At 42.4% G+C, this 288,358-nt stretch overlaps 1 non-coding gene across 1 annotated transcript; it reads right to left on the bottom strand.

Moving 5' to 3' along the window:
• Window positions 1–29,460: 29,460 nt before the first annotated feature.
• On the bottom strand, window positions 29,461–29,535 carry Trnap-cgg (transfer RNA proline (anticodon CGG)). Its single transcript has one exon. It is a non-coding gene; the product is annotated as a tRNA-Pro (tRNA).
• Window positions 29,536–288,358: the final 258,823 nt, after the last annotated feature.

Here is a 288,358-nt window from a genome sequence, read left to right as displayed (position 1 = left end):
TACTTGGTCGTTTACCCTTATTATTCGCTCTTGGCTGTTGTACATAGCTGGCCGCTATGGCCGAGCTGCTCTAGCCACCTCAGTCCGGAACCACGTGGTTGCTACGGTCACACGTTCGAATCCTGCCTCGGGCATGGATGTGTGTGATGTTGTTAGGTTTAAGGAGTTTTAAGCCTAGGGGACTGATGATCTCAGATAAGTCTCATAGTGCGTAGAGCCATTTGAACCAAGTTTTGCTGTACATATTGTATATGACCCGTCTCTCCCTATAACTTACTGCCACTTTTCTCAGAATTTCGAACATCTTGTTCCATTTTACATTGTCGAACACTTTTTTCAGGTCGACAAATCTTATGAACGTGTCTTTATTTTTCTTTAGTCTTGCTTCCAGTATTAACCCAAACGTCAGAATTGTCTCTCTCGTGCCTTTACCTTTCCTAAAGCCAAACTGACTGTCATCCAGTTCATCCTCAGTTTCCTTTTCCATTATTCTGTATATTATTCTTGTAAGCAACTTGGATGCATGAGCGGTTAAGCTGATTATGTGATAATTCTCGAACTTGTCAGCTTTTTCCGTCTCCTGAATTGTGTGGATTATGCTTTTCCGAAAGTCAGATGGTATGTCGCCAGACTCATGCATTCTACACACCATCCTGAATAGTCGTTTTCTTGCCATTTCCCCCAATGATCTTAGAACTTCTGATGGAATGTTATCCACCCCTTCTGCCTTATTCGATCTTAAGTCCTCCAATGCTCTTTTAAATTCTGATTCTAATACTGGATAACATAACTCTTCTAAATGGACTCCTGTTTCTTCTTCTATCACATCAGACAAATCTACCACGTCATAGAGGCTTTAAGTGTATTTATCCCACCTACCTGCTCTCTCCTCTGCATTTAGCAGTGGGATCCCCGTTGCACTCTTAATATTACCATTCTTGCTTTTTATGTCTCTGAAGGTTGTTTTGACTTTCCTGTATGCCGAGTCTCTCCTTCCGGCAATAATTTCTTTTTCGAGGTCTTGACATTTTTCCTGTAGCCATTTCGTCTTAGCTTCCTTGCACTTCCTATCTATTTCATTCCTCAGCTACTTGTATTTCTTTATTCCTCAGTTTCAGGAAACATGTTTGTACTTCCTCCTTTCATCGACCAACTGAAGTACACTCCTGGAAATGGAAAAGAGAACACATTGACACCGGGGTGTCAGACCCACCATACTTGCTCCGGACACTGCGAGAGGGCTGTACAAGCAATGATCACACGCACGGCACAGCGGACACACCAGGAACCGCGGTGTTGGCCGTCGAATGGCGCTAGCTGCGCAGCATTTGTGCACCGCCGCCGTCAGTGTCAGCCAGTTTGCCGTGGCATACGGAGCTCCATCGCAGTCTTTAACACTGGTAGCATGCCGCGACAGCGTGGACGTGAACCGTATGTGCAGTTGACGGACTTTGAGCGAGGGCGTATAGTGGGCATGCGGGAGGCCGGGTGGACGTACCGCCGAATTGCTCAACACGTGGGGCGTGAGGTCTCCACAGTACATCGATGTTGTCGCCAGTGGTCGGCGGAAGGTGCACGTGCCCGTCGACCTGGGACCGGACCGCAGCGACGCACGGATGCACGCCAAGACCGTAGGATCCTACGCAGTGCCGTAGGGGACCGCACCGCCACTTCCCAGCAAATTAGGGACACTGTTGCTCCTGGGGTATCGGCGAGGACCATTCGCAACCGTCTCCATGAAGCTGGGCTACGGTCCCGCACACCGTTAGGCCGTCTTCCGCTCACGCTCCAACATCGTGCAGCCCGCCTCCAGTGGTGTCGCGACAGGCGTGAATGGAGGGACGAATGGAGACGTGTCGTCTTCAGCGATGAGAGTCGCTTCTGCCTTGGTGCCAATGATGGTCGTATGCGTGTTTGGCGCCGTGCAGGTGAGCGCCACAATCAGGACTGCATACGACCGAGGCACACAGGGCCAACACCCGGCATCATGGTGTGGGGAGCGATCTCCTACACTGGCCGTACACCACTGGTGATCGTCGAGGGGACACTGAATAGTGCACGGTACATCCAAACCGTCATCGAACCCATCGTTCTACCATTCCTAGACCGGCAAGGGAACTTGCTGTTCCAACAGGACAATGCACGTCCGCATGTATCCCGTGCCACCCAACGTGCTCTAGAAGGTGTAAGTCAACTACCCTGGCCAGCAAGATCTCCGGATTTGTCCCCCATTGAGCATGTTTGGGACTGGATGAAGCGTCGTCTCACGCGGTCTGCACATCCAGCACGAACGCTGGTCCAACTGAGGCGCCAGGTGGAAATGGCATGGCAAGCCGTTCCACAGGACTACATCCAGCATCTCTACGATCGTCTCCATGGGAGAATAGCAGCCTGCATTGCTGCGAAAGGTGGATATACACTATACTAGTGCCGACATTGTGCATGCTCTGTTGCCTGTGTCTATGTGCCTGTGGTTCTGTCAGTGTGATCATGTGATGTATCTGACCCCAGGAATGTGTCAATAAAGTTTCCCCTTCCTGCGACAATGAATTCACGGTGTTCTTATTTCAATTTCCACGAGTGTATTTATGTTCCCATGGTTCATTCGCAGTTACCTTCTTTGCACCCATATTTTCCTTCACAACTTCTGAGATAGCCCTTTTTAGAGATGTAAATTCCACTTCACCTGTACTGCTTACTGAGCTATTCCTTATTGCTGTATCTATAGCCTTAGAGAACTTCAATCGTATCTCATCAATACTTAGTACTCTCGTATCCAACTTCTTTGTGTATTGATTCATGCTGACTAATGTGTTAAACTTCAGCCTAGTCTCCAGTACTACTGTATTGTGATCTGTGTCTATGTCTGCTATTGGGTATGCCTTACAATTCAGTACCTGATTTTCGAATCTCTGTCTGACCATGATGTAAACTAACTGAAAGCTTCCCGTATGCCGGCCGCTGTGGCCGAGCGATTCTAGGCGCTTCAGTCTGGAACCGCGCACCTGCTATGGTCGCAGGTTCGAATCCTGCCTCGGGCATGGATGTGTGTGATGTCCTTAGGTTACTTAGGTTTAAGTAGTGTTAAGTTCTAGGGGACTGATGACCTCAGAAGTTAAGTCCCATAGTCCTCAGAGCCATTTGAACCATTTGAAACTTAACATGTGCTTAGACAAAGCTATTGGTACTTACAAGTACTTTTCTATGTTTGAATTTTAATTTTTTGACTAATTCAGCAATCACTGGCAGCTTGCGTGAACAAGCTATATGTATCATTTTCTTTCCATTTCCACGCAACTGTGCTGAGGGATCATCACGTACCTTTCGTGAGTTATTTAAGCTCTGTTGTAATTCTTGGATTTGCCTAATCAGTGATTAGAATTCAAATGACGCCATGGAGTAATAAACTGGATTTTATTGTGACCATTGATTTCATTTCATAGTTCGATGAAATCTCTTCACCATTACATGTACGTGAATTAAGAGTTAGATTTTCTGCAGTTTCTTGACAACATTTCACACGATATTACGGAGAGTGGTCTGTTCATTGCATAGTTCACTGGGTTCATATCTTGATAGTATCTCAGGGTGTGATAAACCCCAACCGTAGTCTCATACTTCGTTATGCAGTTGAGTTGACCGGTTTCTAGTAGAGGTATTACTAGTAGAATGTTTAGCCCCAAAAGTTTTAAGATAACCCATCGCAAGTAGTATGACAACGTAGACAGGCTATTGCTCCGTTGCCGATAAGAACCTGCCCCGCCATTTCCGCATACAGAGTTTGCGTTTATGGGTCGCAGTACGCGAAAGGCTCTCCGTTAATAAAGACCTGTCACGGCGGAAATTGTGCTGTTGCCCGGCGAATGTCTCCTTTATCTCAGTTTGGAAGAGCAGACGCGTAAGGTTTTATCAGTATCGAACGAGTGGGCGGTCTGTAATAACTTGGCGAACTTTGTCCTCTAGGGAATACGGGGGAGAGAGAAAAAAAGCCCAGTGGAGTGTCGCGAAAGCTGGTAGCAGGGGGCGTCAGTATTTAGCCGCGGGCGGACGCTATTCGCATGCAAGGGCGATGCCGCTCCGCGACGCTTTAGCTCAACCCTGCCGGGAAGAGCAGGCGGTGATAGAATACGTGACACACCCCTGCTGCGGCGCTCCATTGCTGAGCTGCTGCCGATGGCGCACAAAGGGACGCGGGCTGGCTACAGTGACACTGCCGAAGTAGCGTTTTCAGAAATGCTGCCGTAACCTCTCCTGTTTGTGGACGTCAGCAACTGTGCTACATAAAAGAATTACACTGAAGCGGCAAAGAAACTGGTACAGGTATGCGTTTTCAAATATAGAGATACATAAACAGGCAGAATACGGAGCTGCAGTTGGCAACGCCTATACAAGTCGACAAATGTCGCGCAGTTGTTAGATCGGTTACTGCTGCTACAATGGCAGGTTATCAAGATTTAAATGAGTTTGAACGTGGTGCCATAGTCGGCGCACGAGTGATGGGACACAGCATGGCCGACGTAGCGATGAAGTGGGAATTTTCCCGTACAACCATTTCACGAATGTATCGTGAATATCAGGAATACGGTATCACACCAAATCTCCGACATCGCTGCGGCCAGAAAAAGATCCTGCAAGAAAGGGATCAACGGTGACTGAACGGCATCATTCAACGTGACAGAAGTGCAACCCTTCCACAAATTGCTGCGGATTTCAATGCTGGGCCATCAACAAGTGTCAGCGTGCCAATCATTCAACGAAATATCGTCGCGTCGTTAGAGGCTTTCGGAGCCGAAGGCCAACTCGTGTACCCTTGATGACTGCACGGCGCATAGATTTAACCCTCGCCTGGGCCCGTCAACACCGACACTGTGCTGTCGGTGACTGGAAACTAGTTGCCTTGCCGGACGAGTCTCATTTCAAGTTGTATCGAGCGGATGGACATGTGCGGCTAAGGAGACAACCTCATGAATCCATGGACCCCGCATATCAGCAGGGGACTGTTCAAGATTTTGGAGGCTCTATAATGGTGTGGGGCGTGTGCAGTTGGAGTGATGGGAGACCCCTGATACGTCCAGATACGACTCTGATAGGTGACAAGTACATAAGCACCCAGTCTGATCATCTGCATCCATTCATGTCCATTGTGCATTCCGTAGGACTTGAGCAATTCCAGAGGGACAATGTGACACTACACATGTCTAGAATTGCTGCACAGTATCTCCAGGAACACTCTTCTGAATTTAAACACTTCCACTGGCCACCAAACTCCCCAGACATGAACCTTATTGAGCATATCTGGGATGCCTTGCAACGTGCTGTTCAGAAGAGATCTCCACCCCCTCGTACTCCCAGGGATTTATGGACAGCCCTACAGGATTCGTGGTGTCAGTTCCCTACAGTACTACTTGAGGCATTAGTCAAGCCCATGCCACGTCGTGTTGCGGAACTTCTGCGTGCTCGTGGGGGCCCTACACGATATTAGGCGGGTGTACCAGTTTCTTTGGCTCTTCAGTGTATATACACACTGTTGATGACAGTCTGTGGTCATTCACTGTTATTAAAATCATAAAATGAAGGCTTCCACGACCGGTATCTTCAACCGTTTTTATTTTAACTAAATGGGATGTTTTTAGAAAACGACAGCCAACATGTAATACAAGGGATACCAGATGTCAGTGTAGGCACCAAATAAGAATTTTTAGTTAAGAAAGTGAGTCCAAATAGGTAGGAGCAGCTGCTTCTGCACGACACTACGCTGAAGATGACTGTGGATTCACCGACAGCCAAAGATTTGTAGGTGAGTACGGCGATTAATATCGGTCGAGCTAATACGTCACATAATCAGTTGGTGATACGTGACCAGAGACAATGAAACCGTTACCATTAATGCTTGCAGCCCGTGGCGTGCTCTACATCTTGTTTTCTTTTCTTCCTTTTTCATTTATTAACATAACTGAAAATCAGTTGTAATTTTCAGTACGTTACTGTACGTTTCTTGACTATTTTCCTTGTATTTTTACAATGTCCGTATTCAGTGTCAGATTAACAATCATCTAAGTTGGCGTAGTAGCTGCGGCACTACTCCAGGCAATGGAAGTCCCACACGACATTAGGAGCTATCCCATGGCTTTTGTGACTTCAGTGTATAAGGGGCAGTCAAATGAAAACAAGAAAGGTGAAAAAGCAAGTAAATGAAAAAAGTAAGTAAACTGTTTATTAAAATAAAAGTCACTTAATACACTGTCAGACTAAACTGTCAATGCCTTCGTGGAAAAATGTTTGCGATTGGCAAAGGAATCATGACTGTACTGAGACGTGCACCTCACGTGAGAAGAACACGCGACAACGAGAAAAGCATTTGTTTTAATGAAGTCCACCCCAAATCCCGTATCATCTTCGTGACACACTCTCCCCTATTTCTAGATAATACAAAACGTGCTGATCTTCTTTGAGCTTTCTCAATAGACTCCGTTAACCCTATCTGGTAAGGATCCCGCACCGCGCAGCAGTATTCCAAAAGAGGACGGACAAGCGTACTTTGGCAGACTCGTTAGTAGATCTGTTGCATCTTAAAAGTGTTCTACCAATAAATCACAGCCTTTTGTCCGTCTTCCCCATAAAATTTTATGTCTGTCCTTTTCAGTTTAAGCTGCTCGTAATTGTATTTTCTAGACGTTTAATTGAATTTAAGGCTTTTAGATTTCATGATTTATCGTTTATCCGAAGTTTAACGGATTCCATTCAGCACTCATGTGGATGACCACACTCTTTTCATTATTTAGTGTCAATTGCCAACTTTCGGGTCATACAGATAACGTTTCTAAATATTTATGAAATTTGTTTTGATCTTCTACATCTACATCTACATCTACATCCATACTCCGCAAGCCACCTGACGGTGTGTGGCGGAGGGTACCTTCAGTACCTCTATCGGTTCTCCCTTCTATTCCAGTCTCGTATTGTTCGTGGAAAGAAGGATTGTCGGTATGCCTCTGTGTGGGCTCTAATCTCTCTGATTTTATCCTCATGGTCTCTTCGCGAGATATACGTAGGAGGGAGCAATATACTGCTTGACTCTTCGGTGAAGGTATGTTCTCGAAACTTTGACAAAAGCCCGTACCGAGCTACAGAGCGTCTCTCCTGCAGAGTCTTCCACTGGAGTTTATCTATCATCTCCGTAACGCTTTCGCGATTACTAAATGATCCTGTAACGAAGCGCGCTGCTCTCCGTTGGATCTTCTCTATGTCTTGTATCAACCCTATCTGGCACGGATCCCACACTGCTGAGCAGTATTCAAGCAGTGGGCGAACAAGCGTACTGTAACCTACTTCCTTTGTTTTCGGATTGCATTTCCTTAGGATTCTTCCAATGAATCTCAGTCTGGCATCTGCTTTACCGACAATCAACATTATATGATCATTCCATTTTAAATCACTCCTAATGCGTACTCCCAGATAATTTATGGTATTAACTGCTTCCAGTTGCTGACCTGCTATTTTGTAGCTAAATGATAAATGACTTTACTAGATGATAACCGACAGCATCATCTGCAAACAACCAAAGACGGCTGCTCAAATTGTCTTTCAAATCATTTATAAAGTTAAGGAACAACAGAGGGCCTATAACACTACCTTGAGGAACATCAGAAATCACTTATATTTTATTCGATCACTTTCCGTCAGTTTCTACGAACTGTGACCTCTCTGACAGAAAATCACGAATCCAGTCGCATAAGTGAGACGATATTCCGTAAGCGCGCAATTTTAGTATAAGGTGCTTGTGAGGTACAGTCCAAAAGCCTTCTGGAAATCTAGAAATACGTACTCAGTTTGAAATGCCTTGTTAACAGCACTCAGCACAAGTGAGTAAAGAGCTAGTTGTGTTTCAAAAGTACAATGCTTCCTAATATGTGTTGACTATGAGTCAATAGCACGTTCTCATCGAAGTAACTGATAATGTTCAAACACAATATACGAGGGTAAGTCAATTATTACCCGCAAAGTAGTTATAAAATTTTATTGTACTCAAATGGGAAACTTACAAGAACATTATTTCTCGATATAGTCGCACTTGGTCCATCGTTGTACAAGGTTCCTGATGTCCTCAAAAAAGAAGGTTCTCGATTTAGCTGCGAGCCAGGAATGCACCGCTTCTTTCACTGCTTCGTCCGAGACAAATCAACGGCCCCTTAATGCCTGTTCGAGTGGACCAGACAAGTGATAATCAGAAGAGGCAAGATCGGGACTATACGGAGGATGATCCAGTACTTCAAATTTGAGTTTCTGGAGCGTTTCAGCAGCGTGGGCAGCAGTATGCGGACGGGCATTCTCCTGCAACAACACAACACCTCGGCGTTTGCTTCGAATTGCAGGCTTTATCCTGGCAGTAAGCATCTCACTGTAACGTACACTGTTTATTGTTGTGCCGCTTTCCCCCTAATGTTCCATTACTGGACCTGGCGCGTCCCAAAACACCGTAAGCATCAGTTTTCCTGCTGACGTTTGTGTCTTGAACTTTTTCTTGCACGGCGAATTTGGATGTTTCCATTACATACTCTGCAGTTTACTCCCCGGCTCCTAATGATGGATCCATGTTTCATCACCAGTAATGATCCTGTCTAAGAAGTCGTCCTCTTCGTTACCATAGTGATCCAAATGTTTTTTTTTTTTCAGATGTTCAATGGCGTTTGTCTATGCAACTGTGTGAGTGGTTTTGGGACCTATCTTGCACAAACCTTATGAAACCCAAGTCTGTTGTGGATGATATTGTAGGCCGAACCATGACTAATTTGCAGACGATGTGTTACTTCGTCAACAGGTAGTGTGTCCAAGAGAATCATTTCACGTGAACGCCCTGTGGTTTCTTCATTGGTGGCGGTAAACGGTCGTCCGGCTCCTTCATCGTGCAACACTTGTGCGACCATTACGGAAGTTTTCAGTCCATTCGTAGACACTCCGTTGTGAAAAAACACTGTTCCCGTACTGCACCGAAAGTTTTCTATGAATTTCGGCCCCTTATACGCCTTCCGACCACAAAAAGCAGATCACTGAACGTTGCTCTTCTTTGGTGCAAGTAGACAGCGGAGCAGCCGTGATTAACAGCATGGCAGCGATAACGAAGCTAACCTAGCAGCTTGAAAATTGCAACGATATAACAACAAATAAATAAGGCATGCGTCATCAACGTAAAACGACAGTACAACCAAAATAAACAAAAATATAACTAAATTGCGGATAATAATTGACTTACCCTCGTATGTTCCATAATCCTTCTGAATGTCGATATTAATGACATTGACCTGTAGTTTAATGAATTACTTCGATTGTCTCTCTTGAATATTGGTGTGACCTGTGGAACTTTTGGAACTTTCCAGTCTTTGAGTACGGGTCTTTCGTCGAGCGAATGGTTGTATATCATTGTTAAGTATGGAGCTATTGTATCAACATACTCTGGAAAGAACCTTAATGGTATACAGTCTGGACTAGAAGACTTGCTTTTAAGTGAGTTAAGTTGCTTCACAACTCCAGGAATATCTTCTTCTAAGTTACTGAAGTAGGCAGCTGTTCTTGATTCATATTCTGGAATATTTACTTCGTCTTCTCTGATGAAAGAATTTCGCAAGGCTATGTTTAACAACTTTGCTTCAGTAACACTGTCATCGACAGTATTTCCATTGCTATCGCGCAGAAATGGCATTGACTGTCTCTTGCTGGAAGTATATTTTACATACAACCAGAATATCTCTGGATATTCTGCCACAGCATGCCTTTTTCGTTGTTTTTTATTTTTTTCAGCCGTTTTCTGAGCTGTTTTTTGTACCGAGGCGAGCAGCTTCGTCGCTTGTTAATTTATTTGGTATAAATCTCTCAATTGTGGCCGATACTATTTCCTTGAATTCAAGCCATACCTTGTCTGCACTTATACTGTTCATTTGGAAGGAGTGTAGATTGTCTCTCAGTAACCCATTAAGCGAATTTCTGTCTGCTTCTTTTAAAAACAGGTTTAATTTTTGAGGGTCTGGGAGTTCCGGTACTCAGTCTCGCTACCACGACCCTGTGTTCACTAATCCCGTATCCGTTTTGATGCTCATTATTAGCTCTGGATTATTTATTGCTAAGAAGTGGAGTGTGTTTTCAGAAATGTTTACTGTTCAGGTGGGCTCATGAACTAATTGCTAGAAATAATTTTCAGAGATTGCGTTTAGTATTATTTCGCATGATGTTTCATGCATATCTCGTATTTTACAAACATATTTTCACCAACATGTAGAAGGAAAATTAAAGTCATCACCAACTATTATAAGATGAATAGGTCACGTGTTAGAAATTAGCTTCAGGTTTTCCTTGAACCTTTAAGCAATTGTGTTATCTGATTTGGGATGTTGGTAAATGCATCTAATTATTATTTTATTCCGGTTGACAAGAATGATCTTTACCCATACTAACTCACAGTAACTATCTAATTCAATTTCACTACAAGATAAACTACTTTTATCAGCAACAAACACACCACCGCTAGCTGTATTTAGCCTATCCTTTACTAACACCGTTATATCCCTTGAAAAAGTTTCTGCTGTATCCCTCGCTTTTGCCTGTTTTCAGTGACTCTAACGATTTGGACATCAGTGCTTTGTATTAGCGATTGGATCTCTGCTATTTTCCCAAAACAGCTACGACAATTTATAACTGTTACACCGATAGTTCCAAGATCTACGTTATTCCTGTCTTAGACTTGCATTCTTTGAGACTGTAGTCCATTCTGTGTTTCCCAAAAATCCTCTAGCCTAAGGATCCCGCCAGTTCACGCCACACAGCCCCCGCTGTCGGTGTGGCCGCCTCCTGCGTGCGATGGACTCCAGATATATTTCTTTTGTCTAAACACACTTTATAGTAGACAGGGGGAGGGGGTAGAGGCCTTCTCCAGAATAACACTGCAACTATCGTGCAAGAGTACTAATTACTAATTAATTTACTATTTAGCTTTGCAGAGATTTAAGTACTTCAATATATCCAGAGACAACCTTCCCTCACATTTCTACCATCAAACACCCCGTTCTCCACCTGTCACATCACCAGAACTCAATTAATCTTTTAATATGGCTCTACTGGACTTATGTACACAAATTTAATCGTTCATCTTAACCTCACCTTCCCTCACATTTCTACCATCAAACACCCCGTTCTCCACCTGTCACATCACCAGAACTCAATTAATCTTTTAATATGGCTCTACTGGACTTATGTACACAAATTTAATCGTTAATCTTAACCTGCTACCTTAAAAAACAAGCAGTAATACAATACCATTAGGACAATAAATGTAACAGCGTGAAATATTTCAATCCCGTGCACTGCGTAAACTATCAATCCTACAGAAAAAAATGACTAGGACTTCCTTGTAGAAAGTTTAGTACAGTTTAATTTTATTCTGTGGAATCTTTTCACTAGATGCCATGTTTTTAATAATTAAAGAAAAACGTAAGAAAATGGCGTCTAAACAACCCCCTCCACCCACCCACCACTTCCAAACACACACGCAACCAATTTGATTGATATTCTCTGCAAACCGTTCAAAATTTTGTGCCTACACACTAGTTGTTTCTCCTATTTTTCCTTCGTTCATTCGACTGTTATTACCAGTACTGTTAACTACACTGCCTGAGAAACAAAGTGAAGCATCCGGATGAGGAGGAGGAAACAAAACTTCATGAATTGGAGGGTGAGTGACATTGTTTAACTGATTAAAAGGTCCAGCCATATTTACAAATAACTTACCAGAACGGACCTTCTTATGAGCTGATGTTCCACTGACTCTGTTGGGAAGGCTGCCTTAAAGCGTTTCTTGCAGCAAGTTGGGCCATAACTGTCGTTGCTAATCCTTGATATTCTGGATACTGGCACAAGGGCCACGAGCTGGTTCAATTGAGATCAGATCTGGGAATCCAGCTGGTCACTGGAATACCTCAGCATCAACGAAGGATGTCTGTGGCCAATCCTTTTGCCAATAGAGTTCCTCCAGTCACCATCAGCAGTGACCTGAAATGCCTTCTTTATCATCTCGCCCCTGAATGCATTTACTAGCAGATGGCTAAAGAGTCACCGTGTCCAATACCACAACCAATTGCTACGTCGCTAGTTAGCTTGCAATAAATTTTCGCTTGGATGCAGTTGTTGGATTACATATCTCCAACTGTTTTTATTGAGGTGGAAAGAAACTCACGAATTCAGAGCAGGTTTACAATATCTATTAAATGAATTCTACCGAAAGCCTTCTGTCTCTCATGGACCGTAGCATTCAACGGATTTCTCTATAACCTGTCTAAGAATGAATACTGCAATTCTTACTACTGGATCTAAAGACATGTTGCTCATCTGCGAAGATTGCGATGCTACTTATTTAACTTCATGTTATTTTTGTTACCAGTTTAAGACTGAAATTAGCATTTTTACCCCTCTGTAATTGTATGGGCCTCTGTTCTTGATATACAATTCTCTGGGCTGTACAGGGACATAATATTCAGTTTGTGGTGAGCCAGTTTCAGTTTCAGTAAAACTATTCCTTCAGAGATGTTTTGGCACTATTCAATAAGATCTTTGTATTTCCTACGGATAAGTTTCCCTGTCCCTGCTTTAGCTCTTGTCTTCTTCGCAACATAACTATAAATGAAGAGATAACGGTCATATTTCTTCTGCCCTTAGCCTTTCCTTTTTGTGTCTTGACTACTACAAATACATACTGAAATATCATGTCTTTCAATTCTTCTATAAGTACTTGATTTCTTTTACTAAAGGATCTTATGTTCCTTGTTGAAATTCTCAGAAAATTTTGTATTTTTCCATGTCTGCACCTGCCCCTAACCTTGGTTTTTATTTTAGTAGTCCGTCTTTTCTGAGGGGAAGTTAAATCTCCAGTAGGTAGCTAACACTAGAAAGTATTTTCGCTAAATGTCACACCATTTTACATTCCTTTTCAAAATTTATTTCGCAAAATGTAATCGTGAAGTTCATATATAGTATTCATATTATTTATTGTGCAGAAGTGGTACAAAGCTGTATCACGTTTCAACATAATCTCCCCCACGATCAATGCAACTCCTCCAGTGCTTTTTTTTCTTTTTTTTTGTCATCAGTCTACTGACTGGTTTGATGTGGCCCGCCACGAATTCCTTTCCTGTGCTAACCTCTTCATCTCAGAGTAGCACTTGCAACCTACGTCCTCAATTATTTGCTTGACGTATTCCAATCTCTGTGTTCCTCTACAGTTTCTGCCCTCTACATCTCCCTCTAGTACCATGGAAGTCATTCCCTCATGTCTTAGCAGATGTCCTATCATCCTGTCCCTTCTCCTTATCAGTGTTTTCCACATATTCCTTCCCTCTCCGATTCTGCGTAGAATCTCCTCATTCCTTACCTTATCAGTCCACCTAATTTTCAACATTCGTCTATAGCACCACATCTCAAATGCTTCGATTCTCTTCTGTTCCGGTTTTCCCACAGTCCATGTTTCATTACCATACAATGCTGTACTCCAGACGTACATCCTCGGAAATTTCTTCCTCAAATTAATGCCGGCATTTGATATTAGTAGACTTCTCTTGGCCAGAAATGCCTTTTTTGCCATAGCGAGTCTGCTTTTGATGTCCTCCTTGCTCCGTCCGTCATTGGTTATTTTACTGCCTAGGTAGCAGGCAATCCTAATGTTAAGTTTCTCACTGTACTCATTTTTACTACTTCTTATTACCTTCGTCTTTCTCCGATTTACTCTCAAACCATACTGTGTACTCATTAGACTGTTCATTCCGTTCAGCAGATCATTTAATTCTTCTTCACTTTCACTCAGGATATCAATGTCATCAGCGAATCGTATCATTGATATCCTTTCACCTTGTATTTTAATTCCACTCCTGAACCTTTCTTTTATTTCCATCATTGCTTCCTCGATGTACAGATTGAAGAGTAGGGGCGAAAGGCTACAACCTTGTCTTACACCCTTCTTAATACGAGCACTTCGTTCTTGATCATCCACTCTTATTAATCCCTCTTGGTTGTTGTACATATTGTTTATGACCCGTCTCTCACTATAGCTTACCCCTCCTTTTTTCAGAATCTCGAACAGTTGCACCATTTTATATTGTCGAACGATTTTTCCAGGTCGACAAATCCTATGAAAGTGTCTTGATTTTTCTTTAGCCTTGCTTCCATTATTAGCCGTAACGTCAGAATTGCCTCTCTCGTCCCTTTACTTTTCCTAAAGCTAAACTGATCGTCACCTAGCGCATTCTCAATTTTCTTTTCCATTCTTCTGTATATTATTCTTGTAAGCAGCTTCGATGCATGAGCTGTTAAGCTGATTGTGCGATAATTCTCGCACTTGTCAGCTCTTGCCGTCTTCGGAATTGTGTGGATGATGCTTTTCCGAAAGTCAGATGGTATATCGACAGACTCATATATTCTACACACCAACGTGAATAGTCGTTTTCTTGCCACTTCCCCCAATGATTTTAGAAATTCTGATGGAATGCTATCTATCCCTTCTGCCTTATTTGACCGTAAGTCCTCCAAAGCTCTTTTAAATTCCGATTCTAATACTGGATCCCCTATCTCTTCTAAATCGACTCCTGTTTCTTCTTCTATCACATCAGACAAATCTTCACCCTCATAGAGGCTTTCAATGTATTCTTTCCACCTATCTGCTCTCTCCTTTGCATTTAACAGTGGAATTCCCGCTGCACTTTTAATGTTACCACCGTTGCTTTTAATGTCACCAAGGGTTGTTTTGACTTTCCTCAGCGACTTGTATTTCTGTATTCCTGATTTTCCCGGAACATGTTTGTACTTCCTCCTTTCATCAATCAACTGAAGTATTTCTTGTGTTACCCATGGTTTCTTCGCAGCTACCTTCTTTGTACCTATGTTTTCCTTCCCAACCTCTGTGATAGTCCTTTTTAGAGATGTCCATTCCTCTTCAACTGTACTGCCTACTGCGCTATTCCTTATAGCTGTATCTATAGCGTTAGAGAACTTCAAACGTATCTCGTCATTCCTTAGTACTTCCGTATCCCACTTCTTTGCGTATTGATTCTTCCTGACTAATGTCTTGAACTTCAGCCTACTCTTCATCACTACTATATTGTGATCTGAGTCAATATCTGCTCCTGGTTACGCCTTACAATCCAGTATCTGATTTCGGAATCTCTGTCTGACCATGATGTAATCTAATTGAAATCTTCCCGTATCTCCCGGCCTTTTCCAAGTATACCTCCTCCTCTTGTGATTCTTGAACAGGGTATTCGCTATTACTAGCTGAAACTTGTTACAGAACTCAATTAGTCTTTCTCCTCTTTCATTCCTTTTCCCAAGCCCATATTCTCCTGTAACCTTTCCTTCTACTCCTTCCCCTACAACTGCATTCCAGTCGCCCATGACTATTAGATTTTCGTCCCCTTTTACATACTGTATTACCCTTTCAATATCCTCATACACTTTCTCTATCTGTTCAACTTCTGCTTGCGACGTCGGCATGTATACCTGAACTATCGTTGTCGTTGTTGGTCTGCTGTTGATTCTGATTACAACAACCTGGTCACTGCACTGTTCACAGTAACACACCCTCTGCCCTAGCTTCCTATTCATCACGAATCCTATACCTGTTATACCATTTTCCGCTGCTGTTGACATTACCCGATACTCATCTGACCAGAAATCCTTGTCTTCCTTCCACTTCACTTCACTGACCCCTACTGTATCTATATTGAGCCTTCGCATTTCCCTTTTCAGATTCTCTAGTTTCCCTACCACGTTCAAGCTTCTGACATTCCACGCTCCGACTCGTAGAACGTTATCCTTTCGTTGATTATTCAATCTTTTTCTCATGGTAACTTCCCCCTTGGCAGTCCCCTCCCGGAGATCCGAATGGGGGACTAATCCCGAATATTTTGCCAATAGAGAGATCATCATGACACTTCTTCAAATACAGGCCACATGACCTGTGGATACACGTTACGTGTCTTTAATGCAGTGGTTTCCATTGCCTTCTGCATCCTCATGTCGTTGATCATTGCTGATTCTTCCGCCTTTAGGGGCAATTTCCCACCCCTAGGAAAAGAGAGTGCCCTGAACCTCTATCCGCTCCTCCACCCTCTTTGACAAGGCTGTTGGCAGAATGAGGCTGACTTCTTATGCCGGAAGTCTTCGGCCACCAATGCTGATAATTTATCAAAATTTAGGCAGTGGCGGGGATCGGACCCTGGACCGAAGACGTTTTGATTATGAATCAAAGACGCTACCCCTGGACCACGGGTACTTACAAAGTGCATAAATACCCTTAGAAAAAAAATCTTTTGGTAACCCGCGCAACCACTCATGTACCGCGTGGCGTACCTCTTCATCAGAACGGAACTTCTTGCCTCCCTTTGCGTCTTTGAGTGGTCCAAACATATGGAAATCACTTGGGGTATGTTTTGGTGAGTATCGTGGATGAGGAAGACACTCAAAATGCAGGTCTGTGATTGTTGCAATTGTTGTACGGGCAGTGTGGGGCCATGCACTGTCATGTTGCAAAGGGACACCTGCTTACAGCAATCCACGTCGCTTTGATTTGATTGCAGGCCGCAAATGATTTTTCAGGACATCTGTGGTTGATGGGTTTCCCTCAAGGGTGCAGCAGGCAGCGAAGCTGTCCCGAGCAACCGGTTCTCTAACGAGGTGTTTGCGAACTGAGCCTCCCCCACTGCTTGTCTACCACAGTCGCTCACCCTCATTGCAGGTGTTGTCGCCGTTTCTCAGACAGTGTCGTCGTCGATAGCTTTCGTTCCGTGCGTTTTCCTATACGACTTCTGTTTTATGCAGTGTAGACTATGGAAGTGATAACAACAACGAAACGGAAGCCGTGTCTTATCAAGGATGGTCATCGCTACCGTATTTATAGGAAAAATGATGAATATACGAAATGGATGTGCGTCAATTATGAACAGAGTAGGTGCAAAAGCCGTTTAAAAATTGCAAATGGTGAAATTGTTGTTAAACAGCACCATTCTTGTCCACCTGACGAACCAGATGTGGAGATAAAGAAAAGACTATATAATTGCAGAAAAAGAGTTCGTGAAGAAAAGACAATGCCCATATCCCAAATTCTTAAGCAGGAAGTTCATGATTTGAAAGTTAAAGGATTAGAATTCGTGGCATATATTCCGAACAGCTCCAAAACTCAATTGTGTAAGGCGAGAAGAGGAGCTATTGCGACACCCCAGAACCCTGTCTCTAGTTCGGAAATTCGTCTTAGCGACGACCTTTTGAAATTGATGGAAGGTAATAGTTTTTGAAGATTGATGATGGCTCTGTTACAGTCAAGAGACTTCTAGTATTTGCTTGTGAAGAAGCAGAAAAAATTCTTTGTGGCAATAGAACTGTACTTTTGGATGGGACTTTTGACAGGTGTTCGAAACAGTTCAAACAATTGTACACAATAGATGTCGACATCGGAAGTACAGAAGAGGCAACTAAGATATTTCCTGTTTTTTTTTTTTTTTTGTCAAAATTCAATTGAAAGACTTTTTTATGGATTGTAATCTGAGATGCCGGGATGGTCACCAAAAGCTGCTGTACTAGATTTTGAAACGGCTACAATTAACGCAATGAATTCAGTGTTCCCTGAAACACAACTTTCCGGTTGTAATTTTCACTTTAGCCAGTGTCTGTGGAAGAAGATACAGGAACTGGGATTAACGGAAGACTACAGGGATAGGGAGGAAGTCCGATTGTTCTGTCACATGTGTGCTGCAGTGGCACATCTTCCACTTAACACTGTCAGTGAAGCGTGGATTTTAATAAAGGAACACATGCCGAGTAGGGAGAAGATCACAGCATTTGCAGATTATATGGTTGATCAATGGATGGAAAATCGTAATATACCTATTGAAATGTGGAACTTTTTTAACCAACGGCACAGAACGACGGCAGTGAATACTATTTTTGAAATTGAAAAAAGATTCGATTGGCCTACCTCTTCTAAAAAAGAAAGAAAAGGTACATAGATCTTGACAAAAGATTGAAAGACATTATGGAGACATATGAAGACTCTGGAGATTTAAAAAAGTGTTTAAAATTTCTAGCCTTTTTACTATTGATAAGAAAAAAAATGTTATAAATTTGCTACTGTAATATTAAACAACAACGATATCAACAAAAACAACAAAAAATAAGCAACAATAACAAAAAAAATAAACAAAATGGAAAATGAAAAAAATCAAACATACATATGTAATACGTGCATTGTCAGTCCTAAGCATGGATAAAATGTGAAGGGATGTTCTTATTTTCATGTCAGTCGGAAAGTTCACGGTTACGATATTTATTTGTAGTCGGAAACACGAGCGTCACCACGCAGGGAGTCTAGAGATTCGAAAAGTTGGATGATAAAAAATTTACCGTGATTTTCTGGGTGAAAAATTCTGCGATTTGTTGTGGGCCTTAAAAATATTGTTGTTTCAAAACGGTGTGTGTAAATACAGCACACATTTTACCAGCATCAATAATTTCGCAAAGTTAGCTTGCCGATTCTGGAGTTTCGTCATATATGTCATACGAAACTAATTATTTGCATTTGGCGGATCTCATTCACAAAAGTACACTTTTAACGGTATTTCTAAAGTTCTAATACAAAACCTGCTATTTATTGAATTTTTAACTCGACAAAACTGAAATTTTACTTGGGAAATTTCTTACATAACATGGTCACTCGTCTTGTGAAGCTTCCAGAATTTTTGGTGAGGAAGGCGGAATGAGGACTTACACACTTGTTGCCCACTTTTCTGTCAGAGTCTTTTAAGCACAATCATATCTGCCTTTATTGTGCTCCAACAGGAGCATTTTTCAGCTGATTATTATACAGTTCATTTTATGAAGATGAAATTCCAGCTAGATTAACTTTGGTGGAGTCATCTATATTAAGCAACGAATTTTATCATCTGTAGACATCAAGATCTACACTCTAGTTATCGAGACTTTATACACGGCATCCAACCATGGGAAAATATTCTGTAATTTCTTTCAGATGAACAAGCACATTGTCGCGTAAATCTTTATCTAACAGTAAACCCAGTGTTTCCCAGATATTTATTCATCCCAGTTTTATGTCACTTCATCCCCTCTTCCGTCATCTCTCTTGTCCATTTAGTCCTATCTCGTCTCTCTATCCACCTCCTCCTTCCGCCCATCCGTCTCTCTTTCGATCTCCTCCATCTGCCCCCCTCTCTCACAACACTTCCTCCTCCTCTCCATCCTCCTCTCCTTCTCCATCCGTCTTCCCGTCTCTGTCCACCTCCTCCTCCGCTTTTTCTAATAGTACATCAAAATCACCATAACCCCCCTAATTTACGTATTTATTACATTGTTCCATTAGTCATTCACCACTTTCCCCCCCCCCCCTTCTCTGTTTATCTGCTGCTTCCTCTCTCTTTTAATCTGCTTGTCTCACTTCTCTGGATGCACCTCCTCCGCCCCTCCCACCCCCAACACGTTCTCCTCTCTCCGTATGTCTCCTCCTCCGCCTCCGTCATGCCATCTCCTCTTTCGCTATGAAAAAATACGTATATCTGCCAACTTTCATGCTGATTGACGAAACGATGTTGAATTTATTTAAAGGTAGGCCAACCTTCCGCCGTCCAGCATACGTTGGCTTGTATAAATTCCTTCACCACGAAAATATACATACATGAGCCAACTCCCAAGCTGATCACTCAAACGGTGTGTAATTCTGTTCTAAGTTACCCTCCGCCATACACCGTATGAAATTTCACGTAGACGGTGAGGTTCCCCTTGTTTTGAAGATCAAATGAACAAAATTTCATCAAGATCGGAGCAACACTGTGGCTTTTGTTGAAATCCGTAAGTAAAGTACCCTCCACCATGCACTGAACGAAGTTTTATGTAGACAGTGACCTTGCTCTTGGTTTGAGAAATACGGATTCGTTTTTATACACCCCGCTCGCTCTATGCCGACTTAGTTGCGAAACATAACTAATAGATTCGAACAACAGAAATCATGTAATGATTTCTGTCGTACAAGGGGCAAATAGCTATTAAATAATAGCAACAAGATTACGAGAGCAGTCACTTTCAGTGTTACGTAAAATAACGCTATACCTTGAAAATTATCACGACACTAAATGAAGATGATAAGCAATGTGGGACTTCCTTCCGTTTGCGTCTGAAACTCTCGGAGAACTCCTGTGTGGTGAGGAGGGTGGGAGGGGGTAGCAAGGGGAGCCTCAATTTGTTTTGCCGGCCCGGGCCTCTGACAGGTTGAGTGCGCCACTGCTCGTAGGAAACCCCACGACACCATGCACTGGTGACAGTGCTCCCTCTAGGCATGTAATGCTCCAAAATAAGGCCTTTTTCGTCCCAAAAGAGAGTCAGCATAACCTTCCCTGCTGATAGTTCTGTCAGAAACTTCTTTGGTTTTGGTGATGAGGAATGGCGCCATTCCTTGCTTGCTCTCTTTGTTTCCGGTTGGTGGGAGTGAACCCAGGTTTCGTCCCCAGTAATGATTCTTGCAAGGAAGCCATCACCTTCTCGTTCAAAGCGCCGAAGAAGTTCTTCACAAGCATCAACACGCCGTTCTCTTAATTCAGGAGTCAGCTGCCGTGGCAATCATCTGGTGAAACTGGAGCACCCATAACTAATCTGTAAACATGCTGCAATGTCATTCAGTGTCAGTCGGCGGTTTTCCTTTACTATGGCTTCAACTGCTGCAATGTTCTGTGGAGTTACAACTCATTGTGCCTGACCTGGACGAGGAGCATCTTTTACTGAAGTTTCAGCATTTGCGAACTTCCTGCTCGATTGGTAGACTTGCTGCTGTGACAAACATGCATCGCTGTACTGAACCATCATTCGTCGATGAATTTCAATAGGTTTCACACCTTCACTACGCAAAACCCGAATAACAGAACGCTGTTCTTCCCCAGTGCAAGTCGCAAGTTGGGCGGCCATCTTTATATTGATACTGCGACGGTATGTGTGCATCTGCAGTATGCTGCCACCTACTGGCCATCCTGCATGTTGTTTCTAGCACGCTTACCAACTTACAGGATAACGGCGCGAAATTTCGATTCGTTATTACAAATTTAAAGTTATCATTTGACTCACCCTCGTATGTATCCAAAATACATATAATTAGAGATAACAGATTATTAGGAAATATTTACTTCCTGCGGTGAATTATGAAAATTTCCACTGAAGTCCCTCTCAGTCCAAAATTTCACCAACACAGCCGAGGTATACGTAAATGCAGAAGGGGATAAACACCGTGAAATCAGTTTTAGATTCAGTTAATATTTTAAATTTGAACTTTGAGCTGTTTTCACTAAATAACATTAGCCTGGCTTGTTTATAGTGGATTCAATGCTGAATGAAAGCTAAGAAAAGCAGCAAATTGTAGTCCATGGTGATGATGCTTTTTTGTTATTGAAGCAGTCTGACATAACGGAAAAAATAAACTACAGTCGAGGCACTAATTAATATTATGAAATGCCCTAAAACAAGTTAAAGAACGCTCACACGCAATAAGTGAGTAAACACGAATTGTGTTAAGAAATTCCCGTTACAAACTTCTGGGATTTGTAAAGGGAAGTGTCTACATAATATTTTGAATAGGAACCTGTGTTTGGAATCGTGGCATTTCCATTGTGCGACTATTTGAATTCAGATGTTTAACTGATCCACTTCTGCTTCAGGAATTGAATTAGGCATTCCACAATACAATTATTAGGTAACAATTCGAAACATCCATTTATCACTTAAGCACATTTACTGCATTAACATTTAAACATTACGCGTTTACATTATATCAAGCCAAAGAAAGAACCTAGCATACCGTACGTACAAAACAGTTGCACTGCAACTGCGGTTCGATGTGGCAACCACTAACGTCGTTCCAGACATTGCACCTACGAAACATGTGTGCACTCCCCATACCAGATGATGTCTCTTCAAGTTCTAGTGCAACGGTCAGAACTCGTGACAGCAGATCTTCATCTGTCGCGTCAATTAAGCGTTGCATAAACTATAATGGAACGGTGTATCATTCTGTTTTCTTTCGTATTACTGCCTAATTCAGTTTCTCAAGCAGAAGTGGATCATTTAAATATCTGAACTGAAACAGTCGTACGACGGAAACGGTACGGTTCCGGTTATGGGCTCCTATTCAAAATATTAGGTATTCGCTCTACAGGTCATAGAGGTCTGTAACGGTGGTTTCCGAATACCCTGTATAACGAACCTTCCATATATGTTAATCTCTCTGCAAACACAGCGGAGAGGTCTTTTTCTGTCGACTGGAGATCAGAACTCATTATAGCTGAACCGCGATTAACAACCTCTCTGTAGTCGACTAAGAATGCAACTACCCTACACCGCAATGAATATCTGCTTTTAATTAAGCCAACAGCCAGCCGTACTTTGTCAAAGATTGACATCGCCGCTAGGGGAGTTATTTTGTAATAGCAGAGGCTCTCCCTAGCGGCCGTATTACCCCCTCGCACAGTGGAATGACATCTGTCTGCGATAACGGGGTTGCGCACAATGGAGGCCAATCAGCCGTGCTCGTCGGCCTCACGCACCCCCCGCAAAATACTACTAAATACGGCCATCCGGCAACGACCAGTCACAATTACCGTTATGCTACTCTTTGATTTGCTTTCTACTGTCGACGAAATTCAGCCAACGCAGGAAGGGATTATCAACTGTCGAGCGACAGAGGCTTATTCTCCCTCCACTAACTGACGCGAGACGTCAACATAAAGCTTAGGCTGCCACGGGGGGCCGCTTACGTCATTAGGGGTCATTCAGTACGTCGACAGGCGACACAAAGTGGAGTGCTTGTCTCGCACAGTGACAAATGTCGCTGTCAGGGCTGACGACCGCTTGTAGCCTAAGGATTTCGTAACAAGTTCAGTAAATCATCACGCTACTGTCGTTTTTCACATCTGGTGCTAATGTAGTGATGGGAGCCACTATCGTTATTGTAATCGTAAAGTAGAACAGGCACGTGAAGTGAAAACAGAATCATACACAAATTCCGCCTTCATTCACAAATAATCTCATTTCATTTTTGAAAAATAAACCAAAAACACCTGTTGTATGATCCTTTAATAGTACTACCGGTTTTACAACGCTCGAGTTGCATCTTCATATAAATCTAAGTAAACAAGAAGAGCACATGTCGGAATTAAGACTTATAAAAAATTATAAAATAATAAAGTATTTTTTGAATGGCAAGAATCTATGGAGAAGAATATAGCAAACAGCATGTACAAAGAACATAACTGACAGAAGCAAACTTAAATACGAAAGTCACTTAAATTATCGTTATCTCATTTACAGCAAAAGTTGAACTCACTGGACATCCCATAATTCCCAGTCAGATTATAATAATTCTTTAAAGTAGTGACTAATATCAAAAGTTAAAACAGGCCAAATGAAAATGAGGGCTATAGAAGGAAGTCAGCTATAAAAACATCGATAAAAAATTAGAACGAATAAACGAAGGATAATAAGACCTATAATTTTAAAGTCTTACCGGAATGGATCTGATACATATCTAAAAAATTCTTTATATTATAATTTTACAATTTTCATTAATTCTTAATTCCCAAAGGTGCTATTTTTGAGAAGCAGCTACAATTTTGTGAAACCGGCAGTACTATTAAAGGATCATACAACAGCTGTTTGCGGCTATTTTTCGAGAATACATAACTTCGGTTGCGGGTGCCCTTATTATAAAGTTTGCATTTTCATTTCAAACCATTCACAGTCGTTCTTCAAATCATTTGGATCAATTTTCAAATTCCCTTGTTTCTACAGCATTTATTTGGGTTCTTTCATAATATTTGATTCACCTGATGTCTTCGAAACGTTTGTACAAATGACCTATCATATAACATTTCAAGCAAAGCTCATAGCATGAGACAAGTTTGAGGTTATGAATAAGTCTCTCTTTCTAGAAATGGTGACATCGGCACTGGAATCTACTGATCGCAGTACTATTAGTTACTTTTTTTTCTGTCTCCATCACTAGACTAGTTTCAATATCATCGTATGCTGAACATTTCACTATTTAATATCACGTCATTGTGAACTCATACTCTCTTTATTGCTTTTTTTTTCAAAACGTATATAATCAACTAACCAAAGGCCTTCCTGCATTTGTAACATCTTTTCCCCTCAGATCACCGGTCAGGGTAGGATAGCACTTGGACGAGTCACCGTCTGGGTAGGCCGAGTGCTGGTGGAAAGCGGGGTGCACTCAGTCCATTTGAGGCCAAATGAGGAGTTACATGTCTGAGAAGTAGCGGTACTGGTCATGAAAACTGACAACGGCCGTGAGAGTGGTGTGCTGACCACATGTCCCTCCGTATCCGCGTCTGGTGACGCCTACGGGCGGTCGATCGGTAGCTTTGGACAACCAAGGCCTGTTCGCACTGTGTTTGTTTGTTTCATATAATCAAGTCGTAGAACCACAGGCTGAAAATACCACTACATTTGTAAGGTTCTTTTATTTAGAACACGGCCGGTTTCGGGCTCTTATACTCCCATCTTCAGGTGTCGTAACTACGCGCTGCGACTCCGAGCCCCGTGGTGGACGAATCAGGATGCCGGTAGCACACCGCATCTTTTCTCGTCCACCGAGGCGCTGGGAGTCGCATCGCATAGTTACGACACCTGAAGATAGGCGTATGACAGCCCGAAACCGGTCGTGCTCTAAACGAAAGAACCTTACAACTGTAACGGTATTTTCAACCTCTGGTATAGTGACCAGTTGCGGATGTTCCTCCGACACAATTATTTGCAACTCTCAGAGCGTGTCCAGGAGGAGTGGTCAGTATTCGGGATATGATAGGAACGATAGTTTGATGCAAAAAAATTCTTATAGACACTTACCCTACTCCGAATGATTTCCGAGACAGAAGACAGTTAATGTACGTTGTTTATTTTCTGTATTATGCAAATACAACGTCAGATTTACACATCTACAACAGTTAATAAAAAATACATGCTTTTTGTAAACAAACTGAAAAATACTTACTTTTAACACGTTCACAGCTAAGCATTATCGTACACACCCCGGCACAGTTGTTGTACAGTTCATGATAAATGTTAAAATATTCCGTCATCAGCTTCAAGGCATTTGTTCACTCTTGGGAGAATATGTTGTGTTCCTTGTCTGAGTGCCTTTGCACTCTCCCTACTGAGGGCAGCAGCGCCCATGATGCGATCAGGCAGTTCACCTCGCGTATTTATCTTTCTTCTGTACAAATCAGGGGTCCAGGAAACCCCATAAACCAAAAACCTAACAGCATAAGATCTGGCGATATTGGTGACCATCTGATTGTACTAACACGATCAATGCAGTGATTAGGGAAAGAAACATATGAGCGTGCCACAAGCCCTGGAACAAACGTACATTAAGTGGAACCACTCCGAAAGCGGTGTATGTCTATATGAAGCGTTTCTGTCATATTATGAATACTGACAATTCCTCCTGGTACACCTAGTGTAACTAAGCTCAGAAAACTTAATTCACAAAAACTTACTGCTCTGCGTACTACCCTGGCGATGGACATACTCGTGTGAGGAAGCGCCGAGGAGAAAGAATGTTGCCAGAGTGCATTACACATCGCAGTACGGGCCCCTCCACTGTTGTGAGGATGTTGAGTGTCATTTGGTGTACAAAATGGTCTCACACGGTTGCATAGTCGGTAATTTGGATAACTGGCGTTACATCTGTGGCGTGTTAAAATCTGTAGCTGTAGCCTAGTTGACATGTCGAGGAAAACTTAATTTGTCAGCCGTGCAGGAGCACATGTTTCCCATGCTGCCATGCCTGTATCGGTATAGTGGATGTTCAGCTGTTGCCCTCTCAAATACGTTCGCCACATCTCCTACCCACTGAAAACATCTGTTCATGGATTACCAAGAAACTTGCGTGCTAATTCTCGCCAGCCATTACGAATGATGAACTCTGGCGTAGAGTTGAAACATCGTACCTATCATTCAAACTTTTTCCGATTCGATGCCCCCAATAATAGACACGGTATATTACAGTACTGGCCATTAAAATTGCTACACCAAGAAGAAATGCAGGTGATTAACGGGTATTCATTATACTAGATCTGACATTTTCACGCAATTTGGGTGCATAGATCCTGAGAAATCAGTACCCAGAACAACCACCTCTCTCCGTAATAACGGCCTTCATACGCCTGGGCATTGAGTGAACCAGCTTGGATGGCGTGTACAGGTACAGCTGCCCATGCAGATTCAACACGATACCACAGTTCATCAAGAGTAGTGACTGGCGTATTGTGACGAGCCAGTTGCTCGGCCACCATTGACCAGTCGTTTTCAATTGGTGCGAGATCTGGAGAATGTGCTGGCCTGAGCAGGAGTCGAACATTTTCTGTATCCAGAAAGGCCCATAAAGGACCTGCAACATGCGGTCGTACATTATCCTGTTGAAACGTAGGGTTTCACAGGGATCGAATGAATGGTAGAGTCACAGATCGTAACACATCTGATACGTAACGTCCACCGTTCAAAGTGCCGTCAGTGCGAACAAGAGGTGACGGAGACGTGTAACCAACGGTACCCTATACCATCACGCCAGGTGATACGCCAGTATGGCGATGACGAATACACGCTTCCAATGTGCGTTCACCGCGATGACGCCAAACACGGATGCGACCATCATGATGCTGTAAACAAAACCTGTATTTATCCCAAAATTAACGTTTTGCCATTCGTGCACCCTGGTTCGTCGTTGAGAACACCATCGCAGGCGCTCCTGTCTATGATGCAGCGTTAAGAGTAACCGCAGCCATGGTTTCCGAGCTGATAGTCCATGCTGCTGCAAACGTCGTCGAATTATTCGTGCAGATGATTGTTGTCTTGAAAACGTCCCCATCTGTTGACTCAGAGATCGAGACGCGGCTGCACGAACCGTTACAGCCATGCGGATAAGATGCCTGACAACTCGACTACTAGAGATACGAGGCCGTTGGGATCCAGCACGGCGTTACGTATTACCCTCCTGAACCCACGGATTCCATATTCTGCTAACAGTCGTTGGATCTCGACCAACGCGAGCAGCAATCGCGATAGGCTGCAATTCGACCTTTATCAAAGTCGGAAACGTGATGGTGCGCATTTCTCCTCCTTACACGAGGCATCACAACAACGTTTCACCAGGCAACGCCAACCAACCGCTGTTTGTGTATGAGAAATCGGTTGTAAACTTTCCTCTTGTCAACACGTTGTAGGTATCGCCACCGGCGCCAATCTTGTGTGAATGCTCTGAAAAGCTAATCATTTGCATATGACAGTCGGTTAAGTTTCGCGTCTGTAGCACGTGATCTTCCTGATGTAGCAATTTTAATCTCAAGCAGTGTATATAAAAGTATGCTTCTGCCTCATTTGAAGCATAAAAGGTGACAAAGTTCATGGGATAGCGATATGCACACATACATACGGTGGTAGTATCGCGTACAGAAGGTATGAAAGGGCAGTGTATTGGTGGAGCAGTCATTTGTATTGAGATTATTCATGTGAAAAGGTTTCCAAGGTGACAATGGCCACACGACGGGAACTGAGAGACTCTGATTGCAAAATAATAACTGTAGATAGTTCCATGGGATATTTCGGTCCGGAAATCGTTAGGGAATTCAGTATTTCGAGAACCACAGCGTCAATAGTGTGCCATGAATACCAAATATCAGCCATTACCCCTCACCACGGACAACGCTGGCGACGGCCGGTTGCCTTCACTTAACGATAGAGAGCAGCTGCATTCGCGTGGAGTTGTCAGTGCTAACAGACAAGAAATACTACATAAAATAACCACGGAAGCAATTGTGGGACGTGTGACGAATGTATCTGTTCGGACTGTGAGGAGAAATATTCGTCAGAGGAATGGACTGGGCTCTATGGTCCTACTGAACAGATTATTGACTGGAAATGGTTATAGCAACCAGCCACTTTTTACCATCTTCTACGTAAGAGTAAACCTATGCTTTACTCACAGCCACGGGCTCAAAATGTCAGTTTTTATAAAATAGCATGGAAATTGTTACATTCGACAATTTGGAAATCAGTAGGAGCCATTTATGGACTTCATGTTTCCAGACAACGACGTCATGTCACCGGGCAACAGTTGTTTGCTACTGGTTTGAAGAACATTCTGCACAGTTCGAGCGAATGATTTGGTCACGCAGATCATCCGACATGAACCCTGTCGAAAATATATGGGACATAATTGAGGAGTCAGTTCGTGCACAAATTCCTGCACCGTTAACACTTTCGCTGTTATGGACGGCTATAGGGGAAACATGGCTCTATATTTCCGCGACATACTTCCAACGACATGTTGAGTCCATGCCACATCGAGCTACCGGCAAAAGGGGGTCCGACACGACATTAGGAGGTATGATTTTGATCACCTCATCGTTTGCTGAAACCTGATGGGGTCGACACAAATATGTAAACATCAAAAACACAACAAATTACCGCGTAAAATACGTTGTAAGAACACAGTTGGCATTCAAAACAGCTCACCGTCGTTTGGGAGAGGATTAATACTGATCCTGTATGGGTTTTAAATGAGTTTTGTACCATTCTTTCGGTACAATAGTGGCAATTTTCCGGTAACGAAGACGGAGGAGGATAGCGATCACGCAAAGCAATTTTTGAGAGCTGGTGATGTGGTGCCCAGGAGAAATGCGGCACTTTGTATTCCTGCTGACAAAACCAGCGCCGAACGAAGTGAGCTGTGTGAACAGGGGCCCTGTGCTCTTGAAACACAGCATTATCATTGTGGAACGAATATTCTACTACGGGATGGACCTGACCAGCCAAAGTGGTCATATGATCATTGGCAGTAATGTGACATTCTAGAAGAATTATGGGGCCAATGGAATACCAAAACCTGGCTGCCCAAACCGCCTCTGAATCCCCGCCATGTTTCGCTCTTAGCAGCAAGTAGACGGCATGGTAGGCTTGGAACAGCGTTCGCCAGACGTAAAACAATGTGAAAAGGAACCCACCCGACCATATGGCTTTCTTCCATTGTTCCAGAGTCCAGGTTTTAAGGCTTCGGCGCCACATTCCCTTGCTATGGGCATTTGCTTTACTGTCATGTGGCTTCGAGAATTCCAGCTCGTCCTTCAGCTCCCAGCTAATGGAATTCCCCCTGTGTTGTTTTGGTTCTGACAGGGTTCGCGAGTGCTACTGTTCTGCAGTGACGTTTGCAGCTGCCATCTTATTTTTCGTCACAACCCGCTACAATGACCACCTGTCATGATCACAGAACACGCAGTTTAGACCGCCTAGTGAGTTTTTCGGATGACATTTTGCCACTCTCCCTCTAAGCAGGATAAATCTTGAAACTTCCTGGCAGATTAAAACTGTGTGCCGGACCGAGACTCGAACTCGGGACCTTTGCCTTCCGCGGGCAAGTGCTCTACCAACTGAGCTACCCAAGCACGACTCACGCCCCGTCCTCACAGCTCTACTTCTGGCAGTACCTCGTCTCCTACTTTCCAAACTTTACAGAAGCTCTCCTGCGAACCTAGCAGAACTAGCACTCCTGAAACAAAGGATATTGCGGAGACATTGGATAGCCACAGCCTTGGGGATGTTTCCAGAATGAGATTTTCACTCTGCAGCGGAGTGTGCGCTGATATGAAATTCCTGGCAGATTAAAACTGTGTGCCGGACCGAGACTCGAACTCCGGACCTTTGCCTTTTTTGCGGGCAAGTGCTCTACCAACTGGAAACATCCCCAAGGCTGTGGCTGTGCTATGTCTCCGCAATATCCTTTGTTTCAGGAGTGCTAGTTCTGATAGGTTCGCAGGAGAGCTTCTGTAAAGTTTGGAAAGTAGGAGACGAGGTACTGCCAGAAGTAGAGCTGTGAGGATGGGGCGTGAGTCGTGCTTGGGTAGCTCAATTGGAGCCGGCACGGTTGCTCAGCGTGTTCGGTCAGAGAGCCGGTTGGCCCCTGTAATAGAAAACTGAGTGGAACGATCAACCACCGAACTTGAACAGGATGTCTTGCGACGTCCGCAACGACCAGAAACAACGATAAGAAAAAAAAAAAAAAAGAAAGTTGGTAGAGCACTTGCCCGCGAAAGGCAAAGGTCCCGAGTTCGAATCTCGGTCAGGCACACAGTTTTAATGTGCCAGGAAGTTTCACATCAGCGCACACTCCGCTGCAGAGTGAAAATCTCATTCTGGAAGCATAAATCTTGGCTACATTGATTATGAAAGCACCCATAGTACGAGCACCAGCAATTTGTCCACGTTCAGATTCACATATCTCCTGTACATTGCACTGAGAACTATACGGAACACTGTTCTACCCACGACTGACACTTGAAATGTATAGAGGACAGTGCACAGGTGCCGTTCGCGGTGTAATACAACGGCGCCACCTGCAGGCTTCGCTAGCACCTGCATTTATGTTCAGGTATCCATTCCTCGCGGTGTTTCCGTAATCCTGTCCAACTCTATTATTTACAAAGTGTTCTGAACTACTAGTGGCAGATGTTTCAGACATAATGGATATGACTAATTGAAATAAAAGTTGAAAAGCTGGTTATGATTTGTTGTAGCTTTCCCTCGAAACTCATTTAATAATAAATTTAACTAGTCTCACTACCAATTTTTCCGAAATAAGAACAAAATAAAAACAGTCCTCTCCCTCTCATAAGTAGGTGTTCAAGGTTAAGTTGAATGTTCCAATTAATTCCCAATCTGGAAAATCAAATATGGTGGTGATCGTTCTAGGACTCAACGGGCTAGTTCACATGTCACGGGTCAAATGGAAGAGTAGATCTAGTGTGTCACCAGTTGTCGAGAGGCATCCCTTGCCAGCGATAATCCACACTTGCAAAATGTAAATGATTTTGCTAGGTTTTCGAGAGCTTGATGAGTGAGTGAGATATAGCGTATGTACTGATGACGAGCCTAATCGCCGACTAGAATATAGCGTTGTTCTCCGAAATGCCACCAAGAGTGAAAAGTGAAACACGTCAATGTCAACAGCGCCTACCGACCGAATACTGCAGGTGAAATGCCTCGACATTTAGCCCAAGGTATTGGCGCACTGGGTGCTGACTGGGAACAGTATGCCTTCACCTCTGTTATTCACGCAGGTGTCTTGACGAAAATGTTTCCTTCAATAGAAGTGGAAGTGACCATCTCGGAGTGGATCATTATCTCCAATGTTTGCATTTGAGACCTTGATTTCAGAGGCTAGTAATTAATGACACCGTAACTGGTGTATCAATAACTGTCATTTGAGTGTGCGGATTTTATTTTATTCTTCTTAAAGTTAAATGTTTTATCTACGAGGTCTGTTCAGAAAGTAAGGTTCGACTGCACATGAAATGGAAACTACAGTGAAAATTTGATAAAACTTTGCACAGATGTGTTGGGCAGTGTCTCTAGTATGCCAGCCGATTGCGTCAAGTCGCTGTTTTGAACGCACAGTGAGCACGGAAATATGCCTAGAACAATATTCTCTCTTATCGGGAATGAGGGCCTGTTGAAAGATTTCGCCTGATGTCCTATAGCCCATATAACATGCCTGTCACACGTTACCTACTTCATGAGAATTATTGTCGGCCGCACTCTGCAGCGCAGACAACATTCTGCCACAGACAACAAGCTGCAGACCAGCGTACGGAATTGGCGGAAAATGCAAGCAGCTGCCTTCTATGAAGAGGATATTGGAAAATTGTTACAAGCCAACGACAAATGTCTACGTCGGAGCAGCGACTACGTAGAAAAGTAACTGTAAGGTGAAGCTAACTGTGGCAATCACAACATTTTTTTATTTTCACAGTGGTTTCCATTCCGCGACGAATCGGACCTTACTTGCAAATGGTACTCGTACAAGTCTGTTTTCTAAATTTTAATTACCCTGTTACTATCCTTTGATGTTAGCAAGCACCTGTAAGCACATAGGCTACTTAACTTTGTAATGAGCAGAAGATATAGCCTCATACTGATTGCAGGAAATTCAGTGACTGTGTTTTTACTGTTGGCAATGAAAGAAATGAGGAAACCGAAATGATTTCTCTCTTTCGGAAAAGTATACGTTTCGTAAATCAGACCATTAAGCATAAAGTTTAATGCGCAGTGATGCCTTCATATCTTACCTAGGGAAAGGCGCCCTCTAGTGAAGGCTGAACTGAGAAGCTGAGGTTGCTTTTAGTCCGACGCAAGGCATTATGTTGGAGAGGTCGCCTTGCTCAAGTCGTAGAGGTGAGGTAATTACCCGAAAAGCTTAAAAGTAAAATCTTGTCATATCGTAGACTCTACCGTGAGATTTGCGTACGGAACTTCAAGAGCTGAGAGGTGCATATGCGAGGGGACTTTAACCCACGACACTCGCGCGTCCTCAGCGTCGGCGCATAAATGGCGCGGCTGCAGAGAGATACTGCCGACCTCTCAGAAGTGCCCGCGAGAAAGCAGTTCCCTGCTTTTCATGTGGCGCATGCTCTTCTCCCTAGGAAGCTTTCATATGCCTTACTAGGTTACCCGATTTTTTCATGACACCATATCAGAGAGTTCGTGAATGTATGGGCAACAAGCAGGAAGTCAGAAAGTAGGTCAGAAATATCGATCCTTGCAAGAATATGGAGGTGTGCCCATTTAGATTAAGCAACAAGTTCAGTTTCTTCAGTACTTAACATTGTACAGGAACATACGTGAGTGGTCTGTTTAACAAAGATGCTTCTGCAAACATTAAGCGGCGTCACTGGCACGAAGAAAGGAAAACAAATCTCAGAAGGAACGACGCAGTTGTTAATACCAGTGTGGGAGTTTCAATAAAATAAAATCTTGATTTAAAATAATGGATTAAAACAGAATTACTCGGAAAGGTGTCTGCCAGAATGTGAAAAGATGCACTGACCATTTGGCGAGGAAAGCAAATGGAAGCAATGAGAGTATGATGACAGCAAATAGAAACTTGAGTATATTAGGTTTTACATGTTACAACGAGACTCCGCATTTTTTTAAATTTTTTATGAGCACCTATTCTTTTCCTTCACTTCTACTCTCGTGCAAAATGTAAACGTTCAAGACTCATCTAGCTAGCGTTGATACACAGTGAAACGCCAAAGAAACTGGTATAGGCATGCGTATTCAAATACATAGATACGTAAACAGGCAGAATGTGGCGCTGCGGTCGGATACGCCCATATAAGATGTGTCTTTCGCAGTTGTTAAATCTGTTGCTGCTGCTACAATATTTAAGTGAGTTTCAACGTGGTGTTATAGTCGGCACACGAGCGATGGGAAAGAGCATCTTCGAGGTATCGATGAAGTGGGGGACTTCCCCATACGACCATTTCATGAGTGTACCGTGAATATCAGTAATCCGGTAAAACATCCAATCTCCGATATCGCTGCAGCCGGAAGAAGATTCTGCAAGAACGGGACCAACTACGACTCAAGAGAATCGTTCATGGTGACAGAAGGGCAGCCTTACGCAAGCTGCTGCAGATTTCTATGCTGGATCTTCAAGAAGCGTCAGCGTGCGAACCATTCAACGAAACATCATCGATATGGTCTTTCGTAGCCGAAGGCCCGCTCGTGTACCCTTGATGACTGCACGATACAAAGCTTCACGCCTCACCTGGGACCGTCAACACTGACATTGGACTGTTGATGACTGGAAACATGATGCCTGGTCGGACGAGTCTCGTTTCCTCATGAATCCATGGACCCTGCATGTCAGTAGGGGACTGTTGAAGCTGGTGGATCCTCTGTAACGATGCGGAGCAGGTGCAGTTGGTGCGATACAGGACCCCTGATACGTCTAGATACGACTCTGATAGGTGACACGTACGTAAGCATTCTGCCTGATCATCTGTATCCAGTCACGTTTATTATGCGTTCCGACGGACTTGGACAATTCCAGCAGGACAATGCAACAGCTCACACGGCCAGAATTTCAAAAGAGTGGCTCCACGAACACGCTTCTGAGTTTAAGCACTCTCGCTGCCACGAAAGTCCCCAGAGATGAACATTATTGAGCATATCTGGGATGACTTGCAACTCACTTTTCAGAAGAAATCTCTACCCCTCGTACTCCTTCAGATTTATGGACAGCCATGCAGGATTCATGATGTCAATTCCCTCCACCACTACTTCAGACAATAGTCGAGTAAATGCCGCGAGCTCGCGAGAGCCCCCCACGATATTAGGCAGGTGATCCAATTTCTTTGGCTCTTTAGTGTACTTCATCTCTTCGTTACATACTTCACTATAATTACATGTTTTAACGGAATTTAGTTTACTATAATATGTGTGATGTCTATTCTTTCGGAGATGTGATAAGGCTACTGAAATAATTTAATGGCGACAAGTGAAGATTTGTGCCGGACCGGGAGTCGAACCCGGAGTAGCAGATTTTTACGAGATGTCACCGTAGCCGCATCAGTTATCCGAGCGCGCTTCCTGTCCAATCCAAATTCCCAATCCAGCACACACTATATCCGTAGAGGTACCCCTCCACAATCCTATTTGCTCGCAGCATCTCACCTGATTCCCGAAAGAGGTCCGACCTAGGGTGCATCCCCACTGAAGGAAGATATCATGAATGCCGTCAAGGTGTAAATATTACTTCGCCGCGTTAGTATTGTGTGACAAACTGGGAAATTGGATCGGACGGGAAGCGTGCTTCCATAGGTGAAGCAGTTTAAACGACCACTGGTGTAAAGCAGTGAGCCGTGGCTGGCTCGTGTTCGTGCCATATCTCGTACGATATCCTGTTTTTACTGTAATACCACCTCGTTGTGTTAATTTCAATTACTGGTGTCACTGAGTTGCCGCCTTACCTGCCCGTGACCGGCAGCAACAGGTCTTATCGATATAAGCCCTGGCGTATTATCTTTGCTTACTGCTATTACTACTACTACTACTGCTACAATTACTTCCCGGTTGTCGTGTGTTCGGAGTTAGTTCAGATCTACCAGTGAGTTGGAACGCACCTGCAGTGCAGTTTGGACCTGGCAGTCGTAGAGTTGGGACGCGGCGGAAGTCGGTCGGGTTGGAGCAGTAGTGAAGCTTGGATAGCCTTGACTCGCCCGACCGTCGCCGACACACATGACTTCAACTGGGGACGGTCTTGGTTGATCGTCGGTTGGTCGTCTTATCGGACGGCGTGTATTTTCTCGCCGGTCGCTTATGGGATGGCGGTGTGTGTATCGTGATTCGTTGTAATATCGACTGCTCAGTTATTTTAGTGCTGCCTCCGTGCTGGTGTGCGAGGAGTCGGTCGGTTTGTGTCGATCAGCCAGGAAATCTCCGCGCGTTGCAGTGGGCCGGGCCCACTGGCGGTCTCTACGCAGTGTCGGAGTGTGTGGGAGCTGTTCCAATTGCTACGAGGTCCGTGGATCACCGACTCTGGACACCAAAGTTGAGTGGTGATTTAATTACCGAAGCCCGTCTGTTCACATTGTGCCGTTGCTTTTCATGGTTGGCTGTTGAGGGTATTCCCATATGTAACAGTGAGTATTCGAGTTGGCGAAAGTTTGGCCACCATCCGGTGGAGTTAAATTGTATTTTGGTTATTTGAAGTCCAAGTGCACCAGCGGAATTTTCTGCCTTGTGGCCGTTAGCGTTCCGGTTACCTGCCCTGGCTCCTGACGTGAAATTCAGGCAGTGTCCTTTCCTCGCCGTGTTGTAGCTGACCAACACGTGTGTGTAGTTTTGACAGCTTATGCATACCTGGTTGTGGGCGGCTAAGCCTTTTACGTTTTGCTTTGGAGTTCCTTGTGCACTGGTCGGGTGGAAAGCAAGTGGTCTTGTCGGTGGGACCGTTGACTGTCTCTTGGTTGGGTTGCCGGCGGATCGGATATAATTGGGCCGACTACCTGTCTTCCCCAGGCGAACGTTAATATTTCAAGTGCAGACAGAACCCCGGAACCTTCTGAGCACTTCTGGCTGTATCGCCTTTTGTTATTGGTGTTTGATTGGCTTGAATTTGTATGCTTGAAGTTGGGTTTTAAGTAATAGGCCTTCAACCGCTTTAAACTTGAAAGTTCCTTACTTTTCAAGTCTTGCATTGTTTGGGCCTTCAGCCTCATTTAAAATGTTTTTTTCTGGATAAAGCTTTGGGCCTTCTGCCTTTTGAAAATTTATTGTAGTTGTGTTTCTCAATCATGGGCCTTGAGTCGCCCTAAAATTTAAATTCCTTACTTGTTAAATCTTAGATTGTTTGGCCCTTCGTCCTCATTTAAAAAAAAAACATTTAAGGGTAAAGCCTTCGGCTTTCTGCCTTTTGAAAAATTAAAGAGGTTGTGCCCTTAAGCCATAAGATTGCGTGGCATATTCAGTTGATAGTTACGCACTGAAATTTGCGCTGTAATGTTTGGGCAGCTAAATAAAGTTATATGTGTTTGAGTGTACCTGACAGCCGCTCATTTTTGGCCCCTTTCCACAATCCCGACTACCTGTTCTGTCCTGCGGATTTGATGAGGCGTTTCAGGCAGAAAATCCGGATTCGAGTTTGGTCTGGCACAGATTTTCTCTTGTCGCCATTGAATTATTTCAGTGCTCTCATTCGGCTATCGTCGGTATTTCTCTTTCCTAATGTAAGTCTAGATATTAACATTTTGCAACATAAAAATAAGTATTATTGCTTGTTTCAACCTTCTTCATGATGTTGATCTTCGGATTCGTGCTGATTTTGAAAGCGATATATTCAGTTTGTTACTGTCTTCTCTACGGTTATATTAAAATGCCTTCATTGCCAGTCTTCTCCTTTCAGGAGCGTAATCGCGTAAGGCCTCTTCATGTCTAGCACAGATTTAGTTGATTACTGAAGGAAACAGGGGTGACTAAAGACCAGCAACAGACGCCTCAAGTAAAACTGGATATACTCTGAAATCGTTGAAATACGAGACAATCTCGTTACAAGAAAAGGTTGAAACTGCTATTCCACAGTTTGAGCTAAATAGGCGATCTGCAGGCTTGCTATGGGCCAAGACTTCATATGTAAAAATATATGGAGGAAAAGACAAATAAAGACACCTAGCTCAGTCCATAGAAAGAGTGTCGGTGCATTACATTAAAGAAGAAACTCCCGGATTAGAATCATAAACGAAGCCAATGTGCCGTGAGTAGAAACTTGTTGCGAGGAAGCAGATAGATCACCACAACGGAAACAACCAGTCTCGTGGAGCGAAGCGAATTCCTCGTGTTACAGATCGCGTATTTACAGCTTAATCAAGGAAGGATGTACTACGACCATTCTACCGCGAAAGTGTTGGCTATAGCGGACGTAAAACTGAACGGTTGCTTCCATGGTGATGGATACATATACATGTATCGCGAATATGGGGCTATTACCCCGATACTGCTTGTCACGAAGTAAAGCCTGCCAGTAACGACAAAGAAATGAGGTTGGGAAGGCGTCTCTCAGCAGTTTTGCTACCTCGAACTTCGCACACTGCGTGCTTCCTCCGACAGCCGAAGTTTCCTGGAGGCAGACATGCTTAGTCTTTCTGCTGAGGGTCAGTTCCGCCCGTCCATCCCCAGGCTGGTGGTCTTGGTGGTGGCACCAACTCTCTCGTCGCTTAAAGGGCTATTATCCCGCCGCGCTATTGTGGCCTTGACTTGATCTAACGGCCTCTGAAACGACTGTAGACTTATGTCATATTGTGTATTCTATGAATTAAATTACTGGTATGACGGGAACCGCTCAGCAGCCGTCACTTGACATTCCTCTACTTAGGCAAGATATCGACCTTTTCAGTTAGCTTGGAAAAATTAATTTTATTGCTTAAATTAGTAGATTAAATTCTTCGAATTTTAATTAAAAGTTGCACAGCACATTGTCTCCTACCAATGAACTTGTAACGGGATTAGCTTTTCGAATCTGTGGTTGGAAATGCGGTTTCAGTTCTTCTCGCTCTCTCTCTTCTTTGTAACGACACTGGGCTGGACAGCTATAGAGACTTTGCTGCGTCCTCTAAACACCTCCGAAAGTCTCTGTGCTACAGTGTTAAACTTGGTAGGCGATATCTTAGAAATCTAACCGAATCTGACCTATCGTAAATGTCGAAGAAAGAAACTACGTTCTAGGCCAACTGAATTGGATTGTGAGCGACGTGTTCCTGCTTAATTCACTAAGATTTGTAATTTCAGTTCACCAAAGCATAGCATTTGCAATAATAATAATCTGTAGTAGCCAATATTGTGTGCGATAAAGAGCTTCGTGTGTTGTCAACATTGGCGGAGTGGCAAACAAAAGACTATCGACTGGAAGTTTTCCTACTACTAACGGTTTCTACCGAGTCAGGACTAGGGACTGCGTTCGCCAAGAAAAGCTTGCGGAATAGTACTTTCAATTTTTCATGACTGTGTGTACTCCTGATGACTACGGTTGTATCAGAACTGTCACCTAACTTAAGATCTTGGGTTACGATGGACGACGCTTTCACTGTTGATGGAGAGATTGTTCTAGGAAGATCGTACAATAAGCAGGTCGGGCGCTCTATGAAGTTCCAATTTCAGCAGCGTATACATAGTGAGGTGCATACCAAGAACAAAGGAGTGCAGTCCTCTTCACTGGTATGTGCTGCACTATGTTTACTGCTAACATGCCGTGGTACATGGCTCTTGAAGTACCTGATTATGGCGTCTTTCTACAAAAGTACTGCTGACAACAATTTGTGTCGAATCGACTTAATGAAAAAACTACTAGGATTGTTGTGCGGTGCTATAGAAGTAACCAGCAAATACTGATAGCCGTCGACAAAATTATTGTCGCAAGTACAAGTTTTATTTTCCATCTAATTATTGGCAGGATCGACTGAGAATAATCCTCAAAAGCCATTACTGATTTGTTGCAAAGTGTTGAAAAACACAACTCATTTACTAATAGCTCGTTTTTGAAAGATAGTCTTTAAGTGCTGTCAGCCGAGGGAATTCAAGGAAAAAGGTCATGTTATGTATTTGAATGTTGCGTGTAACACCACAGCTCTTATGCTGTATGGATTCATTTTGCTTTATTTAATGTCACATTGTTGATCTTCTGTAAGTGTGATTGAATCGATAACATAAAATTGTGTACTCTTTTCTTCGTCAAACCTTTGATGTCGTGATTTGATTCTATGCAAAGTAGTGTATCTGTAATTTAAAGTTCTTTGTCCCATTTGGAGGGAACAGAACTTATTGTATGTAATTGTAATTTTGTGTGAATAATTTTTTGTAGAAGTGTCAATATGTGGAAATGTTCTGTTTTATTTAATGTATTTGTTTGCTGTTATGTAAATTGCTGATCCTCACTTAGGGTTCTTAGTTAGTTTGTATGTAAATGGTGTAGTGGTTCCCCTCTGGAACGGAAATGCGTATCGCGCGCAAATTGTGGTTGGCATAGGTGGAAAAGGTGGAACTGATAGTCAGTCGGGGAAGAGCAGTCAGTCGGAGACGAGCCACCAGTCGGAAAGGAGCTACCAGTCTGTGCACTGTCAATGTAAAGGTGCATATCATGCTGATTCAGAGAGAGGCTTATACTGCTTCTTTCCAATGCCTCGGATGGGTGGATAAATAGCTGGATCTATTCTGGAATTTGTATGAATCATCGCCATGAAGATACGATAAAGTCCGGCAATTCTACCTGTAATTCCACCTACCAACATGCAGTTGCCACCACATTGCGCAATCACTGTAACGTAATACTATATTGATGTACAGTGAAGGATCAGCCTAATGGATGTGTTAGTGTGCTGAAATATAAGGTAATTCATATCGGAATTTATTTACCTACCTTGATTTTACTCCTCATCATAACACCTCTCAGGGTCCTCTCCGTTTGAAGTAAAGTGATTACCGAGTGTCCTTACTGAAAGTACGTTGAAGCCTAGAGCTTTGTTAAATAATGCCTCTTGAACTTATTAAAAAGATAGTTAAAGCAAATGTGGTAACAGAGTGAGTTAAAGCAAATGTTATTTGTCCAATAATAATTTTCCTATTGAAACTGTTATTTAAAGTGCTGTTACCAACTCTAACCTTTCGGCTGAGTCTTATAAAGTAAATGATCACGTTGTTGTCTGTAGTAAATTCTAAAAAGTAGAGTCAGTTTCTTGCAATTTTGTCAACATTGTGTTTCGTTGTAGTAAAAGTGAGGAAGCTGCAGTTGTGAAACGTTACATTCTCATGTATGCCAAGTGTTTGTCTCTCTTGTGTGCACATTAACAGTATAAAGACCACTCAATTTGTGTAAACCCTGAAAGTGATAGTGTTTTTCTGTACCTGTTATAATTTTGAAAATAGTTCCTGATGCTCTAACTGTTAGCTTCAATCTTGAAACATATGTGTGTTAGAGTTCATTGCACTCGCGTGTTGCTAAGTCTAGGTTGTGTCTGTTGTGTTGTCCATTATAGTTACTTATATCTACTTTCATAAACGAGAATGTTAATCTTTCTCTTGCCTAATTAGGCTGGCGACCGTTTCCCTTATTCTATCAACAGTATAGCTAGGCAAAATTTTGTTTGTCACTATTCCAATATTAACGTAATTCTGACTTTCATTTCCGATAAGCCACTTCCATTAGGAACAATACGGTCAACTTAACAAAATTCCTCTCAGAGGGTAACACTGCTCTGTTGCTTTGTGCCATAGTTACTTTTACAAAATTGTTTTATGTTACAATCTGCTTCTGGCATTGAGGTTATGGTACAGTAGTTAGCAGACGGGGAGTGTTATACGTGGCGCCGCGTGACAGGACGTTGTTCAGTTTGCACCTACAGACGGAAAAAATTATAAGTAGTTAGCATTTTACAAACATTGAGTGAACATAAAACGTCCAGCGGCACGAACCTGTACATAACTTGACAGAACTAGTAGTGAAAGTTCAGTTTAAATTAAAAATAAAAGGTATCAGTACGTAATAATAGCTAAAATGGACAGGAAATTAGAAATAAATGTAGACACACGAGAGCAGAATGCAACCGAGAGCAGTTCAGGCAGCACACCAACAGATGGCATGACGCGCGAGTTAAATTACGTACGTTATCACGCAGTCGTTAATAAACAGATCGAAGCTATGTGTGTAGCGCGTACTAAGCAAGACAATGTAAGCGATGTTGTCGAAGACAGTGGCTATGCTGATGTATCGAGGGATATGTTTGAATCACCAAAACCAGAAAGGGGTGTAGGATCTGAACACGAAAAGGCAGTAGAATCTAAAAGAGAAAAGACACTAGATCTGACTGATTTGCTTAGAATACTGTCTGCGCAAAATGACAATATTAAGGCACAAATCGCAGCACTGGGGCAACAAAATGTAGAACAAAGACAGCTAATTGCAACACAGGGTAGTGATATTAGTAAACAAATGCAAGATCAAGGCAAGAATCTTAGTAAACAGATTGAGGAGGTTGATGTAAAAGTAGACATTGTGAGTAATGAAATTAAAGACCTTAAAAGCGAAATTACTGTCATCAATGGCAATATTGCCAACATACAAGGACAAATTGATGACATTAACGAAAGATTTGACTCTGAAGTAATTAAAATTCAAGATCAAATTGAACCCTTAGTCTGTACTAAGGTTGACGAAAAGGTATTCGGTATTAAATCCGAAATACAAACCGAATGTAACGCGGAATTTGCACAAATTAAACAATCTGTAACAGAAACAAGCAGAGCTCTAACCAAACAGATTCTTACTTGCGAAAAGAAGTGTGAACATAACACTTCACAAATCCAAGGCAAAGTGTATGACTTGGAAAGGAAAATACAAACCGGACCTACACATTTTACTGAAAGAATGCCTCTCAGTAAAATATTAGAGGGCGAGGAAAAATTCGACCCAGCGAAGAGACATAACGGCTGGCACCCCCTAGACTTTGTAAAGAATTGCGAAAGAAATTTTCCTGAGTATTTGTCTGATCAGGAAAAAATTAATGTTGTAATTAGTGCACTAACGGGAGAAGCAAAAAGATGGGGGTTGAATCTGGATACTAACCAGATGTATTTTGAAACGTTTAAACAAAAATTTATTGACGAATACTGGTCAGAACAAAAACAAGACCAGTTGTGGCGTGAATTTCTAATGGCCAGGTTGTATGACATCAGAGGTAGGCAAACCATGAAAGAATTCTGCGAATCATGGTACAGAAAACTGATACATTTGAAGGCTAGAAGAACTGAAGCTGAGATCGTTTGGGTTCTTTGGCAGAAACTGCCTGAGGATTCGAAACGATATGTTGGGAGTACACACAGTAGTTTTTCTGCGTTCTTGGAAAGGGTAGAAGATGAAGATCACTGGCGAAGAAATCGCGAGTACCGTCCCCATAATAACAATAATTATTTGCGAGAAAGTAATGACCAAAATGAACGACCTGAAAACGAAAGATATCGTGTAAACGCGATTCAAAGAGGTCGTGCGAGAGGTAGAGGAAATTATACGACGCGCGGCAGAGGATACATAGCACGAAATTCCCAAACTAGAGACGAAATGGAAAACTAAAGACCGCGTGTGTTACGGGCCGGATTCACGCGGAAACCGGTTTTGGGCCCAAAGAAAAGATGCCAAATATTAGATTCGAGAAGGAAAGACGTGAACTACGGGGCAAGAAGGTTAACGGCGCGCCTATAGCAGACGGGCGCGGAATGATACATAGTGGCGTTCCCAGTGCGAAGTCACGTGACGGTTCGTGCTCGGGCCAGCCGTTGCCGAAGCAGCGTACATTGCACTTGGCAGCAGACACAAATGGCAGACGTCGGAACAAGATGGCTGCCGTAGAGAGAGACAGAAGAGGCGGGATCGGACACTTCCGATGGCCGGTTTCAGTAGTAGATGAATGTAGAGATGAAAATAAAGTTAATATGTCATATGATAATGATAACTCGGTATCGGAATCGTGTGAAAAGACTTTTTTAAAGAATGAAAGGGAGCCAGAAAAGGCGAGTGGAAAGGAGAACATTTGTACTGTTAATGATGTGTATGAAGTAAAAGACGTAAATGTGGGGGAGGTTGTGATGAATAAAGAGGAAAGGGAGGTAGAATATGCCACGCAAAAGACGTGTGCACAATTAATAATAGGCAAAAATGAGGTAGAGGAGGACGTTAGTAATCATGACATTATGAGCAGTGCAGATGAAATTATTGTTGATGGAAAGGTGTTTAATAGTTTTGATGCAGAAGGGTCTAGTAAGAATTTCGCACGATTACCTGAAAATGACAGCATGGAAGAAAATGAAATGAAAGTTATTGAAGTATGTGACGATTATACTAAGTATGAAGTTAAGGCTGAAATCGTTCAAAGTGATATAACAGAAGTGCCTGACTGTCCAAACAATGTGTATTATGTAGAAAAGGAGTCGGAAAACGAAGTGGCTGAGATATCTAGTGATTATCTGCCTCACTATCTAAAAGTTGCTTTCCTGCTCGAATCTGATAACGAAATAGAACCTAGTGAAAGTTCAGACGAAGGAGAGACGACAGATTCAGATACAGATGAATTTTCGGAGGTCGACAAACATAATTATACCTTTACAGAAAGAGGTTACGAAAAAATTAACGACATCTTTTCGAAACAAAATCCGGAATGTGTAACTGAAACAAAACCGAAAGAGCCGCCGGATTATACTATATTAGGGCGGGCTTTACTAAATGAAATGACAGAAATAGATTTACAGAGACCTAAAGAATGTTCAGAGATAAATATAGTAGACCGTGAACTGTTAAAGATCTGTAAAGATGTAGAGGTCCACAAACCCAAAAAGCCACCTGATATACGATTGAAATCAGTAGGTAATATTTCCTGGAAAGATATTATGGTTGAGCAGGATTTATTATGGGAAGAACAGGAGGTAAAGGAACAGAGAATTATTAAACAAACTATAATACCTGTAAATGTTTGTAACACTGAACTGCAAGTACTTTTAGACACAGGATCCCAAATCAGTGCCATATCAGAATCTTTCTTTAATCATATTTCATGTAATCCAGGGTTAGTAATAATGTCTGTTAGTGGAGTGAAAATTATAGGAGCTACTGGTAGATCCAGCAAGCCCATTCAAAAACAAGTATTGATGGACTTTGAAATAGGAAGCCAAAAATTTGAACATGATTTTTTAGTGGTCCCTGAACTAAGTGCTGAAATGATCCTAGGTATTGATTGGCTAGACAAGGAAAAAGTAATTTTAGATTGTGGTAGTGGAACTGTTAAGATTAATAGGGAAACTGAGCTAATAGAAATTAAATTTGAAGGTAACAACCAGGTCCAAGCTGTGAATGTGGAATCCATTTTATTAAAAATAGAATCTGAAAATGATGGTTTATCCCAACTATATGAAATATACCATGTGAGAGGTTTATTGCAGGATGATAAAAAAACTGACAGTCTAAGGGAAATTGTTGGTGTTATCCAAGGAATATCATGTGAACAGAAAGATGATTTATTTGATATCTTGAATAGTAATAAGAAAGTGTTCTCTGATAAACCAGGTGTCGTAAATAACTTTGAATACCGTATGGATATCCTGGAACATGAACCATTCTTTGTCAGACCATATCCAATACCTATAGCTAAGAAAGAGGCAGTACAAGCTGAAATTGATAAAATGTTGGAATGGGGGGGTAATAGAAAGAAGCAATAGTGAATACAATAGTCCACATATTATAGTCAACAAAAAGGATGGAGGTGTAAGAATAGTCATTGATGCACGAACATTGAATAAAATTGTCAAGAGAGAAGTAGACAGGCCTGAAAATTTAGATGATTTATTACAAAAGTTCCATAATGTGAAATATCTAACCAGTTTAGACCTTACTGCTGGATATTGGCAGATCCCATTACACAAAGATTCTAGAAAATACACAGCTTTTTTGTTTGCAGGAAAATGTTACCAATACAAAGTTGTACCATTTGGTTTGAATACTTCTGTTTCTGTTTTCATTAGGGCTTTGGATTCTGTGTTGGGAAAAGAACTTTGTGCTAGATTGACTGTATATGTGGATGACTTATTGATTGCTACTGATAACTGGGAAGAACATTGTGACCTGTTAAAGAAAACCCTTATTGCTCTTCAAGCAGGGGGCATGACTTAAAAGTTAAAAAGGTGTGAATTTGTGAGACAAGAAATTAAGTTTTTAGGACACATAATAACCACATCTGGGATTAGCAAGGACCCAGAAAAGCTTAATGCTATTGAAAATTGCCCTCCTCCAAAGAACAGAAAACAGTTGTGAAAGCGTTTTTAGGTCTTTGTGGGTTTTACCGCAAATTTGTGAAAGGGCAAGCTTTTAACAGCCCACATTTGAATGGCTTGTTAAAGAAAAATAGTGTATATATTTGGACATCTGAATGTCAGAAAGATTTTGAAAATTTGAAAACCGAGTTAGTAAGGGAAAACATTTTACATCATCCAGTTTTAAGTGAGCCATTCCACATGATTACAGACAGTAGTGCTTATGGTATTGGTGTTGAAATATTTCAGGAAAACACAGAATCTGGGGAAACTGAACATAATACCATTGCTTTTGCTAGTAGAACTTTAACTAAATATGAGAAAAACTATACTATTTCAGAGAAGGAGGCTTTAGCAATCATTTGGGGATTAAAGAAATTTAGGAATTATTTATGGGGACATAAAACTATAATTCATACAGACCACAAGGCATTAACCTTTTTAATAAACTGTCGACTGTTTACCGGCAGGTTGAGTCGATGGGCTTTGTACTTACAACAGTTTGATCATGAGATATTATACATTAAAGGTAGTGACAATTATGTAGCTGATGCTTTATCACGGTTGCCTGAGGGTATGAACAACTTACCAAGGGAAGATAATGAAGATGGCAAATTCCATGTAAGATATATTAAGGAGGTTCCAGGTAGGAAAAGAATTGAGCAAATTTGTAAAAGTATGAGGTTCCACCAGAATGAGGATGAAATTTGGAAATCAGTGAAAGTTAATTTTAGTAACCCGAATTACCCACAAATCTGTAGATTTTACAAGATATTTAATGGAATTTTATACAGGAGAGAGAATACCAGCACTGAAGAATGGAAGGTGTGTTGGCCTAGGCTTTTTGAGACTGAAGTAATTGATTATTTTCATCTTGCCTTAGGGCATTGTGGTCCCAAGAAATGCATTGAAAAGTTAAATGATGTTGTTGCAATTAATGTAGGTGTTACTAAGAAAATTACTGAGAGAATAAGATCTTGTGATGTATGTCAGAGGGCAAAAGTAACAAACAAACAAAATCAAGGTTTCATGCAGAATACCGTACCAGAGGACACATTAGAATTACTGTCAGTGGATTTGTATGGTCCTTTACCTAAAACCTCAGGTAATTGGTCTTACATTGTTGTAGTATTGGAAGTGTTCTCCAAATTTATTAAATTATATCCAATCAGGAAAGCCACTGCTAAAGCAGTCTTCAGCAAGATGACTGAGTATTTTAACACCATTGGTAAACCTAAAGCAGTTTTGTCTGATAATGGACCACAGTTTATCTCAAAAATCTGGAAGGAAGGCATGAAGCAACATGGTGTTCAAGTTAAATATATTTCAGCTTACCAACCAGCTAGTAACCCTGTCGAAAGATATATGCGTGAATTAGGAAGGTTAGGTAGAACCTACTGTCACCATAACCATAAGGCTTGGGGCAGATTTGTAAATGACTTTGAAAAGACCATGAACACCTTATACCATGAAACCACAGGTTTTACCCCTGAAGAAATTCTGTTGGACCATAAAAGTAAAAGTATTATTGAAGAGATCTTGCAATTCCCCCCTATTGTAGGAATTAACCTGCATGAGAAAAAAGAGCTAGTTAAGAAAAGAATGAAAGAGAAAGCGGCCGCTAGATCTAAGAGGCATGATAATAACCTCAAAACAACTAAATTTAAGCTTGGAGATTATGTTTTAGTAAAGACCCATGAAAAATCTAGCGAAATTAATAATGAAATTTCTAAATTCAAATATATTTACAATGGACCTTTTGAAGTGCAAGGAACTCCACATGCAAATGCTTATTTTCTTGTGTACCCTAGGTCAAGGAAGCCTTTAGGAGTTAGAAATATAGTTGACCTGAAAATGTATGTCCACAGAAACCAATAATGAATGAAATGTACAACCCTCAGGGGGCAATGCACTCTTTGCATTGTCAGGTGCCTGACGAGCACCAGGGACCCGAGTCGTTGCTAGCACTACTTCCGTTTCTTTTCATGCTGCCAACCTTCCTCTTCATCATTTAGAACTTTTACTATCTTCTTTCCTTCTTCTCTATCAGAGTGTATTGAATAGTGTGGAAATAATGTAGAATACTGTGGGTACACTAGAAAATGACCAAGAATAATGAAAGTATGGTGGGTATTGTTAAAGAGAAAATGTAATGGAAAAGCAATTGGAAAGAGAAATATGGATGAGAAAAGGTAAGACTACTGAAAACAAGGTAAATTAATATTATAATATAATTAAATGTAAATGTTTTTGAAAAAGAAACGGGCAAATATGGTGTTGAAAAACTGTATATGTGTTTAAAACTGAGGAGATGAACCTGGCTAATGTATGTGAGATAGATATGAGATGTATATGTCTTGTGCCACAAAAGGGTTGGCAGAAATCACTTACAGTAGAATGTAAAATTATTGTCCTGGTCTTAATGTGTGTAATGACCTAACTGTGTGTGAAAAAGCAATGACAAATGAGTAGTAAAAATACTTTATCCTAACTTGATCCTGAATATGACATTTAATTTTTTCTTGATTAATGTATATGTTACCTGATTATGTCATTTGAAAAGAAATGGTTTTGTTACCAGTGTCTAATTGCTGTTTCAAAGTTACAGGTTTCCTGTTTTATACCATTAATGCAAATTTTACCAAAGATGTGACAGAATGATGAAAAGCTTAAAGATGATGACAATAAACTGCTCAAAAATATGCTGTTGGGCAGCAATACAAGACAAAGTAATAAAAATGCTGTGGTCCTGGAGTTGAGGACTACCATATATGCTATGTGAGCAGTAGCCAAAGGACTTGCCATTGTGGGGCAAGGAGCTGATAAGTGGTCATGAACTGCCAAACCTAGAGGATGGGGCAGTGAATTAATTTAAAAATGTGTTTTTTAGTGTTCTTTATCTAAATTGTGTATTTGTGCCTAAATGTGTATGTAAAAAGACTGCCAAACCAATAATGGGCAGTATGAGTAATATGGACTGCTTATGCTGAGGCAAGCAGTGAAGTAAGTTAGGTTTTTGATCAATGTGTTACGAACTGACTATTCTTATTGAAGTCAGTGAAAAGTTATTACAAAATACGTATGCATTCTTGTTCAAATAGTTATTGATATTTTGAGACTAGGTTTTCTGGTTTAAATTAAAGTTTAGGACTGCCTTGTTTTAAATCACAGCAGTGATGATTAAAGATAGGCTCTGAATATGTTAGTGTGTTTATGTGTAACAAATATTTTGGACTGCTATTAATGAAGAGCAGCTTTAAAGTTAATTAATTTGAAAAAACCTTGCAAAGTTACTTTGGTATTTAAGGAGTCAGTTGGAAAAGGTTTCCATAGCTGTTTGTGTAAATATTTGTGCATATCTGGATGCAAACTGAAATTTTCAATATTTCATTAATTGCTGAACCTTGTAAAATGTACTGTGATCATTAATATGCTTGTGTGTCTGTGAAATTTTACATTCCTCTAAAATTATTGAGAGACAAACTTCTGTTTTGCTAACTTAGAATGTTCTGTGTTGTTGTATATGTGTTTATTCTTTTATTTTATTTTGAAGGCTATACCTTTTCTACTAATATGCAGATTAATTTTGTACTGATTGCCTATTAATTGAACTGTGTGTGTATGAAATGAATATGCTTAAAAGTATCTTGTGTAATGATGAAAAATAGTTTCCTTAAACCAGTGTGAAATTGAAAATTGCTTTAGATGTTTTACTTTGAAAATATTTTGGAAGAAATACATGCAATTTCTTAGTGTATATACTGTATATTTGTAATGTGTGTGTGTGTTTTTTTTTCTCCCAACTGAAGTTGGATGGAATAATTTTTTTTTTGCAGCCAGCACCACTTAGGTGTTATGGATGTTTCCTTGAAGTATCCCTGACAGGAAACTTCAACGAAACATGGGGCATGTGTAGCACCACAGCTCTTATGCTGTATGGATTCATTTTGCTTTATTTAATGTCACATTGTTGATCTTCTGTAAGTGTGATTGAATCGATAACATAAAATTGTGTACTCTTTTCTTCGTCAAACCTTTGATGTCGTGATTTGATTCTATGCAAAGTAGTGTATCTGTAATTTAAAGTTCTTTGTCCCATTTGGAGGGAACAGAACTTATTGTATGTAATTGTAATTTTGTGTGAATAATTTTTTGTAGAAGTGTCAATATGTGGAAATGTTCTGTTTTATTTAATGTATTTGTTTGCTGTTATGTAAATTGCTGATCCTCACTTAGGGTTCTTAGTTAGTTTGTATGTAAATGGTGTAGTGGTTCCCCTCTGGAACGGAAATGCGTATCGCGCGCAAATTGTGGTTGGCATAGGTGGAAAAGGTGGAACTGATAGTCAGTCGGGGAAGAGCAGTCAGTCGGAGACGAGCCACCAGTCGGAAAGGAGCTACCAGTCTGTGCACTGTCAATGTAAAGGTGCATATCATGCTGATTCAGAGAGAGGCTTTTACTGCTTCTTTCCAATGCCTCGGATGGGTGGATAAATAGCTGGATCTATTCTGGAATTTGTATGAATCATCGCCATGAAGATACAATAAAGTCCGGCAATTCTACCTGTAATTCCACCTACCAACATGCAGTTGCCACCACATTGCGCAATCACTGTAACGTAATACTATATTGATGTACAGTGAAGGATCAGCCTAATGGATGTGTTAGTGTGCTGAAATATAAGGTAATTCATATCGGAATTTATTTACCTACCTTGATTTTACTCCTCATCATAACACCTCTCAGGGTCCTCTCCGTTTGAAGTAAAGTGATTACCGAGTGTCCTTACTGAAAGTACGTTGAAGCCTAGAGCTTTGTTAAATAATGCCTCTTGAACTTATTAAAAAGATAGTTAAAGCAAATGTGGTAACAGAGTGAGTTAAAGCAAATGTTATTTGTCCAATAATAATTTTCCTATTGAAACTGTTATTTAAAGTGCTGTTACCAACTCCAAACTTTAGGCTGAGTCTTATAAAGTAAATGATCACGTTGTTGTCTGTAGTAAATTCTAAAAAGGAGAGTCAGTTTCTTGCAATTTTGTCAACATTGTGTTTCGTTGTAGTAAAAGTGAGAAAGCTGCAGTTGTGAAACGTTACATTCTCATGTATGCCAAGTGTTTGTCTCTCTTGTGTGCACATTAACAGTATAAAGACCACTCAGTTTGTGTAAACCCTGAAAGTGATAGTGTTTTTCTGTACCTGTTATAATTTTGAAAATAGTTCCTGATGCTCTAACTGTTAGCTTCAATCTTAAAACATATGTGTGTTAGAGTTCATTGCACTCGCGTGTTGCTAAGTCTAGGTTGTGTCTGTTGTGTTGTCCATTATAGTTACTTATATCTACTTTCATAAACGAGAATGTTAATCTTTCTCTTGCCTAATTAGGCTGGCGACCGTTTCCCTTATTCTATCAACAGTATAGCTAGGCAAAATTTTGTTTGTCACTATTCCAATATTAACGTAATTCTGACTTTCATTTCCGATAAGCCACTTCCATTAGGAACAATACGGTCAACTTAACAAAATTCCTCTCAGAGGGTAACACTGCTCTGTTGCTTTGTGCCATAGTTACTTTTACAAAATTGTTTTATGTTACAATCTGCTTCTGGCATTGAGGTTATGGTACAGTAGTTAGCAGACGGGGAGTGTTATATGCGGTGTAAATGCTGAACACGGTAAATGGTCCGCGCTTATGTCGTCAGTTTTTCCTCATCTTCACCCTGCAGTCTCATACACTGCAACATGCCGAAGAACTGCGCGACATATACCCTGAAGTGAAGAAAATAATTTCGTACGTAAAAAATGTTTCCCAGAGCCCTGCATTGTGTATCACTCTATAGGGAACAGCTGCCGAATCTGCAGCAGCCGGCTGCACCTGTCCTAACGACGTGGAGTACATGGACTAAATCCGTTGAATTTTATAATGAGCGTTTTCAATGCGTTAAGTCATTGATCGATTACCGAGTATTTCAGTCCAATTGGAACAAAATCCTTTCACTTAAAATCGAAAATGCTCTGGCACGTTCAGCAGCATTTCGGTTACCTTTCCTAGTTATCGTTATAAATACTCGCGAATGTCAAATGCAAGCTAGCTGGTACCCAAGATGAAACAGGGCAGAGCGTAGTGAATAAGTTTCACGTTGTTTTGGTAAAACATCCAAGATACTCTGCTTTAGCTACTATCTGCAGTATCATCAGTGAGGCAGAAGAAGAGTCTCCAGGTATATTTCATCTCCCAAAATTTACACCATAAACGTCCTGTGGTATGGAGAAATAATTTTCCTCCTACAAACACATTCTTTCTGATCGGCGACGTTCTATGACAGAGAATTTGAAGAGGTATCTGCTTGTTCATTGTGCTTCAAAATGAAAGGTAAGTTAAGGTACCCTTAGTAATTCTAGGGAACAGCGATATTTCAGTAAGAAGGTGGTACCGAAAACAGTTTCGTCGTATTATGTATTTTCGTACATACAGGAGGGGGCCTGAAAGTAATGCACGTAATTTTTATTTCCTCACCTGGAATGCTGAAATTTCCCGACGTTATAGTTTGAAGTTTGTGCTACCAAGGGTATTTTGTTTTCATGTGCAGCTGTAGTGACAGAACCCTGAACTACGAAACAAAAATGGCACGACTGTTACTGTCGTCAACTTGTGAAGAGCAGCGAAGTATTGCTCGATATCTGTGGGCCAACGGGCGTAAACCGAGTGGTATTCACAGGGACATGGGTGTTGTGAACTTGGCCAACTGTATGGACCGCAGCAATATCTCCAAGATGTGTGCATTCTTCCGAGAGATCCGTCTGAACCTTAATGATTCACTACGCTCATGGCAGCCGGTAACATCTGCAAACCACCAGAATGTCGGAACCATCGGGGCAGCAATTTTAAACGAACCTTATCGCAGCAGTTCAACATTTCATAAGGTGAGGTGTACGATATTGTTCATGACACCATAAAATTTCGTAAAATTAGTGCTCACTGGTGCCTAAGAAACTGACAGGCAACCAGCAGGGCAGGACTTTCTTAAAGGAACGTCACTGGTGATGAGTCGCAGGCTTACCACTACGTGCCCGAAACCGGGCAGGCCTATATAGAGAGGAAACATGCTGATCCCCCAGTACGAAAAAAATTTAAAATGGCTCAGCCTCATAGGAAAGTGCTTGTGACAGTGTGACAGTGTTCTGGGATAAGCATGGTGTTTTATTGGTGGACTTCATTGAGCACGGGGCCTTTATGACTTCTGCAGCCTACGTTAAAACTTTGATTGCATCGTACCCTTCGTGACAAACGCCGTAACATTAAATCTGAGATCTCAAACAATTTTCGCCCCCATATTGCTGCCCTTGTTCGTGAGAAAATCGCCATATTTGTGTGTGAGGTGCTCCAGTATCCCCTATACAGTGCTGACCTTACTTGGTCGAACTTTCATCTGTGTGATCCCATGAAGAAATTTCTAGCCACCCAACGCTTTGCGACAGATGTGGAACTGAAATGTCAAAGGAGTGCTCCGCAGATGGCTCTACTCCAGCTAAACGGACTTCTACGAATAAGTAGTGTTGACACTCGTTCCACTATGGGAGAAATCTGTTGAGAACATTGGTGACTATGTAGAAAAGTGGGTGAAAGATTCAAGTTCATTTGTTATTTTTTGTTTTGCTGCTTATTATACAATTTCATAACAGAATTATTGTGCGTTAATTACGTCGTGCTTTATACGTTTTCATTACATAATTATGTATATATTTTGTATATTGATATTATATAAAAATCCTGGGGCTAGTATTCACCTATGATAACAGACTGCTAAAAGGCTAACACAAACAGAAAAGTAACAGTAGAAGCATTCCCAGACTTCCGAAAGAAAGTAGGTAATACCAGAGGTATAGTAAGCATTACAGCTACCGAGAAAAGAAACTCACCTGGAAATTATAGAAATGCTGTAGTTATAACTTGAGGTGAATTAACAGAAAAATACTTTCATAATTGTTCATGTAATGTCTGGAATAATGATATAAGTGTTTTACTTCAAATAAAACAGAAAAGAAGAAAGAACTACAAAGTTATAAGGCTTCTCTCCGCGAGGCACAAGATATTAAAATTTTATCCATTATGGATGAGGATCAGTGCTACTGTTTCTTGAAATTACTGCAGCCAGTCGCCTTTTGTTTGGTTCTTCAATTCTATTATCCCATTACGGGTTTACGACTCCCTAGCGATTCATCATCAGATAGTATATATCTATAGTTTGTGTGCAGCAGTGCGGGAGTCGCGTAGAGTTATTAGTATCCTTTGATTTGTTGTTGATGCACACGTAAATAAATAATATTTATTAATTATTTATTTACTTTTTTTAAAAGCATGTGGAATGTGTTACCTGTGGCTAAGTGTGTGAAGTGTTTTCCAGGGTACTGTGTGTACCAAAAACCAACGGTTGCTAATAACTCTACACGACTCCCACACTGCTGCAGGCAAGCAATAAATATGTGCTATCTGACGATGAATCGCTAGGGGTTGGAAATAGTTAATGGGATAATAAAACTGAAGAACAATTTAAGGGTCAGAGCAATGCAACTGAATAGTTAAGTGCGACTCCATTTAGCGACAAACCGCGATATAGTAATCTGGTCTGAAAGATTGCGCTCTTTTAGGTTTCTATGCGAGCTACGAAGTAACTGCTGGTCGACACAGAGAAAAAGATGCGAATATAGTGAAGAACATATTCGTTTATGGATTCTTGATAAGCGCTTACACAGAGGATCATTTCGTTACTTTATAGCCATATTAGGTTCTTCTTTTCCATGCCCAACACGACAGATACGAGTGTGTGATCGATGTTTGTACGATATCGCACCACACTCTCGTGGAGGACACTTGAAAAATGATGTATGTATTAGAACACATTATAGCTACATTAAAATTAACTTATCGTTAGCTTGTTTGACGTAGTACCTGCGACTAGTTGAGGAATACATATAGTAAGGTCCGTAAATCAATGCCAGCTACTGCAGAATTTTGCTACGATTGTCTTTGCCTAGCAAAATACGTTTAAGCTAACGTTGCTATTCGTCTCTTTTACTTTTTTTCTGATCCATACAACAGCTGTTCTAAAACAATATGCGTGAATTTTATTTTTAGTTTCGTGAGGAAGAATTTCACCTAAATCAAAATACATGAAGTAACAGTATATTCTTGGAAGACCATAGTGTTCAGAGCCATTTAAACCATTATAAACTGCGCAGTTAGTTAATCTCTGCTATACGTATTTAATGATACTACTGCTGGTACAAGCTGTACGGGCTCAGTGCAGTCAGCCTTCAAAACTGTATAGGCAGAAAATATATATCAACTTAGTTGCTAAGTGTGTCAGTAGTAATGAGTTTTATTGACGCACACATATAATTTTTGAGAATGCAGCAACCATGAAGCGTATTGTTTGTGCAACTATTAGTGCTGCAGAATTAATGCTGTTACTGAGATCAGTCTCCTCCTTATTTTAGATGAAGTGATTACTTTATCTTATCCATCCGTGGAAAATAATTCCTTAGGCGAGTAATTCATTTACTTATTTATTTCCTTTATGTATGTAGTTTGGCGTGCTTACTGTTGTGGAAAGGTATGGACGTTACATTCTTTCAAACTGTACAACGACTTTATCAAGTCTTCTGTTGCCTTGGAGAGGAACTGTTGACCCTGTAAGGACAGTAGTTGTGTTTACTTTACAGCAATGTCCAGTAACACTACTGCAATGAGCGGGGAGAGGGAGATTGTTATATCCCGCTTCTGACAACAATGTACAGAAGATCGAGCAGTGAGGACCTGTTAGGTGGGCATCCCGGGCTGACCTTAAATGACAGAACACGTAATTAGGTCAAACAAAGAGGACATATTTCAATGAACGGGGCACTCGTGCGGTGTAGGCCAGTCTAGGAAGTCGAACAACTAAAGCAATGGAAATGGTGGCGAATCGTGTTAAGTTCTGTAGTGGCCTCTCATGGAGCGCAGAGCCAGAGGCTCTGCCTCTGGAGAAAGACGTCTGTTCTACTCGAGGTCTGGATCACAGGAGAGAGAAGCCACTGTGTTCTGCTCTGCATAACCCTCCAGCATTCACAGAAGTAACATGCCTCCCACGCATGACACTGGCTAACACTGATGGCGTGAATTCACTAGCAGTTTCAGCAGAGGGCTGAAGACGTCTCTTTTCAGCAGCTTTAACCAGACCTACATCAATTCTGAAAGGCGGGTGACTGATGTCACGTAGGCACAACCGAAGTTGCTCTGTGAGAAAACTTGAAAGAATGCATTCTGTCGTGACATCAGAACGGACAACAAGTTTTATTAAATGCAAAAGTGAGAAATACAATGCACACACCTCTATTCCCAGAATTGCTGAAGATAGCACAGACACAATCCCTTTGACTGTTCAGAGATGTCACTAAACCTGCCCAAAGATGTAAACAACCTTGCAGGAGCAGCGCCTATTAGACGGGAGGTTCCGACAGCCGATCAGTTCCAGTCATTCCACAAGGAAGGAGGTACACGGCTCGTGTTGTCTGTAGTTCAACCATGCCTAGATGGTCAATACCGTGGTTCGACGGCGTCCGCATCGTTACTTTGTGCCATGAAGGGTTCTCAACAAGGGCAGTGTCCAGGCGTCTCGGAGTGAAACAAAGCGATGTTGCTCTGACATGGAGGAGATACAGAGACAAAGTAACTGTCGATGACATGCCTCGCTCAGGCCGTCCAAGGACTACTACAGCAGTGGATGTCCGCTACCTACGGAATACAGTTCGGAGGAACCCTGACAGCAACGCCACCATATTGAATAATGCAATTTGTGCAGCCATAGGACGTCGTATTACGACTCAAACTGTGCGCAATAGGCTGCAAGATGCGCTACCTCACTCCCGATGTCCACGGCGAGGACCACCTTTGCAACCACGACACCGTGCAGCGCGGTACAGATGGACCGATTGGATCGGCGTCATGTTATCTTCACCGATGAGTGTCGCATATGCCTTCAACCAGACAATCGTCGGAGACGTGTTTCGAGGCCTGAACGCCTTAGACACATTGTCCAGCGAGTGCAGCAAGGTGAAGGTTCTCTGCTGTCTTGAGGTGACATTATGTGGGGCCGACGTATGTCGCTGGTGGTCATGGAAGGCGCCATCACTGCTTTTTTTAAGACACGTCAATGCCATCCTCCGACCGATAGTGCAACCATATCGGCAGCTTATAGGTGAGGCATTCGTCTTCGTGGATGACAACTCGGGCCCCTATCGTGCACATCTTGTGAATGACTTCCTTCAGGATAACGACATCGCTCGACTAGAGTGGCTATCACGTTCTCCAGACATGAACCCTGTCGAACATGTGTCGGATAAATTAAAAATGGCTGTTTATGAACGACATGACCCACCAACCACTCTGAGGGATCTACGCCGAGTCGCCGTCGAGGAGTGGGAAAATCTGGAACAAAAGTGCCTTGATGAATTTGTAGATAGTACGCCATGAGGAATACAGGCATACATCAGTGCAAGTGGACGTGCTACTGGTTATTAGGTTTACCGGCGAGTACAGCAATCTGGACCACCATCTCTGAAGGTGTCGCTTATGGTGGTACAACATGCTATGTGTGGTTTTCATGAGCGATGAAAAGAGCGGAAATGATGATTTGATTATCTCTATTCCAATTTTCTGTACAGGTTCCGGAACTCTCGTAACCGAGGAGATGCAAAACTTTTTTTGATGTGTGTAGAAAAGAAAATTATAGACGACAGAAACGATAGACAGAAACAAATCAGTGGCCCGTGCAACAAGGTAAACGTAAGATAGAGGTAAGTGTCTTATTAAATTCTAAAATGAAAAATACTATGTAGAAAAGAAAAATAAAAGGGACAGAAACAGTATACTAAAATAAGTGAGCAACTAAGTAAATTTTAATATCATGAATGTGCAAGAACAAATTTCTTCGTGAGAAATTAAGATAATGTACTCAAACAGTGGTAAGAGATGTCTGGATCGTTGCAGCGATTAACAGGTCCCACGGCAATTTAACTGTTAAAACGGAGAAATCGAATGCATAGAAGATGAACTGCAAATATATGTTGATGTGAGCTACCTGCAAGATGTTTTGTTTGTTACAGGATGACACCAACCATGGGGGATAGTCGCCCATGAAAAAGTGTGTTGTGTAACAGTCGATGTCTTACCTTCTATTAAGTGTACAGATTGTAGATCTACGGTTCGCAGATACATATTAATAAAAGTGGCACCGAAAAATTTACAAGAGTGTAACAGGAATAACGAAGGTCAGCGTTTAGCGTCCCGTCTTCTACGAGGACATCAGAGGCGGAATACGAATTTGGAGTGGAGAATAATAGGAAAGGAAGCGGACCGTGCTCTTTAAAGGGAACCATCTGTCGTTAGCCAAATGCTGTGTACGTAAACCACCAAAAAACCTAAATCTGTATGTCCAGACGAGGATTTAAAAGGCTGCCATGCAGAACGCAATTCCAATTTCTCACTATTGAACCCCTTCGCTAGGTATTCAAAACGGAGCTCAGGAACTGAATATTATACTGCCGTATCTCTGAAACAAGAGGAACTGCAATACATTTTGATGAGCCAAACATTGTTACCACCTGTTTAATAATGTTTTGGTCCACTTTTCAAACAGAATACAGGATTGCTTCTGTTTGGCATGCATTCGGAAAGTCCTTGGTAGGTTTCTGGAGGTATGCGAGACTGTATGTTACCGTTCAGATCAAGCAGTCCCCGTTAATTAAATGTCTGTGGTTAGCATGGGCGCAGCTGACGCCCGATGTGTTTTACAGCAGGTGCAGATCAGGGGCGTTTTCTGGCCAAGAAATCGATGTGAGTTCACTACGATGCTCCTCAAACCACTGCAGCACAGTGACATGGGCAGTTATCCTCCTGGAAAATGTCATCACCTTAGGGGAAGACATCAAGCACGTAGCGATGCAGTTGATCGTCAGAACTATTTACGTAGTCTTAAACTACTATTACCACAGATCCCATGGAAGCCCAACTCAACGTATCCCCCATCGCATTATTCTGCCCCCAACGGCCTGCATCTGTGGCGTGGTGCATGTTTCAAGCAGCCATTGGCCTGGATGAGAGCGTATAAGGACAAAACTATCGCCTTGATGTAATAACAAATGCGACTCATTTGATCAGGTGACCCGTGTCCCTTGACCCACGGTGGAAGTTCAGTGATGATGCGCCCACCGCAATCGTAATTGACGATGTCGTTGTGTCAACACGGGAACAAGAAGGGGTCGCTTGCTGTGGGGTCCCATGTTCAACAATGGCCTTGAGCAGTGTGCTTCGAAACACATGTGCCTACAGCAGCATTGTATTCTGTCGTCAGATCTGCCACAGATCCTAATTCACACAGCGGGCAATCCTCCGCTCTCCACTCTTTGTGACGAAACGTGGACGTCCAGTACCATGTGGTCTACTCGTTATTTCATCGTCCATCAATCGCTTTCCGCAGATGCTCACAACAGTAGTACATGAAGAGCCGACCAGCTTCGCCGTTTCAGAGATTTTCGTCCTGAGGCTCACGGCCATAACAATCTGACAACTGTCAAAGTCGTTTATAACAGTGGATTTCTGCAGTTGCCCGCACGTTCACCGGTTCTGACGTCCCCGGATTTCTTTCTGTGGGGAAAGTTGAAGGATATTTGCTATAGTGATCCACCGACAACGCCTAACAACATGCGTGAGCGCATTGTCAATGCATATGCGAACATTACGGAAGGCGAACTACTCGCTGTTGAGAGGAATGTCGTTACACGTATTGCCAAATGCATTGAGGTTAACGGACATCATTTTGAGCATTTATTGCATTAATGTGGTATTTACAGGTAATCATCCTGCAACAGCATGCGTTCTCAGAAATGATATGTTCACAAGGGAACATGTATCACATAGGAACAACCGAAATAAAATGTTCTATATTTTAATTTAAAAAACCAGCCCGTTACCAACCGTTAGTCTAAAATCGGGAGCTATATGTTTGTGACTATTACAGCGCCATCTATCACAAAGCGAAAAAAGTGGTCCAACTAAAACATTCATATATATTTACGTACTACACTATTATGTAATAAAAAATTGGGGTTCCTATTTTTAAAAAAACCAGTTGATATCCGTTAGAGCTATGGCAGCGCTATCTAGCGGGCCAACCATACCGCGGTTAAAGGCGCTGCAGTCCGGAACCGCAAGACCGCTACGGTCGCAGGTTCGAATCCTGCCTCGGGCATGGATGATTGTGATGTCCTTAGGTTAGTTGGGTTTAACTAGTTCTAAGTTCTAGGGGACTAATGACCTCAGCAGTTGTGTCCCATAGTGCTCAGAGCCATTTGAACGAACCATACCGCCATCTGGTTTCCCCCTTCAAGCTAGACAAGTTCCGTTCTTTTTAGTTTTTTCGTTTGACGTTTATTTCGTGCGATATTTGGCCCGGTCACTATCAATGGACCACCCTGTATATCGATCGAGACGGTGTTCATACTCTTCTAATTGTGAGAAAATTACATTATTTATTCATATGAATGGTATGTGTTTCTTCTTCCAGCAATCTCCGAACATATGTTTACAAGAATTCTCGAATAGCAGTATAGTGCGAAATTTTTGCTTTTCGATGGAGAAAAATAGCAGTGTGATGCTGAATAGCGAAGTTGTTACTTCAGGCGCTACGAGACTAAGTAACTGCTGTTAGAGACTGTATTGTTAACGTTAAATTAAAACAGAGTATATGGTACAATAACAGATCAGTGCCAAGATTTGTAACTATCTTTGTGCTAAGTTTAACGGAGTAGCGTGAAAATTGTATGCTACATATTCGTAGAGTCGTTTTACTAGCCACAAGTTTGGGCGAGGTCACTTAGTTGCCTATCGTCAGTTGTTCACTGTCTGCTGTAGGTTCTTCCTTGCAAATGGGATGACATGTCGGGCTATTGATTGTTGAAAGAAACGGAATGGTGAGCTGATAAAAGAATTTAATTAAAGGTTAATAGACTGACTATTACAGCTTTGCTCCTCACTTGCAGCACATTTGACTTGCCGAATGTCCTCCACATAACTACTACAATTACATTACATTCATATTTACGTCATCCACACAACTCAGATCCGTGACGCATGTATTTGTCACCATTGTCTCCTAATAACTGACTTTTTAGGCTTACATTGTGACCATCATTACTTTCTGCTCCGAGAACCTTCCAACCGTTGTCAAGAGCAATCACTGACAGGATTTTGAATGTGAAAGCGATCTATTTATTCTCTGAGGCAAGGAGAGCATGCGAAACCATCATCTAGAATTGAGATCTGTGGTTTTGGCGATCAGATCATCGCGTTCGTCATCCGGTGAGCTCCGCGAGCAGTACTGTCAGTCTATTGAGAAACAAAGCCTCATCCCACAACGTAATATTAAGAATTAAATCGTATGCAAACAGAATACAACCAGGAAATTAAAAATCTTGCCACGGGAGGAACAGAAGTTAAGAAAACACCATTTTAATTTCCTATCGAATTTATATAACTGAACCTGCTTTTCCATTTGTTTCCGGCCCTTAATATAATTCCCAAGGCTGGGCGCGTAAAACAAATTCAATTAATGGGCCGCACTCACAAGAAATCTAACTGCTACGGCGTTTTAACTCGAGGAAAACGGGTCAAGAGAGTACGCGGAAGAGCACCTATAATACCTAGTATAAGACAAGTGACAATTCTTAACATCTAATTTCATGCAGCTTTCCGTAACAAGTCACATTCGTAGCAACTCCAGTTGCTATGTAGTTTGTAAGTGTTGCCATTAGAAACAGAAGTCCACGGAATATTTGGTAAATCAATCCCCGCTTTCTCGCCACGAGTCATCGAGTTCTTTGTGTGGTAGAGACTTGGTGACTGCCACGCGGAGTGGCCGCACGGTTAGAGGCGCCATATCATGGTTTGCGCTGCCCCTCCCGCCAGAAGTTCTAGTACTCCTTCGGGCACGGGTGTGTGTGTGTTAGTTTAAGTAGTGTGTAAGTCTACGGACCGATGACCTCAGCAGTTTGGTCCCTTAGGAATTCACACACATTTAAACTTATTAACTGCACACGGAATAGCTATTTTGTGAACGTGTGTAATTACTCGTGTTATACATCAGTGCTCACGCGTGGATTGTGAACAGGGACCACCATAATATCGGCTACATTCTATTAGTGGACATTAATATGTGATGTGCCGCACCTTCCTCTTCATAACGTATTGAACACTGTTAGGGACATGAAACTTCCTGGCAGATTAAAACTGTGTGCCCGACCGAGACTCGAACTCGGGACCTTTGCCTTTCGCGGGCAAGTGCTCTACCACCTGAGCTACCGAAGCACGACTCACGCCCGGTCCTCGCAGCTTTACTTCTGCCAGTATCTCGTCTCCTACCTTCCAAACTTTACAGAAGCTCTCCTGCGAAACTTGCAGAACTAGCACTCCTGAAAGAAAGGATACTGCGGAGACATGGCTTCGCCACGGCCTGGGGGATGTTTCCAGAATGAGATTTTCACTCTGCAGCGGAGTGTGCGCTGATATGAAACTTCCTGGCAGATTAAAACTTTGTGCCCGACCGAGACTCGAACTCGGGACCTTTGCCTTTCGTGGGCAAGTGCTCTACCATCTTTTTTTTATTTTTTTTAATTTTTTTTTTAGAAAATCTGCGACCCAGCCGGGAATCGAACCCGGGCACTAAGGATTTACATTCTGTCGCGCTGACCACTTTTTTTTTTTGGCAAGTGCTCTACCAACTTTTTTTTCTACTTTTTGTTATTTTGTTGTTTAATTGTAAATTATTTCCTCTGCCAACCTTTTTTTTATATAGATGGAAAAAGGCGTCTTTCAGTTACGACAAACAAAATTAGAATGTACATCCGTAGCAACAACAGAACAAGAGTTCCTTCTAAACTATGAAATAGAATGTGAAACCGCCCGTATCTCGTGGTCGTGCGGTAGCGTTCTCGCTTCCCACGCCCGGGTTCCCGGGTTCGATTCCCGGCGGGGTCAGGGATTTTCTCTGCCTCGTGATGGCTGGGTGTTGTGTGCTGTCCTTAGGTTAGTTAGGTTTAAGTAGTTCTAAGTTCTAGGGGACTGATGACCATAGATGTTAAGTCCCATAGTGCTCAGAGCTATTTGAACCATTTTTTAGAATGTGAAAGCAGTAGTGTGGTGACTGATAATAAAGAAAGAAAAATGTAACCAAATCCCGCACGCCATTCCATGTGCATGGCCCATCTGCGTACAGATTCCATGTTCCAAATTGGTACAACATTTCGCAGCGTGTGAAGCCCCATGAAGGCGGTAATCCTCTGCCCGGTACTCCCCAACTGTGAGGGGGGCTATCGAAGACACTGCGCAAATAGTTCGCAAATAGTTGTCGGTATCGGGGTGTACTCTCAAGTGTGCTATGACTGTCCTGTAGAAATTGCCAGTAATCAAGCACCATCTTCTCATCATCTCGAAAGAGGTAGTATGTGGACATGCCTTTAAACCATGTGAGAGCGTGAGTCTTCGCAGGTGGGAAATAAGTATCCTCTGGACAAAGGAGGAGCCGTGGCTCAATTGTGCGAGGCGCGATACGTAGGTAGCAGGCAAGGATCTTCTGCATTAGCAGCCATACCTCTAACGCCGATCCACACGTTAAACGGTGTTCGTCAGTATCCACGAGGTGGCAACGTGGGCAAAGGTGGGAATCCGCCATCCCAATAGCGTGCAGCCTTTGTCGTGTTACAACCTTCCCGTTCACCACCTGGTACCACGCGGCTCGTACCCGCGTGGGGAGGAACGACTTCTGGACCGCTCTCCACACTGCAGGCCATAGGGTCGTAGGGCTCTTCCTCTCACTCACATTCCGAGGGATGGACCTTAGCAGCAGTCTGTAAAAGTCTCTCGCCTTGGGAGTACGAGTGTTGGGAAGGTCTGGGTGCACGTAACTATACTCAAGAATAAATGCCGAGAGGTGCGAGAGTGAGGGTGTAATGTGCGCAACCGTGACAGGTAGCAGAAGAGACACCGGCAGCAATTCCTCTAACAGACGACCCGCAAGGGAAGCATCTTTGTGGGTCCACAATTTCATCATTCTGCACAAGTATAATTCTGTAGCTCTCGCACGTACATTTATAAGTCCCAGTCCGCCATCAAGCGGAGGGAGGGTGAGTGTTTCGTAGCGAACTTTGAATAAGTGTCCGGCGGTAAGGTAATATCCAAACTCTGCTTGCAGTCTGTGTGCCATCGCTGTCGATATCGGTAGGACCTGGGCCATGTGGATCATCGTAGTTGCCACGTGAAGGATGAGGTTTTCCACACGCTGTAGGAGGTCCATCCGTCGAAGTAAGTTCCGGCGAACTTCTGTGCGTATTGCCTGTAGTAATTGTGCATAGTTCATGGCAGCCGTGCGGCGCACATCCTGTGTAAATGTTATGCCCAAGAACCGGATCTTGTTAATTAGTGGGAGTGGGGCTAAAGCGTCCTCCTGTAGACCTCTCCCAATGGGCATCGCTGCCGACTTGGCCACATTCATGAGGCTGCCCGCTGCCAAACCATAGCGATTGATCCATTGTATCACCGAGCGTACCTCGTCACCAGATCGGACAAGCAATAGAAGGTCATCAGCATATATCCTGCAGTGAAAGGTGTGATCCCTCAATGACATGCCCGAGAGCCTGTTTTTCAACCCACGGACTAGTGGTTCGAGTGCGATCGCGTAAAGGGTCATGGAGAGTGGGCATCCTTGGCGAACTGACCGTCGGATCGGAAAGGAACCCGCAATCCGTCCATTCACCAGTACACGGGATGCAGCTCCACGGAAAAGGCGCTGAAAGATGTCGAGAAAGTCAGGCGGGAAGCCCATGCGGGCCATAACGGACAGAAGGACCTTGTGGAGAACTCTGTCGAAGTCGTGGTCGAAATCAATGGAGATCAGAGCAGCTCGAAGGCGACAGGATGTGGCGATGGCTATTAAATCCCTGCATTCACTGGTTGCCGTTTGCATGTTGGTCACTCCGCCCTGTGTCGTTTGCTCCTTTGAGAGGAGTAGGGGCAGAACCTTCTTTATGCGGCTGGCGAGTAGTCGGGTGAAGATTTTATAGTCCGAGTTGAGCATTGTAATTTGCCTGTAGTCCTCGACCGTCCGACCTCTGGAAGGCTTGTGTATCGGTATAAGGAGACCTTCCACGAATGCAGGTGGCACGTGGGAACCGGGGGTCATCAGTTCTTGGTACATGATGATCCATCGGGGCATCATGAACTCGCGGAGAGTACGATAAAACTCGAGCGGCAGTCCGTCTGGCCCGGGAGATTTGTTGAGCGCTCCCTTGTTAAGCGCGTCCTCGATGTCGTCTCGTGTAATTCCATCTAACAGCGTGGCCGCTGCTGCATTGTCGAAGGTGTGCGACACGTGCTGCAGTATGTCGTGATCGTCCGCTTCCTCGCTCTGTATTCACCTCTGTATTCACCTCTGTATTCACCTCGTCGTAAAACCGGCGATAGTGATCTGCGAAGGCTTCTGTAACCGCCGCCTGAGTGATTACGACCCTACCACCTGGCAATACGAGGTCCGTGATCAGCTGCTGTCGGCGTCGGCGGCTGTCGAGCACGATGTGATGCATAGACGGGTTTTCTCGTTCCACTCGGTCTTGACGTCGCGATCGCACTACGACCCCCTCCAAACGTTTCCTCGTAAGAGACAATATTTTACCTTTAATTCGGCGGCTTTCCATTTGTCGATTTGGAGATGGTGGTTCGCTGTCGAGTTCGCGAAGCATCGTGTAATAAAATTCCAATGTGTGACGATGCCAAGCTGCGATATCTTTTCCGAATTGTGTTAGCACACGCCGAAAAGCTGGTTTTGCACAGTCCACCCGCCATGCTAGAGTCGATGGGTATCGGGGAAGGCGACGTTCGAAATCCAGCCATGTGTTGGCGATAGTCTGACGGCATGCCGGGGCTTGAAGATGTGCCACATTCAGCTTCCAGGGTCCTCGACTGCGCCGTATCCGCTGCTGTTCTAGAGTGAGTGTGCATATGAAAGCGCTATGATCGGAGAAGGCAAGCGGCCAACGTTCGGCGTCCAATACCCCCGGTGCTAGAGCTCGTGAGACATAAATGCGGTCTAGGTGACTGGCTGAGTGACTAGTAAGGTATGTCGGCCCGGGACGGTCACCGTGCACTGTCTCCCACGTGTCGGTGAGAAGCAGATCTCGAACCAGGAGCCGAAGTTCTTGACAGGTCGAGAAATGTGGGAGTTGGTCTTTGGGGTAGAGCACACAGTTAAAATCGCCGCCGAAGATATATTGCTCGAAGCGGCTGATAAAGAGGGGGGCGATATCCTCCTAGTAGAACAGCGATCGTTCGCGGCGTTGGTCAGTTCCTGATGTAGCGTAAATGTTAATGATGCGCGTGCCCAGTGCTGTGATCGCCAGCCCCCTTCCTGACGGAAGGTAAGTCACTTCTTCGATGGTAATTCCGTCGCGCACTAGTATTGCCGTACCGCTGCCATTCAGGTCCGCCGGTGACACATATGTCACATAACCGTAGAAAACGGGGAGGGCCGCTATATATACTTCTTGCTACAAGGCAATGTGAACATCCGAAGAACGAAGCATGTCACGCAGCAACTGGATCTTCACTGCCGTTCGTATCGTGTTGAGGTTAAACGTGGCGATACGATAAGCTTGTTGCCGAACCGCAGGTGTTAAGTTATCCATTAAGACTGGAATTACCTATGACGCTTCTGACTATATTGACACCTCCGCATCCCCCCAAACCTCACCTGCAGGCCTTTCTAGAGAGCCGGCGCCAATGCCGTGGGCCCTGTTGGCGTAGCTTGCATGGTTCCGTCATCGTCGTGGTCATCCGCTCACGTCGGGGAACTGAAAACAAGATCGGCCTCCCTAGCTTCTTCAGGACACGGCATGGGTGCTTGCACTCCAGAAGGTGGTGGGCAGCATCTGTCCTGCATCTCGGCATCCGATTTTGCCACTGTAGATATATGTGGTTTGTCCTTAGTTTCGTTCGATGGTGCCACACTGCAGCAAATGGCGGCTGCCTTTGTGGTAGCGTCGTCAATGAAGGTGGAATCGTCATCCTCTGGAGGCTGTGTCGCATCCCGTTCGGAAGTTGCTCTACGCCTCCGCTTCCGTCGCTTCGGAGAGCGTTGCTTCCTGGTGTGTCCTTCTGTGTCAGACGATGGCAAAGATTCACGACGTTCCGGCACAAAGGCAGCCGTAGGCACAATAAGCGAGTCTACGGCCATGCTATCGTCATGTATGTTGCTATCCGTCGACGGGAGCGGCGGCATCGGAGTTGAATCCGTAGCTTGTGGAACGGGTGTGTCATCATCACCCTGTATTGGAGCATGGAGCCGCGACCCAACAGTGGATGTCGGCTGTCGTGGTCAAGTGGTAGCTGTCGTGAGGTTTGCTGCATAAGTCACAGGAAGCAGCGTCGGCTGTGATAGCGGGTCCGCTTCAGCCGGCTGCAGTTGAGTGATTCGACGTTTCATACATTCTGATCTGAGGTGTCCCTCCTTCCCACAACCAGAGCAGGTCTTCGGTTGCCCATCGTAGATGACGATGGCACGGAAGCTACCGATATTCAGATACGAAGGGACATGTCTTTTAAGTTCTATTAGGACCTGGGGGACGCCGTTCATCACAGGATATGTCTGGAATTGCGTCCCTTTTTCCGCAATATGATCATGGACCGTGCCGTAGGGGCGCAGCGCTGTCACGACGTCCTCCGCCGGTAGTTCGAAAGGAAGTTCGAAAATTCTGATCGTGCGAAGTCCCATGCCTGAATAATCGACGTGCACAGTCCCCACATTGCCATCAGCATGGCAGAAACGGAGGCCCTGTCTCGTGTCCCGAAGGATCCGTTCACATGTTGCGTCGTTGATGATCTTGACATATACGATACTATTCACAAGGGACAAGTGAATGCCGAGAATGTCGGTCGCCGGGATTTTAACTTCTTCTCGTAGAAATCGTTCGACTTCGAGTGCTTTGGGCCGTGCAAATTCGTTGCGGAACGTAAATTTGAGCGTCGATTTTCTGTATTGGTGCGCCATAGTGATCTATATGCTGAGTACGGCACTCGCGAAACGGCCGAGTGCTATGTAAACAACACGAGCGCTCGCTCCGCGGCAGGAACACAAACAGCGCGTCCTCACCGCAGCACAGCCAAAGGCCAACTGACCATCTGAGATACCGAAGCACGACTCACGCCCGCTCCTCACAGCTTTACTTCTGCCAGTATCTCGTCTCCTACCTTCCAAACTTTACAGAAGCTCTCCTGCGAAACTTGCAGAACTAGCACTCCTGTTACTGAATGAGATTTTCACTCTGCAGCGGAGTGTGCGCTGATATGAAACTTCCTGGCAGATTAAAATTGTGTGCCCGACCGAGACTCGAACTCGGGACCTTTGCCTTTCGTGGGCAAGTGCTCTACCACCTGAGCTACCGAAGCACGACTCACGCCCGGTCCTCACAGCTATACTTCTGCCAGTATCTCGTCTCCTACCATCCAAACTTTACAGAAGCTCTTCTGCGAAACTTGCAGAACTAGCACTCCTGAAAGAAAGAATACTGCGGAGACATGGCTTAGCCACAGCCTGGGGGATGTTTCCAGAATGAGATTTTCAAACAACACGATCACGGTTCAGAAGCGCTTGGACCATCCACATTTTTCCGTGATTTCCTTAAATCTCTCAACGCAAATCCCTGGATGTTTGCTTTGAAAAGGACATGGCAGGTTTCCTTTCCCATTCTTTCGTAATCCGAGCTTGTACTACGTCATTAAAGACCTCATTGTCAACGGGACCTTAAAGTCCAACTTCCCTGTCTTTTTTACAGATGCGTGTGGCTTATCGTTGTTTGTCGGTTCCTGTTCACGTTGTGTTAGCTGGACTGCTGGCAGCACTTTGGAACTCACGAGTGACTCCTGCCGGTGATTTGATGCGATATTTTTACGACACCCTCCACGATTTTCGACAGCTGCTGTCCATCGCTATATGTGGTCTGGCTGGTCGTGGTTTAGCTATGGTACTTCCCTCGCATTTGCACTTCACAAGCACGTCACTAACAATGTATTTAGCTAGCTTTAGACGAGCTGAAATGGTACTCAGTTGATATCCATGTATTAGTTGAACAATCGTCCACGTCTCCTTTTATACTAGTGTTCGGCCTCTTGTGACATCTACTGCTGAATTCAGCGTTACAGAGGGCGCTTCCTGATACTTTTTATCGGATAGCGCAAATACGAGGCTTACTGTAAAGTAATTCTTCCGAAATGTTTATTTGGAAGTCTTAAAGCCTTTTAAAATAAAAGAAAAGTTGTAAACATTCTACATCTTTATTCTCTGTGTACACCAAAATTTGTCAACGTGATCAACATCACGACAAACACATTTCTCCCAACGAGAGACCACCACGTTGGTACAGTCACATCACCAGGTGGACCGGTATGAGATGAGCTTTAAGATACAAATGTGTCGATATGGAACATTTGGTGTGAAGGAGCCTTAATTTTCTTTTTTATTTGGTTGGTATGACATCTGACAAAGATATTTAGTATACATCAAGTCATGTAACAAACAACATCATATGTTTTCATCGTGTTAACAATGTCGAATTTTGTACCAGCAAGTGATGATATGCGGAAAGCATTAATTTTTTGCTTTCATTTGAAAAAAAAGTGCTGCAGAGTCGCATCGAATGCTTGTAGAGGCAGAAGAAAATGGCAGCAATGGTAAATGTTGCACAACAAACAATTTCTGACCGTTTGAAAGCTATGGAAAAGATCTAAACGTGTGGAAAATGGGTGCCACATGAATTTAATGAAAGACAGGTGGAAAACCGAAAAACCATTTGTCAAATTTTGCGTCAAAGAGATGAAAGAAAATCAGTTTTGCATCGAATTGTTAGTGGCGATGAAAAACGGATTTATTTTAAGAATCCTAAACGGGAAAAACCATGGGTTAATCAGGGACGACCATCAACATCGACTGCAAAACCAGATCTATTCGGCAAGAAGACAATGATTGTGTTCGGTGGGATCAGAAAGGTGTGGTGTATCATAAGCTTCTAAAACCCGGTGAAACTGTGAATACTAATCGCTACAGACAACAAATGACCAATCTGAACTATGCATTGATCGAAAAAAGACCAGCATGGGCCAAAAGACATGGCAGAGTAATTTTTTTACACGACAATGCACCTGCACACAAAGCAAAACTGGTTCAGGATAGAATCCAAACACTTGTCTGGGAGCTGCTACCCCACCTGTCGTATTCACTAGACTTGGTCCCTTTCGACTACCATTTGTTTTCATCAATGGGACACGCATTGGCTGAGGAACACTTCGATTCCTACGAAGAAGTCGAAAATTGGGTGTCTGATTAGTTTGCTTCAAAAGACCAACATTTCTATTGGTGTGGCGTCCACAAATTGCCAGAAATGTGGCCAAATGTGTAGAAAGCAATGGTCAGTACTTTGAATAAAATGGTTTTACTTTTCAATTCAAAATTAGTATTTCATTTTCACAAAAACACTCATTTCATACCGGTACACCTAGTAGAATATTTTCTTCACAGAACCACGACCTTACCTCTGCTTTCATCATTCACATATCAAAGTGAAGTCCTCGGACAGGACAAAGTCAGAACTGTATGACGACAGTCGATGTCAGTGAATATAAGGCACTGGAGTGTTGCAAATGTCGCAGCGCTCGTGTGTGGAAAGCAATTGTCATGCCGAAGGACGGGATGCTCCATGTGTGAACGAACTCTTCTGCAGTTAGAAACTTGATTACAAAATGCTCTTTCTCACATATCACCATGTTACATATTATAGTTCAGAACCCTCTAGCGGCAGAGGGTAACAAATCACTTAGGCATTTCTCCACTTTTAGTGATTCAAAAGTAACTAATAATTTTTAAAAGAAAATACATTCACAAATACACGTGGACTGCTGGAGGATACAGATCAAATATATATTGTGTAATAGTGAATTGAAGAACGCAATGTCAAGTAAAAAGTACAAGAGTATGCAGAAGTTTTCGTATCGGGACTGATCCCTATCTTGTAATATGTCGGACTGACACATTTGCTACATGGGAACAGAAGAAAACTTTGACCACACAGATGTAAGAAGAGGTCCATAACGTATATTTCACTAGGATGAAAGAATTAAGTGCCTGATTCGTAAAAGATTAAGAAAAGAATAATAACAATTAGCTACGAGGGACACTACTGAAAAAAATGGACAAATACGAGTGTTGAAGCCTGAGTTAAAAAAGCTGCAAATGAGATATTAGGAGAGAAAAAGAAATATCTCCGAACTGCGGAAGCAATACAAGAAAAAATGGTTCAAATGGCTCTGAGCACTATGGGACTTAACATCTGAGGTCATCAGTCCCCTAGAACTTAGAACTATTTAAACCTAACTAACCTAAGGACATCACACACATCTATGCCCGAGGCAGGATTCGAACCTGCGACCGGAGCGGTCACGCGGTTCCAGACTGAAGCGCCTAGACCGCACGGCCACACCGGCCGGCAGCAATACAAGAAAAACAAAAAAATGAAAACTATTTTTCGAAGCCTACCCTGGAAAATAAAGACATCTATACGAGAATACAAAAGAAATTACACAAAAGGAATAGTGGAAAGATCCCACCGGCAAGCCTGGAACATATACATTAGGAAAACGGAGCATGATGTTCATGGCTGTGAGCAGATAGTATACAGGGTGGGGCAGCTAAGTTAAAACACCCTTTGTATCTCCCCAACAGTATAAGATACAAAGATGCCGTTTGGACAGTGAATTGCAGGGGCAGGCGCTACTTCAGTGCATCACATTTCACGTTTGTGTTATTTTTTATTACAAAGATATGATGCAATCTTTGGTTTTTTTAAATGGAATCCTATGTTAAATTTTAGCGTAACATGATGGGCTTAAAAATACGGGTTCAAATTTGTGTATATCATAATATTTAGGCGAATAGTTTTTGATACACAGATATGGTCTCGTATCGTGTTCGTCCTTCGAAGCGGCGTGGTCGAATGCGACCTTTCCTGTTGAATAGAGTACATAGCAAACGTCGCGAGTCCGTCCTTACACAAACACGCCCATTGACCCGATAATAGTAATACATACTGCGATATTTTGCGCAAAAATTAACTGATGATGTCGCGCAAATGTCATTCAGGTATTTGACCACTGTGATACCAAAATACACTCCTGGAAATGGAAAAAAGAACACATTGACACCGGTGTGTCAGACCCACCATACTTGCTCCGGACACTGCGAGAGGGCTGTACAAGCAATGATCACACGCACGGCACAGCGGACACACCAGGAACCGCGGTGTTGGCCGTCGAGTGGCGCTGGCTGCGCAGCATTTGTGCACCGCCGCCGTCAGTGTCAGCCAGTTTGCCGTGGCATACGGAGCTCCATCGCAGTCTTTAACACTGGTAGCATGCCGCGACAGCATGGACGTGAACCGTATGTGCAGTTGACGGACTTTGAGCGAGGGCGGATAGTGGGCATGCGGGAGGCCGGGTGGACGTACCGCCGAATTGCTCAACACGTGGGGCGTGAGGTCTCCACAGTACATCGATGTTGTCGCCAGTGGTCGGCGGAAGGTGCACGTGCCCGTCGACCTGGGACCGGACCGCAGCGACACACGGATGCATGCCAAGACCGTAGGATCCTACGCAGTGCCGTAGGGGACCGCACCGCCACTTCCCAGCAAATTAGGGACACTGTTGCTCCTGGGGTATCGGCGAGGACCATTCGCAACCGTCTCCATGGAGCTGGGCTACGGTCCCGCACACCGTTAGGCCGTCTTCCGCTCACGCCCCAACATCGTGCAGCCCGCCTCCAGTGGTGTCGCGACAGGCGTGAATGGAGGGACGAATGGAGACGTGTCGTCTTCAGCGATGAGAGTCGCTTCTGCCTTGGTGCCAATGATGGTCGTATGCGTGTTTGGCGCCGTGCAGGTGAGCGCCACAATCAGGACTGCATACGACCGAGGCACACAGGGCCAACACCCGGCATCATGGTGTGGGGAGCGATCTCCTACACTGGCCGTACACCACTGGTGATCGTCGAGGGGACACTGAATAGTGCACGGTACATCCAAACCGTCATCGAACCCATCGTTCTACCATTCCTAGACCGGCAAGGGAACTTGCTCTTCCAACAGGACAATGCACGTCCGCATGTATCCCGTGCCACCCAACGTGCTCTAGAAGGTGTAAGTCAACTACCCTGGCCAGCAAGATCTCCGGATCTGTCCCCCATTGAGCATGTTTGGGACTGGATGAAGCGTCGTCTCACGCGATCTGCACGTCCAGCACGAACGCTGGTCCAACTGAGGCGCCAGGTGGAAATGGCATGGCAAGCCGTTCCACAGGACTACATCCAGCATCTCTACGATCGTCTCCATGGGAGAATAGCAGCCTGCATTGCTGCGAAAGGTGGATATACACTGTACTAGTGCCGACATTGTGCATGCTCTGTTGCCTGTGTATATGTGCCTGTGGTTCTGTCAGTGTGATCGTGTGATGTATCTGACCCCAGGAATGTGTCAATAAAGTTTCCCCTTCCTGGGACAATGAATTCACGGTGTTCTTATTTCAATTTCCAGTAGTGTAGTAGACAACATACAGTATTAAAATACTTTAAGATGTTAATACGTTTTAAGTAACAGAAATACAAATATAAATGAGGAGGCCCTTGTTGGTCACAATTATTTCGTACGTATTTGTTTTTTATCTGAAAATATTTGATCACAATACGAAGCAAATACACACAAAGATGCAAAATACGTACATACTCCACAAGATTCAAAACTTTACTGAAGCACGTGCTCAAAATGCTTCCTCTCTGCTGCAATGCATATTTTTAGTCGCCGTTCGAATGATTTGTGAACGGCTGCGAGCGTTTCACGTGAGATATCAGCGCTCGTATCAATGGTACGTTGCTTCATATCGTCTGGCGTAGTTGGTATTTGAGCATATACTTTATGTTTGACTGCTCCCCACAGAAAAAAATCAAGAGTGGTCAAATCAGGAGACTGAGATGGCAACTTCACTTCAGCACGTCGTCCTATCCAAATCCGGGAACTTCTCATTTAACAACTCTGTAGCCACATGGGAAGAGTGAGCAGGACAGCCGTCATGTTGGAACCACATGCACTGACGTGGTACCTCTTCCAGCAAAATGGACAGAACGTTTCGCAGGAACTGTGCATAGTTATTGCCATTTAGTATACCCGGAATGACGTACGGCCCCACAATAACATTTTCGACGATGCCGCACCACACGTTAACACTCCACGGTTGCTGATGCTGTACCTGCCGAAGCCAATGAGGGTTCTCCATTGACCAGTAATGCATATTATGCAAATTCACGTTACCGTGGTTGGTGAAAATCGCTTTATCAGTAAAAAGTACCTGTTGAAAAACGTTCGATCATCTTGTATGCGCTGCAGAGCAAACCGGCAAAATTCCTGGCGCCGTTCGAAATCCACACCGGAGAGTGCTTGATGTAATGAGAAGTGAAACGGGTGAAATCTATGCCGGTGCAATATGCGTAGCACACTTTTCTGACTTATACCACATTCCGAGGCGATACGTCATGACGAAATAGTAGGGTCGTGATGCGACAACGCTAGAACGAGCTCTTCATGTACCTCGCCAGTTGTAGTTTTCTGCCTTGTCCTCTATATGGCGTTCCATGATCCCGATTCAAGTAGTTTCTTGCAAATACGTGCAAGAAGCTGGCGCGTAGGACGCTCACGATCAGGATACAGCTCTCCATAGCACTTTATTGCTCTAACAGCATTTCTTCTGCTTTCACCACACACTAGAAGCATATCTAACGTTTCTTCGTTGGTGTACATGTCTGCTCCAAGAAACTGTAACGGAAATGCGATGTCTCATTACCCCAGCAGCTCATTTATGCCCTTCTCTCCAGCTACCTATTGCGTCACCTTGCGGCGTTTACGAGAAGCACGAAAGCAACTCCCTCCCTGTTAAGTTCCTCAGTGGTCAACATTACAGGTCGCATTGGACAACGAATACGATACGGGAACATACCTGTGTTTCAAAAACTATTCGCCTAAGTATTATGATATACACAAATTTGAACCCGTATTTTTAAGCCCATCATGTTACGTTAAAATTTAACATAAGGTTCCATTTAAAAAAACCAATGATGGTCACATATGTCTGTAATGAAAAATAGCACAAACATGAAGTGTGATGTATTCAAGTAGCCCCTGTCCTTGCAATTCGCTGTCCAAACGGCATCTTTGCATCTATTACGGTTGGAGAGATACAAAGGGTGTTATGACTTAGCTGGCTCATCCTGTACAACGCAATGAAACATTAAATGAAACAGAAAAGAATAGAATTCGTTCGAATGACATAACGAAAAAGGGTGGATGACGTACTACAAATAACTGTCGTATGATGCTAACATGAAGAGAAGAAATAAAAATCCCGAGAAATAGAAGTAAAAGGATTAGATGGCATAATGTTAAAAGAATTTGAAAACTCAAGGAGAGCGTTGCGGCAAGTGGTAAGTTAATGGGGCCAGAGAAGACAAACAATTTTAAACAAACAGACTTTATTACGACACGATCCAGTAGGTGGTAAGAAATGAGAATAAAATACTGGTAACGAATAAGATCTTCAAGTATAGGTTACTAGCGCTAATAAGAATTACTTGACTTTAAGTACTGAGAAGAAAACAAGTTAGTACACTCCTTAACTGCGAGGACACCATGAATATCCAGTTCAGTGAGAAGTGAAAAAATACGACAGTACAATTCGACAAATATACTGAATTTCAATGCATAAATTGTGCAAGTGAGGTGAGGCATCCAACATTTGAGAACTATTTGTGTCAAATGACAAAAATGACGATAATTTTTCTGATTTACAGTTTTGATTTTAGCGCTAAGATAAATAATAGCATTCGTGAAATACTGACATCACACTTAGAAACGATAAAGGTGAAACACTTCGTAACCATTTAATAAAAGACTTACATGGCACACACCCACGATAGATTGTAGTCTGTCAACAAGTAAAACTTTGAAGCTACAATATTAACGACGAGAAAGTTCAGAATATTACAAATTGAAACGCCTAAAAGCCTATAACAGAAACAAACAGAACTGAAAAACCTGACCAGTTAATAACAGAAGTACCAAATTAACCAAAATAGATAAAGTAAAACAAGTGCTCACCATATTATAAATACTCAGCTGGACAGCTATACAAATCAGTAAACAAATATAGGTAATCATACATTTCTTTGAAGAGAAATCAGAATTAATCATGAATATGAATGTGACTAACTGATCATAGTCAGGATACGATATCATACATGTACAGTCAAATCATGGTAATGACTCTAAGTATTGCCCGCAGCACAATTAACTTCATTAATACACTTGCCACTCAGACAAGCTTGCAAATCACGTAACCTAAAGATCCCTCAAAGAAAGACAAAAATCAAATGAAACAGAGTTTACTAGTGAAATTTTGATAAATAAGTACCAGCGATTGACATACAAGACATAGGTCGTAAAAACTGCTCTTTATAAGCATTACATGGAAAAGGAGAACATAAACACAGATCGGGAACCGACGTTCTTGTCACAAACGCGCGATTACCAAGTTGGCGACTCGCCTAGTAGGAAATAGCACTCTTTCTCTCACTCGGTACTATTAACGTACGTTACGATCCAAACAGCACAAGTACCACGGTGACGGTGCCCTTAAAATAGGATATGACAGCCGTCCACTAAAGTAATAACGGCGGACATTAAACAACAGAACAACGTACTAAGCGAAACAAAGACACAGGCTACATACCAAACAACAAACCTGCCATAGGGTATAACGACAGTGGACACGGTGCATATTACAACAGATTTAAGCATATAAATTAAATACAAAATGCTACGGAAGGGCACATTGCACAAATAAACATCAAAAAACATCTGACGTCACATTAATCACGATAACTTTCTCTCGGTACCGTAATGTGACATTTAAATTCTTGCCTAAGTCACACAAGGACTCACAATGCGTGATTACAGCAGGAAAACATTTAACAACTTCAGCTGTCACACACTACAGCCAGAGAGCACAAGGCGCGCGTAAGAAAAATCGGGAAAGTAAGAAACTGTGAGGAGAGGGCAGAAATCTTCAGATAACGCCAAAGCTGACACTAACTGATAACATTCGTACTCTGTCCGAATAGGCCTTTGTAAAACGCTACCGACCGGCTGCCGCGTCATCCTCACCCCACAGGCGTCCCTGGATGCGGATATGGAGGGGCATGTGGCCAGCATACCGCTCTACCGGCCATATGTCAGTTTACGAGACCGAATCCGCTAGTTCTCAACCAAGTACCTCCTCAGCTTGTCTCACGAGGGCTGAACGCAACCCGCTTGCAACAGCGCTCGGCAGACCGGATGGCCACCCATCCAAGTTCTAGCCCAGCCCGAGAGCGCTTAACTTCGGTGATCTGACGGGAACCGGTGTTAACATTGAGGCAAGGCCGTTGGCAACGTTTGAACTGCTTTGAGAAAATAAGGTAATTCCAAGCTGTGGTTAGCGCTGTAAAGGTTTAAGGTATTAAGCTGCTCGAATCCAGATCACTGACAGCAACCAACATTATGCCAGGCCGCCATTTCCACCGTTCTCAGCTGAACACAGACAGGGAAAACGCGCCGCCGCCAACATGGCTCATCAATAGCACCGAGCGCCTCCAGTAAGTCAGTTAAATTGCCTAAAATTGAAGCGCGACACGGCCTAAAATTAAAGCGCGACCGTCCACCACCTCGCCACGTCGCGGAACGGCGTGGTCTCGTTCCTAAGCAAAGGCCAAAGACATGCAAAGCAGGGCCGCAGCTATCGATATTCGATGTGTGAGACAGAAAACTGTAGCGAGCAAAGCGCAGAACTCACAGCAGCTTTGCAAATCACAAAGAACCCGAAAAGCAACAGGTTTAGATGGAATTAATGCTGAGGTATGAGTAGAGTGTGCTCGCTACACCTGAAATTGTTTGTCTTGTTTAAAAAGTTCTGGAAGCAAATAGATTTACCACGAAATTTGACTAAAGCAGAATAAATATCGATGTATAAAAATGGAGAACAAAATAACTGTGAAAAATACACATAGATAAGGTTACTTGACACAGCGTATACAACTGAACTACATGCAAGAATTTTAAACACAGGCCTAAAGAAAACTGTTTACTTGCGGAGGAGCAGGTCGTGTTTAAAAAGGGACGATCATTGACTGATTCAATTTTTCATTTTACGAATGGTTATTGAAGATTAGAGAGGGTTTACAAAGAGAAACGTATTGCTTTTATAGTTATTTTGAGAAGGCGTTTGAGAGTGTGTCTAGAGAAAAGTTATGGAGAATAATGGAACACAAATGTTACACTTTACAACCTGTAAAAGCTTTTATATAAAGAAACATCAGTAATCGTAGATATGGAAGGCATATTACAGAGCCTATACAAATAAATAAAGACTGTTCTGTAAGTTACCGTCCACGCTATTTTATACTGAGTTGATGATCAGTTCATAGACGTAATCTAATGATGAACGCTGGGGTACGACTAACCAATTTGGTAAAGCTATAATCACTCATATATTACCTTGAACTGATTTTTTGAAGAGAAGATAATTAATAAAAAGTAATTTATAACTAAATAAAAGATGTAGTGGCAATAACATTAAAATATCTTCCATTAGCTCTAAGTCAATGGCATTTTGTGGAAAACGTTCAGTGAGAACTAAGATAATGCTTGATGACAACGCCACAGAAAGGCGAAATGTTTTAATTATCTTGTATACAATATATCATATGAATAAGAAGAAGATAAGCTGATTAAGCTGGACATATTTGGAAGTATTTGTGATACAATCATTAGAACGTTTGACCATCAAACAGAGAAAGAAACAAGACGCAAATTTTACAGAACACTCACATTGCCAACTGGGTTATATGGAAATAAATTGTGGGTTTGAATAAAAGACAAGAAAAACAAATGATGGAGCGAAAATGAGATTTCTTACAGCAGTGAATGTATGTAAAATCATAAGTGAAATACGAAATGAAGATATTCTTAAGGAGATCAAGTTTTCGAGTGTGAAAGAAAAATTAAAATATTACAAGAAAGGAATGCAGTGAACATACAGAACGAATGGATCTGCAGAGACTACCACGTCAGACGTTTAAACCAAGCGGGAAAAGAGATCTTGCCATACTGAGAAAAAGATGTGAACCGTAACAGGCGGCAAGTGGCCTACTACGTAAAGCGCAGAAAAAGAGTTTTTGAGGTAAGAGATACGTTTTTATTCAGTTATATTTACCTAGAATAGCTAACCTCCGAAAATATTCCAAATTTTGTTTGCAAAATGATGCAGCAATCTGCTAGCTGTTAGTGGCACGTTCGTTCCAGTTTTTAGCTATACATGAGATTACGTATTTTTCTAATAACAACGCTAGAATATTAAATTTTATTTAAGTGTGACATAGCTGTTGCACTTAGCGCACCTATCTTCATACATGTTTATTCCTACAAGTTTATTGTTTCTCCAGATGTAATTTCAATTTTGGTCGGAATATATTTCATTGTTCCCGTGATCGTGGTTTTACAAGAAAAGAGTACACAAGTGAGGTATTTATCTAGTAGTATAAGAAATCTATTAAACAGACAGCTTTCCTGGCAACGGAAAATAATAATTTCGATATTACAAATAACATTACGACGACGGCAGTTCCAAAGGTGAATATGAATAGTGCAAATTTCGTTAAAAAAAGACAGCTGCTAGTTTCATTAGTGTCTATTGTCGCAATAAAAGTTAATTAAATGTTTCTAAATCATATTTAACTAACCACTTCGTATTGTTAACTAGTTAGTTACACGCGATCCAGGCCTAAGTTTTCGGAGTTATAAATGATTGGAACCTGTCTAAACACTCTTGATAAAGTAAATTCTCTAAAAGCAAACTAATTACTAATTCATTCTTCTGTCATTCTATCTCGAAATCAGTATAAGAAAAACAACAACCGCACATAAGACCTTCGTGTCGTTTCTTGTTTATATACTGCCAATCTCGCGTCCTTGACAAATTTAAAATATTTTTTGAGCTCAATTATTCTTTCTGAACTGACCATGAATGAGAAATGTGGGAGCTGTTATATGGTACTGAGTAGAGGGATTTGTTGCCAACTTGGGTGGGATGCTGTGGTGAGAACGTTGGGAGAAGAGAAGAGTCTCTTCCCTGGAACTGCAGAGTATGCAGTAAGAATATTTTGCCCTTCGGGCGCAGTTGGAAGAAGCAAGGAAGGAACTGATAAGGATCAAGGGAGACAGGAGGGAGGAGGGTGCTTGGGAACTGGCAGCTGGTAGGATAATAGGAAGAAAGAGAACGCGATCTGACAGTTTAATCATCAACACCAAAAACAGTGTCTACCACAGCCAGAGTTAAGTGGAGAAAAGTCACAGGTGGAACGACGAGCAGGAAATGTGCAGCACACTCCAACCGAGAGCGTAGGAATGTACAAAGTGTAAGGAATAAGAAAGTGCTGCTGCTAGGTTGTAGCCATGAGTGAAGTTTAGGCCCTCAGCTACAGGAAAGTTTAGGGTCAGCGTGCCAGGCCACCAGTACCTTCAAGCCAAATGCAGAGCTAAGTCATGTGATAGAATACCTGGACAAGATAGCTTCCTTGACTCATGACACCAGAATACACATTGCTGAGCTGTTCCGGCATCATAATCGACCACACCTTGATGGAGCTGTGAGGCGAATCAGTGTAGGTTTATGGATGACTCTGAGGGCAGCCAACATTGCTCATGTTTCTCTGGTGCCCATCGGGACTATCACCAGATGGGGTTTTACTAGGCGTGGCCTACACCATGACCTACACCTAAACACGACTTGGAAGGGAAGATTAGTACAGCTGATTAATGAAAGTATGGGGAGTAGGTCTCACGCCACAGTGAGTCAAATGCCTGTTGTCATGGGTAGAAAAAGTAAGTCCTCTTTAGAATAAATCCAGACAACAGGTTCCCATGCCTAATGAGTGTCACCATCAGCTTGAAAAACACTGATAGAATCACTCACAAAACAGATTTTAACACTCTAAATATCACACATACCAGATGTTACAAAGAAAAACAAACCACTGGAAAGGGTAAAATGGGGCATTTCACAGACTTAACAATCATCCATGAAACACGCAATCAATATAATATAAAATAAAACTATTTGAAGTTGAGGCCCAATCTTCGAATTGCACAGTAGTGCCGGCCGCGGTGGTCTAGCGGTTCTAGGCGCTCAGTCCGGAGCCGCGCGACTGCTACGGTCGCAGGTTCGAATCCTGCCTCGGGCATGGATGTGGGTGATGTCCTTGGGTTAGTTAGGTTTAAGTAGTTCTAAGTTCTAGGGGACTGATGACCATAGATGTTAAGTCCCATAGTGCTCAGAGCCATTTGAACCATTTGCACAGTAGTTTGTGTTACTGAGCACTGATGTAGAGACACAGAAACCCAATATGTAGTATTTCATCATATGAAAGTGCAATGTCTTACTGCAGAACTGCTTCAAAGGGTGGAGGATCATGCATTTATGTCGGAAAAGGAAGACAGCTCAAATGAAGAAATGACCTCAGTACAGCAAGTGAAGACAAACCCTTTGAAATATCAGCTGTTGAATTAATAGGGCTCGATATCACCAAGAAATTAATCATTTGTGTGTGTATCGATTTCACAGTGGTAGAGCGGACACTTTTTTTAATAAATTAATAAAACTTCTAGATGAAGTTACAAGTACAAACTTCAACATAATTCTGTGTGGGGACATTAACATCAAAAGTAATATCACAAATGAATACAGCAGCACCATCATAAAAATACTTCAAAGTTTTGGCATGTCCCTACTGGTCAATAGTGCAACTGGGGTTACTACAATGACTGCATCAGTAATTAACCATGTGGTCACAAATATGGACAGGCAAAATGTGATGTAGCTGTAAAAGATGTCAGACTATCAGACCATCTCTGGCAAAAAACAACAGTAAAACCAGGAACCGATTATTCCCTAAACTACAAGCCTACAAACGACATCTGTTAGAAAACAGAAGAAAAGATTTTTCAAAAGAAGTAGCAAAATAAAATGAGGATGAAGTGTATATGTGAATATGAAGTTCTCTAAATCCTCCATATTATTTAAACTGTACTTTGAAAAGGCATTTCGAAAAGTTTGCATGTCTGTATCAATATCTTAAGAAGTATTCCCAAACATTAAATTCCTCATTTTCATGAAAAATAGTTGCTGTGATTCAGAATTCTTAAATTAGTATCATAGATACAAAAAGATCTATAGGAAGGTGCTGATAGCTACAAAAAATTCATTTCATGACAAGATAATATATAATGCATTGTGTAAAAGCAAAGCAGTCTGTGAAGATATAAAAAAGGAAATGGGGAGAGGCAAACAAATGCAGAATAACATACTGCTAAGGGAGGGGGATAAATTAACAAATGATCCACAACACACAGCAGACCATCTAAATGAACATTTTTGAAGTATAGGAGGGAAGTTTCAGCAAAAATTTCCCATGACAAATAAAACACCTGTAAATTGTGTTCCACTGAATGCAATGATTTTATTTCCCACCGTCGAGAATGAAGTCCATAAAATCGTTAAAAAACTAAAAAATATAATGTCAGTAGGCTTAGACAAAGTACAAATTCTATTCAGATTCTATTCAGTATATTAGAAGCATTAGGAGTAAGAGGGGTAGTTAATGACTGGTTTCGATCATATCTAGCAGATAGGGTACAAAGAGTAGATATAACACATACTTCAAATAGATGTAAACATTTAGTAAAACACTTTTCATAACCAAAATACATTAATATAGGGGTTCTGCAAGGTAGTGTATTAGGACTAATACTATTCCTGATGTACATCAATGACTTTACCAGTAATGTTACTTATTGTGAAAAAATTCTCTTTGCTGATGACAGAAATATTATAAACACTGAGAAAGCAAGAGAACTTATTGCACAGAAAGCAAATTAAACTCTCAAGGAAGTTTACAACTGGTCAAAAAGCAATAAAGATTCTATTAAATAAATTAGAAGCATTAGGAAAAGGAGGGGTAGTTAAAGACTGGTTTCGATCATACCTACCAGATAGGGTACAAAGAATAGAGATAACTCACACTTAAAACAGGTATAAACATTTAGTAAAGCACATTTCCGAAGCAAAATACATTAATGTAGGGGCTCTGCAAGGTAGCGTATTAGGAATAATACTGTTCTTGATATATATAACAATGACTTTACCAGTAGTGTTCCTCATTGTGAAAAACTTTAATTTGCTGATGACAGCAATATTGTAATCACTGAAAAAACAAGAGAACTCCTTGCTCAGAAAGTAAATGAAACTCTCAAGGAAGTTTAAGATTGGTCAAAAAGCAATAAAGTGACATTCAACACAAAGAAAACGAATACCATGAAGTTCAGTTTGAAGGTGGAAAAAGGCAATGTTAAATTAAATGTAATGGTACCTCTATAGACTGTGTAACAAATACAAAATTTGTAGGAATGAATATTGATTCCCAGTTGAAGTGGTGTGAACACACAAAGGTACTTGCAAACAGAATGTTATCAGCACGTTATGCCCTTAGAATCCTATTATCAGTGTGTAACATACAGTGTCTTTCAGTTACATACTGTTCATACTACACTCAATTCTTAGCTATGAGATTCGTTTTTGGGGAACAAATGTACAAAATATGAACACCATTTTCAAACTCCAGAAAACAGCCATGGGAATAATAACCAAAATTAGCAGTCAAGCTCATTCTAAAGATCTATTCAAAACACAGGTGATTTTAACTGCTCCAAGTGGATAAATTTACCAGTCAGTCGTACACATCAAAAATAACATTGGTAATTACTGCACAAACAGCTCTGCCCATGATCATGGAACAAAAGCTAGACTCAAATTACATTTACCAACAAAAATTAGACATAAAACTCTAAATAGCATTTTCTACCAAGAAATAAAACTGTACAATAAATTACCAAAAGAGATTGAAGAAATTACAAAAATACACTTACTTAAAAAGGCAGCTAAAATGCACCTACTATGCAATACGTTTAACACATTGAAGGATTACTTAGATAAAACAGAGCGGGGGTTTGGCAAAAAAAAATGCTATGCAAATAAATAATAATGATTATAAAACATCCAACACTCGACATAACACCTTCACACTATTTTGTTTTTCCTTCTTCTCTCCTTTTCTAGAAAAATTACCCGCAAGCTATGCATAGCAGAATACTAACACCTCGTCCTCTTTCTGAGCTCAACATCTCACTCAATATAGAGGGATGGTGACTGCATTATTTAGGACAGCAAATGGGAAGTTGTGGTACAGCAAATGGTCCAGAGATCACCAGTGTGATTATGTGTTTGTGTTCGTAGTGCATGAAGTGTTATGAAACAATGTGTGTATAGCTTGTGCAGTAACTAATAGATATGAGTGAACGATGTGGCGTTACATTGTTTAATAAGTTATCTGTAAGAAAGGGTATTGTATATCTGGAGTAAATCAAATGATTGTCCCTGACTAGAAGTCTGCAAATGATTGTGTATTCGAATTAGCTTATTTTAAATTGGTCTAAATTTGTAAACACTTTGACATGTCCCATATCCTTGTAAAAAGTGATCTACAGATGAATGAAGCTACTACTGCTACTATTACTACTGCTACTACATTGCTCCAAGCGAAGAGCTGTGAAATCATTAATTCAGAATGTCAAGACGTTAGTCTTAGTTTTAGCAATATCTGGAACGTAATGGAATATCGACCGGTTACATACAGTTCTGCAAGACTTCTATTAACTACTACAAGATATATTTGTATATATTCAATATGATGTGTATTTTACTGTATATCAGATCATAATACATATGAACAGCTGGAGTAGTGCATACTACTTCATAGTACATGAACTGATAATTTAGCACAAAATAAAACATGAAAGAAAAATAAATTTGATGGTACATTTGATGCATAATGTGATTAGCATGTAAATTTGGGACATGTCAAGTCCTGGAGGTTTAAGAATACGAAGTATGTAAGCAATTTATTTTCACTTTGAAGAAGAAAAGTAATACTAGTAACATGCAGAAGTTTGAATGTTCCTTCCACATCGACAGGATATTAAAGTTTAGAAAACTTTTACTGATATTCTGCACGACGGCATCAGGAAAACATACAGATGAAAATTGTGTTACGAATGTAGAATTCGTCAAGAACAACAAGGTAGGGCAGAGGATGTGTTAGTGTAAACAGTTAAACACTTAGGATTCTTCCCATGACAAACGACAGCAAAGCTGCGCCACTAACAAAAGTTCAGGTTAATGGTACATGCCGATTTCAGAAGCAAAAGATGAACAGATGGAAAAGGTATATGAGGATATTTAACATGTAATTCAACATGAAAGGCGGATGCAAACGTAAAAAAGTTTTGGAAAACTGTAGTAGGGAAAGAAATAAAGACAAAGTTAAGGGAGAATATTGGCTTGGTAGTAGGAAAGAAAGAGGAATAAGCTAATAATTGAGTTCTACAACACATTTAAGGCAGAAATAGCGAATATACTATTCAAAAATCTCAAGAGAAAGTAATGTGCTTAGAATTCCGGTCGTGACACCGGAAGCTAGCAGATGGATTATGTCATTGTCAGATACAAAGTCCGAGAAGGGATTTGGATTGTGAGGCCAGAGTAGACATAGGCTCTGATCATAATTCAGTAGTCATGAATAACTGACAGCAGTTTAAGAGAAACGTGTGGAAGCAAGTGGAATACTGGAGTACTGAAAATGATGATATATGTTCCAAATTCTTTAAGGGTATAGATAAGGCGATGAAGAGTACCACGATAGGTAGTTCAATTGAATAGGAATTGACATCTTCCAAAAGTCTAATCACAGAAGTTTGATAGACAAATTTTTGGTGACAATGAAGGTAGCGACGAAGAAACATTGGGTAGAAGAACACCTACTACAGCTGATCGACGAAAGACCGAAGTGTTAAGGAAAATACAGGAACATAGCAATATGAGCCGTTTACGAATTAAATAAATAAAATGTACAGGGAAGTCAAAGCGAAACGACTTCCGGAAAAAATGAGAAGAAATCTCAAATTAAATGATCATCGAAAGGGCTAATTCATCTTCTTATTGTAGTAGCGGAACTTAGATAGTTTTCTTATTTCAATAACTATAAAATTTTACCGTGAGTGAGAAGTGTGGTCTTTGGCGTAGGTTCGTGATTAGTGGATAGCGGTGTGAGACTTGTTGAAGTATTTTCACTAGGGGGAATGCAGTGGGGAAGCCAGTGGGCATTCTGGTGAGATCCTCTCCTGGAACTGCAGATTATGTAACAAGAGTAAACTGATAGAGGAGCAGGAGCGTAAGATCTGTGCCCTTCAGGTGCAGTTGAAAAACGCACAGGAGGAGCTAGATAGGATGAGGAGGGAGAAGGGGGTTGGGGAATGGGAGCTGGCTGTTGGCAAGAGATCTGCTAGGAGAAGGAGATTATCAGATAGTTTTATTATTGGTGTTTGCAATAGATATGACCAACTGTCAGAGTCTGGTGGAGAGGAATCTCTAGTAGCTGTAGATGTAGGAAGTATGCAACAGACCTCAGCAGTTACGGTGGCTAGGACAGTTGCAAAGTCGAAGAGAAAGAAGAATGTTCTGCTGTTCGGTAGTTCTCATGGCAAAGGTATAGGCCAGCAGTTGCAGGAAGTGTTAGGGAGTGGGTACCAGGTCACCAGCATTGTGAAGCCTAATGCAGGATTGCTCAGGTGACTGTTAACATAGGGGGGTTATGTAGGGATTTCACTAAAGAGGACCAGATAGTGATTGTGGGTGGGGCTGGTAATAGTATTGATAGGGATGGGGAGTATAACATAGATGGTGACCTGGAAAAGATAGCCACTCAGACTGGCAACATGAATGTGCATTTCGTGGAACTGTTTCAGCGGCACGATCGGCCTCATCTTAATACAGCCGTCAGGCGTAATAACATGAGACTTGGGGGTGCGCTGACGACAGAAAGCATGGGTCACATTTCAGTGGTGTCGGTGGAGTCTATCAGCAGGACGGGTTGCACTAGACACGGCCTGCACCTCAACAGGTATGGGAAGGGGAGGCTGGCAAAGCTTATAGGCGACAGCATAGGTGGGGTTGGTGGGACCACTCATGGGAAAATTCCTGCAGTAGTGGGTGTTATAGCTGCACCTTTTTTTAGTCTGAAGTCAGCTGATAGGTATTCCTGCTTAAGGGAAGTCTCTCTAACAAGGGAATAACTTTTGACAAAGCTTAGGTATCCGAGTAATAAGGGAATTAGTATATTTCATCAAAATATACAAAGTATTAGAGATAAAGTTAGTGAACTGCTTATAGATGTTGACTCTGAAATTATTGGTATATCTGAACACTACTTAAATAACGAGATAATTCAGAGGCTTCCTTTACCAGGATACAGGTTGGCTGGCTGCTTTTCGAGGAGCTCTTTGCGGTGTGGGGGAGTAGCCATGTATGTGAAAAACGGCATCCCATTTGAGTCAATTGATGTCTCAAAGTACTGCACTGAAAAGGTGTTTGAATGTTGTGCAGGTGTGGTTAAATTTTACGGAGCTAAACGTGTAACTGTTGTTATTTATTGATCCCCAGACTCCGATTTCACAACATTTTTGCTAAAGCTAGAGGAGGTTTTTGGTTCACTTTATAGGAAATACAAAAAGTTAGTTGTATGTGGTGACTTCAATATTAATTGTATAAGTGATTGTGCAAGGAAGAGGATGCTGGTAGACCTCTTTAATTCATATAATATTATGCAAACCGTATTCTTTCCAACGAGAGTGCTAGAAGGGCATTCTGGTAGCAAAAAGATCATGATGCGCAAATTTTAAGTTTAAAAGATTTTTATGCTGCAACACGTGTTAAATATAGTCATCAGCTGTTCAGGAAAGCTGATCCTTCCTAAACCTTATAAAGGAATAAGAGCGGCAAGATGTTAATAGCGCTGATACAGTAGACGATAAATATAATGCTTTTCTCAAGACTTTTCTCATGCTCTTTGAAAGTTGCTTTCCGTTAGAACGTTTAAAACAGGGTACTAGCACAAACAGGCAGCCTGGGAGGCTGACTAGAAGGATAAGAATATCTTGTAGAACAAAGTGGCAATTATATCAAAACGTTAGAAACAGTCAAAATCTAAATGCAGCAGCCCATTACAAACAGTATTGTAAGGTGCTTAAAAATGTTATTAGGAAGGCAAAAAGTATGTGGTATGCAGATAGAATAGCTATGTCTCAGGAGAAAATTAAAACCATATGGTCAGTCGTAAAGGAAGTGACTGGTCTGCAGAGACAGGTCGAGGATATAGCATCAGTGCGTAGTGGGAATGTCCGTGTTACTGATAAGTCGCATATATGTACAGTATTTAATAATCACTTTCTGAATATAGCAGGTGAACTAAATAGAAACCTAGTCCCAACAGGGTATCATATAGGACTCTTAGAAAAAAGTGTTCCGAGACTGTTACCTGAAATGCTCCTCTATGATACTGACAAGAGTGAGATTGAGTTAATAATTACAACACTAAAGACCAAGAACTCTCATGGATATGACGGGGTATCTAGCAGAATACTGTAGTATTGTTCTATGTATGTTAGCCCAGTACTTAGCCATATCTGTAACTTTTCCGTTAGGAGTGGTCAGTTTCCTGACCGATTAAAGTACTCAGTAGTGAAGCCACTTTATAAAAAGGGAGACAGGGATAATGTTGACTATTTTAGATCTATTTCTATGCCATCGGTGCTTGCTAAAGTTATCGAGAAAGTTGTACATACAAGGTTACTGGAGCATTTAAATTCACATGATTTGCTGTCAAATGTACAGTTTGGTTTTAGAAATGGTTTAACAACTGAAAATGCTATATTCTCTTTTCTCTGCGAGGTTTAGGACTGATTAAATAAAAGGTAGCGAATGCTAGGTGTTTTCTTTGATTTATCGAAGGCTTTTGACTGTGTTGACCACAAAATATTACTGAAGGAGTTGGACCGTTATGGAGTGAGGTAGTAGCTTACAGTTGGTTCGCCTCTTACTTTAAGAACAGAAAGGAGAAGGTAATTCTCCTGAATATTGAGAGTGGTAGTGATGTTCAGTCCGAATGGGGCACTGTTAAGTGGGGCGTTCTCCAAGGGTCAGTGCTGGGGCCACTGCTGTTTCTTATTTATATAAATGGTCTACCTTCTAGTATTACAGGTGATTCAAAAATATTTCTGTTTGCTGATGACACCAGCTTGGTATTGAAGGATCTTGTGTGTGATATTGAAACAGTATCAAATAATGTAGTTTATGAAATAAGTTCGTGGCTTGTGGAAAATAATTTGATGCTAAATCACAGAAAGATTCAGTTTTTACAGTTTCTAACTCACAATTCAACAAGAACCGATATTTTGATCAGACACAATGGGCATATTATAAGCGTGAAGGAACAGTTCAAATTCATCGGCGTTCGGCTAGATAGTAAGTTATTGTGGAAATTCCATGTTCAGAATCTTGTTCAGAAACTAAATGCTGCTTTATTTACCATTAGAGCAGTATCTGAAATAAGTAACAGTTCACACGAAAAGTAGTCTACTTTGCATATTTTCATACGCTTATGTCGTATGGTATTGCCGGCTGGAGTGGCCGTGCGGTTCTAGGCGCTACAGTGTGGAACCGAGCGACCGCTGTGGTCACAGGTTCGAATACTGCCTCGGGTATGAATGTGTGTGATGTCCTTAGGTTAGTTAGGTTTAATTAGTTCTAAGTTCTAGGCGACTGATGACCTCACATAGTGCTCAGAGACATTTGAACCATTTGTCGTATGGTATTATTTTTTGGGGTAATTCTTCTGATTCAAAAAAGGTATTTTTGGCTCAGAAACGGGCTGTTCGAGCTATACGTGGTGTAAGTTCTAGAACCTCTTGTCAACCCCTATTCAAAAGTCTGGGAATTCTGACATTGCCTTCACAGTATATATTTTCTTTAATGTCGTTTGTTGTTAGCAATATTAGCTTATTGCCAAGAGTTAGCAGCTTTCACGCAGTTAATACTAGGCAGAATTCAAATCTGCATGTGGAATGCACTTCCTTGACCCCTGAGCAGAAAGGAGTGCAGTATTCCACTGCATCCATTTTCAATAAGCTACCACAAGAACTCAAAAATCTTAGCAGTAGCCCAAACACTTTTAAGTCTAAACTGAGGAGTTTCCTCATGGCTCACTCCTTCAATTCTGTCGAGGAGCTCCTGGAAGAGCTGAAAAATTAAGCAAATTCCGTGTTACATAGTTGATTTTCTTTGTTTAAACCTACGACTTGTCGACTGAACATGTTTCTTATATTTCATTTCATCTGTTTCTACTATCGTGTTATAATTTCATGTATTGACTCGTTCCACGACCATGGAGTCTTCTCCTTAATTTGGTCCCACGGAACAATAAATAAATAAAAAGTAAATAAATAATTGTAAAAAAGCCAAAACAAACTTCGGTGAAATTAACGGCAAAAGCGTCAACATTTAGAATAGAAGAACGTGTCTACGGTGGGGGAGAACTCCCTGCTGACGTGGCAGAGGAGTAAATGGCAGTCGGTATGAAAGACATAGGAGGTACTGTATTAGAGCTCGATAAAACTTTGGAAGATAGATATACGTCTAAAAGATTTAATATCACCTAGCGAAGGTGGCAACGAAACTACTGCTCAAGTTTCTTTCTAGAAACTGTGTGTCACCATACACCATCTACTTTAATTCATACACACCTAAATATATGTAGCAAACGCAGGTAAGTGTGAGAACTATGCATCCAGTTCGCTCATCGGAACAATATACAGAAGCGTGGAAAGAAGATTGAATCACATTAGCGCAGTGTTTGTACATGATGGGTGCATGTCCAAAGGAACACTGCGTTGAACTATACAGACTATGTCAAATACAGACATTTACTGAATGTATTTCAGCCAGAGCGAAGGCAACCTGACGAGAAACACAAGTCTCTCCCTATTCGGGAATCACGTAATTATGCGAGCTGTATGAGAGGTAGACAGTGGGACTTGTGGAGACTTGGGTCGGTCCTGTAAGTGTGTTTAGATAGCCGAAGTGATTAAGGTGACAACTTGTGACCAGTGGGAAGTCAGGGTTCGAGATCCGGTCCGGGACAGATGTTTTCAGTAAATCGTATAGATGTTGTGGTACCATATTTGCTGTTTGGGAGTGCGTAATGAAAATTGAATCCTTTAGATAGATATCCACCAGTTTAGCTTCCGGAGAGGTAACGTCACCAGAGAAGAAGTTCTGACATTGACCTTCGTAATGGATGCAACCATTAAGAAATATAAAAATACATTCAAAGGATTTCTCTACTTCGAAAAAGCGCTGAACAGTGCAAAATGGTGCCTCACGTTCGAAATTCTCATGAAAATAGATGTAACCCATAGAGTATGACCGTTAATAAACAATCTGTGCAAGAACCAAGAGGTAAATGTAGGAATGGAAGACCTAGAACCAAATGCTGACCGAATTTCGTTACAGAAACAATTAGTTTCTCTCTTTTCTCATTCTTACTACACGTCTCACATTCTCCAGTGTCTCTAACTTCTATTGCTTTCTCTGTTATTGCGTTCTAATTCCCCATGATTTTAACATTGTGATTTCTCTTTACATATAGAATTACAAGACCAGTATCTTCTCTTACCTTCTCTATCTCTTCAGCTTTTGAGGTTGGCATGTATTTCTGAAACAGTAGTTGCTGACGTTGGTTTGCTGTCGATTCTGATGAGAAGAACCGTATCACTGAACTGTTCGCAGCAACACATTCCCTGCCCTACCTTCTTAATGTGTTCTATTTCTGTTATACTATATTCTGGTGGTCTTGATATTACCCCATATCTGTCTGACGATAAAGCCTTAACTTCTTCCTGTTTCATTACACAGACCACCCACCGTACGTAAATTCAGCTTTCACCTTTCCATTTCAGATTTTATAGCATCCCTGTCACTTTCTAACTGTTGATATTCCACATTCAGACACATAGAATGTTATCCTTTCGCTGGTTGGTCTATTTTACCTCATGTTCAACTCGCTCTAAGCAGTCCTCTTCGTGGATCCAAATGGATGACTAATGATGAATCTTTCCCAATGTAAATAACATCCTGGCACTTTTTCCGTTATGAGTCGTTTGATCTGTCGGTATAAATTACGTGTCTTTAATGGAGTGGTTTCCACTGACTTCACATTCTTCTGCCGTTTATCATCAGTGATTCTTCTAACTTTTAGGAGTAGATTCTGACACCGAATGCTAGAATGTGTCCCCATATTCTGTCCACTCATCTGTCCTCTACTTATAACGTCCTTGGCTGAATGAGTTTGACTCCTGATGCTAGAACTCTACGGCTGCCATTGTTGATTATTTTTATTCGAAGTTTAGGAAGTGGCTGCGACCAGACTAGGACCCAGTGTGTTTTGATTGCTAGCGTAACCATATGGCAAGAAGACGGTACGTTATGTGACGATATTGGGTCGTTGAGATCAGGATCAGGTCTGACCCTCACTTCTCAGGCATGGATGAACTTGGGAGATGTCCTGCTCTGCGCCCGAAAGCGTTAGTATCGATAGCAAAGAAGCGTTCATGTTTTCCGACGCTGTAAAAGTTGGAGAGGAGCGTCTGTCTTAGGATTTTCTTTAATAATATGTGTTAAAATCCTCGAAGCCAAGGTCGCAAACAAATTCTGTTTTCGCTACACACCGTCGCAGGAAGCGCATACTCAGGACCCTGAGTTGCCACAGCACACTGGCCGCTGTTCGGCCAATTTCGTCTGTGGCGATAGCAGCTTGGAACAGTGGGTTACCTGGACGGTCTCATTAATATCGTACACTGCGCCCAAGTAAACACCCACCGGTTCTGGTCGACGTCTGTTGCGTCAGACTGGGTCGCACGTTGGCCCCCGACAGGAGTAAGTATCACAGCATCGAAGTATATCTACAGGGAAAGAGGGCAGGCAGTGGCTGTGGCATGTCCCTCTGCAATGAAGATTGTTGACTGCTCCCTGGCTGCCACCAGTTAGGCCTTCAGAAGACGTGATGGTGAATGTCGCCAACAGCTTGCCATTAGTCCTGAATGAAACGACAGCACTGTGGCGTCCAGTGGCAAAATCCTCCTGGCAGAATCTGCTGTTCCGTCAGAGTTCAAAGACAATTTCCATGAAAAGAGGGTACACCGTCCCAAGTCCTTACACCAGGTTGGTCGGCTGTGAAATAGTAGAATATTTGGAACAATACTGATAAAGGAACTGTCCAGCTTGCATTGCTGCTGCAAGGTCAAGACGACTGCATTTCGTACGCTTTTCTTGAATGATCAGCCTTCCTGACGTTTCGATTGCAGCTGAAAAAAGTCACATCTTCAGAAGCTGTGGTGGGCTAATTCTATAGAGCAGGTACCCTGAACAATCGGTTCTTGCGTCCAGCTTATGGCTTGTTACTGCACTCTACATGGTCAAGAAAATGACTGTGCCTACCTCCTCCCCCCCCTCTCTCTCTCTCTCTCTCTCTCTATGATGGCCTTCTGCTGATCTAGCTTTTCGAACATGCAGCTCTCATGGTGTGTAGCACTTAAATCTGTCCTGTGACCTCCTAACTTGTAACATCAGAAGTCCTTCCTTGTTGGCATACCTGTCAGCCATTATATATTGACCTCCTTTTCTCACCATTTGCATTAGCAATGGAAGACTTCCAACATTTTACTCCATTCTCATTAAGAATAATAAATATTAACAATGCAATAACAAAACTAGAATGAGGGTTGGCCACCCAATGAGTGGTCTGTACTTCTTAAGAAGTGCTGACCTAACAGGAAGTGCCAACTGCCCAGGATTCTCACATCCATGGGAGATATGGTAAAATCACTTCCAGGCTCCATGGCTTTCAGTTCTCATGCAGCTTTACTGGAATGAATAAGGTGGTGAGTAGGCCATCTTGGTAGTTGATATCTTTTTTGGAACTCTTTTCTACCCACAAAATGAAATATATTTATGTTTCTGTTACTATTACTACAAAGTACCTCAATCTGCGAAATCATTCCGAAATGAAATCCTCACAGGGCCACCAGATGAAAGTTTTAGCTATCGATTATAATAAATATTATTGGCCTGGTGAAAGACGTACTGAAATGTGTAAAACTCCATGTCTGGCAGAATTAGCATTATCTATACCTTTCTCTAAAAAACTACAAGGCAGTCTAATAACATTACTATAGTTATCATAAATTCCGATATGTAGCCATACAAGTTGTATTATGAAAACTGTTTTTCTGACATGTAAGCATTCAAACATTTTCTGGAGCCTCCTACTATTGGAAATGTCAGTATTCTGATAGAGAAGTGAAACAGAAATTCATTAGTCTTCCTACAAATCATGAATATCAGATCTCTAGTATCTGACTGCCAATTTTAAAATATTCTCTAACATTTACTAACAACTGCACTGCAATGCTCCTGTATGCTAATATGACTTACCTTCCCTTGCCACTGCAGCTGTGTGACTAGCAAGTAGCTACAACAATTCAAAGGAAAGACTGCAATCCATGCAGAGTGAAGTGTATGGTTACGAGTACTGGTGGAACTACTCCCATGCCTTTTTTATATATACAGACACTCAATGATCAGGAGAGGTTTTGTCAACTAGCCTTAAGCAGTGTAAAAGAAAATAAAAAGAACTAACAAAAGCTTTTAATTTACTATATTCTGAAAATGAAGACTGATTCATTTAGAAATTTTTCTCAGACTATTCTTTTCCTTCAACAGTTTGATACTTCAATTATTTCATAATGTCTATTATCAATAATCATATATCTGGTCACAACAAAGATACAAATATTACTCTCGATGTATGCATACACAAATCTAACAAAATACCTGCAGTGTACAAACAAGGAACAACTACATGCAGCAAAAAGAATTGCCCAAAATCCTCAATTAATATCAAAAACTCCTCCAGCACTGCTAGCATAATCTCGGCATGCTGCGACCACTCCTGATGCATGGCTTCTCTCCCCAGCAGGTTGTTTCCAACTCATCTCAATAGCTGCTCACTCCCTATCACTCACAATAATATAGACTCAGAGTTTGTGGATGAATGCAAAAGCAGAATCAGTAGTCAAATTTCCAAAAATGTGAACTCCCAACTTCCATAACCCCCACCCTTAGCTTTAAGAATTTTCTAGGGTGATACTTGCCTAACATGTTGGCAAGCAGCAAACGAAAAATTCTTACATAACGAAACTAACAAAAATAGCATTAAGCTATCTTTAATATATCTTACAATAGTGGTAAAATGCATAAATGTAAGCATAAGGTTGCATAAGTTATGTGCATAGTTTGTAACTGATAAGCTATACAAAGTAGTCAAGGAAAGTTATAGACAAGTATCAGCCTGTGCATGTAAGTGTTCATATCCACATGACATTGATAGCACTTCATTTGATAGGAAAACAAAATATTATTTATAGTCTCTGAGAGTGTAAAAAATGTCTTCCAGTTGCGTTCATACAAATATTTCATGGAATTTCAAACAGTTCAAAGAGAAAGAAAATGAATACACAAGTATTATTGTGCAGATAAGCACTCATAGCTGCATAACATTGGCGATAGTTCATTTTAAAATGTAACAAAATGTTATTTACAGTTCTTCAAGACAGTAAAATTCATCTGTCAATAGAAAAACAGATAAGGAAACATATGTTTCAGGTGCATCAGATTCATGTACAACTCACACTGACAACCACACCAAAATGTTTACATATTCATTTGAGGATACACAAGTTTGAGGTCTAAGCAGACACAGAGACTAGCTACATAGATTATTTCCTCTGACAATCACACCAAATTGTTTTACTGTCTCACCCCTTTTCATATTCGGCTAAAGATAATGGACAGAATCAGTACTGATTCTATATAGCACTAGTATATCATCTTGAATAGCAAAATAATTCCTGATAAGATCATAAAAGTATTGAAGCTGTATCTCTTCAGACAACAGGTACTTATAATTGACATAGATGGCCAAAAGTTTCACATGGGACATAACAGAAACGAAATACAGTGAATGAGTTATATACACTAATGTACAAATGTGAACAGACACATAAGCACAGTGCCCAGTACATGACTCAAAATATGTATGAACATAGATGATTACGTAACTGTAGCAAGTTTTTGAAGTACAGTTGTAAATATTAAGTCTAGGTCCACCACATGGTGGCGAACTTGTTCTGTACAAACACGTTTTCTGATGGTACAGTATACAGCATACTATAAAGTACATGTTTTGATCCAGAAAACGCAAAATGTGTGACATATAACATCACTGAATGAAATACAGATTTGTCGAAAGACATTAATGGTGACATCTTAAATAAAAGTTTCAATTAATCATAATTATCAGTGTTGATGTATAAATAGCAATTACATGTTTTAAATTATCTCAGTCAGAATTACAGGTCAGAAAACAAAGTAAAGTCCATATAATTCGATTTCTGCAGTAAATACTTATGAGAAATGTGTATAAATGCAATTCCTTCGTATACATTGTAACAGACTTGAGCTGCAGTTAAGATAAGTTGGAGTTAGTAAAGAGTGTAAATTCTTATCAAGAGCATTGTCATTTCAGTATTCGTAATTGCCTACACATTCAGTCATTGAGTGTTGGGTCAGTTATTATCGCAGGTACTTTTTTTTATTACAGTACAAATATTCCATTTCTCAAAATATAGTATTAATGTGTACATGATAATCCTTGAACAGAAAATAGCAAGTAGCATCACAAGGTCAAAACCATCAGATGTTAACTGACAATTTGTCTGTTGTGGAGTCAGAATTGTATGGCCATATGTGTTTAATCACATCAGCAAATTAAATACAACATTCAAAATACTTATCTCATAAAGCATCTAATTTACTCAAAGATGCAACAAAGAATTTGTCCTTGAATCCTCAGTAGTAGCTGAAATAAATGGTTTCTTAACTAAAAATTAAGCAAATAACTTCTCTCGAGCTTCAGTACTGCTTAGTGACAAGACAGAAAATCGTCTCATAATTATTGACTTGATGTGCCAGAATAGGCACTTCATCACTATTGTAGCAGAACCTACATCTTCATTCATCACCGTAAGTGGAAAATTGGAAATAAAATTGGTTGAACAGAAAAACATTCAAATACTCAAATTACTAATATTACACAATTACTTAAAACAAACATAAGAATGTAGTACATCAACTTGCATCAAGGCATAAAACACACAACAAGCGAAAAAAAACAATCAAAATGCATAACACATTTACATGCAAATCGTGGATCAATGTTTTCAACATGACCTCCGTATCAAACCACTGTGACTTTCGCATTGTTAGAATGTAACTCGCTCGCTACGTATGTTACAATCCGTTCTGAAAGTATTATGTAATTCCTTCAAAGGCATACAATTCTGTGTTCGTTGATTGCTTCTGCAATAGAGAAAAATTCAATTACGATGTTATCACACACAAAGAAATGAAGTGCAGTAAGTGTAAAGAGTAATAAGTTGAGAAACAAAAACTTTGTCCGCGACAATTTGATTGCATGACTTCTTCACAAAGCTAGAAAATTCAACTCACACCTACGACACATAATTAATCAGTAGAGAAAAAAAAAATCTTTGTAAAATCATTCACGCTCATTACTCGACAGATACTTCACACAGATGCACTTTAATCTTTAAAGAGGTGAAAAGATACTGTTTCATCTGCAAGCTGTGGTGTTTATTTAGGTACAAGTTTCGTGTTTTTTGGAGTAGGTATGATTGATATCTTAAACTGTAATTCGTGTTCTTTCCATAATAGATGGCTTTTAGATGTCATAATACATGTCATCAGTAGTAGTAAAACTTCAATAATACTATCCTCTCAGATTTCCATGTATAAGGCACAACTGTGGATTGTTTCGTTTAGAGAGTATGCATTCCTACGTTGTCTCTTCCATAAACAGCTGCAAAAAGAAAAATTCTTTCTTAATAAATCATATACAATGCCTCGTGTGTCTTCCTCAGAAGAAAATATTTCATTAACCTTCAGCATAATGTCCTATGAATCGTAATCTACTTCGCGAAATATACCAAATATTTACCAAAATCTCTTCTGGTGTTAATAGTACGTTAACGATAGCCTGCGACCTCTCCTGGCGCGTAGGGGTTCCCTCCATGCCAGACTGCGTCCGACTCCTCTCAACAACTGTTTGCTCGCTACTTTTCACGATAATAATGTCTCAGACTCAGAGTTTGTGTACATACACACGCAACAGCAGAATCAGTAGTTAACTTTCCTAAACTGTGAACGTCTAGCCTTCAACGACACGAAATTAAGGTCAACGCAACACCCAGTCACCGAGAGGAAAATATCTGCAACACAGCCGGGAATACATCTGTATATCTTAAATCCATTACAATTGGAGCCCATCAGTTGCCATGGTTTTTCCTTATTTGACGTAGAGGGAACTGGTCTAGTAAATGAATTAAATGTAGATAGCTTCAAGCACAGGAGCCGCGTGGGCAAGTAAATGGCATACAGTGGCTCAGTAACTCTGTGCAGCAGCGGAGGAGGAACGAAGGGACACAAACGAAGAAGATCGAGAGCAGTAACATATGCCGATGGTGTAAACAGATAACTTCGACACCATTACTGCCGGATCTGTCATCCTACACCGTACGGTGCAGTTTGCATGTGTGGTTGCAGTTTCAGATAGTCGTTCAAATGTGTTGGCGCCAAATGAAACATAGTCTCAATTGTCTCATACTCCGCAAGCCACCTAATGGTGTGTGGAGGAGGGTTCTTTTGTGAGATGTGTGTGGGAGGAAGTAATAAGCTGTCAGACTCCTCCAGAAAAGTACTGTCCCAAAATTTTTAATAGTAAATCTCTCGGTGAGTTTCAGTTGACGAACTTTGTCGAGGAGGGTGGAAACCAGATGGCGACAAACAATTCAAAACAGAGAGTTCTATGACTGCCTCATTTTATAGTTTATCGTTTTGAACTGAACACACATAGTACGTTAAAACTCTGTATCTACAAAACTTCCGTCACGTTCAGTTGACACTTAAAGAGCTTTCTCAGGTATGAAGACCTTCAGTGTGCGGGATTGAGTTCTCGTCACCTTTCCGTCGCCTCGTGTGCCGGCAGTGTGGCAGTCCTTATATTTTACTCAGTCTGAAACGTGCACCACGTTTCGGCCGTGTTGCATTCCAGCAGAAGAGTGCCGTGCTGGGGCGGGCAGCACGTACGGCCGGGCTTTTACCTCATGCTGCAGCGTGCGAAACCCGCAGCTGGGAAAACAGCACACAGCCCTCCCTACCCCCCAACAGCTTCCCGTCCCTAGTGGCGTCGGGTTTCCGACGCACACGAACACCTCTCCACGTCCGAAGCGCTTGCTCCTTGTGGCACCTCACGCTGCTCCTGAGGGTACGCCCAGACTGTTGATATTGCCGGCATCTCAGCAGGAAGTAGGTAATCCTTCCATATGGCGAACGTGAGTGCACACCGAAAGGGCTTACGCAAACGAGCAGAAGGTCTATTTCCATTAAGAAGCAAATTTGGCGCTGTCAGATTACTGCATATTGTAGTATCAATTTTATTTTTGTTTAAAATTGCGAATTTGTTATAGACAAATTCCTTTTTTTTCAATAACGGTCTTTTGTATCTCTGCAGCTGATCATATTGGTGATATTGACGAAGGGATTATATCCGCTTATTTATTTTATATTTTATTTATTTATTTATTGTTCCGTGGGACCAAATTAAAGAGAAGTCTCCATGGTCATGGAACGAGTCAATACATGAAATTATAACACGATATTAGAAACAGATACAATGAAATATAAAAAAAAAAACATATTCAGGTGACAAGTCGTAAGTTTAAATGAAGACAATCAACAATGTAACACTGGAATTTGTTTAATTTTTTAGCTCTTCCAGGAGCTCCTCGACAGAATAGAAGGAGTGAGCCACGAGGAAACTCTTCAGTTTAGACTTAAAAGAGTTTGGGCTACTGCAAAGATTTTCGAGTTCTTGTGGTAGCTTATTGGAAATGGATGCAGCAGAATACTGCACTCCTGTCTGCACAAGAGTCAAGGATCTGCGTTCTACATGCAGATTTGATTTCTGCCTAGTACTAATTGAGTGAACGCTGCTAACTCTTGGGAATAGGCTAATATTGCTAACAACAAACGACATTAAAGAAAATATATACTGTGAGAGCAATGTCAGAATTCCCAGACTATTGAATAGGGGTCGACAAGAGGTTCTCGAACTTACACCACATATAGCTCGAACAGCCCGTTTTTGAGCCAAAAATACCCTTTTTGAATCAGAAGAATTACCCCAAAAAATAATACCATACGACATAAGCGTATGAAAATATGCGAAATAGACTACTTTTCGTGTTAAAGTGTCACTTATTTCAGATACGGTTCTAATGGTAAATAAAGCAGCATTTAGCTTCTGAACAAGATCCTAGACATGGGCTTTCCACAACTGCTTACTATCTATCCCAACGCCTAGGAATTTGAACTGTTCCGTCTCGCTTATAATATGCCCATTCTGTCTGATCAAAATATTGGTTCTTGTTGAATTGTGAGTTAGAAACTGTAAAAACTGAGTCTTACTGTGATTTAGCATCAAATTATTTTCCACAAGCCACGAACTTATTTCATGAACTACATTATTTGTTACTGTTTCAATATTACACATAAGATCCTTCACTATCAAGCTGGTGTCATCAGCAAACAGAAATATTTTTGAATCACCTGTAAGACTAGAAGGCATATCATTTATATGCCCCATTCGGACTGAACATCACTACCACTCTCAATATTGCCGAGAATTACCCTCTTCTTTCTGTTCTTAAAGTAAGAGGCGAACCAACTGTAAGCTACTCCCCTTACTCCATAATGGTCCAACTTCTGCAGTAATATTTTGTGGTCAACACAGTCAAAAGCCTTCGTTAAATCAAAGAAAACACCTAGCGTTCGCAACCTTTTATTTAATCAGTCCAAAACCTCACAGAGAAAAGAGAATATAGCATTTTCAGTTGTTAAACCATTTCTAAAACCAAACTGAACATTTGACAGCAAATTATATGAATTTAAATGCTCCAGTAACCTTGTATATACAAACTTCTCGATAACTTTAGCAAACACCGATGGCATAGAAATAGGTCTAAAATTGTCAAAATTATCAATGTCTCCCTTTTTATAAAGTGGCTTCACTACCGAGTACTTTGATTGGTCAGGAAACCGACCACTCCTAAAGGAAAAGTTACAGATATGGCTGAGAACTGGGCTACCATACATAGAATAATACTTCAGTATTCTGCTAGATACCCCGTCATATCCATGAGAGTTTTTGGTCTTAAGTGTTTTAATTATTAACTCAATCTCCCTCTTGTCAGTATCCTGGAGGAGCATTTCAGGTAACAGTCTCGGAACACTTTTTTCTAAGAGCGTTATATGATTCCCTGTTTGGACTAGGTTTCTATTTAGTTCACCTGCTATATTCAGAAAGTGATTATTAAATACTGTACATATATGCGACTTATCAGTAACACGGACATTCCCACTACGCACTGATGCTATATCCTCGACCTGTCTCTGCAGACCAGCCACTTCCTTTACGACTGACCATATGGTTTTAATTTTCTCCTGAGACATAGCTATTCTATCTGCATACCACATACTTTTTGCCTTCCTAATAACATTTTTAAGCACCTTACAATACTGTTTGTAATGAGCTGCTGCATTTAGATTTTGACTGTTTCTAACGTTTTGATATAATTGCCACTTTGTTCTACAAGATACTCTTATCCTTCTAGTCAGCCACCCAGGCTGCCTGTTTGTGCTAGTACCCTGTTTTAAACGTTCTAAAGGAAAGCAACTTTCAAAGAGCATGAGAAAAGTCTTGAGAAAAGCATTATATTTATCGCCTACTGTATCAGCGCTATAAAAATCTTGCCACTCTTGTTCCTTTATAAGGTTTAGAAAGGATCAGCTTTCCTGAACAGCTCATTACTATATTTAACACGTGATGCAGCATAAAAATCTTTGAAACTTAAAATTTGCGCATCATGATCTGAAAGGCCATTCACCTTTTTGCTAACAGAATGCCCTTCTAGTAATGAGGAATGAACAAAAATGTTGTCTATGGTTGTTCTACTGTTCCCTTGCACTCTCGTTGGAAAGAATACGGTTTGCATAAGATTATATGAATTAAAGAGGTCTACCAGCATCCTCTTCCTTGCACAATCACTTATACAATTAATATTGAAGTCACTACATATAACTAACTTCTTGTATTTCCTATAAAGTGAACCAAGAACCTCCTCTAGCTTTAGCAAAAATGTTGTGAAATCAGAGTCTGGGGATCTATAAATAACAACAGTTACAAGTTTAGCTCCGTTAAATTTAACCATACCTGCACAACATTCAAACACATTTTCAGTGCAATACTTTGAAACATCAATTGACTCAAATGCGATGCCGTTTTTCACATACATGGCTACTCCCCCACACTGCAAAGAGCTCCTAGAAATGCTGCCAGCCAGCCTGCATCCTGGTAAAGGAAGCCTCTGAATTATCACCTTATTTAAGAAGTGTTCAGATATACCAATAATTTCAGAGTCAACATCTATAAGCAGTTCACTAACTTTATCTCTAATACCTTGTATATTTTGATGAAATATACTAATTCCCTCATCACTCGGGTACCTAAGCTTTGTCGAAAGTGGTTCCTTTGTTAGAGAGACTTCCCTTGAGCAGGAATACCTATCAGCTGACTTCAGTCTAAAAAAGGTGCAGCTCTAACACCCACTACTACAGGAATTTTCCCATGAGAGATCCCACCACCCCCACCTATGCTGTCACCTATAAGCTTCGCCAACTTCCCCTTCCCATACCTGTTGAGGTGCAGGCCATCTCTAGTGAAACCCGTCCTGCTGATAGACTCCACCGACACCACTGAAATGTGACCCATGCCTTCTGTCATCAGCGCATCCCCAAGTCTCATGTTACAACGCCTGACGGCTGTATTAAGACGAGGCCGATCGTGACGCTGAAACAGATCCACGAAATGAACATTCGTGTTGCCAGCCTGAGTGGCTACCATTTCCAGGTCACCATCTATGTCACACTCCCCATCCCTATCAATACTATCACCAGCCCCACCACAATCACTATCTGGTCCTCTTTAGTGAAATCCCTACATAACCCCCCAATGTTAACAGTCACCTAAGCAATCCTGCATTAGGCTTCACAATGCTGGTGACCTGGTACCCACTCACCAACGCTTCCTGCAACTGCTGGCCTATACCTTTGCCATGAGAACTACCGAACAGCAGAACATTCTTCTTTCTCTTCGACTTTGCAACTGTCCTAGCCACCGTAACTGCTGAGGTCTGTTGCATACTTCCTACATCTACAGCTACTAGAGATTCCTCTCCACTAGACTCTGACAGTTGGTCATATCTATTGTAAACATCAATAGTAAAACTATCTGAAAATCTTCTTCTCCTAGCACTCTTGCCAACAGCCCGCTCCCATTCCCCAACCCCCTTCTCCCTCCTCATCCTATCTAGCTCCTCCTGTGCGTTTTTCAACTGCACCTGAAGGTCACAGATCTTACCCTCCTGCTCCTCTATCAATTTACTCTTGTTACATAACCTGCAGTTCCAGGAGAGGATCTCACCAGAATGCCCTCTGGCTTCCCCACTGCATTCCCCCCCAGTGAAAATACTTCGAACAAGTCCCACACCGCAATCCACTACTCACGAATCTACGGCAAAGCCCACACTGGTTGGCCCCCGCTGATTGGATCCATGTCCCAGCTCTCGCCCAGCTAGTTACTCCAACTTTTGTCTTCTACTGGGTTGCGATGAGCTAGAGAGTGGTACGAATTCTGGGTGCTCCAGTAGTGCTCTTGTAATACTAAGAAACGTATCGTCTCTCGAATATACTTATATCTGCACAGTATCTCTACGCAGCGCAACACAGTTAAATGATCACTTTTTTGGAAACCTCTCAAGATTTAATTCCTGTCAAGGGTGCCTCGAATCTCTCTCTGTAATGGAAAAAATGCGTGGCACTCTGCACCGTCACCATCGCGCTCGACGAAGCTTCTAACAGCAAGGTGCCGACAAATGCAACTGAAGGATTAGAACTCAGAACTTTGTTTGAGCTGCAAGGTGGGTTAAGTACGTCACATTGGCACCAAACTATGCTAAAACTCTGCCCAACGCCACTGTGGATGTGTCACGCGATAGAGAAGTCATTACACCCATTCTTACCCACATTTCACACCTTCGTTTGATAACTCTGTAATGGAGGTCAGAGTCACGACGCCTAGTGTTAATATCCACAGGTTTCTTATTTGTGGGAGAGGAAAACATTTCGACTAGAATGTCGTTCAGAATCAACACGAAATAGCCTCAGAAGGTGGCATAAAGGACGAAAATGAAACCACCCCTTACCTAGGGGCTTTCTCCGTGATGTGCAACAGGACGACGTATTTGACAATTTTTGCCACTGATGACACAGCCCAGACAATAGAATCATTTCCTAAAGATATCGTGCTGTTGAAACCCCACTCAACATTATCGTAACCCTATGGGGTTTAGCTTTGGTATACTGCGTGAAATCACTAGGTAACATTGAAAATCATTCAACGAAATTAGTATGTCATCTGAAGCAGAAAATGGTGTTCATGATTTTTCATCCCTCCTTTTTCGTGACCTCCTATGGGGTGGACATGTAAGGGAGTAACAGTGACACACATGTGAATGAAATGGCAATGGTTCAGCTCGGCAACACCACTGGTGCCACTCGAGCACCTTTGTTCGACTGTTGAAAAATGCGTTGTACAGAGATACTCATTCATTGAATCGTACCCGCATGCAGAACAAGCCACCTGCTCGATGCCAGTGACTGCTGCTTCCGTCTGAAACCAGAAGAGTGTCGAAAGGGATTTCTGTGTGGCCAGCGGGTGGATATCTATAGACAGATGTCTCTGTACAGAGACATCACACACAAGTTAAGAAAAGTTTTGCATCACCTCGGTTCCGAAAGTTCCAGGACCTGTACAGAAAATTGGAATAGAGATCAACATGAACATCATTTTCGCTCTTTTTATTGCCCATGAAAACCAGACATTGCATTTTGTGCCACCGCCTTCAGAGGTGGTGGTCCAGATTGCTATACACACCGTTACCTCTAATACCCAGTAGCACGTCCTCTTGTACTGATGCATGTCTGTATTCCTCGTGGCATACTATCCACTAGTCCATCAAGGCACTGTTGGTCCAGATTGTCACACTCCTAAATGGCGGTTGGGAATAGATCCCTCAGAGTGGCTGGTGGGTCACGTCGTCCATAAACAGCCCTTTTCAATATATCCCTGGCTTGGTCGATAGGGCGCATATCTGGAGAACATGCTGGCCACTCTAGTCGAGCGATGTTGTTATCCTGAAGGAAGTCATTCACGATATGTGCACGATGGGGCCACGAATTGTCGTCCATGAAGACGAATGTCCATGAAGACGAAAGCCTCGCCAATATACTGACGATTTGGTTGCACTAACGGTCGGATGATGGCATTCACGTATTGTACTTCCGTTACGGCGCCTTCCATGACCACCAGCGGCGTACGTCGGCCCCACATAATGCCACCTCAAAACAGCAGGGAACCTAACCCTGCTGCAGTCGCTGGTCAGTGTATGTAAGACGTTCAGCCTGACCGGGTTTGCCAACAAACACGTCTCCGACGATTGTCTAGTTGAAGACATATGCGGTACTCATCGGTGAAGAGAACATGATGCCAATGCTGAGCGGTCCATTTGGCATGTTGTTGAGCACATCTGTACCGCACTGCATGGTGTCGTGCTTGCAAAGATGGACCTCGCCATTGTCGTCAAGAGTGAAGTTGCGCATCATGCAGCCTATTGCGCACAGTTTGAGCCGTAACACAGCGTCCTGGGGCTTCATGAAAAGCATTATCCAATATATTGGCTTTGCTGTCAGGGTTCCTCCATGCCATAATCTGTAGGCAGCGGTCACCCACTGCACTAGTAGTCCTTGGGCGCCTGAGCGAGGCATGTCGTCGATAGTTCCTGTCTCTCTGTATCTCCTCCATGTCAGAACAACGTCGCTTTGCTTCACTCCGAATCGCCTGGACACTTCCCTTGTTGAGAGCCCTTCCTGGCACCAAATAACAATGCGGATGCGATCGAACCGCTGTATTGACCGTCTAGGCATGGTTGCACTACAGACACCACGAGCCGTGTACCTCCTTCCTGGTGGAATAACTGGATCTAATCGGTTGCAGGACCCCCTCCGACTAATACGCGATGTTCATGTATGGTTGTGTACATCTTTGGGTGAGTTTAGTGTCATCTCTGAACAGTAAAAGGGACACCTGTAATACAATATCCACGGTCAACCTCTATCTTCAGGTTCTGGGAACTGGGATGATGCAAGACTTATTTTTGATGTGTGTAGAATGCACAACAAACGTGCATAGTTGGTTCCGATGATGTTACCGAACTGTGCAGTCTCACAAACAAAGTTTGTTATTTTATTTACGTGCGTTTCAGTGCTGCTGCCCCCAGTACACACGCCACAGGAGGGTGCGAAGAAAGAGGGATTAAAAATATAAACACCTTTTTCTGCTTTGGAACACGTTCATATTTCGTCGTTAGGTTTCCAACGATCCCAGTTGATTTCTTAGTGTACACCGAAGCTAATTTTGCAGTTACACTGCACTCCAGATATGTTAAAGCACGTTCAGTGGAGGTTACAGCACCGTGATGTCGTTATAGAGGGGTTTAACGTCCTGGGGTATCAGCAATGGCTTGTTAACTTTGATTTAGTTCCTAGTGTCTGCTGTTCTCGAAATGTCCTAAAATTTCCTAAATGTAGTACGTAAGAAGAAGGAAGACATTTTAAAACTGAAATATGAGACTTCTTTCATTTAATGGAACAGAGCTACGCCTTTTCTTCCTCTTCTGTTGCATCTAAGACAAAAAAAAAAAAGAAAAAAAGAAAATCCTGGGTGGAGTAGCAGGTATTGTCTCACTCGATCCACTTTGTGCTAAGTATTTTCCATCAGGTTCTTCCCCTGTCCACACCTTCTCGTAACTCTTCATTTAGTACTTCTGTGGTTCATTTGATTTAATATTCTTTTGTGGCCATATATTTCAAAAGTTTTCGACTTCTATTTCTTCGGATCTCCGATGGTCCACTTTTCGGTTCCATTCAACCCTGTGCCAAAAACGTACACTCTCAAAATGCTTTGCAAATATTTAGCGTCGGTGTTACTAGCAGGGCTGTGTTACTGAGGAAGTTTGGTTCTGTTACGCAGTCACCGACCGTAGTGTACCTAGTGTAAATTAACCTTACTATCCTGTGTAGTGGTGCTTCCTCATTAGGAGGATTCTTCCACGAATTCCACTGTGTTCTCCTTACATCTGTGTAGAGACAATGATGCATTACTACTACGAATGAATAAGTCGCTTGTGCTCTTATTATGAATTCGTACTCGTGAACTTGGAGGAAGTATTGTATTTAAGACATGAAGCGTAATTATTCTTTGATGTATACCGTTATTTATTTATTTGATAGTGCAAAGAGAGGTAATAATAAAACATGGCAACAGCTAACTTAACACTGCCTTTTGCACACAGATACTTTAAATTTTCATACTTCTCAAAAAAATGTGTTCAAATGTGTGTGAATTCTTATGGGACTTAACTGCTAAGGTCATCAGTCCCTAAGCTTACACACTACTTAACCTAAATTATCCTAAGGACAAACACACATACCCATGCCCGAGGGAGGACTCGAACCTCCGCCGGGACCAGCCGCACAGTCCATGACTGCAGCGCCTTAGACCGCTCGACTAATCCCTCGCGGCTCATACTTCTCGAAGGGTGAAAAGAAACGAACTGAAATACGCGTGTCTTTCAGATTTACAGTGTAATAAAAGCAGAATTGACCTTGTTTCAGTGTTGCACCATTTGTTTCTAATTTTCGAAGAGTCTATATATAGTTTCATAACTAAGAACAGACTATAACTAACTGAAACGAAACATATTTCTCATGAAGGACGATTCGCTAAATCTGGAAAGTAGTATACAATAACATGTTCGTTGAATTTAAATTGAAACATATTTTCTAAAACCGACCGTATTTTCTTATTTTATGTTTTAAGCTTTAGTTTTTTTGTATAGCTACAATTTTTGTAGACGATAAATAGTTTGGACGAAAGGAGAACAGAAGCTTTCGAAATGTGGTGCTACAGAATAATGCTGAAGATTAGATGGGTATATCACATAACTAATGAGGAAGTATTGAATAGAATTAGGGAGAAGAGAAATTTGTACCACACTTTGACTAGAAGAAGGGATCGATTGGTAGGACATGTTCTGAGGCATCAAGGGATCACCAATTTAGTATTGGAGGGCAGCGTGGAGGGTAAAAATCGTAGAGGGAGACCAAGAGGTGAATACACTAAGCAGATTCAGAAGGATGTAGGTTGCGCTAGGTACTGGGAGATGAAGAAGCTTGCACAGGATAGAGTAGCATGGAGAGCTGCATCAAACCAGTCTCTGGACTGAAGACCACAACAACAACAACAACAAGTTTTGTATTCGTTTGTACAGCTACAGTTGACATGCATGATTTCCGAATCATTGGGCAATTTATTTCAGTCGTCGATTAGTATCTTCTTTATTAATGTAATAAAAACGCTTGTCTGGAAATATGACTGTAGCTCTCTAGTTTCATGTATGTCTTACAGGAAATAATTGTTTTACCTTTGATATCTTGGTGCCTCCGAAGGTTCTTATCAACAGTTCTGAATCCATACTTCTTAGCGCATTGCCTGACCACAGTTGAAGGTCACACGTTTTATTCACACCAGAAACCTTCTCTTAATGCTCTTTTGGACATATACTCCTCGCTGCTATCTTCTGGACTTGCTAGTATTTCAGCGCCTCTACATGTTACTTCTGTGAAATTACAGTTAATCCCCTTGTACTTTACCTTGTGCCTTACCTTGTGCTAGTTCTTTTTTTCAAATGAGCATTTGGTATTATGCATTAATAACTTTTCTTAGAAATCCTTACTGACTTTTCACACTTTATTTTCATTCCTATAAGTCCTTTATTTGTTAACTGTGATAGTTCTTTCGCAGCAAATTAGTATGACACATCAGGTTTTGGTTCAAAACAAAAATGTCTTAATTACTTCCTTTCTTATTGCATTCCCCTTCTCTTTCAATGAACAACTTTCATCTTTTTTACTTCTGTCACTAGTCACTTCCTGGAGAAATTTCCATGTTGCTCACTTCTGGCATTAATTCGCAATGACCAAACTTTATACACGCTTTCTTTATCCCCTTCAAAGATGCTGAGTTATGATCTCTGTCACTGTTTACAGTTTACTGTTTGGTTTTGTTAACATCTATCCAATCATTAGGTAACTACGCATCCTTTGTGGATTGGCATTTTAATGCATGTATTGATGTTTTTGTCTAAGAATTTTCATTGTTGCCTTTAGCTTTGATTATCTTAACCATGTGGACAGGTATTATTATTGATTTTTAATTTGGTAGATGCACCTGAAGATGGGACATATTTCCTAAACCTGGGTTGTGCCTTCGTTTTTAGAAATAAATGATTTTTACAGCTGTAGCGGATTTTATGATTGATGATCAATAGCATTACGTAATTAATCTCATTAAAATCACTGGGTGTACTGCCACATCATGAAACCCAATATTTAAAAAACAAAACTACTGACAATGTTGATCTTCAGAGAACAGATTGTTTTCTCTGGAGGAGGTACCCCTTGCATAGCATCTCTACAAAGTGTATATCGTGCAGTTTGATGTCTGAACATTTATCTCGGTCTTTCAAAGTACATTCTATTGTCTTTTAGTTTTAGATGAGGTTCTTCACTATATGAAGCTGAAATCTGTTGCAGGACTTTCGAAGTCCTCCTCTCTTGTTTCCTTTCCCTGAGTACATAGTCTTCAGCAATACCGTCTTCTATTCTGTCCCTCATCCGAGTGTACCAATCACCTAACATTATCACTTATTACTATGAACGTACATTATTAAGTCTTAATGTTTTAGCTATTATAGCTTATTAGCGTGAGTTGTATGCATATAAAGTTCTGCAGTGGTAACACTTGTTGCTCTATTCGCTGATACAGGTCATTTTTCAGTTTATTTTAATCACTTCACCTTTATTTTGAATTTACGTGTTTTAAAAACTGGGGATACCATACTAACTTGTAGGGAAAATGTGAGAAGGTGGGAAGCTAACGTGGCTGATATACGTTAAGGAACTGTTGTTTCGGGGCCTTAAGGCTTCAACCATTCTCAAATGCGTCAGTCATACTTCTTGGAAAGCCATCACGGCCCATCTGCTCCAGTTTAGTAAGGCCTTCGTTCGGCCCGGCTTGAAAAGCGATGCCACATTTGTGGGTTAGCGAGGCATTCACAACTTATCTTAGATGCGATTCATTACGAGGGTATTGGGTTGTCAGCAGGGGATTATCGAACAATTATTGTTTATAGCCAGTCTGACGAGGCTGATGAGTATCCATGCCTTCTCCTCGCAGAGAACTGTTTATTCCAAAATAGCCAGATTCCATCTCTTTATCCCGGCCGCCGCTAGAGAGTTCAGTTTCATAACCGTTGTGAGCAAGAAAATAATCTGAGATCCGTGCAAATGAAAGCCTGGAGATAGTACAGGTTGGTGGAATTCAGATCCTGAACCAACACTGGAGTAGTGAGTATCCATGACTACTAAAATGGCCCAGACGTATCTTTTAATTGTATCGGTGAAGGAAATGATAGTACTCTTTCTTATATTTTTGAAACTAAATTTTATCAGATTTTAAATTGCCACCCGAATTTATTGGTGTCTACACTAAAGGGGAGAATTTTTATCGTGTTTCTCCAATTTATCAATAGGATAGGGCTTTTGGACCAGTTTTCATTTTACTATGTGGCACTGTTAGCTATCTTGAGGCCAATGGAGGGGATGAGACGATACCGCGGCACGAAATTCCGTATCTACTCTGATTCCCAAAATACCCTTTTTGCTATAGGCCAGATGTACCCTGCGGTTAGATAGTGCAAACTGTCAAATGTTCGTCACTTACTGTTGCAAAGGCAGTGAACAGGAATAATTTATTGTTTGGTTCCAGGTAACAATTAATCCGGGTAAATGATCCTGGTGTAGCTTGTGCCAAAAAGACTTCCTGCCCTCAACATTTTGTTTGTTGTTCAGTCCCACTGCGGGCTATCACTATACGTGACTCGGAAGATCACGTGTTGGTGGGAGGCTCAGTGGCTGGAAGTGAGTAGTAACACGCTGCCGTCAGTGAAACATTCAGTGCGACAGTGGTACACTTCCTTCCTATCACGACGATCTACCTCTTACGTCGCGAGGAGCCAGCGGTGCGTCAAATGTGTAAAACACGCGTGTGTTCGATTTGGTGGTATATCTCTGTCTCTTACAGGACCTGACCTCTTTTTTAAATGTCGATGATATGAGTGTGGTCTATGTTTTAAGATATTGTGTAATGTCAAGATTCCTTCGCGAAATATTAAGTCTGAGATTGTAATATGTTACAGCGTGGCTAGGTTACCTATCATTCCTAATGGTCAACCAGCCATAGTAGTATGACTCCTGTCAAATGTGTCTCTACTAGTATTCTTCTGCTGCGCTTTACCTGCTTTTTATGCATAGTCTTTCACTTCTCAACCGATGCCAATGCTGCATTTTAGATTTTTGTTTCGTGATGCAGGTTTGTTTTTGAACTTATTGTTCTTTAACAGATTTTTCACGATAGTCATTTCTATTTGTGTCATGCACGGATGGTGCTGCCCTATTCATTTCGGGTCCTTAAGCAGTAACTAACTAACGATACAATCGTAACATGAGAAACATTAGACTATAATTAACGGTTATTTTTCAGCCTCAAATCGCTAAGATCAACTAAGTTAAATTTCACGAAGCCCATTTCTTCCGATAGCGCGGTTTCACCACTACTTCTATACATCCGACATCATTTCATCAGCTTCGTATACCAGTGACATTAACCTTCTTCCTGACAGTACGATATGCTATGTAGAAACAAAAAATCGACAAAATTTCGTGTTTTGTCAGGAATTATCAATTAACCAATTAATTTTTGTCTGAACAACTACAATCTTTAATGGTAATAGTATTTTTAAAGTCGGTCACACAATGGTTGTCCTACACGTAGAGACAGTATCATCTTAAACTTTAACATTATCATACAAAAGTAATTTGGCTACCAACTCATAACCAACTGCAGTTGATAGATGTCGGCAAGTCGTATGAAAAATCGGATCTTCAAAACCTAGCTGGAGCTTCCGTAGTGTGATGAGACGTGGGAAGTTGACAAGCATGATGCGAAGAACGATGGCTGTTCTATGCAGTGTCATAACAATTCACTAGACTTTTACTCAGATGCTATATGTATGTTGACTGAACGGAAGAAAATGGTAAGTCTTCCTATTTATTTGTGAAATTTTGTCATATGTTACATTATTGCCTTCCAGATTGAGAAATGGACATATATTATTAATGAAAAGTTGTCTCTAAATGCTGTTAATGTTACTTAATTAAGAAAGTCCTGCAGAGCTTTCGCGACACTGTTTTGAATCTACCAATTGCCTGTCAGCGAAAGTTAATTAAGAAATGAGAAACGACTTTCGACGTGTCAGTCTTACCAGTTGCAGTCGCATCTCTGTAATAGCTTTCGCAGTGGACGTTGACAGAACCTGTTATGAGTCCGATTCTCACTTCGGACGCGTAAGTTTATTTCTAGCTTATATCTCTTCTGATTTGTCATCTAAGTGAATGGTCGCGTGGTTAATTAATTACATCCTTCTGGGCGCTCTTCTCCGCCAGCCCCTCCTTCCCCTGTTAAAACAATTTTTTATTTTTTATGATCTCTAACTTGTCACGACGGCGTGACGAATACGATATCATTCATATTATTTAGCCTTTTAAAGAATTTTTCTTCAGAGAAGTAGGAAGAAAATAAAATTCGTTTTCCAAAATGAAGTATTCTCTAGTACAATGCCTAACTTCTACTAATTCCGTCCTACAGTTCATCCAACAGTGTTCTCTTTGTCGTCTTATCTGGCTTATATTTTGATTACAGTTGTATAGTTACACTGAGAATTGCTACCTCGCAGCGTTAGTTCACAATGACCATGACCTGCATTGTGCAGAGTGCTTTCTAATCTCCTTATAAATGTCTTACCACGCAGGTTGATACAGATCAGTGCATGGTAAGGCTGGCGTGATTCATAATTCATTTAAAGTCATTCCTGACAGAATCTATTCCTGTCAATTAATGAAATATCTGAACCCTTGTAATAAGGAACGTCAACGGTTAACAGGATTAAACTGTCTACTTTTTTGCTCTTTCTTCCTGTTTCCTGGTGGCTGTTTTGCGTGCAATATTCCCTGTAGTTTAGATGGCACCGTAATGAGTGAGGCTGGCCATAAAGACCCAAAACAATGACTTGGTATTAGGCTCCCTTCAAAGTTGCATCTCGTCTTTCTAAGGGAAGACCGAGGGAATGGGAGAAAGTTACCGCCCTGGTAGGTACTGCAGCTCGGCCCGCGCATTGCTTAGAACGAGCGGCAACAAGTCGCTTTCCTGCGATTTTTTGAGATTCGGGGTCCAGGCCTACATACACAAAAGTTGTATAACATACCGTGACGAACATCTGCGCTCATGCAGAAACTAGCTTTTACATCCGGCCAAAACACATTTCCAAGGAACTTTGTTTTGTGCCGACAATTACCTTCTGAGAAAACTGTCCGGGGGGAAGTCAGCAGCAGCAATCTACTTTCTTCTACTGCTTTACACGGTATGAAGGACTCGCTTTCTAGGTAGTTGTAACGCGCTTCATCATTGGTTAATCTTGCAGAATAACAGAGGAGGAATAGTCAGGACGCTAGTTTATGAGAAACGTAGGCATGGAGGCGAGTGTTTTGGCTAAAGTAGAAAACTTAGCTGAAGAATGGGAGTGTAGATAGGAACTGTTTAGGAAATGCATTTAAGGTGCCTTGGATCACAATCAAACCAGTCCTATAATAAAAAGAAATGGCGCCGCACACCAACACTCCTTGGTGTCGCGCCGTATGGCGGAGACACTCACATTGGTATCTCACAACTGTTCAAGGCGTTTCCAGACACGTCTACGGCCTGGAATGTCATCGACTGGAGTAGAATTGTCTTCAGTGCTCAGTCCCGCATCGAAGTCAGCCCCGAGAATCAGCGATGACGTGTCTGGGGACTCTCCAGACACTGGAGGGATACCAATCGCTCTGTTGCCCACCGTAGGGCCCGACAACCGGGAGTGACCCTCTGGGATGCCATTTCTTTCCGTAGAGGGACCCTTTGGCTGTCATCCGCGACACCCTTACAGGACAGTGGTATGTCGTCAGAATTCTATGCCCCCTTTTGTTACCCTTCTTGACAAGCCATCCTGGGCTTACACTTCAGCAAGATAATGCCCGTCCGCACATGATTGGCCCACAAGGTCCTTTGATCTTTTCACAATTCGTTTGGAGAATTAGGGGCAAGGTCCACCAACAAGCTCGGGAGACTGACGATCTAACGTACAAATTGGACATAATGTGCCACGACGTCCCTCAGGAGAACAATCAATAGCCCCTATCAATCAATGCCAAACCGAATAACTGCCTGCATGAGAGCCACAGCTGGGCCAACGCTATAGTGACTTTCTGGTTTTTTCAAGCTCTTTCTCTTGAGTAAATCATCCAATTTGTCTGTAGACGTATGTCATATTGGGCGTTTTTCATCCCACTCGGATAATTCTTTCGTGATGTGTCGTCTTTTCTTTCCGCGAGTTTAATGCTTTTCCAGAGTGACTAAAGGCTCACCCATGAGTTGGTCATTCTTCTGGTGCATTCAGGAAACAGCTGTGTATCCATCATGGATTTATATTTCTTTAGCTCATTCGCAGATTATGATTTTATTTCCTTCACTTTGCAAGCTCCCAACGACTGGTATTTGGATCGTAAATGTCGTTAATTTTCCCTGTCTGTGGCAGGCTGAGAAGGGAGTTTGCTTAATTTTATCAGCAGGGATTACTTTTATTCATTTTTATATAAGCCTGCTGTGGGGAAGGATCTTATGCACACTTTTTCTCTCTCGGCAGCGTAACCTTCCCTGACCATTCTGCCCGCTTTAGAATTGATGTTTAGGCTCATCAAAGTACAGTCTTATCGATTGAATTTGAGGTCGCAACGGATAACGCAATTGTAATTTTTGGGGGTGGTCAGAGAAAACTACGTCCTGCACGAATCTAGCCTTGTGCCAATAATTTTAGTAAAGGGGCTGCGTGATTAATGTGATTCTCTTTTCTTAGGTATGGCTTAAATGAGCAAGCCGAGAACGATAATTGCTTCGAAAGACAAAGTTAATTTTATTTTAACCAACATTAGACAAAAATTAACGAAGTTACTTCTTAACAATCTTTTGAATACACACTTCACTAATTCTGCTTTGAACTTTCATTTAACTATGGACAAAGGTTATTCAACTATGCACACAGGTTATTTCTCCTTTGAATTGCAAGCCGTGTTGCCTTTGATTTGCACCGTCCTGTGGGGAAAGGAAAATCTTGGAGAGCACGTGGTCACTACACTACTATGCTGATACATACACATACACTAAGTTATCACTGAAATGCAAATATCGTAACTATTTCTCTATGCAGATTTTCTATGTACAGTGGCTGGCATCGAGAAGGACTCGTGGCTGGTATCGCCAGCGTGAAGTGATTGAATACGAAACGATTCATCTCAGAAAAGTTACTAAATTTTTAATAAGTTGTTAAACATCGACACACGCTAGCATAAATGTTCAGCAATCGCAAAAATTGACTACAACTCCCTTCATTAGTTTTCTCGGCGGTTGCAGTTTGAAACTATGGACCACGTGGCGGCTCGTAACGGAAATCTCGAACGGAGAAGATTATTCTTACATCGCATAAACTGAACAAAAATCCATAAATGGTTCTTAATTAATCAATCGCGAAAAAGCCTCTGATAATAAATTGTTGACATTAAACATATTTAAACATTCAAATACCTTTGTCCTGATTTCGGCGCAGCGTTCTGAAGGAACGTCTGGACGCTTACCTGTCTTGCAAAAAACTCCACGTAACCGTTACGCTGCTTTTTCTCCCGAGCAGCGCGAGGTGGTGGGGGAGGCCCATGACCAACGTCTGCTAAGAAAACGTTTTTTTTTTTTTTAGTCTTTCGCACCTCTGGTCGAACTCTCCTGTTCCTGCTCTTTGCCTTCCACTGACTGTGTTAAAGTTGGTAGAAGATTCTGAGACCCACTACTTCTCTGGTTCGTCTGTTACCACACTCAAAACATTCGCACCTAACCACGTACTTTAAGGAGAGGTGAGAAAATGTAAACAGCGACACAGGCCGTGCATATTGTAATGAGAATAAAAGACTTTGATCCATAATTGTTTCTATATGCATGTAATTTGGGGCTGAGATAGTAATTGAATTTACGCTGATAATGTCTATCAGCTGATAGCAACATAACACTTATTTTTAACTATGTAACGAAACCTATTGTGACGTTACAACTTAAACTATCCAATCTTTGATGGGAAATGCAAGCATTAGATTAGTACTGGCCCATGTCATTAACAGCCCCTCTTTTTGTTCACTCCATTTCTTAATGTCAAATAGTACCTGTAAAAATTTGTTATTAATGTATATGTTAGGTCGGAAATTTCTAATAAAGAGGAGTTAATTTGGACCGTTGTTCATTTAATAATTAGATGATCTCCCTCTACATTTTCTTTTGTAAGGTGCAGCACCCGTCTGATGTAAGCCACGGACACTCCTATTAACTGTCGTTGCGCGAGATCTTTTATTAGATGCATATGAGCCCATTGGGGGTACCCGTGGTCTAGGGGTAGCGTCTTTGACTCATAATCAAAACGTCTTCGGTCCCGGATTCGTTCCCCGCTACTGCCTAAATTTTAATAAATAATCGGCATGGAGGCCGAAGACTTCCTGCATAAGAAGTCACCCGTATTCTGCCAACGGCCTTGTCAAAGAGGGCGGAGGAGCGGATAGAGGTTCAGGGCACTCTCTTGTCCTAGGGGTGGGAAATTGCCCCTAAAGGCGGAAGAATCAGCAATGATCAACGACATGAGGATGCAGAAGGCAATGGAAACCACTGCATTAAAGACACGTAATGTGTATCCACAGGACATGTGGCCTGTAATTGAAGAAGTGTTATGATGATCTCTCCATTGGCAAAAGATTCCGGAATAGTCCCCCATTCGGATCTCCGGGAGGGGACTGCCAAGGGGGAGGTTACCATGAGAAAAAGATTGAATAATCTACGAAAGGATAACGTTCTACGAGTCAGGGCGTGGAATGTCAGAAGCTTGAACGTGGTAGGGAAACTAGAAAATCTGAAAAGGGAAATACAAAGGCTCAATCTAGATATATTAGGGGTCATTGAAGTGAAGTGGAAGGAAGACAAGGATTTCTGGTCAGATGAGTATCGGGCAATATCAACAGCAGCGGAAAATGGTATAACAGTGGTAGGATTCGTTATGAATAGGAAGGTAGGGCAGAGGGTGTGTTACTGTGAACAGTTCAGTGACCGGGTTGTTCTAATCAGAATCGACGGCAAACCAACACCGACAACGATAGTTCAGGTATACATGCCAACGTCGCAAGCTGAAGATGAACAGATAGAGAAAGTGTATTAGGATATTGAAAGGGTAATGCAGTATGTAAATGGGGACGAAAATCCAATAGTCATGGGCGACTGGAATGCAGTTGTAGGGGAAGGAGTAGAAGAGAAGGGTACAGGGGAATATGGGCTTGGGACTAGGAATGAAAGAGGAGAAAGACTAATTGAGTTCTGTAACAAGTTTCTGCTAGTAATAGCGAATACCCTGTTCAAGAATCACAAGAGGAGGAGGTATACTTGGAAAAGGCCGGGAGATACGGGAAGATTTCAATTAGATTACATCATGGTCAGGCAGAGATTCCGAAATCAGATACTGGATTGTAAGGTGTAACCAGGAGCAGATATAGACTCAGATCACAATATAGTAGTGATAAAGAGTAGGTCGAAGTTCAAGACATTAGTCAGGAAGAATCAATACGCAAAGAAGTGGGATACGGAAGTACTAAGGAATGACGAGATACGTTTGAAGTTCTCTAACGCTATAGATACAGCAATAAGGAATAGCGCAGTACAGTTGAAGAGGAATGGACATCTCTAAAAAGGGTCATCACAGAAGTTGGGAAGGAAAACATAGGTACAAAGAAGGTAGCTGCGAAGAAACCATGGGTAACAGAAGATATACTTCAGTTGATTGATGAAAGGAGGAAGTACAAACATGTTCCGGGAAAATCAGGAATACAGAAATACAAGTCGCTGAGGAATGAAATAAATAGGAAGTGCAGGGAAGCTAAGACGGAATGGCTGCAGGAAAAATGTGAAGACATCGAAAAAGATGTGATTGTCGGAAGGACAGACTCAGCATATAGGAAAGTCAAAACAACCTTTGGTGACATTAAAAGCAGCGGTGGTAACATTAAGAGTGCAACGGGAGTTCCACTGTTAAATGCAGAGGAGAGAGCAGATAGGTGGAAAGAATACATTGAAAGCCTCTATAAGGGTGAAGATTTGTCTGATGTGATAGTAGGCGAAACAGGAGTCGATTTAGAAGAGATAGCGGATCCAGTATTAGAATCGGAATTTAAAAGAGCTTTGGAGGACTTACGGTCAAATAAGGCAGAAGGGATAGATAACATTCCATCAGAATTTCTAAAATCATTGGGGAAAGTGGCAACAAAACGGCAATTCACGTTGGTGTGTAGAATATATGAGTCTGGCGATATACCATCTGACTTTCGGAAAAGCATCATCCACACAATTCCGAAGACAGCAAGAGCTGACAAGTGCGAGAATTATCGCGCAATCAGCTTAACAGCACATGCATCGAAGCTGCTTACAAGAATAATATACAGAAGAATGGAAAAGAAAATTGAGAATGCGCTAGGTGACGATCAGTTTGGCTTTAGGAAAAGCAAAGGGACGAGAGAGGCAATTCAGACGTTACGGATAATAATGGAAGCAAGGCTAAAGAAATATCAAGACACTTTCATAGGATTTGTCGACCTGGAAAAGGCGTTCGACAATATAAAATGGTGCAAGCTGTTCGAGATTCTGAAAAAAGTAGGGGTAAGCTATAGGGAGAGACGGGTCATATACAATATGTACAACAACCAAGAGGGAATAATAAGAGTGGACGATCAAGAACGAAGTGCTCGTATTAAGAAGGGTGTAAGACAAGGCTGTAGCCTTTCGCCCCTACTCTTCAACCCGTACATCGAAGAAGCAATGATGGAAAGAAAAGAAAAGTTCAGGAGTGGAATTAAAATACAAGGTTTAAGGATATCAATGATACGATTCGCTGATGACATTGCTATCCTGAGTGAAAGTGAAGAAGAATTAAATGATCTGCTGAACGGAATGAACAGTCTAATGAGTACACAGTATGGTTTGAGAGTAAATCGGAGCAAGACGAAGGTAATGAGAAGTAGTAGAAATGAGAACAGCGAGAAACTTAACATCAGGATTTATGGTTATGAATTCAATGAAGTTAAGGAATTCTGCTACCTAGGCAGTAAAATAACCAATGACGGACGGAGCAAGGAGAACATCAAAAGCGGACTCGCTATGGCAAAAAAGGCATTTCTGGCCCAGAGAAGTCTACTAATATCAAATACCGGCCTTATTTGAGGAAGAAATTTCTGAGGATGTACGTCTGGAGTACAGCATTGTATGGTAGTGAAACATGGACCGTGGGAAAACCGGAACAGAAGAGAATCGAAGCATTTGAGATGTGGTGCTATAGACGAATGTTGAAAATTAGGTGGACTGATAAGGTAAGGAATGAGGAGATTCTACGCAGAATCGGAGAGGAAAGGAATATGTCTAAAACACTGATAAGGAGAAGGGACAGGATGATAGTACATCTGCTAAGACATGAGGGAATGACCTCCATGGCACTAGAGGGAGCTGTAGAGGGCAAAAACTGTAGAGGAAGACAGAGATCGGAATACGTCAAGCAAATAATTGAGGACGTAGGTTGCAAGTGCTACTCTGAGATGAAGAGGTTAGCACAGGAAAGGATTTCGTGGCGGGCCGCATCAAACTAGGCAGTAGACTGATGACAAAAAAAAAAAAAAAAAAAAATAAGAAAGAGGCCATTATTCTGTGAATATCGGCTAGTCCAGCCGATGCAGATGATTCTGATATCCACAGGAGTGTGTCGAAATCTTAGCTGTGAGCTCACAAGGTAAACATCGGAGAAGGAACCTATGTCAAGTGAAGAATTGTGTCCAACGAACTAACTTATACAGGAGGTTCAGTATTTTAAACATAGTTGCATAACAGCAACGGTTCCACGTAATAAAATTACAAACAGCCGACCAGTTGCAATGGATAAAGAATTCTTTACCTAGGTTTCGACTAATATAAATTTGTCTTCTTCAGAAGGTGGCAATTTTACATTAGTAAGGAGTAATGTACCATCGCAGTTTTTACAAATGTCGGCATGGATTCATTCGGCAAAATTGAAATATAGCCTTAGAATTAGGGTTACTGTTTGCTACGACCGTAACATTCAATAAAGCTAACATGACTCCCGGGTCATGGCACCACAGGGAACCCAGTCTTCGTTGGCTGAGTATGGGTTTGGTGGAATTCAGGTTTCCTGTGATGGCGGTCTGGTAATCGCCACTAACCCTGTGCAGTTGTTCTTTCTGGGCCTACCTCGGCGATCACGGTGAGTCGCACTGGTGGTGTGTCACAAAGATCGGGCATCTTGGCTTAACTACCCTGATCGCCTTCAAACGCGTGTCGTGCAACATGCCGATGGGGGTCGACGACTGTAAGAGTTGAAGCAGTCGCTAGTGGGAACCTCTTTGGAACCGCCCGTACTTCAATTGTATAAGACTCATAGGGTAAGAGTGACTTTTATTTGCCTAGCTGTTGTTGCACATAAAAGAAATGCTACAAACAGGATGGCTGTACTTCCTGCGGGCAATAGCCCACACTCATAAGGAAGGAATTTGAATAGCCCACCGAAGCTTCAGCTCACAAAAATTCCTATGATTAACAGGACACGCATGGTTTCTATCAAAACGTGATTGGAATAAGAGACAAGAAGGAAGCTTTGAAAAAGCGTAGCCTTTCTACACATTTAATAGATGAGAAGTAACTGCCTAAGTTTTGGTTACCCAGACTCAACACCAAAGCTGGAATAGCGCTGGTAGTAAATGCCCTTGAGGTCAGCCTGATTCCTTAATTGTGAATCTTCAAGTATGATGGCCGAGCAAACTTTTACACAGTACAACCATAATCGAGGTAGGACCGTAAAAAGGCTCCATAAAATTTGAGCAGACGTGCCCTGCGCACGCACCGTCTCATGTGGCTTATACATTTTAGTATAGCAACAGCTTGGAGAGACCATGCTTCAGATGTTTCAACTGTGGCAAACAGCGTTGTTTTACATGAAATATGAGGCCAGAGAACCTTACAGAATGATTAACATTTTAAATAATGCCCTTCATGTTAATTTGCAGATGATTGAAAACATTTCTGAAAAGCACATATTTTCAGTATAAAATTTAAATCCAGTATTGTCGGCCTTTAACGAGTATCTAGCCTCGAACGGTTAGTTGGAACTGTAGTATGGTCACCGAGTCACTGGAACACGAAAACAAAACTGTAAAATTGTCTACGGATAATCAACATTGTATAGGAATCCTTACCACTTTTGGAGTACTATTAATACTTCTTTATAAGAGGATCACGAAACATGTTTTAAAAACAAGGTCACGAAACATTAGTTTGCGAATGTCATTATCTAGGATAGATCTGATAGGACATTACTGAAGTTATGCGAAGTAATGTGGAGTAGGAAGGAGTCAAGCAAACATGGGAGATGTTCACGAGAGAACCACACTTGAAGCTGTTCGTGGATGTTATTTCTCCATGTAGTGTAGTAAATAACTGACTCTAGCAGAGTGAGGTTTTCAGTGGCAGATACCACTGAAACACACCAGAGAGCGGGTAAGCAACTTGATGGATTCTAACATCCACACAAGACGACAGTTGAATGCAAGATGTTTCCCAAGGAGATGATGAAGGCAACACTACGGTGACTGCATGTACAATCCCTCCGACGTTTAAAAATTACGGTTAAAATAGCTCCTTTCCACGATTCCAGGAAATGTCTTGTTTCAAAAGTGAAATGAGAAAGATAAAAGATGACAATTATTCCATTTTCATCTAGATGACCCATCATCTTGTAATAAATTTTGTGATATGTCGCGTGCCATAGACAGTGTAAAGTCAACTTCTGGCACGGAGGAAAGGATGATTGTGAACTTCTTCGTTGATTGAACTCAACACTATCCCTGCCCCTAGATGCTGGCGGAAACCATAGTCTAGTTGTCTAGTTGTCTCAAGAGGCACTTTTCAGAAACTGATTTGGCAAGTATTAACGTCTTCCTCCAAGATTGTAGAAAACCACCGTCTTACTTCTTGACAATCCGTTTACAAGTGACTAAAGAAAGATAGTATAACTAGTGTTCTTTTCAAATTTTATAGCAAAATTTTAAACAAGTACACAGTTTTTGATGGTTTTAAGCAGAGATATTCACATGACTACTCAGTGGATTTCGACTACCATGTGTTTAGGATTCGCTTACGGAATGTATCTATTGTTAACTTGCAGAGCTGGGGAGCTGTCCCAGATCCCAAAGGCAGCAGATCTGATGTGACGTGAGGGAGGGAAGCACTCTCTGATCTGCTCCGATTACTCACAGTTTCACGGACTTACATAGCCGAAAAATTACTTCACTTGATTCGTTTCTCTCTTATACACATGCACGACCAGGGAAAGAAATAGTACCGTGCTGAGAGTACATGGACATGTGGAATCCATGGAAATGGAGACACTGACATTGCAGGCTAGGAAGCTTTCGAGGGCACATTGTGGAAACACATACTGTCTGTTACGAGACGTTTCCTTGATTTTGAGCCAGAAAGTAATAAGACACTAGGAGGCAGAGTTGTTGGTGGTGTTGGAAAATAAGTAGTGGTCTGTAAAATTACCGGCGATCTTTCTCCCAGTCATATAAACGATATGAATTTGTGAGTAGGCTGTATAGTTTTTTTTATTGGTAACGCCACGTAGCGCTCTGTATGAAAATCACTGGCTGTGCTGCGTGCAGTCTGTGGCTGCTTTGCATTGTTGTTGGCTATTGTAATGTTGGGTAGTTGGCTGTTAACAGCGCATAGCGTTGCGCAGTTGGAGGTGAGCCGCCAACAGTGGTGGATGTGGGAAGAGAGACGGCGGAATCTTGAATGTGGACAATCTGGATGTGTGTCCATCAGAGACAATAAATTTGTAATATTGGATATCATGGACTGCTATATATATATATATATATATATATATATATATATATATATATATATATATATATATATATATATATATATATTATGACTTTTGAACACTATTAAGGTAAATACATTATTTGTTCTCTATCAAAATCTTTCATTTGCTAACTATGCCTTTCAGTAGTTAGTGCCTTCAGTAGTTTGAATCTTTTATTTAGCTGGCAGTAGTGGCGCTCGCCGTATTGCAGTAGTTCGAGTAACGAAGATTTTTGTGAGGTAAGTGATTTGTGAAAGGTATAGGTTAATTTAGTCAGGGCCTTTCTCTTGTAGGGATTATTGAAAGTCAGATTGCGTTGCGCTAAAAATTTTGTGTGTCAGTTTAAACACAGTCAAGTATAATTTTTCTAAGGGGGCGTTTCATATGGCGACCCTGCCAGAACACCTCACTGGAATCTTCTGATTTTTTCTTGCAGTTTGTGTAATTAGTGTAGCTTTTGTTTATTGCAAGAACGTAATTGCAGAGAGAATCTCCTTTGTAGTTGCAGTCTTTCATTGTTGTACAGTAAAACAGTTGTTGCATGCATGTAGATTTGCACCAAGTATTTCGCAGCTGCGCTTGCATTTAACTGGATATTATTTTCAGTGCTATGTTAATGCGTTCTCTTATTTTTGCTCTTCAAGTTGTGCTTTTCTGTGTTATCGTGTGAAATATTGTGACAATAATGGCGTGTGAAAAACGTAACATTAGGCTCCAAAGTAAACTGAGAAATAATAGTGACGACGAGAGTAGCTTATCAGCACCACTGTGTAATGAATTTACAGACATTCGAAGTAGTAATTTGGTAATTGTGTATAGGGAAATGGAGCGGGCGGCGAATAATGGTGTACACAGTGAAACAAATAGTGAACAGGGAAGCATTATCGATCGAACGGTCGGCAACAGCTCGCCTTAGGAATCCGAAATGGCAGAACACAATATTGCAAATACTATAGACTCAGGTTTTGGGTCCTCACCGTTTTCTCAAATGAGTCAGGACACATTTGCTGCTTGTCAAAATGTGAATGTTGCCGGTGAAAATGCACTGCCAAAAAAGCATAGAGAAACAGATTCCAGACACTAATACATTATTATTGCAATTAATGCAACAAATGGAGCAAAATCAGAGACAAATACAGCAAAAGCTTCAAAAGTTAGACACAATGGAACAAAATCAGAGACAAACGCAGCAAAAGCTTCAAAAGTTAGACACAATGGAACAAAATCTTCCAAAGTTAGACACAATGGAACAACACCAGAGACAAGCACAGCAACAGTTAGACGCAATGGAACAAAATCTTCAGCAGTTAGACACCACACTTGAACAAACACGTGAAGATTTAACTACTGAGTTACATAAAATCGAATCGAAATGTCAAAAAGTCTGTAATGACGTAAAAACACAAACTTGTGAGCATTTCCAACCTATTTTTTCGCGGCATGAAAATGCAATGCAGAATCACGAAGCAGCCATAAAAGAACTGCAAACTATTGTTCATGAAAATCATGAGACCTTGCAAGATAAAATTGACTCAGTTGCATCTACCTATTTGGTTATGCAACTTGAAAAAACTCAGGAAAACTTAAAGGACACATTGGATACTCTGAAAATTGGATTAAAAAGACACATGGCGGAAATTAGTTCATTATCAGAAAAAGTAGTTGAACTTTCGGATCAGCTAAATAATTTATCTACGAAGGTATATGATAATCTGAATGACACAAAACCAGTAGTCTTTAATGACACAGAAGAGTGCGAACAAATTAGGGAATTCAAACAAAATCAGAATCAAATTAATACGCAACACCAAAGAGAAATCCGGGAAGCACAAGATCAGCTGACACAGTTAATACAAGAATTACGTATTTCAGAGGACACTCGCGCTTCAATATGGGAAGAGGGACATAGAAATACGGAACAGCCACAAAATAATAACACGGGATACTTCGGAAATTATGAAAGAAATTGGCAAGGTACACCGAATTTTGAGATGGAACCGCCGAAACGAAGTAACAATGACCGATATGCGCCTCGCCGACATGTTGATTTTGACTATAAGCTGTTTATTACTACACGTAAATTCATATCATTTAAGAATTCTGGCCACGACATTCATCCACAAGCGTGGCTTCATCAATTCTCTCATTGTGTTCCTCCCAAGTGGTCATTAGAGCACAGATTAGAATTTTTGTGTGGCTATTTAGAGAATGAACCAGCTGTAAGAATGCAATCGGTCATTCGTGATTGCCACAGTGAAGGAGAATTTTATCATGCCTTCCTCTCAGCATATTGGTCTCAAGCTACACAAGACCGAGTAAAACAAAGCATCATAATGATGAAACATTTCGAACAATTTGAATTTTCCAGTCCTGTGAAATATTTTGAAGACATGTTGGACAAGAATCAGTACCTGTCAAAACCATACAGCCCCTCAGAACTCATCCGCATTTGCTTAATCAAATTGCCTGAACATTTACAACATACTATTTTGGCAGGACGTTGCAAAGACGACATGAAGCTTATCACGGGCTGTTATAAGAATTGGAAATTGACACTGACAATTGTGGGACGCGAAAACAGGAACCCAATAATTACAGGTCACATCCGTCACAATTCCGTGATGAAATAAATAATAGCTGGACTCGACAAGGCTATTCTTACAACGTAAATCGTGACCAAAACAGGCGCCACTCATATGACAACCGTTGGCAGAGTAGTAATAATTACAGGGAAAGATCACATCTCCGTGGTAATGACTATCACAGAGACAATCAGAGAAACAGACAATATGGGAACCAAAACAATTATTATCAAGAGAGACAGAATAACTTCAGACACAACAGTTCAGCGCGCAGTTACGATTCAGGGAGAAATTCTCCACCACTTAACCGACAAGAAATAAACTACAGGAACTACCGACATGACGACAGACGATATAATCATAACGACTGACCTGAATTTCATCAGAACTGGCGGGATTCAAACAGGGCTGGGCCCTCTCGGCAAGGTGAATTTGTAGAAGTTAGGTCTCCTAATCCCTATAACGACGCACGCCAACAAAGAGATAGCAGACAATGACTCGCACCACAAGCAGCTACGTGCGCTGACTGTCTCAGGGAAAATAACATAGACGCTAACCTTGAAAAAAATTCCAGTATTCCTTACCGACATATACAACATAAAAATTCCTTTGAAGATGAAACTCTTCCTACTAGGAAGAGTAAAGGTTTACACCACATTTCACATGTAAAACCTTTTATTGAAAGATAATCTGCTTTTTAACTTTGTCTTTAACTTTGTCTTTCACTTCACGTTACTAGTATGATGTGTCACACGTAGAAACTGTTACCATGCAACAATTTTTTGAAGCTAAATATCCAGTCTAGAACCTAAGGAACCTATTTAGACATTAATTACCACTGCATTGTGATAGTGAACAGACGACGCAGTGTTATTGTGTATGTACAGGGTTATTACAAATGATTGAAGCGATTTCACAGCTCTACAATAACTTTATTATTTGAGATATTTTCACAATGCTTTGCACACACATACAAAAACTCAAAAAGTTTTTTTAGGCATTCACAAATGTTCGATATGTGCCCCTTTAGTGATTCGGCAGACATCAAGCCGACAATCAAGTTCCTCCCACACTCGGCGCAGCATGTCCCCATCAATGAGTTCGAAAGCATCGTTGATGCGAGCTCGCAGTTCTGACACGTTTCTTGGTAGAGGAGGTTTAAACACTGAATCTTTCACATAACCCCACAGAAAGAAATCGCCTGGGGTTAAGTCGGGAGAGCGTGGAGGCCATGACATGAATTGCTGATCATGATCTCCACCACGACCGATCCATCGGTATTCCAATCACCTGTTTAAGAAATGCCAAACATCATGATATAAGTGCAGTGGAGCACCATCCTGTTGAAAGATGAAGTCGGCGCTGTCGGTCTCCAGTTGTGGCATGAGCTAATTTATTCGTCGACTTCCGCGGGCTACGCGTGAAACTTGCCCGCACGTGTTCAACCGTTTCTTCGCTCACTGCAGGCCGACCCGTTGATTTCCCCTTACAGATGCATCCAGAAGCTTTAAACTGCACATACCATCGCCGAATGGAGTTAGCAGTTGGTGGATCTTTGTTGAACTTCGTCCTGAAGTGTCATTGCACTGTTATGACTGACTGATGTGAGTGCATTTCAAGCACGACATACGCTTTCGCGGCTCCTGTCGCTATTTTATCTCACTGCGCTCTCGAGTGCTCTGGCGGCAGAAACCTGAAGTGCGGCTGCAGCCGAACAAAACTTTATGAGTTTTTCTACGTATCTGTAGTGTGTCGTGACCATATGTCAATGAATGGAGCTACGGTGAATTTATGAAATCGCTTCAATTATTTGTAATAGCCCTGTACATTCTTGCTTGTTAGTTGCACGATTACGTAACGACTATAAGGCTCACATACTTGGAACATATACCAGTACTGCTAACGAGATTTTAATGCAACATTTTGGCTTACTTGAAAATACATTCTGGATTTAAAGTACTTTCTGTGAGATACCAGTTGACACAGTGGTTAGTTTATGTGACAGCTACACGATTTTATTATGGCACTACTAATGAGTGACTATTTACAATGTTGCTTTTGCGGTGTTTCTGTTTTATATCTGCACAGTTTTTCTGTATTATTCTGGAAAGTAAAACATGTTTTAGTAGTAACTTTTGCGGTATAGCTACAATGAGACAGCCTTTTCTGTAGCACAACAATACGTTACAGAACAGTACTTTCTTCATCACGGCAATAAGCGTAATAAGTAAGATATCTATACGCAAATCATTTCACTTTTGTTTTTCATGAGGTAAGTACATTGACTTCTGCAGAACTTAGCTTTCGGAGGACGATAACTACAACACTTCCACAGAGATTATTGTACAACAAGACGCACAGTTTAGCGCTACAGTACATGTATTTGAGTGATTGATTTTGTACTTAAAACATTTATTTTTAAATATTTTCGAATTACAATGATACAAAGGTTTTCCGTGATACATTTCATTCAATTGCTGTAAACTGTAACACCTGAGGGTATAATTACAATAATCCTTAGGGGGTACACGCCTACTTTGTGTACCATATGTGTGGCAAGCACAAGGAGCAGTAGCTAATATGGTATTTGCTTATACAACTTTACACATCGGTACCATATTTCTCCAACACAGAATTACACAGCTACCTGATTATTTAACAGAGAAACAAACATTTTTTTTTACTACATCAGTGACAGATGTTTACGCAATTACACAGTTGGATAACTTCACACTTGTGAAACTATATTTTGTATGTACTTTTTGAACTCTTCATATTTTTTCAGAACCATTGTGATACTATGAGTGCTTTGAATAATGTATTTGGTATGATATCATGATTTTAAAGTATGTTTGAGGTAGACGACACTACTGAAATGAGCAAAGAATTTTTTTTCAGGTTTTTAAATTACTGGAGGAAGCTACGAATATTTTGAGATTTGGCTGATATTTTATGATGTTATTATTACGATGACGATGTGTATTATGCTGTTGAGGTATTTTATGATCAATAAGCTGATGCTACTGTATATCAGGAATTTGATAATACTATATATTTATTATGATGAAATATTGAAGAAGCGTCGACGAATATGTATATGTGTAATAAGGTACGGAATAATGAGTAGTGGATAGGGACTCTGATTTGTGAAAAAAGATGTTGGAAACCAAGAATCGTACTTTAACAGTTATGAAATGTGTGTAAATGCGTGAATGTATCACAATTCTGGCGAAAATTTTTTGGACACTGTTATATTTATAGGTTTTTGTTTCTACACATTTGTAACGCAAGTTCTCGAGCTGTGAAATTTTTTATATGAGACTGTCACTGTAGTGCAAACTGCTGTCGTAAATATTTCGGTAAGAAAGTTAAGTGACCTTCACATAATGTGTTGTGGGCACCCAGCTTTGCCACCTGCCTGGAGAAAAAGCCATTAGGTGAAAAAAAAAGAGACCATTATCCTTGCTATTGACATTTCTTTGTAGAAAGCATCGCAAATACGACACGCTCGAACTTGAAAACATATGATTACGCTGTGGAGCTCTTACTTTATGATATTTACTAAAATGCCTAATGAAATGATGAGAAAAATTTTACATTTATTGTCTTTCTAGTTGAGAGATTGCTCATTTCGTTTAATACCTAGCTTCTAGCTGCAATGCAGCAATGGTTAAAATAAAATTTAATAGATGTACTAATATAAACATTTTCTTTCTACAGACCCAGTAAAGAATAATTTTATGATGTACTTTCGTAGAAAAGAGAGCACAAATAGACATTTCCCTTCACAGGAATCGCAAAAATAAGTTTTTAACTGTTTGGTACCTTGTCTGCTAGAGTAAGTCAAGGTGATGCATCACTCTAGTGTTACGATGTGACATATGTATTAGACATGGCCATCTTTACTGTAATACTCTTTCTGCTTGAGCTTTGTCATGTTTACATATTAGTTATTGCATTTGCTGCTGCTGTTTGCCGGGCATAGTGCTACTAAATTTTACTTTGTATTACACTGGTAAGCCAGTTTACTACTGATTTATTTTTCTTGTCTGCTCCACTTTGCCTTATATGAGTTGTAATGTTGCATTTGCTTTGCTAATTTATATTTATTGCTGCTTGCTTTGCCAATTTGCATTTTTTGTCATTGCTGTTTGTCTTAATTGTTTGTGCTGTTGCATTGTCTCGTCCCTTGGTTTAGCATCTGAGCTCAGTAGATTTAAGTTAGCTTAAGATGGGGTACGCTATATAAGAGAACGAGTTGTGATGAATTGGAAGAAATGCATTGAGAAGCTACAAGAGAATGGTTTGGCCAAAAAAGTATTTTGAAAGAGGATATGAACAAAAAAGTAGGGTTTAGGGACAACAGGTTTAGATAGGATTTTCTTGGAAATAAATGATGAGGTAACATAATGGAAAATAAATAATGAGGTAAGAAATATGTAAACATATAAATACAGAAAGCATGCTTGGATAGGATTCTTTTTGGTGGAAATAAATGTTGAAATAAGATGAAAGATCTATGGAATGAAGTTTTGGGTTGGAATGCAGTACCAAATATTACACTGAAAACAAACCTTGCCCTTTCCCCTTGTGTTATCCCTCTATGTGTTTGTGTACCCTTGGGTATTTGTGTTTCTCCTGTCTTTATGTGTTTACCTGATGAGAGTTATGTTGTAGAATTTTTCTAATAGTAAGTTATTTACTTTGTAAAGATGTTTAGACATTATTTATCTGTTCTGTTTTGTTGCCCATGTGTGAAGTTGATGTTTCAAAAGTTATTCTGATCTTTTATGTATGTACTTATGTCATAATTCCTTTAACACTGATGTATATGTTTATTCCTATTCTTTTGTAAAGCCCCTATTACTACAAATGTTATCCGTATTGTTACGTTCTTTAATGACGTATTTTGTACCTTTGTTATTGTATTCTTATGTTATAAAATTGTAATTGACACCAATTCATCAAATTAAGTAACTTGTCAGTTACATTTCACTGCACACATTTCTGTTGGTCATAGTATATGGACAATATGTAAGAAGTAGGGACTGATAGTGTTCGCACATGTGTTGATAATTCAGCAAGGGACTGATTAACAGCATTTCTGGTTCTAAGGACAATTCCATAAACTTTGTGAGAGCGCAAATGGTGGTTTATGGACTTGCTATATTGTCCGCAAGACTCTTCGATGGTGACTGTGCACCTGCACAGTTACAACAGATGGCTGCTGGCCGTCTCTACAAGGACTACAGTGGATCTACACATTTGATGACCCACCAGTACCATTATTTATACAAGGAATGCCGTGGGTCTGCACCTCTGGTGGCCCACCAATACCGTAATCTCTAACAGGATTACAGTGGTCTGCTCTGTGATGACGTACCTACCAATATTCTTCAGAACTTCGACTGGCTCTGCGGTGGGTTTGCTCTGTTGTGGCCCATTACGTGTCTGCATGTCAAGAGTGAGCACTGTCTTTCCGTTGGAAGGACAACACTACTTCTTCAACACTGCATATAAATCCGCTACTTCCGTGTGCATTTTCTTTCATGCTCAGACTTTGAGAAAAAAAAAGCAACTGCAATTTTACTGTGATGAATTATCAGGACTGTCTGTATGGACTGTGAGAAAATTTTAGCTTTTGACCAACATTGTATCAATGAGTGTGTGCTTTTGATTTCTTTGTTATTGTAGTTATGAAATTTTTTTTCAAATCTGTATTGGCCAGTGCCCAATACAATTTGTAAAATTTTTTGTGGGGAGCATGGGGGCTATTTAAGTAGGTTGTTTAGGTTTTTTTATTGGTAACGCCACGTAGCGCTCTGTATGAAAATCACTGGCTGTGCTACGTGCAGTCTGTGGCTGGTTTGCATTGTTGTTGGCTATTGTAGTGTTGGGCAGTTGGCTGTTAACAGCGCGTAGCGTTGCGCAGTTGGAGGTGAGCCGCCAGCAGTGGTGGGTGTGGGAGAGAGACGGCGTAATCTTGAGAGCGGCCGATCTGGGCGTGTGTCCATCAGAAACAGTAAATTTGTAATATTGGATATCATGGACTGATATATATATATATATATATATATATATATATATATATATATATATATATATATATATATATATAATGACTTTTGAACAGTATTAAGGTAAATACATTGTTTGTTCTCTATCAAAATCTTTCATTTGCTACCTATGCCTATCAGTAGTTAGTGCCTTCAGTAGTTTGAATCTTTTATTTAGCTGGCAGTAGTGGCGCTCGCCGTATTGCAGTAGTTCGAGTAACGAAGATTCTTGTGAGGTAAGTGATTTGTGAAAGGTATAGATTAATTTAGTCAGGGCCATTCTCTTGTAGGGATTATTGAAAGTCAGATTGCGTTGCGCTAAAAAATATTGTGTGTCAGTTTAAGCACAGTCATGTATAATTTTTCTAAGGGGACGTTTCAAAGTGCCGTTGACACCCAGTATTGGTCAGTGCCCTCTGACCCACAGCTTTTTCTTCCAGAGAGGGACCAATGAATTTGTGGAGCTTATGAAGTGTGTATTTCGAGATAAAACATTTTGGCAGACAGCAGTCTGTGTTCGGTCGAGAGCATAGCAGCAAATTTAATGGACTGCCTTTGAAATTTGTCTAGTGACGAAACGATTGTGGTATGCTTGCGATTGACAAGCTAAATGTTTCGCCATAGTATTATAGTATTTTAATACTTCCTTCTTTTTGGCCTGTTTTTTAAAAGAGCTTTTATAGTATGTATGTGTGTTTGGGGGGGGGGGGGGAGGACCGTGGGAAGCAAATGTTTTTATTTTACAATTTTTTAACTCCTTTTCTCATTTTAACAATATTCGTCTCCCCAAACTTAAATATGAGAGAAAAAACACATTAATCCTTTACTGCCTGATGATAGAACGATATTCAGCATCGAGGTACTCACGAGACGAACGATTGTTACCTGTCACATTGTGGATTAATTATTAGCGACAACACCATCACTCAGGATAGCACTTGTACTCTATTACTTTTTGGATGTATTCCTTTTTCTGCCTTTTCTTACTGTTTCTACACTCGAACTTTCACTGTAGGATGACGAAGGTCATGGCCTGATGGCTTAACAGGTGTTGTATCATCCTGTTCCAGTTTCTTTTAAGTGTTTTCATGTGTCTCATTCTGCATCCGATTCTCCAGAGAACGTCATCATTCCTTATCTTATCAGTCTACCTAATTTACAACATTCTGTTGTAGCACCACATTTCATACGGTTTGATTTTCTCTAGTGTTCCGGTTCCCTCTTGTTCTACGAATGTCCACATCCGGTTACACTAATAAAATATCATTTAGCGGCAGATATCGTTATCACGTTACTTGGGTCGTCCACAAAAATCGGAACGCCGGGAGAATTTCGAATTTCTTGGACCATTTTACACCGTCGAATGCTTTTTCTACAGTCTTGCTTCCATTAACAAGTACAACGTCATGACTGGCAGCCTGGTGCCTTTACTTTTCTTAAACCCAAAGAGATCGGCATCAAACAGAGACTCGATTTTCTTATTCATTTCTTTGGTATATTATTTTTGTAAGCAACTTGAGTGCATGGGCTGTTAAGCTCCTACCAGTTATCTTCTCTTTCATTTTCCTGAAGTGTGTGGAAGATATTTTTCTGAATATCTAATGGTACGTCGACAGTTTTATAGATTCTACACCAGCATGATTAGTCCTTTTGTTGTCGTTTCCTCCAATGATTTTAGAAAATACGCTTCTTGGTCTTAATTCTGGCAGAGCTCTTCTAATATCGTATCAATTTTTCACTTCTTTGATTTCTGGCGATTTCGAAATGCAGGGTGTTTCAACGAGATTAATTCGACCTATCGACAATATATCTTCTACGTGGCTTAAGACGGAAATTAGTTTACTATTTAGCTTACCAGCTGAAACTAAAAGCTTAGCTAACCGCCATTCGTAGGTTTACGACTGACGAGGCTGCCGCTAGGTGTGCCCATGTTGCAAGTATTTCTCTCTGCTCTGATTCACCCAACGTCGGCCGAGTCCATAACGCGATACACAAGAACCTAAGGCGTCTGGTGATGGTTCAAATGGCTCTGAGCACTATGGGACTTAACTTCTGAGGCCATCAGTCCCATAGAGCTTAGAAATACTTAAACCTAACTAACCTAAGATCATCACACACATCCATGAGGCAGGATTCAAACCTGCGACCGTAGTGGTTGCGCGGTTCCAGACTTCGTCAAGAGTTCAACGCTGCGCTTCCTACGACTCAAACCATTCGACGATGGCACCAGCAGTTTCAAAATATCAGTTGTCTATGTGAGGGAAATCCAAAGGTCGATACCGTAAGCAGGACTTAGAGCGCAGTACTACAGCTTAGCTCGTTGTGTTAAGTGAACGTTAACCATTCCTCACTCGTCTGTTTGTTTTGCGGCACGTTTCAGTTTGAAACCTTGGAGCACGCAATATCTACAACCCCTTCATGAAATGATAGACAACAACTTGTACATGTATTATACATGCACTCACACTCTTGGATACTGCCTGTTGTAGATGCATCCCACTCTCTAGAATCGCATACTCATTACTGTTATGCCACTCTGATATATCACTCTTCCGTAACTACCGAAATTTAATTCCGCCGCGGGAAAGCCACATGTATAAATAACGTGCCGTGTAACACGCTAATGTTACCCTCTGAGAGGATTATGAAGTTTGACCGAGCGTGTATCTGATGGACAAGGGTATCTGACTACAATTTCGATTTTGGTGAAATTAACAGAAAAACCAAACGGGCTCTAAACTTGGGAGTCAACGAAAATGATAAAATCATAAATTAATGAAAGAAAATGAACGGTAACCAGCCCATTAATTTGGAAACAAGTATCTGAGAAAATTGAATATTAGTTATTGAACTTACTTTTGTTGAGATTTCTCTTTGAATAGCAAACAGGATACAAACTGGCACCTGAAGCAAACCAAGCGCAGTATCATGTGTGACATACAGAGGCGAGCGAGTGCGCCGGGACTTACCCCAGTTCACTGCTAGTAGCGCCACGTCACCTTAACGCGTCTGCGTGTAGCGCACAAGTATTGCACCACAATTTAGTAAGAAATTAAAAATCAAAATTTATGTTTAAAACTTTGTTAAATTATAGTTTAGTGTAATAATGATCCGAATACCAAGTCTTGATGTTCTAGACTTAATAGCTTACGGAAAAAGTCTTTTTAAGAGAAAAATCAGTGGCGCTAAATAATGACGCTAGGAAGCCACAATTTGGTCAGAAGGTGCAGTTAGAAGTTATAAATAAGTGATGCTGGTTTCCAAAACCATAAAACAAAAATTCACGCCAGAATCCACGTTTTTCGGAAAAATCAGGAGCGCTAAATAATGGGCTTAGAAACTTGAAAATTTTTTTTATGTTTCAGTACACCCCAAAAATAATAACACATAGTCCACGTTAATCTACCTCTTATAGTTTTTGAGTAATTAAAAAATTAATTTTGGAACTAAAATGTACCTAAGTGTTGTAGATTAAATATTTGAGATTTTAATGATAGAGGATTTTGGTTAAACCAGATGATCAAATATATCAAATAATAGAGCTACACAAGTTTAAGACTTGTAACATAAATAACAACTGATATAAGTCTTAGCAAAGGTATGGTTCAGAGGTGACAATCTACCGTCAGTTCCACTAAATAAATTCTATTAAGCAAAGTTTTCATTCTAGCGAGCTGAAACTTTCTACGTGCTTTCAAACTGCTTATCTACATACCAGAAAAAATTAAGAAGTTTCTGAAGTAATTGGTAACTATATTATTAAAGATTATTTGCCCGAGATAGCGGTCGTTTGTAGATTGCCGACGTATGCAAATAGACAGAGACAACAGATTTTTTTCTCTGCAGTTCGCACCGGCACCTTATAAATACAGCCCCTGAAGCAGTAGGAAGGTTCACTTCGTTCCCAGACACTGTGAGGTCCACGCCAGTTAAACGTCTGGTCGCGCTCTGCCTCGGATGACGTCAGAGCCGAGCTGTGACAAGCGCGTATTTGGCAGTGAAAACGGATAGTGAACTCGCGAGGACTGTACACCGCCCTGGATCGTTTAGAATTCGGTAAAACAACTGTTAGTGTGCCGGCCGTGTGAAATTCAATTCCGCATGGCAAGTGGTGAATTTATTTCCACTTTTATGGCGAGCATTAATTTTTGAACATTTATTGCGAACTTTCAATTGAGTGATGTTAGTCAGGGCGAAAAACAATCTGGTACGAAGTTATCGTAGAGGTCGACTCTGAACTGCTAAAGGCACTGTTAGATTAGAAAGACTTGTTTCAATTGAACATAACGCCACTTTAAGTGTTGTTGGTGAGAAACATTAATTAAATTAAATCTTGATTGAAACTTTAAACTTTTACTGAAGTCATATTCCTGATCCCGCAAAGTACTTCTCTTTCAGTGGACTGGACCGAAATGTTGCCGTGCAGACTGGAAACTAAGGTAAGTACGTTTCCCTTCGCTTTCTGGCTAACCACCAAATGAGTTGCCAGGCGTACTCGCCACCCCACACGCCGTGCACTCTGTACTGTGTGTAGCATCAGCTACCAATAACACACACCTGTACATTACGGGAAGCAAATTTGCACTAAGTTCACACTAATGACAGCCACACTCAAGAGCATTACTTAATCAAATACTGAATTGTCATTGCATGGAGTGCAGAACTAAATTTGGACGTGAGGGGGCTTCTGTCTTGCTTGACATCAAAAGCACAGATACAGATGAATAACAACATAAATACACTGTTTAAGCTCCTCAGCATATAGTAGTTTTCCTTAGTAACAGGAATAGTTTAATTTTTTCTTAATAGGTGGAGAGTATCATGGGGACCCATAAACTATTATGCGAGGGTTGACTGAAAAGTAATGTCTCCACCTTCAACTCTTCAACACTTGGCAGCACGGGTACCCGGCAAGTACTGGCTTGTTCCGTGGCCTCTTCTCCACAGCTCCAGTTGGCGGGGAACTTTAGCATTGAACGGTTGCGTTGTTACAGTGTAAAGTATGAAACCCTGCGCAGAAGGTCGGTCAATCGATTTAAGCAACGTGCAGTCATTGAATTCTTGACAGCGGAAGGTGTCATCCCAAAGGAGATACATCAGAGAATGAAAGCAGTTTATGGTGATTGTTTTGATGTGAGTACTGTGCGTCATTGGGCGAGTAAGTTTCAATATGCTGAGGTGGAAACATCTGACCTGCGTAACAAACAAGGAGGTGGACGTCCTGTGACAGCAACCACCGCGTTTCACAAGCAAAATGTTGACAGATCGACTCAGGACGATCCTCGTATCACTCAGAGGGAAACTGCAAGCAGAATTGGCATTTCACAAGAACGCGTGGGTCACATTATTGCTTTGCTGAGGCTATCGGAAGATCTGTGCACGATGGGTACCCTAGATGCTGACTCCTGAAATTAAAGCGCACAGACTTGAAATTTTCCTGGGACTCCTCTCGCTTTACGAGAATGAAGGTGACGCCTTTCTCCATTTAGTTGTGACCGGAGACGAAACATGGGTACACCATTACGATGCGGAGACGAAACGTATCTAATATCAACACAAAGACTCGCCCTCGATAAAGAAATTCAAGACGCAGCCCTCAGCTGGAAAAATCGTGGCCACAGGGTTCTGGGCGCAGATGTTGTTATCCATGTTGACTTCCTTGATCGTGGAACAACAAAAATTGAGTGTTGCATCATAAATCTGCGAACTCTGAAACGAAGGTTAACAAGTTTCCGAAAGGAAATGGGAAATGTTTTCCTGCAGCATGACAATGCCATACCACAAATTTCACGTGGCACCACAGCAGAACTTCAGGGAATGAACCTCACCACCGTACGGCATCCTCCGTACAGTCCAGATTTAGCACAGTCTGACTTACATCTGTTCCCGAAAATGAAAGACGATGTGCGGGGACATCATTATGCTTCTGATGACATTGAGAGAATTGTGAGACTGAGATTGCGGAAACAGAGAGTCGACTTCTTCCTTGACGGCTTCAGAAATCTTGTTCATCGTTGGCAGAAATGTATCCAATTGGCTGGTGATTATAGGGAAAAGTGAATATTGGTAATTAAAGATCACATACTTAGGATTATTTCTGAGTTTAATGTTTTTAAAAATATTCCCATCCAAACCCAATTAACGATGGTGGAGGCGTTATTTTTCAATCAACCCTCGTAGTTTCACTAGTCAAAAATCCTTGATTATTCCAATAGTAAAGACTAACTCTAAAAGGTAATTATCAGTTAAATTACTTTGAAAGACAAGAAAATACAACTCTGGACTCAGTTAACTTCAAAAATGGAATCTTTCATGATGGGTACCAGAAATACATCTTCTTTAAAATTGTGCATATTTTTTCTTCTAACAATACTACCGTAAATCTGTTCATTTAAGTTTTATATGTACTTGAACTTTAATAACCTGTGAAGCAGATATTCTTTGTAATAATATATACATAATTTAGCACAGTAATCCAAAAACACTATATTTTATAATCACTTGGAGTAGTTCATTGACAAAGCATCCAAATGTTACTTTAACTTTTACTACTCCTTTTACTTCAAGCAAAAAACAACTTTTAAACATATGAATGCAAGATTTCTTCATTTAAATTAGGATATTCGGTTTTAGTAGAACTTTGGTGAGGACCTGCGTAGGTTCATGATCAGGACTGAACATATGGTTCCAGAGATGAATTATGTTTTACGTAATTATTATTGAAACAACACACAAATCAACTGCTCCATGCCCCTACACATTACGTAACTGAATGTATGACGTTTGTGAGGCAGGGACGAAGATTGGTGGCAGACGCAATGGTGGTCAATCGCACTCACGGCTCTTGGTGTGCGAATGCTCTACAAATTCTCATCTTGGCGTCGTATTTTCAACATATTAGAGCCATACTATTATTCCGTGAATACCGGATAATAGCCAGGACGACATCCGAGGCAAATCCCTTCTACTGCAGCTTCCAATTGCCTGTCTAGGCCACCGTCGAGGTGTACCGTGCTAAGGAGAGCCACATACTGCTCGTCGTTCCCACAAAGGAACCGCTCAATTCGACCGCCAAACCCACCTTTTACATCGCTCCATGCCACTTTAGTTGCGAAAGGACTTCTCAACGGCGTTTACATGTTAAAAATACAAGTGCCCTAAGCATGAAACAGCTTTTAACGAACACACTCTTTTTTATATAAACGTATTCATATTATAATAATTTAAAATTTCAACATATTCTTTTGCTTTTTTCCTATATACATTACGAAACTCTAATTTTCTTGCCATACATGAAACAGTTTAAACAACACAGAATACACACGTCATAAATTGCAGATAGATAGTTACATAAAATAAGCCTACTCCCAATTGATGTAAGTGTTAGACTGTGTCCGATCAGTCGGGCATGCTCCGTCGCTCAGAACCATGGGAAAACCACTACAACGTTTGTAGGGAAAGGGGCGCTACTCTGTCTAATGAAGCTTTGAGTCGGTTTTCGAGGAGCGATCGAGACACTGAAACAGAATAAGAGAGTCAGATAACAGCAGTTTCGAAATTCGGTCGGGTCCTACGGAAATACTCATTTACTGATCGACACAATGAATCTATGATACTCTCCGTCGACAGAAACTACTTCAAATTCTTTAAATGCAAGGAACGAAATAAAGCTAACCTTTAATAGGCATTGGACGACTCTGTGCCATGTTCTGCATCGGTACTCGTGTTTTATCTTTCAGAAAATGTTTTGAGTGCAAAGGTCGAAAGCTATGCAGCGCCCTTTTAGGAGATTAGCCTCAGAAATGAGAAAGGCCAGAGTAAAGGTCATAGGTATGAGTGTGATGCTGGATTGCAGGACCTGAAACTGAGAGCGTACATTTATCGCTACGTCTCATTGGTTATAGTCTTAGAATGCAAAACCGCTGCCTATGTTTATACGAGGTGCATTCAAGTTCTAAGGCCTCCGATTTTTTTTTTCTAATTAACTACTCACCTGAAATCGATGAAACTGGCGTTACTTCTCGACGTAATCGCCCTGCAGACGTACACATTTTTCACAACGCTGACGCCATGATTCCATGGCAGCGGCGAAGGCTTCTTTAGGAGTCTATTTTGGCCACTGGAAAATCACTGAGGCAATAGCAGCACGGCTGGTGAATGTGCGGCCATGGAGAGTGTCTTTCATTGTTGGAAAAAGCCAAAAGTGACTAGGAGCCAGGTCAGGTGAGTAGGGAGCATGAGGAATCACTTCAAAGTTGTTATCACGAAGAAACTGTTGCGTAACGTTAGCTCGATGTGCGGGTGCGTTGTCTTGGTGAAACAGCACACGCGCAGCCCTTCCCGAACGTTTTTGTTGCAGTGCAGGAAGGAATTTGTTCTTCAAAACATTTTCGTAGGATGCACCTGTTACCGTAGTGCCCTTTGGGACGCAATGGGTAAGGATTACGCCCTCGCTGTCCCAGAACATGGACACCATCATTTCTTCAGCACTGGCGGTTACCCGAAATTTTTTTGGTGGCGGTGAATCTGTGTGCTTCCATTGAGCTGACTGGCGCTTTGTTTCTGGATTGAAAAATGGCATCCACGTCTCATCCATTGTCACTACTGACGAAAAGAAAGTCCCATTCATGCTGTCGTTGCACGTCAACATTTCTTGACAACATGCCACACGGGCAGCCATGTGGTCGTCCGTCAACATTCGTGGCACCCACCTGGATGACACTTTTCGCCTTTTCAGGTCGTCATGCAGGATTGTGTGCATAGAACCCACAGAAATGCCAAGTCATTCGGCGATCTTGCAAAACAATTCTCTCCCCTTTCTCGATCATGTCGTCAGACCGGCTTGTGCGAGCCCGAGGTTGTTTCGGTTTGTTGTCACATGATGTTCTGCCTTCATTAAAGTGTCGCACCCACGAACGCACTTTCGACACATCCATAACTCCATCACCACATGTCTCCTTCAATTGTCGATGAATTTCAATTGGTTTCACACCACGCCAATTCAGAAAACGAATGATTGCAAGCTGTTCAAGTAAGGAAAACGTCGCCATTTTAAGTATTTAAAACAGTTCTCATTCTCGCCGCTCGCAGTAAAATTCCATCTGCCGTACGGTGCTGCCATCTCTGGGACGTATTGACAATGAACGCGGCCTCATTTTAAACAATGCGCATGTTTCTATCTCTTTCCAGTCCAGAGAAACAAAATCGGAGGCCTTAGAACTTGAATGCACCTCGTAGTACTCTCTTCGAAGCTGTTTGTCCAGAGAGTTTATGCTCACCAACATAAAATGCGATTTCGAATAGATGCAAATATAAATACAAAAAGGATTGTGAAAACCTCTCATGAACTATTCTTCTAGCATCACATCTGACCAATAACAAATGAAGTGACTACAATGAAATATGTTTTGCAATAAAATATCTGATAAAGTACACCAAATGCGATTACTGTGAAGGACGAGGATTTCGTGTACACCAGCATTAGTCAGACCCTGGAACTATTTTGCTTGTTGCTGTGCATGCGCCACAGCCTTTACACAGTCTGCAGAAACCAATGAAAATTTAGCAGTGAGAGAGATGTAGTGGAAGACAGACGTTCGAAGTTGTCAGAAATCGTTGTTTAATCTGACAGATATATTTGTGAAGCGTCACTGTGACCATGCAGCACACATTGCGTAACTGTTTGGTGCTGGATGTGAAGTAAATTTATGTGAAAGTAGCGCTTAGGAACGACATCTTACAAACGGAAGATGGTATGAGGGAAGCAGTGTTAGAACAAAATCGTGAAACTGACGTAACAGACTTTCGTAATAAAGCTGATTCTGAAGCTGATGTTCCTGTATCAGTTGTGGACAATGACAAAACTCGTCGGTCTGTTGAATCTCCAGGCATCTATGGAGAAAATACAGTCATCCATTGTAAGAATAGTCATTAGTGGAAAACATTTGTTCAAAATGTTCAAATTTGTGTGATATCTTATGGGACTTTATTGCTAAGGTCATCAGTCCCTAAGCTTACACACTACTTAACCTAAATTATCCTAAGGGCAAACACACGCACCCATGTCCGACGGAGGACTCGAGCCTCCGCCGGGACCAGCCGCACAATCCGCGACTGCAGCGCCTCAGACCGCTAAGCTAATCCCGCGCGGCCGAAAACATGTGTCCCTAGTACAAGAGGCATGCCAGTTGCCATTAACATTATAGTCCATTTTCCAAGAGAGTGGAAATAATCAATGAATGGATTTGTGAGTAACACCTCAAAAAATTCGTGTAATATGTGCATTTCACTAAATGAGTAGCACTTCATCTTACTCAACTAAAAATAATAAGTTCTGTATCACTTCCAAGTGTCATCATGTAAAAGCTTATATGACGGTTTTTCCTTACGTTCAGAAGCGAAATAAAATGTGTTTCGTATAAGAGAGTCCAATTTCGTTATAAAATATTCTGTATTCAGACATTTTATCAAGCAAATAGTTGAGGGTAACTCTGATCTTAGTTTACAGTTCGTGTGACAGCTTCAGAAGTGTCCATTACTAGAGTTAATTTTCCAATGTAATTGTGAATTATGTTGACTAGTTTCCTGTCAAAGTTTCGTGATGACGTTGCGATAGCTAATATCGTAGACTGCCAGGTAGAGCTATGTAAGTGTACTGTGCACTGTTTAATGTGCCAAGAAATTAAAGGATCATGTTTCTAAAACTTCGTCATATTCCCCCATAGCGAAGTAGAAATTCGAAGAGCTGAGAAGTTATTACGCGGTATAAGGCGGGTTAGTGACATTACGAGCTGGCATCGCATTTCACGACATTTCTGTCGAACGCCACCGTGGACGTGTCATTGAAAGGTCGACGCAATTAACTCTCCCTATCCACATCTCACCACTTCTCGTCACGTCTCTGCGACGTAGGTCAAAACCGCGACGCCCAGCGTTTATCGATATAAGACCTCAGGAGTGAATGAAACTATTTCTTTCTCTGGAGATTTCACGCCTCAAGATCCTTTGACATTGCTAACATCACTCGGACGATTCAGCCCTTCCTCAAGTACTTTCTAACCATCAGCTGTTTTTGTTTGTACGTTAATATGTATTTCTTTTTATCATGGACCATATTTACATTATAGAGAGAAAAACAAATCAGTTGAACAGCAACATCACTTTTTTCTGGCTGATAGAAAATCCAAAATTTCATAATCGGTCCTGGGTGGTTGTAATACAGCTACTCAGAAAGGTTCTGTGTGGGCAGTAACTGCCATATGGAATCGAAAAAAGGTAGACATTCTAACGCGTTAATGTGCAGCCGCTTTACATATAAAAAAATTTAGTTTCAATTTTGGCAATCAGATGCAAATCTGGCGCTGTACATTGTTTGTATGACGGTATGAAAACTGCCTGTCGTCTAGGGGTGGCGTCATTGACTAGTAATGTAAACGTTTTCGGTCCCAGGTTCGTACCACGCCACTGCTTACATTCTGGATAAAAATTGTCAGCAATGTCGGCCGAAGACTTCCGTCATAAGGAGTGAGCGTAATTCTGCCAATAGGTTAGTCAAAGAAGACGGGGGAGCCGACAGAGGTTCAGGATACTCTCGTGCCCTTGAGGTGGAAAATCACGCCTAAAAGGCGGTAGAATCACCAGTGATCAAAGGCATAGAGTTGCAGAAGCCAATAAAAAGACCGCATTAAAGAGACATGACATATTCACAGAACATGTCGTCTTTAACTGAAAAAAAAAATATCACGATGATCTCGCCATTGAAAAAGTTGCCAGACTATTCCCTCAATCGGATATCCGGAAGGGGACTCCCGGAGAGGGGGGGGGAGGGTGACAGTGTGAAAAAGAGTGACTAACCAACGAAAGGATGACGTTGTACGACTGGGGGACGGTAATGTCAGAAATTCATACGTGGTAGGGAAGCTAGAAAATCTCAAAACGGAATCAATCTAGATATTGTTGGGATCAGTGAAGTGTAATGGAAAGATGACATGGATTTCTGGTCGGACGACTATAGGGTAATATGATCAGGGTAATATGAACAGCAACAGAAAATGCAACAATCGGAGCAAGATTCGCTATGAACAGGAGGTAGGACGGAGCGTGAGTTTCTATGAACGGTTCGGTTATAGGGTTGTTCTCATCAGATTCCACAGCAAACAAACACCGACAAATATGTGTCAGCCATATATGACTACGTAACTGGCATAAAATGGAAGGATAGACAAAGTATATCAGAATACTGAATAGGTAATTCAGTATGTAAAGGGTGTTATAATTCTAATATTTATGACGGACTGGAATTCTGTTCACATAACAATGGGTTACCGGCAAATACGGGCTTGGTAGCAGAAATGAGAGGGACAAAGACTGCAGTTAAGTTTGGTATGGTATTAGTGAGTACTCTGTTCAAGAATCACAATGAGGTATTCTTGGAAAAGGTCAGGTGAGGTAGGAAAATTTCAAATAGACTACATAATAGTCAGGCAGAGATTCCGAAAACCGATATTGGACTGTAAGGCGGACCAAGGAGCAGACCTAGACACGCAATCCTAATTGGTAATCATGACGTGCAGGCTGACGTTTAAGGCACTAAAGAGGAAGAATTAGTGCGCAGAGCAGTGGGATACGGAAGTGTTAAGGAATAAAGAGGTACGCTTGAAGTTCTTTGAAGCTGTAGATTCTGCGGTGATGAACAGCACAGTAGGCAGTTCAGTTGAAGAAGAATGGACTACTCTAAAAAGGGTCGCAGAAGCTGGAGAGGAAAACATAGGCACAAGGAAGGTAACTGAGAAGAAACCAAGGGCAACAGAAGAAATACTTCAGTTGATCGACGAAGGAACGGAAGTACAATGACTTTCAGGAAATTCAAGAACGCAGAAATAGAAGTCACTTAGGGATTAGATAAATACGAAGTGCATGGAAGCTAAGACGGAACGACTAGATTAAAAATAGGAAGAAATAGAAAAAGATATGATTGTTGAAAAGACTGATACAGCTTGTAGAAAAGCGAAAAGAACCTTCGATGAAATTAAAAACGAGGGCGGATAAGCGGAAAGGTTACACTGAGGCAGTGGACGTGTCTGATGTCGTGACAGAAGATCAAACGGGAACCCATATGGATGAGATAGTAGATCCAGTATTATATTCAGAATTTAAAAGAGCTTTGAACGATTTTCGATCAATTAAGTCAGAAGGGATACCTCACATTCCATAAGAATATCTAAAATCATGGGGAAGAAGGGCAACAAAACGACTATTCACGTTGGTACGTAGAATGTATAAGAATGGTGATACACCGTCAGACTTTCAGAAAAGCATCGAGAATAGCAAGAGCTGACACGTGCGAGAATTATCGCCTAGTTAGCTTAACAGTTCATGCACTCAAGCTGCTGACGAGAATAATATACAAAAGAATGGAAAAGAAAATTCAGGATGTGTTAGATGACGATTCAGAAGCAGTTCTCACGATGCGATTGACAATGGAATCAAGACTGAAGAAAAACCAAGAAGTGTCCATAGGATTTGACGACCTGGAAAATGCCTTCGACAGTGTAAAACTGTGCAATATGTTCGAAATCCTGAGACAAATGGTGGTAAGCTGTATGGAGATATCGGCAATGTGCATTACGTTCAAGTATCAAGAGGTAACAATAACATTGAAAGACCAAGAGCGATGTGCACAGATTAAAAAGGTTATAAGAGAGCTATAAAGTCTTTCGCCTCTGCTGTTCACTCTATACATCGAAGACGACATGACTGAAACAAAATAATGGTTCAATAGCGGGATTAAAATTCAAGGTGAAAGGATATCATTGTCAAGATTCTCTTATGCCATTGGTATCCTCAGAATATGGACTGAGCGTAAATAGATGAAAGACGAAAGCAATTGGAATTAGCAGAAATGAGAATAGAGAGAACCAATTACGATGATTATCATAATTGGTGATCACGAAGTAGATGAAGTTGAGGAAATCTGTTACCTAGGCAGCAAAATAGTCCATGACGGATGACGCAAAGTGGACGCAGAAAGTAGTTTAGCACTGGTAAGAAAGGGCATTCCTGGCCGTGAGAAGTCGACTGGTATCAAACGTTGGTCCTAATATGAGGAAGAAATTTCTGAAAATATACGTTTAGAGCACAACATTCTATGGCAGTGAGACTTGGACTGTGGGAAAACCTGAACAGAAGAGAATCGAAGCAATTGAGATGTGGTGCTATGAAATAATGATGAAAATAATGTGGCTTGATAAGGAGATGAATGAGGACGTTCTCTAGAGAATCGGCGAGAAAGGGATATATGGAAAACATTGACAAGCAGAAGGGAAAGGGTGACAGGATCTATGTTAAGACATCAGGGAATAACTTTCATGCAATTAAATGGAGCTGTAGAGCGCAAAAACTGTAAGGAAGACAAAGATTGGGATACATCCAGCAAATAATTGAAGATGTATTTCGCAAGTGCTACTCTGAGATGAAAGTGTTGGCCAGGTGAGGAACTCGTGGTGGGATGCATCAAACCAGTCAGAAGATGGATGAATAAAAAAAAAATTAAAACTCCTCTGTCATTTGACAAGCAATAACGTGAGTGAACGGTACGGATATCGATAAGACAGAGAGTGCAAAGTTAGTGCAACTGTTTGTTAGTGCAACTGTTTTATTTTAACGGCAGTTGTCACAGTCCAGCAGTGGGAGAGTAACGCCGACTCAAAGGTCTGAGGAGAGACCCCATTTCATACGATGGTTTAAATAATATGATAATGAAGTCCGAAAACACGGGTGAACTTCGAATGGCAGCTGGAAAAGGAAGGCGTCGTATCCCGATGAACGTTATTGACGAGGTTGCTGTTGCTGTAACTGAACATGCAACCCATGCCCCGGGTTTGTACAGTGTCGCGAGAGATGTCCATCCCATGGTCAGCAGTACGGAAAGTTTTGCTGTCTGTTTTACAGTGGTACTGTTACAAGATCCAGACGGTGCAGCAACTGAAACCTCATGATCCATAGCAACGCTCTGAATTTGCTCTTCGGTTTCTGGAACGGATGGAAATTGGTGAGATGTGGCCCAGCAGTATTCTACGGAGTGTCGAGGTACATTTTACACTACAGCCTGCAGTGAATACACAGAACTACCGAATTTGTGGTATTGTTAAACCGGCTGTTGTGTACGCAGTGCCACTGTACTCGCCTTACGTGACTGTATTGTGTAAATTCGTAAGCATCTTCGTTCTCGGTCCATTTTTCTTTGAAGAGAATAAACTGAGAGTGCCTTTCTGCACGTTATTGACACCCCCTTGGACAGCATGTTATTCCTGCTTTGGAAGAGCGCAACTGTGTGGAACCTACTGTTTTCGTGCAAGATGTGGTAACACTTCATGTTGCTCACCCAATGAAAGATCTACTTAATCCAACGCTTCACGAACGTGTTACGTTCAAAGGTTTTCCAGGTGTGTATCTGCAAGAGTACGTCATCTGGATCCAAGTGACTTTTGGCTCTGGGTATATCTAAAAGAATGCATTTACGAGGGACACGTTGCTCAGATTCCACTGAAATTGCTGCGAGCTTGTTGATCACGTGGTTTATACAGATGCAGCATCTCGTCGGCGTCTCCAATGTTCGTCCTGAACAAATTGTGTAAGCGGTGGTTAATAATAAAATCATGATTATGCCTTTTTTACTTGTTTTACCTTTTCTGCCCATATCCGTACCTAAACTTGTACATAGTCAAACATTTCTATATGTCTTCGTTGCATTCACAGCCCTGATTTGCACCTGGTGAACAAAATAGGAACTAAACTTTTTCCGTCGTAATTCAGTTCCACATTAATAATTTAGAATATCTATACTATAATTATAGTTGACATTGGACCACTGTAAGCAGCTGTCAACTGTTCCTGTTCTTACGTTGAGCATATCGCTATTAGGCTTCTGTGGAAAATGTTGTGTTCTTTTCGTATACCTATTACGACGTTTTAAATTTTCCATCAACCACAAAAGAAAATGATCTACGTGTTCACCTGATCTTTTTCTAGCCTTTTCGCCTGTAACAATGGAACATGACCGAAACTGCTAGAAATTAATGTACAAATAAAAACAGATGATCGTTAAAATGCATTTTTCAGTTACTTAACCGCTGTTAAACGTCACCTAACAAAATCGCATTAAAAAGATGCTCATTCGCCCTACACGACGATGGGATAGGCAAACCATTCAGTTTTGTACGCGGCCAGTAAGCATTAGCGGCATTCAACTGATTTGTTTCGATGTAGAATCAAATCACGCTCCAGAGAGTTGTCGCATGGTGCCGTGTGTGCCTTTCTCGTGTTGTCGTCACTGTATACAATGCATGGTAAATATTCTGTGAATAATCTGTGGCTCACCCCAGCGCCGAGGAATTGGAATGTTTGTTTTGTTTTACTACATTATGATATGGAGGCAGCTGTCTTCCTGTCAGGTTAGCCATGACGCTGCGCTGTTCGAGGATAGCAGGTCACAGCCTTACATTGCAAATGTGATAGGCGTGTCACACTGTGGTAGAAAGGATGCTGCAACGACATCCAGAGATGGTCCCTATTACACGACGTAGAGGGTGGAACCTACTCCACTGAGCTACACTATGGGAGGCTCAAACTCTGCGGAGGGCGGTCGGGAATTGATGACTAACAGCTTCATCCATAGCAAATAGCCATGCTGCTGCTATTGCCCAGTTGATGTCAACGCAGACAGTTCAACAATAGTTGTGGGAACTGTGTATTCACATACGCAAGTCAGTGATGCTTACCAACTTTACGTGTGCCACACTTGACAAGTCCATTCTATCACTGTGATGCGCACTGCATTGAGACACTCTCGGATGACCCAGCCAATTTGAGGCCAATCGTTGTCTTGGGTCAGTGTGCAGTGTGGCCTAAATGCTACAGCCTCTCGATTGGTATACAGTTCCACTATCGCATTCCTGCAGAGATGGGCATTCAGTGTTGGAGGTGGCATGCCGATGAGAGGCGTTTTCCTGCTTGGCTTGAGACCTTCCCAAATCACGACAGATCCCCCACTGAAGACGTCAATCAGGAAATTATGTTTCGATGACTCTTCACCTGCAAATAGTGACGTAATCTTGCTGTAATCGCCGTACTTGGTGAATTATATGTGAAGAGCGCCCAGTGCTTACGCTCCATAGTTCCCTGTACGTGCTGTCTTCCAAACTGCAGCCTGGTCACTTGATGATGAGAAATCAATTTGGTCACCTTCACTGACTTGTGGGGACGAAGGCATAGTTCCTGCGATTATCATTGAACAGTCTGCCACGACACTGCTTGCCCAGTAGCAGCTACACAGGGACTGGCTGGAGTCTCTGATGTCACTCATCAGTACCAGTAAGCATTCTGCCCAGTAGTGTGATCCATGTGCGTTGTAGTGTAATGACGACAGCACTGGCTTGGACATCACGCAGTACGACCTGTCTCCTATTGCCGCTGTCCCATCTTTCCTTCCACAATCTGTGACGTATCTAGCATGTTCACAGTGTGTTGTTGTAACACGTCATATCAAGACAGAGCAATGGTTTGGTTGGCCACAGCAGAACACTACAATGTCTGTACAATAATGCAGTAAAATGAAACAATCTTTCTAATTCATGTGCACAGAGAGAGGTCAAAGGTTAAAGTACACTTTATCTTTCAAAGAGTTCTTACCCTTCTCTGGAAACAATGACGATAACATGAGAAAAACATACACCACACTGTGCGACAGCTATCTCATAATGACTTGATTATGCAGCCAAACAAAACAGCTTAATGGCGTTACACCACTGATGCACTAGTGCTTACTGGATAAATGTGAAATCTGAGAGGTGTCAGAAGGTTTTCCTATGCTGTCGGCGTCTGGGAATCAATGAAAGTGTGTCTCAAACCAGTTCCCTTACAAAGGTGCATAGGCGGCACTGTAAGTGTTGCCGAACTGTGGGGTCTTAGAGGAACCGTTTGCAGTTTCATACACATGTATGCCAGTGTAGAAACCCTCAGTGCAGACGACACTGGTAAACATGAGAAAGGAGGGCTGAAAAAGCATAAATACACTTTTCACCTTCAGATCACTTTAAAATTTCGTCGAGTGGTTTAGAATGGCTCCTCTATGTATACCAGACAAAACGTGTGTATTAGAATTTATTCATTTAATCTATTCCGTGGTCACCAAATTTGATGTTAGTTTTATTGTTAACTTATTTTCTGCTCCTCTGCATTATTTCGCTTTTCGTCTGTTTATTCCAAATGCATTGTGTAACTTCAGCATATTCGTTCCAGTCAACATATACTGTAATTCTTCTTCACCTTCACTCAGGCTAGTAATGTCATCAGCAAATCGTATTATTGTTAAAAGTTTATCCTAAATTTTAATCCTACTTTTGTGTGATATCGTCATATTTTCTTCGGTGTATATAATGAAACTACCATTGTAGTATTAGTTTATATGCCAACCAGCTTCGCAGATGAGGTAGAGACTGAAAAAATGTGTGATGACATCAGATAAATTGTTTACGGAGGTACAGGAGAGGAAAATATAATTTTGACTGGGAACTGGAATTTAATAATAAGAAAAGGAATAGAAGGAAAACTAGTAGGTGAAAATCGAGTGGGGGAATGGAATGAAAGAAGAAGCAGCCTGGTAGGATTTTGCATAGAACATTATTTAATCATCGCAGAAACTTGGTTTAGAATTGTAAAAGAAGGTCTTATTGTATAATAGAAAGGCAGAGATTTTGGAATAAGATTATAAAGGGGCAGATATGGTCTCTGGCCACAAATTGTTGATTACGAACTGTAGATTAATTCTGAAGAATTTGCAAATAGTCACCTATAGCATATCAAGGAGATGGGTCCTGGGGATAAGTTGCAATATCCTGAGTTTACGACGGAGCACTATGCAACGATTGAAAAGCAGCAGAAGACGAATGAGTAGTTTTGAGAAGTGGAATAGTGAGGGCCGCAGAGGATAGGTGAAAAAATAAGACCTAGCAGAAATCCTTGGATATCAAAGAGAGGATGAATATAACTCATGAAAGGAGAAAATACAAAATCGCAGCAAATGAAGCAGGTGAAAGGGAATACAAACGTTTGAAAATATGATTGACATGAAATTCAAAATGGCTAAGCACGAATGGCTAAAGGACAAATGGAAGGATATAGAAGCATATTAAAGAGGCGTTTGGAGAAAAGAGAAGTAGCTGTATGGTTATCATATGGATAACCAGTCCTAAGCAAAGAAGGGGAAAGAACATACAGAAAGGCTGTACAAAGTAAATGCAATTGAAGACAGAAATATGGTAAGTGGTTGGGACAAAGTTGTTATGGGAGGAGACATGATATTGTGAGAATAATTTGGCAGATAACTAAAATACCTATGTCGGAACGAGGCCACCGGAGCAGACGACATTCCCTCAGAACTATTACTGTTCTTGGGAGAGCAGCTCATAACAAAATCATTACACCTGGCAGCCAAGGTGTATGAGACATTTGAAATACCCTCAGACTTCAAGGAGAATGTAATTTAATAAGAAACAGGTGTTGACAGGTGTGAATACTGTCAAACTATCAGTTTAATAAGTTATGAGCCGGCCGGAGTGGCCGTGCGGTTCTAGGCGCTACAGTCTGGAACCGGGCGACCGCTAAGGTCGTAGGTTCGAATCTTGCCTCGGGCATGGATGTGTGTGATGTCCTTAGGTTCGTTAGGTTTAATTACTTCTAAGTTCTAGGCAACTGATGGCTTCAGAAGTTAAGTCGCATAGTGCTCAGAGCCATTTGAGCCAATTAGCTATGTTCTCGCGCTAACACGACGTATTTACAAAACAATGAAAAAATTGGTATTAGCCGACCTCGGCAACTTCAGTTTGGGTTCCACGCAAATGTAGGAACACCCGGGCAGGATTGACACTCCGGCTTATCTTAGAAGACACGTTTAGGAAAGGCAAGCCAACTTTCATAGCTTTTGTACATTTGGAGAAGTCTTTTAACAACGTCGACTGGAGTGTACTCCGAAGTTACATTGGACATTCTGAAGGAAGCAGGAGTAAAATGTAGGGACCGAGAGCTTATATACATCTTGTACATAAACCAGACGGCAGGTATAACAGTCGAGAGGCACGAAATGAAAGTAATCGTTGAGAAGGGAATGAAGCAGAATTGTAGCTTATCCTCCATGTACTTCAATCTATACACTGAGCAACTAGTAAAATAAACCAAAGAACAGTTTATAGAAGGAATTAAAGTTTAAGGGGAATAAATAAAGACGCTGAAGTTTGCCGCTGATTTCGTAATCTATCGCGGGCAGCAAAGGTCTGGGAAGTGTATTTCAATGGAATGGACGGTGTCTTGAAAGGAGGATATAAGAAGAACATCGACAAAAGAAAAACGAGGATAAATGAATGGTGTTGAATAAAATCAAGTGGTTCTAAGGAAATTAGATTACGAAACGACATGCTTAAAGTAGAAAATTACTTTTGGAATATGATCAGGAAAATAACTTACGATGGCTGAAATAGAGAGTAGACTGGCAATGATAAGAAAATCATTTCTGAAGTTGAGAAACTCGTTAACGTCGAATATAAATTGAAGTGTTAGGAAGTCTTTTTTGAAGGTATTTGTATGGATTGTAGCCATGTATGGCAGTGAAACATGGGCGATAATCATTTAAGAGAAGAAGAGAATGGAATCTTTGGAAATATGGTGGTACTAATAATGCTGAAAATTACATTGGTAGATCATGTAACCATTGAGGAAGTGCTTAATAGAAGGGAGAAAAGAAATTTGTGTGATAAGTTCACTAAAGGAAGGGATCAGTTGATAGGACATTTACTGAGACATCAAGAGATCGCCAGTTTAGTATTTAACGGAAATGTGAGATGTGGGAGCAAAAGTTGTTGATGAAGACCCAGAGATGAGCTCAGTAAGCAGATTCCAAAGGACTTCTGATCTGAGCATCTCGTTCTTCGTCTGTCAATCTTCTGATTACATCTTCGTTCTTGAACACAATGTATAAGACGTCTGTTTCCCCGTAGTTTAGATCTGTTTTCCTGCTAATTTAGAACATCCGTCGTCGGACACATTCTCAGCTTTATTCCTCATTTTTCTGTATATCATTCTAGTCAGAAGCATAGATACTTGAGGTCTAAAGCTAGCTGTGCAGTGGTTCTCGCACTTGCCTACCCTTGGTGTCTTCGAAACTTTGCAGGGTCTACAAACCAATTTGCCCCCAGTGATCTTGGAAATTTCGAAAGAATGTTATCTATGACATCCACCTTACTTGACAAGAAGTCTTCCAGATCACTTTGAAGCTCTGACTCTAATATTGTAATACCAATGTCTTCCCTATTGATGCTCATTTACCTTCTGTCATGTCATCAGACTGTTCCTCCCACTCGTACAGGGTTTCAACGCGCTCTTTCCATCTCTGAGTTCCTTCCGCTTAGGTTAATAGTGGAATTACTTTTGCTCTTTTTTTGACGCCATTTCTCTTAATTTTACTGGAGATTGCTTTGGCAAACTGTATGTTGAATCTATCCTTTCAACAAAAATTTGTTATCAATTTCTTCGTATTTCACATCCTATTTACTTGAAGCAGAAGTGATTTGTATTGCTATAACTCGATGTTTTCCTTTCATTTTTAGACTTGCTTCGTTCGTCGATCTGCTAAAGTATTTGTTCTGTTACGTAAGGTACCTTTGCTGGTATGTCCTTTGTACCTACATTTTTTCGTCCATCTTCTGTGATTGCCTTTTTTAGATATATCGATTTCTCTTCAACTGCACTGCCTAATATGGGCTTTATTATCGCCGTAATAACAGCCTTAGAGAACACGAGGCGTACATCGGTTCCCAGGAGTTCAGTACCAACTTTTTTCCCATTGATTCGGGATGATTGTTTTGAACTTCGCTTTACTCTCCATCATTATTAAAGCAGTTGCTCCCATGATATATGAAGGAGTCTGCGTGCAGAGCGATTTGAAATGGACTGACCACATAAAATTAATAGGGCGCGTGTTAGATGCCAGACTGATATTCACTGGAATATTCCTCAGGTAATGTAGTCCATCAACAAAGGAAGAAACTTAGAAGACGTTTCTTTCTGCCAAAACTTGACTAACGCTGATCAGTACAACATCAATACCAGACATGAACTAAGGAATATTCAAAGAAGAGCAGCTCGTTTTGCTATAAGTTCGTTTAGCAAGCTCGAAAGCGTCACGAGGATGATCAGCCAACTCTAATTGCTGACGCTACAAGACAGGCGTTCTGCATAACAGTATGGTGTACTGTTAAAATTCCGTGAGCCTGTATTGATTGAAGAGTCAATCAATATATTCACATAACTTACGGGAATACAGCCGGGTGACGTCATGCACAGCTACCGCTATTTCCATAGGAGCACATCCTGCCATTTTCAAGGCAAAACTGCAGCAAGTAAGTGCTGTGCAAGCAAATTTAAAACTGTGGTTTTAAGAGAAACTCCATAAAGATAAAACACACAGACACGCATACACATAACAAACACACTGATAACACCAGCGCCTTCACAAATCAAGACAGCAGGCGTAAGAAGTTATCGATAATGAAATTAATATCCAACGGTGAGGTAGCATAAATTCCGCCCCTCTGTTTTTGAAGAGTGAGAGATCAGTTCTCCATGCATAATTTAAACAGAAACAACCATCTGTATTCGTAAAGTTACTTGATAATTTAATTTCAACATCTTCCTTAATAACATTGTCCCAAAAGCTGTAAATGCAAGGGACAATCTCCATGTTCTTGTCTCACAATCCATATATTGCTCTCTCCTACGTATACGACGCTAAAAAATTATCAAGATAATCTTTCCGTTGTTGGCGTAGCTCGCCTGTTGATTGCGACAGTAGTTCTATAACTTAACTCTTCGCAGTAATTCTCTCTCTGCACTGTTTTGCTATTCATGACGAATCCTACCGCTGCTTTTGACGTTACCCTTTGCACATGTGACCATCCATCCTTATCTTCTTTCCATTTCACTGCACTAGCCCTCATTGCAACGAGAGTGAGACTCCCCATTTTTCTTTTCAGGTTTTCACATATATTCCCTCACAAATTTATGACAAATAATACATTACGTCCCAGAAAAAATGATGATAAAAATAATTTAATTAATAACAAATTCATTTAAAATGCCTGACATCGAAGTGAAATTTAGTAGTACAAGGGTGGTTCAGTAAGCAATGTCACTTATTTTTCTTTCTTGTCCAATTTTGGCTGAAAAATGCAGTATTTCTTGTGAGACATCGAAGAATATTCCCCCTTCAGGTGCTATATTGGAAGTTATAGTAAGTGGCGGTGCAATAGTTAACCTTCAACATGCAGCCTTCAAAATGGCGTCTATAACTGAGATGCATTCCACGCAAAGAGCTGTTATTGAGTCCCTTTTGGCGGAAAACCAGAGCATCGCACATATTCATTGGCGCTTCAAGAATGTCTACGGAGACCTGACAGTAAACAAAGAATCACAATGAAATGCAACAAGGTCGCGCAAACCTATCCAGTCTCTCACGTACCGACTGCCAGCACCTCACTGTTGCCACTGCAATTTTGGAACTTGGGGACAGATCACAATACCTAGCTGCAGAACAGAGCGTCTCTGTAGTCCTCACACACTCGTCCACCACTTGGGCTAATCAAAGGTGTATGCCATCTGCGTTTCTCGCCGCCTAAAAGAACACCATAAAGAGCAACGAAGGATGTTGGGTGCGGAAATGTTAGCGCGTTACGAACAGCTGCTACCTTATAACTAGGAGTATGAGTACGGAGCGACTTGAAATGGAATGACACACAAAATTAATCGGGAGTATCGCAAATGCCAGACTTATATTCACTGACGATGAAACATGGGTTGCTCTCTTCTCACTGGAAACAAAACAGAAATCCTTGGAGTGGCACCGCACCACCCCTCCTTCGAAGAAAGCCGCAACCTCAGCCAGTAAAGTCATCGCGACGGTCCTTTGGGACTCTGAAGAGGTTATTCCGCTCGATTTCCTGCTACGGGATGCAACCATCATCTCTGAAGTGAACTGTGCTATCATCAGTAAATTGAAAAAAAACTTCATTGTGTTCATCGCCAGAGAAATGCAAGCGATCTTCACATTTTCCATGAAAAGTAAGGGCTCACTCAAGTCTGCGCACCTGAGAAGAGCTAACAAAACGTGATTGGACTGTTTCTCCTTCTCCACCTTACAGCACTGATTTCAACCTTTCGATTATCAGCTGTTTGTCGCGATAATGTATGAACTCCGCGGGAAACAGTAGCTGGATGATGGGGAAGTTCAGAGCCGACTGCACTGGCGAGGATGTGAGCTATGGTCCTCGATCAGCATCCCTTGGCCAGGGGACACAGATCCCATGAATGCAGACCTGTGGTGCTGACCGAAGTGAATGCAGTACAAATCGATTGATCATTTAACCTTTTCGAAGTTGCACATGCTTAAGCTGTGCTACGCGTTTTGGCACGTACATTAAATATTTTCAGCAGCTGCAGGTGTGGAGAGGCTTAAGATAACTTACTGCTTGAACTTGTTTTTTTTTTGTATTTTGTTTCGTGCCATTTGTTTTATGAGTAGTTCGAGGTAGATCGCCATGTAATCTCCTCCTGTGCCAAACTCTTCATCTCAAAGTAGTACTTCCAACCTATGTCCTCAATTACTTGCTGCATGTATTCCAATCTGTAACTTTCTCTACAGGTTTTACTCTCTGCGGCTTCCTCTACTGCCTTGAAGTTATTCCCCGACATCTTAAAAGATCCCCTTTCACTATCTCCTTGTTGTCAGTGTTTTCCATATATTCCTTTCCTCTCCGATTCTACGCAGGACCTCCTCACTTCTTACCAAATGTCCACCTAAATTTCAACATACTTCTGCAGCGCCACGTCTCAGATGGTACGATTTTCCTCTTTTCCGATTTCCTCACAGTCCATGTTTCACACAGATACAGTTCTGTGACCTAAATGTACATTGTCAGAAAATTCTTCCTGAAATGAAAGCATATGTTTGATACTAGTACACTTTTCTTGGCCAGGAATGCCCTTTTTGCCAGTACTAGTCAGCTTTTGATATCCTCCTTGTTCCGTCTGTCAAGGATTATTTCACTGCCTAGTAGCAGAGTTCCTTTATCTACTTCCTGATCATCAATCGTGATGTTCAGCTTCTCGCATCTCATTTACACACCTCCTCATTACTTTCATCTTTCTTCGATTTACTCTCAATCCATATTCTGTACTCGTTAGACCAGGCCATTCAGCAGATCCTATAATTCTTCACTTCCACTGAAGATAGTAATGTCATCAGCAACTCTTATTATTCTTGTCCTTTAACCGCGAATTTTAATTCCACGTCTCAAACTTCCTTTTATTCCCTACAATACTTCTTCGATGTACACCTTGAAGAGTAGTCTTCAACCCTTTTTAATAAAACCTTCCGTTCTTGGTCTTCTGCTTTTATTATTCCCTCTTGACTCTTGTACATGTTGTATTTTGCCCGTCTCTCTATACAGCTTACGAATGTGTCTTGAGCTTCCTTTAGCATTGCTTTCATTATAAACCGCAATCTCAGAACTGCCTCTCTGGTGCCTTTATCTTTCCTAAAGCCAAACTGATCGTCTTCTAACACATCCACAACTTTCTATTTCATTCTTGTGTGTACTATTCTAGCCCGCAACTTCGAATGAGCTGTTAAGCTGATTGTGCTATAATTCTCACACTTGTCTGCTCTTTCAGTCTTTGGAATCGACTTAAAGATACTTTTCCGAAAATTAGATGGTGTATCGCTAGATTCATACATTCTGCACACCAACGTGAATAGTCTTTTTGTTACCAGTTTCTCCAATGATTTTGGAAGTTGTGATGGAGTGATATCTATCATTTGGGCCTTATATGATCTTAAGTCTTTCAAAGCTCTTTCAAAATCTAATACTGAATCCCCCATCTCTTCTATGTTGACTACTGTTTCTTCTTCTATCATATCAGACAAATCTTCCCCTGAAAGAGGCCTTCAGTGTAGTCTTTCCACCTATACGCTCTCTCCTCTGCATTTAACAGTGGAATTCCCATTACATGTTTCCATATCCTGAGTCAGCACGTCCGACAATCATTTCTTTTTCTATTTCTTCACATGTTTCATGCCGCTATTTTGTCTTAGCTTCTCTGCATTTCCTACCTATTTCGTTCTTCAGCCACTTGTATTTCTATATACCTGAAATTCCCTGAACATTTTTGTACTTCCTTCGATCAACTAAAGTATATTTTTCTGTTATTCACGGTTCCTTCACAGCAACATTGTTTCATCCTACGTTATTCTCTTCATATTCTGTGGTTTCCCTTTTTAGAGATGTCCACTCTTCTTCAACTGTACTGCCTTCTGAGCTATTGGTTATTGCTGTATCTATAGCCGTAGAGAATTTCGATCGTATCTCTTCATTCCTTAGTACTTCCGTATCCCACTTCTTTCCGCCCTGATTCCTCCTGACTAGTCTCTTAAGCTTCAGCGTACTGTTCATCACTACTAAATTGTGATTTTTGTCTATATCTGCTCCTGGATACGCCGTATAACCCAATATCTGATGTCGGAAACCCTGTCTCACCGTGATGTATTCTAACTGAAATCTTTCCCGTACCTCCCAGCCTCTTCCAAAAACACCTCCACCTCTTGCGATTCTTGAATACAATACTCGAAGCTTGTACCTGAAATTTAGTGTAGAACTGAATTAGCCTTTCTCCTCTCTCATTCCACGTACTAAGCCCGTTTTCTTCAGTAACCTTTTCTTCTCCTCCTTCCCCTACAACCGCATTCAAGACCCCACTGACTGTCAGGGTTTCTTCTGCATTTACGTATTGAATTCCAAAGAGATTATGGTCGTATGTGAAGTATGGTAGCGGCAAGAAACAATCAATGTCTTCTCTGGGCGATAGCAATGGAGATACTATCGTAGAAAGTGCTGCCTAAACAGAGTTACTGAACACAGCCTTCCGAAATGCCTTCACAAAAGAAGACGAAGCAAATATTCCAGAATTAGAATCAAGAACAGCTGACAACATGAATACTGTAGAAGTAAATACCCTCGGAGTAATGAAGGAACTTAAATCACTTAATAAAAGCAAGTTTTCTGGTCCAGACTGTATACCAATTAGGTTCCTCTCAGAGTACGCTGATGCATTAGCTCTATACTTGACAATCATATACAACCGTTCGTTCCACGAAAGATCCGTACCCAAAGACTGGAATGTTTCACAGGTCACACCAACATTCAAGAAAGGTCTTAGGAGTAATTCAAGTAATTACAGGGCCATATCATTAAAGTCGATATGCAGCAGGATTCTGGAACGTGTATTGTGTTCGAACATTACGAATTACCTCGAAGAGAAGGGCCTATTGACACACAGTCAACATGAGTTTAGAAAGGATCGTTCTTGTGAAACACAACTAGCTCTTTATTCGCATCAGTGTTATCGACAAGGGATTTCAGATCAATTCCGTATTTTTGGACTTCCCGTAGGCTTTAGACACTGTACCACACAAGCGGCTTGTAGTTAAATTGCGTGCTTATGGAATATCGTCTCAGTTATGTGACTGGATTTGTGAATTCCTGTCAGGGAGGTCACAGTTCGTAGTAACTGACGGAAAGTCATCGAGTAATACAGAAGTGATTTCTGGCGTTCGCCAAGGTAGTGTTATAGGCCCTTTGCTGTTCCTTAGCTATATAAACGATCTGGGAGGCTATCTGAGCAGCCGTCTTAGGTTGTTTTGCAAATGACGCTGTCATGTATCGACTAATGAAGTCATCAGTAGATCAAAACAAACTGCAATAAGATTTAGAAAAGGTATCTCAATGATGCGAAAATTGGCAATTGACCATAAATAACGAAAAGTGTGAGCTAATCCACGTGAATGCTAACAGGAATCTGTTAAACTTCGGTTACACGATAAATCAGTCATATATAAAGGCCGTAAATTCAACTAAATACATATTAATTACAATTACGAATAACTTAAATTGGAAGGAAAACACAGAAAATGTTGTGGCTAATCAAAGACTGCGTTTTATTGGTAGGACACTTTAAAACGTAACAGATCCACTAAGGAGACTACATACACTACGCTTGTCTGTCTTTTTTTAGAATACTGCTGCGCGATGTGGGATCCTTACCAGACAGGACTGACGGTTTACATCGAAAAAGTTCAAACAAGGGCAGACTATTTTGTATTATCGCGAAATATGGGAGAGAGTCTCACTGAAATGATACAGGATTTGGGCTGGGGATCACTAAAAAGAAAGCGTTTTTCGTTGCGAAGGAATCTTCTCACGAAATTCCAATCACCAACTTTCTCCTCCGAATGCGAAAATATTTTATTGAGACCGACTTACATAGGGAGAAACGATCACCACTCTAAAAAAGGTTTGCTGTCGATAATAATGTCAGTGTTGGTTTACTTTCGAATCTGATGAGAACCCTATCACAGCAAAATTTTCACATCAACTCACTCTCTTCCCTACCTTCCTATTTGTAACGAATGTTTCTACAGTTATACCATTCTGTGATGTTACCCTATAGTCATCAGAAGTCCTTGTTTTCTTTCCATTTCACTTCACTAACCATCACTATATCTAGAATGAGTATTTGCATTTCTGTTTTCAGATTTTATACCTTCCCTACCACGTTCCAACTTCTGAAATCCAACGCCGCGACTCGAAGAACGTTATCCTTTCATTGGTTATTCGATACTTTTCTCATGCTCACCTCCCCCTTCGTAGTCCCCTCCAGGAGGTCCGAACGGGGTACTATTCCGAAATCTGTTGCCAATTAAGAAGTTGTCATGAGACGTTTTCAATTATAGACTACATCTCATGTGGGTACACATTATGGGAGTTTAATGCATTGGTTTTCATTGCGATCTGCGTTCTCGTGCCTTCTTCCGCTTTTGAAACAATTCCTCACCCCAATGTCAAGAGGGTCCCCGAACATCTGCTGCTATTCTTCGCTTCTCTGACAATGTCGTCGACGGAATAAGTGTGACTTCCATTGCTAAAACACCTGTGCCACCAATGCTGATGATTTTTCTTCAAAATCTAAGCAGTTGCGGGGTTCGAACCCGGAACGGACATCGTTTTGTTCAGCAATCAAAGATATCAAAACAGACGCTACAATTTCGATGGGCGTAGTGGATCGATATCCTTATGGTACGAGCGCGGGGCTCACAACCCGAACCACACGCCACTGTTAAGCACTAATGAAGAACTGGGTCCCTTACTTCGACTGCACATAATTCATTAAGGTCAATCCAACACATTCATTTCAAATAACATAAATGAAGTTACATTTGAATCTGACATTAAACAGGCATTAAAAAAAATTTCAAAAACAGCTGATTTAATGCTTGAAGCGCGAGTTAAGCCAATAACCAGATAAACTAAACAATTCACCGTAATTCAAAGAAAGAGAAAAACCAAACTGAATCAATACGTCCCACTGACAAATATCCGAAAAACCGTACAATACTACGGAAAAACATACACTGAAGTGGGGAGATGTCGTTTATCCAACATAACACTTCTAAATGAGTTCAATAACACAGCTGCGTGCCCAGAAAACAGCAAGACATTACATACGCTTCATTTGACAAATACTCATTAACATTACACCACTCCTGTTTGAACTGCAGTGTCCCAAAGAAACAGGCGCCTATTCTGAAAGAACATTATTTTTATATATGTTTAAATTACGGCATTAGGGAATTCCAAATCTTTCCCCTTTCTAGGCGGAAGCTGAGCCAGAAACACATAATGCTACAAAAACACAGTTTTGCTGTGAAATCTTACAGGACACCCGGAAGCAGTAACAGACAAGGGGTCGGCACCCACAAATAACACAGGCTAAGAGTCAGGCTGGGAGCACATCCTACGAGAACTTGTTCACACTATGCTCACCACAAACTGTAGACATTCCGGCCGAACATCCGCTTGCGGTAGCTGCCAGAAGGACGAAGCAACCAACAGGCCCACGGCGTGCTTCTCACACAGACTCATCAATTTGTACAAACATCTAGGCCAACACCAACTCCGGAATCCCCTCTCACTGCCAGGCTTGGCACAGTTTATATTAAATGCGTTCCAGGCAACCAGTAGCCTCCGCAGGAGTTTCACGATTAGCAAACAGCTCCAGCGTAACAGACATCACACATGTGCTTACGCCCGAGCCAAAACTCCGCCAGTCTCACCGGCCGCCCCAAACTGACTACCTCTCGCCGTCCCACGCGCCCCAGTCTAAAACGCAAAGATGCTCGTGCCCGGGGACGCGCCAAAGATAACAAGCCGATCGCTGATGATCGACCAGCGATATGGCTCACCTTATCTGATTAAGCCCGGTATTACACTATCAAATTTCTTTGTCCAATATCTTTGTCCAATATCTTTGTCAAAGATATTTGATAGTGTAATAGGGACTTTGTCAAATGTCGTCCAATATTTGATCAAATCTAGGGCCTCGCTGTATATTTGATCAAAGAAACCGCTTGTCTTCTGTTCACCGCAATGTGACATGTTACCACATGGAGCGCTAGCATCGCTGCAGCGTACTGTCGTCTGTAGTGTTTTTATAACCATTGCCGGTAAATACAATTGGTGTGTGCCGACAACTACAAAATTAATAGAGATGTTTGAAGCTGATGGGGCGCTTTACAACGTGAGGCACCCTGAATAAAAAAATAGATTAAGAAGATTGGAGACCTAACTTGACCTAACCTAACCTAACCTAACATAACCCTCTCCTGTAGCAAGGAATCGGAGTGTTATAGTGAGCCTTTCTTCTGAAGATGTAGCAGTTCTTAAGTGAATATTGTGCTTTGTGATATGAGGATACACTTCATTGAGCACATACAGAAATGTATGCTCATCCATTCTTAAGCAATTGATGTACGACTTCACGTCTTCCACTGTAAGCTCATGTAACAAGTTTTGTTAAATGCTTTTATCGTGTCGTCGTAAAACCCACGGCTTCACCCAGATTAGATTACTTTTTTGTTCCATAGATCCATGCTGAGGAGAGCCCCGTGGATGTGGAACATGTCGATTTTATAAAAGCTGAAATAACAATACTAATAGTATGAATAAATACAATACATCATTTGTTTCTATTAAAAATTTCGCCAATGGAGTACTAGGAGTTAGCCAGTAGTAAGTCTTTCAGGCTCCTTTTAAACTGATCTTTATTTCTAACTAAATTTTTTATGTTTCCTGGAAAATTATTGAAGATGAGTGTTCCTGAGTAGTGGACCACTTTTTGAACTAAAGTAAGTGCTTTTAAGTCCTTGTGCAGATCATTTTTGTTCCTGGTATTGTATGTATGAACTGAGTTGTTTGTTGGAAAAAGAGATATATTATTTATGACAAATTTCATTAAGAAGTAAATATACTGAGAGGCAGTAGTTAGTATACCCAGTTATTTGAAGAGGTTTCTGCAGGAGGTCCGTGAATTTACTCCACAAATAATACGTATTACACGCTTTTGGACCTTGAAAACTTGTTTGACTTCAAGATTTACCCCAAAATATTATCCCATATGACATTATGGAATGAAAGTATGCAAGCTTTTTCATTTTTATGTTGCCTATGTCTGCTAACACTCGAATTGCAAACACAGATTTGTTAAGGCCTTTCTGCAGTTCTGTGGTGTGCTCCCCCCAACTGAATTTATTATCAAGTTGTAATCCCAGGACTTTTAAGACTGTCAACCTCGTATGTATGGTTCCATTTTTTCCCCCACTTCTTTTCCGCATGTGCACACAATGCAATTGGAGTACGTAGAACTGCTGCGGTTAATAACAAGTTGTTGTCAGCCATCTTGAACTTTGACGAAAAATTTGATGACAGTGTAATACCCCCTCTAGCGCTACGTCAAAGATCTTTGTCAAATATATTGGACGGAATATTGGATCACATCTTTGATCAAATCTTTGACAAAGAAATTTGGTAGTGTAATACCGGCCTAAATGCAAGTATTTTGAGGTACCCCTCTTCCGGCGTTGCTCCTATTAATTCCAAATATTCGCTCTAGGCGATAAGGTACATGGGTCTATAACTAGAGCCAAAGAAATTGCCTTACATCTTATAGGGCCCCTGCATGCAAGCAAACGTGCCGCAAGATGACGAGGCATGCACTCGACTAATGTCTGAAGTAGTGCTGGAGGAAACTGACACCATGAATCCTGCACGGCTGTCCGTAAATCCGTAAGAGTACGGGCGGGTGGAGATCTCTTCTGAACCGCATGTTGCAAGGCCTTCCAGATATCCTCAATAATGTTCATGTCTGGGTAGTTTGGTGGCGAGGGGAAGTTTTTATATCCAGAAAAGTGTTCCTGGAGCAACTCTGTATCAATTCTGTACGTGTGGAGTGTCGCATAGTCCTGCTGGAATTGCCCAAGTCCGTCGGAATGCACAAAGGACGTGAATGGATGTAATTGATCAGACAGGATGCTTAGGTGCGTCTCACCTGTCAGAGTCGTATCTGGTCGTATCAGGGACCCCATATCACTCCAACTGCTCACGCCTCACACCATTACAGGGCCTTCACCAGCTTGAACAGTCTCCTGCTGACATGAAGGTTCCATGGATTCATGAGGTAGTCTCCATACCCGTACAGGTCCATTCGCTCGATACAATTTGAAACTAGACTTGTCCGACCTGGCAACATGTTTCCAAACAACAGTCCAATGTCGGTTTTGACGGGCCCAGGCGAGGCGCAAAGCTTTGTGTCCTGCAGTCTTTAAAGGTACACGACTGGGCCTCCGGGTGATGCAGTGGCTAGTACACTGGACTCGCATTCGGGAGGACGACGGTTGAATCCCGCGTCCGGCCATACTGATTTAGGTTTTCCGTGATTTCCCTAAATCGCTCCCGGCAAATGGCGGGATTATTCCTTTGAAAGGGTACGGCCAATTTCCTTCCCCGTCCTTCCCTAATCCGATGAGACCGATGACCTCGCTGTTTGGTCTCCTTCCCCAAACAACCCAACCCCTGGGCCTCCGGCTCCGAAAGCCCATATTGATGGCGTTTCTTTGAATGGTTCGCACGCTGACACTTGTTGATGGCCCGGCATTGAAATCTGCAGCAATTTGGGGAAGGGTTGCACTTCCGTCACGTTGAACGATTCTCTTCAGTCGTCGTTGATCCCGTTCTTGGAGGATCTTTTTCCTGCCGTAGCGATGTTGGACATTTAATGTTTTCCGGATTCCTGATATTCACGGTATACTCGTGAAATGGTCGTACGGAAAACTCCCCACTTCATCACAGCCTCGGAGCTGCTGTGTCCCATCGGTCATGCTTCGCTACATCACCACGTTCAAACTGACTTAAATCTTGATAATCTGCCACTGTAGCAGCAGTAACCGATCTAACAACTGCGCCAAACGCTGGTTATATTATAAAGGCGTTGCCGACGGCAGCGCCGTACTCTGCCTGCTTACATATCTCCGTATTTGAATACGCATGCCTATACCAGTGTCATTATTGCTTCTTATAACTACGATGATTAAATGTGTAATAGAGTGTTACAATAAAAACATGATTCAAAGCATAAACTAAAATATCTTTTTATATTGTTTGCTCTATTCTAGATAAAAGAATATTTCTTCAAGCCATGGTGCAACTAAAGTTTGCTTGTCCACTGCAACTGGCATTTGGTATTTCCGATACCAGCCGTGTAAAATATCTACAACAATGTCATGCTACGTTGCTAACGCCTCAATGAATTTAGCAGACAATGAATCAGCCGATGGCTTGCAATTCAAGTCATTCTCTCTTCGTTGTGTTGCTCCGCGCTACGTTATAACCACCTCGCCCAACTAGCGGTGGGTTTACGAAAACACTGCGCGAAAAATCTGCGAAGAGCGTTCGGTATCAAGGCGTGCGATCTAGAGCGTTGTGAGCATTTTGCAGGTACCACCAGCAATCAAGTTCCATTTCTCCCGTTCGCCGAAGATGTAGTCCATTGTCATTCCCTTGAAACATGTAAGCGCGGTAAATTTGACCAGGGCAAAGTAACAGTCATGCGGACACGGAAGGGTCCGAGCGTCAACCACGTCAAGTGCTGACACGGAGGTAACAAACTAAGATATGTGTCAGTCGCTAGACTTGATACCACGTCGCGCGCTCCGTGGGTGGCAGAGAGTGGTAATGTATTGTTTCCCACTCTCGCGGCCAACTGAGAGTTGAGTGTTTGGTTTCCGCCATGTTAGGTGGAACTGCTCACAGAAGAGTACTGTAAAAAATTTTCGCCCTCGGTGGCAGCGTTACGGGGAGCTTCGAGGCCACATAGCTATATTCCAGAATGAATCTCGATACATGGGAGAGCTTTGTCGCGACGTACTCCATTGATACTGACGATGTGTGAGAGAATGTCATCAGTACCTCCAGGGAGGCGTGTTGCTCGTATAGAGGGCAGCTGCCCGTGCTCCGACAATAACCGATCCCAGCCCTCTGTCGCTTACGAGGAGGGTGAGAGTGTCATAACGTACTTTAAATACATGTCCGTGGTTAGGAAATATCTGAAGGTCCCCGGAAGTGTAAGACTGTCACCGCCGGTAGGTGGAGGACGTGTGCCTAGTGATTGAGTTTTGATATCACGTAGAGGTTCGGGTATTCCACACGTTGCAGGTGGTTCAAGTCCCAGAGCAGGGCGCATCATCATGCGTACAACTGTACTAACCGTCGATAGTTTGCTGCGACCTTCCCTCGCACATCCTTCGTAAACGTGCCTCAAAAAAATCTGAGTTCAGTAAATGGCGGGAGAGAGGTGACAGCGCTCGCCTCGAGACCGCGTCAGATATCCAGCACCGCCGACTTTTTTAACTTCAGAGAAATGCCCGCAGCCTGTTTATATCGCTCGATCCAGTACAGTATGCTGCGGATTTCATCGGCGGAACGAACTAGTTGATGATGTCGAGCAGGCTGATGCCAAATAGCCTTCTTGAAGACCACCGATGGGTAGCTCGACCGCGATTGCATAAAGGTTGAAGTGACTTGAGGCGTATTGGGCCCACCGCCGGTGCGCTGTCCTGGACCTGGACGCTGGCGCAGCAGGATGTCGATGGGCCTTGAAATCCCATCAGCTGTAGCTGTAACTTGTGGTGCACTCTGTGAAAGGCCCAACTGAAATCGATGGAGGCAGGCTGAGGCGATCCCTATTAGGTCACTTTACATCCTTGCAATCGCCGGTGATGATTTGCACGTTGCCGTAGCCCCTTGCGATGGCTATTCTGGTGGCGGTCTGCTAAAAGCTTGGAGAAGATCTTGAAATCGGCGTCCAGCATTGTAAATGGCTGATAATCATTGACCAATTGCACTCCTGCTGGCTTGTGTACTGATATGAGAAGCTCTATGACGAAGGAAGGTGCTATTGTGCAGTGTGGGAAGATATGTTCTCGGAACATTCTTGCCCAGTGCGGCACCACGATGTCACGAAAGGTTCAATAGAACTCGTCTGGTAATCCATCCAACCGTGGAGACTTACTGATCTCACCTTTCTCCAAGGCATCCAACAACTCTTCACACATGATTTCCTCCGTTAATTCCGTCGCCGTTGTCTTGTCGATAGCGCCACGCGTGCCACTTACAGTAACTCTTTCGTTATGGCGTCGTCGTCTACAGCTGTTTCCTGGGCAAGATGACAGAAATAATCCTCCATGGCTTTCACTAAGGTTAATCGTGTCGTAGTGGAGCGCCCCTCTTGCGTCGTAAGACGTGTGCTCAACTGTCGGCGGTGCGACATGGGGTGGGGGGTTGGGGAGGGGGGAGAGACCTCTTCATCTGTTGAGTCGTGTCGTTGGGAGCAAATCACGGTGCCTTCTAAGCGGTGCATCGTCAACGATAATAAGCGACACTTGGTTCCGTGTCGTCCTAGCTGTCTGTCCCCGCCATGAGGATAGAGTGTCAAGGTCCCGCAGCACATCACAGCAAAAGTACAGGGTCTGCTGGCGCCACGCTGCCTGTCCTTGCCTGACTACATAAGTGACTTGCGGACTGCAGGTTTGGTGCAGAGGAGCCACCATGCCAAAGACGAATACTATCATGACATCGTTCGCATATGGCGCACATTGCGGTGACTTGTCGACGGCAGTCAGAGTCCTAAAGCTGTGTTTCGTTCATCTTTCAAGGAGGAAGGAGATTCATCCTGCTGATGTACCTACTGCAGTGAAAATGCCAGGGGCCAACGTTCGGCGGGCACCAGTCTCTGTGTAAGACATTGTGACACATATACGCGATCCAGTCGGCTAGCCAAATGACTGGTAAGATGCTGGCGTCCAGAGCTTTCGTTGTGTACCTTTTCCCCTGTGTCGCACAAGTGAAGATGGTGGATTACTACACACGGTTCCGCAGAATGCGTGTAGTGTGCGGCTTTTTCCTTGGCATAAAGGACGCACTTAAAATCGTCAGCGATGACGCTAGGTCGCTACCGTCCAATAAAAAGTGGGACAAAGTCAGTGGAGCAGAACATGGCCCAGTCACGACGTTTGGTGGTGCCCGACGGTGCACAAATATTAATGAATTGGGTGTCAAGTGTCGTGACCGCTAATCCTTGTGCGGAGGGTACGTACCACTTGAGTACTGCCACAGTTAAAACAACAAAAGGAAAACTTTCAAGGCTGTGTTTATTTTGCAATAAACAGTATAATCATGTGCTAGTAAACTAGAAACAATGTATTGAATACAGAATGCTAACAACTGCCATATGCATAACGGTAGACAAAAATGTTCTTGGATGAGATTTTCACCCTTCAGCGGAGTGTGCGCTGATATGAAACTTCCTGACAGATTAAAACTGTGTGCCGGACCGAGACTCGAACTCGGGACCTATGCCTTTCGCGGGCAAATGCTCTACCATCTGAGCTACCAAAGCACGACTCACGACACGTCCTCACACCTTCAATTCTGCCAGTACCTCGTTTTCTACTTTCCAACGTCCCGAGTTCGAGTCTCGGTCCGGCACACAGTTTCAATCTGCCAGGTAGTTTCCAAAATATTGTTCTTTTTTAATGTTCTCAGTATGGCCTGTGACCACCTCTGGCAGCAATACAGGCCTGACAACGACGTGGCATGCTGTGAATGATGTCAAATTAAAACGCAAATAAGCAGTAGAAGAAAATTTAAACATACATAAATAAATCATAAAGTATCAGTACTATATGTAGAAAAAAATCTGCATAAATCAGCTCTAAATTCAACACATTAATCTGTCAAAATACTAATTAATTAATATTAATCAATGTCTTGTTCGGGAACTAACACCCATTCTTTCTGCAGAGCTGCTCGCAGTCTTAAAGAGTGGTTGGTGGATGTGACGTGATGCAAGCCGTCCCCCTAGTGCATCCCAGACTTGCTCTATGGAATTCAAATCGGGAGAGCGAGCAGGCTACGCCATGCGTGCAATATCTTCCATATCCAACAAAACATCAACCAACCTTGCTCTATGAGTCGAAAATTATCGTCCATCAATAGAACGCTCCTCGCAAAAATCGCTAATGAGGTCCCAAGATCTCGTCACGATTTTTGACAGCAGTTAAACCTTGCCGATTTGCCCGTACAATTCCATGGAGGGGGGTTCATGTGTAAACATAATATCCGCCAACATCATTAGGGATCCTCCGCGATCTCGGTCTCTTTCCGTAACATTTAGGTTCCTAAATAGTGTTCCACGTTCCCTCCAGATGCAAATCTATCGGAAATCACTGTCTAGAATAAATCGGGACTCGTATGTGAAAACAGCATTGGGCCATTGCTCGACCTTGGAGGTGGCATGTTGTTGACTCCGCACTAGACGTTTCTTTCTTTGAAGACGCTTCAGAGGTAGACATACAGCATGTCTCCGACAATAAAGGCCACCCTGCTAAAGCCTTCTGCACACCTTTTGCCTCGTTATAACACGTCCAGTGGATGCTGCGAACTCAGAAGCCAATTGTTGTGCAATACTAAGACGGTAACGTCGTTCTCTTACAGCCAAATAACAGTCCTCTCTGCTGAAGTCACACGTAGTCAGCCCTGCCCTGGTCTTTGCGATACAGTTTCAGTATCTACAAATTATCGCCAGATCCGAGAAACCACAGAAAGATCTGCATTAAGCCATCGGGCAAAATCATTTTGCGACTCAGGGATTGTGAATGTGGCCTCTCGACAAACACAACCTCCTTCCACTGGTGCCAGGACGTCATCGTTGGCATAGTTATCCGTTGACGTGAACGCCATCTTCTGTGGAGAACACGACTGTACGGACATATGGTTAACGGTATGACTATAACGTGGGTTAGACACAGGGCGGGGAAATAGCAACCTGTTGCTTTAACTTTGGACAACAGTGTGTTTCCACACAGAACCAGCCGACCTGCCTTCGACGGCTATTACACCTCGCACAGCACAACGTCCACAATCGTCTCTGTCTTGTGCTGCAGGAATCCACTTTCAAATTCTCGCATTTATGACCGAATATGAATGGTGCGCTGCAACCTCATTTCTTATGCTGATAGTTCACTTCAGTTTCAGAATCATTTTATAATATGGCATCTTACAGTTTTTACATTGTTTACCCTAAAAAAAATTTTTTATATGGTGTAAGTAGGCTGTTTATGTTTTCTTATTGGCAACGTTACGTAGCGCTCTGTATGAAAATCACTGGCTGTGCTGTGTGCAGTCTGTGGCTAGTTTGCATTGTTGTCTGCCATTGTAGTGTTGGGCAGCGGCAGCTGGGTGTGAACAGCGCGTAGCGTTGCGCAGTTGGAGGTGAGCCGCCAGCAGTGGTGGGTGTCGGGAGAGAGATGGCGGAGTTTTGTAATTTGTCATGAACTGCTATATATATTATGACTATTAAGGTAAATACATTGTTTGTTCTCTATTAATATCTTTCATTTGCTAACTATCCCTATCAGTAATTAGTGCCTTCCGTAGTTTGAATCTTTTATTTAGCTGTCAGGAGTGGCGCTCGCTGTGTTGCAGTAGCTTGAATAACGAAGATTTTTGTGAGGTAAGTGATTTGTAAGTGATTTGTGAAAGGTACAGGTTAATGTTAGTCAGGGCCATTACTTTGTAGGGATTTCTGAAAGTCAGATTGCGTTGCGCTAAAAAATATTGTGTGTCAGTTTAAGCACAGTCTTGTATAAATGTTCTAAGGGGACGTTTCATATGTCGACCCTTAGCCGAGGATACCTCACTGGAATCTTCTGATTTTTTCTTGTAGTTTGTGTAATTAGTGTAGCTTTTGTTTACTGCTAGCGCGTAATTGTAGAGAAAATCGCCTTTGTAGTTGCAGTCTTTCATTGTTGTACAGTAAAACAGTTGTGGCATGCATGTAGATTTGCACCAAGTATTTCGTAGCTGCAATTAACTAGATATTATTTTCAGTGCTATGTTAATGTGTTCCCCTATTTTTGCTCTTCAAATTGTGTTTTTCTGTGTTATCGTGTGAAATATTGTGACAATAGTGGCGTGTGAAAAACGTAATACTAGGCTCCAAAGTAAACTGAGAAATGACAGTGAAGACGAATGCAGTGTGTTAGCGCCACCGAGTAATGAATTAACTAATGTTCAAAGTAGTAATTTGGTAATTGTACATAGGGAAATGAAGCGGGCTGCAAACAATGGTGTAGACAGTGAAACAATTAGTGAACAGGGAAGCATTATCGATCGATCGGTTGGCAACAGCTTGCCTCAGGAATCCGAAATGACAGGACACAATCTTGCAAATATTGTAGATTCAGGTTTTGCGTCCTCGCCCTTTTCTCAAATAAGTCAAGACACATTTTCTGCTTTTCAAACTGCGAATATTGCCGGTTCAAATGCATTGCCGAATAGCACTGAGGAACATGTTTCAGACACCAGTGCATTTTTATTACAATTAATGCAACAAATGGGACTAAAGCTTCAAAAGTTAGACACAATGGAACAAAATCTTCAAAAGTTAGACACAATGGAACAACACCAGAGACAAACACAGCAACAGTTAGACACAATGGAACAAAACATTCGGAAGTTAGACACCACACTTGAACAAACACGTGAAGATTTGACTACTGAGTTACATAACATTGAATCGAAATGTCAAAAAGTCTGTAATGATGTAAAAACACAAATTTGTGAGCATTTTCAACCTATTTTTTCGCGGCATGAAAATGCATTACAGAATCACGAAGCAGCCATAAAAGAACTGCAAACCATTGTTCATGAAAATCATGAGACCTTGTGGGCTAAAATTGACTCAGTTGCATCTACCGATTCGGTTACGCAACTTGCAAAAACTCAGGAAAACTTAAAGGACACAGTAGATTCGATTTCAACACAAATGGACACTCTGAAACTTGGTTCAGAAAAACGCACTGAGGAAATGTGGTCACTATCGGAGAAAGTAGCCGAACTTTCGGATCAGGTCACTAACTTATCTGCAAAGGTAGATGATGATCTGAATGACACAAGACCTGTAGCCATCACTGACACAGAAGAGTATGAACAAATTAAGAAATTCAAACAAAATCAGAATCAAATTAATACGCAATACAAAAGAGAAATGCGGGAAGTACCAGATCAGTTGGCACAAGTAATACAAAAATTTCATATTTCAGAGGACACTCGCGCTCCAACACGGGAAGAGGAACTTAGAAATACGGAACAGCCACAAAATAATAACACAGGGCATTTCGGAAATTATGAAAGAAATTGCCAAGGTGCACCGAATTTTAAGATGGAACCGCGGACACGACGTAACAATGACCGATATGCTACTTGCCGACACAATGATTTTGACTATAAGCTGTTCATTACTACACGTAAATTCAAAACGTTTAAGAATTCTGCCAACGACATTCATCCACAAGCGTGGCTCCATCAATTCTCTCATTGTTTTCCTCCCAACTGGTCATTGGAGCACAGGTTAGAATTTATGTGTGGCTACTTGGAGAATGAACCAGATGTAAGAATGCGATCGGTCATTCACGATTGTCACAGTGAAGGAGAATTTTACCATGCGTTCCTCTCAGCATATTGGTCTCACGCTACACAAGACCGAGTAAAACATAGTATCATAATGATGAAACATTTCGAACAATCTGAATTTTCCAGTCTTGTCAAATATTTTGAAGACATGTTGCACAAGAATCAGTACCTGTCAAACCCATACAGCCCCTCAGAACTCATACACATTTGCTTAATCAAATTACCTGAACATTTACGACATATTATTTTGGCAGGACGTGCAAAGACGACATTGAAGCTTTGCAGGGACTGTTAAAAGAACTGGAAATTGACACTGACAATCGCGGAACGCGAAAAAAGGAGCACAACAATTACAGATCACATTCGTCTTAATTCCGCGATGACAGAAATAATATACGACTAGGCTATTCTTTCAATGTAAATCGTGACCGAAACAGACACCACCCGTATGACAACCATTGGCAGAGTAGTAATAATTACAGGGAAAGATCACCTCTCCGCGGTAATGACTATCACAGAGACAATCAGAGAAACAGACGATATGGGAACCAAAATAATTATTATCAAGGAAGACAGAATACCTTTAGACGCAACGGTCCAGCGCGCAGTTACGACTCAGGGAGAAATTCTCCACCACGTGACCGACAAGAAAGAAACTATGGAATCTACCGACATGACGACGGACGATATGATCGTAACGACAGACCTGAACTGCATCAGAACTGGTGGGATTCAAACAGAGCAGCGCACTCTCGTCACAGTGAATTTGTAGAAGTTAGGTCTTCAAATCCCAATAATGACGCGCGCCAACAAAGAGACAATAGGCAATGACTCACACCGCTGGCAGCCACAAAACGTACTTATGAAACTGACGACGCAGCTGCCATAGCTAGTAATTACGTAAAAATGGAAGACATTAGGGACATCTTACTCCAGGAACATGACGTAAAACATAACAACATTGCATATCCTGTGATTAACATTACTGTAAATGACGTAAAATTTACGGCAGTACTTGACTCTGGCAGTCCTATTTCAGTAATTACTGAAACAGCTTTTAGCAAATGCAACAAATCGAACGATTGCCCCACACTTCCGTTATGTAAGATTAAATTACAAGGTGCAATCTTTGGAAAAAGTGTAGATGTACGCCAACAAACCAATTTAGAATTCTTTTGTCAAAGCCACAGCTTCTCTATGAACTTTCTTATTGTTCCATTATTGTCGACGGAAATTATACTGGGAGTAGACTTTTTGAATGAATACAAAGCAATCTTAAGCTTTCACGATGCTGAAATAAGTTTAGAGAAAGAAGGTAAGTCAATAGCTTTGAAATTTGAAGATTGGCTCTCAAACCATGACGAGGAAATTAATCGGATTTACCTTCTGTTAGACAACAGTTCGGAATTTTCTACGGAACAAGACACTAACAATCACTCTGCAAGTACTGACAGGGATGATATCGATGGCATATTTGAAATTAATTAGTTAATTCAGAATAAAATTCAAACAATTGAGAATTGTAATGACACTGATAGGCAGGACCTTTTTGAGATTTTACAAGCATATTCCACAGTTTTTACTCATAAAACAGGAACAATCAAGGGATTTCAATACCAATTTCGTGTTCGTGAGCATACTAAATTTTGTGTTAGACCATACGTTATTCCAGCACATTATAGGGACCGTGTTAGAACAGAAATACAATCTATGCTTGATGAGGGCATTATTGAGCCTGCAGTAAGCTCATACAACAATCCATTACATGTTGTTGAGAAGAAAAATAGATCGATCAGGCTTGTCTTAGATTCGAGACAAATCAATACTATTATTATTCCTGAAACAGACAGGCCACAAACGTTGGAAGAACTTCTTCAAAATTTTAATGGTGTAAAAGTGTTGTCTTCCATTGATCTCAGATACAGCTTTTATCAGATCGAACTTCATCCAGAATGTAGAAAATACACAGCTTTCCTTTGTTTCGGCGTTTGTTATCAGTTTCGGAAACTTCCTTTTAGTTTGAACATTTTTTCAGCAGCATTCATTCGCGGGCTAAATTCCATATTACCTGAGTTCTTAAAACGTCACATCACCTTATATGTGGACGATATTCTAATAGCAGAAGCTTCATGGGAATAGCATAATCACATCCTCAACAGTTTGTTACGTATTTTTGCAGAATCTGGAATTACAGTTAAGTTGGAAAAGTCTGGATTCGGTAGGTCAAAGATGAGGTTTATGGGACATATTATTTCTTCTGAAGGCATTCAGCCGGATCCTGAAAAGTTAGAAGCAATCAGAGCCATTCCAGTCCCATCCACAAAAAAACAAGTCCGCAGTTTTCTAGGTCTCGTAAATTTTTACCGTCGTTTTCTGAATATGCAAATTCTTGTTACACCAAAACTTTGTTCTCTCACTGGAAAAAATACTATTTGGAACTGGGACGAACAAGCACAGTCTTGTACAGTTGTTTTAAGGGGACGTTTGATATTACCTGTAAGCATGTCAAGAGTCAGCACTGTCTTTCCGTTGGAAGGACAACACTACTTCTTCAAGACTGCATGGAAATCCATTACTTCTGAGTGCAATTTCTTCTACTAATGAGACTTTGTGAAAAAAAACACTGTAATTTTACTGTGATAAATGATCAGGACTGTCTTTATGGACTGTGAGAAAATTTTAGCTTTTGACCAAACATTGTATCAATAAGTGTGTGCATTTGATATCTTTGTTATTGTAATTATAAAAATTTTTTCAAATCTGTATTGGCCACTGCCCAAAACACTTTGTAAAATTTTTGTGGGGAGCATGGGGGCTACGTAAGTAGGCTGTTTATGTTTTCTTATTGGCAACGTTACGTAGCGCTCTGTATGAAAATCACTGGCTGTGCTGTGTGCAGTCTGTGGCTAGTTTGCATTGTTGTCTGCCTTTGTAGTGTTGGGCAGCGGCAGCTGGGTGTGAACAGCGCGTAGCGTTGCGCAGTTGGAGGTGAGCCGCCAGCAGTGGTGGATGTGGGAAATGAGATGGCGGATTTTTTAGTACAGAATGGATATTATGAACTGCTATGTATATTATGCTTTTTCAACACTATTAAGGTAAATACATTGTTTGTTCTCTATTAAAATCTTTCATTTGCTAACTATGCCTATCAGTAGTTAGTGCCTTCCGTAGTTTGAATCATTTATTTAGCTGGCAGTAGTGGCGCTCACTGTATTGCAGTAGTTCGAGTAACGGAGATTTTTGGTGAGGTAAGTGATTTGTGAAAGGTATAGATTAATGTTAGTCAAGGCCATTCTTTTGCAGGGATTTTTGAAAGTCAGATTGCGTTGCGCTAAAAATATTGTGTGTCAGTTTAAGCACAGTCGTGTACAATTCTTCTAAGGGGACGTTTCAATGGATTATCCTATAAACTGTCTTTTACCAGTTATGTAATAATTCTGAAACACGACTGTAATAAAATAGTCTGTAAAGCGATTTGTTCCACACGACTGTGACGTTCTGTGCAAATGGTCGAACGCATTAGTAAAGAGAAATGATGTGTGGTCTAATGGTGGCATCTGTGGCTCATAAGTAACCGAAATACCCTGTGTCCTACGTGCGAACCAAGCGACTGCTCCCTTTATCACACGCTGTAAGATGTCTTGCAGAATGTAGAATAATCGGTAATGTAACTAATAACGCTGCAGCCTATAGCAATTGAAAAAGTTTTTAAGTTACTGTCTTTACTGGGCATAGAACATTAATACGACTAAAATTACTGAATGCTTATAACCAATAAAAATTTATGTTCACAATATAATGAGTGAAGTAGAAGAAACTGGTAATTAAAGTTCCAGAGGTATAAAGTCTATCACAGCACACAATGAGGGACACTCTGAAGAAAGTCATGCCAGTATAGGTCCAGTGTGCATCCGCATCTAGCATGTCTGGTACTGTTTCATTTTACAGGAAAAAATTTCTCCATAACTATTACCTTTACAACCATCAATCTCCAGAAGTCAAAAGACATTTCGCACTTGTATATCTGTTTCAGTAAGCAGTTATAGAATAATTTTGAAACACGAATTTCATTAAATACTCTGTAAAGTGATTTGTCCACACGACTGTGAAGTCCTGTGCAAATGGTCGAAGGCATAAGTAAAGTGAACTCAAACTTACACTTTTAGTCACTTGATAATCGGCGACCCCTAAAGCAATGAATTTTTAATTCACATTTTAATTTGAAACATTTTAATTGCATCAACATTCAGAACTAGCTCCATATGCCACAAGATAATTTAAACTTAGAAAACTAATAACAAAGTAGAAATTCTTGTTTTACATGCATACATAAGTAAAACGTGCTGAAAAAAAAAGAGAGAGAAGAAGAGAGAGAGAGAAAACAGATCGTTTCTTCCTGTAGCCACTGCTGCGTTAAATACAGTAGACGGAGTTAATCAGTTATGAAAAAGCGCCCCATTTCTTCTGTTGCTAACACTACATAGCGTCGGTGGACCTAACACAACATCAATTGGCAACACTATATGGACCCTGTCACGTTTCGCTATAATTTCGAAGTGTGAATTTTGTTCTTCCCGGTGGCTTCACCTGCTTCTGCAACCGACAACGAAAATGCGCACTAACGAATAAAACTGAAGCACTGGTGGACAGTATCTTGTGCCACGAATTAAGTTTCATACTGGATGCGCGTCCAAGACAACACGAAATGGAAGTTGAGAGAAGCACTTAGAGGTTTAGTGCGTTTCCTGCGGCGACAGAGTAGTTACTAAACTTCCCTTCGACGACACAGACTGCAGTTGCACGGACCCCAAAATGAAGGGAAGTTCGTTACGCCTTCAGCAACATTTTAAGTGTCAATTATTTCTATCCCAGTCGCTTCAGAGGCGCTTTTGCGTTCTCCTCTTTTGTTTCCGTCTTATCTGCTTTAATTCCGGCGTCGCTACTCAGAAAGTTTTGACAATGAAAAATAATAGCCTCAGAAACAAATGGCGTGCAACAACGTCTGAAGAATACGTAGTTGGATGAAAGCAAAGAGAGATCCGTCGACGTACTCCGGAAACAAAGTTTCGCTCTTGAATGACAGGCGCCGAGTGGCAGGGAAACCGTCTCCTTGCCCCGCAGAATAATAGCACGGCCTGCCACTTCGATCTTCGGAATGGGGCAATGAATTAAGTCTGTCTGCAGAGGTCGCTGACGCAAACTAATGGAGAATGACTTTGAGAGCAAGCGACTCATATCGAATTTCTTTGGAACTTCGGATAAAGAGCAACCGCCAGTACTTTCGACGCAGTTGTTGTGAGCATGTCCGGAAGAAAAGTTTTTCAGGGCGTTAAGCAACGATATATCTTTTCTGACGTTACTGTGCAAGGTGATGCGGATGAAAGTGTATGAAAATGAATGTGTATTAGGCGAACATGTACGCCGACAGGGGAAGAATTTCTCTGCGTGTCAAAGAATAAATTTGGCCTTGAGAATTAAAATCCTCTTATTTTCTGCGTATTCCTGTTTTTCCTCAAAGTACTGGGTGCTTCGGAAAAATGATTCCGACTTCACTGGATTATATCTTGTACGTGTATCATCATAGAAACTGGAGGGGAATTTTAACTTATATATCGAAAATAAAAGTTTATCTTGGCGTCAGTTACAAATTCTTGTGGTTGCCGGCTTAGGTCTTCATGCTGCAGCTACTTCATTACTTAGAGTTGGTGTGAATTGCGATAAAACAGCAACCAAAACATTCTTTGTTTCAGCTGTGGTGCATGGTTTTCGTGGATAGGACGGCGTACGGATCTCACAGTCCCCTTTGGAATTCAAGATCGGATGATCGCACGCTATGCAATGTCATCTGTGGAGTGGGAAGGGGTGGGGCATGAGTGACTGCGTCTACGTTTTCCTTACCGCTTTGCACACAATGTTTGGTTGAATTTCTTTTTTTAATTCCAATCAATGGTCACCAACAAATTGTCGTCAGACTACCGATTTCCGTCCTTCATGACCACTTTAAATCAGAATAAAACAGCTTAGTATAAGAGTTCAGATTTGAAGATGATCATTATGGGAAGAAATCGATAATCTGACGATAATTTATTTGTGATCATTTTCCGGAAAGAAAGAAAGAAATTATGTATTTCCTGACTCACTGCTATTATGTCGCAGCTTTTAAAATGTGGGCCAAGTACGACATCGTATAGCAACAGTAGTGAATATTGTCCACAAGCTCTGAATGTTTGAAAGCAAACATCATTTACCTGATGTAATTTAGGGATATAAAGGAAAATCTAAAACCGGATGGCCAGACACTGATTTAACCGTCGCCGTCCCTAATGTTAGTGCAGTGTGCTGGCCAATGTGCCACCTCGCGTGATGCAGTACGTGTAGGCAATCCACAAAAGTAGTGGACGAATTATGGTAATTGGTTGGAAATCGGTGGATGTGGCGTGCATGTACAGACAAATAAATCAATACAATTTCAGAAAAATTGGATAATTTATTCAAGACAAAAAGCTTCAGAAAAGCAGCAAGTCAATAACGTGTTTACCCAGCTGTGACCATTACGCAATCAGTTATCCGCCTTAGCGTTGACTGGGGCTACTGGTTGTCCTCCAGAGGCATATCGTGGCAAATTATGTCCACTTTGTATTTTAGATCGTCAAATACCGAGCTGGTTGATGGACCCTGCCCACAATGCTCCAAACGTCCTCAACTGGGAAAGATCTGAGGACATTGTTGGCCAAGGTAGGGCTTGGCAAGCACGGAGGCAGCAGCAGAAAATCTCTCGCCATGTGCGGGCTGACATTATCTTGTTGAAATGCAAATGCATGTATGCATGTTGCCTTGAATTGCAACAAATCATAACACAGAATATCGCTGACGTACCTCTATATTGTAAGCCAGCATGTGCTCGACACCCCTGTTTCTTTCTTTCTTTCTTCCTTTCTTTTTTGGCGCAAATACAACTGGGCTCACACTCTCCCCTGTCACAACATTAGAACATGATGACAGGAGTTGAAAAACGACTGCACGTCAATCCCAATCGACCTAACAGAAGACACCTAAAATCAGGGACGTGGAGAAAGGTCTATAAAATACACCATAGAGGCTTAGAACGTAAAATTAAATGGCCTTCGCCATATTGCTACGACGGATAAAAAGTAAAACGCGGTCGACAGCCCACGCGTCGTTCGCTAAAAAGGCCGATAACTCAGACGGCAAACCCAAGGACATTAGGTCAGGAAATGTCGGACAATTAAAACTTGGGCGCAATGGGCGTATAGTGGTGGGGCGACGTAATGAATGACGGTGGCTGAAAATGCAGTGCTCAATACGCAACGTAGTAAAAATGACTTCCTCGCGGCGGGCGGATCGAGAGGAAGTCGTTAAGCCGCTGGGAGAGGCGTAACAACCTGAATCTTATTCCCACGAAGGGAAGACCAGTGTCGATGCCAAAGTGACAGCATCTCCTGACTGACGGCAATACAGAGATCATCGTAGGGGAGATGAGAACTAGTGGGCAGAGGTACGAGGACTGTAGTCTTAGCAGCAGCGTCTACCGCCTCGTTTCCAGGCAGACCGACATGACCAGGAACCCACACAAACATCACAGTGGCTCCATCAAGAGTGGACAAGTAGCAGTTTTCCTGGACCCGTTGCACCAAGGAATGAGCGGCGTACAGCGCACTGAGACTTTTAAGGGCGCTGAGAGAGTCTGAGCCGAGGATATAATTGAAAAAATTGTGTCGTCGGACGTACTCCGTGGCCTGATACAGGGCGAAGAGATCTGCTGTAAATACTGACCAGTGTCCCGGAAGATGATACCGAAAACCGTCGGCGCCAATGACGAAGGCACACCTGGCACCACAGTCAGTCCAAGAGCCATCAGTGTACGCAAATGTACTATTACGAAGTTCCATGTGAAGATCGTGAAACTGAAGGCTATACAGCGAGGCTGGAGTAATCTACTTAGGCCAAGGTGAACACAAGCCACCACACGAAGCCAAGGTGGAGAAGGGTTCACACCAATCGGGAAAGTTGCAGGTAGCGTGAAGTTAAGCAGCTGGTGCAATAGCCGAAAGTGAACTCCAGGAAAAAACAGGAGAGAGACGAACCCCATTCTGGCGATCGAAGGAGTCATCGAAGAAGTAGGCATAGGATGGGGTGGCCACGCGTGACAGACAAACAGCATGCATACCTGCTGAGGAGAAAGCCACAGTAGTAGGGCAGTGGTAGTCCAGCAGCTTCGGCATACAGACTCTCAACCGGGTTAGTGTAAAAGGTGTCAGTGGCCAAATGGACGCCACGACGATGGATTGTATTGCGACAGGGTAAGATGGATGGCGTGGAGATGCATAAACAGAGCAGCTTTAGTAGTTTCGAACAGACAAGGGACCGGTAAAAAAGGAGGAGGAAGGTTCCATCTGCAACGCAGGAACTACCATTGAGAACACGAGGGACACTGAGGGACCGCACACATTGGGCTCCAAATGGGAACTGGTGTGCGTGGAGTCGGAAAGAAACACGGATGTTCCTGTGTTAAGGTAGAAGTACCAAGAGAGTTTCGTATCGAGCATAAGCCCCAGGAATTTCGTAGTTTAAATGAACAGAAGAGCAACAGGCCCAAGGTGTGAGGATGCTGGGAGAAACCAACTGCGCCGCCACAAATTCATACAAACGGTTTTGTCAATGTCGATGCTCCATGGGTAAAGACGATGGAGACATCGTTAAAGATGCCGCTTAATGAGACACGGCCTGTAAACCTGCGATAGATGGCAAAATCGTCAGCAGAAAAGGAGCCATCAATGCCCTTAGGGCATAATGAATAATGGATAAAAACCCTTGCGATGCGGGGTGCCTCAGTCCAGCAAGGTATTGGGGCACAACGTGGGCAAGAGGAAGTGCGAGGAATGGAACGTTCTGCAGCGGTAAGGATAACGTTTATAAGATATTCTAGCATGGAACCCTGGGACGCACCGTTTTCCTGGATAAAGGTGTCTGACAAAGCAGAATCAACACGGACCTTGAAACCTCAGTCTTTTAAAAATTCATCAAGGAAACGGGGCGGGAGACCACGAAAGCCGCACGTGTACAGAGTATAGAGGATAACAGTCCTACAGCAGGTGTCGTAGGCTTTCTCCAAATCGAAAAATACAGCCACAGTCTCTAATTTCCACAGAAAGCCATTCATGACATGGGTGGAAAAGGTTCGATCTACTGAAAAATTGCGCGCTAGAAATCCACATTGTGCTGTGGTTAGTAAATTGCGAGACTCCAGCCACCATACCAGCTAGGCATGGATCATACAAAACAGCTGGTGAGAGAGATGGGGTCGTAGCTAGACTGAAGATGTTTGTCCTTACTGGGCTTAGGTATGGTACGACAGTGGCTTCACGTCAGCATCTGGCAAACGCGCCCTCTGCTCAGATGCACTTTTATATGTTAAGCAGAAAGTGATTTCCCGCAAGAGAAGCTGCGGCAACATTTGAATGTGAACAGCGTCTGGCCATGAGGCGGAAGATCCGGATGCAGTAACAGCATGATCTAGCTCCCTCATAGTAAAGGTGGCATTGTAGCACCCATGATTCTGAGAAGAGAAAGGTGTCACTCGAGCCTCCCCTGCTCGTTTCCTGTGGCGGAACGCAGGTTAATAATGGGAAGAGATCTAAATTTTCGGAAAATGGTGGCCCAAGGTGTTGGAGATAGCAAATAGGGCCCATAATGACACTGACCGCTATTGTCAGGCCGGAAATTGGGGAATGGATCTTGATCCCAAAGAGCCATTGGAGATTGGCCCACATGACATAGGAGGGGGTGGATCTGTTAAAATAACTAGTGAATGAAATCCAGCCAGCTTTCTTGCTATCCAGATAACGCGATGACACTGTGCACACACCTCTTCATAATGAATTATGGATATAAACCCTTACGTCGCGGGATGCCTCAGTCCAGCAAGGTATTGGAACACAGCGTGGTTAAGAGGAAGTTCAAGGAATGGAACGTTCTTCAGGGGAAAGGATAACGCTTGTAAGATATTTCACCTGGTCATCACAACTGGAGAAGTCTTGTTTTCGTCGAAGGTCTCCAGGGAGGACTAAAGCCGCCAGTAGGGCTTAGTAATCTGCCATTTGGATGAGCACACAGGTGGAGTAGGGGTCAGCACACTGGAAATGGTCGCTCAAGACGATAGGCAAGGTATCAGTGCTGAAGAATAGCTCCAAATGGGAACTGGTGTGTGTGGAGTCGGAAAGAAACACGGATGTTCCTGTTTTAAGGTAAAAGAGGTTAAGTTGATTAAGAGGCTCACCCAAGAGGGCACTTCTCTGACAGAACCCCAAAGGGGATGGTGTGCATTAAAGTCACTGAGCAGCAGAAATAGGTGAGGTAGCTGCCCAGGTAGTCTGCCCTGGTGACATTAAATGATGGGGGTATATAAATGGTACAAAGTAAAAGAATCAAGTGAGGAAGGAAAAGGCGAACAGTAATAGCCGTAAGATGGGCAGTCAGGAAGATGGGTTGACTATGAACGTCATCCCGTATGAGCAGCATGACTCCACCATGAGATGAAATACTGACCTCGGGGGAAGGGCAAAACGGACTGGGAAGAAATTCGAAAGCTCAAAGTGGTTATAAGGACCCAAATTTATTTCATGAAGGCAGAGTACAAGTGGATGCTGCAATTCTGAAAGCAACTGCAAATTCTCGTTATTGGATCAAAGGCCTCGAACGTTCCATTGGAGGAGAGTCATCATTAGGAAAGAATTAATTGCTACTGAGAGCCAGCCTGCGAAGGCTCGCTGCTACAGGACACAGAGGCAGGAGGATCCTGCTCCATGAGGGTCACACAAGCATTGGCTTTCTTGTACTATCGGCTTGTGGAGTCCAATGAGGGAAAACGGTTCGTGGTGCACAGAGGTGACATGGAGGCCAGCAGAGTGAATGTATCACATGTGGCAACACCATCCAAGAGGATCATCAAGTCGGTGAAGGAGAAGACTCTTTGCCTTTGTTGGACTTCTTTGAGCCTTTCTGGTTAGCAGAGGAAGACACTGGTGTTGGTTGACTGGAGGGAAATAAGAAGTCTTCGTGGGAGCATTCCTTCTGTCCTTTCCATCCTTGGGAGATTTCACACCCTCAGAGTTGAATTTGAGGTCGCTTGTCTGTGTGGCCATGTCCTCCATGGAGCGAGATGTAGCAGAACAGTACTGTAGGTGCCAGATGGTAGAGTGCAGGGCTTGTGACCAGCCAATAATTTGCAAGCGACTGGGAAAGGAACATTTTCCTTTACCCAGATCTGTGGGATAGCCCACTCATCAAGATACATGGGACAATCTCGAAAGGAGGTGGTATGGTCACCATTGCAGCTGATACAGTGGGGAGAAGGAAGTAAACAACCATCCTTGTGCACATCCCTACCACAGGTTACACATTTGGTCAGATGTTGACAAGACATTCGAGTCTGGTTGAAATGATGACACTGGTAGCAGCACATCAGTTTCGGAAGGTATGGTCAGACTGTGATAACTTCATAGCCTGGAAGCACCACTCTGTCAAAGGTGAGAAAAAGAGTGCATTTCGGCACTAAGGAGGCATCTACCTTTTTCATCCCCCAATGGGCCTCAAAGACACCTTGATCAGAGAGCTGTGTTTGGATTTCAGCCTCAGTCAGACTGTCGAGCAACCTAGAGTAAATAACACCAAGGGAAGCATTCAGAATTCTGTGGACTTTGACATAACAAGATGTCCTTGGAGAAGTGAAGTAGCAAGCAGTTGTGCTTGAGAATCAGAGGTAGTCTCCAAAAGCAAAGTCCCATTCGATAAACAAGAGCAGGATTTCCCAGGGCTGGCAGTTCCATCAACACCTTTCTGAATAATAAACGGATTTACCATCATGAGGGACTGACCATCTTCAGTGCAACAACCAATGAGGAACCGTGGTGGAGCTGGGAGGGTCTTTGAACCGTTAGCCTCATTGCAGTTATGTTTTGTAGATGTTGAATGTGAAAATGATTGGCTCATTGTGAGAAAGTACCCCATGATTTGCAGCATCTCCCATGACGCACTCCTTTCAACTGGCAGCCCTTTCCACAAGAGGGTGCACCCACCTTTGGTGATTGCTCACACCTCAGGTCACACCTCCCAAACGTCTGACAGAGGGACCAACTAGCAATTTGAAAGTTAGCATTTCAGGCAGCAGCCTCTCCCTGGACCTGTCCTGTACCAGGGGGTATGTGCAAACTCTACCTGTCGACCTGGTGCTGGGAATTACGCATTATTCAGTCACCTCTTACACGTCAGACACATGGGCTACCCTCCAGGAGCGCACAGGGCGGAAGAAGAAAAAGAGTAGCCTCAAAGGCTGAAGCAGAGAAAGGTGAACGAAGATAGGGAAAAGGAACGAAAAACAGTGGTGAGACTGTTCTTATGTCAGCTACAGACATTGCGGAACACTCCCAGAATCACTCCAGACATGTTCCCCAATGAAGGGGAAAAAGAATAGCAAGAGGATAGACATGAAGCACTGAAGGGTAAAGACGATGAGAAAGCTGGAGCCCCATGGTAGCCATGCACAAACCTGCCAAAGAGTGGCGAGCTCCTTGGGGGGCCGTCACCACTGTGAACAGACTTGGTGTGTAGACGTCAAGAAGGACTGTGAGTTTAGCCACCTTTCTGCTCCTCGCGGTCACTGAAGCACCAGCTTCGCGTTGTGTCGATATCTGGAGCTCTGAGTGTCTCTCTGATGATTTCTAGGCCCTCATGTTCCGTCGTCTCTCTAGCTTGTCTACTTCTTTCTTGAAGATGGGTTCTGCCATCGTTCACCCACTCCTGACAACATCCAACGTCGTTGAACAGCGGCATGTTTACCAAATGATGGTTCTGACCAGTATTTTATAAAGTAGGCCTATACATTGCTTGCAAACTTATGTAGCAAATGTAATTCCTCTGATATGCTACAAATGGTATTCCTCTCTCAGTTCAGCCAACCTCCCTGTCCAGGGCTCCCTGTAGCAGCTGTACAAAGAGACAGAATCCCTAACAACTCACTCCTATTTACAGGGTACTTAACAATTGCTTCTTCTTCTTCTCTTTCTCCCCTCCTTCGAGCATTGGACCAGTTGGTCCATCGCCGCTTCTGAGTCACTGTAGCAGTTGTTTTGGGATACGTTCATCATCCGTTTTATATATATGTTCTTCCTGTTGTTTTCTACATTTTTTATTGTTATCACTTAAGTTGTGAACTCTTACATTCTTTGGAATGGTCCCATTTTTATCTGTTCTTGTTAATCCCTATACTATTCTACAATATCTCATTTCTGTTACTTGGAGTCTACAATGTGTCCTAGAGTACGTTGTACGGTTTGTACTTCCATGTAGTCCACTGGAGCTACAATAATTTCATAATAATTTGGTATTGCGTTCTTTCGTAGGTACAGAAAGATAAAAAAGAACATGAAGTTGACTATGGAATAAGGAAACGCTTTCCCTCACTGCCACCGGGATTTTCCTCACTGCTACAGATTCTGCAGAGAATAGGCGATGTCTTTATACAGAACAGCTAACCTTGTCCATTACGTCGAGGAATGGTTGAGCCATGTGTTTCGTACAGGCTCATTGCTGCACCCGTGTCTGCACATTGGAGGAACTTCGTCTCGTTGGTATTGCCTCAGAGATACAACTGTTAGTCAGCTGATGTCGGAGACAGGCGAGGAATAGCGGCGGCCAACCGCCTGTGCCATAGCGCTCTCTCGTCCTCGCCACTGGCGTGGAAGCAGGCGTCAGCAGCAGCACCGCCCTACAGCCACCAGCTCCGCCTGAGGACATGCGTCTCGCAGAACAAAGGAGCCAGCGACGCCGTCTTAATGCAGTTAGTCGAGCGTTGCACCGCGCCTGTTTATAGTCGCTCCCGCTACGCGCCTCTGATGCATTATTCATAAATCATGGCCGAGGAGCTGGGGCGTAGACAGCGTCATACTCCAATCGTCGTCCTCCCCTACTGTGCTGCCTTGCTCGCGAATGTTATGGACTGGCGTCTCACTGTTTCTGAAGCTTTGTCCCTGACAACTAAGTGTGAACGGAGGCAAACATAATGTGTATTACACTTTTCCAAAGCGTCATTTGAACTCATAAAATCGAGAAAAAAATCAGCAGCACTCGTTTTAGTACCAAAACCAGGTAATCTACAAGGTGACATGTGAATGACAAAACCATTATATTCGTTATTTCCGCCACTATTTAGTTCTTTTGTTTCCTAGAAGAAACACACCGTGGGAAATGTTTCTCAAAGGGTCTCTAGTAACTCGTTGTAACTAGCAGACAGTCTCTATCGTGATCTTCCAGTTCATGTACAGCTGCAGATTCGTGGTAGAGATAACTTTGAGCAAGAGATAAATTTCACAAAGTATCAGTCGCCATGCTGAGGTCGGTGCACCGTATTGAAAGTTCTTGGAAGATTTGACATGTATGCTAGATCGGGACTTATACCAGAAACTGCCCACGAAACGCAAGATTCCGAAAGCAAAGATTCAAGTCCGAGTCACTGTCCGGCACACACTTTAAATCTGTCAGAACGTTCCAAGAGATAGTCGATAACATACGTGCTTACGATGCACTAGTCCTGAGATGTATCACCAAACCAAGGACTGTTTTTCCTTTAAATAACCTTTTCCTAACTGGTTCTGTGATGCCACATATTGCTTTGCGTTTTCGTTGATCAGTATACATAACATCCTCCATTACATACTAAACACTGTCGACCTTGCAAAGCTCCGCGTCTTCTATTGTTCCTTCCAGGACTAGTTACTCAATTTCGCCGAGTCAGTCTCATCTTCTGAAAAACGCCTTCTACAAATTTGCCTCCCACTTTCAAGCACCTTTTCATTAAACAATTTATCAATCCATCTTTCATTCCTTCCATAGTACCATATTTCAAATTCTCCTTAAGTTTTGCCGCAATCTATGGGTAACATCGAGAGGATTTTATCTTTTCATATAACACATCACTGTAGCAAAATTAAACACGACTGTTATCTCTGCAGAAGGTGAGGAGATGGAAAGAATATACGATGAGATGAAAGAAATCATTGGAGTTCATCAAGAGAGACGAATATATAACTGTGATGAGGGCTTTACTGGATAGTAGGACTTGGATTGGATTGTTTGGGGGAGGAGACCGAAGAGCGAGGTCATCAGTCTTACTGGATTAGGGAAGGACGCGGAAGGAAGTCAGCCGTGCCCTTTCAAAGGAACCATCCAGGCGTTTGCCTGGAGCGATTTAGGGTAATTACTGAAAACCTAAATCAGGATGGCCGGGCGAGGGATTGAACAGTCGTCCTCCCGAATGCGAGTCCAGTGTGCTAACCACTGCGCCACCTCGCTCGGTGGATAGTAGGAAAAGGACAAGAAGAAAAAGTAGTAGATCATGGGATAGCTAGATTTTGCACAGAGCACAATTTAATCATTGCAAACAGGAAATCTTAAAACGATGTGGAAGAGGCCTGGAGACGCCGGAAGCCTTCAGTTATATTATAAAACGAATTTAACTGACGAAAGAAGAAACTATAAAAATACCACAAATGAAACAAGTACCAGGTAATAATAAAATATAAGACTGACAAGAAGTGCAAAAAGAGAAACAGATATGCTAGTGGAGAACTGATAAGCTGTGGACGCATACATAAGCACGGAAACTATAGATGTCACGTATAGGAACCCTGAATTAATTTTGGAGAAAAGGGAAGCAGCTGTCTAACGTCACGCAGAGGTATGGAAAATCAGTAATACAAAGGAAAGGGAAGACTTAAAGGTGGAAGGAGTATACGACGTGAGGTAGATGAGGCAGACTACCGTAAACGTAACCAGAACGAGTAAATTTGTAAATTATCTGCCATTTTATTTAAATAAGTCCCATGTTAGGATGACACAAATATTAAAAAAGAAAAAACAGGCAAGTGCTAGTAGTACTCGTGCTCTGACGGTTACGAATAAACTTAATTATGTACGCAGATAATTCAGCTGCTTGCTTGGCCTTTCCCCACTGGGGACGCAGCAGCACTGAAGTTCAGTCGGGGACGGAGCGACAGTGAGGCGCGGACAGCCAGTACTTGCCGACCACTGGCCGCTCACGTGAACAGTCCGACGGAAGGAGACTGGAGTGGGAACGACGGTCGGTTGGTCGTTCGGTTGGTCGTCTCATTGGGCGACGTGTATTTGGTCTTTTGACCGTTTCTGGGCCTCGTCAGTTGGTCATCTTGCCGGACGTGGGTCGGTTCCTTCCTTGTGCAGGGATGTCAGGTGTTCAATGAGCATGTGTTCCCTCTGCATGGTTGGGCCCGAGCCAGTGTGCCCGGGTCGCCGCGTCTCCGAGTTCCGAACGGACATCGAGTTGAGTCGGGTTGGAGCTGCAGTGAGATTCGGAAAGCGAAGACTCGCCCGACCGTTGCCGACACATATAATTTGAGTGGGGACGACCATGGTTGGTCGTTCGGTTGGTCGTCTCATCGATCGACGTGTACTTGGTCGCCGACCGATGGAAACTCTGTGTCTGTCGACTTGTCATTTCTCCTTGTTGTTCCACGGTGATTCGTTTTAGGATTGTTGGAGTTCCTGCTGTAAGTGTTTACGTGGAACTGTTGGAGATTCTGTGATTTCCACCGAGCAGTTATGAACGCTGTCTGCATACTAGCGTAGGTGGTCGGTCGGTTGCGACAGGCGAATTGCTTAGGTTCTTAGTTGGTTCTTCAGCCCTTCCTACGTCGTGCTGCCATCCGATTATTTAGTGTTACGCCTGCCTGTTGTCAGTGTTTCCTCCTCAGGCCGACCCTTTGAACACTTCTGAGCGCCACTGTTCTGTTGTTTGTGATTGTAGTTTTCTTTTGTCGCAAATACTGTGCCAGGCCTTCAGCCGTGTATTAGTTTTGTCTGTTCTATGTTTAGTATATTGCATTCAGCCGAACCTTATGTGAAGTATTTTAAGATTAGGCATTCAGCCATGTTATATTTAAAATTCTTGTTTTCCCTGTATTTAGGCCTTCAGCCACGTTTGTTTTAAAATTTGTGGCGTTCAGCCGTAATGTGAAAATTCCTGTCTGTAAGGTTTCTCCTTAATTATCTTGAATTCTTGCCGGTCTTTGTGGCCGAGCGATTCTAGGCGCTTCAGTCTGGAACCGCGCGACCGCTATGGTCGTAGGTTCTAATCCTGCCTTGGGCACGGATGTGTGTGATGTCCTTAGATTTAAGTAGTTCAAAGTTCTAGGGGTTCAAATGGTTCAAATGGCTCTGAGCACTATGGGACTCAACTTCTGAGGTCATTAGTCCCCTAGAACTTTGAACTAGTTAAACCTAACTAACCTAAGGACATCACACACATCCATGCCCGAGGCAGGATTCGAACCTGCGACCGTAGCGGTCTCGCGGTTCCAGACTGCAGCGCCGAGAACCGCACGGCCACTTCGGCCGGCAAAATTCTAGGGGACTGATGACCTCAGATGTTAAGTCCCCTAGTGCTCAGAGCTATTTGAACCACGTGAACCTTGAATTCTTAAATTGGCCTTCAGCCGTACTGCGAAAAATGCTTATCTTAAGATTTGTCTTTAATTATTTTGAATAATTGTTCGGGTGTTCAGCCGTCAAGATATTTCAAGCTTTCTTAAGATCGTTTTCTGTTGTACTGTGTAAATGCTTGTCTTCAAGGGTTGTCTTTTTATGTTGAAATATTATTGGGCATTCAACCGCGGAATTAATTTAAAGTTTCCTTTATATGGCTTTTAGTCGAAATTGGTAAATGCTTGCCTTTTGAAGAATTTCCGTTGCTGATCTCAAATGTTATTTGGGCCTTTAGCCGAGAAGATGTTTTAATAATACTTAAAGTAAGGCCTTCAGCCGTTTGTCTGACTCCTAGTGTTTTAAAAGGAATTTTTTAAACCTTATTATTGAGAATTTACTTGGGCCCTCAGCCGTAAATTGATCCTAGTTGTTTTAAAGAGAAAACTGTGCATTGTGTTTTTGAGGAATAAAGTTGTGTGTTCCTGTGTAACTAACAGTAACTGCTCTTGGCGCCTTTTCACAACCTGATCCGCTCTGTCCTGCGTAACCAGTGTAACGCGTGTCCTTTCTGGTGACGCCTCAAAACGTTGAGAGGAGAAGGCTAGTTTAAAACGAAGGCTGAAAAATCCTTGGTTTGACCGAGAGCCGATCATACAGCCTTACGGCTTCCAGGCTGTGCTTTGTCATTAGACCACCAGTACTGAGATCTATGACATATAAAATACAAGTCATATAATTATTATCTTCTTATTGTATTGACTTAGAAGTTGAAATTATTTACACCGCCAAGAGACAGTAGTCCCTACTATTTGACATAAATTTCAACTTGATACCACTACGTGATCCTGAGACAAAGTCGTCTTAACAAAAGGACAGACAGACAGACAGACGGACAACAAATAATAAAAACCAAGTTTTCTTAATATGGTGTAGTAATAAATTAACCATTTTCGGAGTTTTATCCCTACTTGTACTGCGAAACCTTGTTTCTTGTCAAATTACGTGTCTAGGTCAAAGGAATGGGCTACAAACGGCCTGTTGGCTTCTGTCTCGGGTTTTTCGGCCGACGTCTGTCTGATGATTTTTCTGATGTTTCGCCAGCACGAGTGGCTGGCATTGTCAAAGCTTCACCCTCCATTGCTGGTGGTGGACTGGAGCCGAGCTCGCGGGCGCATATCGTAATGTGCGCCAAGGTCCAAGAGCTTTTCGCGGTCATCTCCGGTGCGGTTCTCCTCTTGCTACCTGCAGCGGTCGTTCGCTGTAGGACGGGACTGCAGGATCCGTTTACCTTGAGGCCTTCTTATTTCTTGCAAAGGTTGTTCTCGTGTTTGTGTTACTTCTCTAGCTTCTCTGAAAAAGCGGGTGTGATAGCTCTTTTCTACAGCAGAACTTTTGTGTCGGCGAATTTTACTACGTGGTTGGCCTCACACAGCGCGTTCTCTGCCATGGTCGTTTTCTTTGCCTGCTCCAACCTGCAATGTCGCTTATGTTCTATGATGCTGGTGCTGATTGATCGTCCAGTCCATCCAACATAAAAACTTTTCCGCATGTGACACTGCAAGTGGATCCCTTTTCTCCATTTCCGATCTGAGACACTCTTCCATCTTCTTTGTCGGTTTGTAAATAGCCTTTACGCCGTGTTTGCACAATATGCGGCCGATTCTGTCCGTCACTTTGGGAATGTACGGCAGAAAGGCCGCACCCGACATTTCTTTTTCCGATGTCGCACTTCGCCCGGTGTTTGCCTCTGTTATACTTCTGATGATGATGATGAGCGTTTGGCGTCATTGGCCGGGAGGCCCCTCGCGGGGCAGGTCCGGCCGCCGTGGCGCAGGTCTTATTACATTCGGCGCCACATTGGGCGACCTGCACGCCGGATGGGGATGAAATGATGATGAACACAACACAACACCCAGTCCCTGAGCGGAGAAAATCTCCGACCCAGCCGGGAATCGAACCCGGGCCCGGAGGACGGCAATCCGTCACGCTGACCACTCAGCTACTGGGGCGGACATACTTCTGATACAATTGGCGAATACCCATTGCTCCTCGGAATACCTTCCAGGTGTTGCATTTCGCGTCTGGCTGCTGGAGCTGAGATATTCCTCTTGCTCCCATTACGAGCATAGTCATCACGCCTCTTTTCTGGCTTGGGTAGTGATTTTACAGTTTGTACAAGTATCGCTCCTTTTGTATTGGTTTTCGATACGCTGTGTCCCAGGTTTTCTGCGTCCCTTGTGACCAGCACATCTAAAAATGGTAGTTGTTTGTTCTTTTCTACTACCATGGTAAATATTATGTTGGCATGGAGGCTGTTCAAGGTCTTCGGAAGTGACCGAGCTGTTCCTCACCATGGCAACAAACAACGAAGTATCATCTACGTATCTGTACCATACTTTAGGTTTCAAGGTGCTGAGTCCAGCGCCTGTGCCTGGAAACGTTCCATAAAGCAGTTGGCTACCAGTGGACTGAGACGACTACCCATGGCGATGCCTTATCGCTGCGTGTAGAAGTTGCCACTCCACGTGAAGTAGTTCGTGGCGAGACATGCATGAAAGAGCTTGGTGATATCTTGCGAAAGAGAAAGGAATCAATGTGCTCCAAAGAGTCAATGAGTAACACTTCGGTAAACAAAGAAACAACATCAGAGTTGACCAGGACGTCATCTGGTCCAAGGTTTGGTTTCTTCACCTTCTCACCGAACTGTCCTGGGTCCTTTATGTATGTCTCAGTGTTTCTCAAGTGCGTCTGGAGAAGAGAGGACAAGTGTTTTACCAGATTACGTGTCGGTGAGCCAGGAGTGCTAACAATCGGTCTTATGGTCACTTTATTCTTGTAGATCTTTACTAATCCATACATCCGAGGTGGTAGGAATTCTGTGTTGCGCAGGTTCCTCTTTGTATCCGTCGGGAGAGAAGACACCTTGATAGACCGATTCGTATTGCGTGTGATACGTTGCATCGGGTCTGAGCTTTTTCAGTACGTCGTCTGATCTTCAGCTCATAATCTTCTGTCTTCATTACGACGGTCGTATTTCTCGTATCTACAGGCAGTAATAACATACTCTTGTCACCTTTAAGACTATGGATAGCTTGCACCTCTTCTTCTTCAGGTTGCAAGCTGGTGCTTTTGCTCGGGGAAGTACGATGGCTGTTTCAGTGCGTATTTCATCTGTTCTTTGACAAGAAAGAGTCCTAATAGCCACTTCGGTATTAGTGACGGTGTTTGTTTTTTATATATGTGTATATGCATGTATACTGCAGTATTACACGTTAATGTAATCGCTAGATAAGCCATTGCAAACGCCGGTACATTAATAAGTGGTGTAACCGCCAGAATTTTGAATGCAAGCATGCAAACGAGCGTGCATTGTTTGCACAGCCTCCGGATGTCAGTTTGTCTCACGGAGTTCCATGCTTGTTGCAGTTGGTCAGTCCTTACAGGGACGGTTATTGCTGTTTCTGGATGACGCTGGAGTTGTTGTCCGATGATGTCCTTTATGTGCTCGATTGGGGATAGATCTGGCGATCGAGTAGGCCAAGGCAACTTGTCGCCAAAGTGTAGAGCATGTTGGGCTACAACAGCGGTTTCTGGGCGAGTGTTACCCTGCTGGAAAACACTCCACAGCGTGAGGGTGAAGAGACATTTCGATCGCTAAATGCGGATTCTCAGTCCCCAAATGCCCCAGTTTTTCTTATTGATGAGTCCATTCAAATGTAAGTGGGCTTCGTCGCTAAGCCAAACAATATATCACATACTGATTCCCATCATGCCCCACATCCATCCGTGCAGTTTGACCGTCCTAACGCAAACCGTTCAGAAGTTATAACGATTTAATTTCATTTAGTTCAATAATTGTCACCCTGTATATGAAGTTTTTCAGCCAACATCGCATGTTGAGATTTGCTCAGATTTTGACAGGTTTTGTTGTCATCTTCGGATCTTCTAGAAACATTACTAATGTGAGTGAGCCGTACAACGATAACGAGAGCAGACTCCATTTATAGAACACAGGCTCCAAGTAGAGTAATTAATTAAAGAAGTTATGGTTGTACGATTCATGTACATTAAATTTCCTGTAGTCTCGAAGATGACAGGTAGAGCTACCGAAATCGTCATTGTGAAACTAAAGGTATTTCAACCTGTGTTCTTGGCTGAAAAATTTATCAGTAAATATCAGATGGCCCCCAGCAACATGTATAACTTGTGCCTGTATTTGTGTGTGTGTGTGTGTGTGTGTGTGTGTGTGTGTGTGTGTATTGTATGTTTCCGCTGTAGACATGCCCCATAGCGTAACGCTTATCGTTAACTTGATCTATGGAACCTGTGGGCGTAACTAACTACTTGCGGGTTGCAGTGTTCAACTAGCTGCTGGATTTGAGCTTCAGAAAATGTTATGGAGAAGGCAACAGTCGAGCACACTCCACAATCATGCAGCCCACATCAGCGTCACATCGGTTTTCGTTAAATTGTCGGTAGGTAATATCACAGAGTCATCGAAAATTAGACATAGTTCCCTCCCTTAAAACTTAGGAAATGTAAGTGCTACTGTCCAAATTACCAGCTATGCGGAAGAGACATTATATGATTACGTAGTCTTTCCCGGCGTAATAAGTGTTGAAAGTCTCTTCGGGTTTGCTGCCGGATACTAAAATCAACTTGACTCGATATTTCGGCGATCCAACTGTTCGCCATCTTCAGGAAAATGCTGCTAATGCTGATGAGTCCCGCTGAGAACAGCGGGACTCATCAGCATTAGTAGCATTTTCCTGAAGATGGCTAACAGTTGGATCGCCGAAATATCGAGTCAAGTTGATTGTAGGATCCGGCAGCAAACCCGAAGAGACTTTCAAGAGACATTATATTTTTTTGTATTCAATGGGAACCCGTGCCACTACGTTGGTGCGCCACTCAGTGCTGCTTTGCCATACGAAGTCGTAAGGAACCTCACCGTGCTGACGCTGACGGATGTTCCACGTAGTCGCTCGGTCCCTGTGGATATTTGTTTGCTGCAAAGAATCATACTACCGACTGAAGGTATGGGACTTGGCTGTACGCTCGTCTCCACCAGACCTGGTCATTCGTTTGTCCTTTCAGGTGGTACATTCAGAAACAGCCAACACGCAAATGCGACTTATGAATAAGATATCTGTTGTATAATCTTTCATAACATCGAAGGTAGATAACGTTAATCCTACCTACTTCTTGGAATTTCACGGAAACGCTTATCATTTGAACATTCAATCTTGTAGTAGGTTTCATATCAGTTTCACGTATCTTGTATGTCGCCCATTATTTCTCGGGACCATTAGAATAGACCCATTAGAAAAGAAAGGAAAAGGTCTGTCCCACAATTATTCAGCTACACTCGTTAAAAGTTACTTGTATACTTCAGAAACTTCGCCACTTTATCCTCTACAACTTAGCAAAAAATCACGTCCTTTTGTTTGCTTGTTCTGGATGTATTTTAGGTCGCCGATCTAGTCTGCCTCGTCCTGTTCAGTGGAAGGTCTGTGCAAGTGAAAGGAATTTAATGACGTAATCATAAGGGAAGAGATTTATAGAGAAAGTTGACATGGGAGTTGTGTATAGTTAAAGAGCACTGATAGTCTCGGCAAAACACATAGATTGGACGACATTCGTAGTACAGGCCTACATGGTATACAAATGAAATACCATCATATTCCAAAATAAAAATGTTCGAAAATGTGAATATTACCTACTCATCAGTTTAAAGTTATGGTTGCAAAATAAGAGACAAATTAAAAGCCCTGATCCATATCCCAGGAGAAGTGAAGCAAATGCGGCCTTCCTCTAGCCTTGATAAACGCCTCAGTTCGACGAGCAGGCATGTCCACACCATTATCCAGGTCTACCATATCCAGCTGAACTCATTCGTTGACGATTAGATACCTCAGAGTTACCAAATTACGGTAATGTCGGTTGCCGCGCTTCATTTGCCATTCCAAATACTTCCAGTCACTTTCCACGTGAATAAGTGATGTAATGGTTGCAGTATGCAACAGACAGCCTAAGTCTTCATAAAATCAAAAAACGAATGTATGCATCCCTGTGAACACGACTGATGTCATCTTGGATGATGTAGAACTAATGACTACAGTTCGTTATCAATAATTTAAGATAAATACTCTAGTTCATGTTGACAGCAATCTAAGCGAGTGAACTGTCGTCATGGTATGTGAAATACCCTCAGGATACCACAGAGCCCTGTATGGCCTGAGCTTCGCTCTCCTTACACTGCGGGTGAAGTGACTCTCAGGGGCTCTGGTGTACTCGAAGCTCTGTATCGTTTGAAGATACAGAAAACCGCGTCTTGTTGGACCATACGAGACACTTCCAGTCAGCTACTGTCCAGTGTCTGTGCTGTTGGGCCCAATATGGTCAAGCAGCTTGGAGAGGATGTGCCAGTGTTGGCAATATAATTTTGTGAGGTGCCAACTTCCAAAAGTCCCGGTTATGTTGCAACTACATTCACAGGTAGCAGAAAAATCTGTCGGTTTTGAAATCGATTGTCACTGCCAATACTTGACACTCTTCTAAGACTCCTGTCAGCTAGGATCTCATTACGACCACTGTAGTTAAGCTTCACTACAAGCCTGAGAGTGGTCATTCCTTGTAGACACGTTAGGCAGTCTGTGTTGATAAGTCATCAAATCGTGTAACTTCATTTATGTGCTTGTCCAAACACGATACCATCTCTGCACCATCCGAACGCGTCGAGGCGACCAGTCTGTTCTGCTAACTGCATTCGTGTTAAATAAAACAGTACCAGTTGTAGAATACCCATTTATTAGTACAATCGGTTTCGCAATCTAAAGCTCCACCATCTGCATAGAAAAAACAGAAATTGGACGAAGATTAAAAATATTTTTGAATTGAGGTCCCGTGAAATCAATGTGTAACTTCGTGATGTTTAGAAACTAAACATACGAAACGGACAATGACTCTCAAGAGAATCGGGTATACAGCAAGCGGAATACTCATCTTCAAATAAGTTACAGTAAAACGTGGAGATTATTGTACATCCCCATTACTCTCAATCAAGTTGCCTTAAAACGTCCGCCGGCCGGAGTGGCCGAGCGGTTCTAGGCTCTACAGTCTGGAGCCGAGCGACCGCTACGATCGCAGGTTCGAATCCTGCCTCGAGCAGGGATGTGTGTGATGTCCTTAGGTTAGTTAGGTTCAATTAGTTCTAAGTTCTAGGCGCCTGATGACCTAAGAAGTTAAGTCGCATAGTTCTCAGAGCCATTTGAATCTTAAAACGTCCTTAAAAGAAACGGTAGTCAGCGAAATGAAGAAGACGGCTTGGCAAAAGCCTCAAGTTCTAAATAGAAACGAGAAGGATGATACAGATAATACAGTAAAAGTTGTCAACCATAGCAAGGAATAGAGTAAAGTCTGTTGTATCACGCTCACACAGGGTAAACTAAGAATATTCTGTTATACGGCCATGAATTGGACAGTACAATCAAAGTACTAAAATCATGAAACTGCAGTGAAGTTTTAATTTTCTTTAGTCTCTCTGTCTCTCTCTCTGTCCTTTTTTCCAGTGTCAAATGGAACACATTCTTAGAAATTCTGAAGGTATCCCTGATCAAATACAGGGACCGGAGAGCTATCTACAAGTTGTACACGAACCACACTAAAAGCTATAAGAGCCCAAAAATGCGAAAGGATAGGAGTAATTCACAAGGGAGCGACAGTGTTGTAATCTGTCAACAGTATTAGTGTTTCTGTGCTTGATTCGGTAGTAATGAAAGCCAAGGAGTCATATCGAAAAGCCGAGAGGACGCGCAGCAGAACAACAGCAGCAGCACTTGTCTGATTAACAGTAAATTAATTTAGTCTTTGTATTTTCTTCACGTGCTTCTGCAAAGAAGTGAACTGTACGTCTGTATTTCACTGTGTAGACGTGGTTAGAAAACTAAAGGTAATTTTTGTTTTTGCGTAAGTATTGTGAATATCCTTGTGTAAGGGCGGCTTTCTAGTGTAAATTTTCCCGTCACTGGAAACTCCGTCACGCCACTAAGTTTTAATTTTGTGCTAGTAGACGGCACACAGTTTAGATCAGTGGATTCTAGTTTGAATATTTCTCTTGTGCAGTAACTTTTCGGCAAAAGGTATTATAACAGGTATCCGTAAATGCATCGGCTACACCAGAGAAATTTATTTCTTTTTAATAGCTTGCAATCTCAGAGTACAGTGAGAAATCTGCATAGCAACTTTGAGTGTTACTTTATTCTCCTGCGGTATATTTTCAAACTCAGTAACGCTATTTATGACCTTATATCTATTCTATACACAGTACAATATGGCTAGGGACCGTGCTTGTTGTGAGCGGATACAAGCAGAATTGGCTGCTGTCCGTAAACAGCTTCCAGCTCATGCTCGAAGTTTCGGCGGTGACGTCGGGGCGCCAGTGACGAGACCTGCTACACCTTTGTTGCCACTGGAGTCCCCTGGTGACCCAGACGTCGCTGCGGCTTCTGATACGCAACATCTGACCGGTCCGTCCTCACTCCAGAGTGGGTGGCAGGCAGTGATGGGTTCGCGTGTCGCTGGGCGGAAGGCGAGAGAGAGAGCAGGCAGTGCGTCTGGCTCGCTACGTTTCAGCAACAGGTATGAGATGCTACCCAGTGTTGATAATAACTCTGAGCCAGCACGGGATCCCTCTCCTGTTGGCCCAGCGATAGATTTTCCAGCCCAGTCCGGACAAGTACAAAGGGTGGGTATGCTAGTCTTGTGAGCTCCTATGTTAGGTCGGTGATGGAGCCCCTCCCCCTCCCCCCTCTCCCATAGGGAGATAGTAGGCAAGGTGGGAAAGAATACCCGTGTGCACTCGGTACGTTTGCGGGAGGTCTCATCTGTGATGTGGAGGAGGCCCTGCCGACGGCTATCGAGCGCACTGGCTGCAGCCGGCTGCATGTAGTGGTACATGTCGGCACGAATGACGCCTGCCGCTTGGGTTCTGTGGCCATCCTCGGCTCCTTTCGGCGGCTGGCTGATTTGGTGAAGGCAACTAGCAACGCACGCGGGGTGCAGGCAGAGCTGTCTAGTTGGAGCATCTACCAAGGTATGATCGTCATCCTCTAGTTTGGAGCAGAGCGGAAGGTCTAAACCAGAGGCTGAGACGATGCGATGGTATCGGATGCGATTTTCTCGACCTCCGCTATCGGGTGCAGAATTGTAAGATTCCCCTTAGCGGCTACTAGGGCAGCGGAGTACATATGGCGTACACATGGGGCTTTTTTAGGGTAGAGAAAACTTTCCTTGGGAGAAAAGACGATTTACCTGTAAAATGAGCCACTGCGACATATGAGAATCTTGGTCCTCGCAAATCAGAGATAGAAAAGGTTAATATGATTTTAGTACGCTGCTGGAGCATCCAAAGAAAGGTCCCAGAATTAGTATCGCTTACTGAGGGTTAAAATGCACAGATAGTATTGGGAACAGAAACCTGGTTGAAACCAAACATCTATGACAACAAATCCTAAGTTCAGATTGGAATGTTTATCATAGGGATAGGTTAGTCACCAAAGATGGCGGCGTGCTTATTGCGGTAAATAAATTCGATAAAATCTATGGAGGTTACCACGGATTCCGAATGTAAATTAATATGGGTGATATTGAGTATCAAAGATCGGTCATACATGGTGATCGGATGCTTTTATGGACCACCTAGGTCAGGATCTGCAGTTGTAGGGCGCTTCGTACAGAACTTACAAAATATATTTACCACGCCGTTGTGATAGGGGATGACTTCAGTTATAGACTGGGAGTGTTATGCTACAAAAACTGGTGCCAGAGACAGGGAATCGTGTGGTATTGTTCTGGATGTCTTGTCCGAAAGTTAACTTGAGCAGATAGATAACCAACTTGTGAGGGTAACGACTTAGACCTCCTGCCAACAAACAGACCTGAACTTACCGAATCAGTTAATTTAGAGGAAGGTATCAGTGATCGCAAGGCTGTGACAGCATCTATGACGACAGGTCCTACAAGGAATGTTGAGAATGGTAGGCCGATATATTTGCTCAGCAAGGGTGACAGGATACAAATTTCAGAATATCTCATCAGCCAGCATGAAATATTTGGTGATGAGGACGAAGATGTGGGGAACAAATGAAAAAATTGAAAGCCATCGTCCAATATGCCCTGGACAAGTATGTTCCGAGTAAGGTTTTAAGGGATGGGAAAGATCCACCGTGGTTCAATAGCCATGTTAGAAAAGCACTACGTAAGCAAAGAGCACTTCATCTCAGCTTCAAGAGGAGTAAAAACCTAACTGACAAACAAAAGCTGAACGAAGCGAAAATGAGCATAAGGAGAGCAATGAGAGAAGCGTTCCATGATTTCGAAAGTAAGACGTTGTCAACCGACCTGAGTAAAAACCCTGAGAGATTTCGGTCGTATGTAAAATCAGTAAGTGGGTCACAATCATCTATTCATTCTCTCATCGACCACCTCGCCACCGAAACAGAAGATAACAGTGAGAGGGTCGCAATACTGAATTCGGTCTTCCGAAGTTATTTCACCGCGGAAGATCGTAAGACTGTCCCTTCTTTCAGTCCTCGTACGAATATCGAAACGACAGATATTTAGATAACCCATCGCGGAATTGAATGGCAGCTACAATCGATTCGTAGTGGAAAGGCGTGAGAGCCAGATGAGATACCTATAAGATTCTATAAAGATTGTGCGAAAGAATTTGCTCCCCATCTAGCAGTAGTTTATCGTAGATCGCTTGAGCAACGATAGATACATAACGACTAAAAAAAAATCGCAGGTCATTCCCGTTTTTAAGAAAGGCTATGGGACAGATCCACACAATTATAGACCTACATCGTTGACGTAGATCTGTTGTAGAAATAATGGAACATGTTTTGTGCTCACGAATTATGAAATTTTTGGAAAACGAACATCTCTATAAAAATCAACGTGGAATCTGCAAACAAAGAGCCTGTGAAACTCAGCTCCCTCTATTCCTCCACGAGATCCACAGCGCAGTGGACAACGGCGCTCTGGTTGATGCCGTGTCCCTTGATTTCAGTAAGGCATTTGACACCGTCCGGCATTGGCGTTTAATGAAAAAAATACGAGCTTACGGAGTATCGGCGCAGACCTTCGAATGTATTCAAGACTTTCTTGCAGACGGAACTCAGCATGCCACTCGTAACGGAACTAAATGAACATATGTAAAAGTACCACAGGCAAGTGTGACAGGACCGTTGCTGTTAACAATATATATAAATGATCTGGTAGAAAAAGTCGAATGCTCTTTCAGGCTAAACATCAGCTTATTCTATGATGAGTGGTTCATCGCCTTTTGGGGTGCTGGAGAACCCACCGGTTTCCACAGTTCGATTTCCTGTTTTGGTGCCGTAGTGATACGCGCAGCACTCAGCCAGGGCTATGGTGGCTAGCGAAGTCATCTGTATTACCCTGATACTGCTGAAGCATTCCCGCTGTTACCCCGTTTCAGAAGGTTGTGATCAGTCACGGAACCCAGCGTGCGTCTACCTTTTCATGTTCAAAATGTTGCATGAAATGCTGAAAACCTTTCCATGACATTTTCACTTTTTCCACTATCATTTCTATTGTGACAGGCCGATCTTCGAGCACTAAGGCCTCCATTTCTCCTGCTATTCCCTGTCTTTTACAGAGATATTTTCTACCACTCACTTCTCCCTCATACAGACTAGTTCGACCACACTGGGAGAGACGGTACCGCCTTACCACTGCGCCATGTGGTTGAGCATTGATGAAGTCTTCTCGCGTTATCATCTGAGTCGTATCGTTGTCTTGGCGCAACGTTTCGGCAAGTTTCCTATTCGTCATCTTCGAGCGAACTCCTCACCTGAATATGACGAATTAGAAACTCGTCATAACATTGAGACAAGACGATATCTCAGCCGATAACATAGACGTTTTCGTCAACGAAACTCACCGAGAATGTCTGTATTTCCATATGACGATGCAATGTTCACGAATACTTCCACCTCATTTTCGATGGTGGCCGTGTTTTTAGCTTCAAAGAATAATAGCACATTGTTACACTTTATCAGTGCGCTCTACCATTTTGTTTTCGCTAGTCTAGCGGCGAGCTGTAGCTGACGGTGAGGAGATTTCAACGCCTACCGAGGAAATTGGCATCTACCTGAAAACAAAAAATTACGTATACAACTTTATATTTTGAACTAACTACTCATCGTACTTTTAACAGAAGAGTTCAATTTTATTTTATTTTTATGAAGCTTGCTCCCTGGAGTTTTCATATCTCCCTAGCTGTCGAGAATTGTGTGTAAACTTGAATTAAAACCGAAAAGTCGCCGTATATGAAAGTTAGTAAAATTTGTCAGTTCCATGCAGTTCACGGCAGTATTTTTATGGAATTAAAAGTTCGAGAAACATATTTTCCATTTTTTCCAGTAAATGCTCACAACTACAAGCTGACTTTACCGCTTACCTCCGAGGCCTCACGACAGAGTCTGTTTATCGTAAGGCTCTGCACTGCGGCGCTGTTCCAGCCTTGGGCAGAAGTGTGGGAATTAAATTCAGCATGCCACCGCGCGAGTCCTATGAAGGCAACCGATGTAGACTGTAACGGAACGTCAGGCAAGATGCTGTAAAAATAATGATTTTCTTCAAATAAGACTGGATCGTTACACTGATGTGGTCGATGGGCAAGAAACAAAAGCGAAAACAAGTGTATATATATTGACCTTTATACATAAAGTTGATATTTCTGAAGCCTCACAATCACATATATAGTATCCTGAAACGAACCGGAGCGAAATCCCGACGGTTAACACGTGCAGCTCTAGCTTTTTATCGGTCGTCCGCTTCTCAAGAACAAGAAAAATCAATTAATGAAAGCTACACCGATCAGTGCCTCAATAGACAGTCAAATCTCGCGTTTTCCACTGGTGCACTGTTTACTTTACCTCGAGATGGAAGTAGAAAGCTTGCTAGAAAAGCAGCACAAGATATGTATGACACTCTCGTACAATCATTTCATTTGAAAAGTTTGGTTTCTTGACTTTTCTTTCTGCTGTTCCTGCAATAGCGCTTGATGACCTATGAGCTACTTCTAAAAGTACGATCTCTCTGGTGTGCTCATTTATCATCGTTGATGCTCCAGGTTTCCGATATGGGAAATCGTCAGAACACCCTTAATTCAAACATTCGTGACAGCCATCTGCAACTTGGTTAGGATACAGATTAAGGCGAATGCCGTGATGAATCCTTTTGAAAATACGTGGGCGATTTCTTTCCTCACTTTGGTCTTCCAGTGGTGGTTCATTGCCTCTAACGACTTCATTTTTGCAGCGACTGTGCAACCGGATCTTCCCCTTTTTTTATTCTCTCTACGTTTTGATAGAGCTTGCGACCTCGAAGTTACCGTCATATTCACGATTGTAATCATTCTCGGTATCCAGAATGAGATTTTCACTCTGCAGCGTAGTGTACGCTGATATAAAACTTCCTGGCAGATTAAAACTGTGTGCAATACCGAGACTCGAACTTGGGACCTTTGCCTTTCGCGGGAAAGTGCTCTACCATCTGAGCTACCCAAGCACGACTCACGCTCGGTCCTCACAGCTTTTCGTCTGGCAATGTCTCGTCTCCTACCTTCCAAACTTTACAGAAGCTCTCCTGCGAACCTTGGTGCGAAAGGCAAAGGTCTCGAGTTCGAGTCTCGGTCTGGCACACTGCTTTAATCTACGAGGAAGTTCCACTCTCAGTATTATTGAATACATGGCTCACCTTTCATTTAACTCTGTCTTTTCAGAATATTGTATAGATTTTCAGTAGGAGTACGTATGTTATTAGTTCTCCGAAATACAATACATTGTAAGATGGAAGCTGTAAGGCATCTAATTAAAATTTCTTTGGTAATGTAGGAAGCGGTTAGCTGAAAGTGTTCTCATTAATATCGTTCTATTGTCGACCATAACAGAAGAAGGCTGTATGTAATAAAGCGATCGATGAACGTGTTGTTTGTGAAGATGTATTTTAACATGATAATTCGCAGAAAATAAGGAATGTTATCTAACAATGTACGCTTCACTCATTTCTCTCAACGCTCTTTTTTTCTCTCATATTTCAAACGTATTTCCACCTTTGTTTTATTTCTTGTGTTCATACTGTTCATAATTTAGTGTTTTTGCCTTCTATACTAACTTACCTTGTTTCTAAAAGTGATTTTCTCAGTTTTATCGGTTTTTGCACCATTTCTTCTTTTCATATTCTTTTTTATGTGATACTGGATACATCTATTCTGAAAGAAACTGAATGTTAGTTAATCTATATTGGATCATTTCATAAAGATTTTCTTTTTTGTCTCATGATCCTGTATTTTGGCAGATAAGTAAATTTGCCCGTTATCGAAAATGTTCCATACATTGTGTATTGTATTGTGATATACTCATTTACTGGTTTGCGTCACAATCCTTGTAGAACCTTGATCTCCTTTGTCATCTGCCTTCTTCTCGGACCATCGCTTTTCTTCTCCAGTGCCTGAATGTCACTGCTTTGAGATCCTCCTCCACAAATTGAAGCCGTCTTTTCCTGGGTCTGGGTCTTCGTCCCGTCCTTTTGCCTTTCTTAACACATTGAGTTCCTGGCATTTTCTCTACCTGTCCAGACCATCTTATTCTGCCTTGCGTGATTGTAACTACAATAATCATCTGTCCTAAATGCGTCTGTCACTCTGCATTTGTCCTTATTCTCCAGCCTCCTTCCTCTCTCACCGTCCCAATTTCCTTTCTCAAAGGGTTCCTTGACCAACCCAGTAATCAGCCTTTCTCATGTGCGGTCATCATACAGCCTTATGATCCACACGTTACTATAGGTTTTAATACAGTCATACATATTTAAAATTTTGTATTCCTTCTAACATACCCGGAACTGAATACATTCTATAACGAATAATAACATCGAATTTAACTTATTATCCTTTCTTCAATTTTTGCTGCTCTCATTTTATCTACTCTTATTGTCGAGGCTAGGTACTTAAACTTTTCCACATTCAGGTTGACTTTCCCAATTGTTTTCTATTGAAGTCTTTCCTCTATCCACACCAGGATCTCTCATCGTCATGTACTTTGTTTTACCTAAATTAACTTGCAGTGCAGCATAATTATCCTTCAAGGCTCTGATATTCCTTGCAGTTAATGCTACCTAATCTGGACATGCTATCACCTGGACCTGCCGCTTACGCATTGTTCGCCTTGTGTTTTTTGGCATTTGCCGAATCACCTTCTGTAGTGTTAAATGAAAAAGTAGCGCGGCGATCACATCTCCCCAAACCAGAAACTCCCCACATGGCACCCTCCTGACATCTCTTGCTCTATTCTGGCCTTGTAAACTGTTGATTTCATATCCATTCCGATCAACCTCACTAATTTTATCGTGACTCTAAAATCCTTCATACTTTGGAAAATCTTATTCTTGTCTAGGCTTTCGTATGCTTGTTTAAAGTCGAAGTACAACTGATGCAGTTACTTGTCATAGTCATAAAATTTCTCTTGCACTTGTTTCTGTTTTAAAAAATTTGGTTTATTGCGCATCTATTTCTCCTAAATCCAGCCTGATAATACCGAGTATCATTTCCATCCGGTATTTTGTCTGAGAGGCTAAAATCTTACCACACACCTTATAAATTGTGTCTAAGAGAGTAATCGCGCTGCAGTTGCTGCACTATTCCTTATCGCTTTTTTATGTAGTGGGTAGATTATTCCCATGCTCCAATCCTCAGGTATTTCCTCCTTTACCGATATTTGTTTTGTTAATGCTTTATTGGCCGTCTCTGTCTTCTTTCCACCCAAATGTTAATAATTCGACATGTAAGCCATCTTCTCCTTGCTGGTTTATTATTCTTTAAGTTTATAATTGCATTCTTCAGTTCCGATAAATCTGGTGGTCCGATGTCCCGGTACTTCGCTTGTGATTCTACTTCCAAGTTCTGCTCTTCCTTCCGAAAAATCGGCAGTTATCGAATAAGTCATTTGCCAGCATTCCAGTAAATTGTTTGAACACTGCTGAGAGGATTAAAAGCATCAACATTAAATTTTCGATAGGTTCAAAATAGTTTCTACATTTTAATACTGTTTGTCATATTAAAGTTATTGTTTCTTGAGAGACGGTGATGTTAAAACTACATTTTAATACTGTTTGTCATATTAAAGTTATTGTTTCTTGAGAGACGGTGATGTTAAAAAATGTACTTTGTGTGAAACCCAGGTCCGATGTAAGGGAGAGCCTGACGGCCCTAATCACACCAGGTTAAATAAATAGACCGAAAGGATAAGCGTATCTGTCGTTTATAGCATCTCTCTTTCATCCATTTATCGTGTCTCCGTTTAGAGTTCAGTAACAAATATAATTAGCTTGCATAAGTACAATGAAAACGTTCTGCTTTAGTGACAACTAAATGAGAGAGCGCAGTTTCTTTTCCATAAACAACATTTATTAGTAACTACTGAAGTGCGTATTTGAGGAACCAGAGCTATACTGACTTGCTGCCGAAAATTCGGTTTATATCACAGTTTCCAACTGTTTTACAACTGGTAGATCTGAAATTCACGACGATGTAACAGGCGACCGTTACCATGATGGGATTACACTTATAAAAGAAGGGAATAGAGTTCTCTCCGCTAATAGCTGTTCACCGGACTTTGTCCTTTTTTCAGTACAACACGACTCTCTGCGGTCCGAGCTGGAGGAATTTCAGACGACATCCTGTATGTGGCGATTAGGGATCTAACGTCCCGTGTCTCCCACGCGCGACCTGCGCCCCGCCTCGTGTGAGTCGCCCTCCAGGAGGGGGAAGTGCCCGTTGCAGCAGCAGTTGGAAGATGCCTCGAGGCAGCAAATGAGTCACACCTCTGTTATCATTAAGTGTGACCGAATCTGACGGAACGCCCTACGGTGCTCACCACGGCCTCTAGCAGTCGTCCGACACACAACGGAGCTTTTTCAGGAGCGACGAATATCCTCCATGTAAAGTGAAGTAACTGTCACAGGTAATGAATTCCTACTTCCCACTACCCTTTAAGATATCAGTTCAAGCTCTCGGGAGGTATACTGCTATACCCTTATTTTCACTGTAGTTAGGCTATCAAGCATACTAACATTTTTTTTACAGCCAATGATGTGTGCTTATTATCTATCGTAGTATCAACAAAGGAGAAAGTATTCATGTAAGATCTACATCTACATCCGTACGACTACTCCGTGATAAACACTTAAGCGAATGACAGAGGATTCATCGATCACCTTTACTTCTTTGTCCTTCGGCTCTGGAACAGCGCTGGGGAATAACCAACACATAAATCTTTCCTTGCGGGCAGTGATTCTACTTATTTTATTATGATGATCATACCTGCCTCTGTAGGTGGGCGTTAAAATATTTTCGCAGACAAAGGAGAAAGTTGGTGATAGAAATTTTATGAAAAGTTCCCGCCATTGTTTTAAGGACTGCTACCCCAACTAGTACCATATCCAAGACACTCTCTTCCCTCTTCCGAGGAGATACAAAACGATCTGCCCTTCTTAGAATTTTTTCGATATCCTCCGTCAATTTGACCGTTGGAATAAATTAATAACCGGTTGATTTTTCCTACCAGCGACTCAGTATATATGAACTGTATATGAACACTTTAGCAAGGCAGTGTAGACAGTCACTTTAGTAGACCTGTTGCTTCTTCTGAGCGTTCTGGCTATAAACTACAGACTTTAGTTCTCCTATCTCACAACATCGTTTATGAGATCATTTCAAGTTAATTTGTTCGTAACGGTAATTCCTATGTATTTAGTTGACGTGACAGCCTTCAGATTTGGTCATTCATGGGGCAACTGAACTTTAACGACGAAATATTTTTAGTAAAAATTTGGTTGACTTCACATTTTTCATGATTTAGAGTGAACTGTCATTTTTTGTACAGAGTAGATATATTGTCTAACTCATTTTGCAGATGGTTATGATTTTCTGATGCCTTTACTAGACGGTAAATGATAGCATCATCTGCAAACAATCTAAGAGGGCTCTTCAGGTTGTCTTCCGAATCGTTTGTACGGATTAGAAACAGAAGGTGGGCCTATAACACTTTCTTGAGCAACACCAGGTATAACATGTGCTTTACTCTATAACTTCTCGTTAATCACTACGGACTGAGACCGCACTGATAATAAATCATGATTCCAGTGGAATAACAGGGACGATACTCTCTTTATAGGCACCCTATTTTAATATAAGGTATGAACGGTGTCAAAAGCCCTCTGGAAATGTAGAAATATGGAATCAGTTTGATATCCCTTGTCGATATCACTCGTTACTTGAAGTGTGTAAAGAGCTAGTTGTGTTTCACAGCAATGAATGCCAACAGATCGTCTCCTTCTGCGTAATTCATTATGTTCTATCACAGTATATATTCTAAAATCCTACTACAAATCGGCGTCAGTGATATGTGTCTGTAGTTCTCCGTAGTACTTTTGTTCCCTTTCCTGAGTATTTGTGTAACTTGTCCACCTTTCCAGTCTTCAGGTGCTGATCTCTCATCGAGTGAAGGTTTGTATGTGATTGCTAAGTATGTAGCCTTTGTATCAGTTTATTCTCAAAGGAACCTAAGTGGTGTACAGTCTGAACCTAAAGACCTGCCTTTATTAAGTAACTCATTACACCGTGGGTATATACTTCTAAGTTACTCATATTGCCAGCAGTTCCTGATTCGAATTCTGGATTATTTACTTCGTTTTTTTTTTTTTTTTTTTTTTTTGGTGAAGGAATTTCGGAAAACCGTGTTTAATACCTCCACTTTAGTGGCACTATGATACATAACATAAGAATTTTTATTACACAGTGATGGTATTGACTGTGTCTTGCCGTTCGTGTATTTCACGTACAAACTGCATCTCTCAGAATTTTCTACCAGATTTCGAGACATTTACGCTTGCAAACTCTTATAAGCATCTCGCACTGAAGTCGGTGTTAAATTTCCAGTTTTTATAAAACATTGTACATCATTGAAGACTTTGCGTTCTTTCTTTTTTCGTTGCTTCTGTAACAGTGGTCTAAAATGTTTTGTGTACAATGGGAATCTGTTCCGTTCCTTCTTAATTTATTTTGAATAAATATCTCAATTTCCTTCGACACTATTTCTTTGATTTTATGCCAAATATCTCTTAGGACAGCGTCAAAGAAATTTTTATCTGCTTGTTGGAAATGAGATATTCTGCGTTTAGTTTGGAGAATCTGGATGTTACAGTAGTCAGTCTCATTACAACAACCTTGTGGTCACTAATCCATGTATCCATCATGATGCTCCCTATTTGCTCAGGATTGTTGATTGCTAGGAGGTCAAATATGATTCTGCAACCATTTACACTTCTATTTCGCACGTCAACTAATTGTTCAAAATAATTTTCGGAGAAAGAATTGTGTACGATCTATGACGATGTTTAATGCCTATCACAAATTGTAAATATATGAGCGGGGCACCTTTCTGATATGAGACTATCGTTTTCTTTGAACATTTTCGTAACGGAATCATCTGAGTCGCTGGTCAGAAAAATCAACCGGTTATTAATTTATTCCAACGGTCAAATGATACAACCTCTACCTGTACTAACTCGTAGCAACTCCCAACCTCAATTTCACTCAAGGATAAACTACTTATAACAGCTTCAAACACAACTTCACTAATTGTAATTAATATATCCTTTACGAATACCGTTGGACGCTTAATAGAAATTTCAGCTGAACTTATCTCATCACCTGTAAGGATTTGAGATTCAGTGTTTTCTATGAGCACTTGGAGATCCAGTTTTCTTCCCAGCAGTGTAATTCCACGGTTTCCTAGCTGTGAAGACAATTCTTTCTGTTTACGTTCTTCGTTAGATAATATGTTACAGCTGATTCTTTTTTCCCATAATGTTGTTGTTGTTGTTGTTGTGGTCTTCTGTCCTGAGACTGGCCTGATGCAGCTCTCCATGCTACTCTATCTTGTGCAACCTTCTTCATCTCCCAGTACCTACTGCAACCTACATCCTTCTGAATCTGCTTAGTGTATTCATCTCTTGGTCTCCCTCTACGATTTTTACTCTCCACGCTGCCCTCCAATGCTAAATTGGTGATCCCTTGATGCCTCAGAACACGTCCTACCAACCGATCCCTTCTTCTAGTCAAGTTGTGCCACAAACTCCTCTTCTCCCTAATTCTGTTCAATACCTCCTCATTAGTTATGTGATCTACCCATCTAATCTTCAGCATTCTTCTGTAGCACCACATTTCGAAAGCTTCTATTCTCTTCTTGTCCAAACTATTTATCGTCCATGTTTCAGTTCCATACATGGCTACACTCCGTACAAATACTTTCAGAAACGACTTCCTGACACTTAAATCTATACTCGATGTTAACAAATTTCTCTTCTTCAGAAACGATTTCCTTGCCATTGCCAGTTTACATTTTATATCCTCTCTACTTCGACCGTCATCAGTTATTTTGCTCCCCAAATAGCAAAACTCCTTTACTACTTTAAAAGTCTCATTTCTTAATCTAATGCCCTCACCATCACCCGACTTAATTCGACTACATTCCTTTATCCTCGTTTTGCTTTTGTTGATGTTCATCTTATATCCTCCCTTCAAGACACTGTCCATTCCGTTCAACTGCTCTTCCAAGTCCTTTGCTGTCTCTGACAGAATCACGATGTCATCGGCGAACCCTAAAGTTTTTATTTCTTCTCCATAATAAATGTATCTAATAATCTTTCTAAAGTATTCTATAGTGCTTTTTATTTTATAACCTACCACTTTTGAGAAGTAATTGCTGTATAGCGTCCGTGAGTGCGCGCTTGTGTGTGTGTGTGTGTGCGTGCGTGTGTGTGTGTGTGTGTGTGTGTGTGTGTGTGTGTGTGTGTGCGTGTGAGTGTGTGTATGTGTGTGTGTGCGTGTGTATGTGTGTGTTTTGTTTTCAAATGTTTTATTGATGTACCTTGTGAGAGTGACAAATACTTTGCGTAAGGTTAATACGTTGATTTAAATATATTTAATTTTCCTCACAGTGTCATTTACCATTGTGTTACAGTGTTTCAACATTAAAATAGGAGCTCATATATTAACTCCAAGGACTTAAACCGTACTCGTCAGATTAGTTACACGTAATTGCTGAACATGTACGACTCGTCTTACCTTGTAAAACAGGATCCGCGTAATACTAGGAAAAAAAGTGGCACATTTCCAATAGAAGCGCAGTGGTACTAGCAGCGTCTCCGCAGATGAGACACATGTATATATTTCTCTGGAGAGTCGTATCTGCCGCCGCGTCGAAGGTCACAACCGGATATCATGGCTCGTCCGTGACCTCCCGCTCCAAGACCATACCTAGCTTCTTGGCCGTATCTTCTGTAGCGCCTGACAACTCAAGGAAAATGATCACTATAAATGTAATGCTACTCTCTACGTTATTAAGATTGCATGTCATAGTTTCAGTTACTCACAACAAAAAGTTTTTAGAAATGGTTACACTATTTATTAAAAGACAATCACAAGCTCAACAAGCATTTAAGTCACTACTACACAGTTACACGTCATCTGTAAATAAGTGCTTTGCAATGTGATAGATTCGAAATACGTAATCAGTCGCAGCTCATTTGTGTTGAGTATTAATATTACGGAATTCAGAATTCAATTAAAGCACAGAGGAAAGATCCACGTCTTACACCCACAAATCATAATATACTAACCTAGCATCAGCAATGAAACGATCCAAGATGACAGAACTTAGAAGTGTATCACAGAAAATCCAGATTCCGTTACCACACTCTCTGTATACGAACCCTCCGTAACATAACAATTATAGTTCGTTGCCTCTAGAAGACTAACGTAGCAATTACGGGAATTTATGCTGTCTACATGTCAGAACCCTTCACAGTTGTTACTTTAGCAATATTTCCCTGATTTATACAAAATATCTATCTACCCACTGTCTCAACCAGCTACAGCCTCACAAGAAGGTTACAGTAATATTGTAACATATGTAAAAACGCTGATAAAGATACAGATATTTGAAATCACTTATTACCATAAAGTTTGTAACCGGGCATGCAGCCACAGTCGTCTGATGGCAAGAGGCGTTCAGGTGAAAGAGAAAACAGTGCTACCATTATTAAATGCCTGTGACACCAGGAACTATATATCAACTTCACATTTTATGAATATTACCTTCGTTGATATATATGATAGGTGGATGATTCAGAAACGAAAAGATGTCAGGTGCCCTAAGCACCCTACCAAATGCCAAATCTCGATAGCGGTAAAATACCGGGACAGCGGATTCATAAGATAAAAATGATTATAGCACAGTCAGTTTCATTAGTTTAGTATCCAAATGGAATAGTTTGGGTAAGGAAATAAATGATATGAATAATACCTCTTCTCTGGAGCACAATTTCGAATACGTATTAGGTGCAGAAGTGGTCTTGTGTCTGCCTGCTGGAGCTATTGTGGTGTTAATAAAAAACGATAACAGACCTAACGAACTCTGAACGAGAGAAAGTCTGCAGTAAATGGGACACAATTATTGCAAATCGCCTAGATGTACACAGGGTCTCCTATCTAATTTTGCCACCACATATATTTCCGAAATAAAGTAAAAAATGAAAAATGCAATTAGCCAGGGAAGTACCTACGTCAGGGGCTCATAAAATGTACAGAAATTCACATTCCACGCAAGTAAACAAACGTCACTTATAACAAAAAGTTACTTTTTTTTCTTTTTTAAATGATACATGTATGTATTTTCAATTGAAATGAAAACTAGAAGTACAAGCAGTGATTGCAGACTTGATTTCACTGCTGTAAACCTTCTACCTTCTGAAATTATTTTACTTTAAATACTGAAAACAGTGCCACAATTTCCGCCGTACTGGTGTCATGCTGTAATGCGGGTTGCCTGCACTGGTGTGAGTTCTGCTGTAGGCAATGCTTGCTCGCTCTATGCATTACAGCTTAAAATGTGCCGCCGTTGCCATCCTTTAAAGTGTAAATATTTCAGAAAGTATGAAGTTTAGAAAAATGAAATCAAGTCTGTCGCCATTATTGAACTTCTAGTTTTCATTTCCGTAGAAGAAACGTACATGTGCCATTTGAAAACAGTAACTTTGGGATGGAAGTGATGGTCGTTTACTTTTATCGATTGAGGATTCCTGTCGATTATGAGAAACCCTGAGATACCAACATCCATGGATAGTGCATGTTTTACTTTCTTACGTTTCGGAAGTATAGGAAGTGGCAGACTTCGGTAGGGCACCCTGTACTGAGACTCATTACATACATTTTTCAGCCACATTAACCTGATCAACTGCCAATAGCACGAATAACCACCTTTTGCAGCAAAGACCACTGCGAGTTATGCAGGATTAGAGTCCATAAATTTAATGAAGGTACCGACAGCTGGGCTAGGTTTCTCGGTTGAGAATCCATGGCGCAAACAGCCCGATCAATGTGTTCCCACAGATTATTGATTATGTTTAAGTCCAGAGAGTTCGGTGGTCACGTGTGTGTGGCAAACTAATCTTGGTTCTCTTCGAACCATGCATGTGTACCGGAACAGTGTGACCCATTGCATTGTTCAGCTGGTAAATGCATTGTGCGGAGGAGAAACGAACTGCGTGTAGGATTGGATATGATCCCCAAGCGTAGATGCATCTTACATTGATCCATTGTGCTTCTCCGAATGACGAGATCCCCCAGGGAATGCCACGAAAACATTCCACAGACCACAACTCTTACGGCGATGGTTTCAGACGTTTCATGCCATTCACGTTAGTGATGGCAACAACAGAATCGAGACACTCTAGTCATTCGGTTGTTGAAAAACAATCGGCTCATTCGGTTGTAGTTTAACGTATCGGTTGAATTCTTCATTCATTCCTCTGAATGAAACTGTTCTGTGGGAGTAACCGAATGATGAAAACAGACGTTCAATCGCTCATTCTTTTGAATGAAACCTGTCTGCGGGAATCACCGCATGACAACAGTCGAGTTAGTCGGATTTTTTTTTTTTTTTTTTTTTTGAGTGATAGCAGTCTGTGGGTGAAAATGAATGAAAATATTTGACATTCTTCCCATTCTGACTGAATTATTCTTTCTTTCTTTTCAAGTGTCGGTTGAGCCATGTATTCATTGTTTCAACTGAAACTACTCTTTAATATTTTAACTAACTGAGTTCTCCTTTCATTCTTCTGAGTGAAACCAGCATGGACCAAAGAAGTGTTACATTATACCACCAGAGGGTAGTACTCGTACTATCCCCATGGGTTAGTGAAAACATATCTCAGGGATTGTGCCAAAGTTAAAGTAACGATTATACATGTTCGTTCAGATATATGTACTGAATAGTGTGGTTTTTAATTTCAGCCTTTAAAACTGATTCATATGCAGCTGTGGATAAAATTGTTCTAGGTGCCATTAACGTATAGCTAATTAAGTTGATGTACGGCTGAGGTAGGCTTGCCATCACTTAAATTGTCGACCCCAGACAAAAACTTCAAAAGCGCGGCACATCTGGATCAAATCTGATCTTTTTTTCGGATGTGTTGACCTATGGACCTATGGACACTATGTACCGTGAGGAGTTGGAACTTGAGAATGTTCCCTCGCTTGCTCAAATGTGTGTGAATTCCTAAGTGACGAAGCAGCTGAGGTCATCGGTCCCTAGACTTACACACTACTGAAACTAACTTAATGTAACTAATGCTAGGAACAACGCGCGCGCGCGCACACACACACACACACACACACACACACACACACACACACACTCCCGTGGGAGGACTCGAACCTTCGGCGAGAAGGGCCGCGCAATCCGTTGCAAGACGCCTCGAACCACATGGCCACTCCGCGCGGCCCCTCTCTTGCTGACGACGCCAGCTGGCGAGTGCCAACTAGCGATCATCAGATATGAATTCCACACGAAAGTAAAATACTGTGCAACATAGGGCTGTTTATTTATTTTTTTTTATAGAAAGATGCAGCTTGGTGCATAATGTTCAAGACACGTAAACTTCTAAATTTTTTTTTTTTACTTTTTCCTGCTAGTTACAGAATGGCCATTCCCAGTAGTTGGAACAATGCGATATCCATGTTCAAACGTTGTACTCATCTGCAGTAAGGAATATGAACGAACGTGAAGTTAGTTTTAATACAGCTCAATGAACAGAAGGCAAATAACTTTTAAAACATTCAGTTGTCTGGCGGGTGTGGGGGCGTGGACGATCCTCGGCGGCTTCTTATTGTCTCAGTGAAGAAGTATGGAAAAGACATGGTATTCGAAAATGATCCTTGCAGCTTTGATGACATATATTTCAGAAATGGGGAGAGGTAGAAACTTGTGGTTTGCGGCATAGTGTTCATACATACCTAAGGTTCTAGTTGCCGCTAAACGGAGTTCATTATTTTCAGGTGAATCTATTTTCTGTACATAAATTCTGGACACATTATAAAATTTTGATACTGCAAAATAAAGTCTTCATTAAATGTAATAAATGTAAACTATCGCTCTAATTTGTTACATAAAGTACTTTGTTGTTGTTGTGTCCTTCAGTCCAGAGACTGGTTTGATGCAGCTCTCCATGCTATTCTAACCTGTGCAAGATTCTTCATCTCCCAGTACATCCTTCTGAATCTGCTTAATGTAGTCATCTCTTGGTCTCCCTATGCGATTTTTACCCTCCACGCTGCCCTCCAATGCTAAATGTGTGATCCCTTGATGCCTCAGAACATGCCCTACCAACCGGTCCCTTCTTCAAGTTGTGCCACAAACTCCTCTTCTCACCTATTCTATTCAATACCTCCTTATTAGTGTTGTGATCTACCCATCTAATCTTTAGCATTCTTCTGTAGCACCATATTTCGAAAGCATCTATTCTCTTCCTGTCCAAACTATTTATCGTCCATGTTTCGCTTCCATACATGGCTACACTCCATACAAATACTTTCAGAAACGACTTCCTTACACTTAAATCTATACTCGATGTTAACAAATTCCTCTTCTTCAGAAACGCTTTCCTTGCCATTGCCAGTCTATATTTTATATCCTCTCTACTTCGACCATCATCAGTTATTTTGCTCCCCAAATAGCAAAACTCCTTTACTACTTTAAGCGTCTCATTTCCTAATCCCATTCCCTCAGCATCACTCGACTTAATTCGACTACATTCCATTATCCTCGTTTTGCTTTTGTTGATGTTCATCTTATATCCTCCTTTCAAGACATTTTTCATTCCGTTCTAGCTGTTCATCTTATATCCTCCCTTCAAGACACTGTCCATTCCGTTCAACTGCTCTTCCAAGTCCTTTGCTGTCTTGCCATTGCCAGTCTACATTTTATATCCTCTCTATTTCATTTTTCATTCCGTTCTAGCTGCTCTTCCAAGTCCTTTGCTGTCTCTGACAGAATTGCAATGTCATCGGCGAACCTCAAAGTTTTTATTTCTTCTCCATGGATTTCAATACCTACTCCGAACTTTTCTTTTGTTTCCTTCACAGCTTGCTCAATATACCGATTGAATAACATCATGGAGAGGTTACAAAACTGTCTCACTCCCTTCCCAACCACTGCTTCCCTTTCTTGCCCCTCGACTCTTATAACTGCCATCTGGTTTCTGTACAAATTGTAAATAGCCTTTCGCTCCCTGTATTTTACCCCTGCCACCTTTAGAATTTGAAAGAGAATATCCCAGTCAACATTGTCAAAAGCTTTCTGTAAGTCTGCAAATGCTAGAAACGTATGTTTGCCTTTCCTTAATCTTTCTTCTAAGATAAGGCGTAAGGTCAGTATTGCCTCACGTGTTCCAACATTTCTACGGAATCCAAACTGATTTTCCCAGAGGTCGACTTCTACCAGTTTTTCCATTAGTCTATAAAGAATTCGCTTTAGTATTTTGCAGCTGTGACTTATTAACAAGGATAGTTCGGTAATTTTCTCATCTGTCAACACCTGCTTTCTTTGGGAATGGAATTATTATATTGTTCTTGAAGTCTGAGGGTACTTAGCCTGTCTCATACATCCTGCTCACCAGATGGTCGTGTTTTGTCGTGACTGCCTCTCCCAATGTCGTCAGTAGTTCTAATGGAATTTTGTCCACTCCCGGGGCCTTGTTTCGACTCAGGTCTTTCAGTGCTCTGTCAGACTCTTCATGCAGTATCGTATCTCCCATTTCATCTTCATCTATATCCTCTTCCATAATATTGTCCTCAAGTACATCGCCCTTGAATAGTCTCTCTATATACTCCTTCCACCTTTCTGCTTTCCCTTCTTTGCTTAGAACTGGTTTTCCATCTGAGCTCTTGATATTCATACAAGTGGCTCTCTTTTCTCCAAAGGTCTCTTTAATTTTCCTGTAGGCAGTATCTATCTTACACCTAGTGAGATAAGCCTCTACATCCTTACATTTGTTCTCTAGCCATCCCTGCTTAGCAGTTTTTGCACTTCCTGTCGATCTGATTTTTGAGACGTTTGTATTCCTTTTCATTTACTGCTTCATTTACTGCATTTTTATATTTTCTCCTTTCATCAATTAAATTCGACATTTCCTCTGTTACCCAAGGATTTCTCCTAGCCCTTCTCTTTTTCCCTACTTGATCGTCTGCTGCCTTCACTACTTCATCCCTCATAGCTACCCATTCTTCTTCTACTGTATTTCTTTCCCCCATTCCTGTCAATTGTTCCCTTATGCTCGCCCTGAAACTCTCTACAACCTCTGGTTTAGCCCGTTTATCAAGGTCCCATCTCCTTAAATTCCCACCTTTTTGCAGTTTCTTCAGTTTTAATCTACAATTCATAACCAATAGATTGTGGTCAGAGTCCACATCTGCCCCTGGAAATGTCTTACAATTTAAAACCTAAATCTCTGTCTTACCATTATATAATCTATCTGATACTTATTAGTACCTGCAGGGTTCTTCCCTGTATACAACCTCCGTTCATGATTCTTGAACCAAGTGTTAGATATGATTAATTTATGCTCTGTGCAAAATTCTACCAGACGGCTTCCTCTTTCATTTCTTACCCCCAATCCATATTCACCTACTATGTTTCCTTCTCTCCCTTTTACTACTCTCGAATTCCAGTCACCCATGACTATTAAATTTTCGTCTCCCTTCACTATCTGAATAATTTCTTTTATCTCATCATACAATTCATCAATTTCTTCAACATCTGCAGAGCTAGTTGACATATAAACTTCTACTACTGTAGTAGGCGTGGGCTTCGTGTCTATCTTGGTCACAATAATACGTTCACTATGGTGTTTGTAGTAGCTTACCCGCAATCCTATTCTTTTATTCATTATTAAACCTACTCCTGCAATACTCCTATTTGATTTTGTGTTTATAACCCTGTATTCACCTGACCAAAAGTCTTGTTCCTCCTGCCACCTAACTTCACTAATTCCAACTGCGTCTAACTTTAACCTATCCATTTCCCTTTTTAAATTTTTTGACCTACCTGCCCGATTAAGGGATCTGACATTCCACGCTCCGATCCGTAGAACGCCAGTTTTCTTTCTCCTGATAACGACGTCCTCCTGAGAAATCCCCCCCCCCCCTGGAGATCCGAATGGGGGACTATTTTAACTCCGGAATATTTTACCCAAGAGGACGCCATCATCCTTTAACCTTCAGTAAAGCTGCATGTCCTCGGGAAAAATTACGGCTGTAGTTTCCCCTTGGTTTCAGCCGTTCGCAGTACCAGCACAGCAAGGCCGTTTTGGTTAGTGTTACAAGGCCAGATCAGTCAATTATCCAGACTGTTGCCCCTGCAACTACTGAAAAGGCTGCTGCCCCTCTTCAGGAACCACACGTTTGTCTGGCCTCTCAACAGATACCCCTCCGTTGTGGTTGAAACTACGGTACGGCCATCTGCATCGCTGAGTGACGGAAACCTCCCCAGTAACGGCAAGGTCCGCGGTTCATGCGTGTGGCGGGGTAACATAAAGTACTTTAAGTTATATTTTATTAGCACCGGTACCTCCTAAGATGGTGTGTGAGTGGAGGTACAACATTATCACTGCTGCAAATTTTCTTCAGCATATCCATATTCTTCAACTGCACATGAATACATTTAACCCAAGTTTCATCATAGTTCACTCTAATCACTAACACTGCCATCACATTTTTCACAAAAAACTGTGTTTTGTTACTGCTCCATACACTATTCATTTGGGAAAATACCCTATCAGTACCAGTGTACCGATACAGGTGAAATGAACATGTAATACAGGGTAACTCGTTTCAGAATAGTTAATTCCGGGGAAAAAAGGTGTCCCGGATTGCTTTTAAAAAATTCACGACACAGCTAGAAAAATCGTGAATGTCAAAAAGAAAGAGGAGGGAGGGCGCGGATAGAAGTTTCAAATGGCTCTGAGCACTATGGGACTCAACTGCTGTGGTCATCAGTCCCCTAGAACTTAGAACTACTTAAACCTAACTAACCTAAGGACATCACACACACCCATGCCCGAGGCAGGATTCGAACCTGCGACCGCAGCAGCAGCACGGCTCCGGACTGGAGCGCCTAGAACCGCACGGCCACCGCGGCCGGCGCGGATTGAAGGATAATCACCTTAAATATATGCGTCGCCTGTAGCACACATATTATCTAAGCGATATTACATGTCCGGTCTAGCATGTCCTCATTGATTGGTGCTGTTGTTGCTGCTCTAATGCGATCTCACAGTTCCTGCAGGTCCCACCAAGAGAAAAAAAATGTAATATGATTCCTCAGGAGATAGGATTTTGATCTGGTCTGTACCAACCATACCACACTGTGTGCCAACTGCTAGGGGTGGCCAGTCTATAACCAGGATGAAAAAAAAGAAAAAAAAACAGCTTTAGGTGTCTTTGAACATTATGCGGCAAAGCGTATCTTCCTATTTAAAAAAAATTCGTAGGCAGCACAATATTAATACAGAATATTGCAACCTACGACTAAATAGTAGCATGAGAAGATTGCTGTACCACCAGCCAAGACGAAATGGATTAATTTTTCTGCACCTTTGCATCCATTCCCATTTCTGATGTATGCGTGATCGAAATTGTAAAGATCATTTTGGAACGTTCTGTATATGTATAGGAGAGCGTCTAAGTGTGCTTACCACAGGAATTTTAAAATATTAAGACGAGGAAACTACCATGTCGTCATGTAATAAATTTCAACTAAGTATTATTACAATCTGTCTATTTCCAATCAATCGAATTTTTCCGGACACGAAAACAGGTCCGTATTTGCCCCGGACAGTTGTATAACGTGTCTGGACGATCTCAGAACTGGGACCATTCTGGGGAAACCCGGACGTATCGCAGCCCTAACTGGGGATGCAAAGGTGAGCGTAATGGTTCTCTTAGGGATGCAGAAGAAGGAAAGAAACCTTGCCTCTTTTTAACTACAGTTTGCATTCCGTTTTATATAAAATGTGAGTTGATGTCCACAAATTAAAAATCATTTGAATCGAACCCGTAAACACTTTTTCAGCAATATATTTGTGTCCAAGGTAAATATTTTGTACATAAAATTACGTCACCGGCTACATAAGTACGAATTTCACCCACGCACACAATGCTGTTTACGTTTCACAGTCTGCTAAAAGTAGCTTTAGTCGTATTTCACGGGAATGAAATGTACTACTCACATTTATACACACGTACTTCAGTTTCACAGTCAGCACTGTAAACAGTCTGTAACAGTATAACCAAGTTCGCACCCCTCTAGCACCTAAGGAGCGACAATTGGACACCTCTGACCACTGGTGCATTCAATTCTTGGCGGAAACAATAGACCATTTTGATGCTGTTAAATTGTTGTTGTCGATTGCACTCCTCACCTGTAGTCAGTAATACTGTCGCTCCGACCTCTGCAGTAGCTTTTAGTTCAGTTTTTCGTCCGTGTCAGAAGATACAACAGGCCGTCAACTCGCCTTATCCGCTGCTGGCGCCACATCTACCTTTTCCATCTCTGGCTCTACGATATGCCCCTCCCCTTCCATTCTCGGCACCGCTACGTTCACGGATGTAGCAGGTATGTCAAATTTGCAGTCTGATTTTGCAATAAGTAATATGACTGAAACAACAGCAGTAACAGTATCTCTAATCGTCCAGATACTGTAGTATCACAAGCGCTGAGAAAAATATCTGTGCAGGCAACGATTTACTACCATGAATGTAAAATAACTATCTGGTAGTACACTTAAAGTGGTTGATAATCTCCTCGTTGATACTACGACTGAGCGCTACTTTGCTTTTCTTTGGTTGATAATACCAAATTTATGAAGCTAGATAAGACACTACAACCGCAGTTTTATTTACCTTCGAGGAAGACCCTGACAAATAAACGGTTAATTGGCCTCTGTTTCGAAGTGAAGGAAGTTATTAGTAACATACTGGCTGAAAGCAAAGATATCGCACTGACTGCAGACATGTGGACCAACATAAAACCAAGGCTTTTTGTCAGTGACAGCACGCTTTATTGAGCAGTGCAAAGTACAATCTGCTGTTCTAGACACTGTGCACCTCGCTGAGCAGCACACTTCTGAAAACATTACCAAGAGTGTTAACCAAATTATTTTTGAATGAGGAATTGATGACAAAGTGTTTTCTCTTGTCACTGACAACGCGAGAGTTATGGTGGCTGTAGGAAGGAAAGTAAATGTTGTTCATTTGCGATGCGCTGTTCACACACTGAGTTTAGGTGTGTCGCACGTTTTCAACCATTCCGAATTTGCATCACTAAGCTCCTTGAGACGTAAATGTAGCAAAATCATACGGTTTTTCAAAAGTAGTACAGTGGCCACTGCAAAATGGGTAGACTGCAGGTTCGGCTGAAGAAAAAAAGCTGTTAAAGCTGAAACTAGAGATGCCCAGCAGGTGGAACTCTAAGTTTCTTATGACGCAGCGCTTAGTGTAGGTCAAAGACGCCCTCTTAATGACATTTTCGTATGTTAACTGCGAAGTTTTGAAAGCAAATGAGTGGGGCGTTTTGGGAGACTGCCTTCCTGTGCTGGAACCACTGTTCGAGTTGACAGAAGGACTGTCTGGAGAACAGTTCACAGCAGCCTCCACTGTAGTCCCATCAGTTCAATGACGCTAGAGAGCAGTGATAGTGACAACCCAACGAGTAATGTACGCACTGCTTTGAGAAAATACTACTGAAGGCCATGTCGGAAAGCATGACGCTTTATGAAAAAATACAGCACCGTCATATGTACCAAAGCGACTAGTTTGGTCCCTCAGTTGAAAAAGTATGGTTTCGGAACAGCACAAAGGGCTGAAAACGTCGTGAGTGAGCTAATAGTGGAGATCAGCCAAACTGCAAACAGTGACGGAGTTGTGGTTTATAGTTCGGTGAAACGTAAGTTAAGAAGAAGATCTGGACCTTTTTGTGGAACAGAAAAACAAAAATGAATCAACGTCATCGTATCTTACAAATGCGCAAGATGACATGCGGCTCTACTTGTCCAAAATGGTTCTAGATATAGTGGTGAAACCTGATACACTAATTTTTAGAAGAAGTGCCACGAATCTATGGTACGTTTGTCTGACGCTGCTTTAAAGTACACTCCTGGAAATTGAAATAAGAACACCGTGAATTCATTGTCCCAGGAAGGGGAAACTTTATTGACACATTCCTGGGGTCAGATACATCACATGATCACACTGACAGAACCACAGGCACATAGACACAGGCAACAGAGCATGCACAATGTCGGCACTAGTACAGTGTATATCCACCTTTCGCAGCAATGCAGGCTGCTATTCTCCCATGGAGACGATCGTAGAGATGCTGGATGTAGTCCTGTGGAACGGCTTGCCATGCCATTTCCACCTGGCGCCTCAGTTGGACCAGCGTTCGTGCTGGACGTGCAGACCGCGTGAGACGACGCTTCATCCAGTCCCAAACATGCTCAATGGGGGACAGATCCGGAGATCTTGCTGGCCAGGGTAGTTGACTTACACCTTCTAGAGCACGTTGGGTGGCACGGGATACATGCGGACGTGCATTGTCCTGTTGGAACAGCAAGTTCCGTTGCCGGTCTAGGAATGGTAGAACGATGGGTTCGATGACGGTTTGGATGTACCGTGCACTATTCAGTGTCCCCTCGACGATCACCAGTGGTGTACGGCCAGTGTAGGAGATCGCTCCCCACATCATGATGCCGGGTGTTGGCCCTGTGTGCCTCGGTCGTATGCAGTCCTGATTGTGGCGCTCACCTGCACGGCGCCAAACACGCATACGACCATCATTGGCACCAAGGCAGAAGCGACTCTCATCGCTGAAGACGACACGTCTCCATTCGTCCCTCCATTCACGCCTGTCGCGACACCACTGGAGGCGGGCTGCACGATGTTGGGGCGTGAGCGGAAGACGGCCTAACGGTGTGCGGGACCGTAGCCCAGCTTCATGGAGACGGTTGCGAATGGTCCTCGCCGATACCCCAGGAGCAAGAGTGTCCCTAATTTGCTGGGAAGTGGCGGTGCGGTCCCCTACAGCACTGCGTAGGATCCTACGGTCTTGGCGTGAATCCGTGCGTCGCTGCGGTCCGGTCCCAGGTCGATGGGCACGTGCACCTTCCGCCGACCACTGGCGACAACATCGATGTACTGTGGAGACCTCACGCCCCACGTGTTGAGCAATTCGGCGGTACGTCCACCCGGCCTCCCGCATGCCCACTATACGCCCTCGCTCAAAGTCCGTCAACTGCACATACGGTTCACGTCCACGCTGTCGCGGCATGCTACCAGTGTTAAAGACTGCGATGGAGCTCCGTATGCCACGGCAAACTGGCTGACGCTGACGGCGGCGGTGCACAAATGCTGCGCAGCTAGCGCCATTCGACGGCCAACACCGCGGTTCCCGGTGTGTCCGCTGTGCCGTGCGTGTGATCATTGCTTGTACAGCCCTCTCGCAGTGTCCGGAGCAAGTATGGTGGGTCTGACACACCGGTGTCAATGTGTTCTTTTTTCCATTTCCAGGAGTGTATTTGTGTGCCGTAGCAAGTTTTTTCGAAGGCCACACGTTCGCACAGAAAAGAGGAAACGGGTGAAATCGAAGATTGTGGACAAGATGATATTTTTAAACGCTAATCGAAAGTACACTGTTAAATAAACCATCTGCAATACCACTCCTATCTGAGAGAGTTTCGTAAATATTCTTAAGATTCTTTTGTAAGTGTAATTTGTATAAATAATATTTTACGCTTTCATTAAAAATCAGTACACACTATGCTGTTTGTGCTTTACGACATCAATCAAAAATTCATAGAAAACAATGTTGCACAATAATAACCTTCCCTAAGTCAATTACGTGAAATGTATTTATGCTCATAGTAACATCGAGCAAGTACGTTCTCAGCTTATTAGAACATGAGTACAAGATGTTATAACGTAATTCAAATGAGTAATTCTAAGATATTACATTAAAAGATATTACACGTCACTTCGAATCTCTTTTGCCAGCCAGCCTGAGTGTGGTTTCTCACGCGCTTTCTGCTCACTTGTCTAGGCGAAAGCTGTATTAATTAACCATTTCAGCCTCATTCACACGATACACAAAAAACGCATTAGGCTATGGAAACGTTAGAGTAACTTCGAGTTGCATCGTCAAGATCATTGTGTTTCCATTGGTGTAAGGATCTGCAAACTTTGGAATATGTTCCAGTTAAATGGAAACAAATAATGCTGGAAGTGATTCTCATGTACCAATAAGCTTGATGAATACAACGTAGTCCTAACTATTACGAAGTGAGACGTGACCTTCAAGATAAATTCAGAGCAATATACAGTATCTGCTAGGTTGATTCATAAAACGAAACTATAATAGTTACAGAAATTCAAAGGAATTTAACAAATGATGACATATTTTTCGCGAAAAAATATTTCCTACAAGTGGCAGTATGTGCTTGAAATGCATATGATCAAGTCACCAATTCAAAAATTATACCGTATGTTGTTTATGACCACGTCACCTCATCATTTAAGGAAAATGAATTACAGACGATGGCTGATAAAAGGCGGGAAGAGAGAGATAGAGCTTCAATAAATTTCAATGAAAAATAATAATTTAGGTAAAAATTTTTATAATATAACACGTTTTTGAAAACGGACCTAAAAGTATTAAATAATTTCTTCCAGCCCAAACAGATTACTAGTGCCACACAGATAGTCCTGAAAAAATGTGCTTGTGAATTTATAACAGTTTTCACAAAACATGGGACACATGCAGTATGTAACTGATGCATGAATAGTTCACCTAATTCGCTAATAATTATATAGCACTTCAAATAATATGAAATGTTGTGTGAGTTTTATTAACGACAGCTACTCTTTAAATTCCTTACTACTATCTATTACATGCACCCCAGGTTTCCCGTTTTAAGTTTACAGGTATTGTCATTGCTATTAGAAACTCACAAGCAAAAATTTTCAGAACTATCTGTATGGCGTTAGGAATCTGTATGGGATGAGGGGAGATCATTAAATACTTTTTAGACCGTTTTAAAAACGTGTTATATTACAAAAGGTTTTGATGACTTATTTTCTGCACTTTTGTCTCATATGTGTGAAATTTTTCAAACATCTTGCTGAAATTACAACAGATATATGTGGTTAATTGCAGGTTTACTTCAGTTTCTCTTCAGCCATTGTATTCCTTTCCCCTACGTACATATCGCGAAAACACTACAACTCCAGAAGTTAGGGAGAATTGAGCTCACAAGGAAGCTTAGCTACAATCGTTCTTAACTGCTAAACATTCGCGACGGGAACCACAGAACAGGGAAATAGCAGTGGTTCATCAAGTACTCTTCAGCGCTCACCAGAAAAGAAAGCGAATTAATATTGTATTGTCATCCACTTCTGAACTATGTTGGCCGGCCAGAGTGACCGAGCGGTTCTAGGCGTTTCAGTCTGGAACCGCGCGACTGCTAAGGTCGCAGGTTCGAATCCTGCCTCGGGCATTGAGTGTGTCTGTCGTCCTTAGGTTTGTTAGGTTTAAGTAGTTCTTTGTTCTAGGGGACTGATGACTTCAAATGTTAGGTCCCATAGTGCTCAGAGCCATTTGAACCATTTTTTGAACTATGTTGAAAGTTTTAAGGCTTTAGCTTGTCGCGAATTTAGTTTAAAATCAGTTGCAAAATGTTTACCCAACAGAGACACAGACAGACCGGGAAAAGTACCCTCCGTCACGCATTAAGCCTGAAAGCTAGTTAATATTGCACTGTCACCGAGTCTGCATTCCATTGCCTGTTTGTTCCGTACAAATTTTAGGATTGATTTCAATTTAACTTACCGTTAAGCTAAAGACTTGAAACTTTCGGCATTAATCCTGAAATTTGTACGGAACGAACAGACAAGAAACCGACCTAATAAAACAATTTATATGTACATAAATTTACGGTGTAGCAGCAGATATTGAGCTATTAAGCCCAACCAAAAACCCATAATCAATGCCACAATTATGAAAATTCGTCTTTAAGTAAATAAATATACAGATTTTGGAAATAGTTTTAGAAATATAGTTTTTATTCATATCTCCTTGAAATAAGATAATTGCCTCTAAACAAGCCGTCAGTCCCATTAATGGTTCACATATAACAGAAACGGCTGAAAAGTATGTAAATGAAATCACTCAAGCCCGGAGGCTGAGCGGAAATATTCATATAACGGCCGCAATCGACAGAGACTTGTTTCAGTCGGCTGTTCCGCATTGAATGCAACCACGTAAAACTGGTGAATGAGTGACAAAATTTATACAGCTGACATGACCGGAGAGACTAGTTTCATTCGGTTGTTGCAGTCGACTGAAAAAATCGAATGAGTGAAAAACAATAGACTGACTAACTGACTGACAAAAACAGTTTGAGCAATAATTCACGCCAACTGCCATCTGTCGGATGGAGCATAAAACTTGATTCAGCTGTCGCCACTCAGTGGACGTTCAGTTGCTGCACTGACACGCAAATTTCAGCCTCCGTCGCCTATGAACAGCTGTCACCATGGATGCATGAACAGGCGTCCTCTACGGAGGCCCATACGCAGCAACATTCGCTGAACGGTCGTTGAGGAGAGGCTCGTAACCTCCTGGTTCATGTGACAGGCAATTGGTCTTGCACTCTATTCGACTGTAAACATCTCCGCAGCCGCCATTCAACCCTGGGCCGTGGTGAACCAGAGGCAGCGGTCTTGGATAGCGCCATTTCGCCATGCATGATACACTTCAACTACGGTGGTGTGTGAGCGGTTTACAAACTTAGCAGTTTCGGACTGTACTGTTTTCCGCGTCCCCTTGGGACGCTTTACATACCCTCCATTCCTAGTGTTGCTACCAGTCCATCTGCGAGTGGTTATTGCACACTGACGTCGAACGTAGGTGGCGTTCACTGTAATGTGACTGGACCTTGTATTAATGCAACAGCATACATGATTCGTGGGACAATTTGATCCGTTAAATGTAATATTAGAAGAAGAAATTTAGTTACGGACACAGGACTATGTTAAAGAGTATTGTGGCTGCTATACGTCAGAAATGAGCCCTCTCGATTTAATATGAGCCTGAGAATAATGTCAACGAAAGTAGTGAAAGAGTAGCTACAGAAACCCCCACGTTTATGCAGTAATGTCTGTCCATGTATACCACTAAGTGTCTCCCCCAAATTCAGGTGGAATTCGCGTATAGATCTCTTAAGTTCTACCACCTTACTAACACATATAATGACAATATTAAGAAGCCATTAGTTTCCACAGGAAAGCAGGAAAGCAATAACATTAAGTGACACGTTTCTGCACATCAAACTTACATACATTAACACAGATTGTTCGCAGATGAACATACTACATAAAGACCACATTACAAAAGGAGCAAGCAACACAAATTAACTCCCCGCATACAGCTATCGAAATGAAATAAACCAACTTTCGTTATGTTACATTAGTTACACTTGCATCGTTGTAGTTCCACACACATGTGAAAAACGTGTATGTATCCACTTGCATGTCACATACCGCATAGAGGAATGCACAACATATTACTGAAATAATGTTAACAAAAGATTTTCATTTCCATGCTTAAGATTTGTAACTGTACAATATAGACTTTCGCATCCCCAGTCGTTATAAAAACGCTCGAAGTATTTATTTATGCCAGGACAATTTACACACAGTCAATGTACGTCAGCAGAAAGCAGCCATCACAAAAATTGAACAAGAAGACAGATTTGCGGAGCAGGGGGTTTCTGTGTCGAGATCAGTCAATTTTGTGTCGAAATCATCCAATTCTATGTCGAATCAATGAATTTTGTGTTTAAATTAGTGAAATTTGTGTCAAAATCTGCCAATTACATGTCGAAATCAACGTATTTATGTTAAAATCGATTCATATAAAAGAAATTTCCGATGAGTGACGAGTATATGTTTGAAATTTTAAGAAAAGTATGCATCATCTGTAGTGAAAAATGTGTAATAAACATAATGTAGGAGAATCCGTAGGGAACTTTGAGAACGCAAGTCCAAAATTTCTGTCTGCCGCATTTCTAAACAGTGACAGTAATAATGCAAGCTGAATTTGCAAATAGAAGGTTCTACTACTTCCGCAACGAATGATCGTTAATGTAGTTACCCTAATAATTAAACTCTGTAAACATTAGATAGGCCGGCCGCGGTGGTCTAGTGGTTCTGGCGCTGCAGTCCGGAACCGCGGGACTGCTACGGTCGCAGGTTCGAATCCTGCCTCGGGCATGGGTGTGTGTGATGTCGTTAGATTAGTTAGGTTTAAGTAGTTCTAAGTTCTAGGGGACTTATGACCTAAGATGTTGAGTCCCATAGTGCTCAGAGCCATTTTTGAACATTACATAGTTTTCCAGATACTTAAATAAACATGAGTGAATTGTAACACTTCTGTATAACAGATATGTTGAGGACTGTGTTATTGATCTTTATTTAATTTGCAGTTAAGTACACTACTTTAGCAAATAAATGGTCGTTTAATGCAGTTAGTCCCACAGTGTTAACGTCTGAAAACAGCGGTAAAGCTGTGATTCCTTTAAGTCGTGATTTGAAGTTAGGTAATCATACTTCTCCATTTTGTTAAGAATACCAGCAAAATCCCTCATTATATAGAGGTACCACAAGAAGAGAGAAATCAACAAGGAAATGATGCAATATTCCAGGTAGCTGGTCCATTAGAAAATCCATTTTAATGTACACCAGTTTCAGATTATATTGTGTAGTCAAAGGATTTTTTATACGCTTGCATAGTAATTTTTTCTCAGTATTCCTCAGGCTATGACATTATCATTCCCGTGCAAGAGAAATGGCATTGAAGTGGTATTTCTGCTCTGACTACGCGTCTCACGGGGTTGGACTCGGAGAATTCACCATGTATGTGTTACATGTACCACACATTTCATACTTTAACATTACAGACTGTCTCTTCTCTATTTTTTTTCTTAATAGTCCACTTCATAGTACTGTCACAGAACGCTTCTGTAATGGACGTAAGCACATTTAAATTCTTCCTAAGGAACATGTCAGTTTCAGTATAATTCATGCAATCAACGTAGTGAGATTGTCCTAGTTCTCCATAATAACCTTCTGCAGTCGTCCTCGTCCCAAGGTGTTCGGGTATGTTGAATACTTTGCAACAGTATTTATCAACCCTTTTAGCTGGTATAGAGTTAAACTTATAAGAGAAGGATGCCCCTCGAGCCAATCCCGAGTTCCACACCGCATCTTTCGTGGTATTTCACCGAACCGCACACTGAGAAGTACAGCGCTGCGTAATCCGTGTTATCATGCAGCACTGCACAATCGATAGTATTACACTTCACAATTCGCTGTAGTGCTGCATAACAGGTAGTACCATTTCATATTACCTCTACGTAGGGATAGAGTTCAAGTGGCAACCTTCTCCCTCATAAGAAGCCTTAAACAATGATTACGGATCTTGCTTCACCTAATAAGAAAGTGCAGTTTTCAGAAAGAAATATGTGAGTATGTTCTCAAAATCACTGCATGGGATTTTGATTATCGTGCTGCACTTAATGATCCGTGGTAACAGGCAGCACGTGATCAGTCTTTTCCACTGATGTATAGAAGCACGGTCCTAAATGTTGGGTCCTATACTGCATTAATGACAAAATTTCATGAAGAAGATAATGAAATGTTTTTAAAGAGTTATTGCTTTTCCATATGTTCTGTCTACAAATATATTACGTAACTATTTTGTAACTATTTTTTAACTCTGGGAAGCTAGAAGTGGCGGCAGCCAATGGCCTTCTGAATTTAGCAGACTGGGGCTGGTGCTGGGATGGTTGGGGACAGGCCAAGAGGTGTCCGTTGTGAAATTGAACATGGCGGAACTATCAGGCTACAGGGTTAGGTCCAGGTGACGTACACATGTTGCAATAGTCGAGTTATAACACTAGAACTTCATTGAATGTTGAAAAAGTTAAACATTGCTGTGATCAGACGTTGAACATTCAGATCCTGCGACATTTTAAGTACCATCTTCTTCAAAATTGTATAAGCAATGAATGTTTAGAAAATCGCTGGATTTTAAGAAAATTACAAATGTCGTGTCCAGAACCTTGTGGATTATTACAATTAGCAGGAGGTGAAAGTGGGTTTGCACTTAGGTATTTGATTTGCGGAATTAAGAAAATTAAACATGATGGTGGTCAAACCAAGCTGGCTGAATGAGGGAGCGGGGTAGTGTCTAGGACAACTGCCAGGACGTGAAAGTAGATCAGGTGATTAGCTAGAACAAATGGTCCGATATGAACATGTATCTGGGTAATTAGCGTGTAACCTAGTTTGTATCAGAACTCGCGTTTCCTGCATTACTCAGAATCATTCGGATGACGTCTATAAAGTGACCACTCAAATTTAAGAGCAAGACACATGACAAGGAAGACAGAGTGTTAAGCTTCTGCTCTCGTATTTTTCAGTGACATTTGAAAGAGTTCTTGACTTTTCAGTATTATACGCATCTTCGTCCAGCAACGTCTGATGCAACTTTTGGTTTTTACGTAAAGCTCTGCTGGTGAGAATCGGCAAGATATTTGTTTTTAGTTGTTTTGTGTTCAAAAATATTTTTAAAAAGTTATATTTATGAACTACTAAGAGCTGTTAACATAACTGGCGCATGATGGCTTCCATTCTCTTGTTTGAATCCACCACAAAAAATGATAGCATACAGGCTGCCGTAAATAGTTTTATGTTACTTGACGAGGACCATTTTGATCTAAATTCCTTGTGAATAAATGTTTAACTTATCAGCCCCTTCATAGATACAGGACTAAGACTTTTTTAAGGATTATTTACAGAATGAAGGAATTTACCATGCTGTGAATAGTTTCAGGAAGTAGATCACCGGTGAGAAAAATAAGCAGTATCCACGTTTAAGGAACAGATTACCGCATTTTCTGCGTATGCGCACCTGATCCAAATCCAACAATTCCTCATATGATGAATTACGTATTACTGTAATTTTTGTAGAGCTGCAGCATTGTGCAGAATTAAGCATATTTTTTCGCCTTACTGTAAGGCTCAAAATATTGTTTTTTTTTTATACTGTTGCTCACCGCAGCTGCTACAATGGTACTGTGACCTTATTATGCTTTCACGTGTACGCTCTGAAACCTGCGAAATCAGCGGACCGTGATTCGCTTTGTACTGCACAAACGTAATTGACCCCGTCCCTATACCACCTCTTCTGTGGCCTGTCACACAAAGGACACACCCACCACGCTGCATGTAACATGTGAAACAACTTTGGCATGAATGAGATTTTCACTCTGCAGCGGAGTGTGCGCTGATATGAAACTTCCTGGCAGATTAAAACTGTGTGCCCGACCGAGACTCGAACTCGGGACCTTTGCCTTTCGCGGGCAAGCGCTCTACCATCTGAGCTACCGAAGCACGACTCACGCCCGGTACTCACAGCTTTACTTCTGCCAGTATCTCGTCTCCTACCTTCCAAACTTTACAGAAGCTCTCCTGCAAACTTGCAGAACTAGCACTCCTGAAAGAAAGGATATTGCGGAGACATGGCTTAGCCACAGCCTGGGGGGTGTTTCCAGAATGAGATTTTCACTCTGCAGCAGAGTGTGCGCTGATATGAAACTTCCTGGCAGATTAAAACTGTGTGCCCGACCGAGACTCGAACTCGGGACCTTTGCCTTTCGCGGGCAAGCGCTCTACCATCTAAGCTACCGAAGCACGACTCACGCCCGGTCCTCACAGCTTTACTTCTGGCAGTATCTCGTCTCTTACCTTCCAAACTTTACAGAAGCTCTCCTGCGAACTTGCAGAACTAGCACTCCTGAAAGAAAGGATATTGCGGAGACATGGCTTAGCCACAGTCTGGGGGATGTTTCCAGAATGAGATTTTCACTCTGCTGCGGAGTGTGCGCTGATATGAAACTTCCTGGCAGATTAAAACTGTGTGCCCGACCGAGACTCTAACTCGGGACCTTTGCCTTTCGCGGGCAAGCGCTCTACCATCTGAGCTACCGAAGCACGACTCACGCCCGGTACTCACAGCTTTACTTCTGCCAGTATGTCGTCTCCTACCTTCCAAACTTTACAGAAGCTCTCCTGCGAACTTGCAGAACTAGCACTCCTGAAAGAAAGGGTATTGCGGAGACATGGCTTAGCCACAGCCTGGGGGATGTTTCCAGAATGAGATTTTCACTCTGCAGCGGAGTGTGCGCTGATATGAAACTTCCTGGCAGATTAAAACTGTGTGCCCGACCGAGACTCGAACTCGGGACCTTTGCCTTTCGCGGGCAAGCGCTCTACCATCTGAGCTACCGAAGCACGACTCGCGCCCGGTACTCACAGCTTTACTTCTGCCAGTATCTCGTCTCCTACCTTCCAAACTTTACAGAAGCTCTCCTGCGAACTTGCAGAACTAACACTCCTGAAAGAAAGGATATTGCGGAGACATGGCTTAGCCACAGCCTAGGGGATGTTTCCAGAATGAGATTTTCACTCTGCAGCGGAGTGTGCGCTGATATGAAACTTCCTGGCAGATTAAAACTGTGTGCCCGAACGAGACTCGAACTCGGGAACTTTGCCTTTCGCGGGCAAGCGCTCTACCATCTGAGCTACTGAAGCACGACTCACGCACAGTACTCACAGCTTTACTTCTGCCAGTACTCGTCTCCTACCTTCCAAACTTTACAGAAGCTCTCCTGCGAACTTGCAGAACTAGCACTCCTGAAAGAAAGGATATTGCGTTGGTAGAGCGCTTGCCCGCGAAAGGCAAAGGTCCCGAGTTCGAGTCTCGGTCGGGCACACAGTTTTAATCTGCCAGGAAGGTTCATATCAGCGCACACTCCGCTGCAGAGTGAAACCTCATTCTGGAAACATCCCCCAGGCTGTGGCTAAGCCATGTCTCCGCAATATCCTTTCTTTCAGGAGTGTTAGTTCTGCAAGTTCGCAGGAGAGCTTCTGTAAAGTTTGGAAGGTAGGAGACGAGATACTGGCAGAAGTAAAGCTGTGAGTACCGGGCGTGAGTCGTGCTTCGGTAGCTCAGATGGTAGAGCGCTTGCCCGCGAAAGGCAAAGGTCCCGAGTTCGAGTCTCGGTCGCGCACACAGTTTTAATCTGCCAGGAAGTTTCATATCAGCGCACACTCCGCTGCAGAGTGAAAATCTCATTCTGGAAACATCCCCCAGGCTGTGGCTACGCCATGTCTCCGCAATATCCTTTCTTTCAGGAGTGCTAGTTCTGCAAGTTCGCAGGAGAGCTTCTGTAAAGTTTGGAAGGTAGGAAACGAGATACTGGCAGAAGTAAAGCTGTGAGTACCGGGCGTGAGTCGTGCTTCGGTAGCTCAGATGGTAGAGCGCTTGCCCGCGAGAGGCGAAGATCCCGAGTTCGAGTCTCGGTCGGGCACACAGTTTTAATCTGCCAGGAAGTTTCAACTTTGGCATGGACTAGCAAAACGCGAAGATAGTCATCAGGTCCTTAATCCGGAATAAAAAATATCTAGAGTACTCTGTGTTTTACTAAATCCATTGTGAGAAACACACACATAGAATAGAAATACATTTCTTCAGTACGTTTTAGTAACGCACTATTCCCACCTTAATCTGCCATTATTTGTCCTAAAACGCTTAGACAACGAATTGTTTCTTAATTAGAAAAATGAACGCTAATGGCGGAAGGTAATTGATACATTACGTCTTACCATTACTGCGAAATACCTGACGTAAATCTAAGCTGCGTCCACAGGCCTCACGTCTCAATAAGTACGCCTGCTTCCGTTGAACGTGTATCATAGGAGCAAATGTCTTTGGCTAACCCTCTCAACTCCTCACCAGCTACCACAAGGAATTATGTACCAGCCGCTCAGTGGCCAATATCTTCCATCATTGCTTTTAATGTTGTCTATAATATCTTCTAATGGGAAAAATAAAAAAGAGAAACAGTTAATTACTCCAGATGAGTTAGTGAAAGACCGACATTCCTAGCGTGTTGGTTTCCAGTTTAAGAAATAGTAGCGGCGCCTCCACGAGAGATGACTTCAGTGTGAATTTGCAGCAGTGGACTGAGTGCAGTCTTGTTGACAGTAACTTTGTGCAACCTGGAGTAGCAAAGTGCTTCTGGCCGTCATAGCAGGGGCTGCCGAAACGGGTTTGCGTGCAATTCTTACCACAAACCGCCATCGAAACCAGCACACAGGCACTAACCTAATGTGTATTCAAGTGCTGACACCAATGCTTGCAGACAGTCTGAATGACCAGTTATGTTGGCCACTGGTGCGGTATATATAGGGATCATGTCAACCCATCATCAACTGCAGCCTGAAGATGGCACGTTGAAGCGCCGAACCTGGTAGCTACAAAATAAATGAAATCATAAGGACGGTTCTAGACGTTTCATTTTCTCGGAATAGTTAACGGCCGTAGTCTTCAACACTTCCTGTCAAAAGGATGGGCATACAAAAACTTAAAGCCTGTTAGTACGTGACTTGAAGAGGTGCGTTCGCAAAGCATATGCTCACTACAAAGTGTAAGTAAGAGACAGTCAAGTAACACTGTGTTTTTAACTCCACAGGTGTCATGGACGACGGTGCTGTGTTACACGCGCAGTCACATGAAGCTTCCGGCGGAGAACCACAGCTCTAGTCCGTGGCGGAGCCAAGGTCCTTCCCTCTGAGTACACGAGGAATTCAGATCCATACTGCAGCAGGCCAGACCAAGCCTCCCAGCAGCACTGTCGACTCCTGCCCGGAGGCAGGGAGGTTGCATCCCGGCTGCTGCAGACGACATATCTACCCACCTGCATTCGCCTTATGCCGTTGCGGGGAGGGTGTCGGCGTAGTGCGAGTGTCACTTGTTACCAGAGGCCTGCGCGCGGCCCTCATTGTAGAGTTCACTGATGGGATAGCACGCCTTGTCGCATGTTTCGCAACTGGGGTCGGGCAATGGGGCTGCGTCCTCAGCAAAGCAAAACGACGTGAGTGGGACGACGGACACCTGTACCGCCTGGGGCAAAAGAAAATAACATGAAACTTCCAGGCAAATTAAAACAGTGTGCCGGATCGACATTCGAACTTGGGACCTTTGCCTTTCGCAGGCAAGTGCTCTACCGACTGAATCATCCAAGCAATACTCAACACTCATAGCTTTACTTCAGCCAGTAACTCGTCTCCTAACTAAACTTCACAGAAGTTCTCCTGCGAACCTTGTAAGACTCCTGTAAGAAAGGATGTTGCGGAGACATGGCTTAGCCACAGCCCGGGGGATGTTACCAGAATGACATTTACACTCTGCAGAGAAGTGTGCCCTGATACGAAACTTCCTGTCAGATTAAAGCTGTGTGCCGGATCGATACTCCAAATTGGGAACTTTGCTTTCCTCAGGAAAGTGCTGTACCGACTGTGCTACCCAGTCTGTTCTGAAAAATAACATATTTCGAGATAGCCACAGCATGTCTCTGCAGCCATAAGCTGCCCTGTGCAAGCCCCACAACCTCCACACTACCTCTGGCGACTTCAGAACATTAAAAAGAGTAGTATGTATACAATTTTTACTGTAGCGTTCCCGTGAAAACGAATTTATTTGACAAGATCGCAGTGCTGACACATTTACTGGATTATTCAAATGGTACAAATGGCTCTGAGCACTATGGGACTTAACATCTATGGTCATCAGTCCCCTAGAACTTAGAACTACTTAAACCTAACTAACCTAAGGACAGCACACAACACCCAGCCATCACGAGGCAGAGAAAATCCCTGACCCCGCCGGGAATCGAACCCGGGAACCCGGGCGTGGGAAGCGAGAACGCTACCGCACGACCACGAGATGCGGGCTACTGGATTATTGGTGCCGGCAATATGTGTTACCATCTTCAGACGACAAGAAATTCGAGTCGTTACAATGAAATTCCAGGTGCACTATCATAATTTGTGTACAACTTGGAGAACGAATGGCGCAGACAAGAAAGGTATATGTCACCCCTTGCCTCTTCGTGATATAGCTCCTTCTGGGCTGTGACAGAGTAACTGATGACTGAATATAGACAGTCCAAATTCTACTGTATACTGCATTTGGATATTCCAATACTCCTGCAGTGCGTGATCATGTCGGGTAATCACAGTACACAATTTAAATGCAGAGCTACAATTCTTTGTTTCAGTTTAGAAATTCGAGGTACTCCCAGACCAATGAGCTGCTATTCTAGTTCTTAAAATCCTTGGGCTGCGAGTACTTTCTACTTCTGCACCAGCTTTCACGCCATTTTAAGGCTAGTCACAGCACCTGCCATTAAGTTGTTTCGTTTACTGTGCAGATGTAAAGTATGTATACATAAGTTGCCTGACAACAAGTGAAACACTCTCATCTGTTTGGATGCCAATGTACCTTCGTGCTCTAACACACCATCTGCGGGTATGTAAATCATTACAGGTACCATTCTCTTTGATGCTATTGTTATTCGTGTTAATTGTTGTTATCAGGCCTGGTAGGGTACATAAAGGGCGTGAAGATCGCCCGACGCTTTGTGGCGATTGTAAAAGACACGAAGATGCCGTATACGCACGTACGATTTGAAAGTGGCTGCAATTTGGATCTCCATTCCACCGGCTCGTCGAATTACGCATTATCTATGTTCGTGGGACAAGGGCCCGTTGGTGAACTTCATGGGAACGTGAGGGTAGACACATTTGTCGTCAAGGTTACGGTGGACCACGCCTGATGATCACGAGGCTGGATCGCCGTCTTTCACACAAACTCCTCATCTGCACCTACCATCCGAGAACGAGTGATGGTGTCCCTTCAACATTCTGTGTCATCCAGCACTATTATTCGGGACTAGAAGCGGCCGGACTAGGAAATTACCGTCCCATGCGTACGTTTCTGTTAACATTACATCATAAACGGCCGCCGGCCGATGTGGCCGAGCGGTTCTAGGCGCTACAGTCGGGAGCCGCGCGACCGCTACGGTGGCAGTTTCGAATCCTGCCCCGGGCATGGATGTGTGTGCTGTCCTTAATTTAGTTAGGTTTAAGTAGTTCTAAGTTCTAGGAGTCTGATGACCTCAGATGTTAAGTCCCATAGTGCTCAGAGCCATTTGAACCATAAACGGCCACGTTTGGATTAGAGTCGTCAGCAGGATGCGTGTACCGATGAATGGCGTCGCATTGTGTTCAGCGGTGAACACTACACCAGAGGGCCTGCATCGGCGAATTTGGTGGTGACCTATGTTTTGCAGAGGCACAGCACTGTTACGCTAATTGTCATAGTGTAGGGGACGATCGCATACGATTTCAGTAGTCAAAGGGAATTGTGACAGCACAGTAGTACTTTATGGACATCCAGCATCTTCATATGCTACCTAATATGTGACGACAGTATCATGGAGCCATTTGCAAGGGGGCAGTGATCGTCCATGCATGGGGCTTGGTTACATGGTGTTGATATACTCCCAATCAAAGATGCTACTACAGGCGGGTGCGTAACGGAAAACAATAAACGCTAAAATGAAGATTTGGCCCTGTCTGACTACCCCCTGAAGCAGATCTTAGTATCTCTTAATTCTATAAATTACAATATAAACATAAATGAATGATGAAGGTAACTAATCCTACTAAATGATAAACGCTGTTCCTGCTTATATATTTATTGTAGAGTAAAAAAAATCCCTCTATATTACAAAGTTTACATTTCCACTAAATGATAAACGTTGTTCCTGCTTATATATTTATTGTAGAGTAAAAAAAATCCCTCTATATTACAAAGTTTACATTTCCTGGGTAAAATTACTGATCATTTGCCCAATTCTGCCCCTTATAATGACTGCGCGGTCTAATATCAATAACGCGAAATTACTGACATCATCTACGTACCAATCACTACAAGACACTACTTTCAAAGATGATCTACGGTGGTGTGAAACCTCAGTGAAAATAAACTAACGTGATCACAGATGTTTAGCTTTTATAGCCCTAATAAGCCGAACCAGTTTTCGATATCACTTATGTACTGCGTCCGGTGCATCGAAGTGATGGTTCTCGTACTCGTCTGCGACGATGGAAAAACTCCAGCCAGAAATAAACTCCTTCAGACACTAGGACGGCAGAAGGCGGCCCTCTGACTAACATATTCTAATACTGTTCTCCCCTCTCTGTGTTCTACAGACGAGAAACGCGAACTTCCAGCCACAAGGACGGAGTTCAGATAATGTCTCAAAGTAAGTATAAGCAGAGGAAGTGCTCTAAATTACTGACCGCTGCGTACTCAACGACGACTTCCAACCGGGAGGTGAAGTCCAGAATTGTATCGCTTCGCAACAGTACAGTGCCTAACTGTTCTAACTATCAATTCTCCTGAGAGCAACGACATAACTTCGTCTGTACCAACAAAGCTGATATCGAGCGACCGTCACACACGGGCGCTCACAGCGGAAGACCACTTCTCTCCACCGCTGGACTCCCAACAAGGCTCGACTCCCCACCCTCGTAATTCCGAAAACGAATCATATTCCCGAAACCACAGAATATTCTCCCTCCATACAGATTCTTCCGAATGCCGACCAACCATATTTTAATCTTTTGTCGTCAAGCGCGGAAAGTTTGCGAGGAAAAACCTACACTCGTACAATGGTACGCTTCTGAGTAAAAATCCTTGGAAATAACCCAGCCTGCGTGGTTTCCGATGCGACGCTTCCCCGTTCCTCTCAGCAGCGTTCAAGATTTTCGTACTTTCCGAAGTGGAATCCTTCCCGTCCGGCTACACAACCGGCCGGTCGCGACTCTTTTGTGCCCCAACCCCCAGCTGTCCCAAAGTCCGTCTTGCTACTTCCTGTGTTTAAGCAGGACCATCCTACCTGTGTGGGCCTTCCATCCAGGGCCGGAGTTCCTCCTGCCAGATCATTTCCACTGTCGTTGCATCCTCCACTAGTATGATAATAAAGACACACTATATCCTTTCATGCAATAAGCGTTAACAGTTATCTACAAGACGTGCGTGAAAATGTCTCGTATGTCCATTATAATTATCCAGGCTGTTATGCCGTGGTCGGTTAATTAATTCTGTGGTGATTCCCAACGTTTCGTCTCCGACTGCGGGAGACATCTTCAAGGGGGTTCGTAGCTCGATGGAAGGTCCAACACACACACTGGCTCGCTACTGACTGCCGCCAAATTCCGTGTCCGCGCGCTCCCGCGCCGCGGCGTGACGTCACGTGTTTTGAAAACGGCAGTGCAATTGGCCGCTGTCCGTCGCCGTCGATCGCCGTTGCCTTCACCCAGTAGTGGACGGTTGGTACACATCAACCGACCAAGGCATAACAGCCCGGATAATTATAATGGACATGATATTTCCGGCCGTGAAAGTCTACATTTTAATGTCACATATCCATATACACTCCTGGAAATGGAAAAAAGAACACATTGACACCGGTGTGTCAGACCCACCATACTTGCTCCGGACACTGCGAGAGGGCTGTACAAGCAATGATCACACGCACGGCATAGCGGACACACCAGGAACCGCGGTGTTGGCCGTCGAATGGCGCTAGCTGCGCAGCATTTGTGCACCGCCGCCGTCAGTATCAGCCAGTTTGCCGTCCATCGCAGTCTTTAACACTGGTAGCATGCCGCGACAGCGTGGACGTGAACCGTATGTGCAGTTGACGGACTTTGAGCGAGGGCGTATAGTGGGCATGCGGGAGGCCGGGTGGACGTACCGCCGAATTGCTCAACACGTGGGGCGTGAGGTCTCCACAGTACATCGATGTTGTCGCCAGTGGTCGGCGGAAGGTGCACGTGCCCGTCGACCTGGGACCGGACCGCAGCGACGCACGGATGCACGCCAAGACCGTAGGATCCTACGCAGTGCCGTAGGGGACGGCACCGCCACTTCCCAGCAAATTAGGGACACTGTTGCTCCTTGGGTATCGGCGAGGACCATTCGCAACCGTCTCCATGAAGCTGGGCTACGGTCCTGCACACCGATAGGCCGTCTTCCGCTCACGCCCCAACATCGTGCAGCCCGCCTCCAGTGGTGTCGCGACAGGCGTGAATGGAGGGACGAATGGAGACGTGTCGTCTTCAGCGATGAGAGTCGCTTCTGCCTTGGTGCCAATGATGGTCGTATGCGTGTTTGGCGCCGTGCAGGTGAGCGCCACAATCAGGACTGCATACGACCGAGGCACACAGGGCCAACACCCGACATCATGGTGTGGGGAGCGACCTCCTACACTGGCCGTATACCACTGGTGATCGTCGAGGGGACACTGAATAGTGCACGGTACATCCAAACCGTCATCGAACCCATCGTTCTTCCATTCCTAGACCGGCAAGGGAACTTGCTGTTCCAACAGGACAATGCACGTCCGCATGTATCCCGTGCCACCCAACGTGCTCTAGGAGGTGTAAGTCAACTACCCTGGCCAGCAAGATCTCCGGATCTGTCCCCCATTGAGCATGTTTGGGACTGGATGAAGCGTCGTCTCACGCGGTCTGCACGTCCAGCACGAACGCTGGTCCAACTGAGGCGCCAGGTGGAAATGGCATGGCAAGCCGTTCCACAGGACTACATCCAGCATCTCTACGATCGTCTCCATGGGAGAATAGCAGCCTGCATTGCTGCGAAAGGTGGATATACACTGTAATAGTGCCGACATTGTGCATGCTCTGTTGCCTGTGTCTATGTGCCTGTGGTTCTGTCAGTGTGATCATGTGATGTATCTGACCCCAGGAATATGTCAATAAAGTTTCCCCTTCCTGGGACAATGAATTCACGGTGTTCTTATTTCAATTTCCAGGAGTGTATACGATGTATAACCTATTACATGATATCTCAATTGTGTATGTAGGTCACGTCAAAATATGTGCGCTCGTAAGGTGCGAAATTGTAGCCATCTTACACCATGGCCATCGAGGTCCCAGATCCGACATTGTCAGAACGATTGTGGGACCAGCTCGGACGTCCATTCCACGGCCAGTAGATAGGATATCAACGGCCACGTTGCCTCAAGAAAGAATACAATGGCTTATTGACACTCTTCCCTGCCTAACCAGTGTATACAAAGCCTTACTGAGAAGTAGGCTCCTGCACCATGTTCTTTGCAAATTTGGGTCAGTAATCTCTCAAATTAAACCACATACCCTCTAAAACTGCGAAATTTCATTTCGTTCCCTACTTCTGTTCGTGGTGAACCACATTTTCTGTCAGACCGCACATTTCGTCCAGATAACTATACGAAAGTTGAAGCAGTAAAGAGCTTTGTGGATATACTGTGCAGCCACATGAATTTGACAACCTGTCAAAATCCTGAGTAACCATCACTTTCTGCACACACTGCTGCGTGACAAGCAAGTACCGACAAGGCTGCGGAGCCATGTTGACTCGAGTGCCGTGACCAAGCTGCAGTAGGTTTCCTGGATGAGGATCCATCACACGAATGGGCCGTTCGAAATGGTCCCACAGACTCTCGAGTTGGGTTGGATTCTGGGAGTTTGATGGCAAGAGCAGTACGCGAAACTCATCCTGGTTCTCTTCGGACCACACACATACACTGTGAGCTGTGTGACACGTTTCATCGTCCTGCTGGAAAATGCCACAGTCACGAGGGGAAACAAAGTGCTTTTTGGGGGTGAACACGTTTATCCATAGTTCCTTCTAGAATGACGATCCCCCAGGGAATTCTCTTCATTCTGGACCCTTCTAACGACTGTTGCAAGGTGCTTTCGGAAGTTACACACTGTACACGCGAAAGGCCGTCTGTCCTATGGAGCATTAAACGTCATTCACCTGTAAAGGCCACCTGTCGCCAATAAGTGCAGTACTGGCATGCAGACTCCAGCATTCATAGCATATGAACAGCAGTTAGCATGGGTGAATCAACCGGCGCCTGCCGTGGAGGCCCTTATGCAGTAATGTTCGCTGAACCGTCGTGGAGGAGCCGCCGTAGGTAGCCCCTTGCTTCATCTGGATGGTCAGTTCCTCAATAGCTGCACTTTTATTCACTCGCAGACAGCTCCGAGCCGCACCACAATTTCCTCGGGGCCGCTTTTGGACAGCGCCACTCTGCCCTGCACGGTATACTTTAACCATGGCGTACCCGTACCATTTACAAATTGAGCCATTTCGGAATGCTTCCACCCTTGATCCGAAAGCCATTGATAATGCCATATTGGACGTCAGATAAATCGCTCCGTTTCCGCATGACAATGACTGCACAATGTTCCGCGTCGATTGACACGCTTTATCTACCCTCCGCTGCTACTGCTCTTACCTACCGTTACTGGAACGTAGGCGGTAGTCACATTAATGTGCGTGGACAGTGTATAATTCCATACAGATTGAGTCTTCAAATCTGCAGACTACCTGGGTGAATAAAAGGCAATGCGGCGAAGTGCTGACTGTATACGAAGAACTATATTACGCTAAATTCGTCGACAGGAGCAAAAGACGCCTGGCGATCTAACGCTGCTGATATCTGAAATACCATTCTATGAATAATCTGCGAGGGATTACAGAGCTGCGTTGCGTGTCCGGATCGCCACCGTACACGTGCCGGTCATGCGAGCTCTGTGCACGGCCGCCGCTGGCTGTGATTACGCAAATCAGGCCCGCACCGACCCGCTACCGCCGAGTATCGAACCGCCGGACAGCCACACAGGCCACCGCTGCGATCGCCGCGTCGCGTCCCGTCGCTGCCGAACACTGCCGCCTTTCTTGTTGCTGCTGCGGACGGCAGTCGTGTGGCACGCTACTCACAGGGTACAACAGGATGCTATCCCTTCTTTTCTCAAAGTGGTACAGTTCATGTAGACAATCGGATATTTCGAAGCGACACAACGTACAAACAAATCACACCCGGCTAGGAATGAAACACTGTCTCTACTCCCCGTGTCGTGACTGTAACTAACTACAACACTAAATTAATAACTAGTAATGACAGGATCCTCTTAACCCGACAGGGTAGCCGAGAGCGCTAATGCGCTGCTTCCTGGACTCGGGTAGGCGCGCCGGCCCCAGATCGAATCCGCCCGGCGAATTAACGACGAGGGCAGGTATGCCGGCCAGCCAGGATGTGGTTTTTAGGCGGTTTTCCACATCCCGCTAGGTGAATGCCGGGCTGGTCCCCAAGTTCTGCCTCAGTTACACGACACACAGACATTTGAAAACGTTCGCACTATTTCATGACTTACGCTAGACACAGACAGCTGGGGTACACTACTTCCGTCCCAGGGGGTTCGGGGTGGCGTCAGGAAGGGCATCCTGCCACCCTCTGCAATTAACACTCCCAAATCCGTAATAACAAAGCCGACCCCGCGTTGGATCAGGACAAAGGCTCCGAGAAAGTAAATGACAGGATCCTCTTTAGTGGAACACAGTGCAAATGTATGTGAATTGTAGGAGCAGATGGGGGAAGGGAAGGAAAGGGAAAGAACTATTCATGCCAGAAAGAGGTGGAGCCCCTCCACGCCCACACCGGCATGATGGCCAACACAAAAGGTCTACTGCCATCTCTGCATAAGGGTTAGTATTCACTAAAGTGAGGTGTCGCAGGATGTTTGCGATGTTTGCGTACGTCTGGTTAGGATTAACCATTAATACGCGCTCATCTGGAGATAGATTGGTCGAAATCTGGCGAAGTGTAGCGGTTTGAAGGGCAGAGGAAAAAAAGTGCCAAGGCAAGAGCCAAGGGAAAAAAACTCTGCGAAAGTTAGGTCGGGCGGCAAGAGCAGTAGCGGTTGTCTTGCTGCCTGCGATAGGTTGTGCAAGGATAGGCTTTGTTAGTAGTGGGTATCATGCATGTCGATACCTTGACGTTGTGCGTTTGTGCTGCTCGGCGGCTGGCGCTGGGTGCTGGTACAGAGTCCTCGTTCAGCGTCCTGCAACCTGCAACAGTTAGGTTTGTTATCGGTCTTGTGTCCGATAGGTCATATACCGGAGGCACAGTGTGAGGGAGTGTTGGGAGATTGTTGGTGCGTCTGTGGGCGAGCTCGTCGGTGTCCCTGCTGTGGCCTGTTGGTCGGCTCTAATAGCAGCTGGTAGTTGCCAGTCAGTGTTGCTGATATGCAGGGGCTTACCGACGTTTGTCGCTGTTTGCGTATGTTAGTTTACCATAGGTGGTTATGCCCTAGCTAGCAGTGTCTTTGGTCGCTTGTGTTTCCACCTGTGGTTGTGATCGTAGTTTCCCAGAGTGAGGATGAAAGGATTGTTCGAAAGTCTCGAGTTCCTGTATAGTCGTGTGGCGTGTTTCTTGAATACTTCCTTGAGGGTATCAAGGCGGTATTCATTGTGAAGATCCACGGTGCGTGTGTAGCGTGGAGCATTGCTAATGATTCGTAGCACTTTGTTCTGTATGATCTGCAGGCGGCGCAGTCGTGTGGGAGCTGCATATCCCCAGACGGGAGCTGCGTACGTCATCAGAGGTCTAATCAGTGTCATGTATAAGGACCTCGACACCCTCCTATTCAGTGTGCTTTCCCTGTTGAGCATTGGGTAGAGCTGTTTGAGCCTCGCGTGCGCTCGGTTGGCAACGTATTCGATGTGGTCCCCCCATGTAAGTTTCCGGTCCAGCCAGACACCAAGGTATCTGACTTTCTCTCGGAAACGTATTAGGCGTGTATGTAGTGTTACATCTACATCTACATCTACATCTATACTCCGCGAGCCACCTTACGGTGTGTGGCGGAGGGTACTTATTGTACCACTATCTGATCCCCCCTTCCCTGTTCCATTCACGAATTGTGCGTGGGAAGAACGACTGCTTGTAAGTCTCCGTATTTGCTCTAATTTCTCGGATCTTTTCGTTGTGATCATTACGCGAGATATATGTGGGCGGTAGTAATATGTTGCCCATCTCTTCCCGGAATGTGCTCTCTCGTAATTTCGATAATAAACCTCTCCGTATTGCGTAACGCCTTTCTTGAAGTGTCCGCCACTGGAGCTTGTTCAGCATCTCCGTAACGCTCTCGCGCTGACTAAATGTCCCCATGACGAATCGCGCTGCTTTTCGCTGGATCATGTCTATCTCTTCTATTAATCCAACCTGGTAAGGGTCCCATACTGATGAGCAATACTCAAGAATCGGACGAACAAGCGTTTTGTAAGCTACTTCTTTCGTCGATGAGTCACATTTTCTTAGAATTCTTCCTATGAATCTCAACCTGGCGCCTGCTTTTCCCACTATTTGTTTTATGTGATCATTCCACTTCAGATCGCTCCGGATAGTAACTCCTAAGTATTTTACGGTCGTTACCGCTTCCAATGATTTACCACCTATGGCATAATCGTACTGGAATGGATTTCTGCCCCTATGTATGCGCATTATATTACATTTATCTACGTTTAGGGAAAGCTGCCAGCTGTCGCACCATGCATTAATCCTCTGCAGGTCTTCCTGGAGTACGTACGAGTCTTCTGATGTTGCTACTTTCTTGTAGACAACCGTGTCATCTGCAAATAGCCTCACGGAGCTACCGATGTTGTCAACTAACTCATTTATGTATATTGTAAACAATAAAGGTCCTATCACGCTTCCTTGCGGTACTCCCGAAATTACCTCTACATCTGCAGATTTTGAACCGTTAAGAATGACATGTTGTGTTCTTTCTTCTAGGAAATCCTGAATCCAATCACAAACCTGGTCCGATATTCCGTAAGCTCGTATTTTTTTCACTAAACGTAAGTGCGGAATCGTATCAAATGCCTTCCTGAAGTCCAGGAATACGGCATCAATCTGCTCGCCAGTGTCTACGGCACTGTTATCGGTTTACAGTGTTGGTGTTTGCGCAGTAGTTTCGGTCTGCGTGTGAACAGAACTGCTTCGCACTTGTCGACGTTTACTTTAATACGCCATCGCTCCAGCCAAGGCTCAGCTGTTCTGAGTGCTGTCTGTATTCGTGAGTTGATGTTCGACGGTTTCCAGTCTTGCGCGAGGATGGCTGTGTCATCCGCGTAGACGGCTAACGTCGTGTTTCGTGTCGCTGGGAAGTCATTAATGTACAGGTTAAACAAGATGGGCCCTAGGATGCTTCCTTGGGGTACTCCAGCTTGGATACCGTGTTGTGTTGATTGTTTATCCTGCACGTTAGTGTTGAAACATCTGTTCGTGAGATATGAGTGTATGAGATGTACGAGTCCGTCCGGGAAACCAGCTTCGCTTAGTTTGCGTATGAGTCCGTTGTGCCAGAGACGATCGAAAGCCTTTTAGATGTCTAGGAACACGGCCCCTGTGGCTTTGTTCATGTTGTAGCCGTGTGTTATATGTTCGACTACGCGGAGGAGTTGTTGTGTTGTCGAGTGGTGATTCCTAAATCCGAATTGCTCCGGTCTTAGGGTGTCGTTGGCGATGCAATGCCTAGTGATACGTTTTAGTATTACCTTCTCAACAATCTTGCTGAGCGAGCACAGCAGACTGATGGGTCGGTAATTTTGTGGGAGGGAGTGGTCTTTCCTTGGCTTCCTGAACATCAGGACCTTGGCCGCCTTCCAAAAGTCAGGGAAGTGTTGGTGTGTCAGGATGGCATTCGTTAGGTGTGTGAGGTATTCTACGGCTTTATCCGTGAACTCCTGGAGGACACGGTTTTGAATGCCATCAGGCCCAGGGGCTTTTCTAGCGTTGGTGTGCTTGATAGCCCATGGGACTTCATTTGTGCTAGTACGTCTTATTTCGTCGCGCGAGGGCTGGGCGACAAGTCGTGTAACCTCCTGGTCCGTTTCAAGTGTGAATGCTGGGTCTGAAGGAACCAGATTCGGCATGAAAGACGCTGCAAGTGTTGTGGCCATAAGCTCTGCCTTCTCCGTCGCGGTGTAGGCTGGGCCGTCTGGTCCTTGTAACGTGGGAATGTAATGTTTCTCCCTGGTGAAGTGTCTGGCCAGCTGCCACACGCCAGGACGTGTGGTATCCAGCCGAGCGAGTTTCTGTCCCCATTGTTCGTTTCTGAATGTTTGAATTTTATTCCGTATTATGCCCTGGAGTCTGTTGACGTGCAGTTTATAGATCGGGCGCCTGGTACGCTGCCAGTATCTCCTGAGGCGGTTCCTCATTGAGATAAGGCCCAGGATTTCCTGGAGCAGGGCCGTCGAGTGTTGTCTTGGTGTTGTAAATGGAATGGCGTCAGTCATTGCGTCTTGGACGGCAGTTGTGAGAGCCTCCACAGCCTCATCTATTTGCTGTGTGTTATTAATTTCGTGGGTGTCAGGAATGCGACTATCAAGCGTTTCCTTGAACAGTGTCCAGTTCGCACGCTTGTAGTTAAGCATCCTGCGTGGTTCGATTTCCTGCAGTGTCTCTTCCATGTGCAGTAATACAGGCATGTGGTCTGAGTCCAGATCGTTTTCAACCGTCAGGTTGATTGTGCATGTGATGCCCTTTATGAGGGCTATGTCTAACACGTCTGGCCTATGTCGGGCCTGTGTAGGCACGAACGTGGGAACGTCCGGTCCGAGTATAATGTAGTTTCGGCCTAGTGCGTGTTCGTACAGTTTCTTGCCGTTGGTGGTTCGTATTCGTGAGTTCCAATCAGCGTGTTTTGCGTTGAGGTCTCCAGCGGCTATTACCCGCGGTGCTATGTTGAGTACTGTGCTGATATCGCGTGTTACTATGTTTTTAGGAGGATTGTATAGCGATACCAGTGTGGTGTTGGCTCCGTTGAACTTGACCCTGACGGCCGTAGCCTCTAGTCTTTCAAGTGCTGGGAGCTCGATGTTCGTGTAGTCTATGTCTCTGTGTATGATGATTGCCGTGTCGCCTCCCCTCCTGCCATCCGCTCGGTCGGTACGATAGACGCAATAACCTGGGAAGTTTAGTTGTTTGCGAGGCGTAAGCAGTGTTTCGTTCACAAGAGCGATTCGGATACCCTTTCGCTCCATGAACGCGGCCATCTCGGCTTTTTTTGCTTGCGATCCCGTTGGCATTCCAAAACAGGATCTGTGTGATTGTGTTTAAGTCTGCGTTTCGGGGCTGGTGTGGTGTATTATCCATGTAGTAGTGTAAAAAGCGGTGTGATAGTGGCTTGGAAGCTAGTCCAGTTGAGCGTACCCGACATGAACTGCACGAAGAGTTGTGAGACACACCCCATAATCTTCGTGACTATTTCGGTGGTCTTGCGTCCGGGGAATAATGTTTCCATTATTCTCTGGAATGTTGTTGTAATGTTGGTCATGTCGGCCTGCGAGTTATTGGTCGTGTTAGCGGCCGCTTGTTCCAGTGTTGGTGTTTGGTGAGGGCTGGCCTGCGAGTCGGTTGTTCGTGTGGCAGTTGTGGGCGCCTGTGTATTCTCTGTGGTGAGTGGGTGTGTTATGTGGGTTGTTGAGTTGGTGTCCGGGATGAGTTCGTGGGTGTTGGTGTTCTGTTGCCTGTGTACTTGTTGTGGTGTGGTAGTGTTCCTCGTGCTGCGGCTGTTTCTCCTTCTCCTCCTCCTCTGGCGCTGTGGTTGTCCCTGTGTAGGTGCGTTTTCTGTAGCCTGTGGTGGGCTGCAGTTCGCGATCTCAGGGGGTAGGGTGGTGTTGTTGCTTGTTTCGTGTGGTGTGCCCGGTGCGGGTGTGGTGTCATTTGTTGTGCTTGTCTGTTGTGTGTCTGTTGCTGGGGGTGTTTGCTGAGCGTGTTCTCAGCTCTGGGGCTCCTCTGACCGTCCCGCGCTGCTGGGGCTGCCAGCGACCACTCCAGCGAAGGATATTCCACTTCTTACTGGGCGCGGGGGTGGTTTTGGAACTGTGATGGCGGTAGGTTTCGCAAACTATTCATGCCGGCTGCATCGGGACTTTTATAGGCAGCATCAGTGGCGACGAGTGAAAATGTGTACCTGACCGGGATTCGAAACCGCGATCTCCTGCTTATTAGGCAGTTCCGTTAACCACTGCGCCATCCGGACACAGAGCTTGCCGCACTCGATACACCTCTCGGCCGATCAAAATTCCCACCTAGCGCCACCTAACCGCAGACCCCGTCCATCCGCAACCCCGTCCATGTCTTACATGCTCTCTACTTTGAAATTCCCACAGGAGGTCGAACATAATTGTGCATCCGCACTGAAATTATTCGATTCATTGTCCATCGAGTGGAATCAGTTATATGAACGCATGTTGCCTGTTCTTTCGGACACTGATATAAATGTCGACTTATTAATTCATTCTACTACAAACACTAGAACACGTATAACAATGTCCGTCGCTTTGAAACTGGTGTAGTTCACAAATCAAAGTGCACTTATTCCAGATAAGCCACAGTTTACTGTGTTTACTCAGTATGAATCCGCTAATAAGTAAAGTCGTCTGTTAAGTGAGGAAATGACACGCATAGGCGAACATGTTCACAATTTAAAACAAACGACATACGGAGTGCAACGTTACATACAGAATAAGAAGAATCTACATACATAAAGCAATTTAAGTGAACTTGAACATGTGCCACGATACAAGCCTGTGAAAACACATTGTTCAGAGCAGACAGGAACCTGTCTACATGCACATTTCGTGCAAATAAGAACTACTCTATCACGGCCAACGCTGATCCGGTCACGTGATTTCCATTTCAGACACGGCATCTATTTGTGCTTCTGTGCCCTCTCGTAGTAATATCTCATAGTACTAACATTAATAATTATTATTACAAGGACACGGTTACTTACCTGCTGACTGTATCTTTGGTAGAGTAAAGATACTTCGACGAAAAAGGCCAACAACTGTAACAAATGAGAAATTCTGTGGCCCTCGTAACAATATCTCACAGTACTGACATTAATAACCATTTTATAAGAAAACAGTTACTTACTTGCTGATTGTATTTTCGGTAGAGATAATTCGACTAATAGGGCTGTGAATTTACGTACCGTATCCGACTGAACAAAATCCCAAATCCTAAATAATACACACACAAATGTAACAGTACCCTGAGAGATTAACTGTCTATATATGAAATTGAATCTGAAATAAACATTACTTAAACTGCTCTGATAATGAATGATCTAACTATTGCGAATTTAATGCAAAACTGGCCCTAATAAATTTCATACGGCTTACCAGTGGAAACGGAAACTGGCACTGCTGGAAATGATGAACATAAAATATGCAGCGCAGCAGCAAGCATTCTAAAAAGGAAAGAAAACATTGCGGAACGCAATGTAAGGGTGTGCAAGTATCCTGTACCAGTTTTAGTCACTGTGTTCCGCAGAGTGCAACACGGCAACACACATAATAAGACAATAAATTTGTTTCGTAAGGAGACTATGCTGGAATTTGAACTTTTTGAATGATTGAAGATAAATTGCCTTTAAAAAACTCTATTGCAAGAAGAAAGTCATTTTTTGACTCTAACAGTCACTTTCGCAAAATATTTCAATTCTAACAAATTTTACGCTGCCAAGATTGATTATCAAAAATTTTAAAGGGGAGTAATATCTATAGCCTCGGAGTGCAAGCTAGGTGAATATAAAACTAATTTTCATCTGAACAATGAAATCGACTGACGCAAACCGATAAGGAGAGGTTCCATTAAGAACTTCCGTTATCTACACACATCATAATTTCGCGCAAGCAAGCAACGCAACCGACACTTTACCTCAAAAGATCTCCACATGTCCAATTAAATTTTATGAAACCATAGTCCGCAAATTCATCCTTCTCTGTGGCCATATCTGTGTGCTCTGCAAGCCGTTTCCATCCGCTCAGTAGCATATCCAACACCTGACTCTCTTACTAGCTGCTCTTAATATGGTTACTGCAACGACAATGTTAGTAGCAACCGAGCCCGCATCTTGTGGTCGTGCGGTAGCGTTCTCGCTTCCCACGCCCGGGTTCGCGGGTTCGATTCCCGGCGGGGTCAGAGATTTTCTCTGCCTCGTGATGGCTGGGTGTTGTGTGCTGTCCTGAGGTTAGTTAGGTTTAAGTAGTTCTAAGTTCTAGGGGACTGATGACCATAGATATTAAGTCCCATAGTGCTCAGAGCCATTTTTTTTAGTAGCAACCGAAGACCAGAACCTCAGTGGTGTAGCAGATCCACTATCAAAAATCCAGATAGGGACCACGGATAGGTGACGCTCGGTGGGAGTGTGAATTGGCCCTAGGGCGTACCGTCATAGTCTTCGAATTTGTAATACAGCTGTGTCGCGGATGGCGCAGGGCTTACTGCACCTGCTTAGTAAGCGGGAGGATCTCGGTCCTGTGCACAGTTTCGCCCGTCGTCGCTGATTCCGCTTAATGTCCCGCTGCAGCTGATAACAGCGATCCTCCTTCAATTTACATATAGTGTTTCACAGCTGTGGGATGTTCAAGGTGTCTGTTCTTTCTAAGGAACAGACACCATGCGTTCAAATAATTAAAGTAAACGATTTCTGGAAAAACCTAGGGAAATTAGTATTCCTAAAGTTGATATACATCCATCATTGACGATTCCCACAGCACAGAGACAGAGGAAATTGTTCGTGATTGCTTAGAAGGTTATTATGGTTTGAATGTTTAAATGTAACAGTTAGCTTAAAGAATCTAATAACGGTTAATGCCATTGTTACATCATTGTATTCTGTTACGGTGATATGAAATATTTTAGATAACTGTGAAGCATTCATAAAATCAGAAATCTTTGGTAAAACACTGAAAAGGAATATCAAAGTTGGCAGTTTATGATTTTTTTCCATGATATGACGTACTAAATTGTTGCAAATGTGTAATATGAGATAACATATCAAGATGAAACACTCGGCGCGGACCGATTATGGAACGCCGAGCTCCTCCCAGGCATAAATACTGGACTCGATCGATCCAAGGACCAGTCTCAGGTAGCACCTGAAGAAGACAGCGAGGCACGCTGTTGAAATATCGTGCGAGAACGACGCGAACATCCGGCTGGATTCCCGAATATCCAAGACGTCATATCAAGTATTATCCAGTAAGGTGTAAATTATTTTGAAAAAACAATATATTAGCTTCTGAGAATCATTCAAAAACAAATATGTTCAAATGGTTAATGCAAATGAGAACATGTACATATTTAAATGTGCTTTTGAAAGTATATTTTCATTGTGGATCTGTTTACAAATATGAACTGACTTTTGACACAAAAATAAAGGCGTTTGCATTTGCAATATGATGTTTTATCCACATATATGAGTGAAGTAAGTCTCAGGGGTTGGTATTGAAAGCTGCATGTAATGGCCATGTTCTTCTTTGCATGACATCCCGTCAATTATTCCTCTTATCTTCGTTAGATGATCCATGGATTGTCACTTGTGGAGAGTGAATTGAGGCGTCATGACGGTAGTAGATTTATATAATTATTATTCCAGCCTTTGGCTGTAGCACGTCAGGGACAGCTTGATGGAGGCGTCCAGTTACCTCTCACGTGGAATAACAACGGTGCAGCATTGCTGCCAGCGCAAAGAGTGAGGCCGACCATGGCATAAGTCGAATTCCGCTGTCAGCGTCGTCACTGTCTGCATTTGTGATGGAAAAAATGGAAATGTGTGTTTGGTGTCATTGGCCGGGAGGCGCCTTACGGGGCAGGTCCGGCCGCCTTGGTGCAGGTCTTATTACATTCGACGCCACATTGGGCGACCTGCGCACCGGATGGGGATGAAATGATGCTGAAGACAACACAACACCCACTCACTGCGCGGAGAAAAGTCCCCGACCCAGCCGGGAATCGAACCATGGCCCCTTAGCACAGCAGTCCGTCACGCTGACCATTCAGCTATCGGGGCGAACTGCATCTGTGATGACAGTGCAGCAGTGCTGCTGATGATGCCACGGAGGCAACCGTAATCTCCCTCCAGCGAGCAAGCAGCTCGCAGATCACGGTTGACAGCTTTCTCTTGACTCAGAGCAGAATACTTTAATACACGAGTCGTCAGTTACGTAGTATCAATATCTTAATTATATAGTCCAGACTACGTCCGCTTAGTTGTTAAGGCACGTACTCTAATCATTCCTGTGGTGGTAATAAGGAATCCGCCAGCATACTGCAGAGTCAGCTGTCACTATACGACGCCCACCTGCGTCTGTCAGCCATGTATCACTTGACAATGCGTAACAGTCTTGCCGGTCTGTTGCAACTCACTTCCGCCTGGGCTCAAAAATGGTTCAAATGGCTCTGAGAACTATGGGACTTAACATCTGTGGTTATCAGTCCCCTAGAACTTAGAACTACTTAAACCTAAATAACCTAAGGACATCACACACATCCATGCCCGAGGCAGGATTCGAACCTGCGACCGTAGCGGTCACGCGGTTCCAGACTGAAGCGCCTAGAACCGCACGCCCACACCGACCGGCCGTCTGGAGTTCTTTTTGACCGAAGCCACATTGCCCTCATTTTTATAAAGATCCAGTCCCTTATGTCGACCAAACTAGAGTATCCTTCACACTAGAGTTCCTGATCACTGGTTCTTCTGACTTTCATACACCTCTTAAGAATTATTCTAACAACTGGTTATATCAACCGTGTCACTTGATCTTCCAGTATTCTACACACACCTTGCCCTGCTCCTTAACTCAAGGACCATGGACCTCATTTCATTACGAGCCGTTCTGCACAATAACTTCTAACTCTCTATGCCAAATTTAAATCTAAAATGAATCAGTTATCCTTAATACTGACACCTTGTGCATTCATCTTCCTTCTGCTGCTTTTATGTTCGAGGTGTCCAGTCCAGTGGAATCTGAATGACTGCTAGTTCTGAAATCGGTCTTGTGCTTCGTCTACTACGTAGTAAACCTACCACTATGCTCAGCAGACCAAGTGTCGCTGCATTGGTTGGTATGACAATACTCAGTGTTGTTTCTTTCCAGTGGTGATTTTCTGCTTATAAATTTACTCACCGCACTAAGATTTCCAAGAAGATTCGCCCCCTCCCCCCCCCCCCCCCGACCCCCCTGCTTACTAGGTTTGCGTCAGGTAGCGCTTATATGATCTATTCTGGCCAATAGAAACGAGACTGCGAATCATTCAGTTAAGTTATCCCTGTAATAGTGGCGGGCAGATGGGAAGTGGGCACCATTATCTTGCACGCTATTCCATTTAATAACAGACCACTCCCGTTTAACTGTAGTCTCATTGCTGATGTAAGCTTCTCCTGCTCGAAACAGCCAGCCAGTACCGCTATCTGGTCAACCAATGCGCCTCGACCTACAGTAAGTATAATTTCGGTGCCGGCCAAAGTGACCGAGCGGTTCTAGGCGCTACAGTCTGGAACCGCGCGACCGCTACGGTCGTAGTTTCGAATCCTGCCGTGCGAATGGATGTGTGTGATGTTCTTAGGTTAGTTAGGTTTAAGTAGTTCTAAGTTCTAGGGGACTAATGACCTCAGCAGTTAAGTCCCATAGTGCTCAGAGCCATCTGAACCTTTTTTTATAATTTCGGCTCCATCACTTCTTACTGTGTTCTCTTACCTCCTTTTGTCCAATTAGCTATTTCACTGTGCAGGAATCCTGCCCCTCTCTTATAACTATTTTCAGATAGACTGTGATCTCCTCTCAGTAGTGATTTTGTAACTTCTGTAACCTCACTTCCTCCATTTCTACCTGTATACCCTTGTCTTTTGCAATTAATAATATTCGCTGCGTTTTTACTCTCACAAATTTCTTCAATATCTCTCACTTGACAGGGTATGCATGAACTGCAGTACTAGTAACGTGCTTGTTTCCCGGCTACTAGTACCGAAACAGAAATGAAAATTTCGATCCAGTACTGTTTTCTGTACTTTGACACTCTAAATATTTCTCTGGTGGTAACAAGCTTATCACTAGCTGACCTCTTGCAATCACCTGCAATGTTATTACTTTCCCTCGTTTTTCCCAAGCACTATTTGCTATGGACTGTAACCATTTTGTCATTACTGCATCCTAGGGACCGATGACCTCAGCAGTTTGGCCCCATAAGATCTTACTACAAATTTCCAAATTTCGTTACTACTTCCTATTTAAGACCTATATTTCTGCTTGTAGTTCCCTGATATTCTGATTAACCACCTCTTCTGAAGCTCTGACGTAACGCACTGCTTCTCCAGGCAGTTGCCATAGTCGTGTGTTACTCAATACGTCCTCCTCTAATCTTGCAAATTGTGTAGTATGGCAGTCACTAACGGCTTTGTTCCCTCTTGCCCACTGCTTAAACTCTACGATATCGTTCACTCTTCGAATGTCTTCCTTCGTTCACGTATGTTTCATAGCCCCTACTACCTGTGTCTTTCAGTCCTTAATTTCTCATACGCTCCATGTACTCTCTCACACATCTCAGCACTTGCTCTGAGTATCTCACTACTTTCCATTCCATGATGGAATTTGTCGAATGCTTCTTCCAGCCTTCTCACCTCATTAACGCATGTCCCATACATCGAATATCACGAGTGTCACCCTGCGATGACTCCTGAACACTACTTCTTCCTGCTTGGTGAACAGCACTGCCCCTTCCAGGTGCTAGTACCGTAACTGTTCCACTCCGACAGAAATCAGTACTCCCTCTATCAACCGCATCATCTCGGCTTCTCTGCATCTCACCTACGGGTGGTAATACCTATCAGATTCCTCCATATTCATTCACTGCTGCCCCGCACCTAAAATATTAAATAAAAGACTGTCTCCTAGGTCTTAATCAACACTGGTTTCTCGTTATCGGTTCATTCACAACTCTTTCTCCTAACTCTCCCTTCCCAGTCGGCATCTCCTATCGCTGGAATAACTTCTGCACACCCTTGAAAAGCGCCCTACACTTTCTCGTCGGCAATTGAATCTTAACAACGTAGTCTGTACCACTTGGTATGGCCCCTCATATTTTCCAGAAAGCCTTTTTGCCTCTCCCTTCGGTGTATATGAAGGTGATGGTATCACACACTGACCAACCTTATTCTTGTTAGATGGCACACAGATTCTTCCTGTTTCTCCAGTGCTCGTGTATTTGCCCTCCATACTCTGTTCCAAATTTCCCTAATCACTTTGGGAGATTCCTGAACAGAATCTCCAATATTACCTTTCTTTGTTTTCAATATATCGAGTGGTGGTGGCATTTTACGACTGTATGCTACTTCATACTACGATAATCCTGTATTCGTTTGCTGTTTTGAGTTGTGGGTGGAGGCTATGTACTTCTAATAGACATTCCAGTTGGTATGATACGAGTCAACGTAGTATCCAAGCACCTTCCCGATTGTCCTGTGCACTCGTTCAGTTCTTTCATTGGTTTATGGTTGGAGAGGATTCGTCCTTAACTTCTTCACATTCAATAACCTACATAGTTCCTTGAATAGATCTGACATGAAGCTCGTCTCATGGTCTATTAGTATTGTTTTAGGCACTACAAACTTCAGTATCTAATTATTCACAAGTGGCTGTGCCACTGTTGCTGCCTGCTGGTTTGGTAACATGACCATTTCTACGTATCTTAAAATATGATATATGATTGTGAGAACGTATTTATTACACGCAGGTGTTTCATTGAATGAACCTAAATCATCAATTGGAATGATGCTAATGCTTCAGGCAACCTCTGAAATGTTACTCTTGTTCGATCAAATCTGCTCTCTGTGCCCACTGTATACAATTTCGCTCATAATGTTTTACATCCGTTTCCCTATTCCTTCATTAATATCCTTCTGCAAATCTTCTGTGGTAGATCTGCTACCTCCATGAGCCACTAACATACGATCGTCAGGCTTTTGTAGCACTCTATACCTCAGCTTTGCTGATTCCACTACATGTGGCCCCAACTTGGTTTCTCCGCATAGCAACCCATCTTGCATATAGAAACGTGACTGATTAAAATACGCTTACATTCGCCATCCGCTCTCTGTGCAAATTGCCATTCCATATACTCATTACTACCGATATATAATATTACTTCTTTTCTCTTTAATCCATCCGCGTTTCCATTCTTCTTAACAGGTTTATGATTGACTCCACCTCAACCTACTAGAATAGTCACTTAACCCTAACAACCGTTTTAATGCTGCATGATCTGTTGTTACTCTAAACTTTTGCTATACAGATAACATCTGAAACAATTGATTCTATAAATATTGCTTAACATCTGTTTCTCCATTATGGAATAGTTTTTTCTGCAGAATGTAGTTGTCTTGACGCATAAGTTACCGGTTGTTATACATCTCCTAACTCTTGTGACAAAACATAATCAACTGCATGGTTTCATGCATCACATGATAAAACAAATTATCTTTAAAAATCTGGAAATACCAATATAAGACTCTATGTTTAAGCTTCTTTAGCTCCTCAAAAGTATGAAGACACTCTTGTGACCACACAAATTTAATACCCTTGTTTAACAACTGTGTCAACGGTCTGGTAATATCAGGAAACCCTTTACGAACCGGCGGTATAGTTCGTGATTCCTAAGTACGACTGCAACTCCTTTACAGATTCTGGCATAGGAAATTCACGGTATTTTACCTCTTCCATCACAAAATTACACTTTTCTGTACTCAGTGTTAACTTTGCTGCTTTTAACCTTGGGAATACTTCCCTTATTAGTAGCACACGCTGTTCTGGTTGCAGGTGCATTTTTCAAAATCCGAATGGCGTGCACCTGAATTGGTAGTGTCCCCAGGGTGTCAAAAACGCTAGTTGTTGTCGATTCTGCAATGCGACCTCTATGTTGTGACAACCACTCCTCAGATCCATTATTGAAAAATATGTGCATTTCCCTAAATGGTCCAAGGTTTCTGTGAAGTTAGGAAAAGGGTAGACGTCTCTTATCGTTTTTGATTTGCATGCCTGTAACCACAACGAAACCTACATTTTCGTGTTCCAACCGTTGACATTTTTTTGCCATGATGTCTATTCCTGCCCCTCATGTACTACTGACCGCAGCTCGTAGTCGCTTGGCTAGCGTTGATACCCGGGTTCGATTCCCGGCCGGGTGGGGATTTTCTCTGCCCAGGACTGGTTGCTTTTGATGTCCTCATCATTTCATTATCTACATAATTCGTGACAGTGGGTAGATTGGACTGTGACCAAATTTGGATTGTGAAAAAACTGGGACTTTTTACCGGCGCTGATGACAGCGCTTTTGAGCGCCCACAAACCACACAACATCATGCACTATTACTTCCTTCAATTATTACATCTTTCAGCTGTTGATCGATAAATTCCTCCAAAATTTACTGTAAGTACCTGTATGGTTTGCAGTAGTCCGGCGACAAATTTTCCGGTGGTATGCGGTGCTGTGTAATATGCTTAGTTGGTGATAGCCCTTTTGGAAAAAATAAATCCTTAAACTCCAAAATGAATTTTTCCATCCATTCCCTATTGGTTTCCTCTAGGTAGTTCATTTTTCAACGGCGTTTGGCGATTTTCCGTGGCTGACAGCCATACTGTCCCATTCTTCTACCTCCAAAATAACAATAGCGGTTAACAAACCGTTTGTTAATCTTACGTCCTCTGCGATAAAATTGTCCTTGAAAACAGGTACCTTCTTTTCACTCATTATTTCTTGTGCATGTAGAATACCTCTCTTTAACTAAGAAACCTGCCTGATCTAATACTTCATTCTCTTCTAACGGTTCCACCACACACAAAATTCCTAGCGGCAAGCTAGACTCAGCACTGACCCAAACTGGTTTCCCAGTACCCTTAGGCACACAATTCAAGCCTTATTGTGATCGTTCGCAGCTTCATTGGTTCATCTTCCAGCGCAGACACCCCTCGCAAAGTCGTTACTCTGGCATAGTCTTCATTTAACTGAAATATTTTTTTCGTCAAGTTCCACGTTATGTTGCCCTAGATCAAATATGGTACAATGCTGATAAAAGAAATTTAATTCTAGAATCATGTTGTAACCATCACTCACATCTGGCTCTTTACACTTTGTTTAAATTGAACCATATCCAGGCAATAGTCTACGTCCATCGATCCTAATAGCGTGACACCTTTATTCCTCACTTCACACAGCATGTACTGTGGTGGGTCCCATTGCTTACGATTCACCAGTTCACTACTGGTGACCGGCACATGCAACCCCTTTTTCCTGCTATTCCTCTTATTCCGCTGTACACCTCAGAATAGGATTCCGTAGCATCCATTCTTACTGGAATGACCATAGGTGGACCTGTGAATCCTCTGGTGTTTACTACCTTGTTTTTCCCTCCTCCTCTAATTCTAAAATGTTAACTTCCTCTCATTTTATTCACGTCACTCGAGGCAGGCTACACTGCCTTCTTACATACTCTCTTCATCCACACCTCAAACATTTTATATTAGCAGCAAACACGGTCCATTTACGCTGCTTTTACAGCCGACAAATCGACCTACTCTATAGCTAACCGAACTTCTGTGCACAAATCCGTTGGACACCCTGTCTGTCCACATCTTGATATTTCCATAAGCAACATTCCTAAAAGAGGATCGAGAGGCCTCTGCTCAGGTTCTTGCAAAACACTTTTATTGACTGCAGCAACCTATCTTAATCCATAGGTACATCCGTTAATTTTCTTTATCCTACCTGCAAATTTTCACAGTGTCTGTATTTCACTTAGTTATTACCCCTAACAGTTGCTTGTAGTGTCCGGTATCATTTCGTTCATATATCTCTGAATTAAGTAACTTTATATTATTTGAATATTGTGGCTCCCTTAAGAGCTTTTGTATACTCTACGTAAGTTTTAGCTTCCCCTTTTAATCTCAGCTTTGCCACACTCATAACTTCTTATCAGACCAACCAACCATACTAGCCAGGTTTACAAGGCCTCCTATAAAGACCTGCACTTCATCTGTTGCCTTATCAGAAGCAAGTAGAAATTAAACTTTTCACTGAGGAATCTGCGCCCTGTTGTGATGACTGTGATTCTGCCAATCCATGCAGTTGAGTATTATCCACTGTTAACTGTGCTACCTTTTCTAACAATATGCTTAGTGCTTTTTGGTTCTGTCAAAGCTTTCACCTTGACAACAAGTGTTTTGAGAAATAAAACTCACAAGACAAGAAAACTAAATACATTAACTTAATTCTTACGTCTAATCATGAGCCATCTTGACTCCTGGCATTGCCCAGCCATATATCCCTAAGGATTACGTGCATAACATTTTACTCGAACTGACTGAGTACGTGGTGCTGAGTGGCCTTAGGGTGACACTGTGCACATCGTGGTGCTGAGTGGCCTTAGGGTGACACTGTGCACATCTAACAGTCACTAACCAGTAGAGACTTCCATTACCTCTAAAACTAGACAAGTCACTGGTTCTGTAGTCGCAATTAAATCTACTATGCGTAACGCGCGACTTTCAAATCTTTCCTCCAGAACCAAAATATAATCAGTAATTTCTTGGGCTCACCATACCCTATACCATAGGGTGTAGGTTCAGACGTTGCTCTAAGACGGCGATGTCAGTGATCTAACAACAGTGTTACTTGACCCACGGATTGTCACAAAGAGAAATGAAATTTCAGGATGACAGTAGATGTCGGTAATTAACTTTGTTATTCCAGCCTTCAGCCTTAATACATAAGGAACGACTCGGTGGAGGCGTCCAATTGCTATTCATGCGAAACAACAAACGTCCACCATTGGTGACAGTGCAAAGAGTAGGACCGAGTGTGGCGTAAGGCCGGCCGAAGTGGCCGTGCGGTTCTAGGCGCTGCAGTCAGGAACGGTGAGACCGCTACGGTCGCAGGTTCGAATCCTGCCTCGGGCATGGATGTGTGTGATGTCCTTAGGTTAGTTAGGTTTAACTAGTTCTAAGTTCTAGGGGACTAATGACCTCAGAAGCTGAGTCCCATCGTGCTCAGAGCCATTTGAACCATTTGCAGCGTAAGTCGAGAGCCGCTATCAGCGACGTCACTGGCTTCCACTGTGGTGACAAAGTGGCAGCGCACCTGACGGTACAGCAGAGGCGGCCATGGCCTCTCTCCAGCGAGCAGGCAGCTCACAGCTCCCGGTGGCAGCTCTCTCATGACTCAGATCTGGCTGCTCTTTCCTGTAATCAAACAGTAGACCCCATATTGTATTCCAGAAGTCGCAGACTCATGGTATATGCTGAGATACTGAGACGAGAATTTTTCAGTACAGGAATTGCTGAATACTTACACGCTCCAGACTACGTTTGTTTAGGGCTTAAGGCATATACTCTAAACTGTGCTGTGGCGGCAAGTGAATAAAGGCTTCCGTCCTTCCCATAATGTGTGGCAGTGTCAGGTTTTGCTACACCATGCCCAGATGGATCTGCTTCACAACACCTGTCGGCTGCGTTTTCCTTCGCAAAGCATATCATTCATGCCTGTCTGTGGCTGGCTCTGCCGCAGTTCACTTCCACTCTGGCGTGCTTTTTGACCGTATTCGATCGACACGCTACATAAGTGTCCTCGTTAACAATCAGTATTCATCCGAATCACGTAATTTACCGTAAACTTGATTCTGCGCAATGGAGAACATTCTCCAACATACATCTGGTAATCATCCTCTATACGTTAAATAATACACCCCTTGACATTTATTTATTTATTTATTATTTAGCTAATTTAATATTTGCTAAAAAGTAAAATGTTAAACTTTTTTCCATTCTCTCTGTCTACTGCATTTCTCTGCTAGTTGAAGCGTAATACTTTATTAAGTTCTTTACCACAGTGGTCGGGTGATCTCTCCCATGGTTTTCGCGTTTTCCTGGGACTCGTCTCTAGTACTGCCTTTGTCCATCTTCCGTAATTTAGTCGTGCGATATCCCGTCCATACCCACAACATTCTAAACTCCCGTTATTGCTCCAATATCACTTCTTTCCAGATCTTTCTTACTGAAATATAGGAGCGACCTTCCCATATCTATCGTCCGTTCTCCGGGGAGAGAAGAGAGAGAAGGGAGGCAGAGAGAAGGTAGGTGGGGAAAAAACAGGATGAAAGGGGGGTGGGAAGAGAGAACCCAGGAAATGGACAGAGGAAGGGAGGGGGACGTGAGGATTAGAGTTGATAGAAGGGGTAAATGGAAGGAGAGAGGGCATCATACGGGAGGGGGAGTCGACAGAAGCCACCTTGGGAAAGGAGATGAAGGGTGTAGAGGTGAAGGATAGGGAGGACACAACGGCGAAGGCGCGGCGGAGGCCAGGGGTTGGGGAGGAGAAGAGCAACCAGGGGATGGGGGGGGGGGGGAAATCAAGGCAGCGGGAGGTGTAGAGGACGTGGATATGTTCGAGGAAAAGGAGCAGATGGGGGAAAGGAATCAGGTCGTAGAGGATCCGCATGGGTGACGGGAGATGTATAAGGAAAGCGAGGTGGAGTGCATGGCGCTAGAGGAGCTGGAGGGAGTTATAGAATTTTTTCTTTGGGGGGGGGGGGGGGGTGCGGACTGACATAACAGAGCATGTGACGGATTAAGGATTTGTAGGTGTGGAGGATGCAAATCCAAGTTTGGCGGCCATATATTAGTAATGGATGAACACACCGTTCGAAAACAACATTTTCAGTTTAGTGGTATATTAAATTTAAAAACGTCTACGTTTTTTCCATAAGCGCTCCATCTTAGCTTGATTCAGGGAAATTTTAAGTCTGCTTGTCGTTGAATAAATAATGCAACATGTTTTTTTCTTGGCAAATTTCGGTTGAAAAAACGCAGGATCTGTTATGGGACACGGTCGAATATTCCTACTCCAGTCACTATAATTTCATTTAGTTCCGATAGGTGACGGCGCTATATGTAGTCTTCATACTCGTGTCTGTAACGGAGGCTCGTTCAAGCAGAGAGATGTCAATGAGTTACTTTTGTCGAAGAACCAGAGCAGCGCAGATACAGATAGGCCGTTGAAAAATGTCTATTGAGACCCAACGGTGAATAATAGCACGGTGTATCTTTGGGATAGGCATCTATCGTCGCCGCAATAGCGTCGCGCGTCTGATCTCCCACGCGCCGGTTAGCTGAGTACAGCTGCGACTGCTGCAATGTTGGAAGATAGAGACACTCTCATTGAGGTGGTCGACGGATCACAATGATACAGCTTCGTGATCATCTGGACGTCTGTGTCGGTACCGCTGACACTCCCCTCCACTACTTGCGATACCGAAACGTGTGTGACTGCTGTGTTCCTCGCTGCCTAAAAAGAGATCGTATAGAGTAACGAAAACAATCAGTGTGGAATTACTTGGGCGTTACGAGGCTGCTCGTGTCGGTGTTTTGTTGACATAGTCACGGGCTATGAAAGATTGGTTCTCCGCTTCGAGCAGGAAAGGAAACGGTAATCTACAAAGTGGCTTCACACCACCCGTCCTCCGAAGAAAAAGTTGAAAGCCGCACCCTCGACCGGTAAAGTCATGGTGACGGTCTTTTGGGACTCTTAAGGGGTTATTCTGTTTGATCTCTTTCCTCATGGTGCAAGAATCAACTCTGAAATCCCTGCGCTACCGTCAGGAAATTGTAGAAACAGTTTCAACGTATTTGTCTCCCCATAAATGCAAACGAACTTTTCCTTCTCCGTGACAACGCAAGGCTTCACACAGGTTTGCGCACTCTAGAGGAGATCACAAAAATTAATTGGCCTGTCCTCCTCATCCACTTCTACGGCCCGGCTCTCGTAAACTTCCATCTGTTTGGCCCTACTGATGCACTCTGCCAGAAGCAGTACGTGGATGATGTGGAGGTAATTGATGCAGATAGACGCTAACTACGACGTTGACAGGTACAGGGGTATCTTGCGGACATACAGGCTCTCCCAGTAATATGGCGTAAGGAAATCGCATTGACCGGAGAGTATGCTCAAAATTAGGGTTTTGTAGCCAAAAGAGTCTGGAATAATATGAAGGGCTTATTTCAATAATGGTACAAGTCCATTACCTCCACTTTTCTGCCTGCTTCTGAAATTAATGATCCAAACAAAGAGAAAGAGAGGTTCATCTCTAGCAATAAGCCATATGCTTGAATATTTCTGATATCTCAACTGCAGATTTTTCGGCGCTCATTTAACTTTAGGACTCTGTATCTCAAAATGAACAAAAATGTACTTGTACCACTATTGAAATAAGCCCTTCATATGGTGTTCTTGAAACTTGAATAAAACCAACGTCTTTCAAAAAAATTGTGTTGCATTATTTATTTAACGGCCTCGCAATTAACTGTCCGAGATAAATATATTTGTTAACATTTCTAGAGTGTTGTTCGATATTATTTGTCTTGCAGTCACCCACTTGTTTTACATAGTACTTGTTTTGGTCAAATTTATCTTAAGCTCATTTTTTTCGCATCTGCCTGACAAATCTTTTATAGAGGAGTGCAGTTCTGTCATATTGTTGACTAGGACTACTATACCATTTGCAAATCTGAAGTTAGTGTCTTTTTCCCCACTCATTCTAATTCGACTTCCTTCTAGCTGATTTTGGACATAACGAACTCAAGAAGTGCTATAAATAGTTTTGGAGATACAGCGTCATCTTTCTTTATTCATCTTCCAATGGAAAACTCCCTTGTGAGTTTTCCTATGTTGAGAGAATCCGTCGAGGTATCATAGATGTTGCATAATATGTCCGATGTACTTTCCTTCCACAAATTGTTCAGTCATTGCCTGTATAAATAGATTCCAGCTGACAGAATCAAATGTTTTTTCAAAGACATTAATAGCTATTCATAATGACATTTCATATTAATAGACTCGAATGATTACAGCTTTAATACTTCTGTCCTTATTTATGATGCGTCTGCTTCCACCATTCTAGGTCAAAGTGCTAACTTATCCGATCTCACCTCCTAGCTTCGAAACAACTGCTGGCCCCACGAACTCCCTACCGCAAGCTTTGTGAGCGAGATACAACAATGACCCAGCTGCCCGAAACGATGCTTGACAACAAAATGTAAAAGAAGTTAGGGCTCGCCTTGTAGCACATACTAAGCCAAAGAGTACGTCAGAGACACTGTGCTAGCAGAATTTTAAAGGAGTATGAGGCATAAGTAGATAGAAAGATATGAAATTATGGTTGTCCTACCACCTATTAGTGGCTGGAAGCCATTAAGCTCTTGGAGAAATACCACGAGCTATTTGAGGTTGGAACGCCTTCTGTTGCTTGACCAGGAATAGAGTAGAGTTCCAAGCATATCTGAAGCTAAGAATTCCGTCTCTGTGTATATCACGTGCTAGATTAATCTCAACAGCTTCTTTACTAAAGTTATTCCAGTAACTGTAAGTGAATAACGGAGTCCATGAATTGTTAGATTCCGTTAGATGACCCACAAGAAGAAGATGTTCTGAAATCTCAGATTCGATAGGCTGTCTAAGTGTCAGTGGAGTTCATACCCCACAAACCGATCCTTTATGGTCCTAATAATCTAACCGTTGTATGGCACGCCACAACTGTAGAGCATACGGTAGACATCCGCCTTAAGAAGACTGAGAGCATCCTTTACAAGCCAGAAAAGGGTCGGAAAATACACTTTTCGCCGTTTTACCTAAGAATACGATGAATCCATTCGTAAAAACTGCCTTTAGAAGTAATGTCGTTGGTCGAAAACGTTAACCGACTGCATTTCTGTACGTTAACTTAAACCCAAAGGCTGGTCAGCCTGATGCAGTGTTTTATTGGACATATTCCTGTATGAAGTGGTACACCTTACTCGTTCATCGTTCCGCGATGGGGAGATGAGCAGCTGGGAAATGACAATACGCCACGGTCGGTAAAGGCAACTACAACGCACTAATGTACCTTTTACCGGAAACTGAGGCGTAATGAAGTACTGTCTACTCTCCTTCAAACAGGTCACAGTCAGACGACAGACAACTTTCTGCTCCAGTGGAGGACCCTTCAATAAGTGTTGCTTTTTGTAGATTACATTACGCCACAACTTAAATTAACGTATTTCAGTTTCAGACTAGACGATGGATGTTAGTTTACCAATTAATGAGTTTTCTCGTTTGGCGGTCAATGAGACGAGTGTGATACGACTTGCACGATTTTTTTGATCTCTGACTTGCTCCCTAAATTGTTAGGTCGAATGTTTTAATACGTTTTCAGGGTGGTTGAGACATTCTGGTTTACTGTGGGTAATCAGACAGCCTCACATTACTGAGTTTTTTTACTTCTATCCTCTACAACAGTTAAGATTATAATAGTACATTTTAATACTGAAAGTTGTGAATCTTACTCTCTTCATGACTGGTCACGGTTTCTTAGGTAATTGTGAGCGAAAATTGGAGAAAATGATAGTAATTTTTGGTGAAACTATATTTTATGCATCATGTTGAACCACCCACATTCGTATCGGAATGTTTGAGCAAGGGCATCAATAAGCTCGCAGTTTATCGTTCTAGTTTAGAAAAAAAAAAATTGAGAGACTTCTGTTATAAAGGATAGGCACAAGTTCACAAGAGAACATTCCTGTAGAACAAGAAGGTTTCAGACCAAACGGGAGCTGCACAAACCTGGTTCTAAGGTTGACTACACACATCGAAGCTGGCTTTCAGAAACAACTGAAACATCTGTAGTTTTTATGTATGTGATGTCTATGGGAATCAGAGAAATTCTACGAGTAATTAAGATAATGAGATGGGTATTGCATCAATATTTATGGCATTAGAGAATCTAGGTGTGACGGGACGTTCTAGGGCGTTGTGGTCAGTGCATCTGCGTAGTAAGCTAAAGACTTGGTTTCGAATCCTGGTCTGGCACAAATTTGTAACTTTCCCTGTTGGTATAAATCACTGGCCACTGCGTCTTGATCTGTAATCTTTGTCGCCTCCACTGCCACTTACGATACATTGTCGAAGGAAGGACTCGTACATAAGAGAATCAGAGCTTTCCTCTGCAAACCACATTCAGACTAAACAGCAACATACTCTCAGCCTTGCAAGTAGTACAGTGTAATCTCATAAGCAAAGAAAGGAAATTAAATAATGGAATAATTTGGGGTTCAGTATTGTCCTCTATACTTTTCAGTTCCTAGGTGTTTGATAGTCCTCAAAGGAGTGCACTAAAGCTAGGTAATGCTAACTATATAGCACTTGCGGTTCAGTACAAGGCATTCCCAAGGCGTCTTAACTAACCAAATATCTCGTCATTAGGAGAGAAAACAGCCAACTTTTCTGAAACCAAAGTTAAAAAAATGGTTCAAATGGCTCTGAGCACTATGGGACTCAACATCTTAGGTCATAAGTCCCCTAGAACTTAGAACTACTTAAACCTAACTAACCTAAGGACATCACACACACCCATGCCCGAGGCAGGATTCGAACTTGCGACCGTAGCAGTCCCGCGGTTCCGGACTGCAGCGCCAGAACCGCTAGACCACCGCGACCGGCAAACCAAAGTTAACAGTTCGCACTGAAACAAAAGTGCACCAGATTACAAACTTGATGTCTGTGTGAATTATATCGCATTCCCCTACCAGAACCAAATAAATTATCTTTGAATTACTCTTGGCAAGAGGCAGTCTTTCGGGAAGCATCTCGAAAAAACTTCTTGCATACAATCTTATCAAGAAACTCGGCAGTTCTAAGGGGGGGGGGGGGGGGAGCATCAGTAGACACACTTCGAAATTCAGCTCTCAGTTTTGTGTTGAATATTGAGATCCGGCATGGCTGAATTGCCCTCGCGTAATTAGAATAGACATTCAGCTCAATACACCAACGAGAATCATCTTCGGGTTCAAAAAGTCCTTTTGAAAGATTATTCCAAAATACTGAATAATCTTCAGCTTACCACCATCAAGACATTCCCAGGTTGACGACAAACCATCTTCGCTTCAGAAGTCACCCCTTGCGACGGTCCCAACAGTTTGCTGATAGCAGCTTCACCATTGACAACAATGGTATGAAACCTGGAATACGGTACGGCATCTTATTGACCCTGTACAAAGGCCCAACGTCTTCAAACTCACACGACATGATTGGAAGGACATAAATCACATCCGAACAAGACACCGAGTGGAGGACAGAACATGACGATCCGGCACATTGTCCAGTATTGTAAATTGAGAGTTTACTGGGTAATCGAAAACAGCATTTACATGGCTATATCATCATGCTTTGGCTGGAAAATGAGAATGGACATTTGCAAATGACTACTCTTATTTGTAATGAATCACTTTGTATTTGTGCTAAATGCTAAATAAGTAAATCGCGAAGCAACTCAGAGATAACGTTCTGTGTCATTGCCAGGCTTGTGCTTCACTTGTATGCAAATCTCTTGATGGTTTCTAACTTTGGCAGAGATTTCTAGCTTTTTTTATGTGATCCATTTCACCAAATGAAATTTTTAGCCATACAGCCGCATGTGTTACTGATGCTGAGGTAGTATTACTCTTAGTCGTAGGAAAGGAGAATTTTGTTAAAGATTCAGTAAAGGCGCGGTTGGGCGATGAAGTCTGGGGCGCTGGCAGTGTGTAGTAATAGTCGGCAGCCAGTAGGCCAGGCAGAGTAAACATGGCGCGGAGCTGCAGCGGCGTATTGCACGTACGATTTGTTTGGTGTGGAGCAACAGCGAGGCAGGGAACTGCAGCACTGCTTGAAGTTATTGTGATGTATGAGGCGAGGCAGTAGGCCAGAGCCAGGAGGGCGATGTGTAAATGGCTGACGTACGGGAATTTACCGCTGCCATAGTTTCTATTCCTCTCTGACACTACGTCAGAAGCGGGGAGAAAAGCGGTATAAATAGACAGCCACTTTTAGCTTGAGAGGAGTGCCAGGTCAGTCGAGAGTCGAGATGGACCTGTGCTTATCTATGTTTACAGAGACCAGTCTGGCAGCGATGTTGTAAATATTCTATGTAAATCTGTACTTTGTTTCCATGTACTTGTTCGGGCTGTATTCCACCTCCCTGGACACAATACCGGGGTGGGACGGAACGGCCAGCTAGGTACTTGCAGATTGCACGGTCTGCCTGAAGGAGGGCAGGGACAGCGGTCTGCAGCGGGTCCAGGACGGTCCACGTTCACTCCCCATCTGACGTACCGGGGTCCGGCCCAGGCATACGCTGCGGGAGGCGCGGCAGTGCTGCAGCAACTCTGGAGACAGGGGCGTGTGTTGCCATCCGGCAAGCCCCATTAGCGGCAAGTCGCGGCACCGTATCCAGGAGGGCCCGGATTCGAGTCCAATCCTGTCCTGGGAGCAGCGGTGGCCCGAGAGCCACGGGTGAACAGTACAACCACCTTCGTCTCATGGTCGGACAGAGCAAGCCAAACGGGGTGGAGGGCGGCGGAGACCAGGGACTGTAACACTCTCCTGAATCGCAGGCACCTACGCGGCGCAAGACACGACGCCTTGGCGAGCGGCGACCGGGCAGACCGCGACCGCCTTCCAGCTGAGCGTCCTCGATGACGGAGCAGCGGTGTCGGCATACCAGGACTTGCTGAGCCGGCTGGACTTGCCGGACAACGCTGTGGGCGGCACTCCGACACTACGCTGCACCCATCGTAGTAGTACTGTAACATATGTGAATAAAGAAACGCTTCCAAATACCGCCATATCACACTGCACTGCCCCTTGACGCTGTTGAACTTGCCTTGGCCTCCTGACGAAATACGGCGCGGTGGGTCCCACCTTCAGCTCAGCCATCTGGAGTCCCGGGTTTTACCATCGACACACCGCAACACTGATGTAGGTTTCACATATGAGTGGTTCTGAAGCCAAGCCGACTCACTCCTATTTTTATAGGGTCAGCAATATGGTGGTTGGGTTTCATTACTGAATACTTATCAGCGGCCAAAACGACTAACTCCTCAATTAGATGTTTTGCCACTAGAATGTGGCATCAGTTCTGGCAACGTAATATTTTACCGATGGTTTCAGTGGCCAAAGTCACTAACTGCATCGCTCCTTGCAAACCCATGTCTAACTGACTTTAGGTTACTATTTTGCAATTGTTTTGTGTTCTGAAGCATTGCAGTGTTTGTATGTGCGGTGTTTATTGTGATTATTGTTTATTTCGATCAAGAGACGGCTTACAATGAGTTATGGCAGCAGTGAATGTGATATTTTTAGTGGCTCAGATCCGCACTTCGTGCCGGGATCAGATTTAAATGAAAATTCCAATAATTCTTCATTCCACTTACATCGGAAACTAAACATTTTACGTAATTTACGCTGTATAAAGGTTCATCACCTGAATAATAAAGATGCTGTAGTTGAGTAAAACAGTGACTCTGCTCTGGAAGTCTGAACCTCCTACTCATGACCACTGTAATGAAAACTGAAGACTGCAAAAGGCATGCTGTAAGACGATCCTGTCAGTGATGGTTCAGTGATGGCTGCATCACTTACTTAGAGTAGAGGCAACGTTCAGAGATGTATTTTGTCGTTTAGGCTATTTTAGTTGGCATTGTAGGCATTTTGTATTTGTACGTTAAGTACTATTTAATTACTTACAGTAATACTTGTGACTTTTTCATGTACAAGGTTTTTGTTGGTGCGCATATGTTTCATAATATTACATGTATACAAATCACTGAGAATGTCAACACCTTTCAGCTGACAATGTGCTGATTCCATACAAAAAGGACTTTACTTATGGGAAAGAGGGAGACTGAAATTTTTTTTAATATGTATATAAAGTACTGGAAACATAACCTTAATTGTAAGAACCTAAATTAGTTTATTGTAAATACGCTGGAAACATTATAGAGTTTTTTATAGATGAATATCTTTATTATGAACTTTTTCATTTGATGGCTTCTGATCGCCTCATATGATACTCAACTGCTCCGAATTTAGTTGTCTGTAAGAGCAGCGTGTTATCAGATTCTGAGCTATATAGGTAGAATCCAAATTTAACAGACTAAATTTTGGAGGCTGTTCAGGAATATATTCTGAGGACCTCTGGACTACAGTGGTTCGTCAGAGAGTAATAACGTAACAACGGCATATTCGGTTTGTTACTCTAGCTACCTTTCATTCGGTGAAAATACTTTCGCATCACTGATAACGTCTGTAAAATGCAATATGCAATACACATGATCCTGTTTCTCGTAGACGCCTACGTAAGCATGAAATATGGCGGTTGGTCGTTTGGTTGGTGGTGTGGTGTATAAAGGTCGCTGTCGGAACAAATAGTGTAGTTGTGCCGCTCTCGCACCGCATTCAATGAAGCTATGCATGAAGTGCATGTCGACCAAACAATCATCTGTATACCTATCAGTACTGTTATGTATCAGTGTTAACCTAAATTAATATTGTCGTGGAAAACAAACCTCAGACACAACCAAGCTGTATTGAATGAAAGCTTCAAGGTAAAAGTAACTTCGGAATTTCTGCTGCCAACAGGAAGTACGCTCAGGTAATGGAACAAGTTTATAAACAAGACACACACCGTGTAAAGCATCCGTATTTTCAATGGAACACATACACAAAGATGTGTGAAGTTAAGAAATCAAAGGAAATGTAATTACTCCCTAACGTGCCACCACAGGGTACAAATCATTTATAATGCAATACTCAGAAAATATCCGTGATAAAAAAAATGGCTCTAAGCACTATGGGACATAACACCTGAGGTCATCAGTCCCCTAGATTTAGAACTACCTAAACCTAACTAACCTAAGGACATCACACCCATCGATGCCCGAGGCAGGATTCGAACCTGCGACCGTAGCGGTCGCTCGGTTCCTGATTGTAGCTCCTAGAACCGCACGGCCACTCCGGCCGGCACATTTTGTAAGTGAACCTCAGGTTCACCCTATATAAATCCATTTTCGGACATCTTCATTGACTGAAAAGTCATCGATAATAAACTTTACATATAAACAATGTAGATAAAGAGAGCTGACTGATTAGTGTCAAACATACGTCGTTAATTTCCAGTTATTGTCACCCTCCCTTCAAATGTGTTGTTTCAAAATTAAAACGTGCTTATTTTGTACCCTACCTCTTGTCAGTCTTCTTGTGATAAATGTGTACTTTACTCTGTGGACCTACCAACATCCTGTTCGTGAAGTTCTCTTCTTCATCTTCAACTTACGTATTTGGCAAATTGCCTGTTTCGATACGCCATTCTCTTTTATGGTCTTCCTATATTTCTTCTTGCAGTCCATTTAAAATCGAGTGCATTTATCGGAAGTTTTACTGCACCCATACGGTCCAAATCCTACAGCGAATTTCACCGAGCGAGGTGGCGCAGTGGCTACCACACTGGATTTGCCTTTGGGAGAACGACGGTTCAATCCCGCGTGCGGCCATCCTGATTTAGATTTTCCGTGATTTCCCTAAATCGCTCCAGGCAAATGCCGGGATGGTTCCTTTGAAAGGGCACGGCTGACTTCGTTCTCCGTCCTTCCCTAATCCGATGAGACCGATGACCTCGCTGTCTGGCCTCCTCCCCCAAACAACCCAACCCAAACTTTACAGTGAATTTCCCCTATTTTCCTTTATTTCTTTCGTTTGCATTATATATCCCTAAATCATTCCTCATTTCTTTATTTACTTTACGATCTTCTCTTGCAGATCCTTCCACTCTTCTTATACATCTCTTTCATTGAGCCTGTATTCTTCTTTCGTGGTCTCTTGTTTTCACCCACGCTTCACTTCCAGAAGTAAGGGCCGAGAAGCTCTCGTTTCGTAAATCTTCAGCTGCATTTCTTCTCCGGCTTTATTTTCGCAAGTTCATAATAATCGCTCCACGACGGAAGCAAATTTGTTCAGTTTCTGGTCCATGTCATGGCTTTATTTATATTTGATGTCCGTTATCAAATGTTTAAAATGTTTAACTTGCTCTAAGAATTTTATTATTAAAGACTACTTTTGGTCTTAATGATTGTCTCCGTAACTTTCTTTTTGTCCGCACTCAATTTTGGATTGTGTTCCCAAGCTATCTTCTTCAACTAACAAACTCGCATCTAAAGATCTTCACTTTCTGCAGTCAGTGTTAGATCATTTGCTCATAATTTTGCGCGTAGTTTAATGTCACGATCTAAAAATAATCCTTAGTTATTTAGCATTTTCCATTCACTGATCATTTCATCTATGTATATATTGAAGTGTGTCAGCGTAATACAGGGTGACTGACTGGCTTGATTGGCTTTGTGATTATGTTTGCCATGTCGACAGCAGTTTCTAATCTATCATAGCAGATTCTCAAATTTAGAAGTTTGCTTTTCAGCAACAGTTGTGAGTCTTACAAAGCCGTTAAAACGATTATGACTCATCCCAATTTGCTAGCTTAAACCAAAGCTTAGACTATGTAAAAGCTATTTTCCGTAGACTACGCTTGAATTTGGAATTTGTGGTAGGTTCCTATGGGACCAAACTCCTGAGGTCATCGGTCCCTAGGCTTACACACTACTTAATCTAACTTAAGCTAACTTATTCTAAGGATATCACCCACACCCATGCTCTAGGGAGGACTCGAACCTCCGACGGTGGGAGCCGTAGACTATGCTTCACAGATGCAAATAATTTAAAGAAGAGTTAAATGACATTGTGAAAGTGAATGACATAAATGAGGAATCATGGGATGAATGGTTAATAGAACTGTTTAAACGTAAGAAACTACCAGAAAACGGAAAGACGTCAGAGAACAGTGTGCAAGTAAACGGTGGCATAATTGTTTCATATGCAGAAGTAAAATCTTTGTCTGCTAAAAGATGGGAAGTCTCGAGGAATATATAGCATTCCTAATGAATTACTAAGAAATGGAGGATATCCATTACCTGAACAATTAATGAAGTTAGTTAACTATGCTATAACTCTCAATAAAATTCCAAATGAATGGCGAATGAATATCATTGTTCTTACGCACAAGAAAAGATATAAGAAAGAACTGTCCAATTACAGAGACATAAACCCACTGAATTCAGTTCTTAAAAGTACAACAAAAGTAATAAGAATTAAAATAAAAAGCATTATAATCCTAGCAGAGGAGCAGTATGATTTATGATCCAGTACATCATGCACAATGCGGTATTTATTCTTAGCCAGGTTGTGCACAAATCCACTGAAGTCAACAGACCAACTTATCGTTGTTTTAGTGGCTTGCAGAAGGTTTTTACATGATTCGGCTGACAGATGTGGTAAATCTGCTCTAGAATCCCGATGTTGCTTAACTTCAAACAACTGAAGATATTTATTACACGACGATTGCTTCCACGTTAACGAGCCGTATTCCAGTTAGCAGTAGTATTAGACAAGGTAGCTCTTTGAGCATGCTAATTGTGAATATAATCATGAATAAGGTGCTACAAGATATAATGGCTGGTATTGATAACAGAATGGAGGACGAGAGGAACAGAAATCATTTGTTAAACTGGCGAAGAACCTCTGCTAGCAAATAGTGAAGACTGCCTGCTGGAACTGTTGCCTAAATTTCAGCAAAAATCCTAAACTTGTCATGAATGTATGACGTTCCCTGGGGAACCAAACACATACATACTAGAAGTGGATGGAAAAACTATTCAGAGGGTATTGACACTTAAATATCTTGGTACTGAGTCGTCCAGCGGTGGAAATGTCGGGAAAGAAGAAGAATCATAAGCAAACATATTAGCAGTAAGATTAAATTATACAACTTAGGAAAAATAGTTTTCTGTTGAAGGCAACCGCAGCTGAAGCAATCCATGTTTCTGCTGTGCGGCCTTGCGCGGTGAGTCGGTTTGACAGTTGCTGTCCGTCGCTTCCTGGTATGAAGTAAATGCGCTTTTAGCACAGTTTCTGAGCTGATCAGCTTGAACCGCGATGCCTTGCTTGTTGCGGGTAACAGTATACTTTTTTGAGAAGGTTGAGTCCCCCTCCTTTCCGTAACAGGGATTAAATGTTTTACTGACGTATGTCGTGTTCCTGTAGGAGCAATTTATTTCAGAAAAATGAACTTAGGAAAACTAACATGTAGAAAATCGTGTAAAGGTGAAGACACATATAACAACAGTAAGGCCAGTTGTGACACGCACTGCTGAAGAAGGAGAGAAACATCAAAAACAATGAGATTTAGGAAACAAGGAAAAGGAAAATTCTGTGGAATGGTAGGTATAAACTCTCCTTAATGAAAGCAAGAATCTCAGACGTGAATAAATACGTCAGGATTCTGACCACGCCTCCTTAATTGTTTATTACGTGGCGCAAACACATATCAATATGTTGCAATACATGTACGTTTTTTAAATGAAAATTCATATAATCTGTGCTACAGCATATTATTAGGTCCAAGGATCCCCTCTTGATGCCACATATTGATCTCCCCAAAATACGAGATGCGTATCTGTATGATATATATCTGAATTTTAAGTTATTTGGAACGCTGCGGCCTTGATGTACGATTTTACTAATCCCGTACTCTCGCTTCATGTGGCAGGCGTGTGGGGGCGGCGTGGGTCGACATTTGATATAGTTTTCGTACACATAAACTCCCCTTAACGAAAAGAAGAATCCCATGTTAAGATACTGAGAGACAGGGAGACATGTGAAAGCATTACAGCAAAATGTAAACTGGATTCCATTAATATGTGGGATATATAAAAGAAAGCATGAATGGGTAAAACACATATACTCGATGGTTGAACGAAAGGTTGTGAAAATCGTAAGAAGTAGAGCAACAGGTGGTAAAAGAAATATAGACCAAGGAGGAGGTGCAGTGACACCTCAAGTTAGACTGAGGTGTAGGCTTTAACCTAGGAAGAAAGGATTAAGGAGATGGAAAAGAAGAGCATTGTAGAACGACCAAAAGTTGTTGTAATGTACTGTACATTCACATACACTTAGATGCAGTCATGTAACGAATCAGCAGTACATGAAGTTGAAGGAAGGTTCCTTAGCATAAAATACATGATTGTTTTTAGTTACAGAATAATTTCTAAGGAGTCAGCATTGCTGCAGTATTTATTTATTGCAATCTTCTATTAATCTATCTCCTGCTTCCTCCTCGCGATACCCATCTCCGCTTTCCCCCTCCCAGTCTATCTCTCTGTTCACTTGCAGCAACCCCATTCCCTGGCCATCTGTGTCTGCCCTCTCTGTCCCTCTCCTCTGCCCCCACACCCTGCCCCACTCCTGGCCTCTCTCTCTGTCCGTCTCCTCCCACACCACTCTCTGCTCATCTGCCCTTCCCTCTCTATCTCTGTCCATCTCTTCCTCTCCCCTCTCCCCCTCTCTATGTCCATCTCCTGCTCTTCCGTTTATCTGTCCATATCCCCCTTTCTTTATCTCCTTCTACCTAATCTCTGTCCCTTTTCTCCCCCTGAAATCGGGAGGACGACGGTTCAGCCCCGCGTTCGGCCATCCTGATTTAGGTTTTCCGTAATTTCCCTAAATCGCTCCAGGCAAATGCCAGGATGGTTCCTTTCAAAGGGCATGGCTGACTTCCTTTCCCGTCCTTCCCTAATCCTATGTGACCCATGACCTCCCTGGTCTCCTCTCTCCAAAAACAACCCAGCCCAACCATCTATCTGTTCATCTGCCCCTCCTCATTCTTCCTCCAGGTCATCACACTGCAACAGTAGGAAGCCACTGGTGCTTATCGAAATTTATTTACACACAGCTCATTATTTATGACATCATATACGCTGAACAAGTTTTCGTCACCGATATAATTTTGTAAGTACACCGGGTGGTACAATATGTGATCAAAATTATCTGGACACCTAGCTGAAAAAGGCTCTCTGGTTCGTGGCGCTGTCCATCAGTAATGCTGGGATTCAATATTGTGTTGGCCCAGCCTTAGGCTTGATGATTGCTTCCACTCTCACAGGCATACGTTAAATCAGGTGCTGGAAGGTTTCCTGGTGAATGGCAGCCCATTCTTCACGGAGTTCTGCACTGAGGAGAGGTATCGATTTCGGTTGTTGAGGCCTGGCACGAAGTCGGCGTTCTAAAACATCCCAAACGTGTTTTGTAGGATTTGGGTCAGGACAATGTGCAGGCCAGTCCATTACAGTGTTGCTGTTGTCGTGTGATCACTCCGCCACAGGCCGAGCATTATGATATTGAAAGACGTAATCGCCATCCTCGAATTGCTATTCAGCAGTGAAGATGGTGCTTAAAATGTAGGCCTGTGCTGTGATAGTGCCACGTAAAACAATAAAGTGTGCACGCCCCCTCCATGAAAAACATGACCACACCATAACACCACCACCTCAGAATTTTACTGTTGGCAGTATACACGCTGGCAGATGACGTTCACTGGGCATTCGCCATACCCACAACCGGCGAACGGATCCCCTCAATGTGTACTGTGATTCGTCACTAAACACAACATCTTTCCACTCCTCAATCGTCCAATGTTTACGTTCCTTACACCATGTGAGGAGTCGTTTGGCATTTACCGGCGTGATGTGTGGCTTATGAGCAGCTGCTCGACCGTGAAATCCATGTTTTCTCACCTCCCGCCTAACTGTCATAGTAATTGCAGTGGAGCCTGATGCAGTTTGGGATTGCAGTGTGATGCTCTGGATAGATGTCTCTCTATTGCACATTTCGACCCTCTTCAACCGTTGGCGGTCTCTCTCAGTCAACAAACGAGGTCGGCCTGTACGCTTTTGTGCTCTACGTGTCCCTCCACGTTTCCACTTCACTATCACATCGGAAACAGTGGACCTAGGGACATTTAGGAGTGTGTAAGTCTCGCGTACAGACGTACGACACAAGTGACACCCAATCACCTGACCAAGTTCGAAGTCCTTGAGTTTCGCAGAACACCCCATTCTGCTGTCTCGTGATATCTAATGACTATTGAGGCAGTTAGTATAGAGTACCTGGCAGTAGGTGGCAGCATAAGGCATCTAATGTGAAAAACTTTCGCTTTTGGTGTGGCCGGATACTTTTGATTCCATAGTATTCTATCTGCGAAATGTGTTTCGAGTATAGTGGAAAAGTCGTAATAAATTAAAACATCATGCAAAATACCTTAGTTTCTCACGCATGTCATTGTTTATGAAGCTGTATCACCTGAACTACGTGCCGCACTGTAATATAATTCTAATAGTACATTCAGTGATATACGTGAATGCTGTCCGCAAAATCCGTCGCCAGTACAATGATCAGCTAAGAACTGACAAATTAATACAGCACGTCTGATGTGGCACTTTTACTGCACGAACAGCGAAAATGTAGTAAGCGTTAAACTTTTCCTTTTAACTCTTTGTGGACATTGCGAGCGAGGAAAAGTTTCGTAAGTGTTTCAAACTAAGTGTCAGTAAGTGGTCTCATTCTCAATAGTGAATGAGTATAGTATGGCTATTTGCGAGAACTGAGCTACGATAATTTTTCAATCTCAGACTGACCCCTTTGCCACGCAGGCGGTCTTTACCCTCACAGAGAGTCTCTCCACACAATAAGGGATAAGTGTACCAAGTTCGATGGAAATCGATCCAGTGGTTTAAGAGGAGGTGTGGAACATAGGAACACACACACACTTGTATATGCCTTTATAGATTTCATCTTTTATGTTATACATATTTCATCCGCCAACATGTTCAGAGGTCAATGTGACTGATTTAAAAGTGTGTAACACATACACGTATGCTTCAGTTAAAAACAATTACGCCAAGGGACCTTCTTCTGACTTGATGTAGTGTTAACCAGTGATTGCAAAATGCTTTACACAAGATATCAGTACGGTGCGGAAAGTGGCCACTGACCCTGAATAAAGAAAAGTGTGAAGTTATTCACACGGGTACTAAAAGAAGTCCACTAAATTTCGATTGAGCGATAAATCACAGAAATATGGAGGCTGTAAATACAACTACATACATAGACATTACAATTACAAGTATCTCAAATTGGAACTATCACATAGATAATGTTGTGGCCAAAGCAAACCAAAGACTGCGATTCATTTGTAGAACACTTAGACATTGCAAAAGGCCTAATAGAGAGACTGCTTATACCAGGATTGTTCGCCCTATTCTGGAGTACTGATGTGCGGTGTGGGATCCGCATCAGGTGGGACTGACGGATGATGATGATGTTTGGTTTGTGTTTGGTTTGTGGGGCGCTCAACTGCGTGGTTATCAGCGCCCGTACAATTTTCCAACCTTTGCTCAGTCCAATTTCGCCACTTTCCTGGATGATGATGAAATGATGAGGACAACACAAACACCCAGTCATCTCGAGGCAGGTGAAAATCCCTGACCCCGCCGGGAATCGAACCCGGGACCCCGTGCTCGGGAAGCGAGAACGCTACCGCGAGACCACGAGCGGCGGACAATGGGGGCTGACGGAGGACAACGAAACGTTCAAAGAAGGGCAGCTCGTTTTGTATTATTGCTAAAGAAGGGAGACAGTGCCACAGACGTGATACGTGAATTGGAGAGGCAATCATTAAAACAAAAGCGTTTCTCGTTGCGATGGGATATTCTCATGAAATTTCAATCACCAGTTTTCTCTTCCGATTACGAAAACATTCTGTTGGCTCCCATCTGCATAGGGAGAAACGATCGTAATGATAAATCAGGACTTGCACAGAAAAATTTAGTGCTTGTTTTCCCCGCGCGCCGTTCGAGAGTGGAACGGTGGAGAGACAGCTTGAAGGTGGTTCATAGAACCCTCTGCCAGGCAGTTTATTGTGAACAGCAGAGTAATCACGTATATGTAGATGTAGATAAAGATGCTTCCGTGATTGAAACTGGTTGTCTGTAATTAAGGGGGGTAGGACGTCAAACGGGCCGACTTGGAGCAGGAGAGGCAGCACAGGACATTTTAATTTCCACTGTCTATACTTTTACAAAAAAATTCATAAAACTTTGTCAGCATGACCAGGAAGGATTCAGAATTCACACTCATAGCAGAGGAAGTTCGAAACCATAACGAAATAATTTTTTTTACACGTGAAATTTCATAATTTTTTTTCACTTACTACTCTCAGTATTTGTTGCTATAGGTACACTTTTTTTCATAAGTAAGAGAGACTCTTCGATGAATTGTGCACAGCATACAAACCATACTTAAAGGTGTATGAAACAAGAATTTTCCAAATCTATTAAAAACTGTGGTAAAATTGAGGTAATTAACTATAAAATTTGTGTTTTTCCTAAACATGAAGTTTAAAATATAACAGTTCATTCGTTTTTTCATAAATTAAGTAAATTCTAGAGGTTCATACAGCTGTGAGTATGGTATGTATGATGTGCAAAATTCATCGAAGAACCTCTCTAACTTGTGAAGAAAAGTGTACCTACAGCATCAAATGTAGGTGAAAAAGTGATGAAATTTCACACGTAAAAAAATGTATTTTCTTATGTTTTCGAACTTCCACTGCAATGAGTCTGATTCATGAATCCTTCCTGCTGATTCTGAGAAAGTTTTATGAATTTATTTGTAAAAGTATGTTGTTGTTGTTGTGGTCTTCAGTCCTGAGACTGGTTTGATGCAGCTCTCCATGCTACTCTATCCTGTGCAAGCTAAATCATCTCCCAGAACCTACTGCAGCCTACATCCTTCTGAATCTGCTTATTGTATTCATCTCTTGGTCTACCTCTACGATATTTACCCTCCACGCTGCCCTCCAATACTAAATTGGTGATCCCTCGAGGTCTCAGGACATGTCCTACCAACCGATCCCTTCTTCTAGTCAAGTTGTGCCACAAGCTCCTCTTCTCCCCAATTCTATTCAGTACCTCCTCATTAGTTATGTGAAATACCCATCTAATTTTCAGCATTCTTCTGTAGCACCACATTTCGAAAGCTTCTATTCTCTTCTTGTCCAAACTATATAAAGTATAGAGTATATAAAGTATAGACACTGGAAATTAAAATGTCCTATGATGCCTCTCCTGCTTCAAGTCGGCCCGTTTGACGTCCTACCTCCCTTAAATACATTACAACAGTTTTTAGTGGTTCCGTGACTCATTTTTTTACGATTAGACTACACGTTCGTCGAGCTCGTTGGCGCTTTTCTATAGTCAGTAATTTTATATACACGTAATTGTGCGCGTGACAAAGAAATATGCTCGAGCTCTGGGCGGAGCTCGGAAGTGCTTCGTTGGGAGGATTACGAATCGGTACCCATGCGGAGATTACAGGCATTCAGATTACCGGCAGCAGTGCGGGGATGAGGGCCGTAACGAACTCCATTATGAGTTTTCATTGGCTGCCTCCCGCAGCGCACTCCCCACTTGCGCCGGTGGAGATTAATGCCTCGGGGCGCGCCCGTGAATCGCAGCGAGACCTGCAAAAGGAAAACGACGGCCAAATCCTTTTTCCTCAAAGTAGATAAATAAAAACTGCCGCCGCGGGGCTCCTCTGCCACGGCTGCCGGCCGCCCGGTGTTGGGTGACCGAGATAGCGACCCCGCTCACGTATTGGATGTGCTTAGAGAAACAATCCGAGCCGTGCCGCGTGACACGGCGCCCAATATCGGCTGCCTCTGTCTGTGCGTGTGTGTGTGCCTGTGTGTGCGATTGTGCGTCTGTGTGCGTGTGTGTGTGTGTGTGTGAGGACAGGCCAGCCGGCCGACGCCAAATATTTACCCGGCGGGTCTGGCAGCCCTGCTCTCCTCCTTCTGTCCGGCCGCCGCTCCTTTAATCTTGGCCCTCATTTCGTGCAAGACACACAGTGTCACCCGCGGGCGAGCGCTAAATCCCGTACGGAAGGAAAGTCGCAAGCGATTGTATTGTGGCAGATGTTCTTTGGCTTTGTGTGTCAGCTCTTGCAACAGGCTTCGCCTTTTGGTTGCATACACGGACGTGTGAATTACATTAACATTCCATTGGAACTACTGAAGGCCTTGGGTGAGCCAGTCCTGACAAAACTCTACTATCTGGTGAGCAAGATGTATATGACAGGTGAAATACCCCCAGACTTCAAGAAGAATATAATAATTCCAATCTCAAAGAAAGGAGGTGTTGACACATGTGAAAATTACCGAACTATCAGTTTAATAAGTCACTGTTGCAAAATACTAACGCGAATTCCTTACAGACGAATGGAATTACTGGTAGAAGCCGATCTCAGCAAAAATCAGTTTGGACTCCGCAGAAATATTGGAACACGTGAGGCAATACTGACCCTACGACTTATCTTAGAAAATAGATTAAGGAAAGGCAAACCTACATTTCTAGCATTTGTAGACTTAGAGAAAGCTTTTGACAATATTGACTGGAATACCCTCTTTCAAATTCTAAACGTGGCAGTGGTAAAATATTGGGAGCGAAAGGCTATTTACAATTTGTACAGAACCTAGATGTCAGTTATAAGAGTCGAGGGACATGAAAGGGAAACAGTGGTTGGGTAGGGAGTGAGATAGGGTTGTAGCCTGTCCCCGATGTTATTCAATCTGTATATTGAGCAAGCAGTAAAGGAAACAAAAGAAAAATTCGGAGTAGGTATTAAAATCCATGGAGAAGAAATAAAAACTTTGAGGTTCTCCGATGACATTGTAATTCTGTCAGAGACAGCAAAGGACTTGGAAGAGCAGTTGAACGGAATTGGCAGTGTCTTGAAAGGAGGTTATAAGATGAACATCAACAAAAGCAAAACGAGGATAATGGAGTGTAGTCGAATTAAGTCGGGTGATGCTGAGGGAATTAGATTAGCAAATGAGACACTTAAAGTAGTAAAGGAGTTTTGCTATTTGGGGAGCAAAATAACTAATGATGGTCGGAGTGGAGAGAATATAAAATGTAGACTGGCAATGGCAAGGAAAGCATTTCTGAAGAAGAGAAATTTGTTAACATCGAGTATAGATGTAAGCGTCAGGAAGTCGTTTCTGAAAGTATTTGTATGGATTGTAACCATGTATGGAAGTGAAATATGGACTGTAAATAGTTTGGACAAGAATAGAACAGAAGCTTTCGAAATGTGGTGGTATAGAAGAACGCTGAAGATTAGATGGGTAGATGACGTAACTAATGAGGAGGTATTGAATAGAATTGGGGAGAAGAGGAGTTTGTGGCACAACTTGATTAGAAGAATGGATCGGTTGGTAGGACATGTTCTGAGGCATCAAGGGATCACAAATTTAGCATAGGAGGGCAGCGTGGTGGGTAAAAATCGTAGAGGGAGACCAAGAGATAAATATACTAAGCAGATTCAGAAGGATGTAGGTTGCAGTAAGTACTGGGAGATGAAGAAGCTTGCACAGGATAGAATAACATGGAGAGCTGCATCAAACCAGTCTCAGGACTGAAGACAACAACAACGACAACAACGATATTTTGTCACAAGACAGCAACACAAAAAGTTTGAGTTCCAGAACCATTGTAGTGCAAAAGTAAAGGAAGTTTCTCACGTGCTACAAACATCTCGCTTGCGACTACGACGCGTGAGCAAAATAGACTGAACAAACTAATAAGCTTTCATGGAATTTGATGTAATCTCCTTCAAAGTAGTGTCCCGATATTGAATCCATGACTGGAGGCATTTTTGGAATGATTCTATTGAAAGAGCGGTTGGTTCGGTTCGGTTGTGGTGAGTGAGGAGACCAGACAGCGAGGTCATCGGTCTTACCGGATTAGGGAAGGACGGGGAAGGAAGTCGGCCGTGCCCTTTCAAAGAAACCATCCCGGCATTTGCCTGCAGCGATTTAGGGAAATCACGGAAAACCTAAATCAAGATGGCCGGACGTGGGATTGAACCGTCGTCCTCCTGAATGCGAGTCCAGTGTGCTAGGCACTGCGCCACCTCGCTCGGTCTTTTGGAAGAGCGTTCATCTGTTCTGTCATGGCCCTCGCAACGTCAGGAATGGTCTCGAAACGTTTTCCTTTAAGCACAGTTTTAATCTTTAGAAAGAGCCAGAAGTCGCATGGTACCAAATCTGGCGCATACGGCGGATGTGGACAGCCAGGAATACTTTTCCACCGGCCGCTGTGGCCGAGCGGCTCTAGGCGTTTCAGCCCGGAACCGCGCTGCTGCTACGGTCGCAGGTTCGAATCCTGCTTCGGGCATGGATGTGTGTGATGTCCTTAGGTTAGTCAATTTTTAGTAGTTCTAAGTTCTAGGGGACTGATGACCTCAGATGTTAAGTCCCATAGTGTTTAGAGCCATTTGAACCATTTGAACACTTTTCCGGCCAAACACTTGCGAATCAAAAACAACATGGCGCATTGTTGTGATGAAGAAGGAAGCCATTTGACCGTTTCTCTGATCTCTTTCTCCGTACATCGTTTCGGAAACGTTGCAGTAAGCCCCTACAAAGTTCGGCTTTCACACTTCTCCCCTTGCAACAAATTCTGATCGCACAATGCCATCAATATCGGCAATGTGCATGAGCTTGATATTCAACTGTGATCGGCGTGCGTTTTTAGGGCGAGCAGATTCACTCGTTTTCCATTGGCAACTCTGAATTTTCGTCTCAGCATCGTATCCCAAAGCTCAATTTCATTTCCAGTTACAATTTACGAAATGAAGTCCAGATCTGAATGAAGACGATTCTTACAGAGCGCAGCAATACAAGCTTCAGAAAAGGACGCTTGATTGCTGCGCTCTGTAATATATAAATAAATAAAGAAAGAATCGGTTCCATCTGTCCTTGCTGCACTGATTTACCACTGTGTTCTCCCTCAACGTCAGTTTACTTTCTATATCAGAAAATCAACTGATATATCTGTTAATTTACTGCTTGCCTACTTAGTCATCTATTCAATTGAATTTTGATTCAGCTCACACCCTCTACACCTCTAAATACCTCATCTCGTAATCCATCGAATCCACTTACTACTTGTTTCTCAACCGAATCGAAGTTCAACCCAATTATATCTGCTGAACTATTGGCCAGAAGTAGAAAGATTGTTCGCTCAAAGAAAACATGGACTGTGCATAATATTTGAAGGGAAAAACCACATATGATTTAACCGTTGATTTTGATTTTGATAAACTGTTAATGCATATGTTATTTGCAGATTAGCCATTTTCCAGGACAAGCGACACAGACTAAGTTGTTCATACTCTTGGGTTAATTTCATTATGTCGTTTGTGTCTCATGTGTTATGATACATTATTTACTTTAATAAGAATTGCTTTCGATGCAATCAAATTCAGAAATGGCTCAATATCTTTCTTGAATTTATTTTCTTATTGATTTACCTTTTGCTCATACTTTATTATCAGTAATACCAATGCTTTGTGTCCGTGAACATGGCAACTGTGGACAATCTAATTATCTGTGGCAAAGCGTTGAAAGAAGGTGTCAACTATGAAAACAATTAGAACTATTCTCTCATCATCAGCTAATGCATTGCTTTCGAATGAGTACAAACGTGCGCTTGTATTTATCTAGGCATTGTATGTATTGCCCCTTATATGTGGCTAATCCATTGCTCACTTGCAAAATTTTCTCTGGGTGTGTAAGAATAACACGCAGTTTTCCCGCTGTCTCACAACCGTCTAATTTCTGTGACTCTCAAACGAGTGACCGGTACTTCCTCACATTCTGCCATGTATTTCCCTAATCCATTACTGCTTCACTCACGCTACTTTCATTCTATAAAACGTCGGGGCCGGCTACAAAGCGACTGACTGGTCGATGGCCATTATAAGCCTACAACATGGCCTGTTTGCTCTCCCGATTGACGTTCATACTGCAGCAGAATGTTTGTGATTTTTCTTGATAATCCCTTCCATCTCCACCAGCAACCGTTTTAATTAGAATTTCAAGAAGACTACACGTAGGATTGGAGATTTTACACCGGTGTTTCACAACTTCGCGCTGTAAGTATTGGCCGCCATCTATTCTAGCTCCAGTGTAGTAACAGATATTGGGAAAAGTAAGAATCGTTCCGTTAGCAGACTTAGCCAATAGCATTGCGCCTAAAAGACAGCAGTTATATTGTGACTGACATAACTGATGAAAGCATATGATCGAAACCGTGGTATGTTGGGTAAATAACGTCATGCAACGTAACAGTTCGCAACGTTCTCGCTATCCCTTTCAGACTACTGTTCTCCGCCTATTAACAGACAACAGGTTGACACTCAGTTCAACCGATTTCTATGAATCCTGTCTTAGAGCATAGTCGGTTTGCTTTACTTTAAATTTAATCAGTCTCTTTACCATCGACCCCATGTTCACGACGGTTTTGCAGTTTGTAGACAATTGTTACTGATACTACTGCTCCAATCATGATAGAATGAAAACATACTGACTCCAATGAATATGTCTCTGTGTAAATGGATACTAGCATGTCATATTAAGTGCCTGGCAGAAGGTTCATCGAACCACCTTCCAATCTCGTACAGCGCACGGAGAGAACGAATACCTATATCTTTCCGTGCAAGCTCTGATTTCCCTTATTTTATCATGGTGATCGTTTCGCCCTTTGTAGGTCTCCGTCAACAAGATATTTTCGCGGTCGGAGTAGAAAGCTGGTGATTGAAATTTTGTGAGAAGACTCCGCTGCAACGAAAAAGTCTTTGTTTTAATAATGTCCACCCCAAATCCTGTATCATTTGAGTGACGCTCTCCCCCCTATTTCGCCATAATACAAAACGTGCTGCCCTTCTTTGAACTGCTTCGATGTACTTCGTCAATCGGATTTGATAAGGATACCACTTCGCGCAACACTATTCTAAAAGAGGACGGACAAGCCTAGTGTAGGCAGTCTCTGTACGAGATCGTACATCTGTTACATTTTCTAAGTGTACTGCTAATAAAATGTAATCTCTGGTTAGCCTTCCCCACAACATTTGCCATACATTCCATCCAATTTAAGTTGTTCGTTATTGTAATTCCTAGGTATCTAGTTGAATTTACGGCCTTTAAATTTGACTGATTTATCGTGTAAGCGAAGTTTAACGGATTCCTTTTAGTACTCATGTGGATGACCTCACACTTTTCGTTGTTTAGGGTCAACTGCCAATTTTCGCACCTTACAGATATCTTACCTAAACTGTTTTGCAATTTTTTTTTATCTTTTGATAACCTTACTAGTCGATAAACGACAGCGTCGTTCGCAAACAGCTTAAGATGGCTCCTAAGAGTGTCTCCCAAATAGTTTATATTGATAAGCTACAGCAAAGGGCCTATAACACTACCTTTGGGAACGGCAGAAATCACATCTGTTTTACACGATGACTATCCATCCGTCACTACGAACTGTGATGTCTCTGACAGGAAATCGCGAATCTAGTCACATAACTGAGACGATATTCCATAAGCACGCAATTTCAGTAGGAGCCGCCTGTGTCGCACAGTATCAGAAGCCTTCCGGAAATCCAGAAATATGGAATCCTTTTGAAATTCTTTGTTAGTAGCACTCAGAACTTCGTGCGAGTAAAGATCTAGTTGTGTTTCATAAGAACGACGTTTTCTAAATCCGTGTTGACTGTGTGTCAATAGACCGTCTCTTTTTCTCTGTTCTAAGGTCAAGTAGGTGTTTCATATTCATCACATTGACCGTCATTGGCAATGACGTTTGTTGCATCCTTTCAAGAAAATGCCGAAGACGCTACCACTATCATTACTATCCTACGCTATGCCGTCTGTGAATAGCTCGCCTAGAAAAGGATAGTTTTAATCTCTTTGACATCCAAGTGATGGAAATTTCGAAGAATGTATGTCCGAGAAACTAGTTTTCTTTAAAATAAAGCGAAATCCCTCTTTTAGGGAACATCAATACCCTTAGTAATATTTCATTGGTAGTAAAGTTTCGGAACGATATTCATGAAACTCCATTCGGACACCATCCGATTCTGATAATTAC

This window comes from Schistocerca cancellata, chromosome 1 (genome assembly GCF_023864275.1).
Source record: "Schistocerca cancellata isolate TAMUIC-IGC-003103 chromosome 1, iqSchCanc2.1, whole genome shotgun sequence".
In the NCBI taxonomy this organism is placed as follows: Eukaryota; Metazoa; Arthropoda; class Insecta; order Orthoptera; family Acrididae; genus Schistocerca; species Schistocerca cancellata.
Note: the sequence above shows the minus strand (reverse complement) of the source record. Positions and strands in the feature narration are given on the sequence as shown.